The sequence below is a fragment of the Bos taurus genome, chromosome 17 (genome assembly GCF_002263795.3).
Source record: "Bos taurus isolate L1 Dominette 01449 registration number 42190680 breed Hereford chromosome 17, ARS-UCD2.0, whole genome shotgun sequence".
Classification (NCBI taxonomy): domain Eukaryota; kingdom Metazoa; phylum Chordata; class Mammalia; order Artiodactyla; family Bovidae; genus Bos; species Bos taurus.
Window position 1 is genome coordinate 68,673,677 of NC_037344.1, and position 224,304 is coordinate 68,897,980.

At 52.3% G+C, this 224,304-nt stretch overlaps 7 protein-coding genes and 3 long non-coding RNA genes across 24 annotated transcripts; 5 read left to right on the plus strand and 5 right to left on the minus strand.

The window, feature by feature from the left end:
- Nucleotides 1-626: 626 nt before the first annotated feature.
- Nucleotides 627-11,007, minus strand: LOC100847257 (uncharacterized). Of its 5 annotated transcripts, none has more exons than XR_003030081.2 (5): nt 10,812-11,007; nt 8,847-8,913; nt 6,933-7,069; nt 6,007-6,220; nt 627-5,129 (listed from the first exon to the last, which is right to left on the minus strand). It is a non-coding gene; the product is annotated as an uncharacterized lncRNA (long non-coding RNA). The 5 variants fall into 5 exon arrangements; XR_009491114.1 differs by adding an exon at nt 9,706-9,807 and having other exon boundaries at nt 627-6,220; XR_812473.4 differs by lacking the exon at nt 6,007-6,220 and having other exon boundaries at nt 627-3,366.
- A 49-nt stretch (nt 11,008-11,056) lies between these two features.
- Nucleotides 11,057-18,873, plus strand: NEFH (neurofilament heavy chain). Its single transcript, XM_005218112.4, has 4 exons — nt 11,057-11,988; nt 13,828-14,027; nt 14,956-15,080; nt 16,213-18,873. Exons 1-4 carry the CDS (start codon nt 11,127-11,129, stop codon nt 18,269-18,271), a joined length of 3,246 nt encoding a protein of 1,081 aa, XP_005218169.1. The 5' UTR covers nt 11,057-11,126; the 3' UTR covers nt 18,272-18,873.
- An 8,453-nt stretch (nt 18,874-27,326) lies between these two features.
- On the minus strand, nt 27,327-58,106 carry THOC5 (THO complex subunit 5). 7 transcript variants are annotated; one of them, XM_005218070.5, is made up of 22 exons: nt 58,080-58,106; nt 57,308-57,420; nt 56,323-56,454; nt 51,906-52,049; nt 50,871-50,984; nt 50,639-50,736; nt 47,443-47,589; nt 45,929-46,043; nt 43,973-44,105; nt 43,224-43,256; nt 41,627-41,704; nt 40,918-40,958; nt 40,615-40,714; nt 39,064-39,172; nt 36,635-36,736; nt 35,953-36,049; nt 35,282-35,396; nt 33,770-33,873; nt 33,536-33,623; nt 31,078-31,193; nt 30,230-30,420; nt 27,327-27,524 (listed from the first exon to the last, which is right to left on the minus strand). In XM_005218070.5, exons 3-22 carry the CDS (start codon nt 56,416-56,418, stop codon nt 27,461-27,463), a joined length of 2,085 nt encoding a protein of 694 aa, XP_005218127.1. In that variant the 5' UTR covers nt 56,419-56,454; nt 57,308-57,420; nt 58,080-58,106; the 3' UTR covers nt 27,327-27,460.
- A 1,116-nt stretch (nt 58,107-59,222) lies between these two features.
- Nucleotides 59,223-74,853, minus strand: NIPSNAP1 (nipsnap homolog 1). Its single transcript, NM_001076356.1, is given in 10 exon segments — nt 59,223-60,916; nt 62,488-62,571; nt 63,724-63,818; nt 64,156-64,187; nt 64,461-64,601; nt 64,757-64,827; nt 66,925-67,019; nt 67,242-67,287; nt 67,447-67,574; nt 74,755-74,853. Coding segments are annotated over 10 exon segments (855 nt in total). The 5' UTR covers nt 74,853; the 3' UTR covers nt 59,223-60,851.
- Nucleotides 74,854-78,197: 3,344 nt separating this feature from the next.
- On the minus strand, nt 78,198-84,756 carry LOC132342645 (uncharacterized). Its single transcript, XR_009491115.1, has 3 exons — nt 84,645-84,756; nt 81,990-82,232; nt 78,198-79,963 (listed from the first exon to the last, which is right to left on the minus strand). It is a non-coding gene; the product is annotated as an uncharacterized lncRNA (long non-coding RNA).
- Nucleotides 84,757-85,028: 272 nt separating this feature from the next.
- On the plus strand, nt 85,029-159,635 carry NF2 (NF2, moesin-ezrin-radixin like (MERLIN) tumor suppressor). Of its 4 annotated transcripts, none has more exons than XM_005218126.5 (17): nt 85,029-85,618; nt 113,013-113,138; nt 115,033-115,155; nt 117,897-117,980; nt 127,031-127,099; nt 128,085-128,167; nt 129,993-130,068; nt 132,875-133,009; nt 136,962-137,036; nt 138,225-138,338; nt 141,107-141,229; nt 141,888-142,105; nt 142,647-142,752; nt 143,222-143,349; nt 145,365-145,530; nt 146,945-146,989; nt 156,959-157,049. In XM_005218126.5, exons 1-16 carry the CDS (start codon nt 85,505-85,507, stop codon nt 146,978-146,980), a joined length of 1,776 nt encoding a protein of 591 aa, XP_005218183.1. In that variant the 5' UTR covers nt 85,029-85,504; the 3' UTR covers nt 146,981-146,989; nt 156,959-157,049. The 4 variants fall into 4 exon arrangements, with proteins under 4 accessions (XP_005218183.1, XP_002694653.1, XP_003587221.1 ...); XM_002694607.7 differs by having other exon boundaries at nt 146,945-147,004; nt 156,959-157,047; XM_003587173.6 differs by lacking the exon at nt 146,945-146,989 and having other exon boundaries at nt 156,959-159,635.
- Nucleotides 159,636-180,006: 20,371 nt separating this feature from the next.
- On the plus strand, nt 180,007-191,520 carry CABP7 (calcium binding protein 7). The gene is made up of 5 exons (XM_024977822.2): nt 180,007-180,208; nt 187,336-187,479; nt 188,540-188,652; nt 188,932-189,085; nt 189,277-191,520. Exons 1-5 carry the CDS (start codon nt 180,100-180,102, stop codon nt 189,402-189,404), a joined length of 648 nt encoding a protein of 215 aa, XP_024833590.1. The 5' UTR covers nt 180,007-180,099; the 3' UTR covers nt 189,405-191,520.
- Nucleotides 190,588-213,367, minus strand: ZMAT5 (zinc finger matrin-type 5). Of its 2 annotated transcripts, none has more exons than XM_005218099.5 (6): nt 213,257-213,295; nt 201,172-201,441; nt 197,696-197,758; nt 195,705-195,785; nt 194,389-194,500; nt 190,588-190,987 (listed from the first exon to the last, which is right to left on the minus strand). In XM_005218099.5, exons 2-6 carry the CDS (start codon nt 201,296-201,298, stop codon nt 190,858-190,860), a joined length of 513 nt encoding a protein of 170 aa, XP_005218156.1. In that variant the 5' UTR covers nt 201,299-201,441; nt 213,257-213,295; the 3' UTR covers nt 190,588-190,857.
- Nucleotides 192,490-196,877, plus strand: LOC132342646 (uncharacterized). The gene is made up of 2 exons (XR_009491116.1): nt 192,490-193,189; nt 195,229-196,877. It is a non-coding gene; the product is annotated as an uncharacterized lncRNA (long non-coding RNA).
- A 276-nt stretch (nt 213,368-213,643) lies between the features above and the next one.
- On the plus strand, nt 213,644-215,840 carry UQCR10 (ubiquinol-cytochrome c reductase, complex III subunit X). The gene is made up of 2 exons (NM_001113723.2): nt 213,644-213,842; nt 215,577-215,840. Exons 1-2 carry the CDS (start codon nt 213,693-213,695, stop codon nt 215,619-215,621), a joined length of 195 nt encoding a protein of 64 aa, NP_001107195.1. The 5' UTR covers nt 213,644-213,692; the 3' UTR covers nt 215,622-215,840.
- The last annotated feature ends 8,464 nt before the right edge of the window (nt 215,841-224,304 follow it).

Below are 224,304 nucleotides of genomic sequence, written 5' to 3' on the forward strand. Positions count from 1 at the left end.
GGTCTTACACCAACTCTTCTGACTCCTAAATCTAGAATTCTTTTGACCTTTAGGAGGTCTTATGCCTCTTGGGGAGTCACCCACACAATCCTGCACCCAGTTTTGCGGGCTTCTGGCCCCCTGCAGCTCACCTACAGGCTCCCCAGGAGTCGAGTCTCTGTACTGCAGGTTGAGAACCCCGTACAGGTCACACAGCCCTGTCCCGAGGACACGAAAGACATGAATGCACTTCACCAGAGCCTGAAGCCCAGCACGCACTTCAGCTGTCTCAACCACGATCCTGCACCGAGCTGCAGCCCCTGGCACATGACACGGCAGTTCTGACACCGATCCTCCGCCTCCTCTGTCCTTGCACGGCCCTCTGCCCCTCCCCAGGGGCTGCTGCTGGCCAGGGACGTGCTGGAATGCTTGTTAATGCTTCTTCAGCCGCCATCAGCCCTGGCAGCCTGCGCCCACAGCCTCCATGGCAGGGACTGCCTGCACCCCACATCCGGGTCCCCGGTTGACTCAGTGGGACCCTGCCTCTCTTCCCCCACCCCTAACACCATCTTGGTCACAGAGGGCCGGGGATGGGCAGGGTCCAGGGCTCAGGAACCCACCCAGTGCCCAGAACGGCGCTGCACACACCTGGTCACAGTTGTGTTTATTAAGGGTTTTCTAATAGTGTTAGGCTTTTTGCACATGTTTTTCCACCAAAGCTCAAATGAAGCTGGTCCTGTTACACACCATTCTACAGATGTGGGAACTGAGCCCCAGGAAGCAGAGGTCACTTGTTCAAGATGCCCCAGAGGGAGTGTAGGCATTCATTCTTGGGTTGGTCTGACTTCAGGGGTGGTGGATCCTGAACCATTAGTTACTGGTGATTGTCTGGAGGTGGCGGCTCGCCTTCAGCTGTGCAGGTGTCTGTCCTTGGAAGCCCAGCCCTAGGAACGAATGTTCTGAGTGACGTGGCAGATTCACATTTATTAGAATTTCTCAGAGAATGCAGAGTTTGCTGAACTTCAGCTTGTCTCTTCATTTGCACTCATAAAATATTAAAGCTGGAAGGTGCCCTGGTCAGTGGGATTGTCTAGTCTCCACATTTTATGAAAGCGGAAACTGAGGCCCAGAGGTGCAATGGTCTCAGCCCAGGCATCCCCAAGTCACAGATAATTAGGAAGAAATCCGGGACTCGGGACATCATGTCAATGCTCCCTAAGATCAAACAATGAAAGCTCAGGAAGTCACACTCAGGGCCTTCCGGTGCAAGCCTCTCATTTTACAAAAGAGGAAACTGAGAATCAGAGAACATCGGGGTCTTCCTAAGGCAAAGTGCTCCCCCGATGGTCCCCAGAGACCGAGTTTTGTGCTAGCAGTGTGACCATACAGATGAGATAACCTTTCACTGATGAAGTGGCAGTGCGGCTGCTGCTGCTAAGTCGCTTCAGTCGTGTCCGACTCTGTGCGACCCCATAGACGGCAGCCCACCAGGCTCCCCTATCCCTGGGATTCTCCAGGCAGGAACACTGGAGTGGGTTGCCATTTCCTTCTCCAACGCATGAAAGTGAAAAGTGAAAGTGAAGTCGCTCAGTTGTGTCCGACTCTTAGTGACCCCGTGGACTGCAGCCCACCAGGCTCCTCCGTCCATGGGATTTTCCAGGCAAGAGTACTGGAGTGGGGTGCCATTGCCTTCTCCAAAAGTAGTAATAACAGAACCTATAGTATAGGCTCACTCTCAGGAATATAAATGATGCTGGCCCTTAGGCCAGCACCCAACACTCACTAAGGGCTCCATCTGTAGTGTATATTACTACCACTGGTGGGCCCTTGTCATTTCCCCTCTGCCACCTGCCTTCCACGCCAAATGTTTCTGGGCACAGAACAGTGGGTAAGACTGTGGACTGCTGCTTCAGTCACTTGGTAGCTGGGTGACCTCGGACTGGTTACTAGTTTGTGACTCTGGGCTTCAAATGTCTCATCAGAAAATGGGATGGCAGGAACAGACCTACTAGACAGGACTTTGGGGGGATGGATATAATACATGTGATAGGCTTCATGCAAAGCCAGGCCTAAATGAAGTGCTCAGTGGATCTGAGCACCACTCTCACCACTTTCATGGCCACGTTGCATGTCCGTCCCATCCCAGGCTGCAGGGCGCCTGGCCCAGTGTTAGGAGTGCCATCGCAGCAAGGCAAGGCGATCTCGGAGCCCTGTGCCTCCTGCCTCCGGGGCAGGGACTGCGTGCACCCCACATCTGCCGCTCTTCCCCTGCCCCTAACACCATCTTGGTCACAGAGGGCAGAAGACGGGCAGGGTCCAAGGCTCAGGAACCCTCCCAGGGCCCAGAACTGTGACAACCGGTCACAGTTGTGCTTATTAAGGGTTTTCTAAGCCAGAAATAGTGTTAGGCTTTTGCATATGTTTTCCCACCAAACCTCAAAAGAAGCTGGTCCTGTTGCACACCATTCTACAGATGTGGAAACTGAGCCCCAGAAAGCAGAGGTCACTTGTCCGAGATGCCCCAGAGGGACTGTAGGCATTCTTGGGTTGGTCTGACTTCGGGGTGGATTCTGAACCGTTAGTTATCGTTGATTGTCTGGAGGCACAAGGACGCGGCTCTGCTTTCTCGGCGCCTGCCTGGAGGCGGGGATTCTGAAAATGCTGGACAGAATTCCGGTTTTTGCAAGTGGAAGTGTCCTGGAGGAGCCCCCCTTTCAGGTGCAGAAACTGAGGTCTGGGAAAGGAAGGTTGCTGTCCACAGTCTCACAGACGCCCGGTCTCAGGTTCAGGGTTTGATGCACAGGTGTCCTCGCTTGTGGCACGGTAGCCCAGGGACGGTCCCCTTCCCCAGGAGCCCCCGTCCCCGAGGAAGAGCGCCCATCCCAGAGTTCCGCCTCCTCGGTTCAAGGCTGTGTGGTCAGTCCTCCCGGTGGCATCTCGGCGTCTGCCCTGCCGTTACGACGAAGGAAGCGATGGCAACCGAGGTCGCTGCCACCTTTCTGCAGTCTCCAGGGATGCCTCTGACCCGGAGCTGTGGCGACCAGGGCTGCCGGAAAGCTGGGTTCCAGCTGTAGGTAGCGCTCGCTGTCCGCATTTCCGAGCCCGAGCGCTCGGAGGAGCGCTCGACAATCTTCGGAAGCCGGAGGGAAAGCTCGGGCATTTCCGGTGCCGAGGGGCGGGGCTGACCGTAATGCCGGCGTCTCCGCCTCCGCCTGTAGAGGGCGCTGTTGCCAGTGAGAGCCCGTCAAGCCGGAGAGCCGGCCAACGCATTAGGAGGCGCAGAAACAGGTTCTGCAACCTTGGAGCCCCGGTTTCTTCCTCTGGAAAATAGGCTTGATGACAAGCTTGTGAGACGCCAGTGGGACCCGAATAAGTTTGTGAGAGGAACTGGAAGACACATTGATAGATATGCATGCTATTTGCCTCAGTTTGTTCATCTGTAATTAGGGGTCATTGCACTTTCCATCCCTGTATAAATTGTGAGAATTGAAAACTGTGGGTAAGACACATAGGAAGGGCCTGGGGGACCTCCTTGGTGGTCCAGTGGCTGAGACTCCGAGTTCCAATGCAAGGGACCAGGGTTCGATCCCTGGTCAGGGAACTAGATCCCATATGCTGCAACTAAGACCTGGCTCAGCCAAATAAATAAGATCAAATCAAAAAAATAAAGAGCCTGGCACCTTGTAAGCACCTAGTAAAAGGTAATGATTGTGATAATGGGCGAAGGGCTCCCCCCAAGACAGGAAATAAAGTCCGCATGTCAGTTCCTGCTTCCCCTTCAGCTGCGGAGCCAGAGACAAGGCAGGTGCCAGATGTACTGAAACCACTGGCTGAGGGTCAGACCTGCCACTGACCACGTGGGCTTCAGTTCTCTCATCTGTGTAACTGATGGCCCCTAAGGCCCTTTAGCCCTGCTTCCTTGAACTCTGAGTTGTGAAATGCAGTCCAAGACAGCTTCTACTTACAGATGGATAGGGTGGACAAGGGCCTATAGGGAGTCACCACGGACATTTACTCTTTCCACAAACTTCACTGAGCTAACATTCTGGTACCAGGTCCTAGGGAGCAACATTAAGTAAGAGATGCCTCTTGCCCTTGCCCAAAGTTGAGTTAGGTGACAAACAGCCCTTTAGAATACAGGGTTAGGCTAGAACAAGGGCAAGTCAGGGGGTCGTAAGAGCCCACACCTTGGGGGTTAGGGAAGGCTCCTTGAAGGTGAAGGATAAAGAGAAGTTATGTGAAAATGGGGGCAGGGGAAAAGGATTTCAGACAAGAAGCTCTGGGTACGGGTACAAGAAAATATTGCAGAATCAAGAATTTCTCAGAGGTGGGTCGGAAGCAGAAGAGATTCTGGGAGAGAGGGCTGTCCTGAGCAAACACAGGGGTGGGGCCGGGTGGCTGTGTTCTAGAGCCAAGTTTTGTGCTTGGCAAGTGATTTAACCTTTCCAGGCCTCAATTTCCTCACCAAAGCTTTTTGGAGTGGATGTGATGCCTAAATGAGAAAACGTATGCAAAAGACTTAACAGCAGGGGCTTAATCAGCGGACTTAGAAGGTTGGTCAAGGCCAGATCAATACAGGCTGTTCTGCTGTAGGGACACTGGCTCAGATGTACATCCCCAGGCCCCTCCACAAGAGATTCTGACTCAGAGGATCTGGGAGGGCACAGAGATTCACTTTGGTGACCAGCATTGAGGCACGATTTTTTAAAATTTTAATGAAAAGCACATTTTCTCCACTAACTCCCTCCAAGACCGTAAAGACCTCAAGGTCAGCTTTGTCTCTTTCTTCCTTCACTGCTAACCTCCCCGGAAGCCAGAAGGCAGTTCAGGTGCCCAGCGGAGTTTTTTCCTGCACGTGTGACTGAGTCCCCGACCCAGGTCTGCTCTGGGCTCCCACAGTCTTCTGTCCAGGGCAGGCGCCTGGCTCAGGGCCGGGGAAGAGGTTTCAGAAACTTTCCTGGCACGTCTCCCCTCTGCTGGCATTTGTTTCTGGTTGGCGCCAGGCTGCTTCCAGGCCCTATGAGTCCTCATGCCGCCTGACCTTAGAGGGACAGGGGCTAGGATGTGGCTGCCCCTCAGAGAAGCAAACTTCACATCCTCTGAGCTCGTTTGCCAGGGCCTCTTTTAATGCCCAGTAATGCTGCATTTACCTGCCAACAGAAATGAACTTTTATCCAACTGATAGTTCTTCCCCCAAGCCTCAATACCCCACTTTAAACTGATTGGTATAGAATCTTTCTCAAATGTACTATGGACAGCCAGGATAAAGAGAGGAAGCATCACTTAAATATATTCTTCTGAAAGTGACTGCGCATCTTGAGAAGTGCAGCAGGCCCTGCTGTGAGCTCTGCGACCTTGGCAGGCCACTTTCTCTCTCTGACCTAGACAGCCTAGCCCGTATTGGGAAAGGGCCCTGCAGACCTAGGGCGACTGCTGCAGACACCACATACTTAGGTGGCCTGCACAGGGAACACCACACAGAGGTTGCCAGAATCGTTTCCTTGATGACCCAAGATCTACCTGTGAACATCAAGCATGGTTCCATGGCTACCGTCTATTTATCTGTTGCCTCAGGCTAGGCCATCCAGAGAGCCATCAGCCGTCATTTCAACTTCCTGACTGTAAGGTGGCCTGGGATGCCACCTTCCCCAAGACAATGCTGGTTCTCCACCTCCCTAGCTTCCACCAGATGCTGGAGGGAACTCCCGGAGCAAAGCTCCAGACAGTGTGACAGGACCAGGAAAGGGCTGGGTCCAGTTCTAAAGCAGTGGTCCTATGGGGACCCAGCTGGGCCTTCCCATGAACATGAAAGGTGGTAGCACAGCCTTACAGTTGAGCGTAAATGCTATAGAGACCAGCAGACCTGGGTTTGAATCCCAGCTCTGCCATTTACTACCTGTGACCTGGGGCAAGTTACCCGACCTCCTCTGAGCCTCCATTTCCCAAACCACGAAATGGGAATAGTCAGAGTATTTAATCTCATACAGTTGCTAGAATGAGAGAGGCCAGGTGTGAAAACAAAGGTACCTCTTCCTCTTCTTAGCAGAGCCTTGAGTCCTCTTGTTGCTTAGCCTCTTGCACTGGGTAACAAGAATATAACAGTCCTAGAGCATGTGTGAGTCCACAAGCCTCACCCAATTGCTAGAACTGGTCCCTTAGGAAAGACCAATGAACCATCTCACTCTCAGGCTCAGGAACCACCGCCGGAGAATCATTCATCTGTAATTGCTCGCAAAGAGAACTGTAAGAGTGGGGGAGATGGGGCGGATCTGTAAATCCACCCACCAGCTCCTGACCTTTTCGGCAGAATTCAGCCTCCTACCCACTGTCTTCCCAGGGTGGCAGACGGGTGGGCAGGCAAGCAGACCTGCTGCAGGCTTTCATCAGTTTTGGGTCAGTCCCCTGTGGTTACAACCACGAGAGGATACTAGGAGGGGGAGGCTTATGCAAAACTGCGTGTAGTTCAGTTTTTTGCTGTCTGCTTCATAAAGGGAGTAGGGGGAGGGAGGCCGCCTCCCCTTTACTATAAGTCAAGGCCTGCAAAAATAGGACACCTCTAAGGAGCAGGGGGGAGGAAGAGGGGAGGAAGGAAAGGAGGACAGAGAAACTGGGGGTGGAGGAGAGATGGAAGGGTGTGATAGAAGGACAAGGAACAGAGAGAGGAAGAGAAGGAGAGTATATGAGGCATGATGAACGCCAAAGAGAGACAAGGAGAAAGAGAAATACTCTGCGCTTCACAGACACACAAAAATAACTGCTGAATTAAAAAAGAAAAAGGTATTACTGAGGAGAGTTTGCAAGCAATGTAGTAGGCAGGGTCTGAGCCCTAGCGAAGGTGACCTCGCACAGCTCAGGCTGGCTGGAAGGCTCTTAGCCGGCAGTGGCCGCCCTCCAAGGGCTCAGCCAGCCGGGAGTTGTCCAGATGCCTGGTGCTGAAATGCCCGGGTACTCACCAGCTTCTCAAAGAGGACTTGCTCAGCCATTCGACTATTTGTTCAGCTCTGCTGTATGCCAACCACTGTTCCAAGGGCTGAGGAAAGCACCACTGAATAAGACAGGCAAAAGTCCTTGATTTTATGAAGCTTACACTCTATGGGAGGAGATAAGATAGTACAACTGTCCATGTTAGAAAAGGTCAAGTTCTATGGAGAGACATAAAGTAGGAAGAGAATGAGCTTAGCAAATACATCCCAAACAGAGGTCACAGCGAGGTGACACAGTGCTGTGGGATGCCAGGGCTGGGAGTGAGCCCCACGTAAAGGATGTACTGACACTGGGTCACAGGTCACAGGGACTCTCAGTTGGATGACCTGTCAGTGGCCAGACTCCAGTTCCAGCCAGCCGCTTGTTCCCTCTCTGGGGGCCTCTCATTCCTCCAACCTCAGGTCATCTGGGCCCCTCAGTGCCAGAGAAATGGGTTTTCACCTTCTGTATACAGCACTAGCTTAAGGTTGGATGATTTGAGACCCTGTCACTGGGTCAACTTGGGCAAGTCATCTCCTTACTCTGGCCTTTGTTTACTCATCTATAAAAGGGACAAGGATCCTTGACTAGTGATTCTTGCCATGTTTGAGGAGGTACCAAGGAGAAAGTGGTGGCTGAGTTCTGTCTGCTGTACACATGGGGGTATTTCCCCTCACTGGGGTATCATACTTCAGAGTCCCCAGGGCTTACCACAGGGTCTAACCCTGTTAGACACTGAATGAATGGAGTGGCAGCAATGCTTGGCCAGTGTTCACTGAAAACTGTGTTCCACCCTCACCCTTCACTCTGCAGCCCTGTTCCTGAAGAGCACTAACCCTGAAGGAGAGCCCAGAGGGAACAGGGCCTGAAGCCCATGCCTGAGTGGGTTCTGCAGTCTGGGCCACTTTGGGTGACACTTGGGGGGTCAGAAGCCACTGTGGTCAAATAAGTTTTGGGGAACTTGGCACCTCTGGGAGATTCCTAATGCTCATCACCATGTCCAGGCTCTAAGAGCTGCACCAAGAGTCCTGATAACTTCCTTCAGCTGTCAAACTCCTGTTTCTCCTCCTTTTTGGAGGAATGCTTATCATAATCCTCAAGAAGTTGCCCTGAGAAATGCTGCACTGGGATTTGGGAACGACTTGAGAATCCTTGTCCCGGGGAGACAATTTTAGAAGTTTCTGGGGTTCCGAACCTCAGTGTTTTTTGTACATCTATCACATAGCAGGCACTCAGTAAACATGTGAAGAATGGATGAATGAATGGATACATGACACTGTTGTTCTACTCAGTTTCAAATGGTAAAAACTGGGGCAGCAAGATCAAAGGGATTTGAGACTCAAGGACTCAGGGCAGAATCATTTTTAGTCCCCTTTAGACCACAAGTTTGGGTGAGGAACGGCTGGAATTTGTTCATCCATCCATTCATTCACCCAATGACAACTCAGGGTGGTAAGTGTGATGTGGTGGATTAGCACTGGGGACCATGGAGGGGATAACTGACTACATGTTGGGGTAAAAGGGAATGACTTCCAGGAGGTGAGCCTGAAGGGCCCTTTGAGGGGACTGGCCTCAGGATTCCCACCCTCATGTCATTTTCCAGCCACATGAATCACATTAGGGACTTCTTGCTTAGAATCCCATGGTTGTGGGCGCCCAGCCTTGACAGAATCCATCTTGGCCCCCTCCTCTCTTTTACCCAGCCCCTGCTGCCACTCCGCTTTGCTGTCAGCTGCCTGTCAGCCTCCCCACACCCAGAGGATGCATCTGCATTATGCAGATGACTGAAAAGACCCAAAGGAACAGAGCTAATGGCAAGATTCCAAGCAGAATGACAAGTCAATGGGGAGCCCTCTGCAAGCCCCCCAAATGCCATTCTTAGAAGCCTCAGGCCAGACACTCACCTCCATCCTCCCAGCACCAACTGCACACCTGCCCTTCTGCCCCCTGCAAACTGGAGCATGGCTGGACCTTTAAACAGGGGAAAAATGCTTCATCATGTTCTGCTTCTTCATGCAAAACCAGAAACTCCCTTCCCCCTCCCTCCTCCTCCCCAGTGCACTCTCCTCCCAGTAAAACCTGGTTAAAGGGACAGTACAATCACATCCCCATCTCTGAGGGCCTGCTTAGAACCAGGGGTCTGGGAGTGAGGTGGAGTGCAGAGAGAAAAGGACAGATAGAGGTCTTCCCTAGGGTATTTGTCTGTCCCCATCCTGGGGAGCCTACAGAAGGAAAACCATGCAGACTGGAAATGTAGTGCAGGTTGAATTAACTGCCTGAGGGAGGCTCAGGTCTGGGATGGAAGTCTTCAGTGACTCCCTAGGGGGTCTCAAGGCTCCCTGCCTCACCACACCTGACATCTAGGTCCCTTCAGCTCCAATGGAAGGACAAGACAGGTGTGTATGTGGGAGACAGTCACAGAATGGAGGAACTGGACCCCCAATAGAAGGTCAAGGGGCTGGGTCTCTGGCTGCCAGGGTGACCCCACTGGATTACCCATCCACCCCTCCTCAGTCCCCCATCTGCATAGCATAGGGATCAGACATCAGTGAGATAGAATTCCTCCCTCCCATCCCTCAAGGGGAAGGCAGAGGTTAATTAACCCCTTTCTCCCCAACAAAGAGTAGGCCCTGTCCTTGGTGCTGAAGCATCAGCTGCAGCACCACCCCCACTCCCAAGGCTCTTGACTGGAGTCAAACCCAAGACAAAGCTAACTATCAACAGCAGTGCAGGTCCCCCAAATACAAAGGCCCTCTTTTCTACCTGAATTAAGGCTTGTGGGGGTGAGCAGCTCTGATACCCTGAAAGCTTCTCACCGCTTCTCCGGGTGTGAGAAGGGAGCCCAGTCATGACACCCACTTGTCTCTTGTGGGTGTGGGGAGAAACGACAAGTTGAAGCCGAGGAGATGGAGAGGGGAGAGGAAGAAAGGACTTCTGAGTTGTGGGGAAGTGGCTGCTATGTCCACGGGCAGTAGGATTCCTCTCCTCTACTGATGCTGGAGACTTCCCAAGTCTCTGGGGGTCTCAAGTTGCAGCCTGACCTGGAGCAAGGTCTGTTCTTTGTACCGATGGGCGAACCGAGTGGGGGTGGGGGCAACGTGTTCAAGGTCATTCACCAGCAACTGTGGGGCTGTCCTCGGTGTGCAGACCCTGGCCCGAGGGACTCCTGGCACCCCTGCCACCTCCCCAAACCCCACACCCAACTCACACCAGCTGTCCCAACGCCATGCCCCGTTCCCTGCAGTACCCCCACTCTTGGTTCTTTGACCCTTGCACACTCCGCCTTTACAGGGAACCCTCTGCACACTTCACTGAGGGTCCTTCTTGCTGGGGCCGGTTTCGGGGTCTCCTGCCTCCTATCCTGAGGAGAACACTGTGCCCACCCCCAATCCGGGCTTCCCTTCTCTAGCCTCTGCAGTGTCTCCCACACCCCCAATTCAGGGCAGCCTTGCCGCCCCTCCCCAACTCCAGGCCCCCTCCCCTTTTTCGGACCGGTTGCCGAGTTCTTGAATCCTCTCTTGGTGGCCTCTCTAGCAGCTAGGGTCTTCTATCTCTACTCTGTAGCGCCCACCATGCCTCCATTCAGGAGTACTTTTCTCCTCCCCTATTCCGGGCCGGCTGCAGACACTCTGAGCTCCCTCTCCTGAGGGTCTAACTATCAGGGAATTCCTGTGCCCCCTATCACTCGGGGTCCTCATCCTACTGCGCCTTCCACCACCCCATCCCGAGGGCATCCTGTCCCATTCCCATCTGGTCTCCTTGCCCTCGCTCCCCCATTTCGGACGCCTTCTCTCTTTCCGAACATAGTAGTAGGGTCTCGCCACCCGCACCCGGGGGGTCCCCGGCGGTCCACTCCGGGAGTCCTCTACCGTCTGACGCCCTCGGCGGGGTGGGGGCGCGGGTCTCCTCTGACGCTGCGTTGTCGATTCCCCTTCACTCCTAGGTTCCCCTGCCCCGCCCCTCTCACTGCGGCGGAGCCGGCCGGCCTAGGCCGCTGGGGGAGGAGGCGGAGAGGGCGGGGCCCTCCTCCCCCGCTCCGCCCCCCCCGCCCGAACTGCTGAGGGGCTGGACCCCGCCGGGCTGCTATAAAAGGGCCGGCCGGTCCGGAGGTGCCGCAGTGTCGCCCGCCTCCTCCTAGCCTCAGGGCTCCCTCTCCGCCGGTGGCCGCACCCGCTCCGGCCACGATGAGCTTCAGCGGCGCCGACGCGCTGCTGGGCGCCTTCGCGCCGCTCCACGGAGGCGGCAGCTTGCACTATGCACTGGCTCGCAAAGGCGGCGCCGGCGGAGCGCGCTCTGCAGCCGGCTCCTCCAGCGGATTCCACTCATGGGCGCGGACCTCCGTGAGCTCCGTGTCGGCCTCCCCGAGCCGCTTCCGAGGCGCCGGGACTACCTCCAGCACCGACTCGCTAGACACCCTGAGCAACGGACCGGAGGGCTGCGTGGTGGTGGCGCGCAGTGAGAAGGAGCAGCTGCAGGTGCTGAACGACCGCTTCGCGGGCTACATCGACAAGGTGCGGCAGCTCGAGGCGCATAACCGCAGCCTGGAGGGCGAGGCGGCGGCGCTGCGGCAGCAGCAGGCGGGCCGCGCAGCCATGGGCGAGCTGTACGAGCGCGAGGTGCGCGAGATGCGCGGCGCAGTGCTGCGCTTGGGCGCGGCTCGCGGCCAGCTGCGCCTGGAGCAGGAGCACCTGCTGGAGGACATCGCGCACGTGCGCCAGCGCCTGGACGACGAGGCCCGGCAGCGCGAGGAGGCCGAGGCAGCGACGCGCGCACTGGCCCGCTTTGCGCAGGAGGCCGAGGCGGCGCGCGTCGAGCTGCAGAAGAAGGCACAAGCCCTGCAGGAAGAGTGCGGCTACCTGCGGCGTCACCACCAGGAGGAGGTGGGCGAGCTGCTCGGCCAGATCCAGAGCAGCAGCGCCGCGCAGACGCAGGCCGAGGCGCGCGATGCCCTCAAGTGCGACGTGACGTCGGCCCTGCGCGAGATCCGCGCGCAGCTTGAAGGCCACACGGTGCAGAGCACGCTTCAGTCCGAGGAGTGGTTCCGAGGTTTGCAGGCGTGGGGGGCAGGGAGGAGGGGCGCCCCCTGGTGGTCGGACATCGAGAGGCAGGGTGGTGTGACCTAGGGGGTCGGTGGAGTCGGCCTAGAGGGCTGGTTGGATGGTGCGGTTGCTCAGGTTCCCCCAGCAAAGGGCACGTCCCTTAGCTAAAAAACAGTTTTACTCTGGGTCTTTTCAGCGGCACTCCCCGCCTCTTCCTCCCCACTCTAGGTTCTCCTTTGGCCTTCTCCAGGGTCCTTGTATCTGTCCTTCAATTCTCAGTCCTCTCTGCTCCTTCTCCCAAGTCAGGGTAACCCCTCGACTGTGAGTCAGCCCCACTTCCAACAGGTTCCCTCTTCCGCTCCAAAGCGGCGCCGGCTTCTAGTCGTTGGGGCCGGGGAGGTCCCTCATTGCCCCTCAAAGTAACATCCCTTCCCCGTCCAATGCTGCCCATCCCCCTCTTCTGCACACTGCAGGGGACCCCATTCTCCTGACACCTATCAGGCCCCTCCCCGCCACAGTCAGAGAGGGTGAGTCATTCTCACATTCTCTCTCCCCAGGAAGGCCATCATTACAACCAATTGGTGTGTGAGGCTGAAGGGGCCAGGGGGCCCTTGAATGTCCTCTCTCCCCTTCCTGAAAGCTGGGAGCCTCCCAAATCTATCTCCCTCCCCCACCTCCACGCCACCCTGAGTCAGCTAGGGTGCAGCTGCTGCAGCTCTGAAGCTGTGTCCAACACCCGCAGGGTGACTTTGACCCACACTCTGCCCTCTCTGGTTTTCATTCCTTTTGGGATTAGAAGGGGAATGGACCAACTGGGCTTCTTACCCTGGGGCGTTCCACGCTCCTTAAAACTTCTGCATTGTTCTTGGGAGAGGGCACAGAGGCTTCAGTGATTTTCAGAGAAGCCTGTGATACACAGTGGGTAAGAATCCTCACGCATTTGGATGGTCTCTAAGTCTCTGGAAGCACTAGGAGGGAAAACCAGAAAAGCTGGGGTTTGGGTGCATGGCTTTTCTGGTTCCTGCCTCTCCTCTGCGGTAGCAGAACCACCCCTCCCCCATCTCTGCAGCAGCAAAGCTCCTCCCAGAGCAAGCTGCCCTCTTGGACTTTGCTCTTCACCCTGGCAGACCATCCCAGGACTTCTGGATCACTCTTCCTCCTCAGCTCCTAAGACTCAGGTCCTGGGTATCATTATCTCAGGATTCAGGATGCTCACAGTCAGGAGGTTCACACTAGATCTCCAGACCCACTCTGGCCCCTGAAGCCTTCTGGGAACCTGCAGCCTGTTGCTCACAGGAGCCAGGGTGTGGCTGTCATGGGCACAGGGGCTCCTGTGCTAGAGAACGCGCAGCCAGGGGGAGGAAGGGACAGAGGAGCTGGCACACGGGCCTCAGACTCCACAGGGATTTGGGCTCTGCTATGGCTCCATGGCTCCCAGAGCCCTAATGCCTCTAAAGGTCATAGGCTCATTGATTTGTTCAACCCCAAGCTTGAGGTTAAGCTCCATGGGCCAGGTTTCATAACCCCCCGCACTGCCAGCCTTTGTTGGGGAGGTGAACCAGAAGGGCCAGAAGAAATAGGGGCTTCTTTGCTGTGCAGGACCTGAGGCCTGCGTTTGGGGAGTCAGGGTGTGATCTTTGGAGCCAGATACACACTAGATTTGAACCCCAGTCCTGCTGCTCAAACTGGCCTGCTGGCCTTGGGCAGTGTCATCTGCCTGTCACACAGGAGAGGATGAGTGAAGCATCCACAATAGCCCCTGGCACTCAGGAGGTCCTTAACCCGCGTGTGGCCCCTTCCAAATCCAGTTGTGTCTAACCCTGTGCCCTGCCTCTCTCCCCCACAGTGAGGCTGGACCGACTGTCCGAGGCAGCCAAGGTGAACACAGACGCCATGCGCTCAGCACAGGAGGAGATATCTGAGTACCGGCGCCAGCTGCAGGCCAGGACCACAGAGCTGGAGACGCTCAAAAGCACCAAGGACTCACTGGAGAGGCAGCGCTCTGAGCTGGAGGACCGTCACCAGGCTGACATCGCATCCTACCAGGTGGGCAGGGGTGGGGCAGAAAGCCAGACCACCTAACCTTGCTGGGTGACCCTGGACAAGTCACTGTCCCTCTTTGAGTGGAGAGCATAGGCCTTAGAGTCAGACATACCAGGGGTACCTGTATGTCTTTCTAGCTGTGTGACCCTAAGAAAGTTATCTGCCTCTCTCTGTGACTGAATTCTCTCAATGCAATTAAAAAAAAAAAAAGCCTCCTTTGCAGAGCTATGATTAAAGAGAGAGATGAACTTCTCATGAGATGAGTGAGAGACAGCAGAGTCTTGGTCCTGGTGGGTGTTCAGTAAACAGTAACCAGTGTCTGAGTGAGGACAGCCTGGGAAGGCCTCAGCAGATACCTCCCACTAAAGACAATGATTGAAAGAAAGTGTCTAAAAATTCTTTTAGAGAACTTATTATACAAGCAGTATGTGGTTGTTGTAGAAAAAGAGGCTGCTTTTTGATCAGCCACGGTGGTTGCCTTTAAGCAGTGGCTCGGGGGCTTGGGTCGGGGAGAAGCCTCAGCTCGTGCTTAGCGTGCTTCTGTGCATGGTCTCAGCCATCAACGGCAGTTGCCTCCCGAGCCTTTACTGTGCAGGTGCTTTGGAGCACTGGGCAGACAACAGGGAGCCAAAGCAGACAAGTTCCCACTGAGCCCTTTCTAAGCTTAAGATCTGTAAAAATTCACCCATCATCCCAATGACCTGTGGTAGCCATGGTCAGTGTCTGGCGCGTTCCATTCCAGAACACTCCCCAGGCTGAGGTTATACACACAGTGGGATGTTTGTTCCGGGTCCATGAATGAGGTCCCGAAGCTTTCACAAGGTGGGGCTGGCCTGGGCCTCTTTGGGTTTGCAGAGCCCACTCCAGCCTCGCTGGTGCCGAGGTCTCCATGGTGACTGGCAGCAACGCATGTGTGACTTCTCCTCCCCAGGAGGCCATCCAGCAGCTGGATGCAGAGCTGAGGAACACCAAGTGGGAGATGGCAGCCCAGCTCCGAGAGTACCAGGATCTACTCAATGTCAAGATGGCTCTGGACATTGAGATCGCTGCTTACAGGTGAGGGGGCCGGGGGGCCTTTGGGTGGTGGGAGCCCTTGTGTTCTTAGAAGGAGAAGCCTTGGATTTTAAGATCTGCAGTGAGGTAGCCTGCTGTCTTAGAGACCAAAAAAAAAAATTTTTTTTCTTACTATTGTGAAATGTATACAGCATAAAATTTACCGTTTAGCCATTTTAAAGCCTACGGTTCAGTGGCATTAAAACTATTTACATTGCCGTCCAGTCATCACTATCATCTACCTCCAGAACACTTTTCGTCTTCCCGCACTGAAATTCGGTGCTCATTAAACAAGAACTCCCTGATCCCTTCCCCTCCCTCCCCCGAGTCCTGGCCACCATTGTTCTGTCTTCTGAGAAGCAAATATCTTGAGCGTGACTTAGAGGGTCTGACAGTGATTTAGAGGGTTAAAGCTCCCCACCCTCTTCTCAGATTCAGCCAGCCAGAGGCCTGTCTTGGGAGAGAAAGGAGGGACTTGAGTTGTCAAGGACCTTTACGACTCTACCTCTTAAAGAGATTCTTTTCATTCATTATTTCATTGAAACCACCCTCTGAGGTAGAAACTCTTAATGACCCTGTTTTTACCAATGAGGAGACTGAGGCTTGAAGAGTTTGAATGGCTTTGCTGATAAGGTCACACTTCTAGTGGGTAGGAAAGTGTAGAACTCTGTCCCTACTCTATTCCTAAAATTCAAAGGATGAGAATATAACAACAGAGCCTTGAAATTCAAATGGGAACATTCTAATACCTTTAAAGCCCAGGTTTATAAATGTGGAATTTCTTGCTCATACTCCCCCCTTTCTCTTAAACAACATTTTGAGGGACAATACATGTAAATTTTGTTAATATAGGCGTTCTCTCTTGAGGGCCATTTTTCAGAGGAAAAAAAGTTTAATAAGTGGTAGCCTTAGTTGAATTAAAACAAGAGCAATGCCATTGGGGTACAGATTCTGGTAGTCCTTGGGATGATCTGCTAGTGACCTCCTCCAGTCTAAGTGCCCACCATTCACATCCCTTCTTCCACCAATCTATGTATCACTACACACAGGGGGTCTTCGGAGTAACCCAGGAAGCCCCCTACCTCAGTGATCGACTTTGAGTTAATAGTAACATGTTTCATTATCCATTCTGCAGAAAACTCCTGGAGGGTGAAGAATGTCGAATTGGCTTTGGCCCGAGTCCTTTCCTCCTTCCAGAAGGACTCCCCAAGATCCCCTCCGTGTCCACTCACATCAAAGTCAAAAGTGAAGAGAAGATCAAGATGGTAGAAAAGTCAGAGAAGGAAACTGTGATTGTGGAGGAACAGACAGAGGAGGTCCAAGTGACTGAAGAAGTGACTGAAGAAGAAGAGAAAGAGGCCAAAGAGGAGGAAGGAGAAGCAGTAAAGTCTCCCCCAGCAGAAGAGGCTGCATCCCCAGAGAAGGAGGAGGCCAAGTCACCAGCCGAGGCCAAGTCCCCAGAGAAGGCCAAGTCCCCTGTGAAGGAGGAGGCCAAGTCCCCACAGAAGGAAGAGGCCAAGTCACCAGCTGAGGTGAAGTCCCCTGAGAAGGCCAAGTCCCCCGTGGAGGCCAAGTCCCCAGAGAAGGCCAAGTCCCCTGTGAAGGAAGAAGCCAAATCCCCAGAGAAGGCCAAGTCCCCAGTGGAGGCCAAGTCTCCAGAAAAGGCCAAGTCCCCCATGAAGGAAGAGGCCAAGTCCCCAGAGAAGGTCAAATCCCCAGTGGAGGCCAAATCCCCAGAGAAGGAGGAGGCCAAGTCCCCAGAGAAGGCCAAGTCCCCAGAGAAAGCCAAGTCCCCTGTGAAGGAAGAGGCCAAGTCCCCAGAGAAGGCCAAGTCCCCAGTGGAAGCCAAGTCCCCTGTGAAGGAGGAGGCCAAGTCCCCAGAGAAGGCCAAGTCTCCAGTGGAGGCCAAGTCGCCAGAGAAGGCCAAGTCTCCTGTGAAGGAGGAGGCCAAGTCCCCAGAGAAGGCCAAGTCTCCTGTGAAGGAGGAGGCCAAGTCCCCAGAGAAGGCCAAGTCTCCTGTGAAAGAGGAGGCCAAGTCCCCAGAGAAGGCCAAGTCTCCTGTGAAGGAGGAGGCCAAGTCGCCAGAGAAGGCCAAGTCTCCTGTGAAAGAGGAGGCCAAGTCCCCAGAGAAGGCCAAGTCTCCTGTGAAAGAGGAGGCCAAGTCCCCAGAGAAGGCCAAGTCCCCAGTAGAGGCCAAGTCCCCAGAGAAGGCCAAGTCTCCTGCGAAGGAGGAGGCCAAGTCGCCAGAGAAGGCCAAGTCTCCTGTGAAAGAGGAGGCCAAGTCCCCAGAGAAGGCCAAGTCTCCTGTGAAAGAGGAGGCCAAGTCCCCAGAGAAGGCCAAGTCTCCTGCGAAGGAGGAGGCCAAGTCCCCAGAGAAGGCCAAGTCCCCAGAGAAGCCCAAAAGCCCTGTGAAGGAGGAGGCCAAGTCCCCAGAGAAGCCCAAAAGCCCTGTGAAGGAGGAGGCCAAGTCCCCAGAGAAGCCCAAAAGCCCTGTCAAGGAGGAGGCCAAATCCCCAGAGAAGGCCAAGTCTCCTGTGAAGGATGAGGCCAAGGCTCCTGGGAAGGAGGTCCCAAAGAAGGAGGAGGCCAAGTCCCCTGTGAAGGAGGAAGAAAAACCCCAGGAGGTGAGAGCCAAAGAGCCCCCAAAGAAGGCAGAGGAAGAGAAAGCTCCAGCCATACCCAAAGCTGAGGAGAAGAAGGACAGCAAGAAAGATGAGGTGCCCAAGAAGGAGGCTCCAAAGCCCGAGGAGAAGAAGGAGCCTGCTGTGGAAAAGCCCAAAGAACCCAAAGCTGAAGCCAAGAAGGAAGAGGCTGAAGATAAGAAAAAAGCAACCACCCCAGAGAAGGAGGCTCCTGCCAAGGGGAAGGAAGAGGCCAAGCCTAAAGAGAAGACTGAGGTGGCCAAGAAGGAACCAGATGATGCCAAGCCCAAAGAACCCAGCAAAGCAGCAGAAAAGCCAAAGAAGGAAGAGACGCCGGCAGCACCGGAGAAAAAAGACGCCAAGGAGGGGAAGGCCGCAGAAGCCAAGAAGCCTGAGGAGAAACCCAAAACAGAGGCCCAAGCCAAGGAACCTGGCAAGGAGGCCTCCACACCCGGGAAAGCCAAGGCTGAGAAATCCTCCAGCACAGACCAGAAAGACAGCAGACCTGCAGAGAAGGCCGCAGAAGATAAGGCCACCAAGGGAGAGAAGTAAGGTAGGGAGAAGGGATCGTTCAGAGCAGCCAAAGAAACTCAGGGGGGTCTGGGAGCTCAAAGATCAGTATCACAAATTTTCACTTTTTTCTCTCTTTTCTTTAAGAAGAAACTCTGCTTAGACAACAGGCCCTCCTTCACCAAACAGGAATTTCTATTAGCAATATGTTAGCAAGAGAGGGTCCTCCCAACTCCCAGCCCCATGGCCCAAACCCTCCCTAGGCGATGGGCAATTATGTTATGATAGCTTATGTAGCCGAATGTGATATATGCCGAATGCCACACGTAAACACTTGACTATACAGACTGCCCCCTCCTCTCCAAATAAGTGCATTTATTTCCTGTATGTGCAACTGACAGATGACCGCAATAATGAATGAGCAGTTAGAAACACATAATGCTTGAGATGTCTTAACCTATTCCTGAATGCCTTCTATTTTCCAAAGGGGTGGTCGAGTCCTTGCCTAAAGCTCTCTGTCCCAGAAGAGCTGCAGCAGGTGGGGCTGGGCGCTGACCACTGTACCACGCCAGGGCGCACTTTTCCACTGGAATCCACTTTCAATTGCTTCTGTGCAATAAAACCAAGTGCTTATAAAATAGAAATGTGACTGTTGTCATTTCTTCCTTTCCCCTGGACGGGCTGGGGGATGGGCAAGGGAGGTCTTAATTTTACACTTGAGAGTGCGCGGGACTGGGAGGGAACAGGAAATCTTGTGCCGTCCGGGACTGGTTACGAGGCTGCCCTCAGGCTATTTCCTGGGCACAAACCCAGGCACTGTGCTCAGTGCTTTGAAATCTTATAAACAGGTGGCCTGGTGTGTGGTTTCTCCACAAGGTCCATGTACCACCTATATAAGCATCTGGGCACCTTATAAACATGCAGACTCCTTCATTCAACCAACCTCTGAATTAGAATCTGAGGGGTTGGCCTGGGACACTGCAGGCGTCACCGACTCCCACTTGGTTCTAACGCACACTGAAGTCTGGGGACAGGTGAGGTCCTGGGGACACGGAGCCATCTATTTAAGAGCTCTGCATATGTCCTTGTTTTGTAAGGAGGGATGAGCTTTCTGAATGAGGGGCTGTATGTAGCTAATTCACCTGTACTGAAGACTACAGTCACCACTATTAGGAACAATTTGTTAACAGTCGCCTAATTGGACTCCAACATGCTTCTCTGGACATGCTTTTGAAACCTGCAGTGCTCATGTGGATTTATGTGGGGTCTTTAGTGTAAAAGTTTGACCTCATGACTTAACTTCTAGTAACTAGAATATGGCAAAGTGATGGGATGTCATTTCTGAGAGTAGATTACAAACAGATTCTGGCTTCTGTTTTGCTTGTTCTCCATTGCTCTCTTACTTGGTCATTCTGCTGGAAGCCAGCTGCCATGTGGTAAGCTGCTCTGAGGATAAGGCTTCAAAAGGCCAGGAGTGGAAAGAGCCAACAGCCAGTGAAGAACAAGGGTCCTCAGAACAACAAGAAACCGAATCCTGCCAACAACCATGCTGTCGAACATGGACAAAGATCCTCCCCTGCTGAGCCCCAGACGACACCGATTGTAGCTTTCTGAGAGGCCTTAAGGAGGAAGTGCCCAGCTAAACTGCACCTGGATGATAGATTTCTGCTGTTTTAAGCCACTAAGTTTTGGGAAAATGTGTTACATAGATAATGTGGCTTTGACATCATAGGGAAACATGATACATATTAGAGTTACAAGGGCTCTCATGAATCATTGCCTCAGCCAATGTCTACAGAAGACACGAAGGGACTTGTCCGGACTAGAATCCAGGTCATCAGTTTCGGTCACCACTTACTGGGCATCCCCAGGACTGGGCTCTGGACTACACATTTTATGTCCACTGCCTAATAACACAGCCCAATGGAGCAAGCGCTATTGAACTTGCATTTCTCAGTCGAGGAATCTGAGGCTTAGAGAAACAGATCTTGCCCAAAGTCCAGAACCAGGAAGAGGTGGTGCATGGATTTAAATTTGGGCCTGTCTGACCGTAGAACCCAGGCTTGTCCTTACTCAGCGGTCCTGCCGCCATCCTCTGTGAGAACGGGTTACGTGGCCACCCCTAAACCAGGTGCTGGAGGTATTTAGATGATCTCCTTCTCATGGTAGCCCCAAGTGGCACAGGCAGGGCAGAAGGATCTGACCAGGATGCCCTCTCTCTTCTGCTGTGGCCAGAGGCCTCTTTCCACTCCTGGCCTTTTGAAGGCTTATCCTCAGAGCAGCTTACCACATGGCAGCTGGCTTCCAGCAGAATGACCAGGTGAGAGAGCAAGGGAGAACAAGTGAAACAGAAGCCAGCATCTTTTTGTAATCTACTCTCAGAAATTACATGGACATGCTCCCAGTGCTGTAGGCGGGAGTCACCGGTCAGACACCAACCAGACCGACTTTAACCATCTGCCAAACAAAATCACCCTCCCTCTGGGAGGATAACAAACCTTAGGAAAAACCAATAGAGTCAATTTGCTATGGAATTGCTTGTCAGACGTTAGAGGCCTGGGGGACGTGGGTGGAATGTGGAAGGAGCCGACTGCTTTGGGAGGATGTGCCCTTCCTGCTGGCTAGCTGTTAGCTCTGCAGATACAGCTGTGTTGATGAAAAACATCCTTCATTTTCCCCCAGGGAGACTGTTTCAGAAAGGAGAGGTTAGGTTCTGTCTGTAACGATAAACTACATCTCACTGGCTTAACACAAAAGAAAGCATCTTATTCACTCATGCTATAAACCCCTGGGTGGGCTGGCAGGGGTCTCTGATCATGGTAGGTCGCTCACAGACCCAGCTAACAGGGGATCCATCTAGACGCAGGCTTCCAAGTTCACTGAGGCAGGGGTGAGTGGATGTGGCAAACCAGGCACGGGCTCACTCTTCAAGCATCTACCCACAAGTGATACAGGGCTCATCTGGCAACACTTCATAGGCTAAAAGCAATCCACGTGCTTTTATCCAACATCAGAGTGGGTGGGAAGAGTCGTCCTACCAAGTGTGGAGGACAGTGGGAATTCTTTTAGGGGAAAACAAACTAGTTTAAGCAAAATACTTGCTACTGATATTTAATAATGATTCATATAACGTTAGCTTACATAACCAAGCAGTTCAAGAAGGCTGACTTGTTTCACATACAGCTAGATCCAAGGGGGATTCTCAAGTGATGTCCCCAGGATGCTGTTACGCGTTCTCCATCTCTCAGCTGTCTTCAGCTGTCCTTCAGCTGTCCTCTACAGAGGCTTCATTCTCAGGCAGGACTTCTCCAAGTGATCTCTAGAAGCTTCAGGCTTACATCCCATCTGCTTAGTAAACTCTGGAGGTCAGGGTTGGGGGTGGGGAAAACTCATTTTCAACATTCCAGGAAAAGTCCAGGGTTTGTTCTTATTGGGTCCCTCAAACTGAAACTTAAGAGTTTGGGAGGTGTGTTCTGAAAGGAAATTAGAGGACTGTTACCAGAAGAAACCTGGGTGGGGAAGATCCTCTGGAGAAGGGAATGGCTACCCACTCCAGTCTTCTTGCCTGGGAAATCGCATGGACAGAGGAGCCTGGCGGGCTACAGTCCATGGGGTTGCAAAGAGTGGGACACAACTGAGTGACTGAACCTTCCACTTTTTCACTTCACCAGAAGGAAAAGGGGTGGATGTCGGGCAGCAACAACGATAAACGTCCACAGTGGCTTGAGCGCTTGTAGCAGGAGATCCAAACAAGCAGCAATACCCAGTTGTCCGTGGGTGTGCAGAGAATCCTGAACTTTCTGGAACTAACAGTTGGAAAGGAAATTGAAAAAACTTTCTGGGAAGGCAACCTAATGAGATGTATCAAAATCCTTAAAGGTTAGATACTATAATGAAAGTATGCCGCTTTCAGGAAGGTACCCTAAATAAGCAGGTACAGAAATACTAAAAATACAAAATATATTCCCTTTATGTTTTAGAAAAATGAAAAAATAATTTGAATATACAATAACAGGAGATTAGCTAAATAAATTACGTCTATGTTAGTAAATGTGTGGCAGAGAAAAAGAAAATAACTTTTTAATTTATAATTTGTATCGGGCTTCCCTGATGGCTCAGTGGAAAAGAATCTGCTTGCCAATGCAGGAGACAGGGTTTTGATCCCTGGTCCAGGAAAGATCTCACAAGCTGAGAAGTAACTAAGCCCACACACCACAACTACTGAGGCTGCGCTCTAGAATCCGGGAGCCACCACCCTGAAGCCTGTGCGCCCTAGAGCCTGTGCTCCTCAACAAGAGAAATCATCTCAAAAAGCCTGAACTAGAGAGTAGTCCCTGCTCCGTGCAACTGGAGATAAGCCTGAGCAGCAGTGAAGACCCATATAAATAAAAAAACTGTAATTTATGTCAATGAGACCTAACAGGTTATCTACAGAACACTCCATGCAACAGCAGAATACACATTTCTTCTCCAGTACACATGGAACATTCTCCAGGACAGACCATGTATCTTAGGCCATAAACAAGCCTCGATAAATTTAAAAGGGTTGAAAATGGAAAAGTATGTTTCCAATCACAATGGAGTAAAATTAGCAATTAATAAGAGAAAGAAATTTGGGAAAGTCACAAATACGTGAAAGTTAAATAAAACACTCCTTAAAAGCCAAAAGATCAAAAAAGAAATTGCCAGGGAAATTAGAAAAAGCTCTGAGATGAATGAAAATGAAGATAAAACATATGAAAACATGCTGGACAGAGCTAAAGCAATGCTTAGAGTGAAACTTAATAGTTGTAAATGCCTCCATTTAAAGAGAAGAAAGATGTCAAGTCAATAATCTAATTTTCTACCTTAAGACAATGGAAAAAGATCGAACTAAACTGAAAGCGGGATTTGAGTAGAAACGAATGAAACAGAGAATTGAAAAATAAGAAAAAAAAATCAATGAAGCCAAAAATTTGTTCTCTGAAAGATCAACCATATTGACAAACCTGTAGCTAGACTAATGAAGAAAAAAAGAGAAAAGACTCAAATTATTAAAGGCAGTATTGAAAGACAGAACATTAACACTGACTTCACAACAAGGATTATTAGGGAATGCTGTGAGCAACTGTATGTCTACTCATTAGATAATTTAGAGTAAATGAACAAATTCCTAAAAAAGACATAAATTACTGAAAACTGACTCAAGAGGAAACAGAAAATCTGAATAGACATGCCTTACAAGTAGAGTAAGGCATTAAATAACTAATTACATATTACCACTTTGAAAGGGAGAGGAAGTGGCAACCCACTCCAGTATTCTTGCCTGGAGAATTCCGTGGACAGAGGAGCCTGGTGGGCTGCCGTCCATGGGGTCACACAGAGTCGGACACACCTGAAGTGACTTAGTATGCATGCATGCATTGGAGAAGGAAACGGCAACCCACTCTAGTATTCTTGCCTGGAGAATCCCAGGGACAGAGGAGCCTGGTGGGCTGCCGTCTATGGGGTTGCACAGAGTTGGACACGACTGACGTGACTTAGCAGCAGCAGCAGCAGTATTTTGAAAACTACCCACAAGGAAAGGTTAAGGCTGATGGCTTCACTGATGAATTTACCAAACATTTAGAGAAGAATTAACACCAATCCTTCTCACCCTTTCAAAAAATAAAAAAGGAAGAAACACTTTCTAACTCATCTTTGGAGGTCTGTGATACCCTAATGCCAAAGTCAAAGAACCACAGCAAAATCACAAACTAATATCCCTTGCAAAATGTAGATATAAAAATCCTCAGCAAATGCCAAAAAGGCAAATCCAATCACATATTTAAAAAATTATACACAATGGTCAAGTGAGACGGTTCTATATAAGAAAATCAATTAATATACCCCCTTAACAAAATGAAGGAAATGGAAAAAAAAAAACAAAACCAAGATGCACATAGCATATCTGTGGCAGAAATGGACCCACTGGTCAGTCTGACACCAAGCTACGCCTCTCGACCACCACAGTGCTCTTGGCGCACTTGTGTCGTTGAAATGAACAAATGGCCCAGCGAGAGTGCTGGCTTGAAGCTATGCTAGCCTGAAGCTATTCTTGTGGAAAGGGAAGCCTTGGAGGCAGGTAAACCTTGCTGGGCTCGCACCTTGGGTGGGCAGTTAAAGAACCCTGTGAGCAACGGACAAGTCATTTAACCCTCTGAGCCTGTTTCCTAACATTTGTAAACATGTAGGGAATGTGAACCCTTGGCCATGTGTTGTAATTAAACAGGACAGTGAATGTAAAATCATAATTAGCACAGGGCCTGACACAAAGTAGATGCCTGACACCTCTTTGATCTCAACAGAGAGGCTGCTGAATACCATGGAAAGGCCAGAGCTGGGGCTACGCAGACAGGGAGGAAAGTTTCTTTGGAAGCCTAGGCAGCTCTGCTTCATTCTATGGATAAGGTTTTTAGCTTTGTGATCAGCAGGAATGCTCTTAAAACAGAAGGGGTCTTTGGAGTATTTGCTGAGAAAATAATTGGCAGGGAACAAGCTTGGAAAAAGGGACGAGAGAGACTAGGAGATACTGAGAAAGCAAGAACATGGGTAGCAGCTTTAAAAAGGCAAGGACCCTGGGCTGAGACCAAGGTGTAGGAGGATGACAGAAAGGGGCTGCTGTATGGGATGTGGTTCAGAGAAGTTCAAGGCCAAGAAGGAAGCTTTGAGGTCCTCCCAAGCCAGGCCCCTTCCCCCTAATCTGCCCACTGGAGATACAAATGGCTTGGTTCAGTAGCTCAAAGGGGCTGGATTGTCTTGGGCTTCTCGCTAGTTTTAGAACCCTAGTTCTTAAGGCCAAAGGATTCTTTTGTTCAGTTTGCTCCCTTGAAGAGGGGAAAACCTCTTCTAGAGGGTGACTGGCTCTGACATCTTCTGCCCAGGAAGCAGAGCCTCCTCCCAGCCCTCACAGGCTGTCTCTACAACCTTGTCCCAGCTCTCAAGAGCCGAGCTTGTGTGCTGAGTCAGTCTGGCCGCCTTCCAGTCGAGAACAGAGTAGAGGCTGCAATGCAGGGGCCATCAAAGGAACTATTTTTAGGCCCCATTTCAATCTTATTCAGCACAGGCGGTGAGATACAAGGCCTGAAGGTGGCCAGACCGAGGGGGATGCCGGCAGAAATCGTCTCAGGCAAGTAGGTCAGGGAAAAGACAAAGAAATCTCAGTACAGGAGAGAAAGAAGTGCCCGGAGGTTCAGGCAAGAGACACAAGAGGGTGCTTCTTACAGGGAATCATTACTGTATCACTGGAGGAGTCACGAGAAAAAATGCGGAAAGTGCAGTGACTTCCAAAAAGAGACTAGGACAAAGTGTACCTGGGGAGCTCGTTAAAAATACACTTCCCTGGCCCATCTGAGGTCGACCGAGTCCACATATTAGAGTGGGGCGTGGGAACGCGTTTCTAATCGCTCCCAGGGTGGGTGATTCTCACACACAATACAGTTTGAGGACCCGTGGGCTGGAGAGCATCTACCTCTGGAATTTAAAGGAATGATCCAGGCCGAGGGGAGGGAGAAGCCCCGGAGGAGCCTTCTCTTCTCACTGGGCTCAGGCTTCTGTCAGTAAAGAGCAGGGCCCTGGGGAGGCCAAGAACCTCCTAGGTTCTGCCTCAGAAAATCCTTGTCACAGGGATACTCAGAAATCAGCTGAGAAGATAGGAGCAAACAGCTCTTATACCAGAGGTCCACAGTATCCAAGGGTAACTGGTAAAATCCCATTTAGAGGGGCCCTTCCTGGCGGTCCAGTGGTTAAGACTTCACCTTCCAATGCAGGGGGTGCGGGTTCAAACCCCTGGTTTGGGAGCGAAGATCCCATTTGCCTTGTGGCCAAAAAGCCAGAACATAAAATAGAAGTTAAGATTGTAATAAAATCAACAAAGACTTTAAAAATGGTCCATAATGGGGAAAAAAAAAAATCTAAAAAAATTCCATTTATAGTGGAAACCAAACTTCACCAAACCAAACTTCAAAGTGTGTTATGGGAAGGAAAAAATCCATGTGATTGGGAATATCATGGTAAATAAGATTTAAGTACATCAATTTTTTTTGTTGTTAGATTTATGTATGTTGAAAACTGCTAAAAGAATAGATCTCCAAAGTTCTTAGCCCCACACCAATCTCCTCCCTGCCTCATCTATGTAAGGTGATGGATGTGTTAATCTTATTGCAATAATCATTTCTCAATGTATCATGTATCATGATCCCTCTGTACAACTTAAACTTACACAGTTATATGTCAATTATATCTCAATAAAGATGGAAAAATAAAACTTTATTTCATTTTCTAATTAGTGAACTTTATACCTGCAACTCTGTAATAATGCTTCAATATTTTTTACATCTTTGTATCTTATTTCTTAAAATAAACCAGGAGTTGAGTATTGATTTTTTGGTGGGGGGATGGGGCATAATTTTTCTGACAAAACTGTTTAAGAGCACTGTAGGCTATCCTCTGTTTCTGTCTGACTTTTGCAGAATTATAAAGGAGATAGTTTTTTAAACATTTTAGAGGGCGTTACCTATTTCCTCAGGACTTCTCCTAATCCTCTGAGCATCAAACCAGTATTTCCTGAGGTTCCTGCGTGCCGTTACCCTGAAGCCTCTCCTCTGGAGTTCCCGGCTCTCACGCTGCCAGAGCATCACTGGACAGCAGCCCTGCCCAAGACCCTCCGGCATCACTCTCATCGACTCCACGGCACCTGCAAGATCCACGGTTGCTCTCTGGGACATATTTGTCTGTTTTCGTTGTGCTGTCAGATGTTTGCAACATCCACCAGCCAGGGGAATTTGGCTGCTGGAGACACCGACAGGGTCAAAGCGTGAGGGGACGGGGGAAGAAGAGCTTTTGGTTTTTCTACTAGGCTGACTTTGGCTTCCCCTGCCACCCGCTAACAGCGGGGACTTGGATGACAAACGTGAAGACAGTGAGGGTCTGCTGCAGAGCTGGAACGGTTCTCTCTGCTGTTCTCGGCCAGCCAGGAAAGCTATCCCCATGTGCGCTTTCACGCCGTGCCTCGCTCCCACCTGCCCTCTCGGACTGCAAAGCCACCCCCTCTCCCCAAGGAGCCGCAGACAAAGGCCACTTAGTCAGGTGACATTTTAATAGGCTACAAATAGAAAACCTGTCCTGGGAGACTATCAAGAGCCACGTGTGCGCCCGAACCGGAAGCAGAGGCGCAGCACTTAGGGTCTGCGGCGAAACAGGCTGAGAGCGACGTCAACGATGGCTGAAGAATCCTTGAGGGTGGTTATATTTAAATGGCTTTATCCTGCTGGGACCCCTAGAGAAATAGGAGAAGGGAGGCCAGTTAACACCATAACCTTTGGGCTGATATAACGAATGTATCCACACAAAGGACTACTATGAAGCTGTGAAGGAAAAAAATAAAAGACTGGTGTAAGGAAAGCAGACCATAGAACAGTATGAAAGATATGACAGCAGTTCTGAAAAAACGTCTTCATGTGCCCCCGAAGGCATGAAGTGCCCACATGAGCCTGGAAGTGCCCACTGACGACGGGCACTTCAGGGGGCAGGGGGCGTGGGCACCCTCACTGTTTACAGTGTTTTTATGCAAGTTTGTTGCTGTTTTTATGTTTAATAATAAACATGTTTTATTTACATCTATGATTAAAAAAATATAAATTTAAAATCCTCCTTTGTAGGGAGATTCCCATGCAGGTAGGAGTTTACATGGGAAAAGAATCTGTACTAAGCGCCTGCCAAGGGCCTTGTGTTTATACTTGCTACTTCAGAGATGCTATTTCTTTCATTTCAAAGATTTTAAATGAATGCAGGCTTAGGGATGTGAACCACCTGATATTAGACAGTCAGAGAGTCTCACAGACCAAATTCAAAACCATGTCTGATGCTACAGCCTGCTGGCACAAGAGGCTAACAATCACAGCCAAAGCCTGGACCCTGTGACATTTAGGTGCTTCAGCTCAAGTCTTGGGTCCCTGGGCAAAAACTTCACGCAGGGTTCTTTTCCACACGACTGCACGGTGAACAATGTCCCGCTAAAGGGCCTCTCTCATTCTTCTGCCTGTGACTGACTTTCAGTGGCAACCAGAAGGTGACACCTTGGATCTTGGTCTGAGGGAGGGAGGGTGAGAGGTAGTGTGGGTGTCTGCCGGAGGGAGAAGATTGTATATCATTTTTGCCACACTGCACAGAACGGACTTAAAGGAGGGCTTATTCTGCCTGGACCGTGCTTGGCACTTGACAGGCTCCCCTGGTTTAATTTCATGCTACCAACACCACCTGAGTAGATACAGTTTTCCTGATGAGGAATCTGAAGCTCAAGAGCTTCAGACCCAGATCACACAGGCAGCAGCTGCAATCAACCCAGGCTTTTCTGGCCCCAAAGTCTTATCTTAAAATGATGTCATGAACCTTCCCAACACTAGAAGGGTACAGAGTCAAGTCAGGTAAATTGAGGCATACAGCTGATGGAAACCCCACAGCCTGAAGGTAGCCAGCCCCAGGCAGAGCCAGACCTTGAGTGTCCTGCGGCCCAGGCCAGCCCTTTGTAGCCCAGGCCCTTGACCTGATCCCAGTGGTCAGGGAGACTCCAACCAAGAATCTCACATCCCACATCTCATCAGTCATGGAATTAACTGGATCTGGGTAGCCAAAGGAGCACCTTCCCAGAACACAGTGACAGACGAGCACAGCCTGGAGAACAAAGCAGTTCAGGAAACGGGTCCTATGGGAACCACCAGACAGCAAAGAACAGACACTGGCCGCGTGAGAATTTCCACCTTGGAAACGAGCTACAGCAGGCGGGCGCGAGGAAGAGCTGAGGTCTCACTTAAGACAGACCAGGGACAGCAAGCCCAGAACACAGCGCCACCTAGCCGTCAGCTCCACCTCGCAGCCACAGCGGGGCTGGAGCTGGCTATTATCAACTAGCACAAGAAGCCAGGCCAGGTGGAGGCGCCAGACGGAGGCGGGAGGACGTGGGACAGCCTCCAGGGGCGGAGGCCGGCTGTGTGAGAAGGTGAAGGCGGGCAAGGCACCTTCCAGACTGTTAGAGAACACAGCGATGTCCTCACTGGATACAGACTATAGCCCTTTGTGACACCATTCCTCCCCAGACCCCTGCCCCAAAGGGAAGGGATGCCTGAGGAGTGTGGGCTCCAGGGTTCTGAAACGGACTTGAAGAACAAGACCGTGAATTAAGGGATGAAAGGGAAGGAAAGGACCCAACACCAAAGCGGAAGGAAAAGCAGCCAGAAGTGCGGGGCCTGCAGACACACTAAATACCAAGCCGCCAGGGCCTGCGGGCATTTTCTGAGGCTCCGTCTGTGCCAAGATCCATTCTGGAAGGTCTACGTGAACTACCTCTGCTTCGTCACAAGTTAGAAGGTAAAGCTTCCATTTCAGCCTTTGGGAAAGGCTCAGAGCTGAGCTGAAGTGGCTCCTTCAGTCACACAGCTGGTGAGCAGGCAGCGGAGGCCGCACTGTGTGTGTGATTTCACAGCTGGCTCCTCTGTGACGCCTGACTGCCTACAGCTGTGGTCCTCCTGGACGTGGGAGCACCGCAGGGAGTACAGCAGACTCTGGGGACTGGGGGAAGGCATGTCTAGTCTGTATACAGGGCTACAGCCTGCATCTATTGACATCCCTGTGTTCTCTGTAGTTTACAAAGTTCATTTGAATCATAAAAAACCTACTGGCTCCCACAGAAAGCAGAGAAAAGGAAGTGTAGTCAAGTCCTCTTGCTCACGCAGCATGAGGCCCACCTCTGGGGTGTACACGCGATGAACTAACTGGACTGGGCTGGGCTGATAGGACAGGGGCCACAGGCAAGTTTTAGGAAGGAGGAAGTGAGCTCTCTCCGGGAAATCTGGCAGCAAGATGTTAATTTCCACAGTGAAAGGACACCAGAGCACCCGAGGACACATGTGCCCTCTGTGCCAGGCTCACTCTGCCCCACGTCCCTGTGAGAGGCAGGGCTGGAGGTCCCGGGGCCCTGTCCCTCACCTGAAAAGCCGCAGACACATCTTCTCTTGGGGAAATTCCTTGGGCCCCTCCACGCTGTCGTCATGGCTCTCTGTCTCCAGGTAGACGTCCAGCAGCACGCACAGGCGCTGCAGCTGGTTGGTCAGAAGCTGGTGGCCGGGCCGCGGGCCGCACAGCTCCTTGTAGCACACGTTGACCTCGCTCTCCATGGCCTATGGCGGGGGTGGCGGGGGGGCGGGCAGGGAGGGGAAGCCAGAAACTCAGCACCACTTGCAGGCCAGCTGGGTCTCATGGTTTCACAAGAACCGAGCCTGGGCCTCTGCAGATCAAGCCAGGCTGGCTTGTCCTGAGGCGCCCGCTCCTCAAGACAATGGAGTCTTCCTGATCTGACCTGGAACATTTCCTGCCTTGCATGTCCACAGCCAAAAAGAGCAAGATGGACAGAGGAAGAATCTCAAGATCAGATCCAAATGGGAAAGTGTTAGGTTTCAAAGTGTGCTCCTTGGCTATGGAGTCAGATCCATGGCCATAACAGTAATTAACACGGGCAACGATTTCATACTCTGTCTCGTTCTTGTTCGTTTTACATTTCCACATAAGCCTGAAATAACCTTTCAAGGCTGGTCTTGTATTAGCCCTGTTTTATAAGCAGGGTGAACCTGTGGATCCCAGGCTAGTAAGGGGCTGACAGGGGTCTGAGCACTTCACTACACCTTGCAGCCTCTAGCACATTCTACAATCCCAGCAGCATCTGCCCTGGAACTGCGCCAGTGCCAAGACCCCAGCTACTACTGGTTCTGCCCCACCGCCCCCCACCCCGGCCTAAGGAGGCTCTCCCTGCTCCTCCCATCACCCTCTGAGGACCTTACCCGAATATTGTCATCGTTGTTGTTGGTTTTCTCCCCTTTCCAGTTCAGACAGAGCTGGAAAATGGGTGGGATGGAGGAGTAGCCAGGGTTCAGCACCACAGCAGCCTGGAGCTTAGCTGGGAAAGGTGGGGAGAGGAGGAAAACGCAGTTGAGAGCCGGCTTGCCAGCCACGACCACCTCCCTGCTGGAACCCTGAGGCCAGCTCTGTGTCTCACATTAGTCCAGGTGCTCAGAGCACACTCTGCTACCAACTTTTACTTTCTGCCTGCTGCTGCTAAGTCGCTTCAGTCGTGTCCGACTCTGTTCGACCCCATAGATGGCAGCCCACCAGGCTCCCCCGTCCCTGGGATTCTCCAGGCAAGAACACTGGAGTGGGTTGCCATTTCCTTCTCCAGTGCATGAAAGTGAAAAGTGAAAGTGAAGTCGCTCACTCGTGTCCAACTCTTAGCGACTCCATGGACTGCAGCCCACCAGGCTCCCCCGTCCATGGGATTTTCCAGGCAAGAGTACTGGAGTGGGGTGCCACTGCCTTCTCCGTTACTTTCTGCCTAGAAACTCCAAAGTGGTACTGTCAGGCTGCAGGAGGGGAGGTCCTGTGACTGGGCCTCAGGACACAGAGATGTGGGGAATCCTGAGTCTGGTTTGCCCAGTTCTATTTACTACTTTGACAGAAGTCTGTTTTAACTGGCATTTATTTGCCAGCAGGTTAAGGATTTTCCCAGTGAAGGCGCCCTGTCTGGTTTTCAACAGTCTTGTATGCCAGACGTCACATTATAGTCAAATGTATTTTCTCTGTTCTTTATCTATCTTGTTACGTGAAGCTTTATGATAACCAGCATTTACCGAGCACCTACTGTTTTCCGAGCACAGTGCTGAGCCCTTTTGCCCACATTTTATTTCATTCTGATAACGATTCTCATCCCATTTCAGTTAAAGAAACGGAGGCTCTGACAGAAACTTCCTAAAAATCATCAAACAGCCGCAAAACAGCAGTGCTGAGTTTAACCAGAGCTACCTGGTACCAAAGCTGTGTTCATAATCATTAAATGAGATATTTGTATTTTTTAACATACTTATTTTTTCTCTGGTGACAGCCTTTGTCTTTTTCAATAGGATAACCTCTCCATCAATGAGCTAAGTGCTTAGTCACCCTTTTTCATTATTTATGGGGGCGGAGGGAATGAACTCTCATCCACTAGTAATTCGAATAAATTAATAGAGAACAAGAGAGTGTAGGTTAAGATAACTCTACCCTGACAGTCACAACATTTATGGAAAAGTGACATTTTACTGTTGTTTCTGTCATAATAGTTTTGAATGTATTTCTGGGTTTATCTCTCGTCCACCAATTTTTTTGTTTTTAATCCATACTATGAAATTATTGTCCACTTATTTATTTAAAGTTCACTCTTAAGTTTTCAAATTCTATTACAACACACCTAATAAAAATTTAAATGATTACATTCATCCTTTGTATGAATACAGTATATTTGTTATTTTTCCAAGCTCTGTTCCCCTCATCCAGGAAGCAAAAGCGATGTCTTCCAATGATTTCCCACTCTCGGGGCTTTGGAAATTTCTTGGATGCATAGTTTTCTGTGCCCTTTCAAAACAGCACTCTGCGTTGTTTAGGGATGAGGTTTGAGTATTTTTTAAAAGGAGAGAAGACAGAAAGTAAACGCAAAATTCCAAACAGCAGTCACCCATCATGAGGGTGAGAATGAAGTGGGATCAAGGAGCCTCCACTGTATCTGAAGTTATCTAATTTCCTCAGAATATTTCTAAAAACATGCAAAGTGAAGAAACAGGGGTAGAGAAACGTGAACATCAAAGAGTGTTTAACCTTTCATTTCTCACACTATCTTGGAACTACAGACAACTCCCTCCGCCCTGCAGCCTCAGCACTGAGCCTCTGGGGTGGGATCCAGCAGGCTGAGCCAGACCCGCAGAGGCTGGGGCTGGACGACAGCCCCACAGGCGCCATCAGGGTGGGTCCAGCTGGAAGCTTTGGCCGATCAGATGCCAGGACAGAGGTGAGGAGTCAGAGCTCTCAATGCCTCCCCAAGTGAGTGCAGGGACTGCAAAGAGGGAGGAGAGTCCTGCGCTTCACAGCCTGAGAGTGACAGCCCTACCTTGAAGAGAGGACGAGCAGGTCTCTGATTCTAAAGGGTGATGAAGCAAAGGGGCTCAGAACTCAGGCTCAGAGATTTGACTGGGTGTGTGACTGAGCATCACCTACAGAGCGGGAACGTCACCAGTGCCAGGACCATGGTGACGATTAGCTGAGGCGGGACTGTTGCAGAACAAGTCCTGGCTGAACGCTGCCTCTCACAGCCGAGACTGCTAAGTCCCTGAGGCAGGAGTTCAGATCTTTAGCTTCCTTGGGCCAGCTCCCAGGAAGGTTTGATTCTCAGCGGCTCCCCTCACCTAGAGCCACTGTCATCAGCAGAGTGGTTACCTGTGCCCCTCTCCACGAGTGCCATGTAGTAGAGATTGGTGTCCCCGGCCAGTCCCGCCTCTACGATGTCTTTGGTGAAATGCAGCTCCTGAAGTCACCAAGGGCAGGGGGGTGAGCTGTTGGCGCCTCCTGTCAGACTGCCCCGCCCTTCGGGAGGAGCAGCAACAGAAAGGAGACACGGGTCTGCTGTCCCCAGGACAGTAACGGTGGCCTGTCGCCCCCGCCAACACCTACCGTGTAGTCCTCATGGGCAATCGTCACCCACTTCACCAGGCGAGAGACGACCTTTGCAGGGAAGAGGTAGTGGCAGTCGCTAGTGACCGGGACAATGCCATGCTCTAAGAGAGAGCAGGACAGGGGGCGTCACAGGTGGAAATCGGCCGCCACAGCTGGGTAACCGCCACCCTCTGAAGGGCTCAGATGGCCCTGCTGGCTGTCTAGGTACACTCGGTACTCAGGTCAACACGGGCCAGGAACGGAGGCACGTCAACCTGACCTTCGCCCAGTGCTTGTGCTTGCGGCGGGACCCAGTCCCAGCATTCGAAGCGCTTCATCCTCAATGCAAAGGAAAACCCCCTGCAGCCAGAACCAATGAGGTGCCTCTGTGGCAGTGAGTGTTAATTAGATCAAATAGCCGAGAGGGCTGTTCTCTCAGCTGACCTTGTACGAGGAAGGATTTAAGTCTTCCTTGCCGGTCACTCTAGAGAAGAGCAGGAGGGCTGCTCCAGGGCTAATTCCTGCTGGTGTTTCAATGAGCAAATATGCCAACATGGTCCACGCTATCCAGGATGACAACCATCCAACCTTGGGACAAAACAAACTCCACAGTGCTGATGGGGAGCCTAGAGAAACCAGAGTCCATGTAGGGCCTCCAGACGGGTGCTGGGAACTCAAAGCCTTTCCTGACAGTGGCTCTTTTTTTTGACGTGGACCACTTTTAAGGTCCTTATTGAATTTGTTATAATATGGCTTCTGTTTTGTTTTGGATTTTTGGCTGCAAGGCATGCGGGATCTTAGCTCCCCAGTCAGAGATAGAACCTGCACCCTCTGCGATGGAAGGTGAAGTCTTAACCACTGGACCACCAGGGAAGCCCTGAGCGGCTTTTTTCAGATTGGAAAGATCTTAACCCTCCTTCACTCGTGCCTGACAGGCTGTGACAAGCGTTTACAGAATGAATAAATGAGAAGCCCCCACATGGCCACCATCTTGGTCAAGGATCAGAATCACTTGGGAGCTTATGGTGAACCCTGGGCTCAGCCCCGGCCTGGCGGATGTCAGCTCAGGAGTCAATGGAGGGAGGAGGCATGGGTCACGGAACAGCTGTATTCAAGTAAGCCGAGCCCAAGCTCTGCAGAAGCAGGGCTCTGTCTTGTGCTCGTGGCTCCTTCCCCAGCACTACACTGGGGACCCCGAATGAATGAGGTTCCGTTAAAATGCACAGCAAAGTCTGCCATGCGCTGACCTAGCATGAGTGCTCCCGACCAGTGCTCCAGACCAATCCAATAAGATGGACTCCCAAAAGGCTCTGGGCGGGCCGAGACGGCCTTGTAGCCCTGCGGGGAGCTCACACCTCTGCTTGGTGGCCTAGAGCTCTCCCCAGTGGCCCAGCTAACACCTCTCTTCAGCAAGAGCCAGGGAGCCAGCCGACTCTGTCATCAGGATTCGAGATGTCTGAGCGCGGGGCTCCGTGGTCTTTGTCCTTGTGCTGAGTGGCTCAGGCCACAACCCTGACTAACACCGCTTACCCAGGGAGGCAAACTGCTTGTGGAGGGCGAGGCGGGACTGCACCCTGGTCTTCAGCAGTTTCATGGTGGTCTCCATGTGACTGGCGCTCAGAGAGTGGTCTGTGATCACAGTGTGCTGTGGGTGACAGAGCACAGCACACGCGTGAGTGCTCCCTGTGCCTTCCTCTTGCCACCCCTCTCTCCCAGGGCCTGCCTGCCTGTGGCGGCCAGGACCACCCACGTCCTGGCGTAGATGTCTTCTGGGGATAGCAGGGTCTCCCTGAAGTGGGAACCAGAAACCGAGTCCCAGCAGGAATGATACAAGCTGCTGGGATCTTAAGAGGCTGGGGGAAAGGAAGGCTTCTGCTGAGGTGCCAGTTGCCCTGAGGTTCATTTCTGGTACCTTTGTACATAAGACCAAGGGGAAGGAGCACCGGGAGCCATGGGACATGCAGGGCAAGGATCCAAGTTACTTTGACCTGGGCGGGTAATAGGCTCAGGGTGAAAGCAAAAGATACCTAAACGCTTGGAGGCCTTGGACACTTTAGAGTGAAGGGAGGACAGGTCACAGCCCAGAGGGCTGGCATTCTGCTAGTTTCAAGTCCCAGAGGCCATCAGAAGCCCTTCTGGAGTCTGCAGAGAAGGAGAGGAACAGGGCTCCTCAGCCAAGGGGACTCAATCAGTGGACACACCTGAGGCTGCTCTTTGGGGAAGTGAAGGCCACCCAGCTTCTGCACCCACAAGTAGGGGTGACCGAGGTCAAGTACGTAGTCCCTCAAAGTCAGGATGCTGCACAGAAGAACAAAGAATGGAATGAGTTTAGAAGTCACTTCTGCAGTGGTCCCAGGGCATATACCTCATCCCACCCTTTCACCTCCCCTAAACAGAACGGTCCTGCAGGCTCAGCGCACTCACAGCCAGGCCGCCAGCAAGGCCTCTCAAGTTCATCAGTTCCCTGCTGTGAATTTTCTCTCTCCCACAGCCAATTTTCTCTTTTTCCCTGGCAGTCTTCAACTCATTAGCAAATCTCAATGAAAAGGCAGTGTACTTATCTTTTCATCAGTCTGGCAATTTATAAAGTATTTTCTAAATTTTAATCCTCAAGAGAACTAAAACGTTAAACACATCTCTTACCACATTTCCAGAGTTTTGACCCTTCCACCCTTCCCCATCCTTCTCCAGGGCCTCATAAGCAAGAAAGGACAGGTGTCCCCTTCTCTGGATGGAGCACTCCCTCTTGCTCCACCATTTCTCCACCCCCCACCCCCACCCCCGGAAGGCCTCTGGTCCTAACAGGTCTCCTGCTTTGGGTTGAGTCACCAGAGAAACTCTGAAGTGCACAGGCTGGAAGAGGAGGAAATGCTGCTGACTCACCCAACTTTATCGAATTGATACTGATTGGCTGGGTTTGGAGTCTTCTTTCCATGATCCCCAGGGTACAAGCAGCTCAGGACTGAGTCAGGAGACAGCAAGTCACTGGAGGAGGGAAAAGACTGCAATGAGAACACCAGCCAAGCCCTTGGCTCGATGCAGATGTGGCCATCTGGGGGTGGTAACGCCCTCTCCCACTGATGAGAAACGCCACCTTTTACTGAATGCTTCCTGCAGTCCAGACCCTGTATATGCCTGAGGTCATCAGATCCTCACAACCCTATGAAGTAGGGAGGATTAGCATTTCCATTCTATGGAGGAGAAACTGGAGGCTATGAAAGATACAGCAAGCCCAAGCTGACACTGCTAGTAAGCGCTGGAGCAAGGATTTACACTGTTCCATCAAAGACAGTAATACTATTAATCACCATTTTTGTTTGTTTTTGGTGCAGATCCCATCTCTGGTTGAGGAACTGCGGCCCCTGCCTTGAAAGCATGGAGTCTTAACCACTGGACCACCAAGGCAGTCCTTTAATCAGCAATTTCTAAAGAAACCTATCCCTTCAAGAAGTATACAGTGACCAGAGCCTTTCCTCAAGGGAGCAAAACCCTATGACACCAGAAATAGGAACACTCAGAACTTTCATAGGAGCAGAACGGATTTCTACTCCAAAGAGATCCAGTGTGCAGCTCTGATGCTCTGCCTATCTCACACTTCACCTCATCTCATGCTGCCACAGAAAGAGCTCCCCTTGAACATTCCCAGAAAAGATACATCACACAGACTGGAGACAAGGTGACCCAGTGCTGTAAGCAGAAAGACACAGTGACGCCAATGCCACCTACTCACAACGGTTAAACATGTAATTGAGAGTGACAATCAGAGAAGAGACAGCACAGGCGCAGAATGGAGTAATTTGATCACAAAGGCCAACAGGGCCCAATCTTTCCCTTCATCCGTGGGAGCTCCCCTTCACCTTCCCGGGACAGCATCAGGAGTGACTCAGGCAGACGGCTGATCCTGCTGCTCTGAGCCCGGCAGGCCTCTGGGAACTCGGCCAGGAGCGTGGCAGTCTGCGGCTCTGCACTGGGCCTCTGGGAACTCGGCCCAGGAGAGTGGCAGAGTGCGGCTCTGCACCGCTCTGTCCTGCCAGTCTCCCTGGATCACTCCCACCCCCAGGGGTCTCTGTCCTCTTCGCTGCTACAGAGAACTAGCTATAAAATCAGTAACTGTCACTCTTGTAGCCAATATTTAGTGACTGATACTAATATACTGAATCAACCAAAATGAAACAGTAAAACTGCACAAGATTAGGACTTGAAATTGACAAAACCTGATGGAATGATCAAATTCTGACAAATTTCCACCCACAACATGTGGCTTAGGACAACTGAATTTGGTGAAAACAATGGACATTAAAGAGCAGGCGACTGCACGTGCAGAGGCTGGTGAAGAGAGGGCTTCAGGGTTCAGTGGAGCCAGCCTGCAGCCCCAGGGCTTAGCAGGTGGGCATCTGAGAAGGGAGCAGGCAGAATGCTCACCGCAAGGAGCTCCACCCGGCCCTCTGGCTGCGCAGTGCGACTGGGTGGTCTGGAGAAGCCAGCCCCGGGCTCCCCCTGCTGGCGTGAGGTGGGAACAGGACGACAGCACCCACAGTGCTCGGGATGACCCAGCACCTCTCAAGCACAGGGACAAGGATGCAGCCAGGAGCGGGCACAGACGCTCAGCGCAGGGTGGACGGCAGCCACCCTCGGGGAGCCCCGCAAAGAGCCCTGCCCCACCAGGCACCAGCCCTGCGCCTCCCAGTCTGTCTACACCTGACGTGAGGACTCAGCGGGGGCAGGGCTGGGAGGCGAGCCTCCTTCACCCCCAGGCCCTCTTGGTCCTCCTCCCTTCCTCCCACGACCAGCGGCCATGGTCAGGGCCTTTCTGGGGATGCTGCCCCTGTGGCTGCCTCTATGTGCCTCTGCTCACCCTCCTCAAAACCCACCCACCAGTCTTCTTCCCACTGCCCCTGCCAGGTAAGGACAACCTGGGATTGAGCTGAGCTGCAGAGTAAAATCCCAGGCTCTTGGGACAGAAAAAGACAAGAGAAAGAGAGGCCTAAATCTGCCAACCTGGTAAAGTCTGCCAAGTCTCACGTTCACACTCTTTCCACTGGTGTAAAAGCTGGAGCCCACCCACTCAGTTTACAACAGGCTGCAGTCGTTTCTGTCATCGGCTGTGTAGTAAGAAGGCTGCACGGATTCCAGTCAGTGAGTGCTTTCTAAATATACCCTTAGTGCGCCAGGACTTCTGGGCTTGTGGACGCGACAGCAGAAGCCAGTGCGGCCGTGAAGCCCCTCCGAGTCAGGTGAGAGAGGATCCGGGAACAGCCCAGCAGGCAGGCGCCCATCACAGCCCCGCCCACACCGCAGCCCTGCAGCGATACCCTGCACTGATGGGGGTGATCAGCTCCGTGGCGGTGGTCACTCTGGCTTTCACCGTCATGATGTTGAGGTTCATGAGGTAGTAGAAAGTCAGGTGCAGCACACTGTCATCTGGAGGGGAGGAGGAAAAGAGACATCCTTTATGAGCTGACATTAGAAGGGAGTCAACAGAATCAGAGAAAATCAACGACATTTAAGATCTTTCACACAAAAACAACGGCAACTTAATATTGAGTTTAAAAAAGTCTCTACAAATTCTTTACTACTCCTCCCTCCAAGAGGTGGAGCTTCATTTTCCTCCCTTGAGAGTGGATTGGACATAGAGACTGCTTCCAACTAAAACAACAAGGGAAAAAAGTGATCAAGTGATCACCAGGTCAGCAAGTAATCTGAGTTAACATCACTAGTACCAAGACGCAGTGATTCCACGGATCCCTCGTAATACAGGACGGTGAACACCCAATCTGTGGTGAGCTTTCTCCAAAACCCACAACCTCAGTCTAATCAGAAAACATCAGACAAGACCAAACTGAGAGTGTTTCTACATGATACATAAACCTCATCTTCCAAAGTGTCAAGGTCACAAAAAACAAGCAAAGACTTGAGGAGATTAAGGGGCACAATGACTAAATGCACGTGAGATCCTGGATTGAATCTGGGAACAGGAAAAGGGCATTAGGGGAAAAACCAGGGGCATCTGAGTAAGTTCTATAGTTAACGGTATAGTACCAATGAAACTAACTCTGATTTTGAAAACTGCACTCCGGTTAACTAATCATGTACAGATGTGAGAGCTGGACCATAAAGATGGCTGAGCACTGAAGAACTGATGCTTTCAAATTGTGGTGCTGGAGAAGACTCTTGAGAGTCCCTTGGACAGCAAGGAGATCAAACCAGACATCCTAAAGGAAATCAACCCTGAATATTCATTGGAAGGACTGATGCTAAAGCTGAAGCTCCAACACTTTGGCCATCTGATGTCAAGAACTGACTATTGCATAGACTATTTCTTGAAAATACACAGAAAACCATCACAATGGCCCTCCTTGGAACTCAGACCTAGGCCCAGGGTCTGGGAGGCTGGGGTGAGAAGGAAGCTTATGTCTAACCATTAACTCTTATCACGCTGGGATGCTTTATCATGTGCTCCAGTATCCATATGAAGCCAGTTTCAAAACCCACATTCTCTGCAGAATACAAAGTTCTACTTGTATGTATTAAATTAAGCAAGTTGATTATGTTGTATGTCAAGAGTATGTCAAAAGCTGCACACTCTTGGCAACTTGCTCTGTGTATCTGACCTGTCAAATTCAGAAAGATGGTAGCTCCATCAAGTGTCCCTGATGTGTCTAATGGTTTTGCTATGTTTTTAGGGTTATGATTCAGGAAGGGAAAATAAAGTCAAACTCCATGAAGAACAATAAAGGAAAACAGAAATATGAAACCAGAATCTTCCTGTAGCCAAGGGGGCACTGGCTTGCCAGACCCCGCGTGGCTGCAGCTGGCCGCACTCCTTGGTGTTAGGAGATGCCCCAGACCATGGAGAGACAGACCTTTGCACTTCAGGTCCAGCAGCACAGACAGCGGGTGCCTCTTCAGCATCTCCTTGCGCTTGTCGTCCAGCTGAACTCCCAGTGTGGGTCGCCGGCGTTTCTGGACAAAGGAGGGAGTTGAGCAGGTTACACACACGTCACAGGAATCCCCACTTCCCTCTCCCTGCCACCCAGGGCTTCAGCACTGGGACCTGTGCTTCAGCTCTCAGGCTGCCAGGATCCCGGCCGCCCTCTCTTTCACATCTCTCTCTTCTGCTTCCAGGAAGGATGGCACCTGGCAGCTAGCGGGCCCCACGCTCTCACCGTGGTCTGCTCCTCCTCGGCGTCCGAGTCACTCTCATCGTCTGCAGTGAGAGAGAGAAGGCAGCTGGGGGATGAGGGGACTCCCCCAATTCTCCCCAGAGCACCTCCTGAGGGCGTGTAAAACGGCTTAGGCTTTTGTCAATGAATTTCCTTAGAATAAATAATAAATCGCTGTTTCTCACTCAGTACAGTACAGCGATGCAAGGAAAAGGATAATGACCTACAATCCCATCACTCCTGAGTTCTTTCAGTGCTTTTTAATGCCGTCCTAGGGACATCCTAAGGTCCTCCGCTGGTGATGGAAGCAATAACAGTGACATAAACAACAGCAGCAGCTCATACATCTGACGATTACATGCCATGTGCTGAGGGTGACGCTGAGCGATCTACATGCCCGACCCCCTTTAACCCACATCACAATCCCAGATACACGAGCTATCACTATCTTGCTTTGACAGGTGAGTGAACTGAGGCTCCAAACGTTGAAGAGTCTCCCCAGCACCGTGAGCTAGTGAGAAGCAGGACTGAATCCAAAGGAAGGGCTTTTCCCTGTTTACCCTGAGCACTGAGACGCTGAAGCCAAGCTCCCTGCCCCTCAGAACCAGTACGGCTCATTTCCACAAGACCAGAGACGGCCCTGAGGGGGGGGACCTGGCGCCCCCGGAACCAGCAGAGGAGGACGTGGGGGAGGACCCTGAGCACCACTTACCCTGGGAGTCCTCAGGAGGCTTGAACAGAGCCTTGGCCTCATCCACGCTGCCTTCAATCGCCACAGACAACATCTTATCTGGGAGCAAGAAAGAGCCGCCTGTGACAGCTGCTGAGGGAAGCTCACCACACAAGCAGGCCCGCCCTGGGGCCGCACTGCCCGCACCTGCCACCGCTCCTTACTGACCGGGGCTGGGAGGCCAAACGCCCTTCTCCAGATGCAGAGCGGCAAGGCAGGAAACCCAAGTCTTTTTTCCATCATTTACTGAAAACAAGGACTCAGAGTGCAGATTCCTGGCCAAGCATCAACCGAGACTAGGTGTGAATTCTCTTTTCAGGTTTACACCAAGGCAAAGAAATCCAAACCAATGGCCCAGAGCCATATGGCACAATTCTGCCAACTATCATAAAAGCTCTCATCTGGACCCTGTGACTGTCCACATCTTAGGAACGACGGCTCTCCCCTCAGTTCTTATTCTCTCTTCTGTGCTACACCAAACACCCAGCACCTGCCTGTCACATTTAATTGGAAGAAGGACAGTGGGGAGGAAGATGGAACCTGCAGTCTACTCTCAGGCCTCAGTCTCTACCCAACCAACTCCCAAACTCACAACCTGGGAAGTTATGTCACTGCTCAGAGCCTCAGTTTTGGCGCCTGTGAAACGGGGATTTGACAGATGGGAGCTGCCCGGCTGGCTGGTGAGGACTGAATGAGCTAATACCTGTAACTTTAATTTTAAAATTACTTAAAAAAATTCACTTTGAATCCTCACAACAACCCTACAGGAGAAATACTATTACTCTAGCCATTTACTGCTGAGAAAATTAAGGCTCAGGGATGTTAGATACAACAGCCAAGTAGACAAACTAGGATTTAAGACCAAGTCTATTCAACCTGAGCTTGGTCCTTCTGCTGCTGCTGCTGCTGCTAAGTCGCTTCAGTTGTGTCCGACTCTGTGCGACCCCATCGACGGCAGCTCACCAGGCTCCCCTATCCCTGGGGTTCTCCAGGCAAGAACACTGGAGTGGGTTGCCATTTCCTTCTCCAATGCATGAGAGTGAAAAGTGAAAGTGAAGTCGCTCAGTCGGGTCCGACCCTCAGCAACCCCATGGACTGCAGCCTTCCAGGCTCCTCCATCCATGGGATTTTCTTCCCTCTACCACAGAGCTAAGCAGCCTGATCCCTGCACCAGGCCTGACACCTCACCAAGTGATGCTTGGATCTGCCTTTGTGGAACTCTGTGCGTCTGGTACTGGGAGGTCAGAGAGGCTATAGCCCTTCTTGCTCCATTCAAAGGGGTGTACAGAGATGCACATAGTCGTGGGGGCCGAAAAGAGTTTGCCCAAGAGTGTAAAGAAGGATGACAGACTTCCCCCAAGGGGCAGGCCACTGACGTATTCCCAGGTGGCTGACCACTGCTTATCACTGACAACCCTGCACGAACCATCATAGCTCGTCCCAAAGAAACTGGCTTCCCCCACCAAACACAGGCAAATGCCAGACTGTTCTTTTGACTGGTTTACTCCTGGAATTCCACAGTAAAATGGGAATGAAAACAGGCTGGATTTCAAACACAAAAGAAAAGAAAATTACTCACCCTGTCTAGGGGGCTGGGAAGATTTCCTATGAGCTGATGATGAAAACAGGAGGGAGAACAGAGGGGAGGGAGAGGATCAAAGGGACCGGGAAGACACAAGAAGAGAGACAGTAATGTGTGGATGCCGCGGCTGGGAGGACAGGCATGCACTGATGCAGCGTGGGTCTGAGGTGGTGGGGTGGGGGAGGGGAGAAAAGTTTAGGTGCCGGGGGAAAGCTGCAGGAAGGCAAGAGGTAGGATCTCCAGAAACGTCCCCAAATCCTACTGGAGTCACGGGCTGCCTTCAAGCTTAATAAGGACACCTCCTTTCCCCTGGTAATTCACTGTGATGACATGCGGCCTGTCCCAGGGCACGGCGGTGAAAGCCTGGGAGAGCTGGCTGGGACCTGTGTTCACTGAGCTTCTCCCTCAAGCGAGCAGAAGGCACCGATCCACCTGCCAAGCGTGCCTTGATGGGGGAAGCACTTGGGAGCATGGAGAGGCCGCCTGGGCACTGAACCCAACAGCCGACCAGCCGGGCTCATCAGAGATTCAAAGCCATCCATCCTGGAGTGCCCATCAGGTTAGTCCAGCCTTAGGCCAGCTGGTCAAAGCAGCCATGCTGGGCAGTGCAGAGGGGAGGCAGCGTCTGTCACCTGAGGGCTTCTGGGCAGGGCCCGGGAGCTTTCCTCGGCAGGCGGTGCTTCCAGTGCCCCCTGGCCTCGGCCGCTGCTCCCACAGCCCCTCTTCCCTGCCCGCCTCACACTCACCACAGGCCTGCCCGTACGCAGTGGCCTGGACAAAGAGCACATAGAGGGGAGGCGGCAGGTGTCTGGCTGTCTCGTACTGCTTGTGAGCCTGGTCGAAGGGCATGAACAGGTACTCCTGCACCGGGAGGGAGGCCTGCAAGCAACGGAAGAAGGGATTTTGTTTCTCTTTGGTACGCAGTTCACACAGGAACCTTATCAAGGTGACAGCAACAGCAAACAGCACGAAAATGCACTTTACACAAAGATACCAAAGGAGCCCCGCTCAGCGCTCCGTGACGACCGAGAGGCGCGGGATGGGGGGATGTCCGCTCAGCGCTCCGTGACGACCGAGAGGCGCGGGATGGGGGGATGTCCGCTCAGCGCTCCGTGACGACCGAGAGGCGCGGGATGGGGGGATGTCCGCTCAGCGCTCCGTGACGACCGAGAGGCGCGGGATGGGGGTGGGTGGGAGGGAGACTCGTGAGGGAGGGGTATACGTATACGTATAGCTGAGTCACGTTGTACGGCAGAAACTGACACAGTATTATAAAACAATTACATTCCAATTGTTTTTTAAAGGAAAAAAAAAAAAAGATACCAATTCCACTAGCTTCAGGAAAATATCAAGTACCTAAGCATCAAGTGTGTAAACTTCTACACAAACACCTGAGAAATGAAAGGTCTAAATGAATGGAGATATAAACCACGTGTACACAGTGGCAGTCACTGTCTCCCCAGACTGTGAGAGGAATAAAGTAACTTCTGGAAAACTGGTAATGTTCTTCTCAATTCTGAGTGTTGATTACACAGATATGTTCAAAAATGTGCACACAGTGAAAATTCACTGACCCGCATGTACATTTACAAGCTGTATGGTTTTATGTAAAATTATTTTTTTAAAGTAATACAAGTATTTCTTTTTTAAAAGGTTGTATTCAAGTTTATAAGGCAAAAGTTCCCAGTTCCCAGCCACCAAAGGTAACCATTAATGGTCTGGTGTGAAAACATACTTTTCTAAGCACACAGATGACTTAACACACATACGCATGCATTCAATACTCTGTAAATGAAGGCGCGTGTAAAAGAGATTATACTACATGTTCTCCAACTTGCATTTGTTTCATAATTTTATAGTCAGTAATAGGCTGTTCCACACTTCCATCACAACTGTTAAGACTGAACCATACAAGAATTTATTTACCCTACACCTTACTTAGGAGCATTTGGAGTGCTTCCAGTTAACAGGAAAAATTTAAGTACAACCAAAACTTAAGTTTCTGACTTCTGTCCTATATGAGTATCTGTTAATTCTACACCTAGGGTTAAAGAGAGGAAACACAGATCTTGCCAAATCCTACAAAACTGAATTTTTAATTTCTCTAGGGTCCTTTTACAAAGTCCTCCATGTTAGCCATATACCCTGCTTTATAAAACTATAAAGATTTAAATCAAATCTGACTTCACAAACAAAAATAAGGTCACCCATAAAGAAAGACATTGCATTTTACAGGTAAAAAGTGGGGACTTTCCCCTCCGAGGTACCTGATGGCTTTCAGTACTAGCAAAGTTCGTTTCAGAGTGAGAGCTCTACTAAGCAGCTGGCCCCTGAGGTGCAGTCAGGGGACCGAGCATCCCCAAGCGTGGGTCCTCGCGGACTGCAGGCTGGTGGAGGTCACGCGAGGGTAAACTCTGCTTACAGTCTGTGACAGTGTTTTACCCGGAAGAGGCGCTGGTGAAAACACCCAGGTAGATGTGTATATGCGTTCCTGAGCCCATCCTGCCTGCATTTCCTCCACAAAGGACACAGCCTTACTACGCCAGCTGTGCACCTGCAGACGGGACCATCCTCGCACTGCGCTCTAGGCTCACAGACCGACAAAACCCACAGGGCGATGCGGCTGCCGGTGGCCTGAGGTCACTGGGTGGTGAAAGCCAAGTACAAGCCAAGGAGGTGGCGGCCTGTGGGGAGACTCTCACCTGCATGATGCTGTTGAGACGAGGCTGGAGGCTGCTCAGGTACTCCTTCTTCACCTCAATCTCCTTGAGGATCTTCTCCTTGTTGGACAGGCACTCTCGGTACTTCTCCGCCAGCCTGTTGAGGGAGGACAGAGCACTGTCTAGGGATGCTCCCCAGGGACACCCCAACACACCTGTTCACCGCCAGACTCTACCTAACGACCGCAGTCATGATGAACTGCTAATGTTTACCTAGCATTTACTACATGCCAGGCACTATGGAGAACCTTTATAAACATTATGGCATTTAATCCTTTATAAAATCGCTGGAAGATGGGGACTTTTCTTATCCCTGAAGAAGGAAACCGAGGCTCAGGCAGGTGGGTAACTTGTCCAAGGTCGTCCAGCTAAGAGCAAGCACAGAGTTGGGCTCTGAATCCAGGCCTGTCTGCTCCAGAGGCCATGCTCATAACCACTAGGGAATACTCCCATGTCACCTCCTGCTCCATTTTTTGCCTCAGAGGCTAGATCCAAAACTTTCACAAACATACGGACCCAGCAGCTACAGAACCTGAATGAGGTCCACAGACTGGCCTGAGTGGGGATGGATTCCAGGCCAGAGCCACAGGAATGGAACTCTCGTGACTTAGCCAAGGGCAGGCTACATATTGGACAGGGGTGTGACAGGCCAGTCCCATGTGCTAAAAAGCTGAAACCAATTCCCTAAGATCTAGACTCTGTATTTAATAAATTTATAATGTAGACCAAAGGCACAAAATACACTCAACAACAGAAAAATGCAAGGGATTAAAAACACCACCTTTTCTGACAGAAAACAAAGCAAATGTGCCACGCAAAAGCCCCAGAATTCCTGTACACATGCAAAGAGGAAAAAGTCACCATGGTGGAAGGGATACAACCATAAAACGTCTAGGGTGAAAAATGTATATACATACCATATCCTAACAAAAATCTTGATTAAATTACAAAGTATAGACATTCTATTCACACTTAATTAAGAAAAGCTCTTTATCAGTACAAAAAGTTTTATATGTAAAGGGGTGCCTCAATGCATTATTTACAATAGCAAAAAAATGCAAACAACTTAAAAGTCCAATCCACTATAGAAACAATTATGTGACAATTTACAATGGAATGCTGTATAGCCTTCTGAAATAACGTTTGCAAAGCTTTGCAATACCATATGAATATGCTTATGGGTGGGGGAAAAGGCAAAAAAAATTGAATTTATAGTACAAAAGGTATTTAAGTCTTAGGCATTAAAATTTTCAGGGAAAGGTTACCTGAACTTTCTTGTAACCACCTTAAGCAATTCCAACCCCACTTACAGTTCAGCCGGTCAAGTGTCACATGCTAAGTGTGACTTAATGAAAAAACGCGATTTGGTCTTAGAGGCCATTCTGCTGGTCCCACTGTGCTTTGCTATTGACCCTGGGACAGGACAAAGCACTGGCCCTGGTGAATACAGGTTCGTGTCTGTACAGGTGAACAGGTCAGGAAGGAGGAAACGCTACCTTTTCCGCTGCTCCAGCTCCCAGTCCAGACGTGCAAGGGTTTGCTGGTGAGGGTCTCCCATGGTGACTTCTGCCTTGCTGATATCTGGAGGAGCCTCCTTATAGAACTCCTCTAAGCTGACCAGATCGATTTCTTCGTGCTTTGACCTATAGTCAAAAACTCAACGTCAAGCTGCTGTTCTCAGAAACACTGGCTCAAGCGGGCCCCCAGTTCCCCAGGTATGTGTACTCTGGCCTGGTCTACAGCCACTCAGGAGCCTGGAATCCAGGCTTCTCAGCAAATGCTCATTAGTTGGTATTTCAGTGTGAAGAGAGGTAGTTGGTGACATGCCACAGGATCCTTACCCATGGTGCCCAAGCTTTATACCCATGATTTAACTAAAGACCTAGAAAGCAGGCTTATGAAACGTACAGACCTCTCCAAGCTCTGCACGAGAGCTAAGAGATTAAAGAATCAAATAAAAACATCATAGTTGGGCTTCCCTGGTGGCTCAGTGGTAAAGAATCCATCTGGCAATGTAGGAGACATGGGCGCAATCCCTGATTTGGGAAGATCCCACAGGCTATGGGGTAACTAAGCCCAAGCTCTCTAGAGCCAGGGAGCTAGAATTACTGAGTCTGGGCACCCCAAAACCCATGCTCAGCAACAACAGAAGCCACCACAATGAGAAGCCCCCCTACTGCAATTACAGAGTAGCCCCCACTTGCTGCAACTAGAGAAAAGCCTGTGCAGCAACAAAGACCCAGCACAATCATAATTATATAAATAAAAAGAAAATTGCTTATCAAACAATGTATTCACGGTCATAAGGAAAATGAATTAAAAAAAAAAAAAAAAACAACCCATTATGGTCTAGGCCTAGAATGTCAGGTTCAAACCAAGAAATGCAATTTAGCAGGAATAAACATAAGGGTCTACATTTAAGTTTAAATTATTAACTATCTAAGCTTAACATGAGGAAGATTCAACATGGTAGGACTGATGTGAAAAGATCTAGAGGCTTTAACCATTACATGTATAGTGGCACATGTGTATAAAAGAAACCCAATCCCTTTTGCTACATGAACACAGTAGTGCTCAGGTTGTACAGCAGTGACAACAGGAGCTGCCATGTATTACGTACCCACTGTATACCATCCTTCAGTTCAGTTCAACTGCTCAGTCGTGTCCGACTCTTTGTGACCCCATGGACTGCAGCACGCCAGGCTTCCCTGTCCATCACCAACTCCCGGAGCTTGTTCAAATTCATGTCCATTGAGTCGGTGATGCCACCCAACTATCTTATCCTCTGTCATCCCCTTCTCTTCCTGCCTTCAATCTTTCCCAGCATCAGTATCTTTCCCAAGGAGTCAGTTCTTCGCATCAGGTGGCCAAAGTATTGAAATTTCAGCTTCAGCATCCTTCCAATGAATATTCAAGACTGATGTCCTTTAAGATGTACTGGTTTGATCTCCTTGCAGTTCAAGGGACTCTCAAGACTTTTCTCCAACACTACAGTTCAAAGGCATCAATTCTTCGGCGCTCAGGTTTCTTTATAGTCCAACTCTCATATCCATGCACGACTACTGGAAATACCATTCTTATCTCACTTAATTCTTACAATAACTGAGACAGGGATCATTACTTCCATTTTCCAAATGAAACGGAGGCTACCATCAGTAAGCAGCTTGCCCAAGGCCTAAGGAGAACTAACAGAACTAACAGAACTAAGGAGGGGCAGAGCTGGGAGCTGAACCCAGGCTGTCCAGGGTCCCTGGTCCTTCCACATGGCCACTGCTTCGCCACAAGATTGCATTCGGCTGCATTCTGCGTTTGTTGGCCTTCATCTGAACAAGAGTAACAGGTGGAGCATCATACCCTTGGTGTTTTTATACCTCTTATTTTTTTTTCTTTTTTTTTTTAAACTTTACAAAAATAGCAATATTTTTAAAACTTCTTGTGAATCTTAAACTAAAGAGTTTATTTCCTCCATGTACCCTTCTCCCAGGTTAGCTTAATATCTAAGCATGATAGTCAAAACCAGGAAACTGTCAACTTTTCAACACTGTTAACTCAGTTACCTGATGTGGATTTTACTTCTGTATTTCAGTATAATTATGTGATAAATTTGTGAAGCAGAGAAAGACGCCTCTCAAAAATCAGCACACACCAGACCCAAGGTCTCACGTGAGATGGCTGGATGACATCAATGACTCAATGGACATGAGTTTGAGCAAACAGGGAAGCCTGGTGTGCTGTAGTCCAAAGGTTTGGAGATAATCAGATACAACTTAGCGACTGAACAACAACAACGTCTATCGTGGTCTCCCTCATCTCAAGTTTATTACAAATAAAACCTGACTTCTTTCAGTTTACACAAATAGGTCTGACCAAGCAAGAACATGCTACCCTCTCTTATTCTGTCTGTTCCTTCCTCTTTCTGATCTTTCACCTTGGACTTGCCAAGAGGCATCACAGTTTAAGGACACTGACAAACTGTGGTTTGTTCACCTAGAGGGAGCTAGGCAACAAGGGGTTCAGGTTCCAAAGAATGAAATCCATTTGCAAAAATGAATTGCTGGAACTTCAGAGGGAAAAGCTGGGCCAAAAGGTTAAAAAGATGTAACTGGAAGTGAGCTGCTCACATACAGGTGCTCAGGAATCAAACTGATAATGCGAAGACTCTCCCTGCTTGGGAGAGACAACTGCTTTTCACCACGGTCAGAGCGCCCCACTCCAGTACTCTTGCCTGGAAAATCCCATGGACGGAGGAGCCTGGTAGGCTGCAGTCCATGGGGTCGTGAAGAGTCGGACATGACTGAGCGACTTCACTTTCACTTTTCACCTTCATGCATTGGAGAAGGAAATGGCAACCCACTCCAGTGTTCTTGCCTGGAGAATCCCAGGGACGGGGGAGCCTGGTGGGCTGCCGTCTATGGGGTCGCACAGAGTCGGACACGACTCAAGCGACTTAGCAGCAGCAGCAGCAGAGCTAAAAACTCCAAAGGGTCAGACAGGCTTCTGAGGTTCTTTGTGCAGCCTGGAACTGCTGCTTCCGATTTTCCCATTCAGAAGTGATTTATTCATCCTTTCCCCAGATCCTGCAGTCTCCAAGTGCATCTGACTCCTTTTTAAAAAAACTGGGCACACTGAGCTACGAAGGAAAAGGCAGTTACCAGCAGATCACCGTGCCAAGCCCTGTGCTCCAAAACTCACTTAAACTCCAGACACTTGGTGATCTCCTTCTGCAGGTGCATCACCTCATACAGCAGGTTCTGGAGCTGCAGGTGATAGGCGTCCACTTTCTGCTTGGCCTGCAAGGAGGACAAGGTCAGAGCGGAGTGGGACAAGGTGGGGTGGGGCAGGGCAAAGCACAGCAGGCTGCAAACTCAGAAAAAGGGAAAGGGGATTAGGGAGGGGGTGAGAGGGTAAATCTCTCAGCTCCTACCTCATGGGTCTGATCTCTTCCTTTCTTCAACCTGATGTGGGCTAATCGATTAAGCTTCTTTAGAGTCATGAAATGCACACAGCTCTGGATCCTCCGATCTTCTATCTCAACTGCCTGCTGGCCGAGAAAACTGATAAAGACCTTGACAAATGGAGCTGGCTCAGCTTCCTTCAGCCCCTCACTGCTGACCCAACCTCATCTAGGGTTAAGAACAGACACTGGAAGGAGCTCAGAACCATGAGAAGTGTCAGGGGGAGATGGAAGAATGACTGTATAAGGGAAATGCTTACAGTTTCCAGGCCAAAAAAAAAATTTCTGCTTGGACCAAAGTAACAGGAATCAAAGATGGAACAAACGCAGCCAACGCACAAACCAAAGCTGTCTCTACGTAACATACACAGAAATCCAAATAGCGCCACTGCACGCCATGTAACTTGACCTCTATAAACGCTACAGAATTAATTTGAACAAAAATGGTAGAACTATAGCTGTAAAATTTGACTACAGTCAAACAGATAAGCTGTAATAATCTTAACAATATTGGCCAGGATAAGCACAAATAAGTGAGATTCCTGAAAAAATATGGATTGTTTTGAACTTCTTACCCATCGAGTTTTCAGTCACACTGTTTTGTTACTCTGCCCTGAAACCTGTTTGTTTGTTTTTTAATTTAATATTAACAGTTTCTGGTCTCTATGACTTACTTGTGTACATCTGGTCTTATATGTGCAAGGGTGACTGATGGTATTATTCATTTTCTCCACACCTAGCAAAATGCCCAGCACTTAATAAATATTGTTTCAATGAATTATCAAATTACAGTTATGGAAAAAAAATGATTAATCCTATACTTTCATGACTGTTGTTGGTGATTGTGCGGTGATGTTACAATAAACTAATAGGCAGATCTCTAGAGCCCTCAGGGTCTAATCCCCTGATGATGGCAGGACACAAGACCAAAATCAGGAAGGGCTGTGACAGGTGCAAAACAGATCCATCCACGCAGACCCACGTGCGCCCACGCCCGCTCCTTACCGCATCCTTGCCGCCCCTGCTCTTCAGGTCCTGAATCTCAGCCATGAGCCTCTGCAGCTCCTGGCACGTGTACTTGTACAGCTCATAGTCTCTGCCAGGGTCCCGTAGGTCCACCTCAGCCTCCTCACTGTAGTATTTACCTTCCTGTGGAGGCAAGGATCAGGCCTCGTGGTGTGGGGAGTAAAAGTCGCTCCGGTGGAACAAGGGACACTTAGCTGAGATCAGTGATTATGAAGCCCCCCAAATCAGGTCTCTAAAGAATCTGGTCCTCAAATCAAATGCTTTTCTTTCTTCTTTTCCTCTTTCTGATTGTACAGTAATGCATGCTTGGTGTTGAGAGATTCAGAAGAGATTCAGAGATTCAGAATGAAGAGCATCAAAACGAAAGTGAATAATTGCCTATAATCTCACCTCCCAGCCTGAAATAACTCATTGTTAATACTGTGGATAAATGCATCAAAATAAAATAAAATGGGATCATACTGTTCATGCTATTTAGTATAATTTCTCATCACAATAAATACAGATCTCCAGTAAAATGGTTACACACAGATGAACCAGAATTCATTTAACCAATTCCTTCTGATGGGTGTTTAGATGGTTGAGACAAGCTTTAGCAGAAACTAAAATATCCTAATTGGTCTCCTAGCCTTTGGAATAAACAAACACATCTCTTTCAGAGAGAGTCAGTTAACAGTTAAAAATATTGCATCTGTGTGTTTCAAAGTTGCTGAGAATAGATCTTAAAAGTTCTCATCACAAGAAAAAAAAATCTGTAACTATGTAACACGATGGATATTAACTAGACATTTTGGTGATCATTTTCACAAAATATACTAATATCATGTTGTACACTTGAAATTGATATGTTAAGTGTCAATTATACTTCAATTTAATTATTAAAAAAAAAAAGAGTGAATCGGAATCAATGCCTCTCAAAGGATAAAGTTCTTCAGTTCAGTTCAGTTCAGTCGCTCAGTAGTGTCCGACTCTTTGCAACCCCATGAATTGCAGCACGCCAGGCCTCCCTGTCCATCACCAACTCCCGGAGTTCACCCAAACTCGTCCATCGAGTCGGTGATGCCATCCAGCTATCTCATCCTCTGTCGTCCCCCTCTCCTCCTGCCCCCAATCCCTCCCAGCATCAGAGTCTTTTCCAATGAGTCAACTCTTCACATGAGGTGGCCAAAGTACTGGAGTTTCAGCTTTAGCATCAGTCCTTCCAAAGAACACCCAGGACTGATCTCCTTTAGGATGGACTGGTTGGATCTCCTTGCAGTCCAAGGGACTCTCAAGAGTCTTTTCCAACACCACAGTTCAAAAGCATCAATTCTTTGGTGCTCAGCTTTCTTCACAGTCCAACTCTTACATCCATACATGACCACTGGAAAAACCACAGCCTTGACTAGATGGACCTTTGTTGGCGAAGTAATGTCTCTGCTTTTGAATATGCTATCTAGGTTGGTCATAACTTTCCTTCCAAGGAGTAAGCATCTTTTAATTTCATGGCTGCAGTCACCATCTGCAGTGATTTTGGAGCCCCCAAAAATAAAGTCTGACACTGTTTCCACTGTTTCCCCATCTATTTCCCATGAAGTGATGGGACCGGATGCCATGATCTTCGTTTTCTGAATGTTGAGCTTTAAGCCAACTTTTTCACTCTCCTCTTTCACTTTCATCAAGGGGCTTTTGAGTTCCTCTTCACTTTCTGCCATAAGGGTGGTGTCATCTGCATATCTGAGGTTATTGATATTTCTCCTGGAATATCAAAATCAATCTTGATTCCAGCTTGTGTTTCTTCCAGTCCAGCGTTTCTCATGATGTACTCTGCATATAAGTTAAATAAGCAGGGTGATAATATACAGCCTGGACGTACTCCTTTTCCTATTCGGAACCAGTCTGTTGTTCCGTGTCCAGTTCAAACTGTTGCTTCCTGACCTGCATACAGATTTCTCAAGAGGCAGGTCAGCTGGTCTGGTATTCCTATCTCTTTCAGAATTTTCCACAGTTTACTGTGATCCACACAGTCAAAGGCTTTGGAATAGTCAATAAAGCAGAAATAGATGTTTTTCTGGAACTCTCTTGCTTTTTCCGTGATCCAGCAGATGTTGGCAATTTGATCTCTGCCTTTGTTCCTCTGCCTTTTCTAAAACCAGCTGGAACATCAGGAAGTTCACGGTTCACATGTTGCTGAAGCCTGGCTTGGAGAATTTTGAGCATTACTTTACTAGCATGTGAGATGAGTGCAATTGTGCGGTAGTTTGAGCATTCTTTGGCACTGCCTTTCTTTGGGAGTGGAATGAAAACTGACCTTTTCTAGTCCTGTGGCCACTGCTGAGTTTTCCATATTTGCTGGCATACTGAGTGCAGCACTTTCACAGCATCATCTTCCAGGATTTGAAATAGCTCAACTGGAATTCCATCACCTCCACTAGCTTTGTTCATAGTGATGCTTTCTAAGGCCCACTTGACTTCACATTCCAGGATGTCTGGCTCTAGGTAAGTGACTACATCATCGTGATTATCTTGGTTGTGAAGATACTTTTTGTACAGTTCTTCTGTGTATTCTTGCCACCTCTTCTTAATATCTTCCGCTTTTATTAGGTCCATAGCATTTCTGTCCTTTATTGAGCCCATCTTTGCATGAAATATTCCCTTGGTGTCTCTAAAAGTTCTTAATTTTAATTTCCTAAATCTGAAGAAAGCATCATCTTCTATTTAAACTGAAGCTGGTATGTTTTACTCTAGTTTAAAAAAAACCCCACAATCAATCAATATAGTTAAGTCACACAACCTATGGACTGGGAGAAAATATTTGCAAACATTGCAATCAACAAAGGCTTAGTTTCCAAAATATATATTAGTTCATACAACTCAGTAACAACAACAAAAGACCCAATCAAATACTGGGCAGAAGACTTGCACAGATATTTCTCCAAAGAAGACACACAGATGGTCAATAGGCACGTGAAAAGATGCTCAACACTGCTAATTATCAGAAAAACGCATATGAAAACTACAATGAGGCATACCTCACAAGGGTCGTAACAGACATCCTTCAAAGGCCTACACATAAGAGATGCCAGAGTGTGGAGAAAAGGGACTCCTCCTACACTGTTGATGGGACGTAATCTAGTGCAGCCACTATGGAAAACAGGATGGAGGTTCCTCAAAAAACTAAAAACAGGGTTGTCATATGATCCAGCAACCCTACTTCTGGGCATGTATTGGGACAAAACTCCTAACTAGTTTTGTGAACTAATGTTCACAGCAGCACTATTTACAATAGTCAAGACATGGAGGCAACCTAAGAGTCCCTCAACAGATGAACGGATAAAGAAGATGTGGGGTGTGTTTGTATACACATACACACACATATATACATACATACACATATACACTGGCTTCCCTGGTGGCTCAGACAGTAAAGAATCTCCCTGTAATTCAGGAGACCTGGGAAGATCCCTTGGAGAGGGAATGGCTACCCACTCCAGTATTTTTGCCTGGAGAATCCCATGGACAGAGGAGCCTGGCGGGATATAGTCTATGGTTGCAAAGAGTTGGCCATGACTAAGCGAGCATGCATGCATACATATACACACATACATATACTTACACACAATGGAACAGTACCTAGCTTAAGAAAGAATGTAGATCAGCAGCAACCAGAATGGACCTAGAGATTGTTATGCCCAATGAAGTAGGTCAGAAAATGACAAGTACCATATGATATCACTTATGTATGGAATCTAAAATATGAGACAAAAGAACTTACAATTCACAAACACAGAGAACACATTTGTGTTGCCACGGCGAAAGATGGATTGGGATTAGCAGATACAAACTATTATACACAGAATGATGAAACAACAAGGTGCTACTGTATAGCACAGGAAACTATATTTAACATCCTGTAATAAATCATAATGGAAAAGAAAAAATTAGTTAAGTCACAAATCAGCTTGACAGATTCAAGGATAGAGAAACAGCAAAAGAAGAACCTTGCTGACCACAAGAGCACTCAGGCCATAAAAGAGGTTCTTTGGGGACATGGTTCTGGTACCATCTCAGGAACAGACTAGGACTGCACATCTCCCAAGCCTTAGGGGCATGCTGTGGATGGACTGTCTTCATCTGACCATTAGGAAAGCTGGAGACGCACACTATACTAGAATATTCATTCTCTGTCCAACCACTAATCATGTCTTATATAGGCTTGTTGATTGTTGGGATACTGCAGCCAAATCTGACATGGATACTTAAGTCTTGAAGAGCCAACAGAATTCCAGGCACATGGTCAAGCAGAGGCTACCTGGGAGGTTGTGCCTATGACCCTCAGCTGCTGCAAACCCACAGCCAGGTGCTTGGCCCCAAGTTGCAAATTTCTCAGCAGTACAGCAGCCCCAGCTGATCTCACCTGCTCAGTGTCAGAACGAGTACGCTTCCCTTCGGCTGGAGCTCCATCACTTCGGATCACTTTGGGCTTTCGTTTTTTGCTTGACTCTGATGACATGGTTGTTTGGTGAAGTCAGGAGGGAATAGCAGAGACCTGTTAAGAGAAAGCTTTCAAGCTTTTCTGGAGTTGTAATTGGAGATTTTCCTGGAGTCAGAATACTGAAGTCTGTCTAGCAGTTCTGGCCGCTTATACTCTCAGTAAATCAAGAAAAGTCATCAACCCTCTAAAGCTCTGTAAAAGGGGGAATCATCCCTCAGTCTGTTCAAAATGAACTCGTCTTCCTCATTGCCACCCCACTGACCAAACTCCTCAGCCAGGCACATAAGCCTCTTCCCAGTACTACTGACTGATCATTGTGCTCTGGACCTTCAGCTAAGCACTTTAAGGGTATGTTCTCATGTGGTTCTTAAAACAAGGCTTCTCTGAGAGACGAACAAGTGCCATTCTCTCAGACACGAACAAGCATCTCACTTACAGGTGAGAACACTGAGGGTCAGGAAGGTGAATGACTTGCCCAAGATCACACAGCTAGTATGCTAAAGCTTGGATCCACCCCACGCCACAGCAGTGCTCTGGGTAACTACATTATTGTGTCTTGTTGTCTTGCTACCGTGTCATCTGGTGATGCCCTCAACTCCCTGGTTGGCTCGAAAATTTAAAAGAACGGAACGGACATTTCATGGGGCTCTAGCACAAAGCATCCTCACTCTGCTACCTCTATCGACTGTCACCAGAGACCCCTGAGGTGGGAAGCCCTATCCCCCCAATCCCAGTAAATCTGTCACCAACACTTAATGAGGGAGCCAAGTCTCCCGAGAGTCCGGTCACAGAAGCCCCAAGTTGAGTCTCAACTCCTCTATCTCATGACTGTGAGTTCTGGGACAAGTCACTTCCTTTTTCTCTGCATCTGTTTCCTCATAGATCAAATGAGAACAGCAGTCCCTACCTCCAGGGTGGTAGTGGACATTAAAGCAGGAGGCGTTGCACTGGGGAAGGGAGTGAAGATGATCTGGGAGCTGGGCTTCAGATGGTACCCGAGTGGTTAATAATGTTGAATACCTATGGAGAAAGTTAATTCCTGTCAGTTCTCTTTAGAAACTTCTAGCTGCCTCACAGAAAACGTCTCATTTCTTTGGTTGGCCTTTAACATCTACAAATGCCAATGTCCCTTTATTAAAGAAAGGACTCTATCTCAGATCCTTAGATACCTGAAATCTAGTCACAGTCACTAACTTTTTCATGTTCAATAGATTAATCTTTTTTTATCATTACATCCTGCATAGGACAGTGAAAGAAGTGTTCTATTTGTGATAGAGATTAAAATTTTTCTTTCAAAGTAAATTTAAATTTTAAAAATGACTCAGTTAAAAATAAGTTAATTTTCCACAGAGAAGGGGCCTGAACGGCGTTAAGTGTGGGAAATCCTGACTTTGACAGCACAGTCAAGAGTGCTTGGCACAGGCACGCGCACAATACAAGTGAGCTGCTACCACCACCACCTTCGGGGTCGTTTTCTAGAGGCTGCACTGTGGGGCCTGACGATGCTGCGGCCAACATTCTCTACAGGAGGAAACTGAGACCGCGGCGCCGAGCGGCCCGGGTCCCCTGGGAATGACGGCGGAGAACCAGGGTTAGACCCGAGCCCGGGCACGTCCTCGCGCGGCCCACTCCCCAGTTCCAGCGCGCCTGGCCCCACCCCGCCCCGGCCCCCTCCTCACCACACGGCGCCCGGACGCGTCCCGGAGAGCGTGCGACTTCCGGCGTCGGGACTCTGTGGCTTGAGCACCATAGAGAAGCAGAAGGAAGGAGCGGCCGACCGGAAGTCTTCTGCGGAGGCCGGAAGCGGAGCGCGAAGGATCCCTACACCGCCGGCGGGCGGTGCAGGCGGCTGCTGGGCTGTAAGGGGACGACGTGGTGGCGGCAACTGGGTTGTCTGGGCGGGTCCCAGCCGGCTATCCGCCTCACGTTATCCACTGAAACCAGGAAACCGAGGCTCTAAGGGCAGACCTGCACTTTGAACTTTTTAAATTCAAATAAGGGCTCGTTCATCCTGTCCCCAGCGCCTAAAACAATGCCCAGCAACTAGTAGGCGCTCTGCCAAGTATCTGTCAAATGAATTTGTCGTGTGCCCAAGATAACACAAGAATGTAGTAGTGCCATGATCTGAACGTTTGTGAATTTGCTTCCCTAACTTGGATTCTTCGGAGAAGGCAATGGCACCCCACTCCAGTACTCTTGCCTGGAGAATCCCATGGATGGAGGAGCCTGGTAGGCTGCAGTTCATGGGGTCGCTAAGAGTCGGACACGACTGAGCGACTTCACTTTCACGCGTTGGAGAAAGGAATGGCAACCCACTCCAGTGGTCTTGCCTGGAGAATCCCAGGGACGGGGGGAGCCTGGTGGGCTGCCGTCTATGGGGTCACATAGAGTCGGACATGACTTAAGCGACTTAGCAGCAGCAGCAACAACCTGGATTCTTAACTACTGTCATAGTTACAGTAGAACATCCCACAATAGCGAGGGCAGCAAGTCGGAGAGGGCATTAACCCCATCTTAACCTGCCCTTTCCCCCCATTTTTTGACCAAGGCAAATCTAATGCAGCATTTGACAGCTTCAAGTATTTTCTACTCCTGGTATGAATCGTACAGATGGGGTTCAGTACGTTCTACTTAAGGTAGAAACCGAACCCCTGGTTATGCAGTGCAGTTCCTTCTGCCCTAGTGGGAGGCCCTCCCCAACAGTATCTCAGGAAACACAATACCTACCAGTGGGACAGATGAGCCAGGTGGACCTGAGAGGCTGACCCTGCCTGAGGGGTCACCTGCCAAATTTCCTTGTAGATGAAGAAAAGACATCATGGTTTATAGTAAATATTTAATTGGTTCCATCAGCAACTCCAGCACAAGTTTTCCTTGAAAGGGAGGCAGAATCAAGCTACCCAGAGGTTTGTGAGGTGTGGGATCACTGAGAAGGCCTCCAAAGTCACTGACCCCACTCCACACACCCGATGGCCCAGGAGAATGAGGGTAGGGCTGATAGGCTGTGAAGAAGGAGAAAAGGAATTCGGGGTGAGGGAAGTACAAGACCTAGCCCATAGCTCTGCTAGTAGGAGAGCAGTTGGGAGAGCAGGAGGCTCTCCCTACACAGAAGGGCTGGAACAACTCATTCAAGATCTCAGCCTCTTTATGTGGGGAGCATGAGGTGCACCTCTCCAGCAGTCTTGTATTAGAAGCCCCTCCCCAAGTGGTCGTGTGTCACCTCTGTTCTATCTTCCCCATTCTGTATTCCCAATTCTTCAGTTCAAACCCAAGTTTTGAGTTCTAAGTTCTGCCTTCTGGGTTCCTGTTCCATTCTGTTTCCCTCCCGCAGATTCTTCTCAGCTCCCATTCCTTTTCTCAGCCTTTCTGGGTGGAATATGTGGACATCCTGCCAACTTAGCTAATTTGAGGGCTTTCCCTTTTGCTTCTTGAGGCAGTTCTAGGCTTTCTTCCAGCAGGAGGGTCCTGGCTCAGACTGTCCAGCAAGTGGGTGGCCCAGTGGAGACCAGGGAATTCCTGAGAGCCTGGCCTAGCCTAACCTCCTCCCAGACCACCTTTAATCACTGGACACACTACCTTTTGTGCAACTTAAGCTAATCTAAGGATTTCCAGAGTGATGATTATGAACTGGTGACCTTGAGATGGGGAATCTTAGGAGGAACCTAGACAGCATATTAAAAAGCAGAGACATTACTTTACCAAGAAAAGTCTGTCTAGTCAAGGCTATGATTTTTCCAGTAGTCATGTATGGATGTGAGAGTTGGACTATAAAGAAAGCTGAGCGCCGACGAATTGATGCTTTTGAACTGTGGTGTTGGAGAAGACACTTGAGAGTCCCTTGAACTGCAAGGAGACCCAACCAGTCCATCCTAAAGGAGATCAGTCCTGGTATTCATTGGAAGGACTGATGTTGAAGCTGAGACTCCAATACTTTGGCCACCTGATGCGAAGGGCTGACTCATCTGAAAAGACCCTGATGCTGGGAAAGATTGAGGGCAGGAGAAGGGGACAACAGAGGATGAGATGGTTGGATGGCATCACTGAATCAAGAGACATGAGTTTGGGTAAACTCCGGGAGTTGGTGATGGACAGGGAGGCCTGGTGTGCTGCAGTCCATGGGGTTGCAAAGAGTTGGACACGACTGAGTGACTGAACTGAAATGAACTGAGGAGGAAATGTGAGAAGACATAAAAGGTTGCTGTTCCGTTCAGAGAAATTAAAAACTGCTTCCTGCACAGGGGAAAGGGTGGGCAGGAAAGGTGGGAAGGGTCTGGGCAGGGCTGCAAGTTTTCATAACCCCATCATCCTTCAGCTCCCCCTTGTCTGACCTGAGCACTAACCCCCTAGAGTCCATAGGGTAGGAGAGAAAACCAAGACAGCAGAACTGGGAGCTCCTCTGTCCATGGCTACCCTGAGGGAGAGTGGGGGAGGAGATGGAGGCAGCAGCAGCATCACTGGAGAGGTGAGATCTTCAAAGGGATCATGATCCGAGACTCCATGTGTCGCACCAGGGGGACTGCAGAGAGAGAGGCAGAGATCATGAATGGGCTGGAGGTGAGCCAACCCCCCCAAACTGTCCCTTGAAGAAGGAGGAGGAAGCCTGGGATGCTGAGATAGTTAAAGTCCCCCGCTCTCCTGGAGTGGCCTATGGAGAGAGCCACATCTCCCAAGTTATAGGATATGAGGGGACTGAAGTTATGACAAAATGCAGCTTTCAAAATTTGAAGGAAAAAAAAAACGAGCATTGTTTATTAGTAAAAGTGACTTCACAGATATTATTGCTTAGCACAAAGCCAGGCAAAGAACAGGGTTGCTGCTGCTGCTGCTAAGTCGCTTAAGTCGTGTCCGACTCTTTGCGACCCCATAGACGGCAGCCCATCAGGCTCCACCGTCCCTGGGATTCTCCAGGCAAGAACACTGGAGCGGGTTGCCATTTCTTTCTCCAATGCATGAAAGTGAAAGTGAAGTCGCTCAGTCGTGTCCGACTCTTAGCGACCCCATGGACTGCAGCCCACCAGGCTCCTCCGTCCATGGGATTTTCCAGGCAAGAGTACTGGAGTGGGGTGCCATTGCCTTCTCCGAAAGAACGGGGTAGGGGGATTCAAAGGAAGAGATCAAGAAAATAATTTCAGCAGAAGGAAACTGCCAGGACACAAGCTGTGAGGGTGTCCCCCAAGGGGCTGAGGTTTGAAAAACACTGATTTAGTTCAACTGACTCATGTTACAGGTGTTATAGGGGACACTGCAGTCCAGAGAGGGTCAGCCAAGGTCACCCAGGTAGTCAGACTCTTCTTCCTGCTCAGTGCTGTTAAACTTGACCATGCTTCCAAATTTCCTACAGTTCTCGTTCAAGTGCAGATCCTGATTCAGTGTGTATGGGGAGGGGGGGAGGCGGCAGGTTGAGCTTGGGCATTTTTAACAAGCTTTCAGGGGAGGATGACACTGTCATCCGGGACCACACTGAGAAGAACAAGGCTCCCGCTTACTCATCAGGAGATGCATTTACCAGCTGGTCAGTGTGCAAGCTCAACTGTAAATTCCTTCAGGAGAAAACAGGCTCCTGTTCTTTCTGCACTTCCTGACCCCCTCCCACCACGGCACATAGTGAGGGCTCAATCAGCATGTACTGGTTCCAGGTGGTTCTCAAGAGTCCCAGCAGAGTGGCAAATGCCATAAGCAAAAAACTTGCTTGAAAAAAATTGTGCTTCCTCTGTGCTGGAGTCTGGGCTATAATTTTATAAATTAGCTCCTGGAACCCTTTGAGGGAGGCACCATCACCATCGGCATCCTACAGGCAGGAAAAGCATCAGTGAAGTGAAAAACCAGGCCCAAGGTCACACTGTGTGGTCAACCACAACACTTCTCTGAGGCAGAGACCACCTGGCTGGGTTACTGCCCCTTCGAGGACTCACCTAGGACAGCCTGCATCCTGTAGAGCATGCCACCAGGACAGGAACCTATGAACTCACTGTCCTGAAAGTGAGTTCCCCATCAGGAGAGGTAATCAAGTAAAGCTGGATCTCCTTACAGAGGGGATTCCATCCTCAGATAGAGCTCTTGGCAGATGACTTCCTAAGAGGTGCTCACCTGTGTAGTAGACATTTTCGTCCCAGCCCCTCTTCCTCCAGGCAGCATTTCTGGTCTCCTCCCGAGACTGCAGGTCTTTATAGGCTGTGGGATAAGGCTTAGGCTCGTTTCTGGGGCACAGGGGACCTGAGCCTGTCCCCAGCACGAGGCCCTCCTCCCATTGCCCCAAACCCTACCCTGCTGTCTCTTCCTCCCCGGATGCTTCTGCTGTCGTCTTTGACAATCAGTACATTTGCCGACAACTCCCAAATGTATATCTCCAGCCCAGAACTCTCCCTCAGGTTCTGGACTCAAATATCCAGTGTCCACTTGATGTATCCACTTGACAGTGTATCCGCTGTCCACTTAGATGTGTCAGTGTCTCAAAGGTAACCCTTCCAAGGACCAAATGTACACTCCTGACCCTTCCAACCTGCCCCTCCAGGGGTCTCACTAAGCAACACACAGCTACTCAAGCAGGAGTCCGGGAGTCCTGGAGTCTCCTGTCTTTCCCCGCCCCACGCAGACAATTCATCCACCGGTCCCACTGGATCCACCTCCAGACCACTGAGTCTGTGGACCTCTCAGCATCTTCACTGTCCAGGCCAGCCTCCTCTCCCACCTGAGCTAGTGTAACCATCTCCTGATGCCCCACATCCTCTTTTGCTCCCCTACAAAGTGCTCTCAACATAGCACATGGCAGCCAGAACAATCATTAGAACGCAAACTGGGTCGTATCACACTGCTTAAAATGCTGTAGCAGTCTCCTGTTGCATTTAGAATAAGTCCCAGCTCATCTTCATGGCCTGCAAGACCCAGTGCAATCCGGCCAATCCCCATCTTCCCACTCTTCCCCACTCCCTCCACCCTGGGCTCCTATGCATGCCTCAAAACCCTGAAGGCCTTTCCCTGCCACAGGGCCTTTGCACACGTTGTTCCACTTGGAATACCGTTCTCTGACAGCTCGCAGCTGACTCCTCATTCTGTAGCTAAGCTTACATTCACCTCCTTAGAAAGATGTTCTAGTCTATTCAAGCCAGTGAAGCTTCCCATGTTTGTCTTCCTTATTTCTCCCTGTCCCTTGATGATTTGTAAAAATCCGAAATTATCCTTTTTGTTAGTTTATGTCTGAGGTGGTGTCTCCCCCTGCTAGAACGTAAGCTCCACAAGGACACTAATGTATTCGCAGTGTCAACACAGAGTGACAGTGGAGAAAGGAGGGGGCCACGGAGGGCTCCTGGGGGGTCCCCAGCCTACCCCAGAGATGGTGCACGACGTAGAGCTCTCCTATCTGCGAGAAGAAGCCGCCCACCGCCTCCTGGTTCTCCTGCCGGTACTTGATGGCCCGAGCCCTGGGGATGGCAGAAGAGTGTGGGGCCGAGGCCAGGGCGGGTGCAGAGGGCCCTCTGTGGGGATCCCAGGCTGGTTTCTCAGTCACACATCAAGGGAGGAGCCCAGGGTAGAGCCCTCGGCTCTCAGAGACGATCGGGGACTTGGGTGACGGAGGTGCGGCTGCTGGCTGTGTGTTCTACCCCATTCGTCTAGAGGATCCTCATCCCCTTGGTTGGATTGTTGCCTGCTCCTGGACCCACGAGGCACAGAGGATGCCGTGTTCTCTGCCACAGCACCCGGAAAACGAGGCCCACCAGGTGACCAGGGTCCCCCCAACCCCCTGGCACGACCACTCACCAGTTGTTCCCCCACTCGATCATGGTTCCTGGCTGAAAGAGAACCAGAGCAGAGGGTGGGAATGAGCCCCTACCTGGGATTTCAAGCCTCACTGTTGGGTGGGGCTGGGAAACTGTCTCTCCAGCTCCAGGGGCCGCCTGGCCTTCTGCAGGGGCCCTGACTCACCCCTGAGCATGCATGTATGCACACGTGCATACACACCTCTTCTGAGGCCAGAAGCCCCAGTCCAGGTGCTGGGGCACTGGGCCCACCCCCCACCTCTCAGGCTCCCGGGACAGCACACTGCTGCAGGGAGGGGGAGGCACCTTGAGCTTGTACGTCCTCAGCTCGTAGATGTTGGGGCCGGCTCTAGGCTGTGGCTCGTTCCAGAAGCTGAACTCGAGGAGCAGCTGGTTTCTCCTGGACAGCAGCATCTGGCTCCGCTCCTTTCGGAACTCCAGGTACTCCTGCAGGCGGGGTGGGGCCAGGCGAGCTGGGCACAGCAGCCAGGAAGTGCCCCACCCCCCAGCGGTGTGCCCCAGGGGTGGCGGAGGCAGCCCCCAACACAGGGCTGAGTCAGAACCAGCACCCGGAGAGGTGAGCCGAGTGGATGCCCACGTACCTTGTTGTTCTTGAGCTTGTTCATGCAGTCCATGAGGGCTGGGTAGCCCCCTGAGAATCGCCATAGGTGTACTGTTTGTGGGGACAGGGAGGAAGGCACAGGTCAGGGGGCTGCGCGGACCCTGCCCTGCTCTGCGCCCACCAAGCTCCATGTGGATGTGATAGGAGGAGCCTCCAGCCAGTTCTCTGTAGCATCAAGACTCTCTGAGTTCCTCTGCCTTGCCAGGGGCAGTGCTGGGTAGGGGAAACCCCAGACACAAGCCTAGGAGACTAGGGTTTGAGCTGCAGCTCTGCCAAGTGGCCTTTGACCCCTCTAGGCCTCAATGTCCTCATCTTGAGAATAAGGCACCCACCCAATCTTCCTTAAAGAGCAACAAGAAGAGGATCAGAGTGAACTTATACCCTAGGAGCTGTGGCATGTGAAAGCTGACCTCATAGCAGGTCTGTGAGGGGTAGGCTGGGTCAAAGGAAGGGGCAGGTAGGCTGAGATGGATTACTCCAGGACAGTGAATTGAAAGTGAAACCAAGGAACAGAACAGCCCGTGCAGTATGCTACCATGTGTGTTTAGGCAGGGAGGGACATATCCAGAGATGCTGGGCTGTGCACCGTCTCTCAGTGGAGACCCGAGAGATTGTGACAGGAGATGCCCTTGGGCCAGAGAACTGAGGCTTTGGGATCTCGAGCAGGAGGAAGGCTTACGTTCCAATGAAAATTCTTTGTGCCATTTGCAGTTTTTTTTATCACAGCCTCTGTACTTGGTTCTTACAAATTCATTAAAATGTGGATTCCTCGGGGAGTCTGCTCCCCACCTGATTCTACAAGGTGCACAACCCTTCAAGACACCCAAAATATAGACATGCTTTAAAATTCAAGCTCTCATTACTCAAAGTTCATTTCTCAATTAGCAAATACTTAGGAGAATCCAAGAAGTACTGCAGAAACTGATTAAGTTGTACCTAAAGATGGGAAAGCTGTAAGGGGTGCGATGGAAGACAGTCGGCTTTTTCTTACCCCACTATCAATGTGTCAATGATTACTGAAACAGAATAAATGATTAAGAGAATCTACCTAACTGCAGATCACAGATTTAAAAAAAAATTCTATTATCAGGTCAATTGAAGGATGAGATAGGTTGGTTTGTGAGACAGTGAGCTCCCCATTGCTGGGAGCATTCAAGGGAAGCATAGAGGACCTTCTGTCAGGGCCAGAGGAGCTCCCTGTGCTACCTGCAGTCTAATCAGCACTGTCTGAAAGGACTCTCGACTATGATGGAAAAGGTCCACAGCTGTGCCGACCAAGGTGGTAGCCATGAGTCACATATTTCTATCAATGGGCACTTGAAATGTGGCTTCTGTTGACTGGGGAACTGAATTTTTCTTATTTAACTTTACCCAATTTAAACTTAAATAGCTGCATGTGGTTAGTGGTTACCTCCCGGGACAGCACAGATCTAAACGCCAAGGCCCCTTGGAGTGGCTGGGACACTGTGAGTGAACCAAATTCATGTGTGGGTCCTCAGCTGGTGCCAACCGACATGGGATGGAGCCTGCTGGGGTATTCCTGAAGCTGCACGGAACCAGCTCAGACAAGAGGCCCTGTTCATTCCATAAATATGCATGGCATCCTGGGGATTCTGTGGTGAAGACAGACAGGCAGGGGCCCTGTCCGCTGGGAGGCAGACACAACAGGGCACGTGGTCAAGGCTGTGGAGAGGCAAGTCCTGGGGGCTGGGGAGACGGGAGAGCTGCCTCACCCAGCTCGGGTGGAGGGAATCAGGGGAGGCCTCCAGGAGGAGGTGATATCTACACCAAAATAAAAGGTGAGTAGAGGAGTGAGCCAAGAAATGGAGGCCAGGGAGAAAGAGCTTCAGGCTGATGAAACAGGGGGAACAACAGCCTGGAACTAGAGGGAAAACGTGTCCACTTGAAGAACGGAAAGGAGTCCGGGGTGGGATGATGCAGTGAGCAGGAATACGTGGTGAGAGGAGACCCGAGGCAGGGCAAGGAAGGGCTCAAGAGCCTCGTGGGCCACCCCAAGGGCAGAGGGAGCCATCACAGATATGAGCAGGGGAGAAAGCCATGAGGACTGCACTGAGAAGGACCCCCCTGGGCACCACTGTGCGGGGGGCGTGGAGGGCAGCCATCTGTGCTGGGGGGTGGGCAGCTCACCTGCCTGGTCCTGCTCCCCGTACCACGTGTTCCAGTTGCCCACGAGCGAGCAGGGGTAGTCCTCATCCAGGTGCAGCTTGGGCAGCACAGCCTCCCTGTGGGTGGTGGGGGCACAGAGAGGGGGAGGGCTCACACCAGCCCCCAGAGCCCCTGGGTTAAGGCTTCCGACTCAGGCCCTCAGGACACTAACATGCAGAGGCCGCACAGGACGTGTGGCTCTGAAGTCTACAGCCCCCGGATTTGTGCACAGAGAACAGGGCTGGGACAGAGTCCCCCATCCAGGCAGGGGCGGGGACGGGAGGGTTAGGCTCACTCACGTCAGGCTGTTGTAGGCGTCCAGACACTCGGGCTTCACATTGTGAACTGAGACAAAGGACAGAGAACGGGAGGTGAAGTGACGGGGAGGGGGTGTCTGTGGGAAGCTGGGATGGGGGTAGCCCCACAGGGCCTGGGCTCCCAGCCCCCAGCAGGAGCCTCGCAGGCCCCCGGGAAGGCAGGTCGGCCGACTCCGCAGCCACTCACACTGGATCTTATAGAGGTTGCTGGTCTCCTTCTTGGACAGCAGCGTGGAGTGGGCGTCCTTCCGGGGGTCCACCTTGTGTACGAAGAGGGACCGGAACCAGCTGCCTTCGTTGTCCTTGGAATAGAAGCTGCGGGACAGAAGAGTTCAAGGGGGACCTGCTTCCATCTGCCCAGAAGCCTTGCTCCCCGAGGCTGGTGACCCACTTTTCTGGGAATGGGGCCATGGAATCCCATGGCAGCTCCAGCGGATTTCATGTCATTGGAGCCAGCCACGGGGATCCTGGCTGCCCAGTTCGCTTCTTGAAACTCTGCAGAGCCTCAGGAGGCCAGGGGAGGCAGCCCCACTCCCGACTCTCTCCAGCCTCCCTGCCTCCCCTTCACCCCCTTCCAAGAGGTCCTCCACTTGGACCCTGCAACTGTATCCCTTGCCAAAAGGGTGAACCCCAAACACATCTTGCCTGGTGTCCAAAACCTGGGACAGCCCAACCTACCCTGGCAGCCTCCCCTCTGCTCCACCCCTACCTGTGTATCCTGCTCTCCAAGTGTGCCTCTCCCTGAACACACCAGATGCTTTCACTCTGTGCTTTCTTTGCAATTTCTGTCCCCTCTGACGAGAAGCCTGCACCCACGGTCCTCCCCAGTGCTCACACTACACCTGGCCCGGGCCTGATGCCGGCCCCCACAGATGGAGCGCCCGAGACATGCACGCCCTGTCCTTGAGGAGGTCACAGTCCGCTGAAAGAAGGGGACCTTGGAACACAGTTACAGCCAGAGGTCTCTGGGAGAGCCCAGATGAGTGAGCCTGAACTTGGCCCCTGGAAGTCTGGGTGAGCTCTCCAATGGAGGTGATCTGGACAGTTTCCAAATCTCCAGGGCTGGTTTGGCAGATAAAGGCAGATAGAGGGGGGTCAAAGGCATCAGAAGGCAAGATTCATTCATTTATTCGGCCAACACTTAATTGACAAATTCCTGCCCTGTGCACGTTGCTGAATGAATGAATGACATGCCTTGTTCAGAGCAGGGGGACCAATCACCAGGTCCTGCCAGATTATAACTGCACTCCCCCACACAAGGTCCCAGCGGGGGTGGGGTTATGTTTAGGCTGCCAGAGGTGATAAATCATCTTACTTAGCAGCAGTGGTGAGGCTTGTAGCCAGGCCTGAAACACCAGCCTCCTGCTAGATGAGTTCCAGCCCAGGAGCCTGGCTGTGGGGGCCCCATCAGCAAATTCTCTTCTTTTTTGAGCCTTTTTTGTGGCTAGAATAAATGTCTTGCAAATCAAAGTATTGCTTTTCTGCAAAATACGAATTGAGCACTGGGACTGATAAAATCTGAACAGCATCTTAAAAATGACAATATATTTGTATGAGCACAGAGGAAAGATAATTAAGGATTTGTTCCAAACTGTTTTTTTGTTGGTTTGTTTGGTTTTGGCCATGCCAGGCGGCCTGCAGGATCCTAGTTCCTTGACCAGGGAATGAACCTGGGTCACAGCAGTGAAAGCATTGAGTCCTAACCAGGCCACTGGGGAACTCTCAGCCCCACGCCGTTAATACTGCTTACCTGGGAGAGGGAAGAGGAAGATGGTTAAACTTTTCGTTATTCATGATAATTTTTTGTAAAGCTAAAAGAAAAAACTTTTAAATATTTCTGAATTCATAGGCTTTCTATTGTTGTGTGTACTGCTTCATCAAAAACAAAAAGACACAAACTTCCCTGGTGGTCCAGTGGTTAAGACTCTGAACTTCCACTTCAGGGGGCTAGGGTTTGATCCCTGGTCAGGGAACTAAGATCCCGTATACCAGGCAGTCAAAAAAACAAAAAAAATCTGAAAAAGAATATATATATATATATATATAAAGCCATTAAGTGTGTATATATATATATATATATAAAGCCATTAAAAGTATATATATATAAAGCCATTAAAAGTATATATATATAAAAAAAAAGTATATATATATATATAAAGCCATTAACAGTATATATATATATAAAAATAAAGCCATTCCTTTTTCCAGGGGATCTTCCTGACCCAGTGATTGAACCTGGGTCTCATGCATTGCAGGCAGATTCTTTACCATCTGAGCCACCAGGCAAACTCTACACTTGAATGTTTTAAAATTTTTAATTAAAAAAAAAAGACAGTTGTCATCAGATGGCCAATGTGGTCTGCGGAAACTGGGGACCAGAATAAGGGAGCCTCACTGTGGCTCACACTGGCTGAGGATAGCCTCTGCCAGGGACCCGTGATCAGCTTGTCAGTACCAGGATCCCGCTGAATCTATACGAGAGTATAACGTTAATACTATTCATATCCCCATTTTTGAGATAAGAAAATAGAAGGTCCTGGGTGGGAGGGTTAAGAAACTTGTTCCAGACCACACAGCAAATTGGGGCAGAGAGCTCTGGCAAGAGCCCAGAGCTCTTTCCTCTAAAGCCAGCTCCACCCTCAGGTCAGGTACCAACTCGGGGAACTAGCATCAGGGAGATACTATAAAGAAGCAGGTGTTTTTTAGCAAAGCCACTGGTAGAGGGACCTGACCTTTGGTTTGAATGTAGAGAGGCTGTGTCCCCTGGAAGGGGTGGTGACAGAGAGGACAGCAACTCCTACTCTTTGTCAATCAAGACCTTTGCTCCAGGACTGGGCCTTGAGTAATTTATTAACATCAGCATTGACCAGGATAAACGGCCAAGTGGCCAGCCCTGGAGAGAGAGCCTGGAACCTGGGTGCTGGGGAGTGTCCGGGAGCTCCCAACTCTTCCCACCTCCTCTTTCCTGCCTCCACATCTCGGTTTCCCCACGTGTCAAAAGAGCAGGGCGGCGCAGCCTATGTCCAAAGATCTTTTCTGCAGGTCCCAAGAAGATCCCAGAGCAGGGTCTGAACTTGAAGCTAGCATCTGTAGGTTCACATTTCAAGAGTTCAAATTTCACTTTTTCAATGAAATCACAACATCCTCCTGTCCTTGAGATCCCCAACCCTTCTCACACTGCTCCCTACTTTTTCCACAGCTCCTTCTAACACACTGTAGAATTTGGGGGTTTAGTGTCTGCCGTCTCCCACTGGCAGCAGCCCCATGTAGTCTGCGATGCTCTCTCTCCTGTGCATCCCTGCTGTCTCCCCAGGGCCTGGAAGAGCGCTGGGCACGCGGCACATGCTCAGCCCACGCCGGGGGAAAGAGTGAAGGAGTGTGGGGGAGCTAAGACAGAGCTGCATGAAAATGATGACATCTGGGAGGTAGGAAAGCAGAGAGAGGGTGGACCCGGGCTCCGTGTGGACTCGGGATGCAGGGCCCCTTTGTATCCCCACCACTACCAGCAGAGTTACTGCTTAAGAGCACAGGTTCTGGACAAACCCAGGACTAGTCCCAGCTCAGCATCACCTCTCTGAGCCTCATGTGCCTTGCAGAGAAAAGGGCAGATACAGCAGTGCAGCTAGTATCACTGTTCCTACCTAACTGATCTCCTAGCTCCCACTTGTCCTCTTTTTTCCTAACCTGCCCGTTGGTTTTGTGAAGTACCACGGTTGTGATGCTATCTGTCCACTTGAAAATCTTCTATTGCTCCCTACTGCCCGTAAACCAAGGCTAGATGTCTCCACTTACTCTAATCTATTTTGCCAAGCTTTCAAGTCAATTTCCTTTTTTAAAAAACATTTTTCTTTTTTATTTGTTTTTGGCTGCCCCACTCAGCTTGTGGGTTCTTAGATCCCCAGCCAAGGATTGAACCCAAGCCTCTAGCAGTGGATGTGTGGAGTCTTCACCACTGGACCGTCAGGAAGTCCCCACTTCCCTTCTAAATTTGGTGACCACCAATCCAAGATTCCCTATCATTAGCATCACCTAAGAACTTGTTAGCCATCTATGGGGTCGCACAGAGTCAGACATGACTGAAGTGACTTAGCAGCAGCAGCAGCAGCAAGAACTTGTTAAGGCTTTTCCAGCTCCACCCAGAACCACTGCAACAGAAACTTCCGGGGGCAGGCATAGCAATCTGGGTTTTAACAAGTCTGCCAGGGGATTCTGACGCATGCTCAGGCTTAAGGATCACTGCTCTAAGGTAGTCCCAATTTCTTTCTTTTTTCATGTAATCTCAGTAAATTATCCCAGAAACACCAACGATTCTGCTATCTAAACTATACTAAGAATGCCCCTTAGGCCCAAAAAAACCAGTTCAACCCCTTCCATAAAAACACTTCTCCTGGGACTTCCAGCAGTGCAGGGGGTGCGGATTAGATCCCTGAGTAACTAAGTTCCCACACGCTGCGTGGCCAAAAAACAAACAAAAAGCCCACCTCTCCTATTTCCCCCTCAGCCTGGAGCGGACATTCTCTACCCCCTAGGGTACCCAGCACAACGCTTTTAGACTGGGAGCTGTTCAACAAATGTCTGCCCCAGATGAGAACTTTGGAGACACACTGGCACTCTCAACAGGGATAGTGGTCTGGTGCCACCCCACATGAAACTGCTCCGGAATGTCCTGGATTGATATGCTAGCAAGTTTGGCTCTACGCACACTCTCAAACACTCTTCTGTCTGGAGTCGGCTGACTTTAGAAAGGGGCCACGTTTCAGTTTACTGCTCCACAAGCATGTTTTTGGGCTTCCCTGGGGGCTCAGGCAGTGAAGAGTCTGCCTGCAATGCAGGAGACCTGGGTTCGATCCCTGGGTCGGGAAGATCCCTGAGAAGGGAATGACTACCCATTCCAGTATTCTTGCCTGGAAATTCCATGGACAGGGGAGCCTGGTGGGCTACAGTCCATGGGGTCACAAAGAGTTGGAGACGACTGAGTAACTCACACACACACACACACACACACACACACACACACACACACACACAATTATGTCTTTAGAAGACATACAGGAAGAACTAAAGTCCTTTTAACAACAGGACTACTGATGTAGCAGTAACAACTGCTGCATATTGAGCACTTACTATGTCCTGAGAACTGATCTTCACAATATGTTTTTGAGAAAAATGAGGCTCAAAAACAAACAAAACCAAAAACAAAATAGAGAAAAATGAGGCCCAGAGATGTACCAGGCCTTATTCAAGGACAATTAACCAATGGCCAAGAGGATTCCAATCCAGGTCCATCTGACTTCAAAGCCCCACTCTGAGCTCAAGAGGCCAGAGGGCCCCTCTAAGGGACTCCAGAGAGATGGGGCAGACAGGTATCCAAGGTGGGAACCAGGGCACAGGTAACTTCGCAGCAGTCCTTGAGATACTGCAAGTATGAATCCAAGCACCGTCACAGCAATCCTGCAAAAAACACCTGGCAGGGACCTCCAGTCCTACTTCAGAGAGAAGGAGACCAAGGGCCCTAGAGGTTCAGCACCTCGTCCAAGATTACAGAGCAGCAGGCTGCCTACACGGCTTATGTTCCTCCTGTGGCCTCCTGATGTTCTGGCTCTACCACCAACCAGTTCTGTAAGGCTAGGGAAGTGAGGTCCTGCCCCCAGCTTGGATTTCCTCATCTGGAAAATGAGGGGATCACAGAACATGACCTTCCCAAAGCCCCTTCAGCCCTGACATTATAAGGGACTCATGAAGACATTGCTTGAGACATAGGCTTGGGCAAGGGGCAACATTTGTTACAAGTTCACCAAGCGCTGGGTACCTTACACACATGACTGCTAATCCTCAACAACTCTGTGAAATCATTCTACTTTCTCACCCCCATTTTACAGATGAGGAATCTGAGACTTCAAGAGGCCAAATAATTCATGCAAGGTCACCTCACTGAAAACGGCTGAGTTGGCTGTGTAGGTGCCAGGCAAACTCTAGGTTCTCTCCATGTCATGAGCTTTCTCCCCAGTTACTGAGCCGTCAAACCAGTCAATCAACCCTGAATATTCACTGGAAGGACTGATGCTAAAGCTGAAGCTCCAATACTTTGGCCGTCTGATGTGAAGAGCTGACTCACTGGAAAAGACCCTGATGCTGGGAAGAACTGAGGGCAGGAGGAGAAGGGGGTGACAGAGAATGAGATGGTTGGATGGCATCACTTACTCAATGAATATGAGTTTGAGCAAACTCTGGGAGATAGTGAAGGACAGGGAGGCCTGGCGTCTCGCAGTCCATGGGGTCTCAGAGTCGCGCACAACTTAGCAACTGAACGATAACAGCAGGGTGGGTGGGGAAGCTGGAGAAGGAAATGGCAACCCACTCCAGTATTCTTGCCTGGATAACCCCATGAACAGAGGAGCCTGGTGGGCTACAATCCAAGGATTCGCAACAGAGCTGGACACAACTTAGGAACTAAACACCGGGGTGAAGGCACACACCTGGCTCCTCTTCTCCAGCCTCCCCGACTCCACGGCACAACACTCTGTATCGTCTCACAACAAGGTCTAACAGAACTCACAGCTTCACACCTAGGCTGCTGGGCAGGACAGACCCCTGCCTCCTTTCCACAGGTGGGGGGACAGGTGTCCTCACTTCTTTGGCAAATCTTCCTGAGCACACACTGTCCTGAGCCCTGAGCCCTGAGCCAAGGGCTGGGGAAACAGAAAGATGAGGTGATGGTCCAGTGGGAGGGACAGGCAACTGTTTAGAGGGTGGAAAGAGCAGAGATGGGGGAAGAACAGGGCGCCAGAGGGAGGAGGGCGGGGCCGCCCAGGGCCAGTCAGGGAGGCCCAGAGGAGGGACCAAACAAAAGACCAGGCTCTGGGCCGGGTCCAACCAGCCTCCCTCCCCCAGAAGGCCACCAGTTGTGGCGCAAGGACCACAGGGGTGTCAGGAAGCCCGGGTCCAGACTCGGTGCTGCCTCAGAACGGCAGGGGGAGTGACCTTGGGAACTCCTACCCTTTCTCAGGCTTCCTTTGCTTCCCTTGTGCTGTTTATGGTTGGGAAGCCAAGGATCTGTGCAGCCATGGCCCTTGGGAATCTCCATTGCTCCCCATACCTCTGACCCCCAGAACTAACCGAGGGAGGAGCTGCCTGTCGTAGAAGTCCCCCGGGGTGCCCATCTCACAACCACCGCAAAGGCCAGGGAAAGGGCCACTGCTCCCGCCCTCTGCCAGTTCCCACTCCCCACGCCCCACGGCCTGCCCCTCCCATTCACCCAGTCCTTCAGTCTCTGCCCAGAGCCAAGTACCTAGCAGGGCAAAGACCCTGCGCCCACCTTTCCCACCTCCCCCATTCTTTGCCCAGACCTCCTCCTCAGGCTTAGAGATTCGCCCTCGGCCTCTAACCATTAGACTGCAAGCCCGAGTCTCTGCCCATCCCCCAGGCCCAGACCCTGGCTCTCACTCTTGCAGCCCCCAGGCGCACCGCTCCGCCCCAGGCCCAGCCCGGTTCTTACCGCGCCGCAGCCACAGCCACAACGTCCCGGGGGCCCGAGCCCGGGCCCCCCAGCAGCCGCCGCGCCGCCGCAGAGATGCTGCATAGACGCGGAGCCATGTTGGAGCGGTGCAGGTTGGAGGGAGGCCCCGCCCCCGAACCCGGCAGCGGAGGCGGGACTCGGGTAAGCCCCGCCCCACCGGGCCGCCCGCCTCCCTCGCCAGCCGGGCAGGTGGGCGTTGTCCCCTCTCTTCCCGCAACGCAGATGCAGGGCAGAGGTCCGGTTTCTTGTCCTTGAGCCTCTGCAGCTCTGCTACAGACTTGCTCTGTGGCCTGGAGCAAACCCTTCGCCCAGTCTGGGCCTCAGTTTCCACCCCGTAAAATGGGAGCATTGAACAATAACACCAGGGGTTCTTAAAGGGGCCCTCCAGGGTGAGTGGCAGAGGGTCAGTAACCCCGCTTGAAATGGTATACAGTTCTGTGCGCCTGTGCCTTCCTGCGGGGCTGGGGCACAGGTACCGTTTATCATAGTCTGAAAGGAACAAACCCCCTAACAAGACAGATGGACAAGGCTCTGGGTTGCAGGGACACTTTCTCTCCATCATCTCCTTTTCCCTTTCCATCCCCCTCTACCATCTCTGCCTGGGCCTCCTGGAGCTCCATGCCCTTCTCCTGCTCTGCCCAGGTCTTGTGCCTAATTTCCAAACTAGTCCTCTCCCAGCCCACGGTCCCCCAGGTCACAGACCTCAGTGGGAGCAGAGGGCCTGCAGACCCTATGGCGGGGGGTGGGGGGGTGGGGGTGCAGCAGGAGCCTAATAACTTCCAGAGAATATGTGTGTACACACCCCCCAAAAGACTGTCCACTCACTGAGGCTGAGGCTGATGGTAGTGCCCTCCCGATATGCTTGGGGTGGAGGAGTGCCCTGGCAGGCTTTAATTTTGTGATTCCTTCAGCAAATGTTGAATCCACGTGGCTAGACCATGTGCTGAGCCCTGAGACGCCAAACGTGGCCAGAACGACGAGCCCCCAGCCCTCTTGGAATTTAAGGCCTGGCCTGGCTGGGGAGACAAAATCAAACTGGTATTGACCCCCCTGGGGAAGAGACCTTAGACCTAACCCCTCTCCCCTCTCTTGCCTGACATGCTAAAAATATTGGCTGAAAAAGTGAAAAATATACACAAAAATATTTTTTGCCAATTGTGATACAGGCTATGAAAAAATATGGAGAGGTATGAGGACTTATATTGGGGAGGGGGAAAGAGAAAATATGAGGTTCTATATAGACTTTGAGGGTCAATGACAATTTCTATAAGGAAGTGAGGCCTGTACTATTTTTTTCCCCTTGTGTTTTCTGAAGCTGCTACAATGAATATGTATTCCTTGCAGGATTTATTTTAAAAGGATACTATATATCATCATGATAAACAAAAAACCTAAATCAACTGTGATACACAGGCAGAACCATCAGAATAAATGCAATGAAGATATTGTATCGCTGGTGCTTTATAGCTAAGGCCGAAGGTTACTCTATGTTAACACACAGCTGAGCCCAGTTGCTCCTTGGGTTATCAGAAGAACCAAAAGCGACCATGACTGAAGTGTTCCCAGACACAGTCAGTCACTCAGGAAAAGCTCAGATGGGGAGATGGAGGTGCAGCAAGTAACATGTCACTGGTGTCCTGCGGTGGAGGAACCAAGTGTGGCAGGTGTGGAGAGGTGGGCGTGACAGCTCACTGGGCCTCACAGATGGCCTGGTGTTAGACCTAGGCTGGGCCTCCCTGGTGGCTCAGACATTAAATGCTCTGCCTGCAATGCAGGAGACCAGGTTCGATTCCTGGGTCGGGAAGACCCCCTGGAGAAGGGAATGGCAACCCATTCCAGTATTCTTGCTGGAGAATCCCATGGACAGAGGAGCTGGGCGGGCTACAGTCCATGGGGTCGCAAAGAGTCAGACATGACTGAGTGCCTAACACTTTAAAGGTTCAGCAGAGAGAGTCTGCCAGCAGGGAGCAGGGCAAGGAGAGCCTTGGGCAGAGGAAGCAGTGTGTGCACCGTATGTGAAAGAGCCTCCAGGAAGGAATGGGTTCGGACTGTTCTGCACGATCGGATGTTATCAGAGGCTGGAGATGACGTGGAGGCATCTTCTCACTCAGTACAAGGAGCACTTTTCTAACAATGGAGTGGATGGCCTTGGTGACCCATCACTGGACTGTGACAACAGAGGCCGCACAGCAACTAACTGGACGTTTGGTTATCAAGCCATGGGGAGCCAGGACCCCTGGCCAGGGAAGGGCTTATCCTCCAGGTCTAGTGTGAGAGTCCTCAGCAAACTCTTGGCGTTCCTGGCCATCTCTGCTGGGGACAATGAGGAAGGGCTGGCCCAAAGCCTCCTCCTGCTGGTCCACTCATTTTTGACCACACTGGGTCTTTGTTGCTGCACGCAGGCTTTCTCTAGCTGCAGTGAGCGGGTGCTACTCTCTAGTCGCGGTGCACGGGCTTCTCACTGCCGGCACTTCTCTTGACTCCGAGCAGAGGCTCTAGGGGGAGAGGGCTCAGTTGCCCCAAAGCAGGTGGGATCCTCCCGGAACAAGGATCGAAGCCTTATCCCCTGCACTGGCATACAGATTCTTAACCATCGGACCACCAGGGAAGTCCTAGTCTAGGCATTTGTAAGGCCATCTTCCCATCTCCCTCTGTTTGAGTGGGATAGGAAGATCAAACTAGGCCCTCCACGAGCACGTTCTCACCCCTGACCAGATCAGATGGATGAGTCTCCATATCCAGGCCAAGGGAACCAGTCTGGCCGGCTCACTGGAAGTGCAGCTTTGAGACCTCCATTCTCACTCCAGCTAGGGAGACCAGCTCACTCCAGTTTATCCCAGACTGTCCCCGTTTGGACACTAAATGTCCCCTATCCCAGGAAACCCCTCTATCCTGGGCAAATTGGGACGTATGATCATCCTAACCGTGGCTCTTCCCCTCTCCCTGGCTCACACATCCACTCCACCCCCAGAATCTTTCCCTCACTTAACTAACCCCATTGACTCTGCTGGAAGGAGCAGGGCAGGGGAGCTGACTGCATGGCACTCAGTGACATGCAATGCCTGTTAATTCGGCACCTGGTGGGAATGGGTCCCTGCCCCATGGACTGTGCATTCTGGGCAGTAAACCAGATGGATGTTGGAAGACAATTCTGCAAGTAAGGAGTAATATAATTAGACCATTTCCAATTACTGTGGAATAAATTATCCCAAAATTTAGCAGCTTGAAACAATGAACATTTATGAGCTCACATGGTTCCAAATGGGTCAGGAATTCACGAATGAGTGGCTGGCTGGGCTTCTTCTGGCTCAGGGTCTTTCACCACATTGCAGTCAAGATGTTGGCTTAGGCTGTGGTCATCTGAAGGCCTGATGGAGGCTGTGGGATCTGCTTCCAAGGTGGGCCGCTCACACACCTAGCAAGTCAGCGCTGGTTGTTGGGGGCTCTTGGCCGGCGACCTCAGTTCTTTGCCACATGGGCCTTTCCAAGTGCTGCGTGGGTGTCTTCACCACACGGCAGGTGACTTCCCCCAGAGTGAGTGATCCAGGAGGCAGTAAGAGGGAACCTTCAAGGACTTTGTGAATTGACCTTCGAAATCATATCCTGTCATTTCTGAATATCTCTTTGGTGACACAGGTCAGCCCTGCTCAGTGTGGTAGGGGGCCTTACAAGGATGTCAATACCAACATGTAAGATTCTTGGGAGGAATCTTCCCTGGTGGTCCAGTGGTTAAGAATCAATCTGTCTTGCAATGCAGGGGATATGGAGAGGTTTGATCCCTTCCTGGTACGGGAAGATCCCACAGGCAGAGGAGCAACTAAGCCCGTGCACTACAACCACTGAATCCCGTGTGCTCTAGGGCCTGCATGCCAACAGAGAAGCCACCGAAGTGAGAAACCCACGGTCTGCTACTAGAGGGCAGCACCCGCTCACCACACGCAGAGAAAGCCCACACATAGCAATGAAGACCCAGGGCATCCAGAAATTAAAGAAAAAAAAGATTCTTGGCAGCTGGCTCCTACAGTTAGGTTGTGCACTGGGCCCAGCTTAATTACTGGGATTGGACTCAGACGTCCAAGCCATCTTCTATGAGCACATTTCCCCAGCATCACTGTTTTTTCTGTCCTAGGGTCTTTCCCTCCCCTACTTCTCCGAGGTCCCCACCCGCCCACCAGAGTCTGTGACATCTCTTTCTCCTGAACCTGTTCATCCTCCCCTCTTGGCAGGGAGCTGACCCATTTTTTCTCCCTCCCTCCCTCCTTTCCCAAAGCCATCCTCATGGAATCTACCTTCATAACTCGTTGCCAAGCCCTGCTGCCCAGTCTGTGAAATGAAAAGACAGGAACCGGGGACAAAGACAGATGGAGCAAAAAGGAGCAGGCAGGTTCATAGTGTAAAATATGGACAAACCTGCCATCGTCTATTCCCTGGGACAAATAGATCATCATGGAGCGGGCTGCAGAAGAGCAGAGAGACAAAGCAGCCAGCTGTGGCAGTGTCACCAGCTCCTTATTGATGGGCTTTCATGCCCGGGCCCGACTGCTCTCTGAGAATTGCATCCTCCAGCCATGAGACCCCCAAACAGGAGCGACAGGACAAGAACGCTTTTATGTCTCAGCTCGGGCATGAGCCCCACTGCCAAGTCCCAGCCTTTCTGCAGGATAAGTCATATGCAGACATGAATTATGGGACTTTGACATAGTGCCACATAAAAACACGATCAAAGTGCCATTCCATGTATACATATTGGAAATCATACAAATGCCAGAGAAAGAAAACATTTTCACTTGTTAAATACCAAACCATTTCAAGGCTGTTAGCGTGGAATGAATGATAAACTGCGTTCACTCTGCTGCCACCGGGCAGCGCTGAGAAGCAACCACATTCTGTGTCAATTCGGAGCAAAGCACACCATTGTTAGTGTGCTTTGGACTCCAGCGACTGCTTTTTGTGCACTGAGCTATTATTCTGCCGTTCACTGTCATTATAAACCCACTTTAAAAAGCTATAAAAATGTCATTTGACAACATCACTCACAAAGTAGGTACGCCAATGCTGAAAATCACGCCCCCAAATCAATAGTTTGGAGCAGCTATCGGATGTAATAAAACAGCACAGAGAAGACTGAACCAGCTCTATGACAGGTGCTGCTGTAAATGTAGAACAGTGTCCACAGGTAGAGATAATGCTGCAAAGATACAAAGCAAAAATGTGGGGGACTTCCCTGGTGGTCCAGTGGCTAAGACTCTGAGCTCCCAATGCAGGGGCCCCGTGCTCAATCCCTGGTCAGGGAACTGGATGCTACACGCCACGACTAAGAATTCACAAGCTGTAACTAAAGATCCCACGTGCCACAGCTAAGACCTGGTGCAGCCAAATACACAATAAATTTTTTTATAAAAGCAAAAATATGGTAAGATGGGCTGTTGATTCATGAGCTGTATGTGTGCGCGTTTTATTGCCTCCTTCACATTCATTCCTATGGGGAAACATGAGTTTTTGAATACAACATTTTGAATCATGTGAAGCTTATAGAAGGCATCCTTCCTGAAAAATGTGACTTCCCTGGACCTCCCCAGATATCCTGGCATATATACAGCTCCTGGAGCCCACCCCTAGAAGGGGAATGTTATGGGTTGAATTGTGTCCTGTGAAATAACAGAAAATCTTTAGTCTCTGCCTCCAGTTCCCAGCACTGAGCTCCTAAAGCTCTTGTAATTTCCTAAGTGATAAAAGCACCAGGAGCCCTTCCTGTTCACATATTTGGTCTTGGACCCTGGTTTCTGACACAGAGCCTCTAAATCACTGGGAACTGCCTGGGTGATGGGAACATCTTTTGCTCTAATGAGGTAATGCTTTGTGGGCTCCTGCATGGGGTGGTTGCTGTCGTTTAGTTGCTAAGTCATGTCCGACTCTTTGCAACCCCATGGACTGCAGCCCACCAGTCTCCTCTGTCCATGGGATTTTCCAGGCAAGAATACTGGAGTGGGTTGTCATTTCCTTCTCCAGGGTATCTTCCTCACCCAGGAATTGAACCTGGGTCTCCTGCATTGCAGGCAGATTCTTTACCACTGAGCCACCAGGAAGCCCCCTGAACGGGGGCTAGACTAGAAAGATTAAGCCATCGTTAGAAGTATGAAGCTTTTAGCTTTTCCAGCCCAATCCTCCTCGAAGGGGAAGAAAGCTGGAAACTGAGCTGATAATGGATCATGCCTACATGAGGAAGCCTCCATAAAAATCCCAAAAGTATGGGTGGGGTTTAGGGGGCTTCCAGGTTGGTGAACACATTCACATGCATAAGTATGAATAAGCATAAGCATGAATTTTAGGCGGTCGCTTTTCAGCGCCTGCTGTAGACAGGACCCCTTGTAACCTGCAGCACGCTGTCCTTGGAAGTCTATGGGCCCAGGCTAAAAACCTGGGTTTGGGATCCAGGTTGTTTCTCTATTTGGTTGTGTAGTCTTTGGCCAATCACTCAGCTTTGGGTCCCTCTGTTTTCTTAACAGTCAAATGGGCATAATAACCTACATAATCATGAGAATTAAACCAAATGCATGCATACGAAAATGAACCCCAGTTAAAGTTCCACTTATGTGTGCTGTGAGGCTTTGCTATTTGAAATCCCATTTCCTATTCTCCTCATTAAAAAATAAAAAATTATTTATTTATTTGGCTATGTTGGGTCTTAGCTGATGTAGGCTCCAGGACACACAGGCTCAATAGTTGTGGCGTGTGGGCTCAGTTGCCCGTGGCCTGTGGGATCTTAGTTGCCCAGCCAGGGATTGAACCCACTTCCCCTGCATTGCAAGGCAGATTCTTAACCACTGAACCACTGGTAAGTCCCCTTATTCTCCCCATTTTAAGTGTGGATAAAATGGAGGTCCAGAAATGGTAAAGACCTTTTCAAGGTTACACAGCACGTTAGACACAGAGGGCACTCAATACATATTAATTTGCATTTAAGAGGGGCTTTTAAACATGTCATATTATTATTATGCCCATTTTTACAGATGGGGTAACTGAGGCTCAGAGAAGCTAAATTATGCCCAAGGTCAAGGTAAGGTAGAAATTCCTACTCAGGTCGGCTTGCTTCCAACACTGCAGGTGACAGCCTGGGCAAATTCAAGGATCTTCAAGCCCAGGCCCCAAATGAAGACAGAGAGCACCACTGAACTCTCTACAAGGGTCCTGAGGCCTCGTAGGCTCTTACTCACCCTTATTCAGGTAGGAGCTGTTATCTGCAGATGCTTTCATCCAGGCTCAGTGCTTCAGGGAGGCACGTTGGAACATCCCAGCTATGACCTCAGAAGTCTTAGGTCCCAGGTCACACAACCTTGACCTTCCCATATAGGGGACAGTCGGCACCTCCTGGTTGTCACAGCCAAAAAAAAAATCTCCAGACACTGCCAAATGCCCTCTTGGAGGGAAAAGATGTCACTTGGAACACCACTGATCTTCTGAAAGAATGAAGGAACAAAATGTAAGTCAGGTGAGATCTGGATTAAAACAGTCCTATATGCACATTGCAAATCTACCAATCATGCTTTGGGGTAAATTACTTCATTTCACCCTTATGCAGTTTCCCTACATATAAACAAGGGACATATACCTACCAAGCTGGGTTTTGATAAAGATCTGAAGTAAAGAATTCATAGAACTTTGCAAAGTACCTTATGTAAGCACTTAAATATATGGCAGCTATTAACATTGTTCCCATAGTTTGAGACTGTATTTCCTCATGTCCATCCCTTATTCATCCAACAGATATTTAGTAACTGGTGTCTGTATGTCAGGTCTTTCTTAGTGAGCCCTACCTAAGTTTTTCCTTCTCAAAACCTTATCTGCTACCTGCTATTACTGTCTCTATTTATTCTTTGTGAACAGCACTTTTAATGCCAGCATAATATTCTACCACATCTATTTTGACTCATGGCCCTGGCCTCCCTTCTGAGGTCCAGACCCACACATCTGCCTGGAGGTCCCCCAGGAATCTCAACTACATGTTTGGCCAATTAGCCCAGCACTTAGCTCCTAGTACGCCTTCCATAAAAATAAGCTATTACTGGCCATTACTGTCATCTTTAGTCCCTGCTCTCTGATCTACCTCCTCATGCTACTTCTCAGTGGGTTCCCGAAGTCACTTATTTTCTGCCAGCAATCTTGGCCCTGGGTTAAAGCCCTGATTAGTCGTCCCTATGGGGAGCCTATAGGAGAATCCAGCCTGGTTTTCCCACCTACAGGGATGAACCAAAGCAATGAAAATAAAGACACTCCCACGCTAAGTCCACAGTGCCCTAAACAATCAGTTTGGTGGGGAAAATTTGCTAGCAGTTGGCAGGACATAAAGTTCCCCCAAAGCAGCCTGGCAGCCTTGCCGGGTGTGCCAGCCAATGATTCCTGTGGCCTGGCGGGTGCTTCACAGGCACCACAGGGGCCCACAGGGAAGAGCAAATTTATGCTATTAGTATAGTTAGAGCAACAGCCTCCGCTAAGTGCTCTAGAACTGTAGTTCACCATCTCAGGGCTGAAACAGGCAATTTAGAAGCCACCAATGGTTTTTCCAGGAGTCACGCACAGATGTCAGACTTGGACCATAAAGAAAGCTGAGTGCCGAAGAACTGATGCTTTAGAGCTGTGGTGCTGGAGAAGACTCCTGAGAGTCAGTCCCTTGGACAGCAAGGAGATCAAACCAGTCAATCCTAAAAGAAATTGACCCTGAATAGTCACTGGGAAAACTGATGCTGAAGCACCAATACTGTGGCCATCTGATGCGAACAGCCAACTTATTGGAAAAGACCCTGATGCTGGGAAAGGTTGAGGGCAGGAGGAGGAGGCAGCAGAGGATGAGATGGATGGCATCACTGACTCAAGGGATGTGAATTTGAGCAAATTCTAGGACATGGTGAAGGACAGGGAAGCCTGGTGTGCTGCAGTCCATGGGTCGCAGAGTTGGACACGACTTAGCGCCTGAACAACCAGGGGAGGAGAGCAGAGTAAAAGACCAGCAGCCTCTGGTGGGTCCCAGCTCAGCTTTGCCTCTCACTATGTGTATAATAGCCAGCAAGTAACTCTGTCATGCTGACTTTCTGTTTCTTCACCTGTAGGAGGGGGTGATGCTAACGGCTACCATTTGTGCAATGTGTTTCATTCAGCCATTCAGGTATTCAACCATTAAGTCTCATTTAAAATTGAACACTGTTTTAAATAAAGAAAACTATATTCCCCCATCTCTCTCTCTCTCACACACACACACACATCCATATAACTCTTGATGACAGTAAAACATATGTTTATGGTCCAAAACTGGAAATCACAGAGTAAAAAATGAAAAATGCTTTCTTCTTTCCTTTTGTTTGGCTACGCCCCAGCAGCCTGCAGGATATTAGTTCCCTGACCAGGTACTGAACTCCCACAGTGAAAGCCCATAATCCTAACCACTAGACTGCCAGGGAATTCCCCCAGAATACTTTCATGGGGCGGGGTGGAGGGGGTGGGGAAAGTATCTACAAAAAGAGCAATTTCATAGGATTCGACCTAAAATGACCAGCCACGTCCTAAAGCTTTATACGCCTCAACAATCCCGTGGGGTAGGTACAATTATTACCCACCTCCCTCCTTGGGATCTCAAAGACTCCGATACGACTTAGCGACTGAAGAACAACAATAACCCTCGATAATAATTAGAATTTCTCCCTAAAAAGAAGCAAAAGGTAAGTGGAGGTGGAGGGCGGTAAGTGCTGGCTACCTAAACGGCCTCCACAAGTGATTTGAGTTTGAGAATCACAGAGGTCAGCACACGTAACTAATTTTAAGTGTTTAACAGGCTTATCCACCCGGTGTCCGAAACACGATCCCCTGGGGCGCCACACCTGGCGCCGACTTGTTCCGAAGGGCAGTCCTTCACGGGAACAGGGGGTGAGCGTCTCCCGCGCCCGGGTACCAGCCTCTACGTGTTTCCCCGGGAAAGGGTCGGCGGGGCTCAGACACCTCAACCAGTCTTGCTAGAATAGGCGTACCCCTTAGAAAACAAAAGCGTTCGGAGTGACTGCCACCGCAGCCACTCAACGGCGAGCCCAGGCCCGTGCCTCCAGTTTAGATCTGAACTTCCGATTGGTGAAGTGGGGCTGAAGAGGGTGGGACACCGCAGGAAAGTCCCGTCTCCTTAGGAGCGCTCAGCCAACCGCGGTATCCGGCGGCAGCAGCCTTGTTTGGTTGCGTCGTGTGTAGTGATCTTGGGGGCCCGAGGGCGGGGCGGGGAGCAGGCCGAGGGCTGCGGGGAGGGGACGCTTCCCGCGGGCGCGCGGAGCGAGGACGGTGACAGCCACGCGCGCACGTGCGCGCCCGGCTGCAGCGCGGCCCTGAGACCTCCGTCGGCCGCTGAGAGGCGCGCGGGCTCTGGGCAGCCGCCGTCTAGGGGCCCCGTCCGCGGGCGTTCCCAACGTCCCCGGCCCGAGTCCCGGAGAGCCGGGCCGTGCCCTCCCCGTCGGTCCCCGATCGCGATCCTTGCCCGGGGCCGTCAGAGTCCGCCTCCGGGACTCCCCTTTCCGTTCCTGGGCAGGGTCCTCGCGGCCCATGCTGGCCGCTGGGGGCCCGCGCCGCTCAGACAGCTCTCGGGCCGGCCGGCCGGCCACCATGGTGGCCCTGAGGCCTGTGCGCCTCCTCCAGGGAGGCTAAAAGGTCCCGAGCGCAGGCTTCGGGGCGCGAGGGTCCTGCGCCTAAGTCCCGCGCCATGGCCGGGGCCATCGCTTCCCGAATGAGCTTCAGCTCGCTCAAGAGGAAGCAGCCTAAGACATTCACCGTGCGGATCGTCACCATGGACGCGGAGATGGAGTTCAATTGCGAGGTAAGTCTCCTGCAACCCCGACGGGCTGCGGCGAAGGGGAGCCCTTTGGGATCCGGCCCTGGTTTGGGTCCGGCACCGACTCGGGCGCCCTTGCCGCGGTGACAGTCAAGGTGGAAGCTTCGGGATTCTGTTTATATCATCTCTGGGCAAAGATAGAGTCGTCCAGGTCCGGAAGGGGCCATCTAGGCCCAAATCCTCACGTTAAAGATAATTACTACTTTTTTTCAGTGGGGCTTTCGGGTTTGGAAGCACTTCCTGAAGGTTTTCATTCATTGTTACTGCACAAGTCTAAAGCATCCGTGGTAGCGAATTCTAGTTCTCAGTGTCACGCTTAAGCTCCGGCTCTTTAGAGTTTCAACTTTATAAGATGATGTAATAAATCATAGGTGTTAAAAGTTGCATCTCGTTGGGAAAGTCTATATTGTTTCTCTTTTTCACAGCCTAACTTTTCTAGAGAAAATTCTTTGAGGAAAGTGATGGTATCTTAAACTTTCCATACAGTTTCTGTCCTGTAATAGGTATCATTTATTGAATACTTAAGTGTCTGACATTCATTCACTTAATTCTCCAAACAACTCAGTTTAACCCCTCTGGAAACTGTCCTAAGGGCAAGCAGGTGAAAAAACATCTACTCAAGAAAATCTATGAAAATTCGGTAAGAAAGGCAAGAGTTTGGTATTTATTTTTGTTTTGGCCGCGAGGCATGCCTTATCTTAGTTCCCCAACCGGGAATCCACGCCCCCTGCAGTGGAAGAGCAGTCTTAACCGTTGGATCACAGGGAAAGTCCCAGGAGTTTGCGGTATTAATATTTGAACCAAGACCACTGCCACCCTCCTGCTTTCAGCTCTGGACAGCTGCAACCCAGGACACTGGGCTCCCTCCCCTCCCTAGCTCCCAGTCGGACAGCTTTCTTCCGAGAAGGAGCATTACTTTAGGGCTTCTCCTGCCCAAGGCTGCTTGATACTGAGGCTCAGTCCTGTGTACTCTGGGCGTTGCTTACCAAGAATACTGGATTCCCAGTGGTTCTATCCCCACCCTCAGTTTGTGAGATGGGTGGTACCAACCCAGAGAGACAAACTGAGACGACTTCAAACTAATACCCCACCCCCACCCCCCGCCGCCCGCCCCCCCAACACCCCACCCCCGCCCCACCCCAACTTCTATCTAGAGCTCAGAGTTTTGCCTGGAGGGAGAAGCAGGCTTTAAAACCCTTAGCTTCTAATCTCTTCCCAAAGGCATCGACTTCATTTGCAGTAGTGAAAATCAGGTCTGACTCTACCCCATGGTAGCCTACCAGGCTCCTCCGTCCATGGGATTTTCCAGGCAATAGTACTGGAGTGGGGTGCCATCTCCTTCTCCAGGGGATCTTCCTGACCCAGGGATCGAACCCGGGTCTCCTGCATTGCAGACAGACGCTTTACCCTCTGAGCCATCAGGGAAGTCCTATTTGCAGTAGAGACTGGAGAAATTTACACCTAAGGGTGCTCTCCAGAACTGCGAAGGTTTTGGTGAAAGGCAATTGGAAGGAGATCTGTGGATTTAATGAAGATACTACTGTAGGCAGCTAGTTTGCAGGACAGTAAGACAGATGGAAAGAGCCCTCCTCGTCAGGAAAAAAAAAATATCTCAGAAATGGTTCTTTCAGAAGAGCCACTTTTTGATTGGATTACTTTGTAGAACAAGTTATGCTCTAGGATATTGTTGGAAATAATACAGCAATATATCACAATAGTGGAGTGTAACAGTTGGGTGCTTCCCTGGTGACTCAGATGGTAAAGAATCTGCTTGCAGTGAGTGAGACCTGGATTTGATCCCAGGATTGGAAGGTATCCTGGAGAAGGGAATGGCTACCCAGTCCAGTATTCTTGCCTGGAGAATCTCATTAACAGAGGCCCCTGGCGGTCCTAGGGGTCATAAAGAGTTGGACATCCACTAACACTTTCACTTTCAACAGTTGGGTGTGATCAGGGAAAGAGAGGAAGAGTGTCCTACTAAGACCATGTCATCATGGGTGACTTTCAGTTCAGTTCAGTTCAGTTTATTCGCTCAGTCGTGTCCGTCTCTTTGTGACCCTATGAATCTCAGCACGCCAGGCCTCCCTGTCCATCACCAACTCCCAGAGTTTACCCAAACTCGTGTCCATCGAGTCGGTGATGCCATCCAGCCATCTCATCCTCTGTCGCCCCCTTCTCTTCCTGCCCCCAGTCCCTCCCACATCAGGGTCTTTTCTAATGAGTCAACTCTTCCCATGAGGTGGCCAAAGTACTGGAGTTTCAGTTTCAGCATCATTTCCTCCAAAGAAATCCCAGGGCTGATCTCCTTTAGGTTGGACTGGTTGGATCTCCTTGCAGTCCAAGGGACTCTCAAGAGTCTTCTCCAACACCACAGTTCAAAAGCATCAATAATTCGGCACTCGGCTTTCTTCACAGTCCAACTCTCACATCCATACATGACCACTAGAAAAACCATAGCCTTGACTAGACGGACCTTTGTTGGCAAAGTAACGTCTCTGCTTTTGATGGGACCAGATGCCATGATCTTCGTTTTCTGAATGTTGAGCTTTCAGTTCAGTTCAGTTGCTCAGTCGTGTCTGACTCTTTGTGACCCTATGAATCTCAGCAAGCCAGGCCTCCCTGTCCATCACCAACTCCCAGAGTTCACTCAGACTCACGTCCATCGAGTCAGTGATGCCATCCAGCCATCTCATCCTCTGTCATCCCCTTCTCCTCCTGCCCCCAAACCCTCCCAGCATCAGAGTCTTTTCCAATGAGTCAACTCTTCGCATGAGGTGGCCAAAGTACTGGAGTTTCAGCTTCAGAATCATTCCCTCCAAAGAAATCCCGGGGCTGATCTCCTTCAGATTGGACTGGTTGGATCTCCTTGCAGTCCAAGGGACTCTCAAGAGTCTTCTCCAACACCACAGTGCAAGAGCATCAATTCTTTGGCGCTCAGCCTTCTTCACAGTCCACCTCTCACATCCATACATGACCACAGGAAAAACCACAGCCTTGACTAGACGGACCTTTGTTGGCAAAGTAATGTCTCTGCTTTTCAATATGCTATCTAGGTTGGTCATAACTTTGCTTCCAAGGAGTAAGCGTCTTTTAATTTCATGGCTGCAGTCACCATCTGCAGTGATTTTGGAGCCCCCAAAAATAAAGTCTGACACTGTTTCCACTGTTTCCCCATCTATTTCCCATGAAGTGATGGGACCGGATGCCATTATCTTTGTTTTCTGAAAGTTGAGCTTTAAGCCAACTTTTTCACTCTCCTCTTTCACTTTCATCAAGGGGCTTTTGAGTTCCTCTTCACTTTCTGCCATAAGGGTGGTGTCATCTACATATCTGAGGTTATTGATATTTCTCCTGGCAATCTTGATTCCAGCTTGTGTTTCTTCCAGTCCGGCATTTCTCATGATGTACTCTGCATATAAATTAAATAAGCAGGGTGACAATATACAGCCTTGACGTACTCCCTTTCCTATCTGGAACCAGTCTGTTGTTCCATGTCCACTTCTAACTGTTGCTTCCTGACCTGCTTATAGGTTTCTCAAGAGGCAGGTCAGGTGGTCTGGTATTCCCATCTCTTTCAGAATTTTCCACAGTTTATTGTGATCCACACAGTCAAAAAGGCTTTGGCATAGTCAATAAAGCAGAAATAGATGTTTTTCTGGAACTCTCTTGCTTTTTCCATGATCCAGTGGATGTTGGCAATTTGATCTCTGGTTCCTCTGCCTTTTCTAAAACCAGCTTGAACATCAGGAAGTTCATGGTTCACATATTGCTGAAGCCTGGCCTGGAGAATTTTGAGCATTACTTTACTAGCGTGTGAGATGAGTGCAATTGTGTGATAGTTGAGCATTCTTTGGCATTGCCTTTCTTTGGGATTGGAATGAAAACTGACCTTTTCCAGTCCTGTGGCCACTGCTGAGTTTTCCAAATGTGCTGGCATATTGAGTGCAGCACTTTCACAGCATCATCTTTCAGGATTTGAAAGAGCTCAACTGGAATTCCATCAGCTCCACTAGCTTTGTTCTAGTGATGCTTTCCAAGGCCCACTTGACTTCACATTCCAGGATGTCTGGCTCTAGATGAGTGATCACACCATCGTGATTATCTGGGTCGTGAAGATCTTTTCTGTACAGTTCTTCTGTGTATTCTTGCCACCTCTTCTTGATATCTTCTGCTTCTGTTAGGTCCATACTATTTCTGTCCTTTATCGAGCCCATCTTTGCATGAAATGTTCCCTTGGTAGCTCTAATTTTCTTGAAGAGATCTCTAGTCTTTCCCATTCTGTTGTTTTCCTCTATTTCTTTGCATTGATCGCTGAGGAAGGCTTTCTTATCTCTCCTTGATATTCTTTGGAACCCTGTATTCAGATGCTTATATCTTTCCTTTTCTCCTTTGCTTTTCGCTTCTCTTCTTTTCACAGCTCTTTGTAAGGCCCCTTCAGACAGCCATTTTGCTTTTTTGTATTTCTTTTCCTTGGGGATGGTCTTGATCCCTGTCTCCTGTACAATGTCTCGAACCTCTGTCCATAGTTCACCAGGCACTCTATCTATCAGATCTAGGCCCTTAAATCTATTTCTCACTTCTACTGTATAATCATAAGGGATTTGATTTAGGTCATACCTGAATGGTCTAGTGGTTTTCCCTACTTTCTTCAATTTCAGTCTGAATTTGGCAATAAGGAGTTCATGATCTGAGCCACAGTCAGCTCCCCGTCTTGTTTTTGGTGACTTTGGGCAAACCCAAAGATATGGCTCCCTTAGGAGCAACAACATAGGCCTTAACACCATGAGAGGGAAATAGATTTCACTAGAACAGTCCAGACTGTTACTCAACAGCAAGCAAATAACAACATGCCCAGGGTGAGGGTGGAGAACCACTCCCTAGAGTTGCTATAAATATGTTCACAGAACTAAAGGAAAACATGATTAAAGGTATAATGATATTTTTGCATCAACTAGAGAATATTAATAGGTTGTTGTTCTTGTTTAGTGGCTCATTTGTGACTGACTCTTTTTGCAACCCCGTGGACTGTAGCCCACCAGGCTCCTCTGTCCATGGGATTTCCCAGGCAAGAATACTGGAGTGGGTTGCCATTTCCTTCTCCAGGGGATCTTCCCGGCCCAGGGATCAAACCCAGGTCTCCTGCATTGCAGGCAGATTCTTTACCACTGAGCCACCAGGGAAGCCCAATAAAAGAGATAGGAATTATGAAAAGAGCCAAATTAAGATTCTGGAGTTGGGAAATATAATGACTGGAATAAATTAATTAGAGGGGCTCAAAGTACATTTCAACTGGCAGAGGAAATAATTAGTATACTTGAAGATTGATTGATGGAGATTATGGAAGCTGAAGAGTAAAGAGAAAAAGAACGAAGAAAAATGTCCTGAGCCTCAGAGAAACGTGAGGATCATTCAGTGCATCAACATATATGTAATGCAACTACCAGAAGGAGAGGAGTGAGAAAAAATATCCCCCCCAAATTGGCCGAAACTTCCTAAATTAATTGAAAAAGAATAAACAGTATATTCAGGAAGCTCAGTGACTTCCAAGGACAAACACAGAGATTCACAGACACATCATGGTAAAAATGCTGAAAGTCAGACAAGGAGAAGATCCTGAAAGCAGCAAGAGAAAAACGACGTGGCAATCTTAAGGGAACCCAGTAAGATTAACAGCTAACTTCTCAGCAGAAGCTAGGGAGGGCAGAGGCAGTGGTATAACGTTCCAAGCACTCAAAGAAAAAAGCTTATAAACTAGGAATTCTATATCCAACATAGCTGGCTATAAATGAAATGGACCTTTCAAAAATAAAGTTAAAATAAAGACTTTTCCAGATAAACAAAACCAGAATTTGTTGTTTTGAGACCCACCTTACAAGAAATATTAAAGGAAGTTTTTCAGGATGAAAGCAAGTGACCCCAGATAGTAATTCAAATCCAAATGAAAGAAATCAAGGAACACCCCTAAAGGTAATTAAAGAATTATAAAAGACAGCATAAATATATTTTTCTCCTTTCTACTTTTAAGTGATGTAAGATGCAATTGTATAATGTTGTATATGATATACAATGCTATTTGTGTATAATGTACTGTTGAACCTATAACATAGAAATGCATGGCACAACAAGATCCCACGTGCTGCAACTAACACCCAATGTAGCCAAATAAATTAATTAATTGAAAAATAAAGTAAAAATGATATGGGAAGTCTGCATTTGAAAAATTAAATGTAATTCTGTATGTCTGCAATGAACAATCTGAAAATGAAATTAAGAAATGCTATTTATAATAGCATCAAAAAGTATAAAATAGGGACTTCCCTGGTGGTCCAGTGGCTAAGACATCATGCTCCCAGTGTAGGGGGCCCGGATTCCATCCATGGTCAGGGAACTAGATCCTACATGCCATGGCAAAGACTAGGTACAGCCAAATAAATAAATATATATTTTTAAGTATAAAATATTTAGGAATAAGAATATTTAGGAATAAGTATAACAAAAGAAGTGTAAAACTGATACTCTGGGACTTCCTGGTGGTCCAGTGGTTAAGACTCCCAGCTTCCACTGCAGGGGACACAGGTTTGATCCCTGGTTGGGGAACTAAGATCCTGCGTGCCATGCTAGGCAGCGTGGTGGGGGAAGAAAAAAAAAAGCAGCCTTTCTTGAAATGAAAAATAATGGATATGGCTTTTTTCCAGTAAAATTTTCTTTATGGACATTGAGATTTTCGTTTCATATAATTTTCACAAGTGAAGAAATGTTATTACTTTTTTTTTCAGTCACTTAAAAATGTAAAACTCATTCTTAGCTCTCAGACTGCACAGAAACAGGCAGTGAGTTGGACTTGTCATATGAGCCATAGTTTACTGACCCCTGATTGAAGTTAAATCCTGAAAGATAATGCTGTGAAAGTGCTGCACTCAATATGCCAGCAAATTTGGAAGACTCAGCAGTGGCCACAGGACTGGAAAAGGTCAGTTTTCATTCCAATCCCAAAGAAAGGCAATGCCAAAGAATGCTCAAACTACCGCACAATTGCACTCATCTCACACGCTAGTAAAGTAATGCTCAAAATTCTCCAAGCCAGGCTTCAGCAATATGTGAATCGTGAACTTCCTGATGTTTCAGCTGGTTTTAGAAAAGGCAGAGGAACCAGAGATCAAATTGCCAACATCCACTGGATCATGGAAAAAGCAAGAGAGTTCCAGAAAAACATCTATTTCTGCTTTATTGACTATGCCAAAGCCTTTGACTGTGTGGATCACAATAAACTGTGGAAAATTCTGAAAGAGATGGGAATACCAGACCACCTGACCTGCCTCTTGAGAAACCTATAAGCAGGTCAGGAAGCAACAGTTAGAAGTGGACACGGAACAACAGACTGGTTCTGAATAGGAAAAGGAGTACGTCCAGGCTGTATATTATCACCCTGCTTATTTAACTTATATGCAGAGCACGTCATGAGAAACGCTGGACTGGAAGAAACACAAGCTGGAATCAAGATTGATTTTGATATTCCGGGAGAAATATCAATAACCTCAGATATGCAGATGACACCACCCTTATGGCAGAAAGTGAAGAGGAACTAAAGCCTCTTGATGAAAGTGAAAGAGGAGAGTGAAAAAGTTGGCTTAAAGCTCAACATTCAGAAAACGAAGATCATGGCATCCAGTCCCATCACTTCATGGGAAATAGATGGGGAAACAGTGGAAACAGTGTCAGACTTTATTTTTGGGGGCTCCAAAATCACTGCAGATGGTGAGAGCAGCCATGAAATTAAAAGATGCTTACTCCTTGGAAGGAAAGTTATGACCAACCTAGATAGCATATTCAAAAGCAGAGACATTACTTTGCCAACAAAGGTCCGTCTAGTCAAGGCTATGGTTTTTCTAGTGGTCATGTATGGGTGTGAGAGTTGGACTGTGAAGAAGGCTGAGCGCCGAAGAATTGATGCTTTTGAACTGTGGTGTTGGAGAAGACTCTTTTTTTTTTTTTTGGCTCAGTTCATTTTATTTGTATGGAAACATGATTCAATATTAGCTCTCCTCCTAAAGGTATATTTTGAGCATTGCTAGTTAGATGGAGAAGACTCTTGAGAGTCCCTTGCACTGCAAGGAGATCCAACCAGTCCAATCTGAAGGAGATCAGCCCTGGGATTTCTTTGGAGGAAATGATGCTGAAGCTGAAACTCCAGTACTTTGGCCACCTCATGCGAAGAGTTGACTCATTGGAAAAGACTCTGATGCTGGGAGGGATTGGGGGCAGGAGGAGAAGGGGACGACAGAGGATGAGATGGCTGGATGGCATCACTGACTCGATGGACGTGAGTCTGAGTGAACTCCGGGAGTTGGTGATGGACAGGGAGGCCTGGCGTGCTGCGATTCATGGGGTTGCGAAGAGTCAGACACGACTGAGCGACTGAACTGAACTGATGAGAGACTGACCCACAGGGACAGAAATTTTTAGTGACATTCCTTCAGCCATAATTTTGCAGTGAAAAGCTGTTAGTTTTTCTTCTTTAAACAGACCCCAGCCCCACAGAGGATGGACAACACTGTCAGCAGTATCAGGGTTTCTCAACCTTGTCACTATTGGCATTTTGGCTGGAGAGTTCTCTGGTGGGGCCTGCCCCGTGCACTGCAAGGTGTATCGGGAGCATCTCTGGCTTCTACCCACCAGATGACAGCAGCACACCTGCCTGCCCCAGTTGTGACAACATAAAATCTTCAGGGACTTCCTGGTGGTCCAGTGGTTAAGAATCAACGGTCCAGTACGGGGAACACAGGTTCGAATCCTGGCCCTGGAACTAAGATCCCACATGGCACCGGGTGACTGAGTCCAAGCGCCACAGTTACTGGGCCTGCGAGCGCTAGAACCCGTGCTGTGCAATAAGAGAAGCCACGACAATGAGAAGCCTGCAGAGTTTTAGCCATTGGACCACCGGGGAAGTCCTGAGAATTATGCATTTTTAACAAACTGTCAAGCAATGCCAATGCTACCGGTCCAATTAGTGTTAGTCACTCAGTCACGTCTAACTCTTTGTGACCCCATGGACTGTACAGCCCGCCAGGCTCCTCTGTCCAGGGAATTCTTCAGGCAAGAATACTGGAGTGAATTGCCATTTCCTTCTCCAGGGGATCTTCCCGACCCCGGGATCAAACCTGGGTTCCCGCATTGCAGGCAGATTCTTTACTGTCTGAGCCACCAGGGAAGCCACACCAAATGAACAAAGCAGCCATAGAAAGCGCGCGGACTTTGAAATAAGACACACACGGACTTTAATTCCAGCTAAACTGCTTATAGCTTGGATAAGATACTCGAGCTCGCCAAACCTCAGTTTGCACATCGGTACAATGGAACTAACATTACTGACCCCGCGAGATTGTTATAAGGACTCATGAAATGCTTAGTGCTGGGCAGGAAGGACAGGACTCTAGTCAGCCTGAAACAGGAGGCTTGGGTCACCGTGGGCACCGACTGCCGTGACTCCCGATGCAGGGGGCCCGGGGTTCGATCCTTTTTCAGGGAACTAGATCCTAACTTGGCCACAACTAAGAGTTCACAGGCTACAGCTAAAGATCCTGCGTGCTGCAAGGAAGACTTGGTGCAGCCAGAAACATTTCTTTTAAATGCTTAAAAAAAAAAAAGCAATATTCTGTTGAAAGTAACAATTGTTTGATTTATGGTGATACCGAGAACTCAGAAGTGTCTGGTCTTACTCTCCTACTCTATTTTTATGCTAATGCAGGGAGCCTGTAGATGCACTTTGAAACAGAGGAGAGATGGTACTTCAGTTCTTGGCTTCACTGAGGTCAGATGTAGGTGGCTTTCTAAGAAGGACTCAATGTCACAACCAGTTGGTAGTTAACATATGAATTGCGATGCCTTCTGCTAATCAGTTCAGATATTTTTGCAGCAGAGATGGGGGGCAAAAATCTCTTTCTTGCACCACTTGCTGCATTGCACAATTGGCTTGATGCTTTGGAGAATTTTTCCACTTGAAAGACTTGATATTTGTCATTTTGAAAAAGTGGGTGCTGAACGTAGTTTGCCAGGAGGCTAAATGGTTCTGTTATTTCTTATCTAGACTGGAATTTTACTCTAGTAATTCAATCTATCAGTAAGAAGAGTCAAATATGAAAAATTTCTCGAAATTGAGTTGTGAGAGAGCCTAATATCTTATATCGAAGACAAAGCTTCCTTCTCCTGTTGATTGGCTTCCCGAACGTTTTCACATACCCATGTGAAATTACATTTGGGTTAGATACCAACATTACAGATCATCCCAGCATACAAGTGGACATACACCTGACAGGTGGAACTTTCAAAAGGGGAAAGCAGGAAAAACAACTCTGGTGAGTCCAGTAAGAGGTTAAATCCTAGACACCCCTAGATTGAGGCCAGTGATTGTCTTCCAGGAGGGAGTTCAAACTGGTGTCTGAACCCTGGCTTCTCTGCGGAGCTCTTCTGTGACCTTGGGTACATCTCTCTCTTTTTTTTCTCCCAGGCTTCAGTTCTTCAGCTATAAAACAGGGAGGAACTCAATTTCCAAGGCCCTCAGCTGCACATCCTATTTTAGGTGATGTGGGCAGAAGCAGCTTATCACACAACTCTCTGTTTCATATTTCCTTCTTAGGTAGGAAGTCATGTCAGGATTTGAGCATGCAGGTATGAGAAAAATCTGCCAGAGGGCCGGACAGATACTGCTCAGGGAAAACAGCCTGCATCCTGGTAGAAGTGGCAAGTCGGCTCGGGTGGAAGGAAGCCCTGCCACTGCCCCCTACTCCCTGAGTGATCTTGGATTTACCGCTCTAAACCTCAGTTGTAAGATGAGAATAATAGTGTTTTCTTATAGGATTGTTTTAAGGCATGAATAAGGTAGACCTTCATGGGCATTCAGCCCAGGCACTGACCATAGTAAGTACTTGGTAACCATCAGCTTCTTCGGCTTTTTTTTTTTAAATATAACTTTCATACATATATGTAGTTTTTATTTTACGTATTTTTTGGCTGTGCAGGGTCATCATTGGCGCTCTGGCTTTTCTCCAGTTGTGGTGAACAGGGGCTGCTCTCTAGTTGCACTCTAGTTGAGGTGACTCCTCTTGTTGCAGAGCTGGGCTCTAGGTGCACGGGCTTCAGTAGTTGCAGCTCTAGAGCGCAGGCTCAGTAGTGGTGCATGGGCACCAAGTTTTCTGAGGCATGTGGGGTCTTCCCGGATCAGGGATCAAACCCGTGTCTCCTGCATTGGCTGGCGGATTCTTTACCACTGAGCCACCAGGGAAGCCCAAACATTAGCCTTTTCTGTTATCTTGAGTCAGGAGAGTGGGAATAAAGAGGAAAGGTCTCATGCTAGAGGCACTGTGAATTTTCTCCTTGAATCACCTCCTTCATTTTCTCTGAATCTTCTTCAGGTTAGCCATGCCTTGGTAATTGTAGACCTTCTAGACTCTACAGTTAGTCTAAATATAGTGAGCTTTATGCCATGTACTTAAGGATCTTTTTTTGTAGTGTGCTCTATGATTGGCCTCTGTTTAGCTTGATGTCCGCGATGACAGCAGGCTCTTTTCTGCCATGCTTAATTATCCTCCATTCCTTTGTTCCCCATGTGTCATCTTGGAATTTTTCTCTTTTGTTTTTCTCCAGTTATTCATGCTAGTTTTGCATTCTTACCCAAGAACATTTTTGGTACTTGTTTATTCCTAATTTCATAAATTAACGTATTTGCTCTCTTAAAAACCCAGAATTGAGTTTTCTGCGAGCTGCTAATCATTTTTTTAGCCAGCTGGTGACGAGGTTTCTCTGGTTTGTTACAGAATGATGTGTTCCATCTTCCTGTCTGTGCTTTGTCTGATTTAGATTCTGAGTCCACATGTTTTAGTACATTTTTAGCAAGCAAAAATTTATTACCAATTTAGTGCTGACCAGGGGGAAAAAAAGCTTTTAATCAGATCTTCAGTCACCTGTGCCGCATTGAGGCGCTTAGGAATCTAGTTCAGGAATCCTTGGGCCCCACTAGGTGGAGTCAGAGCACATCATTTCCAAAGGAGTGGGGCCTTTTTCCTCTTCCCGAGTCTCCCTACTGTTCTTTTCTGCTGCTTTGCCAAATTTGAACCTTGCTTGGAAAATTCACAACTTTCCGTTAGTGAGTTACATTACTTTTGGCTTTCCCATCCACTTTGCCAGCTTTAGTCTCCTGGTTTTAGTAGTTTTGATAATTTGTTGTTATTTTGTTCAGTCACTAAGGCATGTCTGGCTCTTTGCAACCCCATGGACTGCAGCACCCCAGTTTCCCTGTCCTCCATTATCTCTCAGAGTTTGCTCAAACTCATGTCTGTTGAGTCGGTGATGACATCCAACCATCTCATCCTCTGTCCCCTTCTCCTGCCTTCAGTCTTTCCCAGCATCAGGGTCTTTTCCAGTGAGTCAGTTCTTCCCATCAGGTGGCCAAAGTATTAGAGCTTCAGCATCAGTCCTTCCAATGACTATTCAGGGTTGATTCTTTAGGACTGACTGGTTTGATCTCCTTGCTGTCCGAGAGATTCTCCAGAGGCTCCTCCAGCACCACAGTTCGAAATTTGACTTTTCAAGTAAAATTTCAAACTGAAGCCTGGAATCATTACTAAACTTATCTGAATTGATCTGTGGTTTTAAATTCACCAATCGTGTATCTATCTAGTATCCTACTCCTATTGATCTGTGATTAAATCAGTCTCATAAATAAGTTTAAAAAGACTTCAGCCTACAGTAGTTCTCATCTACCTGCAGAGTTTTTTTAAACAGTCCTACTCACTCGCACCTATGCCTCCCAACCTTGTTAAAATCAGTGTCATTCTCCTTGATGACTGTGTGAGCGTGCTAAGTCCCTTCAGTCGTGTCTGACTCTTTGCAACCCCATGGACTATAGCCCTCCAGGCTCCTCTGTCCATGGAATTCTCCAGGCAAGAATACTGGGGTGGGTTGCCATTTCCTTCTCCAGGATTGATGACTGTGAACCTTAATCAAAAGGTCAAGCCAGAAACAGAATGTTTAAATGTTCTTTCCAGGCTAGGGTCTGGGTTCTACTTGAGATGGTTTGCATAAACGCATAATGCTTTAGCTCTCTTGTGTTGATAGCTTTTTTTTTTTTTTGAAGAAGCGCACTTTTAAATATAAACTACAGTTTTTGCAGAGACCAGGGCATGAGTTGCGTAACACTTGGTCATGGGCGATGTCTAAGTCTGTTCATCTCACTTCATGTTCAAGCATTTGAAATTGAGCTTTGTACCACTGGCATTGGATTTCCTGTTGTTTCCTATTCGTAGCTCTCCATGCTGCTGCTAAGTCGCTTGCCGTGCCCGACTCTGTGCGACCCCATAGACGGCAGCCCACCAGGCTCCCCTGTCCCTGGGATTCTCCAGGCAAGAACACTGGAGTGGGTTGCCATTCCTTCTCCAATGCATGAAAGTGAAAAGTGAAAGTGAAGTTGCTCAGTCGTGTCTGACTCTGTGCGACCCCATAGACGGCAGCCCACCAGGCTCCCCGTCCCTGGGATTCTCCAGGCAAGAACACTGGAGTGGGGTGCCATTGCCTTCTCCGTAGCTCTCCATAGAGTTCTTATTCTCGGTTGTTGGAAGTGTTTGTAATCATTGATAACTGCTGAATATCAACGGCAAGCTTGGTGCTAAAAAGCTTCTATTTTTCATTAGCATGATAAATGACAATTTTTGTTACACTAGCGAGTTCATTATTATAAGACAGCTCCTGATTATTAGGAGTAAAGAACATGATCGCAATGACAGAACCTGAGTAAGGGAAAAGAATGTAGCAACAGCACAGAAATTAACTGTTAAGTGTCATTGACATTTCCGAAAATGATTTTAAGATACAGAATGGAAAGTTAAAGGATTAAAAGAAAATTTATTATAGTAGCAAAAAAAGTACTCCATGGTTTATACAAAACCATCTGAATCTCATAGACTCGGGGGGTGTTAATCCTGAAAGCCCACTTGACGATTGTGGAAGCCGAGACCCAGAGAGTTTAAGTGACCTTCCCAGCACAGCAGGTTGGGAGTTTTATAGTTGTTTGACAAGGCTGTGATTGCCCTCATGTTGTGAGCTAAATTCCAAAGACAGAGACGGTCTTCTTTGCTTTGGGAGGACTGTACTGCTTTTATAGCATATAAACTACTGATTCTTTTTGCTTTATCATCTGTCAGCTGGCTTTCAAAGCTTCAAGCCCTCTTTTTTCATGGCGTCATGAAATCTAAGCCTTGCATGGGGGCCATGAGAGATTGACAGATGAAGAAATCAAGGCCCAGTTGAGCCGAGTGGCTCACCCATGGTTGTGGGTGGTTGAGGGTGGAGTTTGGGTTTGTTTTGTTTTAAATATCTTTTGGTTGGGTCGCACAGCGTGTGGGATCCTAGTTCCCTGACCAAGGATCGAACCTGTACCCACTGCATTAGCAGCTCCGAGTCTTAACCACTGGACCGCTAGGAGGTCTCCCAGAGAGGGCAGTTTAGGACTTGGCTTCCCTTTCTGGGCTCATGGTTGCTGCCAGAACCTGTCTCCACTAAAGCAGGAAGCATGCCAGAAGCTGCAAACTTAAGGACTGTTCTCCCTGCACCCCACCCCCCACCCTCCACCCCCACAAAAAAAAACGAGGACTACAATTCATTTTGTTTTGAAAGAGTCCTTAGAGTTTAAAGCCTCCTTTTTGTGGCTCCCTAAGGTGATGCGATCTGTTTCCTACTCATCTCTTGTTCTGAGGAAATTTTTCTTGGTTGGCTCTTTGAGATTTAGATTTCCTTGGCAAGGTATTTTTAGAGAGAGGAGATCAGTACATGTCACCAAAGGCAGGCGGAGGGATATATACCTTCAGGCCCAATTATGCAATTAGAATTTTAATAAGGAGCATCATAAATTCTTGCTTCATTGCAGTCATTACCTAGGAGATTGTTCTGCTCAGAAGCCTGACCCAGGTGTCATCACCATTATATCAACATCATCAGCCAACCACAAGCGTTTGTGAAGTGGCCACAAATCAATTATGCAGTACTTGCTTGGGTCCCAGGAGATTTAGAGAAAACGAGAGAGAGAGAGAGAGAGAGCGAGCGAGCGAGCGAGAGAGAGAGAGGAGAGAGAGAGAGAGAGAATGTGTATGTGTGTGTGTTAGCTGTTGCCTTCAAGGAGTTTATGATCTGCAGAACTATAGGAAAAGCAGGAATCTTGGGGAAAGACAGATAACCCAATTTTTCCATGTATGTAAGTGCAAGAAGAGATAAGAAAGCCTTCTTCAGCGATCAATGCAAAGAAATAGAGGAAAACAACAGAATGGGAAAGACTAGAGATCTCTTCAAGAAGATTAGAGATACCAAAGGAACATTTCATGCAAAGATGGGCTCGATAAAGGACAGAAATGCTATGGACCTAACAGAAGCAGAAGATATTAAGAAGAGGTGGCAAGAATACACAGAACTGTACAGAAAAGATCTTCATGACCCAGATAATCACAATGGTGTGACCACTGACCTAGAGCCAGACATCCTGGAATGTGAAGTCAAGTGGGCCTTAGAAAGCTTCACTAGAACAAAGCTAGTGGAGCTGATGGAATTCCAGTTGAGCTATTCCAAATCCTGAAAGATGATGCTGTGAAAGTGCTGCACTCAATATGCCAGCAAATTTGGAAGACTCAGCAGTGGCCACAGGACTGGAAAAGGTCAGTTTTCATTCCAATCCCAAAGAAAGGCAATGCCAAAGAATGCTCAACCTACTGCACAATTGCATTCATCTCACACGCTAGTAAAGTAATGCTCAAAATTCTCCAAGCCAGGCTTCAGCAATACGTGAACTGTGAACTTCCTGATGTTCCAGCTGGTTTTAGAAAAGGCAGAGGAACCAGAGATCAAATTGCCAACATCCGCTGGATCATGGAAAAAGCAAGAGAGTTCCAGAAAAACATCTATTTCTGCTTTATTGACTATGCCAAAGCCTTTGACTGTGTGGATCACAATAAACTGTGGAAAATTGTGAAAGAGATGGGAATACCAGACCAGCTGACCTGCCTCTTGAGAAACCTATATGTAGGTCAGGAAGCAACAGTTAGAACTGGACATGGGCCAGTCAGAATGGCTGCGATCCAAAAGTCTACAAGCAATAAATGCTGGAGAGGGTGTGGAGAAAAGGGAACCCTCTTACACTGTTGGTGGGAATGCAAACTAGTACAGCCATTATGGAGAACAGTGTGGAGATTCCTTAAAAAACTGGATATAGAACTTCCTTATGATCCAGCAATCCCACTGCTGGGCATACACACCAAGGAAACCAGAATTGAAAGAGCACGTGTACCCCAGTGTTCATCGCAGCACTGTTTATAATAGCCAGGACATGGAAGCAACCTAGATGTCCATCAGCAGATGAATGGATAAGAAAGCTGTGGTACATATACACAATGGAGTATTACTCAGCCATTAAAAAGAATACATTTGAATCAGTTCTAATGAGGTGGATGAAACTGGAGCCTATTATACAGAGTGAAGTAAGCCAGAAGGACAAACACCAATACAGTATACTAACGCATATATATGGAATTTAGAAAGATGGTAACAATAACCCTGTATACAAGACAGCAAAAGAGACACTGATGTATAGAACAGTCTTTTGGCCTCTTTGGGAGAGGGAGAGGGTGGGATGATTTGGGAGAATGGCATTGAAATACGTATAATATCATATATGGAATGAGTCGCCAGTCCAGGTTCGATGCAGGATACTGGATGCTTGGGGCTGGTGCACTGGGATGACCCAGAGGGATGGTATGGGGAGGTAGGAGGGAGGAGGGTTCAGGATGGGGAACACATGTATACCTGTGGAGGATTCATTTCAATAATTGGCAAAACCAATACAATATTGTAAAGTTTAAAAATAAAATTAAAAAAATAATAATAAAAGAAAAAAAAAAAAGAACTGGACATGGAACAACAGACTGGTTCCAAATAGGAAAAGGAGTATGTCAAGGCTGTATATTATCACCCTGCTTATTTAACTTATATGCAGAGTACATCATGAGAAACGCTGGACTGGAAGAAACACAAGCTGGAATCAAGATTGCCGGGAGAAATATCAATAACCTCAGATATGCAGATGACACCACCCTTATGGCAGAAAATGAAGAGGAACTCAAAAGTCTCTTGATGAAAGTGAAAGTGGAGAGTGAAAAAGTTGGCTTAAAGCTCAACTTTCAGAAAACGAAGATCATGGCATCCAGTCCCATCACTTCATGGGAAATAGATGGGGAAACAGTGGAAACAGTGTCAGACTTTATTTTGGGGGCTCCAAAATCACTGCAGATGGTGACTGCAGCCATGAAATTAAAAGACGCTTACTCCTTGGAAGGAAAGTTATGACCAACCTAGATAGCATATTGAAAAGCAGAGACATTACTTTGCCAACAAAGGTCCGTCTAGTCAAGGCTATGGTTTTTCCAGTGGTCATGTATGGATGTGAGAGTTGGACTGTGAAGAAGGCTGAGCGCCAAAGAATTGATGCTTTTGAACTGCGGTGTTGGAGAAGACTCTTGAGAGTCCCTTGGACTGCAAGGAGATCCAACCAGTCCAATCTGAAGGAGATCAGCCATGGGATTTCTTTGGAAGGAATGATGCTAAAGCTGAAACTCCAGTACTTTGGCCACCTCATGCGAAGAGTTGACTCATTGGAAAAGACCCTGATGTGGGAGGGACTGGGGGCAGGAAGAGAAGGGGGCGACAGAGGATGAGATGGCTGGATGGCATCACTGAATCGATGGACATGAGTCTGAGTGAACTCCGGGAGTTGGTGATGGACAGGGAGGCCTGGCGTGCTGTGATTCGTGGGGTCGCAAAGAGTCGGACACGACTGAGCGACTGATCTGATCTGATCTGAAGTGCATATTGGATTTCCCGAGTGGCTTAGTGGTAAAGAATCCACCTGCAATGTAGGAGACACAGGTTCCATCCCTGATCCAGGAAGATACCCTGGAGAAGGAAATGGCAACCCATCCTGGTATTCTTTTTTTTTATTCTACACCACGGACAGAGGAGCATGGCGGGCTACAGTCCACGCAGTCTCAAAAGAGTTGGACACAAGTTCGCAACTAAAGCAACAAAACTGCATATTAACTCACGTATCTGGTGTTATATGCTGGGGAAGGAGACTGATGAGATAAGGAAGGGACCTGAGAAAGGTCTGACTGTGGGAAAATGGAAGCATATAGGTTGTGCTGAGCTGGGAGAACACAGGCTGCCTTGTCACAAGGCGGGGCAGTTGGTTGGAAAAGAGAGGAGGTAATTGGTGGAGGGCCTTGAAACCAATAATTTAGATAGATTGGGCATATTAACAGCAATGATCGGAGGACCGGGAGAGGAAGATTACTTGCTGTGGTTGACTGTGGCAGAAACCGACAGGGCAAGATGACAGCTGAAACGTTTGTTTTGCATAAGGGCGGTTTCAGGTTTGTGTAATTTTGCACAGATCAAGATAAGGGATTCGGGGGTCATGATTGGTACAGAGCAGAGATACAATTCTTTTTTGGCTAAAATCCTGTTTCCCCTTTTCCCTCAGAAATAATGGCTGAGTAGGAGTGGTGTGTCCTAGCCAACTCATTGGAAAAGACCCTGCTGCTTGGAAAGATGAAAGGCAAAAGGAGAAGGGGACAGCAGAGGATGAGATGGTTAGATAGCATCACTAACTCAAAGGACATGAAGTTCAGCAAACTCTGGGAGGTAGTGGAGGACAAAGGAATTTGGCGTGCTATAGTCCCTGGGGTTGGAAAGAGTCAGACGTGACTCAGTGACTGAACAACAAGTGGAAAATATCAGAGTTGAGGATGCATTTAATTAACCTAGCCCAGGGAATCGTAGCTTAGCCTGGCCTAGCTTTGTTGTTGTTTATCACTAAGTCATGTCTGACTCTTTCGTGACACCATGTACTATATAGCCTGCCAGGCTCCTCTGTCCATGGGATTTTCCAGCCAAGAATACTGGAGTGGGTTGCCATTTCTTCCTCCAGGGGATCTTCCTGACCCTGGGACTGAACCCAGGTCTCTTGAGTCTCCTGCATTGGCAGGTGGATTCTTTACCACTGAGCCACTAGGAAAGCCCAGCTTAGATCTGCTCAAAACACATTAGTCTACAGTTGAGCAAAATCATCTCTTTAAAAATACAGTGTTTTTTAAGACATCTCAGAAAAAAGGGGGAGTGATGTGTCCTCACCATGATAGGGAACACAGACATGAGATACCAGCCTGGTGGGTTTTTTTTTTTTTTTTTTTCGTTCTGCCAGACCATATGGCATGTGGGGTCTTGGTTCCCTGACCAGGGATTAAACCTATGCCCCCTGCATTGGGAGCATGGAGTCTTAAGCACTGGACCATCAGGGAAGTCTGCAAACCAGGATAGATTTTACTGGAACTCATTATTCACTACTGCGCAGCAATATCATCTTTATAGCTCTCCCCATGTACATCTGCTAAACGGAGGTGTTGGGCTTTTTAAATTTTAATATTTATTTATTTGGCGATGCTGGGTCCTAGTTGCTCCATGCGAACTCTTGGTTGCAGCGTGTGGGATCTAGTTCCATGACCAGGGATCGAACCCATGCCTTCTGCATTGGGAGCTCAGAGTCTTAACCACTAGACCAGCAGGGAAGTCCCTGGCATCTGTTTTTTTTTTTTTTTCAAAACAGACAAATAAAAGTCGTACTTAGGTTTGGATCTGGTACGGCAGTGTCTTAGATTGTCAACTGTTCTCTGCCTCGGTTCTTATGGGGCAGCTGTCATTTAGGGCAGAGATCATTTAGGGATGAGCATTGAGAGAGGTCACAGCCCTTCTGGCTCTGTGTTCCCGAAACCATGGCAAACATGTGGCACGTGTCCTGAGCCCTGGGAGGTGCCGTTCCTTCTGTTGCTCTGTCTGTAAAGGATCCAACCTTTTGACAGTTTTTACAGCAAATGCTGGGGCAGCTCGTGAGCTAATTAGGAGAAACCCTGATAAGTGAATGCCAGGTCCCTTGGTTCTCTGTCGTCTTCTGTGGAGTAGACAGTCAGTCGAATAGCCTCCCTTGGGTGGCTGATCACTCTGTCCCCTGACATCTATGAAACGGGGTGTCACCTCTCTGCCAGCTTCTCCAGGCTTGAGTCTTTTCTGTAAAGCTGAAGTGTCTTCTAATTCTCAGACATCTCACCCATGGCAGTCAAACTCAGTTCTGTTTCTTCGGGAAAGTCTGCCCTTTTCTGTCTGTGGCCTCTTCCTGTGTCGTGTCTGGCTTTCCACGCACCCTGCGTGGTTGTCTGCAGCAGGCACAAGGGATTAAAGAGAGCAGTGGGAGAAAGACGACTCCATGTCTGCCAAAGCCCAGAAACCAAGTCGTCGTTTTGGGACTGTCAGTCTAAACCTGGCCCGTTGTAAGAAGAGGTCGTGGATTTGTGTTAACGTTTCCCCAGTTAATAGACCCCGATCAGCCCCATAGGTTATTGGTGCCAGTTGCTTCCAACAGCAGGAAACGTGCTGCATTCCCGCTACGTCCTCCGCCATGGAGCCGTAAGTGCTTAGCGCTATTTCCTTAAACCATTCGAGGTTGATAAATGACAAGCACTTCACTCTGGGTAGAGCTCATAAATTCAGCCCCTACCAAAAATAACAAGCTGACAGCACTTAGTCCTGTTTATAAAGTTCATACATATCCATCTCTGATGGAGGTGCAGGGTGGATCTGGGAAATAGCACTGCAGCCCGTTAAAGTAATGTGAGCGCACGGCCAGGACGCAGCACGACGCACCGGGCACCCTGGCTCCCTGCCAGCTACCCTGCTCACCACGGGCATCTGAAGGATGAGGCTGGAGCCCACACGCCATGGAGTCCAGAGCCCTGCTCCTTCCCACAAACGGCCTTTCTCACTCCCTCCACCACCCCTCTTCTTTCTGCAAGTGAGCCCCTGCCTCCTCTTCCCTAGGCTGAGGGGAGGCAGTGGGACACGTCCCTTCAGGAGGAAGAGATGGATTCAAGCAAATCCATCCATCAGCCCAAGGAGCTGTTCTCTTTCTGGCAATCTGGGAAAAATGGCAAACCCTCCCAAAAGAAGGGCCCATAAGTGCAAAGCCTGAAAGACTTATGTTCTAGCAGGTGTCAGAAGAGGAAATGTTTTAATTTAAAAAAAAAAAAAAAAGGGACTTCCCTGATGGCCCAGTGGCTAAGACTTGGCATTCCCAAGGCAGGGGGCCTGGGTTTGATCCCTGGTCGGAGAACTAGACCCTACATGCCACAACTAAGAGTTTGCATGCTGCAGCCAAATAAATATTAAAATAAATGAATAAATAAGAGACTCATCCAACTGGTCATGGCTCCTTAGAGACCTGGCAGGTCTTGCTGGGGGGAGGCTGGGAAACAGTGACTGAACGACCCAGGCCCCGGTGGGCCGAGGAGGGCGTGAGCCGTCACAGGCGGAGCTGCAGCCGCATGCTCAGTACCGCACTGAACATTCAGTACTGCAGACAGGACAGCCACGTTGCCTCTCAGACACCAGAAGAGCGCAGAGAACATTCCTTCCCTTTGCAACAGCTTGGACCCGAGCCGCAGACGTGCTGTTCCCTCCGGCTGGCACGACCCCCTCCCCCCCCATTCCTGTATCAGAGGACCAACTACCGCCTGGCTTTGGAGACCCAGCTCAGACCCAGCATCTTCCCCGGAAGGCCCCTCTCTCCCCACCAGACCCCCAGGCCTGAGCTATGTCCCCTCGAGTCCTCGGTTCTGTGAGCATTTGCCAGGTTGCACTTTCCTCCTCCATTCACCTGTCTTCCCCGTCAGCCATGAGCAGGGACAGCGTCTTGTCCCGGATCCCTCATTTATCCCTGGGGCCGAGCGCAGTGACGAGGACGTAGTGGGTGCTCAATAAATGTTTGTCAAGTGAGTGATGGCGTGGTTAGCGCGATGAAAATTGATGGTGCCCTTCCTGATCTGCCATCCATCACCCGTGGAGTGGAACACGACTGGGAGGCTTTAAACGATGCCACTTGCGAATGTAAGGAGAAGAGGCGGGGTTAGAATGAGTAATCACCCCCTTTTATTGAGTATTTACTGCAGCGCCTTCTCAGGCTTTTAAAATGTATCAGTGCACTTAATCCTGAGATCAATCTGCTAAGACAGGTTCTGTTCATTATCCCCATTGCAGAGCACAGGGAAGTTCAATAACTTGCCGAAGGTTACACGGTGGCAGCGAAGAGATTCATACCGAGGTTAGATAACCATGGTTTCTCTCTGCCTTGGAGGCTGGTTCCTGGAAAGAATTAAGCTCGAATCTCCAGAGGCATCCATCTTGTGTAATGGTTTAATTTCTATCCTGTGCATGAAGAATGGGTACAAGTCATGTTCCATTGCAGGGAGAAACCAGAAAACAGCCTCTCGGATAACTTTCTGTGGTTCACGAGACAGGCAGGGTTAGGTGACAAAGAATTGGTTTGTTTATTTATTAAAGTGTTCATCAAATTTGTGACAATATTACTTATATTACAATATCATGTTCCAATGTTTCGGCCTCGAGCCGTGTGGGATCTTACCTCCCCAACCAGGGATCAAACCCACACCCTCTGCACTGGAAGGGGAAGTCTTAACCACTGGCCCACCAGGGAAGTCCCTGAAGAATTGGTTTTAGACGGTAGTTGAAAGTTTGGCATCGCAAGTGTTCCCCAGCCACACTGAACTACAATACTGTCGTTTCCTGCAAGGACCGTCTAAGCTGTTTGGCCTCTAGACCTTCCCAAGTGCTCTTCCCTCTGCCTGTCACACACTTCGCTGCTCACTCCTCCTTCCCCAAGTCTGGTCCTCACTTGGCTTCCCTTTTCCACCTGCTCAGATGCAGTTTCTCAGCCCTCCCAGGTAGAGGGTCCCTTCCTGCCCCCGATGTCCCTGTCATGGGCCCTCACAGTGCGGTAGTGCTGACAGCTACACCGGGAGCTGACCTGTGTGCAGGGTGAGAGGAATGATCACCTGTTCCTGACAGGTTCCCGCTCCGGGCCCGTTCTCTGAGAGCAGAGACTGTCTTCTGTTCCTCATTAACCTCCTGTACCTCATCTGGTGCTTGGACACAACTTGTGTTCTCTAAATGTTTGTTGAAGGAGTGGATGAACAGTTCATTTTTGCTTTACACTTTTGAGCCTCAAGGGTTTTTTTGGCCACACCATAGGGCGTGTGGGATCTTAGTTTCCCAACCAGGGATCAAACCCACGTCCACTGCCTTAGAAACATGGAGTCTTAACCACCAGAGAAGTCCAGAGTCAAGGGCTTTTCCTTTTTTTTGGAGCCAAGGGTTTTTTAAGTGGTCAAGTGTGTCCTGTCGCACAGCCACGTCTTGTGTGTACACACTCGGCGGGCGCCATGGGGAGTGGAGAGATGACCGGTGTCGCTCCTGTTCTGAGGCGCCCACCGGCTCTGTGGGCCAGCAACGGAACTAGAGGCAGGTGTGGTCACGTGCTGGCGAGTCCAGGGACGCCCCATCACAACCCAAGACCTCCCTTCTGCAGGGTGTCCTGAGAACCGCTGGGAGCAACTGTGAGCAATGATTCTCGTCTGTGAAGAAGTAGAAACCCACATTAGGAGGACTCAGCAGGCTGCCCGCCAACTTTGGGGGAAGGCATGTTGAAAAGTGCAACCTCATGTAGGTAACAGCACGCTGGAGGTTAGGTGTAACCCAAGAGAGACTCTTAATGACTTAAGAATAGAACACTTTATTTTATAAATAGAGCGGAGACAAAATCGGATGTATTTAGGACACCTCCACCTGGTTTCCTTGGGCATCTTAGTTGAGCTTTACTTTGTCTAGAACTTAATTACTCATCTGTTTCGCTCAAAATTGGCTGCTCCTGCTTCTCCCATCTTCCAGCCCTCCTTTCCTGGGACCACCTGATGCTCAAACCCAGAAATTCAGGTGTTTCTCTCAACGCTTCTCCAGTTCTCAGCCTTCCTCTCCTTCCCACTTGCCTTTCTCTAGGTGGGAGTTGTCCTCCCTTCTGGCTTTCTTGATTCCAGTCTCCTTTGGGTTTCCCTGGTGGCTCAGACAGTAAAGACTCTGCCTGCAAATGCAGGAAACCCAGGCTCGATCCCTGGGTCGGGAAGATCCCCCGGAGAGGGAATGGCCATCCACTCCAATATTCTTGCCTAGAGAATGCCATGGACAGAGGAGCCTGCTGGGCTATAGTCTATGGGGTCTGAAAAGAATCAGACACGACTGAGAGACTCACACTTGCTCCAACCCATTCTCCACCATATTGTCAGTGTGCACTCTAGAATGCAAGTCCGATCCCATTATCCGTCTGCCTGAGGGTCTTTGGGTGGTCCCCTCCACACCCCCCCAAGTTCAGGCTGTCTTGTTTCACCTCTGCCAGATGACCTGCATTTCTTTGTAGAGATCAGGACATTTGTTTGTTTTGAGATGTATCGCCTTTCCTCCTTTAACTAATTCTCCTGGGTTCTTTAACGCTTTTCCCCACGTGGGTCCCTGCTTGAGTCTCTGGCGGGGAACATGCCTCCAGCATTTTGAGTGTCTAATGTTGCTGGACACATAGAATGCTCTGCGGTGTCTGCTGAAAGATCAGCTCAGAGGACGGGGCGGGGGGTTCGCTGCTGGCTTAGTTAGGTTAGGATTCTGGGCTTTCACTGCCATGGCCTAGGTTCGATCCTAGGTCCAAGAGCTGAGAAACCATGAGCCGCGTGGTGCCGCCAAAAAAAAAAAAAGATTAGATAAGAGGAAGCAGAGACTTTAATTTACCTTGAGCTATAAAGGAATAATATCTGGCCCTTCCAAGAACAGGTTTTATTTAAGGTGGGAGAAGAGTGTTAAGACCCCAGTCATTTACTGGAAAAGATGGCTGGGGAGTGCTGGTAAGAGAGCAAGCCAAAAGGAAACCCCACAGAGCAGAAAAAGAGGTGATCTGGGGACGGTTTGCCTACCTTAGACCATTAAGAAAACAGCCCATGTCTGCTGTAGCAGGCTGCCAAGGAAGGTCTCCTTATTTATACAAGAAGGGGACAGGTCTGCAGTAGGTAATTAATGACTCAGACTCGTTTCCAATTTGACATCCTACATTTAGTTCTTAGAGTCAAAGTTGAAAATTCAAGACAGGCATTCTGAGTCAGTGTGAGAGCCACCCCTCCCCCCCCCCCAACACCTCTCATTGCAAGCCCCATGGGAACAAAGACATTGTCTCTGCCTTCAGCAGAGATAGTTTTGCATTTTGGAAACAAAGAGGTAGAAGGAATACCTTGATAGGAGATTGTGTTTGAGGATTTAAGCTCCCAAGTCAGGAGATCCAGTCAGCATCCTCTCGGGGGTTAGGACGCAGCGCACACCCCACAGCAGACAGCCCGTGCCTGCCAGAACCCTCCCTGCCACGGCTGTGAGCTATGGCGGACGGGGCGCCTTCACCTTGATCTTCTGGGCCGCCGGGTGTTCCACTGCTCCAAGTTAATGTCTGCTCTTAAGCGTTACGTTATCTGGTAGCAAGGTAGTCATTTATAATTTATATACTATGTGCCGGCTTAAAATAGAGACAAGAGGATCATCGGCGTTCTGAAGCTCCTAGTTTTCCAAAATAACATTTCTTCGGTGAAGTCTGCCAGTGGGAATTAGAAAAACCTGCCGTGAATTAAAAAGCCCTTTGTCCTGAAGTCAGGCTGGGACACAGATGTGCCAACAAGCATTACTAGTAAAGACCTCCACCTCTGGGGTGGCGCTGGGGCCCCACTGAGTTCCCAGAGTGGGCACAGGGGCAGAGCTAGAGGGACATTTGGAGAAACGGCCCCCGTGAGGGACAGACGCCAACCCGCACCTCCACCCCTTGTCTGCTGAGTATTTATCTGGCTGCATCAGGGCGTAGTTGCGGAAAGCGGGATCTTTGGTTATGGCGACAGGGCTCAGTTGCTCAGTGGCACGTGGGATCTTAGTTCCCGGACCAGGGTTCGAACCCACTTCCCCTGCATTTGAAGGTGGATTCTTAACCACTGGACCACCAGGAAAGGCCCTGTGCTGCCTTTGGTGTCCTTCCGTGTAGGCTGCTCCTTTGCTCTATTGATGTTGACAGTACAGACCAGGATGTACCGTTGAGTTCCTTGTAGGGAACACACTGTCCACTCACATACATTAAAAATAGAAAAATCCTGCTTGAAAAGCCCTCTGTTAGAGTCAGGTCTTAGCAGAAACGAATTGAATCTTAGAGGTCTTGCTTGTTTTTTTCTTTTTTTCCTTCTTTTATAAGAAGTCTCTGAACCTGAAATTTTCCCCAGTGCTTTTTCATCATACATCTGGAATATGCCAGGACCTTGGGTGGAGATTTCTTTCATGAGGGCAGGAGAAGAACAGACGCCCCTCTGAAGTCCGGTGTCCTTGCTCTTCTGATGTTTGGTGACCTCGTAGTATTTGAATCCACCATCTGTGACCATTGATCTCCATGATATGGCTTACACTCATCCATGTACCCGGGTGTCCGTTTGAATGTCCACCTGATACTTGGGGGCCGCTGGGGTCTGGGCGAGGGGCTGCTAAGGAGTAATGTGGGAACATCCTGGGTGATATAACTGGAGAGCCACAAGGTGGCAACATTTACTAAGCTGCTGGGCATTTTCTTCCCCTATTATGATATTGAACCTACTTTTCCAGCCATAAGATTGAAGAGCAGAGAAAAAGGGTTTAGCAGCCATTGCTTCAGGTCCTTCTAAGGGAACACTGGAATTAGCACACAGCAGTGTATTCCTGTCTGTTTGTTCCCTGGGTTTCCTGTGAAATTGCTGTGTGAGTATAGGTGGGACCCTTTCCCCTACAGCCTCCGTTACACATCGTTACGGGGGGAGACTGTGATTTTGCTGGCTGGTCTCTGATGGTGCCTTTTCCTCCTGATTTGTGACTTTGATTATAACTTCCTCCCCTATATTGCTTTTAAAAATATCTAGTAAAACTTGTCTTTACATTTTAAAAAGCTAGCCTTGTATCGAAGGGCAGAGTCGTGATTAAAAAGAAGATTGACAGTAAAATATCGAGGAAATGGATGTCCCTGGGAGCTCACCCCGGGTTAACTGGAGAAGCTCGACTCTCCTAAATGAGGATGGTGTTTACCAGCTTTCCAAAATTAGCAGCTTTGGGGATATTAAGATCTGAAAGGAACTGTCCAAGGGAGGTATTGTGTATGCTTTGCAGCGATTAAGCCATTAAGCTCTAATTGGTATTTTCCCACTCATGGTTTTGTGCAGGAAGCTTCACAATTATTTAGGAATTCTGTGCTCACCAGCCATCTCAGCGTCGTCCCCACCTTTCGGAACCCGAGAGCGGGGGGCACAGAGGAAAGGGTTTTTCCTTTCCTCAGCCAGCTCCCCTGTGGGTTCTTCCCTTGCAGATGAAGTGGAAGGGGAAGGACCTGTTTGACTTGGTGTGCCGGACCCTGGGGCTTCGCGAAACCTGGTTCTTCGGCCTGCAGTACACAATCAAGGACACCGTGGCCTGGCTCAAGATGGACAAGAAGGTGGGCCTGGACCCCGAGGACACTAGTGGGGCTGGCGTGGGCTCCGAATTTCCCCTGAGTGTGTGTCTAGCCTGTTGCTCATCATGGAACATTACAGGTGCACAGTAGAGAGGGGCGGGTCGCAGAGGAAGTCACGTGGGACGTGGGTCTGGGGAGGCCCCTCCTCTGCTCTCCAGGCCCGAAAATCCCCCAGGACTGACCTGCCACCACTCCTGGCTTCTTCGTTTGTCATTGGATGTCACCTGATTGCTCCAGGCTTTATGCTGTTCAGTAGACTGAGCCTGGAGCCAGGCTTTGTGAATAAAAATTACTATTGTATTATCTCTCTCTCCCTCCCCCCCCACCCAATTTATGTCTTTGAAAGATTTTCTCAGGGCTCGTGTTCTTTAGGGAATTTTTTTCAAGTCTTTTTGAGAAACATCATGGCCCAACTCAATTTACTCATTACCATGATCTAAGGAATAAGGAGTGCCCTGGTCCCCACAGTGAAGGAAGAATGTCTCTTTTGTTCTCGTGCTTCCTGGGGCCTCTGAGGCCTGGTGGACGAGTCTGGGCTCCCAGCAGTTCTAATGTGGCTCAGAAATGGATATTGCCTCGGGGAACTACCCTCTGCGTGGGTTCTTATATGCGCACAGAGACACTGTCACCTACTTACCTGCCTACCTAACCGCCAAGATGCTGAGAGCAGGGCCATACGTATTTGTCAGTAACTCCTAAAAGACCCCCAAATCTCAGAGTGAGTCAGTGTCGAATTCTTAGCCCAGATTACTCCCTGCAGTTGCTTACCCCATCTTATTATCTGCTGCTTGGCATGATAAACAGTGCAGGCCTTCTGTCTTTCACCAGTTTGACGCTGAACCCAAGTGTTCAAATTGTGTTTACGCACGTAAATCCGAATCTTCTCATTGGGATGGCTGCCAGTTATAAATTTCACGTGGAAATTCCCAACGATCATGAACGTCCCCGATCAGGTTTATTTTTAATTTCTCAGGCACCGAGGCCAGGAATTTGGGCAGGAGCCTGGAGGGTTACCCACCAAAGGCAGCAGAACCACTGGTATCATTTTATGGCTCTCGGCAAAGTAAATTTGCAGTCGTACCTGAGTGTCGGCCAAATGGATATTAGACTGGGGGGCCTCAGGAGCCATGGAGCCTGCTGCTCAAAAGAAATAAATTATGACACATGTTAATGGAGCCTTGTAGCCTGTCACATGGCATGTTTATGTCCTGAGATGAAATTCATTCTGGAGAGCAGATGGCTCAAGCTTTCCAGTGGGTGGATGGAATTGTTAGAAGATTAAAGGCCGCGTGGTTTACTGGCTGTGCTCAAGTAGTTCATGGGGGCCTCTCTAGAGGTTCCTTGAAACACAGGGTTGCCCCGATGGACAGGTTTCACCTCTTGTTGCTCAGTTAATGATGAGATGATTCGACAGAGGTCTAGTTTATCATCTCTAAGCTCCATTCCACTGTGGACTTAAATGCTGGAGGTAGGCAGCCAGACCAAACAGTAAAGGAAGATTCCACGACTTGAGAAAATTAAAAAACCTTCAGCCTACCGTTAAGGATAGTGCCTAAGACCCTCAGGTTATAAATTTCTAGTTGTTAGCTGTCTCTGCAGCCTTGAAAACATTGGTGCCTTAATATTCTTAGCTCCACTCACCACTTGGGGGTATTGATTCATTTGGTTCAGAGACGCCATGTGAGTGAACATCACCTCCTGTTATAGGTGGCTCTGTGAATGCTTCAAACTGTAGAATCACAACCCTTGGGGAATGTGAAGAATTTAGAAGGGAGAACAATGTTTATACACTCCCTGCAGAAGGTTCTTTGATGGTGGCCCCGGGAGGGACAGGGGCCAACCTAGCTTGTTTTCCTTTCGCTCTGCGATCCCACAGGTGCTGGATCATGATGTCTCAAAGGAAGAGCCGGTCACCTTTCACTTTCTGGCCAAATTTTACCCTGAGAATGCCGAGGAAGAGCTGGTTCAGGAGATCACACAACACTTATTCTTCCTGCAGGTACCCCTTTCCATGCTACCCACCGATCCTAAAAGTACCCACTCCACCCACCCCCCAGAGGCGTGGCCACAGAGGCAGTCTGGACTGACCCCTCTGTGTTGACCACACATGCCTCCACGTCCTGAAAACTCTTTCTCCCTCTGGAAAGCCAGTCCCTCTGGTTCTGTAATGAAAAAACAAGCTTCAGGACAGAACTCTGCTTGAGCGATGAGAATTGATATCAGATGAAATTGCGGAAGTGTGATGGCGAAAGAACCCATGCCGGCAGCAGCTCCCTCACTAGATCCATCTCTTTGGAGAGGGATCCCGTTTTCTTCCCCACTAACTTAAAAGTACTAGGTAGTTGCCCTGGAAGTCTGAACAGAGAGTCTTGCAAAAAGGAGTTCTACCAAAAGTTCAAAATTCACTCTCATGAAGGTGGGACTTCAGCATTCCACCGACACTTGAGATTCATCAGGCTTCAAGCCACTGTTTGTCCAGGGTTGTCTTATTTTCCATTTATTTTCCACTCCAAGATTGTGAGCCTCTTTAAGGCAAGGCTCACTGAGTGCACGGTGGCCATCCCGTAAGTTGCTGTTCCACTGAAATGAAGAAATCAGGAGATCCATAATTGGAGGTTCAGAGACCGCTGGAGCTGGCCCCCTGGAGGGGCAGCCAGGGGACAGGAGCGAGGGTGAGAACGCTTAGTTTTGTTTGTGTTCCTGCTGCTTGGGCAGAGTGCTTCCCCATTTCCAGGGTTAGTTTTTGTTTGTTTTTTGCTGTATCTTGAGGTCTTTAGCATCTTAGTTCCCCAACCAGGGGTCGAACCCATACCCCCTGCAGTGGAAGCTCAGAGTCTTAACTGCTAGACCACCAGGGAAGTCCCTCGTGGTTGGTGCCGGGCGCTGGGAGATCAGCGACAGAAAAAACCCTGCAGGGGCATTAGCTATATGAGTCCCTGGGGGCTCGGACGGTGAAGCATCTGCCTGCAGTGCGGGAGACCAGGTTCAGTCGCTGGGTCCGGGAGATCTGGAGAGGGAAATGGCAGCCCACTGCAGTGTTGCCTGGAAAATCCCGTGGACAGAGGAGGCTGGTAGGCTGCAGTCCATGGGGTCGTAAAGAGTCGGACACGGCTGAGCGACTTCACTCTAACTTTTCCCAGAAGCAGGCATATAGGCTATCACCCAGTCCTCCTACGGGGCTTTCCGGGTGGCTCAGTGGTAAAGAATCCACCTGCCGGTGGAGGAGATGCTTGTTTGATTCCTGGGTGGGCAAGATCCCCTGGAGAAGGAAATGGCCACCCACTCCAGTATTCTTGCCTGGGAAATCCCAGGGACAGAGGAGCCTGGCGGGCTACAGTCCATGGGGTCACAAAGAGTCAGACATGGTTTAGCAACTGAACAACAAAACAACAAAGTTTACCCCCCCAAAAAAGTGTGTGTGTATATACACATGTATATACATTCCCTCTACAACATTCTCATGCCAGACGGAAGCCCTTTCAGCTTTTCTGTGCTGCTGCTGCTGCTAAGTCGCTTCAGTCGTGTTTGACTCTGTGCAACCCCATAGACGGCAGCCCACCAGGCTCCCCCATCCCTGGGATTCTCCAGGCAAGAACACGAGTGGGTTGCCATTTCCTTCTCCAATGCATGAAAGTGAAAAGTGAAAGTGAAGTCGCTCAGTCATGTCTGACCCTCCATGACCCCATGAACTGCAGCCTACCAGGCTCCTCCGTCCATGGGATTTTCCAGGCAAGAGTACTGGAGTGGGGTGCCATTGCCTTCTCCAGCTTTTCTATAGTGTGGCTTAAAAACCCGAGGGTTAGAGAGTTGCCCTGCTTTAAATGAAGCCACACAATGACCTTCTGGGCCCCAGAACGTCCCGGCCTTATAGAGATGGCTTTCTTGGAAGCAGTGCCTACTCTCCATTTGACTTTGGCTCAATTTCCCCTTCCACTGAAATGCTGGAGCGCTCTCATGGCTGAGCAAGGCAAAATTTACTACTTTTATGAATCTGGTGACTGTTGACGTCTGTGAAGGAGAATTGGCTTTCCTGTTGTGTTTATTTCAGCCTGCTCCCACTTGAGGAGGCCCTCCTGCCTCTCTGTCTGGAACATCCCCCCATCCCACCAGGCTAAGAAATTAGATGCCATGAGATATGTTAATTCAACATTATGGCTTAAGAATTATATTTCCTGGACCTCACGTGGACTTAAAGGTTTAATCGATCAAGCTTTTATTGCTTCCTTTTTTCCTTAGAGCAGGCATATTGAAAACGATGGTTTTCTCCCTGCAGTCATAACTCAGTGGCCTCGCTGACTTTGGGCTCGTGTTAAGACTTCAAAAAACAGACTCCATTGGTCTGGTTGTGAGTGTGCTCAGCAGGGGCCAAGGCTGCAGTCTTGGCCTGTTCCTGACACCCCTTCAAGTTCACAGCTCTCCTCTGTCACAGCCCAGTCAGTCCCTTTCTTAACCACCACAAAGATTGTTTTCTTCTTCAGCATTTGATCATGAACAGAAGAGATAAGATATGGATTTTTTTTTTTTTAATGCCTAGCCATCTTACCAGTAACTTCTCAGGGCTGAACTCCCAACTTGTCAGCAGCATTAAAAAAAATTAAAAAATCATACCCTTTGTCAGAAAATCATTAGCAGGCAGGTGTGGCAGGGCTCGTTAGAACACTCTGTGGCACCAGCTGCGAGCCGCCCTCACGGCTCCCCTCCGCTCGCACATTGTCGCACCTCCCCTTTCACCCCCTGTAGGTGAAGAAGCAGATCTTGGATGAAAAGATCTACTGCCCTCCGGAGGCGTCTGTGCTCCTGGCTTCTTACGCCGTCCAGGCCAAGGTAGGCTCAGAGAAGACACAGGCATTCTTTCTGAGTGTTAATGCATGTCACGGGATCATGCCAGACATCCACTTCTCTGGACTCTGTGGGCTTCAGAGAGACTTGCCCCGGAAAGCGGGATGCTCTGGGACGTGTGGGCTTGGGGACCACTCTCTCTGTCCCGCTTCGGTACCATCTTAGTGTGTGTGTGTGTGTGTGTGCGCGCGCGCCTACCAATGATAAGTGTACGGCTTGATGGATTTTCTATGTAATCCTGTTTGCACATGTGGTTTATTATATTCACCGCGCCAACCTCTCTTTTCATTAACTGGGAAAAATGAGTTTATCATCTCCAGTTTTGGCCAGACGTGGCCTTGAGGTCAGAAAGGCTCAGGTCCTCACTGCAAACTCATCTTCTGAGGACCAGCAACCCCGTGTGACGAGACCACACCCTAGAGAATGTTCGTTTCATGCCCCCGACGGGCGTGCTGGCTCTGCTTATGGTGGCACTGCCAGCCCTCGGGCCCACTGAGCCCAGCGGAGCTGTCTGGTGACCTGAGAGTCTTTCAGAGAAATGGCTGCAGTTTGGGAATGGTGGGGCAGGGAGCAGTGTTCCTACCCGCTCTGTTTTTATAAGATGAACCGTAGGGTCTACCCAGGATGCTTCATGCCCCTCAGGTTTCCTGCTTTAGTCACATGCCACTTGCCCTTTTGTTTTTTCGCTTTTTAACTTACCTTGGAGTATAGCTAATTAACAACATTGTGATAGTTTCAGGTGGATACCTGAAACGCAAAGGGACTCAGGCATGCATACACATGTGTCCATTCTCCCCCAAACTCCCCTCCATCGAGGCTGCCTGTTGACACTGAGTAGAGTTCCTTGCTGTGCACACCAGGACCTTCTTGGTTATCCATTTAAAATGCAGCGGATCGTGGATGCACGTCCATCCCAAACGCCCTGTCCCTTCCCCATCGTTTCCCCCTACCTGCCTTTTGCCCTTGGTCCCTTCGCTGCCCCCTTTCACTGCAGCGTGGGAAGATGACCTCAGAACGGGGTCACTCTCGTTAGCTTTGTAATTTTGCACAATCTTTTCGCTTATCATTTTTCTTTTTTAATTAGAGGTCTCCATAAAGCCATTTCCCTGAAACGTTCCAGAAATTAATAAGACCCTCAACTTCTTAGCCCACTTTTTAAGGGGAGCTTAAGATAATTTCAGATCAAAGCCAGGAAGGAAAAAAACTGGCTCACCATTTGGAGGAGAAAAGGGTCTGTACATGTTCGTCACACCAACAGAAGCATCCGGGTCGCTGGATGACTCGTCTAGTATTTGCTGAGTATTTGCCGGCCGGAGAGGAGGCTGTTGACTCTGTCATGGATATAGACACGAAGCGAGCATCTCTGCCCTCAGCGGTTTGTTCAAGGTCGTTCGGGCAACCTTGGGTAAAGCTCAGGGCAGAACCCACAGCCTTGGGATTATATCTTGTGCCTTGCCTATCCCGCTGCCCTGACAAATGAGTAATTGAGAAAACAGAATGGGCCTGGATTCAACTAAAACATATGCTTCCTTTTCTGCTTTGATTAAGAATATTAATAACAGGGGAAAAAACGTGTCCTTTCAATCAGTAGCGCCCTGACAGTGATGAAGCAGTTGCTGTCACTTTCATTAAATCTGAGCACTTCCTGGCCCGGAACCGAGCTCCTCTCCCGCCTGCTTTCTCCCCAGCCAAGAGGATGCCCAGGCTCCCAAGGATACCACCTCCCTCTGAAGGACTTCAGTTCACAAAGGCCACACTGTCTTTGTACAAATTGGGGGAGCCCCCAGATTCAAAGGCCACTTGTGGAAAAAAAATAACTTTTCAGGGAGCCAGCAGATGTTTGCTTAAACAGGTTTCACTCTAGGAAAGCCCTCCTGATTTGGATCCTCCTAATTTAGAGATGAAAGTGATGCACAGACAGCATGTGTGGTTCATATGGAGAAGCGTGTTCTAGCTGTTTTTCCCGGTGTAAATTGTCACAATCGTCCAAACAAAGGTGGTCTATGGCTTGGAGTCTGCGTCTGGGAAGCTAAGGATTATTGGACCATACTTCCAGTTTCTAGGACAGCTGTTGATATGAATAGGGTGCCTCTGGTTGTAACGCTGATCTGGTCTTATACGTCACAGTGTTATAACATGAATATTTCTTGAGGTTCCTCAGAGGAGTCTTTTCCGGAAGCTAAGGATCAAGAAAGGTTAATAATTTGTCTCACAATACTTGATGTTAATTCTGTTTTAATTGGAATTTATAGCCCACTATTTTTTTGAGTTTTTTTTTTTTAATGTGTGTACCATTTTTAAAGTCTTTATTGAATTTGTTACAGTACTGCTTCTGTTGTTTATGTTCTGTTTTTTATTTTTTTATTTTTTTTGCCCAAGAGGCATGTGGTATCTTAGCTCGCTGACCAGGGATCAAACCCATGCCCCCTGCATTGGAAGGCAGTCTTACCACTGGTCCACCAGGGAAGTCCCTCTATAGCTCACTGCCTGATGGACGGGATTTGAAGGAAAAGGGAGCTAGAGAATGGAGCCAGGATGAGAACCCTAGAGTCTGATTGTCTCACTTAGCTTTTGCTCATACCATGAGAGGGGTCTCTGGGTACCACACTGGTACCACCCCTTTCACTAAATCCCAGGTTCATTTATATGGTCACACCCCTGCAAACTTTTCAATAAATTGTACCTGTTTCTTCCATTATATTCCATTTCTTCTCTTCCACAACCTTTCTGAGACAGACAGGAACTGTAGAAGTGTGGTGGGGAAAGTGAATTTGAGTGCGTTAACACTTGGGACGTAATTACGCAGCAGTGTGTTCATTACAGTGTTTCAGCTGTTCAGCTGATATCGACACAGTTCATTCTAAAGCATAAACAACTACCCTTAAAGCATAAGTACAAATATTAATCACATGGTTCAGTTAACAAGAACCGTATTTCATAGTTGAAGTTTAGGTTATATTTCAATTAAAAATATGGGCTGTTTTTTTTTTTCTTTTGGCCTAGTCATGTGACATACCAAACCATCTTGCAATGTTTTAAGCCACCTGTTGGATTTCATATTGACAGTTTGAAATGTGTTCTTATTAAAAATGACTTGGAGAGGGAATGGTATATAATTCCCCAGTCTTGCAGGGCTGGCCAGCAGATTCCTAGTGCTCGGAGAGAGGAAGGGCTGGTGGGGGGGAGAGGAGGCTTGTTGTTTCTTAGTGCGCTCCGATGCCAGTCGGGCAGAGCACCAAAAGCAACTCAGAAGTTGGGTGTCTGTAAAGTGTAGGGAGAGCGAGTGTAAGAGTTGAGGCTGGAGAGGTCTGCTGGGAGCAGATCATAGAGTCTTAACTTCATCCTGTGGGTGATGCAGAGCCAGGGAAGGGTTTATATTTTAGACAGATCCTTTGGTGGCTGTGTGAAGGACAGAATGGAGGAATACCAGTCTGGAAGCAAGGAGACCCGGTAGAAGGCTGCGGTGGTCATCCAGACAAGACTGTGGGATTCACGCCTTGGGCAGTGGTCAGCTGGATGGGAGGAGACTGACTTTAAAATATCCAGGTAAAAAGGACTTCCTTGGTGGCCCAGTGGCGGAGAGTCCATCTGCCAGTACAGGGAACACGGGTTCAATCTGTGGTCCAGCAGGATTCCACATACCAAGGAGCAGTTGGGCGGGTGTGCCACAGTTACTGAGCCTGAGCTCTCGAGCCCTTCAGGCCACAACTAGTGAAGCCCTTATGCCTAGAACCTGTGCTTCTCAACAAGAGAAGCCACCGCAACGAGAAGCCCGTGTGTCACAACTGGAGAGTAGCCCCCATTTGCTGCAACTAGGCTTCCCTGGTGGCTCAGAGGTTAAAGTGTCTGCCTGCAATGTGGGAGACCTGGGTTCAATCCCTGGGTTGGGAAGATCCCCTGGAGAAGGAAATGGCAACCCACTCCAGTATTCTTGCCTGGAGAATCCCATGGACGGAGGAGCCTGGTGGGCTACAGTTCACAGCGTCGCAAAGAGTTGGACACGACTGAGCATGACACATGAGAAAGCCTGTGGGCAGCAATGAAGACCCAGCACAGCCAAAATAATAGTAAAATTTTAAAAAAATAAAAAATATCCAGGAAAGAAATATAATATCTAGGAAAAAAAATATTCAGAAGGCAAAACTTGATGTAAGTGGTGCTGTCCTCTGCATATCTCCCTTTTGGAGGGACTTATCATTTTACAAATGGGTATTTTCTCTCTCTCAGTGTTGATTTTGAGATATGTCATGTTGGACGTGTAGATGTAGTTGGTTGATTCTAACTGCTGTATGGTAGCCATTGATGAGTAAGCCTAATTTATTTTTCCATCCTCCTGAGGATGAGGTAGGTTTAGTTTCTGCTGTTTCCCTATTATAAGTAGTGTTTTACTGAAAACTCTTTACATGCTTCCTTGTGTACATGTGCTAAAGCTTTTTCCCCTTAAGGTACATCTCTAGAAGTAGAATTGCAGACACATCCTTGAATATAAAGAACTCATAAGTTTCTAAGAAAAAAGATAGCAGGAGAATGGGAGCAGAGGGTATGAATAACAGGCAGTTTATAGAACATGAGAAGAATCTGTAAATACAAAAAGACGCTCAGTCTCACCAGTAACCAAGAAAAATAAGAATTAAATGTGGCGCTGGTGGTAAAGAACCCGTCTGGGAATGCAGAAGACCTAAAAACCCAGGGTTTGATCTCTGGGTCAGGAAGATTCCCTGAAGGAGAGCATGGCAACCCACTTCAATATTTTTGCCTGGAGAATCCCATGGACAGAGGAGCCTGGCAGGCCATGGTCCATAGGGTCGCAAAGAGTCAGACATGACCAAAGTGACTTAGCAGGCACACACACATGGAAATATTTCAAACCCATGAAGTTGCCAAAGAATTGATGCTTTTGAACTGTGATGTTGGAGATGACTCTTGTGAGTCCCTTGGACTGCAAGGATATCAAATCAGTCAATCCTAAAGGAAATCAGTCCTGAATATTCATTGGAAGGACTGATGCTGAAGCTCCAATACTTTGGCCACCTGATGCGAAGAACTGACTCATTGAAAAAGACCGTGATGCTGGGAAAGATTGAAAGCAGGAGAAGGAGACAACAGAGGATGAGATGGTTGGATGGCATCACTGAATTGATGGAGATGAGTTTGAGCAAGGTCCAGGAGTTGGTGATGGACAGGGAAGCCTGACATGCTGCAGTCCATGGGGTTGCAAAGAGTCGGACACGACTGAGCGACTGGACTGAGCTGAAACAACAAGGTTGTACCATATAGCACAGGGATTTGTTGTTGTTTGGTTTCTAAGTCATCAACTCGATGGACATGACTTTGAGCAAACTCCAGGAGATAGTGAAGGACAGGGAAGCCTGGTGTGCTGCAGTCTATGGGGTGGTGAAGAGTCAGACACGACTGAGCAACTGAACAGCAGGTGATTTACAGGAGCTCCATATATTATGAATATTAATCTTTTGTCTTTTTTTACATGTCAGTCTTGTCAGTCCTTTTCTTTTTATGTTTTAAGTGACTTTTGATTTCAAATGATTTCATCAACCTTAATATACACATGTTCTTCAATATTTTATCCTGATGTTTTTATGGATTTTTGTTTATAAGTTTAAGTCTTTAATCCACCCGGAACTTAGTGACTGGTGTGTTGTAGGGATCTGACTACTTATTCTATATATGTATCGATTAGACCTTTGTGTTTTGTGAAATCCTGTTCAGAGCTCTTGGTCTCATTTTTCACATATAGAAGCAGAGGAAAGTATGGGTTTCTGTTCAACAAGTGACTCTGAGAGTCCTATAAAAGTAGACCGCTTTCTTTTTTTCTCATTTCTTTTATTGTGAATAAACGTGTCGCAATTTACCCCAGTGAACAGCGGATACCTTCAGACTCTCTTTAAACCCATACATTAGGGATGGAAACATGTTATTTATAGCAACAGAGACATTTTCTTTTTAAACTCTGAAGTCGGGGATGGGGGCCAGGAGGCTACCTCAAACCTCTAAACTTCTCACAAGTGGCCAGAAGTGGTCAAGTAAAACTAATGAAAACGGAGAGCTTCTGAGAGAGAAGTTTAAGATGCAAAGATCCACATAGCATTAAACTCTTGACTTCCCTCATCATTCACTGGCAAATTGGTTTCTTAAAGTTTAATTTGGTCTCAACGTGAACCAATCCTTCTCTCCCTGCCCTAAGCATGGACAACATCACCCCGGGCGTCCTGGGTCTTCCCCGCGTGTGCTGTCTACCCTGCGCTTAGGTTTTTACGCCCACCTGACACCACCTCTTGACATGTCTTTAAAATTCACTGAACGGCCAGCCACCCATCATCTCCCCTTGGAGCCTAGAATACCTCTGCTGCTCTGCTTGCTTTTCCTCCCAGGAGGCCGGTGAACTCCCTTCTTGAATTTAAATTCCATTGGTTTATATCAGGGGTGGACCCAGGTTTTGTGGGGCCAGAAGCTTCTATAATTTACGGGGTTCTTTTAATGCAAGAACACAATATTATGAATATAAAATTAGGTCAAGGCCCATGCAGGTGCAGAGGCCTGAAACCCAAGCCTCATTATAGCTTCCCAGCAGATTCACTCCTGCTTGTTTTATCAGGGAGCCTCTGTACATGAAAGACAGGGGAACAGCCGTCTGCATCCATGGGGTGGTGTGACTCTCCTTTATGTTCACCAGCTACCACAACTTGAGGATCTTCTTCTTTTGGTTTGTTTTAAAGACATTTAAGAGCAGACCCATACCTCAAAGTGGCTTTAATGTCCGAAGTGGAATTAGTCCAGGGGAGAAGTTCCTTCAGCAGCGTCCCTGCCACCTCCCTGGTGCTCGGATGTAACGTTTGATCATTTGATCAGTGCCGTAGCTGGGAGCTCAGTATGATAATGTGGTCGCAAGCCTTTGGAACCTGAATTTACAGCTCTCACTTTGCATATCTGTTTGCAGAAGCACTCAGAGAGGCATGCAAGTGCAGCGAGGGCTTTGTTTATCATTCTGTCCCTCCAAAAATTAGAGAAGCCAAGAGTGACCAGCGTCTTTATAAATAACACAGGGCACGACAGTGACACCTGACGCCTTATGAGCCGGGTACCGTGCAGAATGCTTCCCTGGCTCTTCATCCCTGTCACACACACACACACACACACGCACGCACACGCACGCGCACACACGCACACGCACGCACTCACATGCACACACACCCCAGGAGGCAGGCACTATTCCGACCCTTGCTTTCCAGACAGAGAAGCTGAGCTTTAGAGACAGGGTTCCCCACTCAAGGCCTCGGGACAGTCCAGAGCGCCCCTTCAGAACCCTCCAAGACAAACGCTCTCCTTTGACAATTTGGAAGCAGGCTTGGAGAGGTGGCATGAGCTGAGTTTTTATCTTTTGACATCAGATTGTATTGAATGCTGTGTGTTAGTTATAGTTTAAAAAAAAAATGTATGGGTATTCCATTTGATCCCCCGGGGGAGTCCTGTAAGCTATGTACTGGTTTTATCCCCATTTTACAGATGAGAAAACTGGAGCACAAAATGTCCAAGGTCACTGCTAAGAAGGGAAGAAGCTGAGATTGAATTTTTTTAACTGAAAAAACAATATAGTACAATTCTGCTATTTGCACAATAATTATGAGATTCCTAAGAGATATTGATCCTTGGGGCTTCTACAGAAGAGTGATATGGGACGAAGACATGTTTTCCAGTTGATGAGAAACATCTTTTTTCAATCCCATGAGTGTCCATTGAAAAACACACCAGAAATCTAAACTTGAGATTCTTGGAAAGAGAGGGGTGGACCATGGCCTGATCCAATTTGGTGGGATGTAGAACCAAGAGCCAAACTTTTTTTTTTTTGGCCAGTGTTGGTAGTGAAAAGCATAAATGTTTATAGAAGAATATACTAAAACACTGAGCTTTGTTGTTTTGGATCAAGAGGTAAACCACTGAATACTAATTGACAAGAGACAGGGTTTGATGTTCTATATATTTTATGGTTAGTTTCTTTTTTTAAAAAACTCCTTCATTTCTGATTATTTCCTGGTCAGACTAACTTTCTAGGAAAGAAAGAGATAATTGTTTGAAATCAGGAAGTTCCAAGTTATTGTTCCCCTGTGGGTACATGAAAATGCAGGGCCTATTTCTGGCCCTCCTAGTGATTCTCTCGGAGAAGGCAATGGCACCCCACTCCAGTACTCTTGCCTGGAAAATCCCATGGATGGAGGAGCCTGGTAGGCTGCAGTCCATGGGGTCGCTAAGAGACACGACTGAGCGGCTTCACTTTCACTTTTCACTTTCATGCATTGGAGAAGGACATGGCAACCCACTCCAGTGTTCTTGCCTGGAGAATCCCAGGGACGGGGGAGCCTGGTGGGCTGTCGTCTATGGGGTCGCACAGAGTCGGACACGACTGAAGCGACTTAGCAGTAGCAGTACTGATTCTCTCTGCAAATTTAGGAAAATCAGTTAACCTTTTATTTGTTTTTTTGTTTTGTTTTGTTTTTGTCTGTACAGTAAGGATGACAGTGTTGGCATCAGATTTTTCCAAAGCATTTTCAGAGCCTTGAATGAAAGCTGTTAAAAATATTGCCAGCACTGTCCCCAGCTCCCACCTAGCACTTGGCTCCAATTACCAGCCACTTAGAAGTATGTGTAGGTAAGACTCTTATCACCCGATGCTAATCACATCTCACACCCAGTTGTGTTGTCTCTTTTCAAAACCTAATGTTTTGGTAGCAGTGGCTTCCTTCAGGAGTTAGAAAATGTAGCCACATTTCTCTACAAATGTCACATTCTTATTAGCACATCACCCATCCATCCCTTATGGGATTATGCGACTCTGTTCACAGATATAATCAGCTTTGTATCTTCATCCGAGGATAACAAACTAGCAGGGTTGAAATCTTGACGTGTCATCGGAATTGCATTGCTTCCCGGGAGCTGGGGGGACGGAGGCTGAGTCGACCTGTTCAGAAATGCAGTTGTCTCTAGAATCTCAATCTCTCGTTCACCTTCTCTTCTCCTTCCAGTACGGCGACTATGACCCCTCTGTTCACAAGCGGGGATTTCTGGCCCAAGAGGAATTGCTTCCAAAAAGGGTAAGATGTCAAATTTCCCATTTGGGAAGACATAACCGAAGGACCTGCAGGAATACACGATGGCTGTATCGAGAACGTTTTCATAAATGTTTTGTTATCAGTCTTGAGTAAAGATTTGTGGAATTCCTTTGGGGTTGTCAGGACAGGCTTGGCCTGTAGTTGGTCCTTTGTTTAGAGGTGGGTGAGCAACACTGGTTCCCAGGGAGCGGTATGGAGCAACCTGAGTTCAGCCCAGCAAAGTGAGCTGTTTGTAGCTGCAGGGGGCAGGTGGATGGGTGGGTGCTGTAGCTTTTAATCCCTGGTGTCTTTGGTCTGGCTGATTATCCACAGAAGCAGGCCTGCCCTCTCTTTAGCCATTTCTGATTCTCTAGCTCCACTCAGCTGTCGTGTGTGATAAAGGCCTGCTCCCCCCTTTCCCCTGGTTTGACCTGCGCCCCTGATGGCTTCTGTAAGAGTCAAAGGCAGCTCTCAGGCCAGGGAGTCCTGCTAATGAGCAAGGTCCTGCCTCTGGGCTGGACGGCCCAGGAGAGAGGGGCCACTGCCAGCCCAAGGAATGGTGCAGCCTTCTGAGTTGTGACTCAAATTGAACGATGCTCATTTACTCTCCCACCTCTGCTTGTGACTGGCCCCCTGTATGCTGCTTCTGGGGCTCCCCTCGTGGCCCAGATGGTAAAGAATCTGCCTGTGTTGTGGGAAACCCAGGTTCAGTCTCTGAGTGGGGAAGATCCCCAGGAGAAGGGAACAGCTACCCACTCCAGTATCCTTGCCTGGAGAATTTCATGGACAGAGGAGCCTGGAGGGCTACAGTCCATGGGGTCACAAGGGGTCAGACACAACTGAGCGGCTAACACACACACACACACACACACACACACATACACATGCCTTGCTATTTTGTAAAAATGATGCATAATTATCAAAAAGGCACACAGTACTCAAACTTCCTTTGTGTGTGGGTTTTCTGTTTTGCTCTCTTCCCCGCCAGGTAATAAATCTGTATCAGATGACTCCGGAAATGTGGGAGGAGAGGATCACAGCCTGGTACGCGGAGCACCGAGGCCGAGCCAGGTGAGGCTGCTCCTCGCTGATGGACGTTTCCCCGTGGGCCTCTTTTTCCTTTTTTAAGGAACTGCAAAACTGGGACATGCTTGTTGAACAAAATGCAGTACCAGAGTACACAAAAGGAAAAGGGAGCGCTGGCAGCCGCTCCGGGCTCCGGCATTGTGTGTGTCCCTTTGCTAGCGTGTGGCGGCGTGGGCACTTCTCGCCTGTCGGGATGTGCAGACCTGCCGCATCCAGAGCTCATTTAGGTCCCTTTTAAGATTCCTGTTGTGTGCATGCCCCGTAGCTTTTGCGTCCATTCCTTGACTGATGGCGTTTGGAGTAGCTGTAGGTCTCAGTTTCACAGAATGTTCTGCAGTATACAATCTTACATCATGATATACTTGTATGAGTCGTTCTGAGGAGAGATCCTTCAGAAGAAAAAGAGTTGCTGAGTCAAAGGAGGTGAGCGTTTTGTGTCTCAAAAGGTGCCTCCCAAATCGTCCTGCAAAAAGACTGTACTTTTTACATGCCCGTGGGCAGAGTGTGAAAGGGCCCCACCTCCCTCCCCCATCCAATCCCCAACAATTACCAATCTAACTTTTGTGATCTCAAAGGTGAAATTTTGTATCTCAAGTATCGTTAGCTTTTCCCCAATCACTTTGGAAATTAATCATCTTCTCCTTAGCCTTTAACATATTTTTTTTCCTGTTTTTCAAACCAACTTCCTATGACATTTTTTTTAACTCTTAAAAAAAGTGTACCAGAAAGTGGACAAGTCATAAATGTAACACTTGATGGACTCCTACCAAGTGAAAACACCAGATGATCCCCCTTCATTCCTCCCCAGAGCTGACCACTCTCCTACACCCGACTCCATGGGTTAGTGTGGTCAGTTTTAAAGATTATGTAAGTTCGATCAGTGTCTGTTATCTGGGCCTCACTTCTTTTACTCAGGGTGTTGTATGATTTGGGCTTGTGGCCTGTAGCGGTGGCCCCCCTTTCTTTTTCATTGCTATGTAGTATTCCACTGTGTTAATAGCCCACACACCATTTATCCACCCCGCTGTTGACAGGCATTTAGATTGCTGGGTTGTTTCCTGGTTTTTGTTGTTATGAATAACATTAAACAATCTTCCGAACAATGGTACATCAACAATACATATGTGATTTCAAGTTACTTCAATTTGTCACCACGGTGTCCCCTCGGGGTTGAATTTTTAAAATTCATTTGAGGCCATTTTCAGATTGGAGAAGAGAAGAAGGCAGATCATAGACTTAAGATGTTTCAACACTCTACCTGTCTGAGAGTTTTTTGCAAGTCATCACTACTTCAGGAGCTGCCTTTAAGTCTGACTCATAACTTAGAAATGGGCGTCCTGGCTGGGGTTCTACAGCTGGATTGCTCTCACCCCGACCTCCAGCAACACCCAAAGGAATGAGATCAGGAAGGGAGCTCTCAGGTTGCTTGCAGACAGAGATGCTTTGTTACCAAAACCTTCTAGGTGAAGAAATCATGCAGTTGGATAAAGCAACAGCTGAAATAAAATTGTGAACATCCAGATTCCATTTGAGGGAGCAGATACACCACGTGCTCATCTCTAATTACTTGAGATGGGTGTCACTGTTTACCAAGGGCAAAGCGTGAAATTGAAGCCAAGAGACACGCTAATGAATCTGTTCTCTGGTTTTCACGGGGATGGGAAGTTCTGCCTGACCTCAGTGTGGTTAATAGACTCAGGGTTGGGCAGAGCCGGGCTGGGAGCTGGCGGGCTCACGTCTTCACGTGGGTTCGAGGCTCAGCTTGGCGCCCGCCACCCTCCAGTGACGGAGTCTTTCCTTCTCTTCGCAGGGACGAAGCGGAGATGGAGTATTTAAAGATAGCTCAGGACCTGGAGATGTATGGCGTGAACTACTTCACAATCCGGGTATGTGGAAGCCCCTGCGAGTTCCCGGGGCGTAGATGGAGGCGGAGTCAGGGGCAGACTGCTAGAACGGGTCCTTCCTGGTCCCAGGGTGCAGACACTTGGCCGGCTCAGTGGCCAACACGGGAAGAGGCAGGGAAGAGGGTCCGAGCGCCTCCGTTTCTATTCCGGGCCTTCAATTAGATGCTAGGTAATGAAGTGTTGGTGGAGCCTCGGGGGGGCCCGTCTGAATGCTCTGGTGGAACATTCGATTATTTCTGGCTCTGTGAGATCCGGGCCCACGGGGATCACCTGTAAATACTTTCTCCCCTCAGGACACGAGGAGAGTAAAGCTGCTTTTACAGATTACTGATTTGTTTGGGTGGGAACTCTCCCTGGCAGGCTAATTGGTTTTCTACTCAGACCATTAATACTCCGCTGTCCTCTGGGAACCTGTGGCTTGTACACTGGAGAAGCGTTTGTTTTCAACCCCCCGTCCATCCCTCAGAGCATCTTTTTTAATTTTTATTTTAGCACCCTGAGCATTTTTCTCCCAAGGTTCTGTTGCTGGATGCAGTGCCTTCCAAAGAATTCATGCGATTTGCTGACCTATTTCATAACCAGTTCCAAACTGTAAATGAGCAGACAGTTAAAAAAAACCATCCGCACTGGGCCACCTTAGTCATTACAGTTAAGGCTTGCTTTCCTTTTTGGAGTGTCCATAAATTTTGTATTTGTTGTTGTTTAATCACTAAGTCATGTCCTACTCTTTGAGACCCCATGGACTGTAGCCTGCCAGGCTCCTCTGTGCATGTAATTTCCCAGGCAAGAATACTGGAGTGGGTTGCCATTTCCTTCTCCAAAATTTTGTATTACGTTTAGGTAAATTGAAACACATTTAAAATACCCTCGGGATAGCTTTCTACTTTGTTTTCTAAATACAAATCTTTAATGGGTCATTTGCATAAAATAAGGTGCACTGACAAATCATGTCATTTTGTACAGTGTACAAATGCCTAAAAGGTTTTCCATGATAATGCTGAAGGTTGTTTTGTAAAATGTTATCAATTCATATTTGCTGATCATTTGGTTTCTTTAAGGGCAGACTCATTTGACACATTTCTGTGGTTTTGTCCATACAGCTTCTCTTGCCCCACCACCTACATTGTAGAGAACTAGATCTTAATAATTCTTAAAAAAAAAAAAAACAGTTTCTTTGGGGGCACTAATTCTACAGCAGCAGTCAGACTACATTATACTATCGTGTGCGTGTATGTCTCATATTGCATGACAGATGAGGGTAAGGAGTATTTTAGTGTCTTAGCATTAACGTTCCTAAAATTTCTCCATCATCTAAGGAAGCTGTGTGCTTGAAACAATTTAAAAGGGGCCTCTTCAGTCCTCGCCTCTCTCTGTTTATTCTCTAAAAGTCTTGGAATCATCATGATAGGAGACAAGAGGGTGGGATCCATTTTTTTTCCCCTCTAAAAATTTAAGTTAGAAACATAATGAAATATCTTGTTTTCCAAAATGTAGATTTTGAAAGCACAAAGCCTCACTTGTGTTAATGCAGTGGTTTTAAGAGCCCTGCAGACGAGCTCACGACTCCCTCACGCTTTGGTGATCACACCTGACTCCAGGGTGTTGGATGGAGTAAAAAGATTTTCTCCTCCACCTGCTGTTACTTGGTACTTCTCCTCACAGTCGGGGCATGTCCTTTGCTTGCCGACCTGTTTTCCTGCCCTGGAGTCTTGGTTCCTATTCCTGTTGTCAGCAAGGGAGTCAGACGCAGGGAGCTGGCCACCACCGCTGTTCGAGGGCCAGACTGCACAGGGCAGGGGCCCACACCCGCACCTGAGGAGGTGCGCACTGGTCCGCAACGTGAGGGCCCAGGGCATCGCCCTCCGGGGTGCTGGGTGCTGGCTGGACCACCATTAGAGGCATAGCCTGCATGCAACCTGTCAATTTTCAAACAGCTTTATTGGAGTGTAATTTACTTTCAATTCATTTTGATATTTTTTTCTCCCCAGTATCTTACAATAAAAAATTTCCAACATACAGGGAAGTTGGAAGACTTTGGAGTGAGGACCTGTGTGCACCCGCTGCCTGGATTCCAGTGGACAGTTTACTATAGCAAACTTGCTTTATCACATTGAAACTGCATTTTCAAGTAAAATAAGGCCACCTGATCACAGCTCGTAGAACTTTCTTTCTGGTAGTACAACCACCTCTCCTTTTAACATGAGGGGTGTTTAACCCTACAGGTTTTTATTCTACATCTGTGATAAGCCGGCTATATAATTAGCAGTAACAACACTTCCATTACCGCTGTTTTAGCCGCTGACACTTCCCAGGTGGCTCAGTGATATAGACTCGCCTGCCAATGCAGGAGTCGTGGATTTGATCCCTGGGTTGAAAGATCCCCTGGAGAAGGAAATGGCAACCCACTTGAGTATTCTTGCCTGGAAAATAACATGGACAAAGGAGCTTGGTGGGCTCCTATCCATGGGGTTGCAAAGAGCTGGACACATCTTAGGACTGAGCATGCACACTCACACTTTGTCTCTTGCTGGCAAAGGTGCAAGGTACCTGAGGTGGTGACGGGTGCCCCCAGTGACCCGTCCATGGGACACACCAGTCATAAGAACCGTCTCATGTGGCCTCCCTTGCCCCAGAGCAGAAGGCTGGAGGCCCCTCCAGGTTCGAGGACAGTGGTGATTTCTGTCAGGAGCTGTTGAAACTTGTCACATGTAATGGTCTATGTCAATGCTGAGCAAGACCTTGAGCCTCAGCTGGAGCTGACAGTGGCTATTCTCTGTCGAATCTACAGAATAAAAAGGGCACAGAGCTGCTGCTTGGAGTGGATGCTTTGGGGCTTCACATTTATGACCCTGAGAACAAGCTGACCCCCAAGATCTCCTTCCCGTGGAACGAAATCCGGAACATCTCCTATAGCGACAAGGAGGTAGGTTGAGTACACAGCAGACACCCCGGCAGCCCAACGGAACCTTCTCTGTCTCTCCTCCTTCCGGAGCAGCCCAGGCCAGCCTGCTCCTTGTTAGCAGCAAGATCCTTTAATTCCCAGGCTTTGGGTTTTTGCTTGTCGATTTTTATTGCATTTACAGAACAATATTGGCATCCTGTTTTCAAATAGTATCACTAAACCCTCCCTGCTGACTAACAAGAGACCGGGAAGATCAACTTGTCAGGACTAAGCCCCAGAGAACTGTAAACAAACCAGAAAGTAACCCTTTCTTATTCCTTGGCTTTCTATTTCTGGTGAGAATTCTGTTTGTCTCTTAAGTGTGGTGTTTATTAAACTCTCTCTGTGTCCAGAGCTTGATTCAATGTGATGCAGATATTTATATATACATAAATCTTCGTAGGGCTTCCCTTATGGCTCAGCTGGTAAAGAATCCACCTGCAATGCGGGAGACCTGGGTTCGACCCCTGGGTTGGGAAGATCTCCTGGAAAAGGGAAGGGCTACCCACTCCAGTATTCTTGCCTGGAGAATTCCATGGATTATATAGTTAATGGCCTTGCAAAGAGTTAGACACGACTGAGAGAGACTTGTACTCATTCACTCAAATCTCCATGATATATACATGAATTGTGCATATTATATATACTATACAAATAATATATACATACCAGCAATGATATAAACAAGGATATCAGACTAACTTGCTTATAAGAATTCAAGAATAAGGAATTTCAGATAACTTGGATGAACACCCTAACGTAGAATTCAAGTATTACTGTATAGGATGGTCCTATATGGTAATAAGGAGTCCATGGGGTTGCAAAGAGTGAGTGACTGAGCTGACTGACACAGGATGGTGACTTTTCCCAAAAGCTGTAATCCTGTGTTCATTCACTCATTCATGCATTCATGGTTAAGTTTTCAAAATCGTTTTATTTAATTAATTGATTTATTTGTGGCTGTGCTGGGTCTTCGTTGCAGTGTGTGGGCTCTCTCTAGCAGCGGTGTGAGGGCTTCTCATTGCAGTGGCTTCTCTTGTTGGGGAGCACAGGCTTTAGGGCGCTCAGGCCTCAGCAGTTGCGACTCCCAGGCTCTAGAGCATGGGCTCAATAGCGCTCTGGCTTAATTGCCCCAAGACATGAGGAATTTTAGTTCCTGGACCAGGGGTCAAACTTGTGTCCCCTGCCTTGGCAGGCAGATTCTTAACCACTGGGCCAGCAGGGAAGTCCCCCCTCCCTGGTTAATTTTCAAGGAATTTTTGAGCATCTGCTTGGTGTCAGGCTTCGTGAGGGAAACAAAGATGGAGCGAATGCAATCTCAGCCCTCAAGGAAGTTCTAGTCAAGCGGTGACTCAGCTGCCATGACACATAACTGCAGCGCAAAGGGCCGGTGACAAAGAGGGTGGCGATCCGGCGCGTCCCTGCCAGCCAGCAGCTTCGCCCCGGCTCTGATTCAGCCCTCACAGGAACACCGCCGCGGGAGGAGGGGCTGTGTTCTGGCTGCTCTGCACCCCCTCGGGAAGTGGGGACCCAGAGGGAGCAGGGGAGCTGTGTCTGGCACAGGGACACCAGCAGAAGCCATGTCCCCTGCGGTTTCCTGGGAGACACAGAGGACGAGCCCCGAGACTCAGGACACAGGGCCCAGGAATGCAGGCCCGGGCAGTGCCCCGCGACGGGCTGGTACCCACACAGCCAGGCCTGAGCGTGGAGGGAGTGAGTAAGAGACGGCTCACGTGGTCGCCTGCAGGGCCCCCACCTCCAAGCCGGTTTCCCGTTTTTACCCTTCCCTCGTGTAGCAGCTCTGAGGAGAGGAACACCGGGCCCCCGGTTGCCAATACGTGGCTGAGCTCCCCTCGGCCACGCTTGACGAGACAGATTGAGCCTCTTAACTCAAAACATTCTGGCTTTCAGATTTTTTGCACGTAGCCCAAGAGATGAGCATTAGAGGTATTTCTTTTTTTTAAGGCCCTGAAATGGAAAGTTGCACGTGACTCGAAGCAGCAGTAGGGTGCGCCGGTAGTTTTTCATCTCTAATTTCATAAGTCTGTTTACGGTGCATCCGCACACTTGGCGTGCTAAAAGGTCCCGAGATGCTCGTTCCTTCACAGAAGCCAGGCAGTGAAGGCTCCCCTTGTACAGCCCGACACGAAACTCTAATGTTCCCTCTCCTGGGGCCGGGCGCCATCACCTGCCATCACGTCAGGAACTCACGCAGCGCGGGTGGGATGTGATGGGAAGGAGCCTGGGGCGTTATCCCGCGTGCTGTGACAACACAAGTCCTGGTTTATTCCGGGTGACCCATGGATGCCACACATGTGCCCCAGAGTGGCACAGAGCCCGTGGATTCCCCGCTCCTTGAGGTCTCCCACTGGCAGCCCTGGGGTTTGGCAGCCAGGCCAAAAATAAGCTCTCGAAATTCATAAATAGCAGCCTGCACAAGACAAGCACTGCTTCTCAGCTCACCTGACCGAAAGCCACACAAAGGGTCGTTCCTCTGTCCTCCGTGTGCTCCCCCCTTGTTGGACAGCATAGCGTGGGAAGGAAATATCTAAGAATCGAGCTTCCCCAGTGCCTTTATCTGCTTGGCAAGTCTTTCGTGGGAGTGGGCTTTTCACATCCGAAGTGCAGCTTTGGAATCTGGGCTCTGTCCGATCTCATCAGGAAGAGGTGAGAGCATCAGCTGGTGTTTTCTTTTTATGCGGCCCAGCCCCCAGTCTGGCCCTCGGGTCTCCTCCTGATTTCTCCCCCATCCCCATCCTTATTCATCTTCCTCTCCCCTTTCATGGTGAGGGTTATGTCTTCCTTCTCTACTCCAGTCCATTCTTCATCGCTCGTGACTGCATTCCTTCTCTTAACAGCATCATCAAGCCATCCCTGTGTTGGGAGGTCTGGGGTGACTCCCTGACCGCTGTCACATCGAATCTAAGCCTTGCTGATTGTCCGTCCCCAGCCCACCTCACCACCCCCAGCTCTTGCCTTCCTCCCAGTTTAGGCCCCTGGTTTTCTCTTATATATATATATACCTATAACTTTATTTATTTATCTATTTGGGTGTGCTGGGTCGTCATCGCAGCACAGGCTTTTCTCTAGTTTCTGGGAGCAGGTGTTGCTCTCCAGTTGAGGTGCGCAGGCTTCTCATTGCAGGGGCATTTTTTTTCTTGTTGGGGAGCACAGGCTTTAGGGCACGCCAGCTTCAGTAGTCACGCCATGTGGGCTCAGTACTTATGGCTCCCAGGCTCTAGAACACAGGCTCAATGTTTGTGACGCGTGGGTTTAGTTGCTTCAAGGCATGTGCGATCTTCCCGGATCAGGGATTGAACCTGTGTCTCCTGCATTGGCAGGCGGATTCTCTACCACTGAGCCACCAGGGAAGCCCCTCCCATGGTTTTCTCTTAGTCATCAAAGAGCTAATGCTGTGTGTCTCTCTCTCTCACACGCACATACAAACACACACATGCACACACATTCCCATACGGTGCTCATTTCCCCATCTCTGCTTTATTTCTGTTGCTTGCCCTGTCCAGAATGCCCTTCCCGCCTACCTTTTAGCTTCTCTGTCATGTTCTTTGACCAGCATGTCCCTCCTACTCTGAGGATTTGAGATCTGTGCCACCCAGCGAGGTAGTGATGATTGATGTGACCTGTCAAGCTGTTGATGGTGGTTGGTTTAGTTCTGGCCAGGTTGAGAGCCTCCTTAAGGCTGCCTTAGACTGCGGGGTGGCCCGTCCAGCATTGGCCTCAAGGTCGGGCCCACCTAAGGTTTAACTTCAGGTTTCCAAGCCCAAGATGGTGCTAAGAACCCAGCTTCCAGGATCCTGAACCTCCTGGAATGAGGATCTTTGCCAGGGGGTCACCACCTTTGTGGGATTGCCCAGTTGGTGGTAGGGCTCTAGGCTGTCGGAAACTGAAGCTGTTTTCTGCTTTTTCCTTTCAGTTTACCATTAAGCCTTTGGATAAGAAAATCGATGTCTTCAAATTTAACTCCTCAAAGCTTCGTGTCAATAAGCTGGTAAGTTAAGATCCTGGTTTTTATTATGGATTGTAGTTTTTCTGTGAAACTGAAAGCCTTTTTGAACCAGTATCAGAGCAACATGTTGTGAGGTGTAAAATGATAACCCGCGTGGCACGTGCTCTCCTGATCAGCCTTGAAAGACTTCTCTTTAGCTTCACCAGAAGAGGCACACTTACGGGCTTCCCTGGTGGCTCAGTTGGTAAAGAATCTGCCTGTGATGCAGGAGATTTGGATTCTATCCGTGGGTCGGAAAGATCCCGTGGAGAAGGAAATGGCAACCCATCCAAGTATTCTTGCCTGGAAAATCCCATGGACAGAAGAGCCAGAGTTGAACATGACTTAGCCACTAAACCACCACAGCAAAGAGTCAAATCTACATTTTGTGATGAGGAACTTTTTTTTTAAGTTATTTTTATTAAAGTACTTCATACGTATGAAAGGATAAGTATAATGTATCTGTGAGGCGTAAAGAATGACAGGAATAAACAACTCCTTAGCCACCACCCAGCTTTAAGAAATGCCACACTCCCGGACCTCCCTGGTGGCCCAGTGCTTGACTGAGGCTCTGTGCTCGCCCTGCAGGAGACATGGGTTCAGTCTCTGGTTGGAGAAGTTCCACCCACCATGCAGTCTGGCAGAACAAAAAGGAAAAAAGAAACAGCACACTCCCATCACTGTGGGAACCCCCTCCCACACTGGCACCCTGCCAGCCCCCTGCTTCCCAAGGGTGACCAGTGTTCTCAGCTGTGTGCTAAGTATCCCCGCCTGATATTCAAGAACTTTTATTTCAAGTAGGGCAAAACAAGGATACTAGCAAATTTTGTATGTTCTTAAAATGTATATATGTGCTGTCAACTGTATTCCTCTGTTACTTGCCTTTTTTACCTTTTCTTTTGTGTGTGTGTGTGATTTATCCATGTTGATGCTTAAAAATATGGTCCTGAGTGACTGAGCACACACACACTTCACTGCTGTATGGTATTCCATTGTGTATTATATGAAACGTATATTTTTTTTTCCTCCACGCTCCTGTTAGTAGACAGTCAAGTGCTTTCTGCGTCTTGTGTCTGCCCACTGGTGTGCACGGGCAGTCGCTGCCCCAGAGTTCAGAGCACGTCTCCGTGTAGCTCTGCACGCAGCCCGTGTCCACGGGTGTTCACACATCCCCTGCTTTCCTGGCCGCAGATTCTCCAGCTGTGTATTGGGAATCACGACCTGTTTATGAGGAGAAGGAAGGCCGATTCTTTGGAAGTCCAACAGATGAAAGCCCAGGCCAGGGAGGAGAAGGCCAGAAAGCAGGTGAGCAGGTGTTGGAGCTGCTGCTGTTGCCCCGTGGGGGCCTCTGCCTGGAGGTAAGGGGTGGCCGTCCTCTGATCGTGAAAGTGCCTATGCTATGCTATGCTAAGTCACTTCAGTCGTGTCCGACTCTGTGTGACCCCATAGACGGCAGCCACCAGGCTCCCCAGTCCCTGGGATTCTCCAGGCAAGAACACTGGAGTGGGTTGCCATTTCCTTCTCCAATGCATGAAAGTGAAAAGTGAAAGCGAAGTCGCTCAGTCGTGTCCGACTCTTAGCGACCCCATGGACTGCAGCCCACCAGGCTCCTCCATCCATGGGATTTTCCAGGCAAAAGTACTGGAGTGGCATCTCATGCTATCCCTGTTGGATCTTTCTGGCCGATGAATAAATGATGGTGGGAGTCAGCTCTGGAAATGAGGAATAAACTGTAACAGGTATCTCAAAGACACGTCCCTGGTTATTTCTCCAGTGAAGTGAGTGAAGTGTGGTCAGCGCAGGTTCGGGCAGAGACAGCCAAGCCTACACGCATCTATCCGTCCATCTTTCTATCCATCCATCCACGCATCCATCCATCTCTGGTCCATGCAGCTAAGCTCTCATTCTTTCTGCCTGCCCGTCTCCTGTGCCCAGCCTTGTTCTTTTCTAATTAGCTGGTGATGGAATACAGGGCACACCCAGCAGCCCGCTGACAGAATGCTAATTAGACCCCGGCCGCACTTCCCCGCTGCAGGTCAGGCCGGGCGGCGCAGGGGCCGCACTGGGAGGCGCCAGGAGCCTCCATTAGCATCCGTTATCATCAGCCCGGACCACCCGCATCATTGTTTTCCGCTCATAGACCTTTCCGACTCACCGAAACCCACACGGCCTATGTGAGCCTCGCTGCTGCAAATGTCAGTCGAGGTTGTGGGTGAACCACCAGACAGGAGCAGCAGCTGCGATCAGCTGCCCTCGGACGTGCAGGCTCGGAGGGTGACGATCAGTCTGTGTGCAGCTCTCTACTTCGGATCCTCCAAAGAGGCTGGCTCCCAGCCCCGGGATTTAGGATGAAACGCCCAGTTGGATCCACTATGCTGCCAGCTCTCCGTCTCTTGAGACGCTCTCTTGAGACGTCAGGCCACAGACATACTCACTGGGATGCTTTGTGTGTGTGGGGTGGGGGAGGGCAGTGGAATGGGTTGTGTTGGGCAAGAAATGCTCGTGGGTCAGTGCAGGGTCATAGAGGCAACTTCAAAAAGAGCCCTCTGCCCCCCTTATCAGCAGAGCAGAGCTTAGAAGCAAGAGACCTGAACAGGGCAAGGAAGCGTATAAGCCTCCAGGCTGTGCAGAGAGTAACATGAACACACCCCTGACCCACGCTGCTGGGAGGACGGCAGACGCACGTTCCTGACATCTGGCAGCCGCAGGTCAGGGGCTCCGTGGCCCAGCAGGACAGACATTGACCTTGGTGCCACACATGGGACTTAGTCTGAGACCCCGGTGAATGACTTAACCTGCCAGGCCTCCATTTTCTCATCTGTCAAGTGGAGCTGAGAATCTGTCTTCTGCGTCTCAGATCAAAGGATACGCTGTACCTGTGGGTCTTTGCGGCCAAAACCGCTTTGCAAACGGGGCCATTCCTTAAGATTGGGGTGGAGGTCTCAGGGAAGGTGCAGTGCTCGGAGCAGAAGGGATTGTAGGCGTTTTTCAAGCAGATGATAATGGGGATCTAGTCATCCACGTAATGGAGATTCTAACATGGTAGAAATCGAGCACAAATTGGCCAAGTTTTTCATTGACCTGGAAGAGGAAAACTGAAGAAGAATTTACAGGATTTTATTGCTTGTCTTTGCATTATTCCTTCAATGCCCAATGCCTTTTTTTTTTTTTTTTTTGCTTAGTATTTAGAAAAAGCATCAGTCTTAGAAATCTTGAGTTGGGGAGAAGGTTAAAGCAAGAAATAAGTTCTTAGATGTGCTTTAATTATTTAAGAAAGAAAATGGTGCAGTGGTCACTTCTGGCTCCTGCTTTCTGAACGCAGCTAGGGCCCTAAGATCACAGAGAATAGCGCTTGTCCTCTACTTGTTCCCCTTATTAAGCTCGGCATGTGGCCCAATTAATTCAGCGATCCAGAAGGCCAGTGGTGGTGGCTTAGCGCTGGTGCTGCGAGGAGCGGGCCCCATCCCCTCCCGGCTCCTTCCTGTCCCAGGCCTGGCTCGGGAGTTGCCTCCGCATGAGGTTGTGGGGTCTGTACCTCGGCTGCTGCCACCTCCCCTGGAAAGTACAGCGTTTGAGCTGTTGATGCCTCACACGGACAACTTCATCTCCGAGGGTCAGAGGCGAGAGTGGAGCCGTTGCCGATGAGACTAGGGGTGTGGGAGGGGTCCGTGGGTGCAGGGGAGAAAGCAGTCTGTCTCTGCAGCTGCCCCTTGGGAGGAGGAGCCTGCATTGCATCCTTTGAGCCGCAGAGCAGGGCCACCAGGGTCTCCCTGCACAAGCACTGTGTTGGCCAAGTAGCTGCTTCCGCACCCACCATGCACGAACGCGCCCGTCCATCCCGGTGGAGGCTGGCTCAGCGTTCCACTGTTTGTTCATTTACCGCTTGATGATTTTTCAAGGAGCATGGCTTGCCACTCGACAAGCTGGTTCAGAAGGATGGAGGGTGGTGGGCAAGGGGAGTCACCCTGGGTCCCTAAAGTGCAGGGAGGAAAAGGGTTCTCAGAGGGAGACCCTGGCACTGGCGTGCCGCAGGTTGCGGGCCCCCGTGACCAGTGGCCGCACCTCCCCCCCAGATGGAGCGGCAGCGCCTCGCTCGGGAGAAGCAGATGCGAGAGGAGGCTGAACGCACGCGGGATGAGCTGGAGAGGCGGCTGCTGCAGATGAAGGAAGAGGCGACGATGGCCAACGAAGCCCTGGTGACGTCCGCGGGGCTGGGTCCCGGGAGGCCTTCCTCGGGCTCAGGGTTAGGCCCCGAAGACCATGGAGTAGCCACTTGCTTTGACGTTTCGGCTTAAAAAAAAAATTGCTTTCTTTCCACCTGTGTTTGCAGGAGCAGATTTAGGCTGAGTTCAGCCTCCCAGGGCAGGCAAACTTCACTCACCGTGGGTCACCTTTCCCCGGGGGAGTCTCAGCCTCGGCCCCCCGCTCATCGGGCCAGGTGGTCCCCTGGTGGGGGCCGTCCTGTCCACTGAGGGCTGGTTGGCTGTGTCCCTGGCCTCTGCCCGCTGGATTCCCCATTTGTGACAATCAAAGTCATTTGTAGACACTGTGACGTGTCCCATGAGAGGACAGTCGCCCCGCTTTCGAACCACTTATTTAAAGAGAGAGAAGGACAGAGTTAAGCTGGTTTTCTCCCTCATAAAGTGTGCCCTCAGCTCAAATGGGACCCTGTGGATGGACCCCCTGAAGGGCCTTCTCAGCAGTTGAAGGGTGTGGCTTGGGGACCAGCAGGGCCCCAGGGTGTCCAAGACACTGGTTCTTGCTGACCTGGGCATCTGAGGCCTGAGCAGGGTGGGAGGACAGGATCAGGACCCCCCCCGCCCCATTCCCGCTGAACCGCGCTCCTCTCTGCAGATGCGGTCGGAGGAGACGGCCGACCTGTTGGCCGAAAAGGCCCAGATCACGGAGGAGGAGGCAAAGCTCCTGGCCCAGAAGGCGGCAGAGGCTGAACAGGAGATGCAGCGCATCAAGGCCACAGCCATCCGGACGGAGGAGGAGAAGCGCCTGATGGAGCAGAAGGTGCTGGAGGCTGAGGTGCTGGCGCTGAAGATGGCTGAGGAGTCGGAGAGGAGGTGAGCGGGTCCCCCCACCGCCGGTCCATCTCCCGGGCCGGCCAGAGGCCCCTTCCCGCGTGGCCAGAGGGGCTGGAGCCGGGCGAGCACAGGGATGCAGTTCTCTGGTTCCACAGACCACAGCCCGGCGTGCCTTTGCACTGACCCCTGTGCCTCGGATGGTCGTGTTTGCAGGAAAACTGCTGAGCTTATCCACAGGCTGCTTTTAGCTGAGGAGACATGAGACTTTTCTTACATTTACACAATACACTTCTTTTCCCTTTTTTTTTGAGGGCACGTGGGGAGACAGCAGTATTCACCATGCCCTACATGGGGGAGTGGGGCTGGACAGGCCACCCTGGCTCATGGCCAGGTCCAAGGATGGGACTCTGGTCTGTGCTTTGCAAAGACAGTTCGAGGCTCTCAGTTGTCCTTGTCCCGCAGCCATCAGATGAACAGTGGCTCGTTCCTCGTCTGAACTTCCTAGAGGGGTTCCGCTTTCATGTACCTCCAGCTCCTCCTGTGTCTTCTGTGGAGTTGACGGCCCCTCCTCTCCTTGCAGGGCCAAGGAGGCCGATCAGCTGAAGCAGGACCTGCAGGAAGCCCGCGAGGCAGAGCGAAGAGCCAAGCAGAAGCTGCTGGAAATCACCACCAAGCCCACGTACCCGGTGAGCCTGGGCTGCCAGCCACCCTGCTTCTAGCCTCATAGATTCCCTGCCCTCCCAGCCCTCAGGTTCCCTTGCGGGGCCCTCAGGGCTACTGTTAAGCGCATGGCAGAGTGAGCAGTGCAGAACATTCTAGGGCCTTGAAAGTGAGATGGGGTGTAGGGAGGCAACATGGTTTAAGCAGAGGAACAGAGCAGGAAGTACAAAATAGTGGTCCAAAGACTAACAAACAATACTGTTTACAGCCTTGTAGGGCCGGTGGTGGGAGAGGTCTGTTGGGGCCGTATTTCAGGTGACCATCTGATCTGGGAGGAGAAAGTCATCCAGTCTCGTTGCCTCGCCTCCATCCGCGTTAGGGGTGGGCGCGCTGGGCCCAGGGCCTCTGTGGCCTCTGGAGGGTCAATGGCTGACATGGCAGTGCCCTCCGTTCTGGGGAACCAACCCTTCTGATGATCAGGTTTCTCCTTCACAGCCCATGAACCCACTCCCAGCACCGCTGCCTCCCGACATGGCAAGCTTCAGCCTCACTGGCGACAGCCTGTCTTTCGACTTCAAGGACACCGACATGAAGCGGCTTTCCATGGAGATAGAGAAAGAGAAGTACGGAGTCCCTGGCCTCCCTGGGGCCCCACGTGGGCAGCCTGTCCCTAACCCCATGAAGGTTTGCTCTGTCCTTGCCCACCAGACACTCGAGCACTCTTGTCTGTCTCTCCCGGCTGCTCCCCTCTTTGTGGGCTTGCCTGGTGGCTCAGGCGGTAAAGAATCCACCTGCAGTGCAGGAGACCTGGGTTCCATCCCTGGGTCGGGAAGACCCCCTGGAGAAGGGCACCCACTCCAATATTCTGGCCTGGAGAATCCCGTGGATAGAGGAGCCCGACGGGCTACAGTCCACGGGGTCGCAAAGAGGCGGACACGACTGAGTGACGAACGCTTTCACAGTTGTCCACCGAGAGGAGCTTCCTGATTGGAAATGAAGGGCGGTAGACCAGCATTCCGTCTTCCAGGATAAAAATGACACCTGACGGGTGACCCGGAGTTTACAGTGGCTTCAGAGCTCACCCACACTCTAGGACTGGTTGTTGGGGGTCTCCCAGCCAGTCAGACCGTGTTCAGGTGGTGGTCATGCTCTGACCTGGTGGTGGAACATGTTTCCTAGTGTGTTCTCTGGCGGCCGAGCTCAGCCCGCCCTGAGCTGACCTCCTTGTTTACTTTATGGTTGGGGGCTGTGGCCCTGAGATGGAAGGGAGCCTCCCCCCTACAAAGGACATCTAACCGGGGTCCCCTGTTCTGAGCCGTAGGTGAATCAGCCAGCCACCACCCCGGCCAGGGGACTGTCATGGCAGCTACCTGGCATGGGGCGCCTGGTGACACAGATCTTTAGCGTTCATTTCATTACCACCAACTGACTTCAGAGGCAGGCCTAGTGTTCCTGTTATCAACAGGAGCCCAGACTTGGAGTGCCTAGGAAGTCCCCCCAGCACCGCACTGTGGATGAGGGACAAATCGGGGGTTCAGCCCCTCACCCACCTGAGTCTGTAGGGCAGGTGCCTTCACCTTGCTCGGTGTCCTCAGGTACCCGGCTTGGTGCCCAGCATGGGCAGCCCCAGGCTGGGCAGTGTGTCCTGGGGACAGAAGGCCCCAGCGTCTCTGACTATGGTGCCCGTGGTGTGAGTTCCCCTCCCCCTTCCCCACATCCTAGGCATGTTCAGCGTTGATCCTGGTCACGATCGGGGTGAGCTGCGTCCTGTCCATTCCCTGCTCTTTTACAGTTTATGTTTCCTTACTCAGTCCCCATGAGCATCTAGGCAGAGTCCATAACCAGCCTTGGGCCCAGTCTGCCTGGCTGCGCCCAAGCAGTCAGACACCCCGAGCAGCGTGTCTGCCTGCAGATGGTGGCGGGCGTCTTTCTCTTCCCGGTGTTGGCTGTGTGAGCATCTGTCGTCGTTAGGAGATGATGGCCCAGAGCAAGTAGGGATGGGGCCATGGCCTGTCCGAGAGGTCCCTCAGAATGGAGTCACTTCTCCAAGGAGGGCGTGGCTTCCCTGGTGCCTCAGGCGGTAAAGCGTCTGCCTGCAATGCAGGAGACCCAGGTTGGATCCCTGGGTCTGGGAGATCCCCTGGAGAAGGAAAAGGCAACCCACTCCAGTGTTCTTGCCTGGAAAATCCCACGGACAGAGGAACCTGGTAGGTTATACAGTCCATGGGGTCACAAAGAGTCGGACGTGACTATGCAACTTCCATTTTGAGACGAGGACATTGTTCTGGGTTCTGGGAGGGTAGCTTCTCGTGTTGTTTCTTGGACAGAAATTAGAAGCTCTCTGTTAGCCGTTACTACTGGTAGGATAGCTTACTGAGGCTTTCTTCTGCTCCCTTCTGCTTAATCCTGACCTCGGCTCTGTGATCGTCGTCCCTACTTCATGGACGAGAAACAGATGTGGAGCAGTTAAGGGACTGGCCCAAGATCCCCCGGCCCATGAGCGGCTGAGCAGAGACCTGAACCCCTTAGCTCAGGCTCCGCATCCCCGGGCCGAGCCGCTCGTGGGTCTGTGGCCTCTGAGCCACAGCGGGTCTCGCCCTCTGCCAGCCCCGCAACACGCTTGTCCTCTCACCGGCAGAGTGGAGTACATGGAGAAGAGCAAGCACCTGCAGGAGCAGCTCAACGAGCTCAAGACCGAGATCGAGGCCCTGAGACTCAAAGAACGGGAGACGGCCTTGGACATGCTGCACAACGAGAACTCTGATCGGGGCGGCGGCGGCAGCAAGCACAACACCATCAAAAAGGTACCGGCTCGCCCGTCTTCTGTGCTTAGGACGGCCGCTCGCCAAGTGTGAGGTCGGCATATGCTCCCTCGGCAGCCGAGTCGCCACACTGGTGTCGTTTTTTTTTTTAACATGTACTTAGTTGAGGGAATTTTTTTTTTGACTCACGCCGGGAAGGGAAGTTACTCTGCCGATGACTGTGAACCCACTGGCTTGATGGAAGGGGAGCTTGTGTTAAGAGCTCTGATGAAATGAATCATGGTTCCAGGACGGGTTTTGATCCATCATTTAGCGGTAAAGCAGTTCTGTCTTTCAAGCCGAGGGGAGTTCTGCCCAGGGAGCTGCCTTACTTAATGAGAAAGCAAAATGAAAGGGAGGCTGTCGAGACTGGCCTCTCCCTCTCGGCTTTTTGTGTGTCTAAGCGGCGTAGGACTGTAAAATTCCATTCTTGATTCAAAACCAAATTCTGAATGTTAAGCTTTCGTCCAGACTTGAAAAGAAATGTCTGGAAGAACCTTAATGTTTTAAAAGAGGAGACTTCCCATTTATGTTGCTAACAAGTTTCATGTCTTTTTCTCCATGGATGTTTTGAGCTTTCAGCCTTTGGGAGGAAGTTAAGTCCCATAGTGTCAGCCCAAGAGTATACTTGTCTTCCGCTGGGCAGAGCAGAAAGGTCCTCTCTCGCCAGGTGATGTCAGCTCCTGACACTTTGCCCTAGAGCCAGGAACACCTGTCACACGGGGGTCAGAACGACAAGGCTCTTCAGTGAGCTTAGATGGTGATAGATGTGTTTAATTTTGTACTCTGTACCCGAGTCTTTAAAATTAGTCTCCCAGTGCGAGGACTGTTTTCAGTGGTTAAGCCGTATCTGAAAACCCTGAGAGATGTGTGTGCCTGCCATCACTGAGGGGGACAATCGGGAGTCCCGAATCCTTCCTCCTGACTCCAGTTAGCATTGGCACCAAGTAGAGAATCCCTTTTAATAGCGTGGAAGAAGAGACCTCGCCACCATCCACGTTCCTCTTTCCTCCAGCTTCTGTAATTTAACGGGTTTCCCTCCTGGACCCACGTCTGAAACTCTGAGCAGAGAGGGGAGCTAGAGCGAGGCCTCAGCCTGTGGGCAGAGAGGAGGAAGGACCAGCTGGCCAGGGAGCTGGCTGGGCCTCCAAGGAGCTGCCTCAGACCCCTCCCCACTCCACTGTCTCTCCCCCCAGCCCCAGGCACAGGCTGTATGTAGCTGCCTCACAGCCCCCGGGGTGCTGAAAGCTGTAGAGATCCCTGACTCCAAGCCGTAAAAAACAAAACAAGTCAAGTCGCCAGTCACAGTTTCAGACCTGGTCTGAAAGCATTTTGCAAATGGCACAATGACGCGTGACGTTGTTGATATCACAGGGTGTGTTTTCTGTTTTTCTTCATTTTTATCTTGCTGGTTTAGCCTCAAGCCCAAGGCAGAAGACCTATCTGCATTTGAGCCCTCACAGTAGGTTATGCCCAGGTACTCTATGTGGTGATGGGACCGCCCTCTGTGGTACTAACCCCTGCATGAGCTTGCCTGTCTGTGTCCCCGGGGCCGCGCCCAGCCCTCCCGGGGGGTCAGGCGGCACCTGGGGCCTGGCCGCAGCATGCTTGAGTCTGAGAGCAGGCGTCCCCCCCACGGGGCCAGGCCGACCTCCAGGGCGTGTCCCGGGGCCGTCGGACCAGGCGTCCTTCCTTCACGTGTGTCGTTGTTGGGCTGGGGAAGGTCATGGCTTCTTGTCCGGTCAGGTGTGTCTCAAGTCCTTCGTCTTGGTGGCGTCCCCCTCCGATAAATAACCCTAGCATGGGAACGGGGTCTGTTTGGGTGTCTTTTTAACTCGAGGTCATGACCTTTCGCGTGGTGACAGCCTCTGAAGACCCGTCCGCGGTCACACCTGGCAGCTCCTGGTCGTGGGACCAGGGTGGGGTGGAGAGAGCTGCCCGTGCTGCTTTGCCTTCCTCTAGAGCCGGCCCCCAACCCCCACTTTCTGTCCACATCTATTCTCTTTTCAAGTAAAGCAACCCGCTAGCACAGGGGTCTCAGCCGCGGTCAGGCTCAGCGGACCGTCTGTCCACCAGCGAGCGCACTGACGGCCGCCTCGGCGGGAACTCCCGTCGGGACAGCGCAGTCCTGGCTGACGGGCGGTCAGCACTCGCCAAGTGAATTAATTGAATGATTGCTGCTTTCCTTCTGCGACAGTTCATTATTCTCCCCACAGGCCTAGGCAGTGGAGAGAATTTATTACACACAATAATAAAATGACACTCTCCCCCTGCTCCTCGCCCAAGCCCCGGCAGCACCCACGCCAGTGAGCCCGCCGACACCCGTGGTCACGTGTGGACATGTTCTTTGCTATCCTCACCATGGTTTCTGCTCCCAGAATAAAACAAGCCCATTGGAAGCTTTGTATCCAAAAGTGCGATCTGGCACAGGATGGATCCTATTTGTGGTTGCCATCCAAGCGGGAGAGGTTAGCTATTAAAGTCCCAGATGGGTCTCATTATAAGATGGATTCGGTCTGTCAGTGGCTCCAGGAACCCCTGGCGTGAACCACAATTTGTGTGTGACACTTTTATTTAGCGGGCTCCTGTTGCTCAAGCTTTCACGCCACGTGCTGGCATTGAACACCCCGTCACCAAGCGGTGCATGCTCTGTGCTGGGCAGGAGTGAGAACCATGAAATGAGTGGGCCAGGCAGCACGGTACCCAGGGTGGGCCCACTGAGGCTTCCCGGGCCCCGTGGCGAGCACAGGGGCCCACAGAAAGCCCATTTTGTGTTTCAGTCTGTGCTGGCAGATATTCTCTGTGACCGTACTCTTCTACCTTGGGATGATTTCATCTCTCTTCTTTCTGTAATGATTCAGAACGTTTCAGTTCTTCAGGGGCCCGGTTCTGACCGTCAGCCCTCACTGAGCTGTGATTACAGACAAATGAGGTTTCGTTTGTAGTCAAACGTGTGCTGCTCCTAGGACATGCACAGACGCCTTATTTTTTTTTTTTAATGTCTTGATGTGAACTTGTTTTCAAAGTAGGCTGGCTGCAAGCTCCAGTTAACCCAGAATTCAGATTAATCGAGGGTTAATAAAATGGAGTTGGCTCTCAACACAGCTGGACTTAATCTCAGCATCACAGATCAAGCAGTGGTAGCTTTTGCTACATATGAAGTTGGAGGGGAGGCACATTCTGGACTTTGGTGGTTCCAGCAGCCAGTAACCAAGCCTGCCGGCCAGCCACCTGCTATGCCGGGGTGGCTCTGGCCTTGTGCCTGGGCTGTGGTCTGGGCCAGAGTGAGCCTAGATGATGAGAAATACCACCGCAGGCTCTGAGATGTGGGCACCCAGACTGTCAAGGGCACAGCTCCATCTAGAAAGTCCAGGGTGAGAAATGCAGATCGGTGGTGAACCGAGGAGTTTCCATTGTCCTGAAGCTCGTCATTAATCTTGGTTCAAACCCGCCTGCATTGGTTTTGTTTTGTTTCATGTTTCGTGTCTTCTGACCACAGATTCCTTCGAGGAAAGACTGGTTCCCCTACCTCTGGCCGTCCGGGTGTATTCCTCCCCCTTTGCTCTCCGGCTTCCCCCTCGAGGCCTGTGTCTGACCCGCCTCAGCAGGACCCTCTGGGGCTGGTGACACTTAGGCTAAATTCCAAGGGTTTACCCGGGGCAGGGGTTACCATGTTCCTGCGGCAATGCCGAGAAGCAGTCCAGTCTGCCTCACAGGGGCCAGCTGCTGTGCCACTTCCTTCCTCTATAATTCTTACCTCCTGCTAAGGGTCAGTGTCCTCTCCTATAAAAGGGGAATAAAACAGTTCGTGCCCCTCAGGATTTTTATGAGGTTTCAGTGAGTTCCCTGTGGGCTTCCCAAGTGGTGCAGTGATAAAGAATCCGCCTGCTGGTGCAGGAGACACGCACACAGGAGACACGGGTTCGATCCCTGAGTCGGGAAGATCCCCTGGAGAAGGACATGGCAACCCCCTCCAGTATTCTTGCCTGGGAAATCCCATGGACAGAGGAGCCTGGCGGGCTACAGTCCACAGAGTCGCAAAGAGTCGGATACGACTGAGCGCAGCTTGGCAAGCAGTTCCGTGTAAAAGCTCAGCGAGGGCTTGAACTTGTATAAAGAAACAAACCTGCTTGGGAGCCTGGCCTGGGAAGCGCCACACTTGTGTGCACAGCTCGAGACACGCATATTCAGTGGTGTTTTAGCTTCCACGTGTTTGGAGGTAAAAGCTTTTAAAAAGCCAGAATGAACCACACCAATGGCGCTGTGTGATCTGGATTCGCAAGGGTCTATTTTTCTGCTTCCACGGATCTTCGCTGCACATTTCCATCTTCTCCCGATCGATAATCAGCACAACTGGTTTGACATTTGCATCCGAGTCTGAGCGGCACTAGCGATCAAAGGCTGCCCTTGGGAACGTAGACCCATGGCATTCTCGGGGTGGCGGGGGGGAGGTGGGGAGGAGAGCGACAGTGGCGTTCCTGGCCTCTGGGTCTTCTGAACAAGGGCGTGGGGTCTGGCAGTGAGGCTGGGGGAGGGGGAAACGGTGTCCAGGGCTCGCGCTTCTTGCCTTCAGAGCCACCGTGCCGACGAGGTGCGCAGTGGCCGCGTGGGATTTAGCTGCACAGCGCACTGTGGAGGTGACACTGTGGTCACACCCTTCACCCCCACCCCTTCTCGAGGGGCGGCGTCATTCTGGGCTGGTCTGAGCGCCAGCAAGCTTGTCCTCGTGTCTCGTACCCGTGGTCTCTGAAGAAGCACAGGATCTCAAAGGCAGTCGACAGATGAGAAATCCTGGAGGTCAGAGAGCTTAGAAAGCTTATTTCCTTCGTAAGTGGTGTGAACCACCGAGGCCCTGCTGTGGTTTCTGCTGGTGGGGAGGCGTCAGTGAGGAGCCTCAGCATGTCTCTGAAGCCCAGCTGCCGTTCTCAGATCAGGAAGACATAAAAGACCAATGACATCTTCAATTTGCGGGGACTCCCTCTGGAGCTGCAGGGCTGGGAGTCAAGTACAGCACTTACAACATCAGGGACATGATCAACCCCAGGGCGAGGGTGGACTCGCGTGAGAGGCGTCCCTCCTGGTTAAAGCCACCGGCCCGGCCTCCCTCCTGAGTGACCTCCATCTGCATTGCCTGCCGGGACCTGGGACCCTTCACAGGCTGTGCTGCTGGTGTGGTTGACACGCTCAGTGCCCCCAGACCCAGCTCGGGGACCCACTTGGCTCAGCCTCTTTGCCAAAAGACTGCGATCCAGCCCCTCCCTTGGGTTGGTGGGCTTTACCTGGGTGAGCCCATTCCCTGTGGGAGGTGTTGAGGAGCCTACAAAGCCTGCCTTGCCCTCCAAGGATATCTTGCCCCCGTTTGGAAGTGCCCGAGGGCACCAGTGGGATTTATTTGATGTTTGAGTCAAACATCTCATCTGGTCCCTCCGCACGGACCATACGTGTCCATGCTGCTTCCCTGCAGCACCTGATCTACCACCGCAACCGCGGGAGGGACGAATCCGGCTGTAAACTCATTCTGCGGGCACAAGGTTCTGTTCTGACGATCCCTGCCGTGATTTCCCTTCTGATGTTGGCGATTTGAAAAGACATGGGTCTGTCTGCACCGTTTCCCCCAGGTGCCCGTGCCGAGCGCTCCGTGCCCATCCGTCAGCCTCTCCGTGGCCAGCGAGGTGAAGCGGGCCGATTAGTCCATTTTCCAGGTGGAGGAGCCGAGCATCACCCGGGCAGCCGGAGATGCCAGCAAACACCGGTTTCCAGGCGCCGTTCAGCCTAAAGGATGCATAAACCAAAGGCACCCTCCGGGTTTTCCCAGGCAGATTTCTCCCAGAAGCAGATAAAGTAGCTGATGCCAAACTGGATTTGTTCATGACGGTGGACTCGGCCCCTCGTCCCACCTCCGTTTCGGGATAAGCATGTAGACAAGCTCTCTGCCCCTGTACACATCACCAGATGACATTCGGGTGCAAGTTGTCAGCTAGCAAGATGACAGAATCGCTTAATCCGGCCAGCTCCCAGCCGCCGTCCCCCTCCACCGGCCCTGCCCCTCAGCTTCTCTTCCGAAAAGGGAATGTTGATCACACCCCAAACCAGAGATTATGTGGGAATTGGCTGCTGCTTCTGGATTTGGCGTTCACCTTCCTGCTCCCAGTGGTGGAGAAGCTGCTTGTCCTTTTGTATCTGTGCTTCGCCCGCCACCCCCGCTCCCCTCCCAGCTCCTCTGTTCTCAATATGTAGTGGCGGAGAGAAAGTGTAACATGATTTTAGGGCTTGCATTTCAATTCCCCTGCATTTTTACGGGAAGAGCAGGGTCTCGGCCCCTGGAGTTCTTAGGGTAGTGTCTGAAACAGGTTCAGCCTTGTGGGTCTCCTTGTCTAAAATGAATAAGACTCCCCCACTACCCACCCCCACCGCCTTTCTCTCTTACCCCACCAGGGATGAGTGGATTGAGGCGAGGCCCCCAGAGACTAGTTGGAGGACTCCTGGCTCTCTGATTAGTTTTGTTCTCCCAGCTTAATTGTAGAGCTTCTTCTTGCTGTCTCGTCACTGATCGCCGAAGTGGCTCTGTGTCCTGCCCACCCCCACCCCCAACGCCACCCCCTTTTCTTTAGGAGCCAGATTATCACAGTGTGGCCTTGTGAATCAATTTTCTCTATGCGCTGATGAAAGTGTAATTCATCCTTAATCAGGCAGCCTTGCCGCTGCAGGCCCCGTGCCGGAATACATCTAGTTCTTCTCCCTTCACTTTGGGAAGCAGTCCTCCCCCCCCACCCCCACCCCCCACCCCCACCAAAAGGACTTTTAGAGGAGAGCCGGGGAGGAGGGAGCTGGCAGCCACCAGCGTGGGGGGCTGTGTTCCTCCAGCAGGGGGCACTCCTGGGAATGAATGAGGCTGGAGGAGCCTGGGAGCTGGAAGCCTTCCCTGCAGGGTGGGAGGGCCCCCGCTGAGCCCGGTGCTTGTCTCAGGCCTCCGGGCTCGCTGTCTCTAGACCCCCAGGGGCCCTCTCTCAGGAGTGGGCAGCAGCAGGGGCTGCCTGAAGTCCTCATCCAGTGAGCTGGAGGCCCCTGAGTCTGTCTTTTCTACACGTGCCTGAGTCCAGGAGAGGCGGCTAGCTACTAGGTCCTTCGCAGGGCCGGGGGAGCCAGCCTCCCATCTTTTTAAGGGCACAGATGCGGCTCCCAAGTCTGAACTCGTGTGTTAGCTGGTTGGAGGTATCTGTCCGGTCGCACTGCACACAGCTTGGGTGGTGTGAAGAGGTCTTGGCCCTGCCAGGTGACCCCCCCCAGGTGACCCCCCACCCTGTCCTGCCCTTGCCCAGCCTGGTGGCAGTCACAGACAACGGGCAGTGCCATGGGGAGGTGGGTGGGACGGGAGGCGACTCTGCCGGGCTTGTGTGTGTCAAGGCTGGGCAGGAAGAAGGGGCCAGGCCACAGGTGGACCAGACGCCCGTCCCCCCCAACACACACACACACACACACACACACACACCCCGAAGATGAAAACCACGCTGTCCAGCTCTGCAGCTGGCAGAGAAAAGGAAGTTTGTCTGCTCGGAATGGAGCTTGGATTAGTGACAGACTTGAACAGCCGGTTCAGTCGAGAGAGAGAGAACTTAATTCCTCCTGTATTATTCACACGGCTGATCTGAATCAGGTATTAGGAGACAGCTGGAAGGGAGGCGCAGGTCAGCCCTGAGCCTGGTGAGGAGACGTTCATGGTCTTCTGTCATCCTCAGGGCGCCGGAGAGCGGACCCGCTGAGGCTGCGCGTCCTCAGAAGGCTTCAGAGAAGGTGGAGCGGACCCCGTGGGTCCTGGATGGGGTAGCCTGTGTGCGCGAGGCACCACTTCTCCGTCCATGTCCCCAGGCCTTTCTGCTCCTCCATCTACTGAAATGGGGGGGTCCTCCCCCAGCCCCAGTCCTGGAGGCACTGCCCCCCCACCCCGAGCAGTCCTTCTGGGGGTGATGACACATGTTGCTGGATCACCAAGGGGCTGCAGGGTGGGGGGTGGGCTCACGGGACAAGCTTCGGCTCTCCTGTGCGACACAGCAGGATGCAAGGCCTCGGTCGGATCATCGCCCCTGTGGTCCCTTGCCTGCTAGGCGGAGAGCCAGGAAGGTGGACGGAACACTGAGTGGCTTGTACACCTTAGAAGGTGAGACGGTGGCCGGGATCCCAGCCTCTGTGAGCCCATCTTCCAGAGTCTATGGAGACGACCATGGGGGCAGTTCACGCTACGAAGGGCCAGCTCTGTGCTGTTTCTGCTAGGGCTTCCCCTCCTTGGTTAGGAACGCATCCTGCCTGAGGCTGCACGGTCAGTGTGACAGTCAGGGAGCTTTCTAGAAAGAGCTGGCGGTCAGGGATACCACAGATGAGGGGAATGATCTCAAGCCCAGGGGCCTGGAGCATGGCTGGCAGACCCCGAGGGCGCATCTCCCAGGCCCTGGGCTTGAGTCCCCACATGAAGGAAAGAAGCTCAGGCTTCTCCCTGCAGACCCGCCCCCCCCCCCCCCCCCCGCCTCCCCAGCTTGCTCTCCAGCATGACTACGATCACAGCGTGATGCCTGGGATGAAGGATGCTGCTGAGTTGGGGCAGGCGGGGGCTGCCGTGGCCACTGGGAGGGTTCCAGTGGCGCCAGTCGGTTCGTGTGGGATTTTCCTCTGATGACGGGCTTCCTGTGGAAATTGGAACTGCCATGGCTTCCCTGGTGGCTCAGATGGTAAAGAATCTTCCCTGCAATGTGGGAGAGCCAGGTTCCATCCCTGGTTGGGGAAGATCCTGGAGAAGGAAATGGCAAACCACTCCAGTGTTCTTGCCTGGGAAATCCCGTGGACAGAGGAGCCTGGCGGGCTACAGTCCATGGGTTCACAAAGAGCTACTAAGCGACTCACACAGGATTTACATTTACACGAACTGTGCAGAAAGAGTGAGCGATGGGGGCAGGTCTGCCTGTGGGCCAGGGCTGAAATCCCAGGGCCCTTGGTGTCAGCAGCCACGTCGGCCACCTCAGTCTGGTGGCCCCACCAGTCCATCCAGCAGCCCGGAGACCACAGTACTGTCTTCTTGCCGAGGCCGTGCGTCTGGGGTGCCTCCCTGCTTCTGCTTGGCCAGGGCATTGGGTCTGTCCCCGCACCTCTCCTTGGACTGGGGCTCAACAGCTGCTCTTGCGAGATAAGAGGTCAGTGTGGGCTGGGGTCCAGGGATGTGTGCTGCCCACCCGAAGAGGGCTTCACCTCCTGACAAGCTCACACTGGAGTGGGTAGCTGGAGTCTGGTGCTGGCACCTCGAGGGGACAGCCGGCACACAGCTCACGTAGACAATCCAGGAATTCTTGGCGCCTCCATCGTACAAACGGGCAGCAGGCTCTCGGAGGCCTGCACAGGCTGGGCTCCCCGCCCAGGGAAGTGCCAGGCCCCCCTCCTCGGGGGCCTCTGCTTGCCCCACCTCAGTGGCCGTGAGCCTTCCCCCTTCGCCTGCATCCCTTCTAACCTGTGCTGTGCCCTGCTTCCTGATCCCTGGAAGGCCAGGAGCCACAGCTGCGGGAGGAGGGACGTGATCTCTTAGTATTACCAGCCGTAGCGTGTCATCGGGCATTTCTGATCACGCTGTGAGGAAGGGACCGTCAGGACCACCCTGCAGCTCAGCAGCCAGGTGGGCTTTGGGTCAGGCGGTCTGGCTGTGCCTGTGAGTGAGTGGGTGCATGAAAAGAAGGGCTGTGGCAAATGTGTCTCCTGCGGGTCCCCTGTCCCCGGAGGAGCTGACCTGAGGTCCCCCAGGCATGTTGGAGGAACCAGAGTGGTACACGGGCTTCCACCCCTTTCGGTTCATTCTCTCCCAGGATGATTTTTGTCCCAGCGGCTCTCTGGCTCTCTCTTCCGCATCCTGGTTCCCATTATCACCGAGCGTGTCCTTCCCAGTCCTTCTCTTCTGTTATGTTTAGGGAGAAGCCCGTCCTTCTAGAGGGAGTTCCGTCTCAGCAAAGAAATGAAAGCTCTCTGCATTCCCGTTAGAGCTGGGCTTTCCAAAGGGCTTCAGAAATTGGTTCCACTGAAGGAAACAGCTCAGATGCCTCCCTGCATTTAGCTTGTTAGTCGGGAACTTCAAGGCCAAAAGATTTGGCAGGATTTAAAGAGCCGGCTCTCAAGCTGTCTCATTTCGAGTGCACTGATGCTGTGCATCTTTGATGGTGAAGTGGTTGGGTTGGAGCCTTCCTCCCCCGCCCTTCACAGAGCCAAGCTCTTTGGATTCAGAGGCTGCCAGAGGTCTCTGAATGAGGGAATGGGCCAGGCCATCTAGCCTGCCCCTGTGGTTGAACTCCAGAAAAAAGGGGCTCAGAGAGGTCAAGCATGTCTCTTGAGGCCGAACAGTGAGCTGGTGATGGAGAATTAGCACCTGGGCCTCTCCAGCCTGGTGGGGAACTCTCGAATTTCCCCCTGCATCTCACCATTCGTTGCAATTACCACCTGCATTTTGCTCACTCGACAAGCGGAGCTCCCACTGTATGCACAGCACTAAGCCAAGAGGCTCGAGGGTATGAAGGTGGACGGACTGTGCGTGCTCTGTGTCCGCATCCCCGGAAACTCTCCTTAGCAAAGTCCCAGAGCTGGACGTGGCGCGCAGTCTCGCCGGCGTGGTTGCTTTCAGGAGCAGAGCTGGGCGCTGGGAGGATGCCCACGCCAGATGCTTCTGCTTGGGGAGCTCCTGGCAAGGGGCCTGCTGGGTTGGGGAATTGAGGTTTGGCAGCCCCGAGAGGTCGCAAACCCTAGTTCGGGCCTTATCTGCCAGCCAAGAGCTCCTCCCCCGGCCCTCCCCTTCCCTTCCGCCTCTTCCCCGAGCTCCTGCCTCTTAGGAAAGGCCTCAGGCCCAGAGCACCCCACCATCACCACGTGCTGCCCCCTCCCTGCCTGAACCAGCCCCACCTAGAAAGGAGCCCTCCATCCCAGTTTGTGGATGGAAACGCCCTCTCAGCTGCCAGGTCACGGGCAAGTCGGCTCTGGGGTCCCCTGGGGAACTGGGAGCAGAAGAGACGAGCTGGTCCTCACGTGACGCAGGCCTGCCCCGCCCGAGGCCCATCACCTTGCCCCAGCGGCATGCCCAGGGCCTGAGGACTGAGACGTCGGTTCTGCCGAGCTGGCCCTCGAGCCCTGGTGTGGACAGCACGCCCTGTGGATGGGGATGGAGGAGTCTCTTCAAATGCCCCGGGCTCTTCTGCCCGCCAGCCATCCCTCCCTCCTGGCGTGTCCTCACTGGCCACCTCCCAATCCGAGACCTTGGAGGACTCTGGAAACTTGCTTGGGGCTGACCACCGGCTTCCGTCTTCCCTTTCATTCCAAACCCGCTTCGAGCTTAGTCCCCGAGGCAGGAGGGTGTCCTGGCATGAAAGGGCAGGAAGCCAGCCCCGCCTTCACCATCTTCTCTGCTTCCTTGCAGCTCACCCTGCAGAGCGCCAAGTCCCGAGTGGCCTTCTTTGAAGAGCTCTAGCAGGTGACCCGGCCGCCCCAGGATTGGCTGCTTCTGCCCGCCTGCCCCGGCACCGACGGGACGGGCCTTACACCGCGGGAGCCATCCAAAGGCAGGCCGAGCGGAGAGCCCAGGCCTTTCATGTGCAATTGCCTTGAACTATGACCCCGCAGAGGGTTCTCTGGTGGGGTTCTAGTTCTCCTGACCTGAGTCTTTAGGTCTTTTTTAAGAAGTATTTGTCTCTCCTTGTCTGATGTGGGGTCCTATGCTTCCTTCGTCCAAAGCACCCTGGAGTGTGTGTCTTACTGTCCCCCCCTCCCCGGCCCCGGCTGACCGCCCCGGTCCCCCGGCTGGGAAGTGGCTGCGGGGAGGGGAGTACACAAACCCCCTGGAGACCCGGAGGCTGGTGCCATCCCCCACCCCTGCCCCCAGGGTTCCAGAACGTTCATCTCCTTCCCTGGTGAGGAGCTAGTGTGGGGAGAAGGTGGCTCAGAGTGGCCCGCCTGCTCCACGTCGTCGGAGAGCTCGGCCATGATGAGCCGGGAGGAGATGGGCATCCGGCCCAGGCACCCCCGGGGGGCAGCGCTCTGGCTGCCCGTGATGGGGAGTGGAAACGCAGCTGTGCCCGGGGAAAACCCGGCCCAAGCTGTGGTGAAGGACTGGCTGCTGGCAGAGGGCCTGGGAGGCCAGCCAAGCCTGCACCTGGAACTTGCACCCTACGAAGCTCTCACTGCCTCTCTTCTGCCCGCTCAGACCCAGGTCTGAGAGGCAGGCGTAGGTGGGGTGGGCCTCTCCAGCTGGAGGCTCTCCTGAAGGTGGCAGGGGTGTGAGGGGGATCCCCATCGCTGTGGTCAGCCCAGCCACGACCAGGGTCTCCGCAGAGCTCTTGAGGCCCCACAGGGATGTCTCACTGGCCGCGGCCCGTCTTGTCGATCTGAACCATCCTTCCTCCTGGCCACGCGCCGGCACAGCCCCCCACCCTTGACGGTGCCGGGGCCTCCTTTCCTGCTGCCCTTGTCTCCCTAGAGCCTTCACTTTACCTTCTCCCTGGGCCGTGGGGGGAGGGGTGCAGGTGACCCCTGGGCCGGGTGGGGGCGGGGAGGCATAGTCAGTGCTTGGCGCCTGCTGGCACGTGGCCCCCCCACCGTGCGCCCACCCAGGACCCACACTCACTCCTCGGTCTGGGGCCACTCTCCCGCCCTTCCTCCATGGCCTGCTGGACCCCCCAGCCTGTTTACATCCTTCCCACGGGGCTCTTGCGCAGAGTGGCAGGAGGGAAGTCTCATCCAGTGAGAAGACGCTTCCCACGTGAAGACCTGTGAGGGCCCAGAGATTCCCCGGGGGCAGAGGTGGTCTCTGGCCATCCTAAGTGGTTTTGAGAGACTGAGACGCTCACAGAGATCCTGCCAGATTCCACGGTCAAGCTGCCCCAGCGGTTGTCCTGGGCTGGCCGCCACTGCCTTGGGCCACCCTGCCCGTAGGCAGCCAGCCCCTCGAGACGTGCAGGGTGGGACTCTGAACACTAGGCACGAACGGCTGTTGCTGGGAGGTTCCCCTCCGTCTCCCCTGTCCCTCCAAGGCCTCTTACCCTGAGACAAGGTTCCCGGTGGGGGTCCTCTAGCGTCTGCCTGGCTGTCTCCTCAGGCTCACCACCCACCCCTGACCTGTAGATTTAGTCTGTAACAGTGGCTGTGGGCCCAGAGCATGGTGGTCATTTATAAAAACGTTGTGGGGTTTTTATTATTATTATTATTATTTAACTGCTGCTTGTGTGTCTGAAGTCTGTGGCCACAGGGGAGCGGGCTGGCATCCGAGCCGTGTAGGGGAGCTGCCTCGGGGTGGGAGTGGGCCGGCTGGAACACCTCAGTTTTCCTTGGGGACAAGAGTGGGTGGGTACCTCCCGGAGATGGACAGGCGGAGAGGACGGGGCCCTCCTAAGGGTCTTGAGCCCGAGTGGAAGAAGGACTTTGAAAGAGGAGCTCCGTTCTCAGGGCGCATGCCCACAGCGGAGGCGACTGTGATGTGTCAGTGGGCGAGCTGAGGGCTTGTCCAGTTAAGGAAGCCCCTGACCTCCACCAAGAGCAGGGCCCTGCCTGGGATCGTCGGGTTAGAAGCGCCCCTGATAGTCACTGGGCGGAAGCACTGGGCTAGTGAGCCCCGGCGGGGCTGCACCGGCGGCTCTTGGTGGGCACACGCAGACCACCTCGCTGACTTGCTCCCCGCCCCTGCTGGGCCCCGGGGCCTCTGCCGTGTGCGGTCCCTGATGGACAGCCCCCACGGCCTTACATAACGCTTCCTGAGCGACTGCCTTCTGAGTCTTGGGGACAGGCTTCTCTCTCTCCCTCTCTTTTCTCTTTCGAATCCAAACAGCACGTTCTGAGGCTGACAACCGGCCACAGCGACTGAGCGTCGCCCGCTGACAGGGCTGAGACCCGGCGGCCTTGGTGGGGAGACAGCCGCTGCCCCAGGGCCAGGCCGGCCCCTCTGGGCTTCCAGGGAAGCTCCCTCGGTTTTCAAAGACATCAAACCACCCTCCCCCATCCCATGGGGCCTCCTGTCAGAGCCGGACCAGGGAAGGGTATTTTCTATTCTGGCGGACTGTTGTAATTTAAATGTTTGTTTTAATAAAAATTCTAAACTGTAAAAAGTTGGTCTCGGGCCTCAGTTTGCTCGTCGCTCCAGCCCCCGCAGTGGTGGGCGCCGGGTGCCCCAGAGGAAATGGGCCTCTGCCCCCGCTGATGTCTAGGACCTCAGCCCTATCCCTATGTCAGAGGGGAAAGGATCCCCCTTTTCCGGGCTGATGGCAGCACCCCTGACTGCACCTTCATCTGGGCACCCCCCTCGTGCTTCCCATGAAGCAGGCTGTGTACTGGGTCTCCATCGCCCAGTGACCTTCCCACACACCTCACCTGCCCTCAGTTCCAGACCTGGAAACAAGGGTGCCATACTAGACGGTCGCTCCAGGCACTTCTGCTTCCGGGGTCCCCGTTTCTGGCTCTGGAAGCGGGGTGGTGGGCAGCATGTGGAGTCCCCGGGAGCCCAGGTGCTGCCTACGGGACAGAGGTGGCTCCGTGTGGTCACAGGGCCGCGTGCCATTCACCCCTGGGGTTGAGAACTACCCTTCTGAACTTAGGGGATTTTGTTTAAAGTCACTCAGTCATGTTTTTGGACTCTTTGCAACCCCGTGGACTATACAGTCTGTGGAATTCTCCAGGCCAGATTACTGAAGTCGTTAGCTGTTCCCTTCTCCAGGGAATCTTCCCAACCCAGGGACTGAACCCAGGTCTCCTGCATTGCAGGCAGATTCTTTACCATCTGAGCCACCAGGGAAGCCCAAGGATACTGGAGTGGGTAGCATATCCCTTCTCCAGAGGATCTTCCCGATGCAGGAATTGAACCAGGATCTCCTGCATTGCAGGTGAACTTTTACCAGCTGAGCTACCAAGGAAGCCATACATACATATATATATATAAAAAACCAGCTTTATATATATGTATTGGGAAGATACATATGAAGTTGTAAAGCTAGAGAATTATGAAGTTTTTAAACACTTCACTATTTTGTTCATTTTAAATGTATAGAGTCAGTAACTAATTCAACTATTTGTGTTCAATAAATAATAAGAAATTGCTGTTTTTCTTTTTTAATTGATGTATAATTGACTTACAACGTTGTATTAGTTTCAGGTGTGCAGAAACTAACACATTTCATTTGCAGTGATTGGAAATAGTCTGATTTCCTACCTAGTCCCAAGCTAGAGAAAGAACCTTATAAATACCAGTCATCTGAAGTTGTTCAGACAATATTTTTACCTTTTTTTTTTTTTTTAAGCCAATCCCTGATCCCAAAAAGATAACAATATGCTCTCTCAGATGTCAAGATCACCATTCAGTGGGGTTGGAATTAACCGGGGAGACAGGTTGAAATCTCCTCTGCTTTTTTTTCGGTGTCGTTTTTCATTTGCTTTGACCACGCTATAAACCCAAAGCTGCCACAGGATCCGGGTGTTTCCCTGTGGTATTTGCAGCCCGGCCCCATGAGGGTCCCTGAGTGGCTCCTTCTGGCATCCCTGCCAGCACTTCGTCCTTCTCTGTGGTCCTCGCCTGAGCTGAGTGCCTTCCAGCCATCCCCAGGGCTGGCCACCCCAGAAGCCTTCGCGTTGGAGGAGTGGGTCGGGAGCCACCCACAGATGTAACGACGAGTTGGCAGCAGGACTCCAGGGGGAAAGGTACTGGTGAGACAGTTGCTGCAACTGTGTCTAATCCAATTTCTCTTGCGCGTCTGGGGAAGAGACAGTCGAGCCGTCCGCATTTCTCCGTCGTCTCCCTCTCAGACAGCCCAGGCAGCTGAGAGGGAGGCCAAGGGCTCCTTTCCCCTCCCGGGCCACGCGGGGCTCCCTGGCAGCCTGTCATTACTGCATTATGGCAGCATGCTGCGGCCGCAATCCTGGCACCGCTAGGGAGGCCAGAGCCGGCTCAGGGCCACTGAGCAGCGCCAGGACCTGAGCCTTCACAGAGGAACCCCCACCGTGTCCCCTCCCGGTTCCCACGTGATGCCTATTCCCTGCTGGAGTAGTAGCCCCAGAATAGCACCTGGTACGTTGCCTCTGAGCTGGAAGAAATCAAGACACCTCCCAGTGAGGTCGCTCACTGCGTACCCGCTCCCTGCCTCCTGGCTCCCCCTCTGCAAAGAGGGCTGGGAGTGACGCCTCTGGGCACCTCTGAGGTGCTGTCAGGCTAACATGAAGATGAGACCCCCCAAAATACTCAGATTTCTAAGGGAAAGGGGATTGCGGGTGTGTAGTGGTACCACCGTATCCTTACAAGTACCAGGAGCTGTACACACGAAGAAACGTGGCATCTTTTCCGTTCACATAACCGTGGGGAGGGCCAAAGGACATCACACGGCCGAAGGGCTCGAAGCCCCCGACCTAGAACTCAGAGAAGACCCGGGTTTCAGCCACTTAGCAGCCATGTGGTCGAGACAAGTTACCTAAGTTTTGGGCACAGCAGTTTCCTCATCGATAAGGGAGTTTTGTCAGGGTTTGTGGGAGCTGATCATGCCCAGGGAAGCTCTAAGCCCAGTGACTGTCTCTGGAGGCTTCCTTTGAGGATGGGGCGGGGGGAGTTGCAGGAGGAAGCAGAGGAAAGGGCAGTAGGTGACCCAGAGGAAACCCCAGCCCAAGAGCGACCAGGCCCACCTGTGGCCCCCACCTGGGCCCCTCACTCCACCTGCACCCGGAGCTTAATGATCTGCATCTGGCCTCTCTGTCCTCGCTGTGTTTGCCCAGTGCCAGCTGCAAAGCCCAGGGAGATGATGGATCACCCAGGCTGGGGGCTGCCTGGAGAGGATGTTCTGGCTTCGTCACATTAATACCTGCTGCTCCGGTCAATAATTTACTGGAGGCTCAGGGTAAGCGTGGGTGGGTGGGCAGCCCTTGGCCCACCCGGCACCTGGAGCAGCCCATCCTGAGCCCGTGGGTACCCACTGCAGATGCTGGGGTGGGGGTGGTGGGGTGGGGGGGTGACGGGCACGCAGCGACCTCATTTTCTCTTATCAGCCATGAGGAAGAAGTCCCCGTGGAGTTCTTGCCCATTTTCAATATAAATAATGTAATTCCCCCGCCTGCTTGCTCAGGGAGGAAGGGGCAGCCTTTGATCTGGAGGAATTAAGTCAGTAAACAAAAGGGAAGAAGGCTGCGGAGGTGTCTCCTTGTAGGCACCTGCTGTGCCATTTACCCTGGAGATGGAGCTAAACCCAGAACTGGGGGGAAGTGGACAGCCTCTCTCCTGCCCACCCTCCCCTCGGACCTCTCTGAAGTCTCCCTTCCTCCAGAGCTGCCTTTCCTGGGCCACCAGGCAGCCTGGCCTCTGAAGCCCCAACCCTCCCCAGCAGTGGCTCAGCCTGGTCCTGCATGGTTCCCAGGGGAGGGTGACTCAGGGAGACGTGTGCAGAGTAGTCTGGGGTGGTCTCGGCTGGAGGCGCCCATGACTGGCAGAGCCACTCAGACGGACGGTCCTGCCCTGGCCTGTCGGGGTCCAGCCTGTGCCTCCGGAGAACAGCTCTCTGCTTGCAGCTGTGCGGCCAAGAAGGTCCCTTCCCCAATTCTCCAGGCTCCCTTGTCCTCGAGTGCAGGTCCAATTTTGGATGAGAGGAACCCGGGCCCCTTCCTGTTGCAGGCATCTATGAATGCAGGTGTTTCTAAAAGAATTCGCAGGCTGGTCTCTTTTACCTCCCTTTTGCCTCTGGGGAGCAGAATAAAGACAGACCCAGGGTCCCATGGGGTGGGGCTGGGGAGAGGGGTCTTGTGGGGTGGCACCCTGCAGGGTCAGCCTGCCTCACCCCACCCTCTCTCCCAGCCCCACCCTCCTCTGGCACAAACTGGGGAGTGGGCAGTTCTGGTGCCAGCCCCCGCGCTGGCATGAAGGGCAGTGGGCAACAGGGCAGGGGGCCTGGCACCGCCTTGTCTCCGGCTACGTGTCCGGCTCCTGACAGCCCAAGTGGCAGCCGGGGCGGCGCGTCAGCCAGGCCTGCTGCGACAGGTGCTCTGCCCTAAAACCCTTGGGGACCCCACAACCCCCAGCTTCTTTGCCCACGCCCGGGTCCCTCCCCCAGCCTTCCGCTTCCAGCCGAGTCCCTCAAGCAGAATCTATTAAGTCCTTCATATTAGCCGGCAAAGGGGAAACAACCCTCTTTCATCTTAACTGGAGTGAATTTGCATTAACACCTGGGGAGTTCTGTTTGCCTTGAGAAAGCACATTGCTATTCTGAGCTGCACACGCTGGGCGGCCGTCTCAGCGTCCTATTCTTTTATTAATACGGCTTTTCTCTTCTCCCCGCTTTCCCCATGGAATAGAGGGGGAGCAACTGGGGATACCAGGGCTCCCTGCCCCACGTAGGAAGGTCCCCGGAAATGCCGAGAAGGGAGAGTGGGGAGCAGCTCTCAGATGGAGCGGGCATGTATGTCCCCACCAGGGACATCCCTGGGCCGCATCCTCACCCCACTCCCCGCTCCAGGAGGCCCTCGGGCTCCAGGGGCAGCCCCCACCCCAGCATTCCCATCTGCCAAGCTCTGCTGTGACCAATCTGTACTGGGTGTCAGGTGGAGAGGCCCAGCAAGGCAGTGACCAGGGAGCCGGGGCCCGACCCAGAGGGGCTCCTTAGGTGGGGAAGGTGGTTGGAAGGTGTGGAGGACTCAGGGATGTCTCCCACTGGGCCCAGGGGCCCCGGCTGTGACAATGACACGCAAGTCACGGCATGACAGGTGGGTCTGACCCTCTGCCTGCAGAGCCCGCATCAGCAACTGTCCCATCCTGTCACCGATGCCGCGTCAAGAGTGTTTGCAGGAAATGTGGGGTCGAGGGTGGGCAGAGCTTGGTTGTCAGGTCTCAGACCCGGAGATGGAGGCTCCCAAAGGAGACAGACAATGGAGAAGGAAGGGTGCACAGGGACACCCCTTCCCCGCCCCCTGCTCCTCTTGCTTCTAGTCCTCCAGGAAGCCCAGTACCTCCCCAAGTTCAAACCTGGAAGGGACGAGCCTCCCTTCTCCCCTACTCCGGCTCCCGTGGGCCAGGAAGCTGGAGTGGCAGGTGGGTGGGGGCGCACAGAGTATCCACTAGGAGCAGTGGAAAAGCAATGCCTGTCAGGGCACCCCACCCCACCTCCCACCTCCTGGGGATCCCAGATGATGGGAGGAAGACGCAGGGCAGACAGGGGGGCCGGGCACCATCTCCTCTGGCCAGGCAGAAAAGGGTCCCATGAGGACTAGGTGTGGCACCGCAGGGCTGGGTCGGGGGCAGCGCTGCTCAGAGGAGAGGGCTCGGCCTCTGGAGCCCCGCACCCGTCTTCCACGGGACAGTCAGTTCCCAGCCAGCCGCAGGGTCATCGCGGATCCCAGGTCTGAGCCAACACATGCCACAGTGAGACTTTATTAAGCGGGGCCTGCTGCTGTGTGGTTATGGCTGTTCACTATTAGCTCGTCCTGGCTCAGGTGTCAGAGGAGACAGCTCAGGGCGGCAGGAGCCGCGAGGGCGGGGGAAGGGGGCGGTTCTTCCTTTGCTTTGCTCCCACAGCCTGGGCAGACCACCCCAAACTGCCCCCCCATGAAGAAAGGGGGGCAGGATATGGGCAGTTGGGGCCCCTGAGCTCGGGCCCCCTGGGTTCACACAGGAGAGGGGCTGGTAGTCACATATGTCTCTGAGTAGGTGACCCTGGAGCAACCTGGGCTCAGCCCCCGGGACTTGGAGAGGAGCCCCGAGGGTCCAGGAGCCCTGCGCCGGTGGCAGCATTCCACAGGGATCCCTGGACCCCACCCCGCCACCGCAGACTGCCCACCCCCTATCCCTCCAGAGACTGGGTCCGTGCCAGGGGCCACAGCTCCTCTCTCGGTGACATTTACCGGCTGGGAAGTGGCCACCGAGTCGTGAAATCAGTGCCGGCCTGGGGCTAGCCCACTTCATTAGACCCGGCTCTGCTTCACTGGGTAGGTCGGCACAGGCCAGGCCCAGCACCCCTCTACACACCCAGCCCCGCAGCTCCTCCGGGCTGTCCCAGCCCCGCTGCCTGCCTCAGGGGAGCAGGCCCGGCCCCCCCACCCCAGCACTGATCCAGGGTCCCCTGAGTACCTGCTCAGGCCCCGAGGGGGGGATTACAACGAGTGATCGTGTACGCCTCGGCACTGCTGGTCCCAGCAGGACCACGCTCATCGCCCTGCAGACGGGCCCAGTCGTGGCAGTGGCTCCCACTTCAGTCCTGGCTGCATCTTAAGGCCCCTGGGGGGCCCTGTGCTGTCACCACTGTGGGACGGGAGAGGGGGGCAGAGTGAGGCTCAGAGACTGACTTCTTGAAGCTGGGGTGCGAGCCCCATCCTACCTCCGCCTGGGCTGTTCTGCCCTCAAATGAGCTGGGTGTGGCCATCGGCCCCCTAAGGGGGCTCCCAGTGAGGACAAGATGGGGTGGGGGGCAGGATATGTGGGAGGGGCTCTCTGGGGTGCTGTCGGATGCTGGGAGGTGAGATCCCATCCTGGCCTTCACCCCCACAGCAGGGGAGGCGTTGGGGAGGCTAGGCTGAGCGCAGTGCTCTTGGAGTGTGTGGGGTTCATTCATGAGCCCCCCACTCTGAGGAAAGGTGTGGCTCTGGCCCCAGGGATCGAGCGAAGGTCTGCGGTGGGCATGTAGGCACCTCTCATCACCTCCCAGCTGGGGGACCCCAAGCATCTCAGATCATCCCCCGCTTTGAGCTCCAGTTTTCGAAGCTGGAAAACGGGGTCACCGACATCCGCCTTGGATGACTAAACGAGAACGCACTTTAAGTGCAGACTGCGCCTGGCACCGAGGCCGCCATCACTGCCAGGGAGCACGCGCCAGGCAGGATGCTGTCTGCCCGCCACACTCCCAGTACCGAGCATGATGGATGCAAAACCCAGTCCCACATCATCCAGGGTGCCTGGGGAAGGCAGGCAGGCGGCCGAAGCCTTCTCGTCCGGTGCCCTGGGTGCTCAGTCCTGTGGGTACTCAGTACTCAATAGCTGAGTGAATGAGTCCCCCCCGATTTGTGGAGTGGGGACCCCCCCCACCTGTGGGGTGAGGCTCTTCAGTCCGACTCCCCGGGGCCATTGTGCAATTCAGGTGAAATGATGGCTCAGAAAGCATTTGTTTTGATCATTGAAATACGAAGGAGGAGGGAGGCGGTGACTTCTCAGCAAACCAGGTGGGGCTGGGAGAGGTTCCAGGCCATGATGTCCCCCTGGCCCCGCTGGTCAGGTCAGCCGAGCTGTACTTACCACAGGGCCTGGTCATCACTCAGCCACCCCCTCCCGCAGCCCTTCTGACCCAGAGGAGCATCCATCAACGTCTCCTTCCCTCTGACAGCCCAGACAATTAGCTAGTCCCGCCTGAATCTGATGGCCCTGCCACTCACAGCCACCATCTTTGCTTCCCCCTCCTCTGCCAGGGGCCAGGCCAGGGGGTGGGGTAGGGGGTAGGGGCACAAGGCAGGCACAGCGTGAATCCCCGCTTCTGGGGCACCACCGTGTGCCCATTTTACAGACGAGGACCTTGGCTCCCAGAGGCCAGAGACCTGCCCAGGGTCACACGAGTGAGGCCCAGAGCTGTCACTCAAACACAGACTGGTCTGGCTGCAGGGTCCACACTCTTTATTTCTGTCGCCCTTGTTCCGGCCTCAGTCTCCCCTGTGCTAAGAGAGCTGCAGATTTCCTCCAGGCCCCCCATCCAGAGCCCGGCGGAGGGGCCACTGCCTGCTCACCCCACCCCAGCATCCCAGGGACAGTGTGACGGATGCGGGTCCCTTGGGGGGCAGGAGCGACACGCCCACACACCCACGGACCGACCCCCGGCTGATGGAGCTCCCCCTCGGGGGTGCGGCTCCATCTGGTCAGGCGCGGCGCCAGGCTGATGGATGGGCCACCCGCCCGGCCACCCGCACCCTCACAGCTGTGCTCCAGGGTCAGCAGGGCAGGCTCTGGGGCCCCTCATTCAGTCATTCAACAAACACAGGCTTAGCAGGGGGCCCACCGTGTGCTGGAACTCAGAGCAGACAAGATGGGCTAGGAAACCAGCTGTCACTCTTCCGTGTGACGGGCGTGTCATGGGGCGGTTGTGGGAGTCGGAGGGGGCCTCTGACCCGAGGGACCAGGTTGATGGATATGATGATGGCAGAGGGAGCAGCTGGTGGGACGGGTCAGAAGTGAGGAAGGCGAGAGGTGGTCACACGGCTGTGATAGATTCAGGATGACCGAGGCGTGGGGAAGGCATGGGGTGGGGGCCCGGGCAGGCTGGGGAGTGGGGCAAGGCCAGCTCGGGCTCGCCTCCGGGTGGAGGGGAGTGAAAGCTAGGTCGGTGCTTCCAAAAGATGCCGCTGCAAAAGCGGGATGAATCGAGAGACTGGCATTGACATATATATATATACGCCCATGTGTAAAACAGACAGCTAACAGGAAGCTGCTGAACAGCACGGAGAGCTCAGCCCAGTGCTCTGCGATGACCTGGATGGGTGGGGTGCGGGGGAAGTCTCAACAGGGAGAGGATAGGTGTATCCTTAGGGCTGATTCACACTGTCGTGTGGCAGAAACCCACACAACATTGTAAAGCAATTATCTTCCAGCTGAAAAATAAAAAGACCCCACTGCTGCCAGGGGGAGAGCGGCCTGCCCAGGGTCTGCAAAAATGAGGGGTGCAGACGCGGCCCTGGCCAGTGGGACTGGAGGGAGCCACGAAGCGGAGGGAGTGAAAGATTCTAGAGCCGACAGTGGGTGGGCGGCAGAAGCTGGGGGCGGGGGGTGATGGTCTGAGCCCCACCTTATAGATGAGGAAACCAAGCCTTGCAGACCAGGCAGCACTAGCCCAAGGTCACAGAGATGGAGCGGCAGGGCTGGGCGGGGGATGACGCTGCACGGGAGCCGCACGGGACTGACCCCCGGCTGATGGAGCTGCCCCTGCCAGCCCTGGCCTCCAAACCTTGACCCTGGCCCCAGCCTGGCCGGGCGAGGGAGTCCGAAAGCAGCCTCTGCTGCCGCCTCACTCAGGGAGGCAGCTGGCCCCTTGGTGCTGCCGCGGACAGGAGCCCGGCAAGAAATATCACATCATTAAAATGACAAATCCCTTCACTAACTGAACTGGAAGGCCTGCCTCCCTGCCTCAGATCACTCAGCCCCCTCCTCCCCGGCCCCCGGCTCATCCCCCCGCTCCCAGTCCGGCAGGAGAGCGTGGCGGGACCACTGCCTTGTCCCTGAGATGACCTTGGGTCTCCAGCCCTCCAGCGGGGACCAGGGAGGAGGGGGGCTCTCTGTTCTACAGGTGAGGAAACAGAAGCTCGGAGAGGGGACGAGACCCACCAGTGGGGGCTCCCTCCTCTGCAAGGGTCCCCACCCCAACGTAGTGGCCAGGGCTCCCTGGGTGATCTCGAAGCCCACATCTGACTGCAGAATTCCACAGCCGTGCCCTGCCCCTGCTCAGAAGAACAAGGCCACAGCAAGACTCTGTTCCAAGACTCTATTCCAGAACGCTGCCGTGATGTGTCACGGCACCTTTCCCAGGGCCCATCCTTGTCTCTCTCCTTGCGGGGGCGGGGGGACACTTGTCTGAGAACCATGTTGTGAGAAGGACAGGGCAGGGCTGGTTCTCCTGGATTTACAGGCAGGAGCCCCCCCGGGGCGGGGCGGGCTGAGGCAGGCTGCTGCCCTTGGTTTCCCCATTAGACAGCAGGTCCTCTGGACCAAAGCTGAGGCCGCGCCACGTGGGGCCTGGTGAGTACTGAGTGAGCGCCTGTCTCTCCCCGCGCCCACCTGTGCACACCCACATCTCATCCACGCCTGCCCACACGGGCCAAGCGCACTGCACACCCAGACACATGGGATGTGGGCCCAGCCCTGGGCTCTGGGGTCCCGAGTGCTCAGACCTATCCACCCCCGCACACATGTGTGCACACACTTGGCCACAGCCGCACACGCCCTCGCCCACCCCTCAGGCACCCACCAGCCCCGTCCACATACATCTGTGTCCCGCGCCCACAGCCATCAGGAGCCCCGCGTGGAGTCCGGGCTCCTCCAGGGAGCAGGGCAGGTGAACAGATGCTGGGAGAGGCCGCCCGGCCCCACAGGCAGCCTGATTCCCAGAATGACCCCCCCACTCCGCGGCCCTCCTCCAGGCCCAGCCAGCAAGGACAAGCCGTCTGCCCGCCCGCTGTCCTGGTCTCCTTGGACGCAGACAGATCCCACGGAGGCGTCTGGCGCATCCTGACTCGGCCGCAGCCACCACACCAGCCGACAGGCCCCTTCCCCGTGCCCAGCGCCGTCCTGCCGTCCTCCCCCACCTGCAGGGCGGCTGCGCCGGCGCCCCCGTACCCCACCCTCCCAGGGTGGAGAGGCAGCTTCTTTCAGGAATCACCACGAGGGGGTCTCCCAAGCCTTCCCACCTGACCTTGGGCCGGTCCTGCCTCCCTCAAGACCTCCATTTTCCCGTCTGGAAAATTGAGAAGGAGTTTTGACTAGAAATCTGCCAAGGTCTTGCCCATCTCTGGCTGGGCGATTCTCCCAAAGGGTGGGAGAGGGGGGTTAGGGGAGATACAGGGAAGAGGAAGCGGATTCAGGTTGGGACGGCCCCTCCCTGGCCCAGCACCAGGCCTAAGACACTTTGGGGCTGGAATACCCCGGGGTATGTGCGTGGTGAGCATGCTCTCGGGCGATCCGGCCCCCTCCCAGTGGGCACTTCATTACCAGCTCACAGATGAGGAAACTGAGGCCTGGAGAGAGGCCACGGGGAGCCTAGAGCCCCCTGCCCCGGGTCCCTGCACTTGGCCTTCCCGAGGGCCACAGTGTGGGAGCTGGGCGAGAGACTGCTCCCTGTCCTGCCGGCAGTCAGGGAGGGTGGTGTTCCGGGAATGGCCTTCCCCAGCGCCAGGCGCCTCCCGACTCCCCGCTCCCGCTCCTGGCTCCAAGCCCACCCCTCGGCACTGCCCATCCATCTGCTGTCACTTCCTGGCAGGGCCAGCAGGCCATACATCACCCGACGACACGACGAAGCCCGAGGCAGCCTGGCTAGGCAGGCGGGCCGGCGCCCGCCCCTGCGGGACCCACCCTGGGGCTGAGGGTGGGGTTTCAGGCACGGACTCCTGCCTGTGAACAGGGAGCTGAGGCCAGCAGAGGAGGGGTCTCCTTGGAGTCCCAAAGCCCACCCCGGGAGATAGCCACTGCCTGTACGGGGGGAGACACAAGTGGCCGTTGCGGGCCATGGGGTGACCTGAAGGGGAGCGCGGGCCAGCCGACAGCCCGCAGGCGGAGGGCACTTGGCACTTGGTCGGTGGAGCACTTGGCGGGAAGACAAAGATTCTTGTCTCCCCGGCCCCACCTGCCGAGTCATTTGCTGATGTAGGTCACAGTCTCCTGATGGAGCAATGCTGGAGGGGGGCAGGGGGAAGGCTCACACTTGCCAGCGGGGAGGGGTCCTCAGTCACCACCCTACCCCACGTCCGCCTCCTGCCGCCCTCAACCCGCACACCCCCACACCTCCTGCCCTCACCTCCCAGGGCTGCCTCTGTAGGGAGCCTCCAATTCTGCATTCATTCATTCCCTCATTCATTCAACAGCCCTGTATGAGCATCTGCTCTGTGTCACAGCACTGGGATGCGGCCACCAACAAATCCAGCAACAGGCACAGACAGAAAGTCCACGGCATGTTAGGCTGTGGTTTAGGGGCAGGCCAGGGCGGTAAAGCAGGACAGTGGGAGAACAGGTGTGGCCTGTCTTTGTGTGTCTTCTTTTTAAGCAAGGATGTGGCCAAGGAAAGCCCATCAGGAAGGTGACCTTTGAGTAAAGACCTGAAGGAGTGAGCAGTGAGGGTGTCCAGGGAGAGAGCCTTTCTGGCAGACAACAGAGCAAGTGCAAAGGCCCTGAGGCAGCAGGAGCAGGTGAGCAAGGGGGAGAGTGGAGGGCAGAGAGGTGCAGAGAGGGTCACTAGGCTCCTTTGGGAGTAGGTGGATGCCGTTGGAAGGCTGGCAGGGGAACCACGGTTAGGTCAGGAGAGTGGCCAGGACTTGCTCCGGGGACCGGTGTGAGGGCATCTGATAGAGGCCCTCTGTCTGTGGTCTACCTGTCCTCCTTCCCTCCTTTTTCTTTTTTCCTTTTTCTTTCCTTCATTAATTAATCCAGCAAATATTTTTTGAAGGCCAGAAATAGATGGAGCCTCTTGTTAACTCAATTCAAAGGACACTCCCCTCTGCCCACACCCATCAGATGGCACCTCACAGTGTCTTCCCCGAGGGCCTAGGGTGGGGCTGGACCCCCTCGGCCCCCTCCATGCTCCGGTTGTCAGCCCACCTGTCCCTTCACACAGATGCAGTGCGACAGGGTGAGAAAAGCCACCGAGTGCTGGTGTCCAGGGCCGGCGAGTCTCAGACGCACACACGAGGCTGGTGTGGAGCACACACGAGGCTGTCCCCTCCCCTCCCTGGGCCTCAGTTACCCCACCTGTGAATTGAGCAGGGCCAGAGGACGGACAACCTCTTTCTAGTCTAAAATGCAGACACTTCGTGATTCTCTCCCCAACCCAGAGCCCTGGGAGCCCAGGGAGGGCCTGGGCTTGATGGAGTCGCTCCACCCCATCTACAGGGACTGAGCTTTGAGCTCGGAGGGTCCTCCTTTCCTCTAGACTCGGTGGAACCCCAGGTCTGGGAGGGGCATGCACAGACCCTGACTGGCACCCCCCACCCCACTCAGCTGCCCCAGGAGCCCTGTGCAGGAGGCGCCAAAGAAGAGCAAGAGGTCTCAGTGGTGACCGAGCCCCAGCCGGGGACGGAGCCCTGCTGGCTGCTCCCTGCCCCTGGCCCTGCATGGCACCCCAATTCACCCCGACCCCCCATAGCTCCTCTAATTACATAGCCATAAAGCACAAATCTCTAATGATCCAATTAGTAACGCCATTACTCCTCTGTCCAGGATTAAAATTACCAATTAAACTGCTGTCGATTGTATCATCACTTAGGCTCGACACGACCGGGGCACTTCGGGCCACAGAGGCCCATTAGCGGGCCCTCGAGCAGGGCCCTGGCCAGGGCCAGGGCTACAGGCCTAACTCAGCAGCTCAGAAGGAAGTCCCGCCACCCACCGCCCCCAGCGCCCTGGCGCACTGCCCTGGTCCTGTCCCCCAACATCGGGGCTCCAAAAAGATCACAGCCCAGTTCCCGACGGAACCGGAAGAGGCCAGGGGAGGAGGGACTTCGGCAAAACCAGCCTCTGTCTGGGCAGCGCCTCCGGCCTGGGTGTTCCCCCACGTTCCCCTTGTCAGACTCACTGTTTCATGGCCCAGCATCTCAGTGCCAGGCCAGCCTGCGCAGCTGAGTCCTAGGATGAAGGGTTGGAAGCACTCCTGTGAAACTTGGCCCCCACAACCCCGGCTCCCAGGGGTTCTCTCTGCTTCCATGGTGCCCTCTGCCCCCAGCCTCGAGGTACCATCCTTACACCATGTCCCTGCTATCTGATGAGCTGCTCACAGATCAGGACAGCCCATCTCCCAGGTGACAAGCAGGTGCTCCTTTTGGGGAGGGGCCTCAGTGTCTTGTCTCAGCACAGGGGAGATCTTGGAGCACAAAGTCAGAGCCCAGGGAATAGGCAAGTGTTGGCCCTGCCTGGGGGTGGAGGTGAAGTGAGCTCCCCGTCCCTGGAGGTATGCAAGCACAGGCTGGACCCAGGCCACGTGGTGGTAGGCGGAGGCAGCAGCTCACACATGCATGGCATGGCATGTGAGCTTACTCGTGTCTGATTCTTTGCGACCCCATAGACTATAGCCCACAAGGCTCTTCTGTCCATGGGATTTCCCAGGCAAGAATCCTGGAATGGGTTGTCATGCCCTCCACCAGGATATCTTCCCAACCCAGGAATCGAACCCTTGTCTCTTGCCTCTCCAGCATTGGCAGGCGGCTTCTTTACCAGCTGAGCCACCGGGGAAGCCCCCAGCTCACACATGGAGAAGCATAAACGCTGGGCTGGATGATTGAAGTTGGGGAATGAATCTGGTTCTCCTGAGAAAGAATTTGAGATGTCAGGATCTGAGAACGCCCTTGGAGAAACCAGAGGCTTCAGTCTTCTGATGTCCAGCCCTTGCTCTGGAGGTGTTTCTGCAACAGGAGGGGGCAGGGGCTGGGGTGGGGGTACTGTGGGAAGGGCCCGGGCAGCTGGAGACAGGGAGGCAGGCACCAGCCTGAGAACTCAGCCCCGGGGGGGGTATGCTAAACGCTGCTGGTCCCCAGCATCACAAGGACCGCTCTGAGACACCAGTGGAGTGGTAAGGGCGAACCGTGCGCTCTGCTCCAGACCCCAGCTCAGTGCTGTCCAAGCCATCCTCCTGGGTTCATCCTGGGATGCAGCTGCCCTTATTCCCAACAGCTGGCGCGAGGTCACATCGTCTCTCTCTTTCTCTCTCAGGTCTGATCCCAGAGGACAGGTCACGGCCCCCTGGCAGGGGCAGGGTGTGCCAGGTGAGGCCACAGAGCCCACCCACAGTGTCTGCCATTTCACACTGTTTGAACAGCCCCCCGTTCAAATGGAAGTTGACACACAAGCTCTTTTATGTCACAGTGAGAAAAGCGGAAAGGACCTCGCCCTGTCCAGAGGTGGCCATACCCTGCAAGGAGGGGAAGCCTCCCCCTCCCCACCTCTCCCACCCCCGGGCCGGTGCCCAGGCAGGCCAGACGTGGGGTCTCTTCTAGAGGAGCGGCTGCCCTGGGCAGATCTGTCGAGTGTCTCATCAGAGGCAGCAGACTGAGGCAGGGATCCGGGAGCCCAGAGCAATTAGGAGCGGGCCTCGTGCCTGTCTCCCGCCAGCTGCCACAGCTGTCACTCAGGAAGCAGGCCTGGAGCGGGGGCTGGGCCCCTGACGCCCCAGCCAGCCAGCAGCTTGCCCCAAGGGGGAGACCACAGCCCAAGGGGACCAGGGACAGGGAGTGCTGTCCCACCCTGGAGGGACATCATCCAATTCCTCTGGCCCCAGCCCAGACTGTTTCCAGACCAGACCTTCCTCTGTGGAGCTCTAAGAGCTCTAAGAGTTCTCATTCTTGGAAGCTCCTGGGAAGCTTTTTAAAAGCATTCCCTTGGACTTCCCTGGTGGTCTTCCCAGTGGCTAAGACTCCACTCTCCCAATGCAGAAAGCCCGGGTTCAATCCCTGGTCAAGGAACTAGAGTCCACATGCTGCAACTAAGACCCAGCACAGTCAAATAAAGAAAGAAATATTTTTAAAAACTAAAAGTACCCTCGCCCAGGGCCCAGCCAAGCAGACTCTCTGGGGGAGAGGCAGGTGGGGGGTGGGGCTAGGAAGTGCCTGTGTCCGTCTCTCCCCAGTCAGGTTTTTGCGTGTTTTTTACATCAAACCCAGTCCTGAGGACTAGAAGCTTCTCTGCTCCTGTGGCCACGCCTCCCTCTGCCTCTCAGACTTCTCCTGGGCTCAGAGAGTGTGACAGCTGGAAAAGGGGCTCTTGGGGTCCCGCCTCTCAGCATGTCCCAGCGCCGTGCGTGCCAAGACCAAGGCGCCAGGCACTGGCACCTGGTGACCGGGCGTCACGCCCCAGGCACAGGACAGCAGCCAGGTTTCACCCCAGCCACGCTAGACTCCAAGTCCAGTCCTCTTTTTGTCCATCATCAAGTTGATTCTCAAGGAGTAACAATTTTAAAGACCTGTCCCTTCCCCTCTGTTTCCCTTTCATGAACTCTGCCTCCTGCTCTGTCCTGTACACCTGTGTCACCTGCAGGAGCTGGCCTCTGGGGGCTCAAAGAGGGTGTCCAGGCCTGCACGCCCCGCATGGCTGGGTGTGCCTCTGCAGGTCTATAAATTCCATTATTCATCAAGTGACCGTGTGAGTTTGCCCGGACGATGAATATTTTATTCACCTCTACACACTGTCCCCAGCGGATTCTTGGAACAATATTGTTCCCTAGCCAAGGAGCAGAGGCCAGAGCCTCTGCCCTCCCTGGAGCGCCCCTCCCCGACCAGCGTCCCCCAGCAGGTCCCGAGTTTGGGCAGGGCTGTGGTCAGCGGTCCAGGCAAAACCCTGCATGCGATGCTTGCCCTCCATCCACTTTGATATCCTGCCCTGGACAATGGGTTCATGTCTTGTCAGGGCCTCCCAGATCCCTGCACAACTCCACCCCGTGTGGTGGAGCTCTCCCTGGTGCTGAATGTGGGTGGAGACAGGATGCCGGGGAGCATGCCGGCTTTGAGAGGAGAGGGCTCCAGTCTCCGGGTTGGCAGGGGAAGCCTCCAGCTTCTGCACGGGGAAGTCCCCAGTTCTCTCATCTTGCCTCCCTGCCTGGTGGATCCTTCCAGAGTCTTGGGAGTGTGGGGGAGGGGTCACCTCTCCCAGGGTCTCCAGGACGCTGAGCCAAGGACTAGTGGGGGAAGTCCCTGGAGACTCCTGTCTGGAAGGCCCACAAGTCTCTGGGTAGCACCCCAGGGAGTGCGGTGTGATGACAGTGGCACCTTCCCCAGATGGGGGAGCGACAGACACAATTCACACCCTGCGATCTCGCCATCTGCTCCCCCGTGACGTGCAGAGGAGAGGACGGGGCTGCAGCGCCGCAGGGCGGGTGGGCTGGTGTGCGATCGCTCGTTCATTCATTCATCCCCTCATTCATCCTCTAAGCAGACCTTCACCCAGCCCCTGCCACCTTCCCAGCCTAGCCCTGTATCAGGCACTCAGATCTGGGGTGTGCAGACCCCCGGATCCTACCCTCCAGAGCTGAGTGGGGGAGTGGTCCTCTCATGTGTCTGAGCTTCTGCCCACCCTGGCTCCTCCTCCTGGAGTTCCTTTGGCTTCTACTAAGCCACCATGTTCCATCCTCAGCCACCATGTTCAGCACTTCACTTGCAGGAACTAAGCATTCACTCTGCGGGCTGGATGTGTTCCTATTTAACAGGTGTGTAAGCTGAGGCTCAGACAACCAGAGGCACAGGTCCAGCTCTGGGGTCTCCATGTGGAGCTCTTACTGCTCTTGGCACTGCTTGCCCCCCACCATGTCAGGAAAATTTCAAGCCCTGTTTCTATGACCTTCTTCTGCAAAAAAACCCTTCTTCCCCCACTCCAACCACCACACCTGCCTTTCAGCAGGCAGTGAGCTTTGTCCTCAGGGGCTTGCTCTCAGAGCCTCCTCTCTGAGGCCCCTCTCCCTCATCCTCTGACTCCCAGCCTGGCTTGCTCGCAGGACTTGGCACCCAGGGGCTGCCCCACGAAAGGCTGAGAAGGTCAAGGAAGCTTCCTAAAGGAGGCAGCTTTCCTCTGAGCCTGGAAGGGCAGAGACAGCAGACGACCCAGAGCCTGACTCCCCATCCCATTCCCTACCCAGCTCCTGCCTTGAACTTGAGCCCCAGCCCTGCCACCCCAGCATGACCCAACCTGGTCCCTTCGGCTCCCTGAATGGGGGTGCCCTTGACCATGAGTTGGGGGCGCCCTTGACCATGAGTTGGGGGCATGACCAAACTGCCTTCAGAGTCTTAGAGGACTCCGTGCAGGTCCTAGGCACAGCCAAAGTGCAGCCCAGCTGCAGCTCGTGGCATGTGGAAGACTCCCTGGACACACAGCTGGCTCCATGGGCTGTGACTTTGCACCAGGGGAGAGGACAGTGACTGGCCTGAGGTCAGGGATGACCCTGGCAGAGGGGTGCTCCACGACCTTGCTGCTATAATCCCTTGGTGTTATAAACCAGGTGAACCCTGTCCCTTTGGCCAGGTGGGATCCTGCCCCAGGGAGCAGCCTGGCCAAGAGATGGTCACAGACCAAGGCTGAGGCCTGGAGGGAGGCCCATGTCTCCAGTGGACACCCACACCGTCCCTCAGCCAGACCCGCAGGTAGTGCAGGGCAGGCCCCCCCGCTGGTTTTTGTCTGATTTACTTAGGGATGGCTTCTGCCAGTCCTTGGAAGCTTCTTGGCCTGGGAATCAGGGGGGATGCCGTGGGAGCTCTGTCAGGCCAGCACCAACATGCCCTGTGACAGCCTCTTGGAAAGTCACCGAGAGCCAGTTTCCCACCAGCCCCTTGGCAGGCTCCAGCCCACCCTCCATCAGCGCGGGGGTCCCCAGGAGCCAGCTGGCCACTCAGTAGACACCAAAGGAGAGAGCCGCTGCCACTCAGCCTCCCAATCAGTAAGTCGAAGCTCTAATTATTATTATTTCATATTGCTCGGGGTGGGGGGGTAGTTTTCATGCTAATAGGAAATCCTAAGAGACACAGGGAGGCCCAGCCAGACACCACTCATACGTTAACGTCTCTCCATCCTCACCACCGCCCTGGAGGTAGCACTGCCGCCATCACTTCATAAGGGAAACTGAGGCCCCAGGAGGTTAGAGGAGATGACTAAGTGGTAGACACGGCAGCCCCAGGTCTGTCTGGCTCCGAGGGCCGGGTTCTTTCTTCCCAGTTCCTCTGCTCCAGCAGAAGAACCGAGGGAGCACAGAAACTCGGCTCTAAGGGTGGGATGTCGGACCCAAGACGTGTGGATGAGGAGGGCTTCAGCGGGGGCTTTTCTGGAGACTCTCACACCCCCAGCCCCAGGTCCTAACGGGCACCTGCTGGTCCATAGAGGCTGGGAAGACAGCCCAAGAGCTGCGGTCCTGCCTGGCTCCTCTGCAGGCTCTAGATGCTCCTGGGAGCCTTGTCCACAGCCAGGCGCGAGAAGTGCGGGGGCCAGGCCTGGCCCGGCCCAGCTCAGCCAGGGTTGGCATCGCTCCCTGAGCCCCTCTCCCCAGGCTGTGATTAATCAGCGACAAAAAGCAGTAAAATGTAATCAGACTGGGGAGGGCAGGGCCGGCAGGGCCGTGGCAATCAGCTTTCCCCCTGGGGCCGAAGGCTGATTGGACCAAAGAGGGGAGGGAGGTGGTTCCAATGGGGCCTCTACGGAAGGACTGATGCTGAAGCTGAAGCTCCAATACTTTGGCCACCTGATGCAAAGAGCCGACTCACTGGAAAAGACCCCGATGCTGGGAAAGATTGAGGGCAGGAGAAGGGGATGACAGAGGATGAGACGGTTGGATGGCATCATCGACTCACTGGACATGAATCTGAGCAAACTCCAGGAGATAGTGAAGGACAGGGAAGCCGGGCATGCTACAGTCTATGGGGTCGTAAAGAGTCGAACACAACTGAGCGACTGGACAACAACAGGGGCAGGGTCTGCATCTGGAGCCATGGTGAGGCCTGGGGGCCAAGCCCTCCCCCATAAATATGCATGGACATCTGTGAACACAGGCCCGCACCCAAGGGCTGCACACTGCCCCCCCACCTGCCTACTGGCCCCTGCCCTCATCTCCTAGCTCACAGCCTTGGCACACGCAGGTGGCCGCACACCCTCCCAGCACACGACCATCTCCATGTGGACTTGAAAACACACGTACACACCCTGTGGATAACAGGGTGTAACATGCACACACACATGCTGTCCCCTCACTCCACAGGCACACGTGCCTGGGGCCTGGGACAGCCCTGCACAAGTACTGGGTCTAACTCGGAGCCATGTGAACTGACCAACCCTCCCAACAGTCCCCACAGGCACCCAGCCACCTCTCTGTCCCCCATGGCCTCCCCCGCCTGGCTCCCTCTCTGCAGGCTTAGTGGTGATGAACGTCTGGGAAGGAGCCAGGATTGGGGCTCCACTGCTGGGGGGCAAGGTCAGGGGCCAGGTCTCAGCCACAGAGCAGGGGAGACTGCCCAAGACCTATCCCCAACTCCTGCCAGCCGGCCCTGCCACATGACCTTGGTCAACGCCCTTCTTCCTCGGACTCAGTTTCCCCACTCTGGAGCCTTTCCTGGCACCAACACTGTGTGATTCTCTTCGAGGACTCAGGGGCCGCGGGGCCAGACCTCCGCTGGCTGCCAGGTATCTGGTCCTCGACTCCCTGCTGTCTGTTCGAGGCGGGTGGGGGCCAGCCAAGGGGCTGGAAGGAAGGGCCCCACCCCCACCCCACCCCACCCCATCTTAATTTAATCCGGGTGGCTGCGGACTTGGTTTGTATGGGGGTGGGGGTGGGCGAGTGAGCCTCTGTAGGGAGAAAGAGGAGCCCGGGCCAAAGGGGAGAAAGAACCCCCGGCCGGCTCCGGCGGCCACGCAGGGGCCGGCGGCGGGAAGGGGCGGGCGGGGTGGGGGGAAGCGCGGAGGGGGCGGGCGAGCGGCGGGCGGGGGAGGCGGGGAGCGCAGCCAGCGCGACACGGAGCGAGCGAGCGAGCGAGCAGGGGAGGCGGCGAGAGCCGGAGCGGCGGGCCGGGCGGCCGCGCCGGCGAGCGGACGAGCGGGCGGCCAGCAGCGCGCAGCGCGGAGCGCGCGGGGCACCGAGGAGCGGGAGCGGCGGGCGCAGCGCGCAGCGGCCCGAGCGGAGAGGCCCGAGCGGCGCCGCCCCCGCGGCCCCTGCGGGGCCCCGGCCGGGAGCCCGACGAGGGAGGGGGCGGCATGGACCGGCGGCCCGGGGCGCGGGGGCGCTAGGCCCCCGGAGGGGCGCCCCCCGCCTCGCCGCCCTCCGCAGCCGCGCGCCGCGCCCGCTCCAGCCGCCCCCCGGGCCGCCGCCGGCCCATGAGCCCCGACCTCAAAGTTTGCGGCGGGCGGGCGGGCGCGGAGCCTTCAAGATGCCGTTCCACCCGGTGACGGCGGCGTTGATGTACCGGGGCATCTACACCGTCCCCAACCTGCTGTCGGAGCAGCGCCCCGTGGACATCCCCGAGGACGAGCTGGAAGGTGAGTGCCCCGCCGGGACCCCCGCCGGCCTCCTACCTGTGCGCCCAGGTGAAACGCGGTCTTAAGGGCGCGGGGGCTGGGGGGCTGTCTGCGGGTGCCGCCTGCCAGGTGGGTGCTCCAGCGAACAGCTGCGCGGGGAGGCCGGACCCGGTCGCACCCCTGCGCGCCGCGGTTGGGGGTCGCGAAGCGGAGGGCCGGCCCAGCCTCAGCCGCGTGGTCCCCCGCGCTGCGGAAACTTGCCGGGCCCCGCAGCGGGGTCACGGGGCCGCGCAGTCCGCGGTGACGGTGCGGCAACGTGGCGGGTTGGGTTAGGGGTCTGAGCTGCGCACCCCCCGACCAGCGCCGGCCCCCGGAGCACCCGCATCCTGATCCCCTCGGCGGCGCCCGCCCGCGGCTCTGCACTCGCATTGACATTCCGCTCGTGTCGCTTTTAAAATCCAATCTGCTCGGGCAGCCAGAGAAGGGGAGCGGGCGCTTGCCCTGCTCCCGCCGGCTGCCGGGCTGCCCCCAGCCCCTGTTGCAGGGCCCGTAGCCCTTTCCCCACAGCCCTGCGGAGACCCCCAGCCCCGAGCGCCGGGAAGGCGGCCGGGGAGGTGGTGGCGACAACAAGTGGCCAGACTGGGCAGCTTGGTCGCGATAACCAAGCCTGATAGGGAAAGGCAGAGGGGGCGCGACCTGATCTTTTTCCCAAGTGCCTCCACCTCTGGACATGAATGGGGACCTTGGGCAACAGGCTGGGCAGGATCAGAGCAGATGGTAGAGCCTGGGGTACTCAGACTGAGGATTCTGGGCAGCAGTGAGACCCCTGGGGCCTGCAGCTCTTTCCCTACAGGACCGGGGTCAGGGGCTCAGGTTTCCCCTCCCCCCAGACCTCCTGGGGGCCCTTGGCAGTGGAGTGAGGGGCTGTGGGCTGATGGGGGTCTCGGCCCCATGGGATCTGCTTATCTGCTGTTGCGGGAGGGCCTGCGATCACCCAGAGGCTGGGCCTCTCTTCAGGTACCTTAGGGCCAAGGGTCTCTGAGATCTGGGGCTCAACAGGGCCTTTGCGGGGTACAGCTGAGACACCAGTGCAGTCAGGGGTGACGGTGGGAGCACAAGCCACGGAGAGAGGTCCAGCCGCACCCCCAAGCCTTGGAGGGAGCAGATCTTGAGGGAGTCAGAGGGGATCGGGGGGAAGATCAAGGGGAGAAGGCGCCCCCACGCCAAGCCCGCACTGCACCACCGTTAGCCACCTGCTTCTCACCACGTCCCCCCGAAAGCCGCCAGAGGTTGGGAGAGCCGTGGAAATGGGGTCTGGTGTCTGACACGGGCAGGGCAGATTTATGGGTACCACTACTGGGTCTCTGGCCTTGAACTCCAAAGCCCAAGTCCGTGCCCTGTCTGCGCCAAAGCCCAGGAACCAGAGTTTCATCCAGGGCCTGGGAAAACGAGGGGGTCCAGTGAGGGGCAAGAGGGCAGGGGTGGGGCATTGGCCGTCCCTGCCCTAACACTGTCTGCTCCTGCCCCGGGCACTCTAAACCTCTTACAGTCCCCCCTCCACAGGCCCTCATCCATCCCTTCCTCCTGGCCAATCGGGCAGGGGTACACTTTGTCTCCCCTGCACCCCAGGCAGCTTTCATCTCATTCTCTCCTCTTGCTCTCAGCATCCCACCATGCCCCTGGCAGCCTTGCTGGGGCCTCACTGGCTCCTCTTCCCCTAATCTCCCAGCCCTGGAGTACAGACCCCAAGGAAGGGGAGAGGTGGGAGGAGACTAGGATGCAGGGGTGAGCAGGGCACAGGGCGGGCAGTGCAGGGGCAAGGAGCCCGCAGGCTCCCCTTGGACCGCATGGCGGACATGCTGGCAGGAGCCCAGGAGTGTTAGTCACCAGCCACACCAAACGCACTGCCTGCTTCTTGCCCGTCCCCTTCTCCCAGGCCCTGTGGAGCAGGGGCCCCTAGCACAGGGGACATCTGAAGGGCAGGGCTCTCCCTGGGGGGGGGTAGGCAGATGATGCCTGTAGATGCTTGGCGGTCCCCTCCCGTCTGGGACAGCATGTGGGCAGCCAAGGATAGAACAGGAAGTCCTCTGTGATCGACCCCCTTCTTGGCTGCAGGCAGTCTGGAAGCCCTCCTCCGAGGAGACCAGGTCTCTGCAGGCCCCAGTGGTCCCTGGATGCCAAGGGCTGGGTGGGAAGGGTGACCATCCATGGCACAGAGTCCCCCTCTGCCCCGTCCACCTCCCCAGTGGCCCGTCAGCACTCCTGTCCCACCCAGGTCCTTGGTTGGGGGACGCCCGTCAGTGGGCGAGCCACGTGTGCCGAGGACAGCGATCCCAGCAGCTTGGGATGAGACACTGCAGACAGTACATGCCTGCCTGCAGAGATCCAGGGGGCGGTTAGGACGATGGAGGGAGGTGGAGAGCGCTGGCTTAAGGTGGAGGACTTCCTAGCCAAGCGAGGAGGGGTTTGAATCTCTGCTCCTTGATCTACGGAGTGACCTCGGGCAACCACTTGCTTTTTGCCTCGGTTTCTCCATCTGTAAAAAGGGGTTGGCCTTGCCCCTCCCCAGGGCCGCAAGTAACAGAGGACGTGATGGAAGTGCTTAGCACAGGGCCTGGCACAGGGCTCAGTGGGGGCTCGGAGACCAGGGCAGCAGTGGGGGGGTTAAGGAGCGGGGAGAGGGAATCGGGGAAGGCCCACGAGGAAGCAACACGCGGTAGGTGGGGGACTGGGCCAGAAAGGCAGGCTCGGGGAAGGGGTGGGTGGAAAGGGCCTTGAAGGTCTGCGGAGGCACGTGGGGACCCCTGGATGGGTAGACGTGGCTGGGCAGAGCTGGCCTGGGTCCCTGGCCCTCCTCGAGCAGAGGACAGAATCCCCCAGATTCTCCCTGAGATGCACACTGCACGGCCCCCCACCTGCCGGGCCTGTGGCTGACCCCAGTGGCATCAACAGACTTGAGCAGCTGAGGTTGGGAGCTGGGGAACGGCAGGCCCTCACCCAGCCCTCCCTCAGAGAGAGGAGGAGGCAGACAGACGGACAGGCGGACAGACAAGCAGACATGCAGGCAGACAGCCACTAGGGCAAGGATCTGGGCTTGGCACTTGACCTGCTCAGACAGACAGTGGAGTCTGCACTGCGTGGCCAAACGGGGCATTCTGGGTACAGAGGGGTCCCCTTTCCTGCCCCTCTTTCCCGCAAGCCAAGCAGCCACCTCCGTGCAAGCCAGAAACTCAGGGAGGCCAAAATGCTGGGGCGCAGGGCCAATGCCGCGGAGAGGAGCCGTCACCGCAGAGGACACATTCTGCCCCCTGAAAGTGACCTCCAGCCCACACACCCCTTCTCTGGACTCCGGCTCCCGTCGGGCTGGTTGGGGACTCAGGCCCAGACGCAGCTCCCCAGGCCAGGGGAGGGATTGAGGGCAGAGGCTGGAGGCAGCAGGAAGGGACCCGTGTCGGCCTGGAAACTCAGAGGCCCTGCCAGCCCTTGCCCGGGTCAGGCGTCCCCATGCCAAGATGGAGCGCAGCAGTCTTCCCCCGGCCTCCTGGGCGGGAACAGAGCAAGGCTTTCGGGGAAACGTGCCCAGCTGGGCTGTGTCGATGGCAGCAGCAGCAACAGGCAAGCTGTGACGCCCACCCAGCTCCGGGGCCCCCAGCAGAGTCCAAGTCTCTGGGATGGGGCAAGAGTCACACTCTCAGCTCACAGATAAGTCTGTGGAGGTTCAGAGAGGAAGGTGCCGTGTCCAGGTCTCTTGGCAGCTGAGCGGCGAGGCCAGACTCCAAGCCCTGGGCCTCTAGGTCCTAGTACCAGCAAACAGGAAGGGTGGCCTGGTGTCCGAAGCTCCCTGAGACCTCTCTTCTCCTTCCTGCTCTGCCGGAACATCTGGGATGTTCTGATTTATAGCATCCTGCTCTGAGCCAGGCCCGGCCCGGCAGAGTTCTCACGTGCTTGATTTTCTTATTTGTTCATTTCTGTAGCCCCACTGTACAGGTGAGCAAACACCCACCCGAGGGCACCTGGCCAGGACGTGGGAGATCTGGGATCTGACCCAAGTCTGCGTGACTTGGTGCTGATTCTCTGGCTGAGAAGGTGATCCCTGAACTTGGCCTTGGAGAATCAGCAGGGGCCGGGTCGTGGCTCTGAGCAAGGCCGAGGACACAGAGCAAGACTGAGTGTGAGGCGGGCGTGCCGGGGAGGAGAGGCTAAGGGGACACGTGGAAGGGGAGGTGGCAGTGTTTGGATTGATCCAGTGGTCTTGGGAGGTTCGTCCTGCCTGAGAAAGGGACGCCTCTGGGACTGTCGCCTGCCTACGTACCCCAGGATTCACCTGCCCTCCACTGCCCCTGGTGTGTATCTTCTCATGACTTTTAGGAGGTCAGGGGCTCCGACGGAAGCAGCCCTGTGCTCTCGGGGGGCTCACCTAGCCCCTGTCGGGGTGGGAGAGACAGCCTGGCCCCCAGCTCATTGCAGGGGAGCGAGCCAGCATCCACTGTACCACCACTGTGCTGAGGCTGCAGTTTTGCCATCCCACCCTGGGACCTCCCAGCTGAGGACCCAGAAAGATGGGGTCCCTTCCTTGGGTTCCCGCTTCCCTCAAACCAGCCCCTGACCTGGGCGTCTGAGGATGGTTCATCTGAGGGTGATCCCCCTCTTCTGTGGTGGCCCCTGAGGTGAGGGGGTCTTTAGGGGCTGCATGAGAGGACAAGCAGCACCCCAGCCACCCCCCGCCTCTGGCTAACACTTGCCCTTACTAGGATCATTTGTAAACTAAGAGTAACTGGGTTCTGAGAGGTGGCCCCCCACCACATGGACCGTGAGCTTCTGTTCAGCTCCTCTGTGTGCTCCAGATGTAGGAGGGGGGTCCCTGCATCAGTCATTCATTTAACCATTTATTAGCAAATGGCTTGGTTTGGATGACTGCACCGTTCCAGTCACGGGACACAGCAGTGAACAAGACCCACCCGTCCCTGCTCTCATGGCATCTCATAGTTCACAATCCAGCGTGGTCAGGAAGGAATCCTCCGGGGAAGGGGTCTGTGGGAGCCAGAGGAGGGCCAGAGTCAGCTGCGGGGGGGCAGGCAGGAAGGGAGGTGATGACGTCCATCCTTGCTGGGAACCAGGGATGTATCCGAGTTCGCTATGGAGAGGGGAAGAGCGTTGCAGGCAAAAGGAGCCTCCCGTTCAGAGGCCTGCAGGGGGAGCAGCCCTGGCACCCACCTGGACTGAAAGGGCCCCTGGGGCTGGAGTTCAGGATACATAAAGTGGGCAGAGCCTGTGGCTAGGTCAGGAGGCCAACAGAGCCAGCGAAAACCTACCTGTGTGTGTGTGTGGTCAGGAGGCCAATAGAGCCAGCCAAAAACCTGTGCGCGCGCGTGTGCGTGTGTGTGTGTGTGTGTGTGTGTGTGTGTGTGTGTAGGGTCAGGCACACAATGCCTGGCTGCAATGCCAGTGTCTTCCTCTCTTACCCAGGACTCCCAGGGGACTGGAACCCCCACAGCAGCTCTGGAACTGCTGGTCCTCTGCTAACACTGCTCTGGAGGTGGGGGGCTCGTGACCTTCTCGATGGCCCAGGGAAACTCTAGATGGGCATTGGCCTGGAGTTCCCCGAGTCCAGGGTTTACAGGAGCCCCTGGCCTGGCCCAGCTCTCCTTTCCAAGCTGCTCCTCTGGCCAAGTGGCCACTGGCTAGGAGACTGGTTTCTCAGGCCCTACCTAGGATTGGGGAGGGGGTGGCAGTCCAGAGTCAGAGGGTCTGGGGGCCTAGGCAGCTCAGGTGAGGCCTGTGGACACTGTCCTGGCCTGCATGGCAACTGGAACCTTCAGGCCTTGGGTGTGGATGCCAGGTGGGATGAACCTGATGAAGTTTGGGGCTTTGGCCGCAGCCGCCTTGCTGTGTGGCTTGGGACACATGGCCACCCTCTCTGGGCTCTAGTGGGTCCAGCAGAATCAGGGACTGACCCCCAGGTGCAGGATCCCACGGTAAGTCTCAGGGGCTCACAGACCCCCACACTGGCCACCTAGCCTCCTAGACCTCACTTTCCAGGTATGCAGTACGCCTCTCTTTCCAAATACACTTGTACACGTGAGCTCCCCTCCACCTGCAAACTGAACGAGGAGACCCCCGGGAACCTGAGCCAAGGGGGTGAGAGTGGATTGAGAGACCCTCCCCACATCGGGAGGTGCTCTGTAGGACCCTTCTGGGGCTGAGTAACAATGGCGGGACAGCACGCCCAGCGACAGAGGTGGAAGGCTGAACGGGGAGAGTTTAGAACCCTTCAACCCTCAACCGTGGATATCTTTGGTAACACCTCACACCGCGACTGCCCATTTTACTGTGGGTAAGACTGAGGCTGGTCCAAGGTCACTCGAGTTTCTGGTTCTCAGGCTTCCAGCCCCGTGCCTTGCTCTCCACCCCTGAGTCAGCCAGGTTCCTCAGGGCTGTCTCCCTCTCCATACGATGTGGTGGTCGGGGGGAGTGACCCCCACACCTCAGCTGGCCTGGGCCTGCGGAGGCGCCTCCATCCATCCTGTCTTCCCCCAAATGTCGGGCTCCCGGAGGCAGTCTGCGCCCAGCTGTTAGCCCGGAGCTGCGGCTGCCTCTCGCGGCCGCCATTAACGAGTGCTGGCCGGTGTTAATGAGCTGAGCCTGGGGAGGAAGTGTGATGGGGATGGTGGGGGGAGGATGGGAGGAGCGGGGGGGCGGGAGTGGGGAGGATGGGAGGAGCGGGGGTGGGCGGGAAGCCTTCGGCAGCTCACGGAGGACCGGCTCCCCGCCCAAGTCTTCCCCTGCACAGCGGGCTCCGTGGTGCCGGCCACACGGGGTCGTTGTGAGCACGCCTGGAGAGGCTGTAGGGGCCTGGCACGCCGAGCCCAAGACCCCAGGGCAGTCTCATCACTGCCGCCACCCGGCTCCACTGCTGCGAGCTTGGCCTGCCCCGAGCTCCAGGGAGGCAGCGTTGTAGTGGACTCTTGGGCCACCCGCTGGCTGTCTCTGACCAGAACTTCGGGGTCCCCAGAGGGTGGTGAGGGTCAGGGGTGGCGGGCACAGTCTCTATCCTGAGCTCAGGTGGTGGGGTCTGGGATTCCGGGGGCCTGAGGAAGGGGCTGTTGGGGACAGGGGTGAGGTCCTGACCGGTTCTGCCCCTCCCCCAGAGATCCGAGAGGCTTTCAAAGTCTTCGACCGTGATGGCAATGGCTTCATCTCCAAGCAGGAGCTGGGCACAGCCATGCGCTCCCTGGGCTACATGCCCAACGAGGTGGAGCTGGAGGTCATCATCCAGAGGCTGGACATGGACGGTGAGCTGCGCCCCTGCCTGTTCCCTCACCCCTCACCTGCGGCGGGGCTGGGGAGCCGAGTGTGGACCCTGAGCCTCCAGGGATCCGGTCACTCTCACCACTCCGGGTCGGCCCCAAGCCCATGGCAGTTTGCAGCCGGGTCTGGCCCCACTTCTCAGCTGGACAACTGCGGTCAGACAGAGTGTGACAGCCCCAGCTATACCCAAGAAGTTGGAGACTCTGTGCCTCTGTATTCCAGGGATTTTTCTTTTTTTGGCCGTGCTGTAGCTTGTGGGATCTTAGTTCCCCAACTGGGGGTTCAACCCGTCCCCCCTGCAGCGGAAGCAAGGAGTCCTAACCACTGGGAAGTCCCCAAGAAAATTTTAAAGTACAGAAAAGTAAGAATGTATCTACTAAATGGGCTTCCAGAATCCCCCTACAAGGCAGGAGATGGGGGTTCGATCCCTGGGTTAGGAAGATCCCCTGGAGAAGGGAATAGTAATCCACTCTGGTACTCTTGCCTGTGAAATCCCAGAGGAGCCTGGTGGGCTAAAGTCCATGGGACTGCAAAGAGTGGGATCCAACTGAGTGAGTAAACAACAATATATTAATACGAAATATTCCAGTTTCCATCACCAAAAAAAAAAAAAAAAAAAATCATTAGTTGTATTTGCCATCTGGCTTTCAATGAAGGAAAAACTCGTAAGCACCAGGAAGGCCCAGTCCTCTCCTCCCAGTCTTCTCTGGCCCCTCCCACATCCCCTCTCCACAGGGACAGCATCCTGAGCTTCACTTCCTGTGTGTGGTGGGGAGGATGTTTGGCCCTACACCCGCTCCGGGCAGCAGGGTTCGGGGTGAAACGTGTCTCCCACGGGCGAGGCCACTCAGGGCCCGCCTGCTGCACCGCCCCCCCCCCCCACACACACACCTGTCAGGTGGGGCCTCTGCACACTCGGGGGCTTCAGTGTCAGCCCAGAGCCTGGCACGTGTGAGGCTCCGAGGACGGGACTTCCTGGGTCCCCTATTGGCCCGTGGCGCCCAGGTGCAGCCTCCCAGCTGACTGGAACTGTGCCCACTCCAGGTGACGGCCAAGTGGACTTTGAGGAGTTTGTGACCCTCCTGGGACCCAAGCTTTCCACTTCAGGGATCCCAGAGAAGTTCCACGGCACTGACTTTGACACCGTCTTCTGGAAGGTACGTCCTGGCTGACTGGAGGGCTGTACTGGGGCCACTGAAGGGTCGGGCCTGCGCTTCAAAGTGGGGGCAATGACGCCTCCAAGCTTCTGTCTGCTGGGCCAAGGGATTCCCTGGGGAGGCCACTGTTGGTCGAGGACTCAAGGAGAGGGGTGAGTGGTTCCCAGCCCTCCGGGACCTAGAGGCTCGTCGCTGGTTTGTGTGGCCGCAGGGGCCAGGTGGGGACGGTTGGTGGTGGTGGCCGTGGCCAGAGCACCGTGTCTCCCCCCACCACCCAAGTGTGACATGCAGAAGCTGACCGTGGACGAGCTAAAGCGGCTGCTCTATGACACCTTCTGTGAGCACCTGTCCATGAAGGACATCGAGAACATCATCATGACGGAGGAGGAGAGCCACCTGGGCACGGCGGAGGAGTGCCCCGTGGACGTGGAGAGTGAGTGACCCCCCGGGATCCCACGGGCAGGGCAGGGGAGGAACCCTGGGTTGGGGGGAGCGCTGGGGGGCCTTGTCTGCCCCAGAACCCGCGTCTCCACGCGCCTGGTGCGGGAGTGCAGGCGGCCCCTGAGTCCCTCGTTTGGCTGTCCCTTCTGTCTCTCTGCTGCTCGCCGGTGGTGGCGGCCGCAGCCTGCTCCAACCAGCAGATCCGCCAGACGTGCGTGCGGAAGAGCCTCATCTGCGCCTTCGCCATCGCCTTCATCATTAGCGTCATGCTCATCGCGGCCAACCAGGTGCTGCGCAGCGGCATGAAGTAGGCGCCTGGTGCGCAGGGCCGCGGGCCACTCCGCACCGGCCGCCCCGCAACCCTCCCCCTCCACTGCCCCCTGGGCCACCGCGTGTACTTCAGGCCCTTGCATGGAGCCGTGGCCCCGGCCGTGGAGGGCCCGGCCCCGCCTGCACCCTGCGTGCCCCACCCTGGCCTGTTGTACCATAGCACCAACTCTTCCCGCTGTCCGGGGCGGTGGGGGGCTCCTGGGACATTGAAAGGAGGAAATCTGTGCAGGGCCTGGTAGCTGCTGGGGTCCCGGAGGCAGGAGGAGGCACCGTGTGCCTAGCGCCGCACAGCCAGACCCAGCCTGGTCCCTGAGGGGTGCCCAGGGCCGTGCAGGGGGTAGGCGGCCTCCTCCTGGAGTGGGACCAGACTGGGGTCTCCCGCGGTCCCTGGCACAGCCTGAGGAAGCCCCGCCCTCTGCTGAGTCCCTCCCTCTGACCTTCCCTAGACTCAAACCAGCCTTCGTCCTCACACTAGAGAATCAGCCCATTTCAAAGAGGAGTCTGAGGTCCAGAGGGCTCCCAGAATTGGCCTCAGCTCCCCCCAGCAATAGTGATTTTCAGGAAGGGCAGAAGCTCAAGGAAGATGGAGCCGGTAGCCACCCCACCCATTGGGTGCCCCCACCAGAGGCCCAGTGACCAGGGGGGCTCATTGCCCGCCAGCACCCAGCACAGCATCTTGACCTGGAGTGCAGGCCTGGGCCGTGGACCAGCCGGGCCGCCTGTGTGGTCTCCCTACCCATCAGGGGGCTGGCTCCTCCAGGGTGGAAGCCCCCCCACCCCCATGTCGGTGCTGGTGCTGGGACGCTTAGCCAGGCCGCTCTCCCAGCCCAGGGCCCACCCTCTGGGGGTAGCCCACTTCTCCACACCATCCAGGCCAGAGACCCGGCTCTGCACGCCGCCCGAGCTGAGCCACCTGTGCTCTGCGCTGGCAGACGTGGGGGCCGGGCCGGCAGACCCGGTCCTCAGCTCTCCTCCCCAGATGCAGAGCCACGCCTGGCCTGGACTGGTCCCGCCCGGCAGCGCTGAGCCTCTGCCGGCCCCTGAGGGAAGAGAAGGGCGCCAAGCACCGGTCAGCCCAGAGGACCACACCTCGCCCAACTCCCGACCCAGGGCCAGAGCGCCGAGCGGAGGGCGCCAGGCGAGCGGCAAGGGCAGCCACGCCGCTGTGGTGACAGACTTGCTTTATAAACATCCGGAAGGAAGTCCTCTGAGATGTCTCCTGAGGGGGTGGGCGTGGAGCGGCCTGGCACGGAGTCAGGACCAGGGCTGCACCTGGCTAGGGGCGGGCAGGGAGCACTCAGGCCTCAGAGAGGCCCGGGCTTGAGTTTCTGGCGCTCCATGGGGTGCAGCAGGAGGGGGCCTCGGTGTCCGGCCGTAGGAGCTCTTCTCTTGGTTGTGGCCGACGCGTGAGCTCGCCACGCAGGGAGGAGGGGCTCAGCCCCACTGGACGCTGGGCTGCAGGGGCCACCCCCCAGGAGGCGGTGCCCGCAGGGACGGAGGCAGCTCCTGGACTGGCGGCCAGCCCACGGGGTACTGGAACACGGTGGCTCTCACCGGCTCGGCCCTAGACCCAAAGGGAAGGACAGAGAATTAAGAGTGGGGTGCTGCGGCCCAGGCTGGGGCACTACCCGCCCCCGCCCAGCTCACCCTCCCCACCACCACAGCTGTGGCGGCCGCCCCGCCCCGCCTGAATCACCAGTTCAGGAAGGCAGAGCCTCAGAAACACGCGGGCCCTTTGAGCCTCCCCTCTAGGAATGCGCCCAAGGAAATAGTGGGGGTTGGGGGTAGAGACTGAGCTGTGAGAGATGGGAGGAACCTAAGGAGTCCACCTGTGGGGGAGGAATAAATGGATAAATATATATGCACGTTCACGGCAGAGAATGCTATGCAACCTGTGTGAGAACGCGGGCAGACTTATATGCACTGATGGGGAAAGGGGTCATGACGTACTGTGTGAGGAGGGTAGAAAAAGCAGCTTATAAAATAATGTATATAGCATGATACTATTTTTGTTTAAAGATATATAACATATATAAATGCATAAAAAGAAAAAAACCTGGAAGACACAGCTAAATGTTAACAGTGGTTCTATCTGAGTGCTGCAATTATGGGTGATTTTTTTTCTACTTCTTTTATACTTTTCAAAGAAAAGTTTTACAAGCACGCAAGCCTTTGAAATCAGGAAAAAAAAATATTGTCTAAATTTTTTTTTTTTTTTAAGCCTCATTTCTCACGCTACTCTCCTCCCCCTTAAGATCCACCATCCCGGGAGCCACCTCCTGGGGACCAGGGCCTGTTTGAAGCACCCACCCCCGTTGCGCCCAGCCTGGGGCAGCCCTCTCTCCTCAGGGAGCCTGCCCCACCTGCTGCCCTCCCACAACCGCTTGCTCCTGTTGGACTTGACCCCCACACAGGCTGCTGCTTGTGCTTCAGCCCCTTGCCCAGCCCTCCCCTCAACCCCCCATCCCCGGGCCCCGCATTCAGTGCAGGTGAGGTCCTGGCAGCTGTCGGCAGGCCTGGGGCCCCCGTGGCCAGCAGTCTGCAGGAGGAGAGGCCTGGAGGTTCGGGCCTCTCTCAGACCCGGAGCAGGGCTTCAGGAGGCCTGGGGCCTCCCGTGGCGTGAGGACAGGGAAGTCCCTGCTCGGCTGTCTGCTGCCTGCTGGAAAGCACAGAGAGCGGCTCCCACCATGATTTATGGCGTTGGGGAGAGTTCATAAACTCCAGCAGCCGCAGAAAAGGGTGGGAGTGAGCGGGGAGGCCCCGAGGCTGCTGGAAGGGATGCCTGGCTGCTGGCCAAGCCCCGCTGCTCCACAGAGAGGGCGTGACCCAGCGGGGAGCCCTATCCTGCCTCTGGACCCCAGACAGATGCCCAGGCGGCCAAGGGCTCCCGCCAGGAGAAGGGCATGTTCCCCCGGCCCGCAGGCCCAAGCCGTCAGGGTGCACCCCTCCAGCCCGCACAGAGCAGACGGGGACCGTCACGGGGACAGGGGCAGCTTTCTCTTCTCTCTTGTTGTCCCCGGCCCTGGGCCCAGTTAGAGAGAGTCTCAGGGAGGCGCCTGGGCTGAACAGGAGCGCCCGGCTCGGAGAGGGGTGCAGAGGGGAGATTAAGACAGATCAAGTCACAATCTGAAGTGCCAACAATGGAAAGCGCAATGAGCCCTGGCCTGGCCAGGGATTAGCCTGCTGGTCTGAGGCTGGCCCCCACGTCCCAGCACTGCCCGCTCTGGCAGGTCCCTCAGGGTCAGTCTGCCAGGGTGGGGGTGGGGGACACGCAAGCAGCCCCCTCCAGCCTGCATCTCCCCTTCACCAGGAGGGCTGGCCTAGCTCTGCTCGGCCTGGGGGGGTCGGAGCCCTTGGGGCTGGGTGGCCCCAGGTGGGTCAGGCAGCCATCTGAGCCCTGGGTGTCCCCGGACGGGGGAAACAGACACACCCCAAGAGGTAGAGGGGCCACCAGACCCGTCCCCACCAGGCGCCCGTGGCACAAACACCCAGGAATGGTCCCCCGGGCCGGGCCCCTCTCCCCAAACGCTCTCCTCAGCCAGTGTGCTCTGGGCTGTGAGGGGGAGGCCCAGGGCGGGGCGGGCCAGGGGAGGGGAGACGGCTCAGCTAATGCTTGAAGGATGAGTCTGACTCTCCCAGGCAGACGTGGCGGGGGTGGGGGGCAGTTCCAGGCCGAGGAAATAGCACAAGGCGCCCCGAAATCAGGAACGCCCACCACATCTAAGCAGCCGCCAAGCGTCCTGACAACTGAGGCCGGACAGGGGAGGTGAGAAGGCGACCCCCACGGGCCACAGAGGCAGCAGAGAAGTTAGCCAGGGCCCTTCAAGGTGGGCGGAGTCCAGGCTCCCCTGAGGGGGAGGAGGCCCGGAGGGTTTCAGCAGGGGTCAGGCCGGGGAGCTCTCTAGAAGCTGGCTGGGGCAGCTGTGTGGAGGATGGACCGCCAAGGTCATAATGGCTCCTGACAGGACCAGAAAGAGGGGCTGTCACGCTCCGACCTAAGATTCATGGCTGCACTGTGTGTTTTCAAGGTCGGGGGCACAGATTTAAAAGCAGGATTAATTTTAAAACAGCTTAACAAGCTCTCCTCACTGGGGCATGGAGAAGGCAGGAGGCTTGGCCCTCACCCCCTGTTGGAGCCTCAAGGGGAGGCCTCACCCCACAGACTGTGCCGCCGGGCCGCAGGCCACGAGGCCCCACCGCAGACATCACCGATTCTGCAGCCCCAGTGCAGCCAGGCGCGGGCGACCTCACCACGTCAGGCAGCTCCTGAGCACACCCCTTAGCCCTCTTCCTCCCTTCTCTCTCAATACCTGGTGGAAGGCCCCAGGAGCCCTGGCTCTGGCCTTGGCCGTGACCTTGAAGGGCAGAACCTGGGTTCCTGACCCAGGCTGCTCCCCATATAAGGGGTAAAGGGCACCCCGTCTACTCCTGGGCCTTCTGAGTGCTGGGCCCAGGCAGCAGCCGGGCCAGCCCCACCCCAGCCCCCTCCTCAAGGTCAACGGCGAGGAGTCTGTCACCCCCCTGTGCCATCCCAGCTCTGCCCGCTCAGAGCTGTGTGCCCCCCGACAAGTCACACCTCCCATGAGCCTCCCTTCCCCTTCTGCAGGGTCAGGGCAACCGTGGCCCTCTGGCAGGGTCTAGAGGGGACAGTGACCATGGTCAGGTCCCTCCCTCTGGGAAGGGATACCTGGTGATGTGGACTCAAGCTGGCTTGGGCACCTGCCCACCTTCAGCCCATGCAGACTGCTATAAGGGGAGAGCCACCAAGGCTGGGCACGGGAGCCTACAAGTGAGTGCCCATCAGCCTCTGGCCAGGGCCTGGGGACCGAGAGCCCCGATGTGGGCCCCCTACGGAGTCCTATGTGGGCATCCATGTCTGGTCCCTGGGCAGTTGGTGGCGACAAGGGTGAGCTGGCTGGGGTCCTGCTCCTGGAGGGCACGGAGGGGGGACCCCGGGGCCTGTACCTGCTGCTTGGGGCGGAGCTCAGCCGCTTGGCTCGCTTCTCCAGCCAGTCCTCCAGGCAGACCTCAGGAAGCTCGGCGACATCTAGCGGCCACTCCCTGGCCCGCCTCTCCTCTGGGGGGACAGACAGACAGGCCTGAGTGAGGGGCATACTCACCCCCATGCTCCCACACGGCAGGTGGAAACTTGTGGGGTGGGGGGCACAGGCTGGGAGGCCAGGAGCAAAGCCTCTGGCCTGTCTCCACCTGCAGACACCTGCCTCCCCAGGCAGCTCCCCCAGGCCTCCCCCTGCTTCCTCATCAAATGGAGAGCAAACCCTGGCTGCCCCCCAGCTTTCTGGAGGTGGACACGGGATAATGCGTGTTGAAAGCCTGGTCTTCAGGAGGGTCCAAACCCTCCCGGGGTCGGGGAGACAGCGCAGGCTGCAGAACAGGGCAGAGCCTGTGCACGCCTCGCTCCACGGGCCTCCGGTTCTGAGAGATGGTGGTGGGGAGGAGCTGCAGATACAGCTGGTGGCTGGGATGCGCTGGTCCAGCCCATGGGCCTCACTTCTGCCCTGGAAAAGCGCTGAGAGGCCTCTGTCTGTGCCAGGGCTGCAGCCACACTGCCACCAGCCCCCCAGGGCAGGCACTGCCCACGGGGTCTGACGGTCAGAGGGGAGCGAGGCCCATCGGGGGATGAGGGTGAAGGCCAGGCCACCCCAGACGCTCACTGGCCACGTGGACGGAGGCACCGTGCTCGCCAGGGGCTCACGCGAGGCTGCTTCTCCATGGGTTCAGTGAGGGGCAGCAGAAGATCGACAAAGACCACCTAAGAGGGAATTCCCTTTTCTCTAATTGCAGCAGTAAGAAGTGAATGGCAGACAAAGGTGGACAGGCCAGTCTCCAGGCAGACGCTGACCTCGCCTTTCCATAGAGCACCCTGAGGTCAGGGAAGGTGCTCTCTTCATCTCCACGGACCCAGAGCGGCAACAGGGGATCTGCCAGGGGCCAAGCAGGGACCCCAAACACGTGGCCTGACTAAGGAAGGGAGGGTGGGTGTACAAGAATGAAGGGCAGGCTAGCAGGGCCCCAGTGGGGCTGAGGCACACCCTCAGGACTCCTGGGCAGGAAGCCATGCATCTCACTGTAAACCCAGCCGGGGACGCGGATGGGAGCTCCTGGCTCCTTCCCCACTCGTGCCCGGGGTGAACTGAAGGCGGCTCCTGATGCCACGGGCTACCGGACGTGGCGGTCACAAAAGAGGGGGTGGGGGGAGGCGCAGGGCAGCAACCCCCCCAGCACCCCTGCCCCCAGCCCAGGGCCCCCCAGAGACGCACCCTCCACCTGGACGCTCAGCTCCTGCAGGTCTCGCTCTGACATGTGGGAGAAGCGGCAGTTGGAGCCAAAGTCGCACTGGCCTACAACGGGAGGACAGAATTAGTCACTGCTGGAACGGACTCCCCCACGGGCTGAGGGGCAGCCTGAGGAGGGGCCAGCTAGTGTCAGGGACTGAGGAGTGGCCACTCCAGCCCTTAAGAAGTAGCTGCACTCTCTCTGGCCTGGGCACAGGGGCTGCCAGAACCGCCTGATGGTCCCCAGGCCCTGCTCACAACCCTTCCCTGGCTGGAGACCAAAGTCCACTGTAGCTTAGAGTGAGTGAGTGAGTGAAAGTCGCTCAGTCAGGTCCAACTCTTTGCGATCCCATAGAGTGTACGGTCCGTGGAATTCTCCAGGCCAGAATACTGGAGTGGGTAGGCTTTCCCTTTTCCGGGGGATCTTCCCAACCTAGAGATCGAACCCAAGTCTCTCTCATTGCAGGTGGATTCTTTACCAGCTGAGCCCACAAGGGAAGCCCAAGAATATTGGAATGGGTAGCCTATCCCTTCTCCAGTGGCTCTTCCCGACCCAGGAATTGAACTGGGGTCTCCTGCATTGCAGGTGGATTCTTTACCAACTGAGCTATGAGGGAAGCCCCTCTAGTGACTGGGTTCCATTAAGCCTCTGGAGGCTTGTCCCCTGTCAACTCCCCCTACCCCAGTCCCATCAAACTATGGTAGGACCCTGTGAGGGTCCTGATTCCTCGTGCCCACCCCCCTGGCGGCCCCTGCCCATGGCTCATGGTTAGGGGTGGGGCACAAGTAGCTGGACTGCTTCCCCAGAAAGGCTTTCACAGCAGCATTGTCAAGGAGGTACCAAGGTCCAGGGTGGCTTTCCGAATCTCAACTGTGGAGACTAAAAAGTATCTCAAACTAAGAGACTGTGGGGCTGGGGGAGGGATAAACTAAGACTGACATATACACCCTCCTGATATAAAATAGATAACCAATAAGAATCTGCTGTATAGCACGAGGAACTCTACTGAATACTCTGTAATGGCCTATATGAGAAAAGAATCTAAAACAAACAGTGGATATAAATACACGTGTAACTGAACCACTCTGCCGTACACCCGAAACTAAGACAACACTGTAAACCAACTGGACTCCAATAAAAATTAGGAAAAAAACAAACACAGGGGATAGAGGTGTCCTAAGACAGCCTCGCGGACCACACCTGTTCAGGGGACACTGGGGGCTGCGCCGTCTTCTGAGGGGAGCATAGCCGTTCACCCCGCTTTCCGAGGTCAACAGCAGTGCCTGTCCAGGTGCCAAGCTCCCTCTTACACCTTGCTAACCACCATGCTGTTGCTCTTTGCTTTGGCTGCAAGGAAACTCAGGGCCAGACCCTTAGTGAGCACACAGGACCTCGGGATCAGCCTGGAGGAGACGAACTGCTCTCCGGCCTTGCCCTGTTCTTCCTAGCCTTGTTTTCACCTGCCTTTGGCTCCTTCACTTGCTGAGGTTTCTGTCTCTTGGAACTACATGCATCTTTATTAGCTGGGTACAGGGCAGTGAAAGCAACACCCAGCATCCTTTGTGTGAACTCTGAAGCTTCTCGCTGTTGTTGACCTGTTAGCATCTCCAGCTGTGCCTGCCAGGAGGGAGGGCGCGGTGAAGGTCGGGCTCCCAGGCTAACTTAATCAGCCAGTCTATTACACCCATCGATGTCTCCTGGATTGACTCACAGGCTCTTGCTCACCCAGCGCTTGCCTGTCCTGGGTGACCTGATAAAATCACACGCTGAGGTCTGAAGAGCTGAGGACCAAGCCCTGGCTGTCATAAGGCACAAGCCCCTGGGAAGGCCCCCGGTGACTGAGATCATGAAGCAGGCTCAGGGTGGTGGCTGGGGTGAGGGCGGGGGGCGCGCTGTGCAGAGGTCCGGGCAGGCCAGATGGGTCCCAGGCAGGCGGGGGGGCAGGGAGGGACCTGGACCGAGCAGGGCACCTTACCTGTCAGTAGAAACTTCCGGCAGGGCCTCTTGTTCTGCTCATCCAGCAAGATGGCAGCTGCGTCTGCAAGGAGACAGGAGCTGGGCTCAGACTGTGGCTGCAGATGGGCACTTCCCACCACTGACACGAGGGAAGGGGAGAGCACCTCACCCAGTGAGGAGGGAAAGAGGGGACGACCACGGGCAGAGACGTGGGGAGAGGGAGCCGAGCCCCAGGAGACCTCAGCCCCACCCACCCCAAAGCCAGGACAGGTGTGAGGTCAGGTCTCTCAACCATGCACGGTGGATCACCTGGGGAGTTTTTTTTAAGTCCTGTTATCAGATGGTTTCGGAGAAGGCAATGGCACCCCACTCCAGTACTCTTGCCTGGAGAGTCCCATGGATGGAGGAGCCTGGTGGGCTGCAGTCCATGGGGTCGCTAGGACATGACTGAGCGACTTCGCTTTCACTTTTCACTTTCATGCATTGTAGAAGGAAATGGCAACCCACTCTAGTGTTCTTGCCTGGAGAATCTCAGGGACGGGGGAGCCTGGTGGCTGCCATCTATGGGGTCACACAGAGTCGGACACGACTGAAGCGACTTAGCATAGCATAGCATAGCATCAGATGGTTTAGTTGTTAAGCTATGTCTGACTCTTTTGCGACCCTATGGACTGTAGTCTGCCAGGCTCCTCTGTCCATGGGATTTTCCAGGCAAGAATACTGGAGTCGGTGGCCATTTCCTTCTCCAGAGGATCTTCCTGACCCAGGCATCAGACCCGCATCTCCTGTGTCTCTTGCACTGCAGGCGGATTCTTTACTGACCGAGTCACCAGGGAAGTGGGTTTCCCTGGCTTCCCTGGTGGCTCAGACCGTAAAGAATTCGCCCGCAGTGCAGGAGACCCAGGTTCAATCAGAAGACTTCTGCATACTGTCACTGCAACTTCCTGAGACTCTCTCCCATTCCCTTCTCCAGGGGATCTCTCCAACCCAGGGATCGAACCTGGGTCTCCTGCATTGCAGACCGATGCCTTACCATCGAGCCATCAGGGAATCCCATATTGAATATTAAATCTTACATGTTAGAATTTAAATTCGGTTTGGAGTTTAAACCTTGTGTGCTCCTTGGTGGGCAAGGAATCAGTTGGTCAAAATCTGTGAGTGAGTGAGCCGCACGAGGACAGTGCCCTGACTCAGAGCCCTCACGTTGCCCTGGAGGAGGGCGTGGCCAGGCCTGGGCTGTGCACTTTCCCTGTCTGTCCACCACCTTTTCCAGAGGCCACTGGGGTAAAGGAAAGACCAGGGGCTTCGGGGCCTAGGTTCACAGGACCCCAGGCAAACTGCTTAATCTCTCCAAGTCTTGGGTTCCCCACGTGTCAAATGGGAGGAGAACGCTCACCTGGCAGGGCTGCTGTGAACATTTAGTAAGTTAATGGATGGACAGCGCTTGGCAGAGGACGTCACACATTAGAATTTTGCCAGGAAAGTGCAGCTGGGAGCAGCCTCAGCACCAGTGTCCCCGGTAATGCCAACATGCAGCCAGAAGTGGAAGCTCAAACAACAGGAGCAGTTCTTACTCCATGACCTCCCCATAAACCCATCATATATGCAAATAGGCCCATTTTGCAGATGGGAATACTGAGGTTCACGCAAGGAAAAGGGGCACAGACAGGAACTGGCAGTGCCAAGTTTGACCCCTAGCTGTGAGTCTCAAGCCCCTGCCCTTTCCCGTGTGGCTGCTGATTCCCTGGTGTTGGGCTTCCCTGATGGATCAGCAGGTAAAGAACCTGCCTGCAATGCAGGAGACACAGAAGGTGCGGGTTCAGTTCCTGGGTCAGGAAGATCCCCTGGAGGAGGAAATGGCAATCCACTCTAGTTCTTGTCTGGGAAATCCCTTGGACAGAGGAGCCTGGAGGGCTACAGTCCATAGGGTCGCAAAGAGTTGGACACAGCTGAGCAGCTGAGCACCAGCAGTGAGTAGCTGACTCTGATGGGGGCTCCTCACCTCCTCAGGTGGGCCAGCTGGTGGCCGGGGGCGGGGCTGGGCTGCTGAGGTCTGCAGTTAGTTACCAGAGGACTCACTCCCGCCTGCCTGCCGGAGCGTGGGTGGGGCTGGCAGCGTGGGGCGAGGTCCATCTGTCAGTACTAGGCCTGTTATTCAGCCCACCCCGCTGGTGCCAGAGGCTTCCCCTGGGGAGGTGGGCCCGTGGAAGGCATCTGGACACTGCTCAGAGCCTCCGCTGCCACCCATCTCCCAGGCAGGACAGCGAAACTGGAAGAGGGGCTGAGTCTGAGTCTTGACAAGGTTGTCAAGACAACCCTATGAGGAAGGGCTCCAGGCTGTCCAGCATCTGGCTGCTGGCTCCAACTCCAGCCACACGGCAGAAGCTCCAGGCAGCTTTTCAAGTCTACTGAGCCCCAGCCTGTCTTTCCCAGCTTCTGTTTTATTTCATCTGAGGGGAGGGCTTGAGAACTGTTGAAATGCTCCTCGGTGATGCTGAAGTGCACCCAGGGTTGAGAACCCCCAGCCCAGGCCCCGCCCCTCTGCTCGGCATTCAAGGCTCCTTGCGGTCTGACCGCATTGGTCCTTCTCGCTTCAGCTCTCCAGATGAACAGCTGCCCCGCTGCCCTGGGTCTGTTTGCTCGTTCATTGAGACATTTGCCCGGCAAACATTTCCCGAGCACGTCCTGGGCGCCAGGCGCTGTGCCAGGATGAGGATTTAGCAGAGGACAAGTCAGACCTGGTCCTTCCTTCCACTCCGACAGTCACACTAATCCATGCGGTTATGAGCGAGGTAAACAGCTAGCACGCGGCCAGATGACCTGTCCTGGCCCAGGGGTCAGAGAGGGCATCCCGGAGGACTCTCTGGGGGACGGCAGGACAGCAGGAAAGGCCTGGCAGCAGAGGGGACAGTACTGGCCGTGGCCAGTGTGGCTGGAGCTTGGAGGGAAAGGTTAGCAGGGCACGGAGGCCTGGACAGGACGGGGTTCCGCCCTGACCACGCTGTCATAACGGGGCGCAAGGTCATGGAGCAGAGGGGCCCTGTTTTATTCACCTTTCGGTCTTCAGAGCCTCTTGGGCAGCCAGGCACGCGCCAAATGCTCCCCAGCCCCGTGGCCAGCTTCAGCCCCTCCTCCTCGCCCTCTCTCCTGCGACAAGAACACCTGCTCAGGATGGAGCACGGGCTTGTCCCTAAGCTGTGGGCTGGAACACCAGCTCCTCAGAGAGGCCCTCTCCCTGTCCCTGGTGTCCCCCAGAGCCTAGCAAGGGGTCTGAGAACGGAGCCTCCAGTCAGGACTGTGGGGAGAGGAGCGCGCCTGCCACATGCCCCTCCGAGGGCCCGTCTGCCTCAGGGGCCAGCGGCCCGGGCCTCTCTCTCTGGCTCTTCAGAGAGCCCAGGCCAGGATGGTCGCTGGCCCACAGCGCTTCTCCATGGACGATCAGAGCGATTGGAGACCAGGGTTCCCCCGCCGGGCCGCCCGGCCTGCAATACTCACCTCGGAACATGTCATACCAGAGCTTCTTGGCCTTGAGGTGCTGCAGCCCGTTCAGGTGCTTCTTGCGGTTGTGGAGGTTGTCCTGGAAGGACCGGTCGCAGTAGTCGCAGAAGTAACGCTTCCCCATGGTGACCCGCGCTGGGAGCTGCCACTGCCTGCAGGTCAGGGCGCTGGGTCAGAGCGTGGAGGGCACACCACCAACCCACCTGGAGTTCAGAGGGGCACCCCGGGGGCCTGGCCTGTGCCAGGGGAGGAAGGCTCCCAGACAGCCTGGGAGGAACCACACGGGCAGATACTCAGAGCCTGCCTGCGATGCCACATTCCGGAGGGACTGTTTGACAATCCTATTTTTTTACCCCCCTCAATTTTATTTCATTTTTTCAATTTTGTTATTTCTTTGGCCCTGCCACATAGCATGTGGGATCTTAGTTCCCCAACCAGGGATGGAAACTGTACCCCCTGCGCTGGAAGTGTGGAGTCTTAACCGCTGGGCCGCCAGGAAAGTCCCTCTTTTAACAATGCTGATGCCCAGCTTCTACCCCAGGCCGGTGAGAGCAGAGCCACTGTGGGTGAGGCCGAGGGCATCAGCCTGTTTCAATGCTCCCGGGGGTTCTCACCTGCAGCCAGGCTGGAGAAGGCCGCCTGCCCGCCACTGGCCGGCCCCCCGCAGGGCCCCCCACACCTCTCATCTCCCCTCTCAGAGCTGTGCTCCTTCCATCTTTGCTCAAACACTACCGTCTCAGTAATCTCCCGGACTACTTCATTGAAAATGGCAGAACCTCCGCTTGGCTTTTCCCATTCCCTGCTCCACTTTACCACCTTTGAAGTAATGTTATTTGTTATGTTTATTATATTGTTTCTTCAAGAGGAATATACATGCCTGCGGGCTGGGATATTTTGTTTTGTGTGTTGCTGCAGCCCCCAAAGTGGTGCACAGTACAGAGAAGGCTACCAAATGTGTGTTGAACAAATGAATTAATTCCCATTTTCCTTATGGGAACAACAGGTTCAGACAGAGGAAGTAACTTGCCCAAGGTCACACTCTGGTACGTGGAAGGCAACCCCCGGTGCCCGACGATCCCGCCGCCGGTGTCCGCCCTTCCACAGTCAGCTCAAGGCTTAGAGAAGCCAGAGGGCTCGGGCGGACACGCAGGCACTGATGGCTCAGGTGGTGATCACGGAGGAAAACGAAACAGTTCAGGGTCTTCAGACCCATAAGACCCCTCACTGGTGGTAACCACTGCAGCCAGAGGCAGGTGGCAACTCTGTGGCTCATGGCCAGCCCTTGGGTCCCCATTTGGTGTCACAAGACGAGAGGACAGACGGGTCCACTTGGGGCCATCAAGTGGGATCGGCAAAGGGCTGAGCCCAGAATCTTCCCACACCTTTCAGGTCCTACAGTCTGACCCCTCCTTTCCCAGAGCAGGAGAGGGAAAGTGACTTCCCCAAGGGTCACCAGGTAACAGCCCAGGCCAGCAGCAGAAACCCCCGCCTCCTGGGGCCCGGAGAATACAGTTAAAGCTGAGAGCCGATCCACAGGACAGCCAGAGGGGGATAGATACATCTTGGGATGTATCCCTCCTGATAATGGGGAGGGACACAGAGACAAACGAACCCCCTGGAGAAGGCCGCTCCTGTGGCAGACAGCAGCCATTAAGTCAAGGGCAGTAATGGGATCAGGAGCAGACAGTCACTCAAAATGAAAACGTATAAAACCTCTCTTCTCCTATTACTGCTGAGAAACCACATCCCAGACACACGGACTTGATATATTAAATTTGGCAGCTCTAATACACCCCGTCTTGCCAATAAACTTATAGGAATTGGATTGAAATTGTAAGAGATGAACGTTTAACGGCCGAGTGCTTAACCAAGCCGTTCACGAGGCCTGAAGCAGCTCAGAGGAGAGGAACGGGCAGGGAGAAGGGCCAGGGGAGGGGCGTCCCTCGGGAGGCTGTGATGGAACGGGGCACTTGGCAGACTCCCCTGAGCAAAACCCCCCAGGGCACTGGGAAGCCAGCTGTGTGACACCAGACCCCTCCAGGCCTCTACATTCAAGCTAGGAATACGGGGCAATGGGTCTGACTGGCTGGCTAATTGCTTAGAGAGCAGCACACAGAAGTTTGCTTATCCAAATGAATTATTAGTAAAAGAGAAATAGCAATAGAGGGCTTCCCTGGTGGGCTCAGTGGTAAAGAACCCGCCTGCCAATGCAGGAGATGGGGGCTCGACCCGTCGGTTGGGAAGATACCCTGGAGAAGGAAATGGCTACCCACTCCATTATTCTTGCCTGGAGAATGCCATGGACAAAAGAGCCTGGTGGGCTATAGTCCATGGGGTCGCAAAAGAGTCAGTTGCGACTTAGCAACATAAATGACGCTAACCATGTCTGGCATTGCTCGAGCGCACGATAAATGTCATGTAGTATGTGGTTCCACCGAGCACCTACCACAGGCCAGCACTGGGCTCAAAGCTCTAGAAGGCGTCTTCTCTCTGAATCCTCAGGACAACCGGTGAGGTTTCAGATGAGGGCTCTGAGACTCCCAGAAGGGAAATGACTGAGCCAAGATCACGCTGCTGGAGAGCGGCCAGGCCTGGCTGAGAACACAGCGGGGATGGCTCTGGAGCCCACACTCCCCACGGCTAAGAGAGTCTCCTCCCAACAGATCACACCGATGACAGCTTTCCTCTGCTGTTTACTCACAACACCCCCAGGACCACATGGCCCCTTCAAGTCTCAGGAGGTATGTATCATGATCCCATTTACAAAGGAGGAAACTGAGGCTCAGAGAGGGGCTGGGGTGCTCCAGGTCACACCTCCAGGAAGAATAGCAAGTCTCGTCACGCCCGGAGCTCAAGTCTGCTGGGAAAGCCATCCACCAACCCACCAGGAAATGAAGATTACACACCCCTCCCTCAACCTACCCAGTGACACCAGTTCAAATGATGAGCGCTTCGGGCTGGGCTGCGTGTGTCTGTGTTTTCCCGTCTCTCACATACACAAACCTCAAGGGACACACCAGTCTCAGCTGAGGGCTGCCGCAGCAGCAACACCCACCCATGCCTCCTCCCCGCTGCCCACCCGAGCCACCCCTCATTGGGCAGGGAAGTGCTCAGCTGTCCATCCCATCCCGGCTCTGCCAGGCTGTGGCTCTGTCCCGTGCCCTCTCCAGGCCTCAGTCTCCCCACATGGAAAGCAGGAGGTAGGCAGCTAGGCCAGGAGATCTCTAAAAGCACACAGACAGACAGACAGACACACACACACACACACACACACACAGAGACACATAACAGAGAGCCTGGCCCACAGCAGGCCCTCAAGAGACACTGTCCGTCATCACCATCATTATTGCTGGCCTCCAAAAAGCCAGGGTATCAGTGCCCAAGTGACCTCTGTGATCAGCTGCTCCATAATACAGATGAGGAGAGCGAGGCCAGGAGAGGGGAAGTGAGCCGTCCGCAGCACCCAGCACAAGGGGGCACGAGACTAGTTCGCAGCCCCCATGGCAGCCTAAGACCCCCGCCTGCCCTGCAGCTGTGCGGCCCCCACCCCCCACCCCCCGCCTCGTGCCCCGGAATGCGTTTGGGGGAGTAGAGCAGCTTTACAGGGGCCAGCACTTCCTGCCGCCTTCACAGGCCTGACCCCAGGAGGCAGAGGCCCTGTCCCTGGGCAGAAGCTGGCCCCCAGCAAGGTGACCTTGGCCGGGTACCGCCCAGGTGTGAACCTCCAGGGCTCCCGACCTCCTGCTCCAGTGTCCGGCGCACATTAGGAGGGGCTGCGGCTGCAGAGCCCTCTGGACAGACACACAACTCGGCAGGCGGAGCGTGCCAGGAGTCCTTGCACAGGGCACAGCCTGCACCACCGCACTTGGCAGTCCTGAGAGGGAGGCCAGGGCAGGGGCGGGGGTGGGGACGGCCAGCCATGTCCTGGCGCCCAGATGCCAGCATGGGGTGCTGAGTAAGCGGGCCCTCTCCGCAGCCGTGATTCATCCCCGTCCTCCGAGGACGCTCTGCACCATGTGAGCGCAGCCCCGTCCGGGAACACAGGACCAGGCTCCGCTCCCTCGCCGGGAACACAGGCGGCACTGCCCGCCCACTCCTGGAGACCAGGTCTGCAGTGGCGACAGCATCTGCTGGCTCCCTGGACCTGTGCCAGGTGACAGAGTGGCTCCTCGTGACCACTGGCAGAGGGCAAGGCTGGGGGGGACCACCTTCTGGGGTCACACAGGCCTGGGTTTGAGTTCCAGCTCTACCGCTTATCAGCTGGGTGACCTCTGGAAAGTCCTTTTCACCTCCCAGGGTCTGTCCTCAGCTAGAAAACGGGAACCCCGCCGCCGCTGTGAATTTACCACCGCAGAGAGTGGAGGCTGTGACTGCTGTTGCCATCGTCACCCGGGGGGCTCACTCCTCCCCCGATTCAAAACTGCAGCCAAAGTCTCAGCAGCAGACACGTCTGTCCCTCTCGCCACCTGCTCTGTTTTCCAGAGCTCGTCTCACACGCTGATTTACTGTCAAACGGGCTGCGTCCCCGCTAGAAGACAGTTCCACCAGGGCAGAGAGCGCTGTCTGTCCGTCCGGAGGCTGCACCTGGTCAAACGCAGCGTGGCTGCTGGGACGAGCGAGGGACCTGCCCACCTGCCCGAGGCCTCGCGCCACCTGCTCACCGGCTCACCCACCCTCTTCTCCATAAGCTTGAATATGGGGACGAGCATGAGGACTAAAAGAGAGACACGAGCCCCCCAGGGCGAGTCTGCCACCCTCCCCGTAGGGCTTCTGTCCCCAGCAGAGCCCCCCGGCCCACTTAGCCCACACCCGGCGGGCTCGAGGAAAGGATGACCAATGAGCTTAGATGCGGGGAGGAGGAGAAGGGAAGAAAAGAGAGTCAGATTTGACTCGCGAGGCATTCTCTTGCCTGATCCTCACAGACCCCTGAGCAGACACCAGGACGTCCATTTCACAGGTGGGGACACACATTCAGAAACACTCACTTCCTAATTTGCTCAAAGCCTCGACTGGGAGAGACCCTGATGGCCTCTCATCAACCCGAGCGCCGCGGGAGGGCCGGCGGGCGCACCCCAGGCACCTGCTGCAGCTGCGGGGCCGCCTCTCGCCCGGGGCCCAGCGCCCCCCCCCCCCCCCCCGAGGCTGCGCTACTGATATTCTCAGTTCCTTTTATCGCGAGCAGCTCGGGTCCAGAGCTGGCTTTGGCACAAGGCTAAAATAAGCCAACAGCTCGGCCGCGGGGGCTGGGAGGCAGCCTGTAATGATTCAGGCTTGTGCTCTCCACACGCTGCCCTCGGGCTCACCTGTCATTTCCTCTGATTACGGCACCGCCAGACCCCAGGTAAACAGCAAACCTCAGCCAGAGGGCGGCTCTGTGGCGCGCCCACTAGGAGCATCGCATATGCCCGCCGTCTGGAGTCGGTGGCATCAGACCCGCCCCACACGGGAGGCCTGCAGACTGCCTGCTTGGGACCCAGCCCCAACAGCAGCGCCTAGGAGGCCCAAATGTCTCCCCTGATGGGACCCCCGAGATGCTAAGGGTCTCCCTCAGATGCCCTCGGGGTCTTGTAGCAACCACGCAGCTCTCTCATCCTGACCTCCTGAAACGACAGAGCTCCAAAGAGGAGAGGTAAAAAATCACCCGAAGGAGGCTCTTGAACCACACGCCCCAATTCCAAAACATCTCTGCCCTTCCCTTCTCCACCCTCCCCCCACCACCCCCAAGCCTGGGCTCCCAATACCACAGGACTCTCTGCCACGGCTGCCCAAGTCACATCTCACCCTTTCACACGGAGACCAGCCTCCCCCTGCCCTTTATTTCCTTTTTCTCACATTTTTATTTCAATAACATCTGGTTTGTCGTTGTTATTTAGTCGCTAAGTCATGTCTGACTCAGAGATCCCATGGACTATAGCCTGCCGGGCTCTTCTGTCCATGGAATTTCCCAGACAAGAATACCAGAGTGGGTAGCCATTCCCTTCTCCAAGGGATCTTCCCAGACCAGGAATCGAACCCATGTCTCCTGCATTGGCAGGCGGGTTCTGGACCAGCCTCCTTAGTTCAGCCCACCCTGGGCAGCATCAGATCAACCCTCTGAAAACAACTCCTCAAATTTTTCCATTGCTCCTGGTGAGGAGCTTATTAAAAATGAAGCCTCCTGAACCGGATCCTCAGGAATTCTGACTCAGCAGATCTGGAGAAATCTGCATTCTAACCAGTGAGTCTAGCAGCCCCCTAGCAGATACCGTCTATGGGGTCGCACAGAGTCGGACACGACTGAAGCGACTTAGCAGCAGCAGCAGCAGATACCCCGAAGAAACAAAAGCCTGGAGAACTGAGGTTCCACTCTTCATCAACCTTCTCTTCCCCTGCATGCCACCGGCAGCCTCTGCTGAAGGCAGTCACTCTGGGTGGACACAGCCCCCAAATTCGTGTCCCAATGGGAAATCTGCTGGTCTACAAACACCCTCCGTGTGCTGAAACCCCGACTTGACCGGAAAGCAAAGCATAACTCAGAAAAGTGGATAAAACACTTTTCTTACTAGCTAAGTCTCCTGTCACACTCCAGGAGAGTTTAAAACTGAAAATAGAGGACTTCCCCAGTGGTCCAGCAGTTAAGAATCCACCTGCCAATGCAGGGGACACAGGTTCGATCCCAGGTTCGGGAAGATTCCACATGCTACGGCAGCAATTAGGCCCATATGCCACAATTACCAGGCCTGCGCTCTAGAGCCTGGGCTCCTCAACAAAGAGAAGCCCCGCCCTCCACAAGGAGTGAAAGCCTGCGCACAGCAATGAAGACCCAGCACGGTAAAAAAGAACAAATGAATACATCTTTTTTTTCTTTTTTAAAGATATATGTAAGGAATTTGACTGGGATTCCCTGATAGCTCTGTTGGTAAAGAATCCACCTGCAATTCAGGAGACCCTGGTTTGATTCCCGGGTCGGGAAGATCTGCTGGAGGAGGGATAGGCTACCCATTCCAGTATTCTTGGGCTTCCCTTGTGGCTCAGCTGGTAAAGAATCCACTGCAATGTGGGACAACTGGGCTCGATCCCTGAGTTGGGAAGATCCCCTGGAGAAGGGAAAGGCTACCCACTCCAGTATTCTGGCCTGAAGAATTTCATGGACTGTAGAGTCCACGGGGTCGCAAAGAATCTGATGCGACTTTCACTTTTCATGGAATTTGATTAATGTAGACAATCAATTTTTAGAAAAGAAAATAGAGGTAGAAGAGCAAATAATTTGCTCAAATAATCTGAGTTAAGCAAAGCATAACTCAGAAAAGTGGATAAAACACTTTTCTTTGACTGGATTTCAAACACTTTTCTGCTAGGGGGTGCTAGACTCCCTGGTTAGAATGCAAATTTCTCTCGATTACTGTATTAATGTTCTTGTCCTAAGTTTATTAATAATCAGTGTATACTTGGTATTTAAAAGTATCTCACTGAAAAGAATTTCTATTGAGTATACAAGAGAAAAGCATGGTTTTTCAGGAATTGATTAAATTGATTCCAATTTAAAATATATAAAAATTAAAACTTGTAGTTAGATAATTGATAAAATGGGCTTCCCAGTGGGTGCAGTGGTAGACAATCTGCCTGCCAATGCAGGAGATGTGGACTCAATCCCTGGGTCAGGAAGATCCTCTGGAGGAGGAAATGGCAACCCATGCCAGTATTCTTGCCTAGAAAATCCCATGGTCAGAAGAGCCCGGCGGGCTACAGTTCATGGGGTCACAAAGAGTCTGACATGACTGAGTGGCCGAGCACAAGCATACGACTGATAAATTACCTGTCAGTGATTCTATGAGACTTGTTATTCTAAGTTGAGGAGTTAGCAATGGTTGGAAACGCTGGCTGCGTATTAAACTCCTGCACGCAACACCTGGGGTGCTAGAAAAGCTTCTAAGAGTGCCCCCATGTTCTCATCTCATGACAGAGATGGAGCCAGTATTGTCTGAATCCCCAGAATGAGAGAATGTGACATAAGAGAACATGACTGAGTCTGTTTCAAGTGTCAAACTGTTTACAATAACTTAAAATTTATCACATTTATAAATTTAATTTACTGGCTTTTCTAGTTAATTGTTTAAGTGTTCTGGGGATATTATACTTATTACGGTATATCTCTGAAGTACTTAAAAGGAAAATCAAATATATTAAATGTATAAGTGGAATTAAATGTGTAAGGGAATGTAATTGGGCTAAAGATAGGGCTGAATGTTAAAAGGAATTTTGTTTGCTCAACTTAAGTTCAAATATTAATCAAAGGGAAAGTAAAGGTTATTTTTCTTATTTTTTTAGGTTTACACATAGAATAATAATTTCTAAACTGAAAGCAATAGCTTAAAGAAAATTCGATTTTTTTATAAAGTCTTGCTCCAAAATGAGAATTAACTAAAAAGGCAAAAAAATAAAAATAAGCCACACCTTAACTCCCTGTGGTCCCTACCCATCTCACCTAAAATAATTCCTCCCTCCTCTTAACTCACCATCAGCCAGACTAGCTGTCAGCAAGATACAAGTGTTCTTTCCCAGAAGCTTCACAACCTCCTGCCCCAACGGGCTACCAAGATGCTTTGCAAATAGAAAATAACTGGTCATGGTTATAGAGCATTTCACATTTTCCCTCCCCATCCCCTAATAAGGCATTACAGTTGCTTTTACGAGTCAGAGGTGGATCCAGGTTTCCAGTCCGGTCCCTGCTGTTCGATGCCACACCTACACAAATGACTTATCCCTGGCTCAGACCTCTCCTTTGAACTCCAGACTCATATCGCTAGTACCCTCTGCACAGAAGCAGTGGCAGATTTTACTTTCTTGGGCTCCAAAATCACTGTGGACAGTGACTGAAGCCATGAAATTAAAAGACGCTTGCTCCTTGGAAGGGAAGCCATGACAAACCTAGACAACGTAGTAAAAACAGAAACATCACTTTGCCGACAAAGCTCCACGTGGTCAGAGCTGTGGTTTCTCCAGCAGTCATGTACGGATATGAGTCGGACCATAAAGAAGGCTGAGCACCGAAGAACTGAAGCTTTTGAACTGTGGTGCTGGAGAAGACTCCTGAGAGTCCCTTGGACTGCAAGGAAATCAAACCAGTCAAGGAAAGGAAATCAACCTTGAATGTTCCTGGGAAGGACTGATGATGAAGCTAAAGCTGCAATACTTTGGCTACTTGATGCAAAAAGCTGTCTCACTGGAAAAGACCTGATGCTGGGAGAGATCAAAGGCAAAAGGAGAAGAGGGCGGCAGAGGATGAGATGGTTAGACAGCATCACCCACTAAATGGACATGCATATGAGCAAACTCTGGGAGATAGTGGAGGACAGAGGAGCCTGGTGTGCTGCAGTCCATGGGGTCACAAAGAGTCAGACACCATTTAGCGACTGAACAACAACCACCTCCACTTGACATCTAAGGAGCAGTTCAAGCTTAACATGGCCAAAGAGAAGCTAAAATCATTCCTTTGATTTTAAGTTGCTGAAGTCAAAACTTTGATGTCATCCTCGATTTCTCTTTCCGGTACCCCCTACATCACTCACCTGGAGCCAGACATCCTGGAATATGAAGTCAAGTGGGCCTTAGGAAGCATCACTAAGAACAAAGCTAGTAGAGCTGATGGAATTCCACTGAGCTATTTCAAATCCTAAAAGATGATGCTGTGAAAGTGCTGCACTCAATATGCCAGCAAATTTGGAAAACTCAGCAGTGGCACGGGACTGGAAAAGGTCAGTTTTCATTCCAATCCCAAAGAAAGGCAATGCCAAAGAATGCTCAAACTACCGCACAATTGCACTCATCTCACACGCTAGTAAAGTAATGCTCAAAATTCTCCAAGCCAGGCTTCAACAATACATGAACCGTGAACTTCCAGATGTTCAAGCTGGATTTAGAAAAGGCAGAGGAACCAGAGATCAAATTGCCAACATCTGCTAGATCATCAAAAAAGCAAGAGAGTTCCAGAAACACATCTATTTCTGCTTTATTGACTATGCCAAAACCTTTGACTGTGTAGACCACAACAAACTGGAAAATTCTGAAAGAGATGGGAATACCAGACCACCTGACCTGCCTCCTCAGAAATCTGTATGCAGGTCAGGAAGCAACAGTAACAACTGGACATGGAACAACAGACTGGTTCCGAATAGGAAAAGGAGTATGTCAAGGCTGTATATTGTCACCCTGCTTATTTAACTTATATGCAGAGTACATCATGAGAAACGCTGGGCTGGAGGAAGCACAAGCTGGAATCAAGACTGCCGGGAGAAATATCAATAACCTCAGACATGCAGATGACACCACCCTTATGGCAGAAAGTGAAGAGGAACTAAAGAGCCTCTTGACGAAAGTGAAAGAGGAGAGTGAAAAAGTTGGCTTAAAGCTCAACATTCAGAAAACTAAGATCATGGCATCCGGTCCCATCACTTCATGGCAAATACATGGGGGAAACAGTGGAAACAGTGTCAGACTTTATTATTTGGGGCTCCAAAATCACTGTAGATGGTGTAGCTGGCAGCTATGAAATTAAAAGATGCTTACTCCTTGGAAGGAAAGTTATGACCAACCTAGATAGCATATTCAAAAGCAGAGACATTACTTTGCCAACAAAGATCCATCTAGGCAAGCCTATGGTTTTTCCAGTAGTCATGTATGGATGTCAGAGTTGGACTATAAAGAAAGCTGAGCGCCGAAGAATTGATGCTTTTGAACTGTGGTGTTGAAGAAGACTCTTGAGAGTCCTTGGACTACAAGGAGATCCAACCAGTCCATCCTAAAAGAGATCGATCAGTCCTGGGTGTTCATTGGAAGGACTGATGTTGAAGCTCAAACTCCAATGTTTTGGCCACCTGATGTGAAGAGCTGACTCATTGGAAAAGACCCTGATTCTGGGAAAGATTGAGGGCAGGAGGAGAAGGGGATGACAGAGGATGAGATGGTTGGATGGCATCACCGACTCAATGGACCTCAGTTTGAGTAAACTCCGAGAGTTGGTGATGGACAGGGAGGCCCGGCGTGCAAAGGGTCAGACACAACTGAGCAACTGAACTGAACCCCCTACATGCATCTGTCAGCTTGTTCCGTTTGACCCACCCCCTAAATACATTCCAAATCTGATCACGACTCTAATCCACACCCTAATCTAAATTACCATCCAGCCTCCACTCCCACCACAGCAACTTCCCCTCTTCAGTCTGATCCCTGGAGAGCAGCCAGAAATGACCTTGAAAGTAAATGAGATCATGTCACACCCCAGCTTAAAACCCATCAGTGGCTTCCTAGTGCAATAAGGAAAAATAAGACTCTTTACTGTGGCTTACAAGGCCAGATATGAGCTGATCTGAGCTCTTCACAGTCCATTCTACTTTTTCCCCTGGAACACCCCAGGACAGAGCAGTCTCAAGGCCTTTGCACCAATGTTTTCCTGTTTGAACTGCTACTATTCATTCACTCAGGTCTAAGGTTAAGTGTCTTCCTGGGCACCCTGGCTAAAATATTACCACCACTCCCTCCCCAATCAACCTGTCTTCTGCTCTTCTAAGTATTACTTGTTATTACTGCCCCTCCCCACACACATTAGAAGGAGCGCTTCATGAGGGCAGGGACTTGTTCACCGCTGGATCCGCAGCGTTGTGCCCAGGGCCTCTTAGAAAAAACATTTACTGGATCGCCCTCGTCCTCCTAAGTTCTTGCTATTTCTATTCCCCAGAAGGAATAAGTGGATCTAGGTCTCCCGTCTTCCAAGCCAGGTTGTCAGCTTGCGAAACCCAGGGATGAGGAGTATAGAAAGCAGGGGCAGAATAGCCTCTTCCCCGGGGGTCGGACAGAGGGATTCAGCCCCCTGGACCCGACTTGTTGCCACAGGTTCCAACTCTAGGCCTGGACTTGGGGCTGACAGAGGCGACAGAATTGGAACAAGCTTGAGATAGGGCATCCAGGCCTCGCCCATGTATCCAGTCCACGTCGTGTTAAACTGCGCGGCCCGCCGCGGGGCTCGCCGATCTAGTTGGAAGAGCCCAAGTCCTCCCGCGGGGGGTAAGGAGAAACTCTCCCTCGATGTCCCCTTCACAGAACATACCTGGTTCTGCGGGGCCCGACGGCTGCGAGCTCCTCCTCCGGCGCCCTCACGCCGTGAACTGCTTGCTGGGATTCGTAGTCCTCCCGTTGGGGAGAGGCCCGCCCTTCCCAGAAACCTTTGCGAATCAAAGCGGAAACAGAGCGGAAGTGGAGGAAGCGCGAGGGATTCTGGGTGTTGTAGTGAAAATATTAAATCATTTTTTTTTAAATGCTTAAGAAGAAGAATTCAGTAATACGTTCCGCCAAGCTGTTTGGGATTCCATGATCTGGATTTTAGGAGACCTTAATCCCGCGCAAGCCATCAGTTTACCTCCATAGTTCAATACGACGAGCACCGAGATTCAGAAGAACTACAAATCCCATAAAGCATTACACGTGGAGGCCCTTTGGAGAGAAAGGTCGTCGCGGCGCCGGCGCTCGTTCTGCAGCGGACAAACATGGTGGCCCCAACGTTGACTGCGAGGTTGTACTCCTTGCTGTTTCGCAGGACCTCTACCTTCGCCCTCACCATCGTCGTGGGCGCCCTGTTCTTCGAGCGCGCCTTCGATCAAGGCGCAGACGCCATCTACGAACACATCAACGAGGGGGTGAGGGCCTGGACCGTCCCTGACCTTGGGCCCTTCTGAGGGATGACAGGGCGAGTGGAGGTGGGCCGGGACTTAGTCTACCTTTACGAGTAGCGTAAAGGGAACCCTAGATGTCTTCTATCTGTAGACTCCGTCTGTCCGTTCCCCGCCGGTATGAATCCTAAAATGTTCAACGGGATCAATAGCTCCCACCGTGCAGAGGTTGTTAGTATCGCTGTCTCCCACACCACACACCCACTTGTCCTAAACTAACTAAAAGCTTAGTGAGAGCAAAGGATTATTAGGGCCACACTGCCAGGAGGCCAGTGGCAAGTCAGGGCTGGACCCGGGACCCCCTGTTTCGTCTGAGGGTTTCAAGGGCACATTTGAGCGGGTGACGGCCGTGAATAGGACATCTTCTTAGACACTGGGGCTGGCCTTTTTAGACAGCACTTTTCAGTTCCGAAGCCTTTCTATGCTGGCAGCGATGGTATTAATAGTGGTTAAGGGGTGAGGGGGATCGAGAGGGTATACAAAGCGGAGATCCCTGGATGGGAATACCGGGACTTAATAACTTGTGTGAGTTAACCTCTCTGAGCTTCACTTTTTTCTGTGAAATAGAAATGATAGTAGCTATCTCAGGGAATTATTGTGAGGATTCCATGAGACGCTGGCAAGGTGTCGCAGTAGGTGGTAGGTGAAGTGAAGTGAAGTCGCTCAGTCGTGTCCGACTCTTTGCGACCTCATGGACTGTAGCCTACCGGACTCCTCCGTCCATGGGATTTTCCAGGCAAGAATGCTGGAGTGGGTTGCCATTTCCTTCTCCGAGGCAACTTCCCGACCCAGGGATCAAACTCGGGTCTCCCGCATTGTAGGCAGCCACTTCACCGTCTGAGCCAAGGGAAGCCCACAGGTGGTAGGTGGTACCACTCAAAAACTAGCACTTTCTACAGTCCTGGGGAGGAAGTGGAAGCATAAGATAGAGAATAACAACACCTTTTAAAGTCCCTGGGTGCCAGGCACTGTGCTGGGTGCTCTGCAGACTTTATATCGTTAAGGTATTTAATTTATGGCTCATACTAAGGAACGTCCTGGGCAAATAAGCTGTGTTCCACCACTCTGTTAATAATTTGAAACTGTCTGGCCCTACTGCCCAGGCAGGCTCGGTCTCCTGATGTACAGCCTGTGGCCAGGGTAGCTTTCTGTCCTTATGAAAGTGCTGCTCCTGTTCATTTGCAGGCTGTTCCCCTGGCCATTTCAGTATGTGGGGAAGGCATCTCAGAACGTTGTCATAATCCACCCATTCTTGGTGCTTTTAGGAATGAGAATACAGCTAGTTCCTGACCGAGGGATCATAAGTCTGATGAGGTTAAAATATGGCTCAGTGTGAAGTATTTGGGGACCAGGCTCTTAGGACCTCTGGAGTAATACCTGGGAGTTCAAGAATAGAGACATTTTCCAGCCTCTGTTCCTTAATAATTGTGTGCTTTGGGGGCCCAGGTCCCTTAGTGTCTCTACCTCAGTTACCTGTAGAGTGAGGTCATGCGTTCCCCCTTCCTTCACATACTGACTCAGAGCATTCTGTAAATGCTAGGAGTGTACGTCAGGCCTAGTATTGCTTCCAGACTGCCCACTGCAAGCTGTCTGGATGTGGTACGCGTTTCTCTCAGGCTTGTTTTAAGTCCAGGGCTGTGGGAGGCCTTGTTCAATGTGAGAAGCAAAACTCCGTTTGTGGCTCTTGTGTTTAAAATGCAGAAGCTGTGGAAGCACATCAAGCACAAGTATGAGAACAAGGAGTAGCTCCTGGGAGGCCCCCGTCCAGGCCAGAAGGACCAGGTCCAGCACCAGCTGTTTGCCCAGAGCCGCGGCCTCAGCTTGAAGACACGCTCTCGTCACTCTCCATGGACCACCTTTATCTGTCGACAGGAGATGGCGTCCCCTGACAGACTCTTTAACTTCTGCTATGTTTGAAGTATGTTTAGTCAGAGTCATCAGCAAATAAATGTAAATTGGCCTTGAGACCTGCTTCTGCATCTTCTTAACTAGCTGCTCTTCACTTTACCAGTTATTTGACACCACTTCAAAGTCCTCTGCAGACATCTGAAGGGCAGATTCCATTATTTTGGATCTCCCATTAACTTCCAGAGAATTCTAGTTTTCACACCGTGAGCTAGAGCTGGAGGTGTTAACCTTCAACTTTGGCCTCTAAACCAATAGCTGCATTCTTGAGTCACGCAGAGGACAGCTAACTGGCTTGGCCATAGGGAAGCGCTGTGGATCCAGCTGGGGAACAAATGTTTATTCTCCATTCTGCCTTTAAGTTGCCGAGGATCTCTGGGGAAGCTGGCATACCTCTCTGGGCCACAGCTCATCTTCTCATGGCTGTAAGGCATATCGGAAAGCACGCAGCATGGCTGGGAGCTGCTGTGGAGAGCAAGGGGATGTGCTGAACAGTAGAGCGCTTGGTTGTGTTTGGTGACTGGCCGGGAAGATGAGTGACTCACTTGCCCACCATCTTTCACCTGGAGCCTGGAGTGATGGGGCCAGAGCTAGAACAACCACTAGCGTCTGAGGGGGGAAGAGCCAGTTGGGAAACTCATGCGGGGCTTGGAGAGACCCTAGGAACTGCCCAGTTTGCCCTACCTGAGGCATATCCTCATGAAGGTGACGTCCAGGCCTGGAGAAATCATGACCTGACAAAGGTACAGCTCTAGGGGGCAGATCAAGACCTGAGCCAGAGTAGAGGCTATTCTTTTTAAGAATGATTTCACCATGAAGTAAAAGATAGTTCTGAGGGTTGAAGATTTGCCATTTACATTACACTACACTTTCCCCAACAATTTGACGGTAGTGTGCTGGCGAAAAACAATAAAATGGAGCATTCTTGAAAAGTTATTCTACAGTATCCTTGAGCACCTGATGACAAGCTCAGGGCAGTGGGGTTAGAACGAGCTTAATTGATCACCTGTCTCGAGTGAGGCATATTCAGCCCAAGCAGCAAGAGTATCTCTAAGCCATTCTACATTAAGATGCCCCGTTACTTGTCATTGGCACTTCAGGACAGTTGAGGTTGTATATCTGTTTTCAATTAAGAGACAAATATTAACCCCATTTTACCTATTTTATGGGAGTGAATATTATCCACCCAGAACCTCAACATGAGCCTATTTGGAGTTAGGGTCTTTGCAGATGTAATCAGTTAAATGAAGATGAGGTTGTGGGACTCCCCTGGCGGTCCAGTGACTAAGACTGCGCTCTGAATGCCGGGCCCGGTTTTGATCTCTGGTCAGGGAACTAGATCCCGAGTGCTGCAACTAAGAGTTCACATTGCCCCAACTGAAAGATCCTGCATGCCACAACGAGACCTGGAGCAGCCACATTATAAAATACACATTTTTTAAAAAAGAGATGGGGTAATGGGTTGGACACCCGTCATTCTAAATCCAATGGCGGGTGTCTTGAGAAGACTGAGACAGAGATTGAAAGATGAGAATTTCAGAGGTCAAGGAATGCCAGAGGTTTTCAGGGGTCAAGGAATGCCAGAGATTGCCAGCAACCAGAAGCAAGGACAGGATTCTTCCCCTCTAAAACTTTAGAGGGATCTTGATGAAACCTTGATTTTAGAGTAATACCCTCCAGAATGTGGAGAAAATAGATTTCTGTTGTTTTCAGTCACTCAGTTTGCAGTCATCTGTCATGGCAGCCCTGGATAATACCCGTCATATTGGCCAAGTTGGGCTTCCCTGATGGCTCAGCCATAATCCGCCTCCCAATGCAGGAGACACGAGTTCGATCCCTGGGTGGGATAGATCCCATGGAGAAGGAAATGGCAACCCATTCCAGTATTCTTGCCTGAAAAAAATCCCACGGACAGAGGAGCCTGGTGAGCTACACAGTCCATGGGGTCGCAAAAAAGTCAGACATAACTTGGCACACACTGGCCAAGCTAAAGAACATTACCTAATCTTGTCGAGGATACAGGAAAATAACGCAGATGGACTATTGCAAGAGGATGTGAAGTGGTACCATCTTCCTGGAGGATATTTTGTACTTATGTATCAAGATCCTTAATATACATACTCTTGACCCAGTAAATTCTACTTCTACCAAATTTTCCTAAAAAAAAAAGTTAATGGCCACAAGATATGTTCATCATGATGTTTATAATGGCTGGGGGGAGAGGGGGTGTCGGGCAGGGATGAGATATCCAAAATAGGAATTACTATTACGGTGAAACGGAGAAGGCAATGGCACCCCACTCCAGTACTCTTGCCTGGAAAATCCCACGGATGAAGGAGCCTGGTAGGCTGACATCTATGGGGTTGCACAGAGTCGGACACAACTGAAGTGACTTAGCAGCAGCAGCATTAAGGTGAAATATTATGTAGCCATTTAAAACCAAGAGACTTGGGGGCTTAACATTTTTTAAAATAAAGTTTTATTTCTTTTATTTTTGGCTGTGCCGGGTCTTTGTTGCTGCCCGGACTTTTCTTTAGTTGCATCAAGTGGGGCTACTCTCCACTGTAGTGTGTGAGCTTTTCATTGTGGGGCTTTTCTTTTTCTTCTTTTGTGGAGCACAAGCTCTGGTGGTTTCGGCTCCCAGGCTCTGGAGCACAGGCTCAGTAGTTGCGGCACCCGGGCTTAGTTGCTCCACGGCATGTGGGGTCTTCCTGGACTAGGGATCAAACCTGTGTCCCCTGCATCAGCAGACGAATCCTTACCATTGAGCCCCCAGGGAAGCCTGGAGCAGGCATCTTAAATACTGGACCACCAGGAAAGTCCTAAAATTAAGTGTTAACTGGGAGAAAGTATCCAACAAGCGTGGCAACGTACCAGCTGCACTAATATATGAAACAGTCTTTCAAATGCATAAGGAAAAAGTGACTAACACAGTAGAGGTTAGGGTGGATGACAGGAATAGGCAATTAAAATAGGAAATACAGATGGCCACAAACGACAAGATGCCCAGTTTCACTAATAAGCAATATGAAATACCATTTTTTTGCACATCCCATGAACAAAAATGGAGAGGATTAGCAAAACCAGTGTTTCAGTGAGGAAGCAGGCACTGCCCACGGGCCCTGGAGCAGTGATATTGAGGGGACTTTGCCGATATCTATTTTTAAATATTCGTCCCATTTAAAAATATGTATGTATATATTTATTTATTTGGCTGAGCTGGGTCTTAGTTGCAGCACTCGGGATCAATCTTCGTTTCGGCATGCGGGATCTTTTATTTTTTCAGTTGTAGCACGTGGGATCCTAGTTCCCTGGCCAGGGATTGAACCCGGGCCCCTGCCCTGGGAGCTTGGAGTCTTAGCCACTGGACCACCAGGAGAGTCCCTGTTTGTTCCTTTTATTCTTGAACTTTCATGACGAGAAAAGTATCTCCAGGATTCCACGTGCTTATGCACACACACAAAAAGTCACTGGAGGCTTATTTGGAATTTAAAAAAGCAGAAAAATGCCTTTCAGTGGGGGAGTGGTTAAATAAAAGGTAGCTTCATACCATAGAAATCTCTGCAGACAATAAAAAGAATGGGGTGACTCAGCCTGCAGTTGAAAAGAAAGACAAAGTGAAAACAAAACCAAGCTGCACAAAGGCATGTTGAGTTGTTTAGTTCAATCCACTTAAGGACACACATGCAAGTTGATAAGGCTGCACACAGAACCCTGCAGGATCTGCACCAAGTTTTCCTGGGAAAACACACACCTGAGGGCTAGGATTTCAAAGATATACCTTCACTTGGTGCAACAGTGATTGACTTTTTCTCAAAACAAGCTGATACTGACGTTCTAGTAAAAAATATTTTATAGGAAAGAAAGCAATTCATTAAAAAAATAGTTAATGCACGTGCTCAGAACAGTCATAGTATAAAGCTAAGTGAAAAAAGCAGGTCACAAATTCCTATAAAGTGTGATACCTTTTATGTTTTTGGTAAACATGTATAAGAAAAAAAATTGGAAATGCTTACACGAAATTCCTCACAGTAGTTAATTGGCTGAGTCATTTTCTTTTCTCTTGTATTTTCCCCCCGATTTCTAAGTTTTCTACATCAAGCCTGTATTCTCTTTAGTCGGGGAATGGAAGTGAATTAAAAGGAGGCTGCCAAGGGAGAACATGAACACAGAGAGTCAAGAAATGTGAGCCCCCAGCCCTGGAACCCAGCTGCTGGGCGGTCCATGGTGCCTCTTCCTGAAGTCCTGATGAGAACTTGTTCTTTTAAAAAAAAAAATTTTTTTTCTTTTTAAATTTATGGCATGCAGGATCTTAGTTTTCCAACCAGGGGTTGAACCCATGCCCCCTACAGTGGAAGCACGGAATCTTTTTTTTTATTATTAATTATTTTGGCTGCCTAGGTTCTTAGCTGTGGCACACAGGCTTAGTTCCCCGACCAGGGATTGAACCTGTGCCCCCTGCAGTGGAAGCACAGAGTCTTAACCACGATGTCAGGAAAGTCCCGGGAACTTGTTCTTGATTGGCCCTGCCGAATGGGAGCTGGGCGTCCCCAGGGTTCCCTGGGTGAATCTGCCCACAGGTGGGGGAAGTAAGGATTAGCACCCTTCTCAGACTGACACAGAGAAGTTATTACTGGGAAAAAGGTCCGCCTCTGTCCCAAGCTCAGCCCACGGCATTTTCTGAGGGCAAGAGCTAAGACAGTCTTGACAGGTCAAAAGCCCCAAGGACTCTGCACCTGCTCCACTCGTACACGTGTCAGGAAAAGCTAACTGCTTAGGTGCCTTGTCAAGCAAGTTCCAGAAGGTCCCTGAAACTCTTTTCTGAGAAGTTGGCCTCTGGTATGTCAGCTCTGAGCAAGTAGGACCTTTCTCTGGGCAAAGAGTTTTATGCTGATGCCCTATTTCCCTAGCTTCTCTCTTGCATCCAGGAACATCTCTCCAAATGGGTAGAAACTATTCATTCATTCATTCATTCATTCAAGCAGTATGTCTCTGCTGCTGCTGCTGCTAAGTTGCTTCAGTCGTGTCCGACTCTGTGGGACCCCATAGATGGCAGCCCACCAGGCTCCCCCGTCCGTGGGATTCTCCAGGCAAGAACACGGGAGTGGGTTGCCATTTCCTTCTCCAATGCATGGAAGTGAAAAGTGAAAGTGAAATCACTCAGTTGTGTCTGACTCTTAGCGACCCCATGGACTGCAGCCTACCAGGCTCCTTCATCCATGGGATTTTCCAGGCAAGAGTACTGGAGTGAGGTGCCAGTGCCTTCTCCCAGTATATCTCTAAGGAGTGCCTATTATTCCTGTCACTGTCCTAGACCTTGGGCAAATAGTGGAGAACCAGAAAGACCCCCACCCTCTTGGAGCTAAAGCATTCTAGTAGGTGAGACAGACAGTAAATGAGAAAGGAAATAAGGATTTCAGCTCATGTTGAAGGCTATGAAGAAAATAAAACTGGATAACCTATAGGGAGTGACTCAGGTTTGAAGAACAACCTTTGATGGTCAGGGAAGTCTTCTCCAGGAAGATGATATTCGAGCTGAGATGTGAGTAGAAATCTAGTGAGGTAAGGACCCAGAATAAGAGTGTTCCAGGAAATGAACACAGCAAGGGCAAAGACCCTGGGGCAGATGTGAGTTTGGTTCAGTTACTGAACTGAAGGAAGAGAAGGAGTCAAAGACAGGGTCAGATACTGTGTGGTCTTGTAAGGGTCACACCAAGAGTTGGGATTTCATTCTCTCTCTTTTTTTTTAATCTTTTGATTTTTTAAAAAACATGTATGTATTTATGGCTGCATTGGTCTTAGTTTTGGCTCACAGGATCTTCCCTGCGGCATGCGGGATCTTTTGCTGTGGGGCACACGCACTCTGCTGTTGCCTGGGTTTAGTTGCCCCATGGCAAGTGGGATCTTAGTTCCCTGACCAGGGGTTGAATCTTCACTCCCTGCATTAGAAGGCAGATTCTTAACCACTGGACTACCAGGGAAGTCCCTGGTTTTTATACTACAAAGAAAGGGAAGCTCCTGGGGAGTTTTCTGAGTAATGGTTTACTTTATAAACCATTTACTAGGAGCCAAGCATTGTAGCAAGTGTTAGCGGTTCACGTCATTTAATTTGAATAATTGCAACGATCCGAAAGGTGACATTATTATTCCTATTGAATAGCTCTAGTGAAGGATGAAGAGCACAAATATTTTAACAGTCCTGGGGTAGAATTCAAGCCCCACCACTCACTGGCTGTGCAAACTCAACCAGTTTATTCACCCTCTCTGAGCTGATTTCCTCATCTGTAAAATACCCACCATGCTATTCAAATGATAGCTATGATTCTTGTTCTTTCTGGAGATGCTGTCATCTTGGAGGGGTGTCAAGGGGAGTGAAGATTACTGTATAGTAAATTCTCACCCAACTGTTTGCTTAATTAACCCAGCCAGGGGCTACCTGGGAAACTTCTGGCATTTCAGGGCTGCCGGCCAAGGCTCAAAACTTTTCGACTTTGGGTGGAGTCCAGTTTGTCCTGGCAGCTCAAAGAAAGAAGGAAGGCCCAGCCCTCAGAACATTCTAGTCTAGTCCCTGGTAGACACAAGAGGTTGCCTATCACAGGCTGGGTTCCCTGGGATGCAGACTCTGTGCAGGAGGTTTACTGATGAGTGCTTTTGGGGTCAATGGGCTTCCCTGGTGGCTCAGACGGTGAAGAATCTGCCTGCAATGCAGGAGACCTTGGTTCGATCCCTGGGTTGGGAAGACCCACTGGAGAAGGAAACGGCACCCCACTCCAGTATGCCTGGAGAAGTCCATGGACAGAGAAGCCTGGTGGGCTACAGTCCATGGGATCGCAAAGATTCAGACACAACTGAGCGACTCAACAGCAAGGCATGCTTTTACCCACTAAAGGATGCAAATGAGACATGGAAAAATGTTCACAATATCTTATTACCCGAAAAGAATAGTGAGAACAGCCTGTGTTGAATCATCTCAGTTTTGAAGAAAACCAATGTTTATATTCCTTTTTCTAAAATAATGCTGGAAAGAAGAACTAAAATCCTAACGGTGATTCTTTCTGGTGGTTTTTCTTTCTTTGCTTATTCCTGTGACCCATGGCAAGCATGTTACTGGTTTTGTAATGAGCTGGGGGTGGGGAGCAACGTAAGTTAATTACAAAGAAAGAGATTCCATCCGGTAACTCAGCCAGCCCCTCCAGCAACAGGGCACATGGACTGTCCTGCAGATGAGTTTGAAGTCTCCCAAGGAAGGGACAGAAATCCATGATTTTAAAATGTCTGAGCCACATGTAGTGTTGGAGGGAATACAAATTCTTTGGGCAAGGTGGAGGCGATGGCAGCTTCTTGAGTGTGAGTAAAAGATGAACACTCTGTACTGGGGGCGGGCAGTGGCCCACGCAGTACGTATCACACACACAGACACACACTCACACACACAGAGCTGCTTTCTCCAGGCATTCACCCAGGACCAGGCCATTAACATACCCTGTACCACTGGATCCTCAATCCGAGGTGGGCACCGCTCTCCACCCCATTTTACAGGTGGAAATGGGGAGAGGTCAGAGAGGTCTAGGCTAACACAGCTAATGAGAGTGGAGCAGAGGTTCAGAGACAGGATGCTTGGCTCAGAGCTCAGATCCACCACTCTGCACCACGTACAAATCATTTCTTATTGGGGCCTTGGCCTGACACGCTTGGGTATATGCAGAGGCTGGGAGCCAAGGGCAGGTTCCAGCCAGCATCAAGGACAAGGCGGCGATGGAATGCAGGGAGCGCTGGCCCGGAGCCGTGCCGTCCACAGTTCCCCAGCACAAGGGTGCTGACTGCCTTCCTGCTTCCCCAGGCTTGTCCCCGCCTCAGGCCTCCTGCACACACCCTCTTGCTCTGGACTCATCCTCTCCACTGAACCCTCAGAAGCCTGCCATGTCCACTCCCCTGCTCACACGCCATCAAGAGCTCCCCACTACCTATAAGATCAAATTCCCTAGCCTGACAATTTCAGATCCAGGCTACCTCAACTCTCACTTTATTCACCTTCTAAATAGGGGGCCCTTGCTGGGGGTTCCCATGGCTCTCTCATCTTGTGATTCAACATAGATTATGGGGGGACTTCCCTGGTGGTTCAATGGTTAGGATTCCATGCTTCCACTTCAGGGGACACAATCCTTGGCTGGGGAACTAAGATCCTTCATGCCATGCAGCATGGCCAAAAAATGAACAAGGATAAAAATTGACGCCAAAATAAATCCATTATGAGCAACAACAAAAAACTCCTCCCAAAGCAACAACAACCGAAAATTCCCAACGTGGATTAAGGGGGAACTTCTCAGGTGGGCCAGTGGTTTAGACTCCATGCTTCCACCGCAGGGGTCACAGTTCAGTCACTGGTCTGGGACCTAAGAACCCACAATCCATGCGGCACAGCCACCAATAACAACCACCACAAAAACACGGATTCTAGAAATAAAGGCCAGCTCTGCTCGCCTCCAGCTAGGTGACCTTGTTGGGGCAGGGGTGGGGGGTTGGA

Bases quoted from the DNA above. Each gene is read 5' to 3' on its own strand.
- ZMAT5 (XM_005218099.5), bottom strand. From the start codon at position 201,298: ATGGGGAAGCGTTACTTCTGCGACTACTGCGACCGGTCCTTCCAGGAC. The intron at 195,786-197,695 runs GTAAGGTGCCCT...CTCCCGTTGTAG, and splicing joins CCGGAAGTTTCTACTGACAG to GCCAGTGCGACTTTGGCTCC. The intron at 194,501-195,704 runs GTGCGTCTCTGG...CTGTCCCCCCAG, and splicing joins GCTGAGCGTCCAGGTGGAGG to AGGAGAGGCGGGCCAGGGAG.
- THOC5 (XM_015475556.3), bottom strand. From the start codon at position 56,418: ATGTCATCAGAGTCAAGCAAAAAACGAAAGCCCAAAGTGATCCGAAGT. The intron at 50,988-51,905 runs GTAAGGAGCGGG...TTTCTCGGCCAG, and splicing joins GCAGGGGCGGCAAGGATGCG to CAGGCAGTTGAGATAGAAGA. The intron at 33,874-35,281 runs GTAAGCGGTGTT...GCTCTCTCTTAG, and splicing joins CAAGCAGTTTGCCTCCCTGG to AGCATGGCATTGTCCCGGTC.
- CABP7 (XM_024977822.2), top strand. From the start codon at position 180,100: ATGCCGTTCCACCCGGTGACGGCGGCGTTGATGTACCGGGGCATCTAC. The intron at 187,480-188,539 runs GTGAGCTGCGCC...TGCCCACTCCAG, and splicing joins CCAGAGGCTGGACATGGACG to GTGACGGCCAAGTGGACTTT. The intron at 189,086-189,276 runs GTGAGTGACCCC...TGGCGGCCGCAG, and splicing joins GTGCCCCGTGGACGTGGAGA to CCTGCTCCAACCAGCAGATC.
- NF2 (XM_003587173.6), top strand. From the start codon at position 85,505: ATGGCCGGGGCCATCGCTTCCCGAATGAGCTTCAGCTCGCTCAAGAGG. The intron at 117,981-127,030 runs GTAGGCTCAGAG...TTCTCCTTCCAG, and splicing joins CTTACGCCGTCCAGGCCAAG to TACGGCGACTATGACCCCTC. The intron at 141,230-141,887 runs GTGACGTCCGCG...TCCTCTCTGCAG, and splicing joins CGATGGCCAACGAAGCCCTG to ATGCGGTCGGAGGAGACGGC.
- NEFH (XM_005218112.4), top strand. From the start codon at position 11,127: ATGAGCTTCAGCGGCGCCGACGCGCTGCTGGGCGCCTTCGCGCCGCTC. The intron at 11,989-13,827 runs GTTTGCAGGCGT...TCTCCCCCACAG, and splicing joins GTCCGAGGAGTGGTTCCGAG to TGAGGCTGGACCGACTGTCC. The intron at 15,081-16,212 runs GTGAGGGGGCCG...TCCATTCTGCAG, and splicing joins ATTGAGATCGCTGCTTACAG to AAAACTCCTGGAGGGTGAAG.
- UQCR10 (NM_001113723.2), top strand. From the start codon at position 213,693: ATGGTGGCCCCAACGTTGACTGCGAGGTTGTACTCCTTGCTGTTTCGC. The intron at 213,843-215,576 runs GTGAGGGCCTGG...TTTAAAATGCAG, and splicing joins ACGAACACATCAACGAGGGG to AAGCTGTGGAAGCACATCAA.